Source organism: Halichoeres trimaculatus, unplaced genomic scaffold (genome assembly GCF_033239565.1).
Source record: "Halichoeres trimaculatus isolate MK-OKI-2021-1 unplaced genomic scaffold, fHalTri1.1 fHalTri1_scaffold_9, whole genome shotgun sequence".
Lineage (NCBI taxonomy): Eukaryota > Metazoa > Chordata > Actinopteri > Labriformes > Labridae > Halichoeres > Halichoeres trimaculatus.
This window is the reverse complement of record NW_027437188.1, coordinates 19,134,710-19,377,616: the sequence shown is the minus strand read 5'-3', so window position 1 is coordinate 19,377,616 and position 242,907 is coordinate 19,134,710. Positions and strand designations below refer to the sequence as shown.

General features: G+C 40.0%; 3 protein-coding genes and 38 non-coding genes across 43 annotated transcripts in view; 1 reads left to right on the top strand and 40 right to left on the bottom strand.

The window, feature by feature from the left end:
* The window catches only part of fzd4 (frizzled class receptor 4), a 9,342-nt gene extending 4,210 nt beyond the window's left edge, over nt 1-5,132 (bottom strand). Inside the window, exons 1-3 of the mRNA XM_074680069.1 lie at nt 4,467-5,132; nt 1,417-1,554; nt 811-1,197 (exon numbers count right to left, since the gene is read on the bottom strand). Of these exons, the coding sequence (XP_074536170.1) occupies nt 811-1,197; nt 1,417-1,554; nt 4,467-4,721 (780 nt within the window). The 5' untranslated portion in view covers nt 4,722-5,132. The remainder of the gene's footprint in view (nt 1-810; nt 1,198-1,416; nt 1,555-4,466) is intronic.
* Nucleotides 5,133-75,767: 70,635 nt separating this feature from the next.
* On the bottom strand, nt 75,768-86,409 carry LOC141798295 (uncharacterized). Its single transcript, XM_074680167.1, has 8 exons — nt 86,401-86,409; nt 83,862-83,890; nt 83,110-83,174; nt 80,334-80,633; nt 79,816-80,091; nt 76,586-76,714; nt 76,445-76,481; nt 75,768-76,221 (listed from the first exon to the last, which is right to left on the bottom strand). The coding sequence occupies exons 1-8, from the start codon at nt 86,401-86,403 to the stop codon at nt 76,158-76,160; spliced, it is 903 nt and encodes a 300-aa protein (XP_074536268.1). The 5' UTR covers nt 86,404-86,409; the 3' UTR covers nt 75,768-76,157.
* Nucleotides 86,410-91,152: 4,743 nt separating this feature from the next.
* dync2h1 (dynein cytoplasmic 2 heavy chain 1) lies at nt 91,153-206,558 on the top strand. 3 transcript variants are annotated; one of them, XM_074679184.1, is made up of 97 exons: nt 91,153-91,291; nt 92,022-92,247; nt 92,625-92,798; nt 93,034-93,175; nt 93,469-93,587; nt 93,875-94,019; nt 94,354-94,499; nt 94,675-94,761; nt 95,473-95,607; nt 95,801-95,914; nt 96,004-96,115; nt 96,946-97,070; nt 97,274-97,449; nt 97,697-97,892; nt 97,982-98,077; nt 98,387-98,548; nt 98,668-98,766; nt 98,843-98,982; nt 99,288-99,516; nt 100,096-100,223; nt 100,500-100,615; nt 100,743-100,870; nt 101,053-101,202; nt 101,307-101,512; nt 101,798-101,953; nt 102,046-102,160; nt 102,593-102,763; nt 103,171-103,329; nt 103,978-104,046; nt 104,210-104,364; nt 104,580-104,712; nt 104,807-104,924; nt 105,065-105,177; nt 105,325-105,438; nt 105,670-105,817; nt 107,556-107,761; nt 108,810-108,992; nt 109,203-109,385; nt 109,933-110,156; nt 110,462-110,577; nt 112,846-113,045; nt 113,237-113,368; nt 113,559-113,691; nt 113,869-114,076; nt 114,190-114,319; nt 114,439-114,594; nt 114,973-115,232; nt 116,288-116,534; nt 116,677-116,828; nt 117,024-117,168; nt 118,053-118,155; nt 120,863-121,009; nt 121,980-122,104; nt 122,436-122,684; nt 122,855-122,963; nt 123,767-123,880; nt 124,391-124,533; nt 125,814-125,892; nt 126,324-126,487; nt 126,797-126,934; nt 128,029-128,142; nt 128,282-128,442; nt 129,771-129,894; nt 130,045-130,166; nt 130,319-130,405; nt 131,314-131,440; nt 132,301-132,442; nt 133,165-133,274; nt 133,538-133,558; nt 134,136-134,234; nt 135,214-135,337; nt 136,317-136,480; nt 136,736-136,855; nt 138,176-138,310; nt 138,953-139,096; nt 141,767-141,856; nt 146,377-146,442; nt 146,529-146,579; nt 146,659-146,712; nt 147,444-147,575; nt 148,580-148,652; nt 171,414-171,574; nt 172,471-172,596; nt 177,206-177,316; nt 180,242-180,311; nt 180,842-180,927; nt 183,700-183,775; nt 184,067-184,293; nt 184,786-184,890; nt 189,774-189,890; nt 191,771-191,878; nt 193,284-193,385; nt 199,058-199,147; nt 202,512-202,621; nt 202,700-202,781; nt 203,831-203,947; nt 205,839-206,558. In XM_074679184.1, the coding sequence occupies exons 2-97, from the start codon at nt 92,065-92,067 to the stop codon at nt 205,998-206,000; spliced, it is 12,915 nt and encodes a 4,304-aa protein (XP_074535285.1). In that variant the 5' UTR covers nt 91,153-91,291; nt 92,022-92,064; the 3' UTR covers nt 206,001-206,558. The 3 variants fall into 3 exon arrangements, with proteins under 3 accessions (XP_074535285.1, XP_074535284.1, XP_074535286.1); XM_074679183.1 differs by having other exon boundaries at nt 120,845-121,009; XM_074679185.1 differs by lacking the exon at nt 133,538-133,558 and having other exon boundaries at nt 120,845-121,009.
* On the bottom strand, nt 149,490-149,562 carry trnam-cau (transfer RNA methionine (anticodon CAU)). Its single transcript has one exon. It is a non-coding gene; the product is annotated as a tRNA-Met (tRNA).
* trnam-cau (transfer RNA methionine (anticodon CAU)) lies at nt 149,998-150,070 on the bottom strand. The gene has a single exon. It is a non-coding gene; the product is annotated as a tRNA-Met (tRNA).
* On the bottom strand, nt 150,511-150,583 carry trnam-cau (transfer RNA methionine (anticodon CAU)). The gene has a single exon. It is a non-coding gene; the product is annotated as a tRNA-Met (tRNA).
* trnam-cau (transfer RNA methionine (anticodon CAU)) lies at nt 151,018-151,090 on the bottom strand. The gene has a single exon. It is a non-coding gene; the product is annotated as a tRNA-Met (tRNA).
* trnam-cau (transfer RNA methionine (anticodon CAU)) lies at nt 151,531-151,603 on the bottom strand. Its single transcript has one exon. It is a non-coding gene; the product is annotated as a tRNA-Met (tRNA).
* trnam-cau (transfer RNA methionine (anticodon CAU)) lies at nt 152,037-152,109 on the bottom strand. Its single transcript has one exon. It is a non-coding gene; the product is annotated as a tRNA-Met (tRNA).
* Nucleotides 152,550-152,622, bottom strand: trnam-cau (transfer RNA methionine (anticodon CAU)). The gene has a single exon. It is a non-coding gene; the product is annotated as a tRNA-Met (tRNA).
* trnam-cau (transfer RNA methionine (anticodon CAU)) lies at nt 153,033-153,105 on the bottom strand. The gene has a single exon. It is a non-coding gene; the product is annotated as a tRNA-Met (tRNA).
* Nucleotides 153,539-153,611, bottom strand: trnam-cau (transfer RNA methionine (anticodon CAU)). The gene has a single exon. It is a non-coding gene; the product is annotated as a tRNA-Met (tRNA).
* trnam-cau (transfer RNA methionine (anticodon CAU)) lies at nt 154,052-154,124 on the bottom strand. Its single transcript has one exon. It is a non-coding gene; the product is annotated as a tRNA-Met (tRNA).
* trnam-cau (transfer RNA methionine (anticodon CAU)) lies at nt 154,565-154,637 on the bottom strand. Its single transcript has one exon. It is a non-coding gene; the product is annotated as a tRNA-Met (tRNA).
* Nucleotides 155,072-155,144, bottom strand: trnam-cau (transfer RNA methionine (anticodon CAU)). Its single transcript has one exon. It is a non-coding gene; the product is annotated as a tRNA-Met (tRNA).
* Nucleotides 155,585-155,657, bottom strand: trnam-cau (transfer RNA methionine (anticodon CAU)). The gene has a single exon. It is a non-coding gene; the product is annotated as a tRNA-Met (tRNA).
* On the bottom strand, nt 156,091-156,163 carry trnam-cau (transfer RNA methionine (anticodon CAU)). Its single transcript has one exon. It is a non-coding gene; the product is annotated as a tRNA-Met (tRNA).
* On the bottom strand, nt 156,604-156,676 carry trnam-cau (transfer RNA methionine (anticodon CAU)). Its single transcript has one exon. It is a non-coding gene; the product is annotated as a tRNA-Met (tRNA).
* trnam-cau (transfer RNA methionine (anticodon CAU)) lies at nt 157,111-157,183 on the bottom strand. The gene has a single exon. It is a non-coding gene; the product is annotated as a tRNA-Met (tRNA).
* On the bottom strand, nt 157,594-157,666 carry trnam-cau (transfer RNA methionine (anticodon CAU)). Its single transcript has one exon. It is a non-coding gene; the product is annotated as a tRNA-Met (tRNA).
* Nucleotides 158,100-158,172, bottom strand: trnam-cau (transfer RNA methionine (anticodon CAU)). Its single transcript has one exon. It is a non-coding gene; the product is annotated as a tRNA-Met (tRNA).
* trnam-cau (transfer RNA methionine (anticodon CAU)) lies at nt 158,613-158,685 on the bottom strand. Its single transcript has one exon. It is a non-coding gene; the product is annotated as a tRNA-Met (tRNA).
* On the bottom strand, nt 159,126-159,198 carry trnam-cau (transfer RNA methionine (anticodon CAU)). Its single transcript has one exon. It is a non-coding gene; the product is annotated as a tRNA-Met (tRNA).
* On the bottom strand, nt 160,269-160,341 carry trnam-cau (transfer RNA methionine (anticodon CAU)). The gene has a single exon. It is a non-coding gene; the product is annotated as a tRNA-Met (tRNA).
* Nucleotides 160,775-160,847, bottom strand: trnam-cau (transfer RNA methionine (anticodon CAU)). The gene has a single exon. It is a non-coding gene; the product is annotated as a tRNA-Met (tRNA).
* On the bottom strand, nt 161,288-161,360 carry trnam-cau (transfer RNA methionine (anticodon CAU)). Its single transcript has one exon. It is a non-coding gene; the product is annotated as a tRNA-Met (tRNA).
* trnam-cau (transfer RNA methionine (anticodon CAU)) lies at nt 161,801-161,873 on the bottom strand. Its single transcript has one exon. It is a non-coding gene; the product is annotated as a tRNA-Met (tRNA).
* trnam-cau (transfer RNA methionine (anticodon CAU)) lies at nt 162,314-162,386 on the bottom strand. Its single transcript has one exon. It is a non-coding gene; the product is annotated as a tRNA-Met (tRNA).
* Nucleotides 162,827-162,899, bottom strand: trnam-cau (transfer RNA methionine (anticodon CAU)). The gene has a single exon. It is a non-coding gene; the product is annotated as a tRNA-Met (tRNA).
* On the bottom strand, nt 163,340-163,412 carry trnam-cau (transfer RNA methionine (anticodon CAU)). The gene has a single exon. It is a non-coding gene; the product is annotated as a tRNA-Met (tRNA).
* Nucleotides 163,846-163,918, bottom strand: trnam-cau (transfer RNA methionine (anticodon CAU)). Its single transcript has one exon. It is a non-coding gene; the product is annotated as a tRNA-Met (tRNA).
* trnam-cau (transfer RNA methionine (anticodon CAU)) lies at nt 164,339-164,411 on the bottom strand. Its single transcript has one exon. It is a non-coding gene; the product is annotated as a tRNA-Met (tRNA).
* trnam-cau (transfer RNA methionine (anticodon CAU)) lies at nt 164,846-164,918 on the bottom strand. Its single transcript has one exon. It is a non-coding gene; the product is annotated as a tRNA-Met (tRNA).
* Nucleotides 165,359-165,431, bottom strand: trnam-cau (transfer RNA methionine (anticodon CAU)). Its single transcript has one exon. It is a non-coding gene; the product is annotated as a tRNA-Met (tRNA).
* Nucleotides 165,872-165,944, bottom strand: trnam-cau (transfer RNA methionine (anticodon CAU)). The gene has a single exon. It is a non-coding gene; the product is annotated as a tRNA-Met (tRNA).
* On the bottom strand, nt 166,897-166,969 carry trnam-cau (transfer RNA methionine (anticodon CAU)). Its single transcript has one exon. It is a non-coding gene; the product is annotated as a tRNA-Met (tRNA).
* Nucleotides 167,915-167,987, bottom strand: trnam-cau (transfer RNA methionine (anticodon CAU)). The gene has a single exon. It is a non-coding gene; the product is annotated as a tRNA-Met (tRNA).
* Nucleotides 168,421-168,493, bottom strand: trnam-cau (transfer RNA methionine (anticodon CAU)). The gene has a single exon. It is a non-coding gene; the product is annotated as a tRNA-Met (tRNA).
* Nucleotides 168,914-168,986, bottom strand: trnam-cau (transfer RNA methionine (anticodon CAU)). The gene has a single exon. It is a non-coding gene; the product is annotated as a tRNA-Met (tRNA).
* trnam-cau (transfer RNA methionine (anticodon CAU)) lies at nt 169,421-169,493 on the bottom strand. Its single transcript has one exon. It is a non-coding gene; the product is annotated as a tRNA-Met (tRNA).
* trnam-cau (transfer RNA methionine (anticodon CAU)) lies at nt 169,836-169,908 on the bottom strand. The gene has a single exon. It is a non-coding gene; the product is annotated as a tRNA-Met (tRNA).
* Nucleotides 206,559-242,907: the final 36,349 nt, after the last annotated feature.

Below are 242,907 nucleotides of genomic sequence, written 5' to 3'. Positions count from 1 at the left end.
GGGGAAAAGTAGCAGACAGAATGCAAACATTAAGATGAGATGAAATAAAATAAAATTCTCAAATTTAAGATACTTTCAACAAAGGATTTTGGGAGGCAATATATAATTTTCCAGGCCCAAGCCTGTCTGCTGTCGATGAGGCTGACAAATGCTTATTCAAGGGTCTAGACTTGCTTGAAAACTCACAAAAAACGTGGGAAAAAACGAATAAATCCACTGCTTTGGTGACAACCAAAGCGCCCCCTTGTGACTTAAAACCCAGCCTCTACACCCACTTCTAGCCATGATCCATTTTTTGTATGAAACTATAGCGCCAAGACTGAAAAGTTTCTTAATCGAAACAGAAAGTTAAGAAATCTGAGTGGAACGTTGGATTTTCTGATTTTTTTTTTAGCAATGTGCAACACTCAATAACTATTGTACAATATTAGATTTGGATGAAAACACACTCATAAATTCAATGTCACAGCCTGAATGCATTCATATCATTATTTTCACCTTGAAGTACAGCCCCCCCTAAGGCCAACAACAAGTCATGCATTTTTCTCTGTCATGTATAAGTCCTCCATATTTCAATATTTCCATATGCATTTAAGACAGGCTGCTTTAACCTTCATGATGCATTGTTTCTCAGGCTGTGTCCTGTTGTTAAAGGTGTGTCCCTGGTTAAATGTCAAACTCTGATGTCTTACCATTACACAGGAAATCGTAACTCAAAAAAGTTGAATCTGCTTCCAAACACATGTACATCATCATGGTCCATCTCTTTAAAAATGGGAAAATAAAAACCTGTGACTGCCTCCTACTCACCAGGTAAGCCACACTGTACAGGTTGCAGCACATGGAGAGGAAGATGATTGGCCGCTCTGGGTAAGAGAAGCGCTGTGAATCCAGCAGAAAGGTCAGAACAGTCAGAGTGGTGGAGAAGAAGCACAGCACAGCCCACACTGCCATCCATGCATCTGTGAAGACTTTAGCTCCTCTTCTGTAGAGCCCACTGTCATAGCCACACTGCAGGGTGCAGGTTTCAGTCTGCTTTAACCAGGTGTATTGGTCTGGTGCAGATCCCAAAGCCTGACACTCCTCCTGGTGGGGAGGATAACGGGGAGGCAGGTATGGTGGGTCCTCGTCCCCTGGGCCCTCCATACACATGTGGTTGTGGTCATTTTGAGGAGGGAAGAGGCTGCAGTTGAGAACCTGGAAGGCAGGAATGACGTAGAGATTTTTGTTTATAGATGATTGATTTGATGTGCACAACGTTTTGTGCTCATTTGAATGCATTTTGCTGCTTCTTTTCCCTTGGAAAAGAACATTTTTCTTTGTTTCCCATACTGCTAAATCTTTCTTAATACATGCTGTGTGTTGCAGATTTTTTTTTTAAAACATGCTGTGTGTTACAGTGTTGATGCTACTCACCTCAGGCCAAATAAAACCAAACTCATGAAGCACTGGAAGGCACTTCCTCTTGACAGATAGACACATGCTTCCACATGGACCAATTGGGATGGGAACTTTGTCCGTGCACATCGGTACGTAGACTGAGCACAAGAAGAACTGGGGAAAATTTAAGAAGTAAAATGATTTAAGATGAAAGATTCCTTTCTTTAGACATAATAAAGCCCAAAAGTTAAAAAAATGACAGATTTTTTTTCTTAAACAAGAGCAATGGCACAAAATGACTACAGCAGCAAGTAAATAATGCTGGAGATGACTTCAATGCCTTTTGTACTTTTCAGGAAAAGAAACTAAAGAAAAAAATTTCTGCATGGGGTGATGTAATAAGAAAGAAAAAAGGAGAAGACACTGAAATAAGTTGGAGCGCACACAGTGAGGTGTTGTAAGAGATATCAGATATTGTGTCATTCATCAGTGGATTGCTTTGAGGGCTTTGTTTCAGTTTTGATAGAGCTATCTGTAAAGAAGACTTGAAGTCATGTAAGTACTGGAGAGCTTGTTAAAGCAGTGGAAACCATGCTGTGATACCCTGTGAAATAGTTATTCTAACTTTGCATTACAACAGGATAACAACTGATGGATGCCTACACCATGTAACCCTTCATGTGCATCCTTCATCTAATTGCATGTACCACTCACTATCTCAGTGCTCTTTATAGCTTTTCCTTTCAAAGCATTGCATCACCTACTATTGATGGATCTCTATTTTCACTTCTAATAAAAAGTGTAGTCAAAACATCACAGCCAACAGCAGCCTGATCCAAGGTTACGCATACAGCTCTGCATCTTTAAAAAACAATCTGTGAATTTAACAACATATGAAGCATGTGCCATCTAATGCCCCATAATCCCCACCTGATCCATGGCTCAGTTTTCTCTGTCCCATGGCAAAAGTTTGGAAATAGATATGTTAGTCAGGTTTATAGAAATATAGTGAGCTGTCTGTACTCATATTGAGCTGGCGGTGATGTAAGTGAAGAAGCTCTCAGAGGTTATGAAAGGTTGCAATTTTAAGTGATTTCATGCTTTTAGGGTGAAATCAGTTTAAAGCTGGAGTGTAAAATTGTACCAGGCTCATGATATGAAAATACACAGAAGCAGAGAGTAAATTTCCCTTGCCTCTAGGCACAAGAATGAAACATGCACTCTTAGGGTTTTGACAGATTGTTAGCAAACTTGAAATGACTTCAGATGTCCAAGTCCTCGCTGTTTTTTCTCTTTTTTTTCCCTTCATAACAGGCTGTATTAGACACAAAATATTTTGGGCCTGTGGCCTTGATAATTTTATACGGATAACTCAGCTTGAAAGTCGAAACATGAGTCTGAGAAGGGTGTCAAGGTTGGGAAATAAATACACACAAAAATGTTATACTACTCTTACTACTGTGAGAATTTACAAACAATATGAACATAAGAGCAGTGCATCTGCCCAATAATGCCGGGCTTTTATTTTAGAGCTTTTACTACAAGAGTATAACACAACGTGAGAAAATGCCCAGGGAGGTGCTTTATTGTCTCATGCCAACAGGATACTCATTTGATACAAATTGTGTATGTGATCCCGAAATCACTTGCGCAACTAAATGGAAACTACCTAAAAATCCAACTTGCCACCCTGTTCTCTGATTCATACCTGGGTTGTACAACAACTTTATCTACAAAGAATACATTAAATGGCTGGAGGCCATACAATGTTTCTCACAAGTACTGAAGTAATTATATCCAAATTGAACCATAAGGTGACAGCAAATTTAAATGAAGTTGTTTAAACTGTGTAACACTTGAATGCAGATGCAACAGCACTACTACTGTTTTCACTGTGGGTCAGTAATGTAACAGGTTCTGGGTGTTTTCCCCGACCGTTGGTAACCCGAGTGCCGTCACTTCACTGCTAAAAGCTGCTCCGGTTACCAGTCAGGAAGCCTCCCATTAGAGTAAATGTTAGGGGATATGGTTTCCCTTTCCCCCTTCCTCCCTATTTAGGGTGTGTGTTTGTGTGTGTGAGGGGGAGAGATGGTGTGTCAGCTAATATTACAGGACCATTTTCAGCTGGACAGTTTGGTTCGGTGCAGCAGTTACTGCTTGTCCCATGTGAGGGACAGACAAATTACTAAAAGCGCTGTGTTGATCTGGCATATCAGAGCACTTTTACTTTAGTTCTCAAACACTAAACCACACACAAATTACCCAGACTGGACAAAGAGAACATCTTGTGAAATTCTTGGATTTAATTTTATGTATAACGATGATCAGATTTATGCTCATAAATTCACTAGTGTGGAAAACAAAATGACCTTCCATATTAAGAAGTTACTGGAAGACATAATTCAATAATAATTCAATTTCATTTTCTCACACAGACCTCCAAAGGAAGGCCTATAATCTTTGACCGATCTGTCACTGATTTCTTTCAGTTATCATCTAAAATAAAATTGCACAACCAGTCAAAGAGACCCATCTTTTTTTCCTGCCTTGGTACATGAATCAAACAAGCAGCATTTGTCTTAGGGCACTGAAGGCACCATTGTGAATAAGAGGACAGTACAGTATAAGACTGTGAAAACTCAGCTGTTGCCGTGTGGGTCATGAACTCAGAATGTCAACACACAGAGGAGGCATTTTCAGATAAATTAGCATGACAGTCTGACACAACAGGAAGTAAAGAAGACTGCACTGCACTTATTTTAACTCTCTGGAGGTCAATCTATACCATGCTTCTCATAATCAAGGGCACCAACAGCTCTTACTGTTCAACTATTGCCGGTAGCTCTCTGTCATGTGCTCTGGGACCACACTGTTCCTCTCTTACCCTGCACACACGCACAACCACAACCACACACGCGCACAACCACACATAAATATAGCAGACTATCTAGGTCCATGCCTTTAGAGTGTGGGATCAGTGTTCCTAAATTTATGCATGTTCCAGCCTTTTAATGCCACGATGCCTGATCTATTCTAACATCAGTATGCAGTCAGTAAGTGTGTCACATCACACATCAGTGCATTACCTTGAGTTGACTGGAGCAGCCGTACTGAATGAGTGGCGTGAACGTGGTCAGCTGCAGCTCCGCGTCCGACTGCAGCACGTTGCCGACCAGATTGGGCATCTTGGTGACGTTGTAACCAAGACCCTGGCACATGCTGATGCGGATAGGGTCGCAGGTCATTTCCTCCACCTCGTCACCGAAAGCCCTTACACCGAGGAGGGGAGCTACCAGTCCGGACAGGAGGAGCAAGGCTGCCCCGCACAGCGATGCCATCATCCCGGGAATAACCGCAGCACTGAGCGCGGTTGTTCCTCTGTGAAGTTATAGTAGAGCCCTTGAACACAAAGTTGGGCTTGGTCGCTCTGGAAACCACAGCGCGTGTTGCCAGTGAAGCAGGAGTGGAGCGCGTGCGTTTAAAAACTATAGTATTTGACTCTTAAACAACAAAAAACCTCAAAAAAGCCGCGAGTGTGTGCGTGAATAAGAGCGCGTGGCACAGATAACACCATCCTACGAACGCGTTATATCAAAACACATGGTTAATCCCATAGTCCTCCTTGTGTTGTGTCCCGTTGATAAGTCCGTGTGGCTGGTGTAGTAGCAACAACACTCAGCGGTCTGCTTTTGCGCCTACTGCCTGCCTGCAAGCGTCCAGCTCTAAACTTTATTGTGTCTGTTAGGAGAGACTATTTTGCCCCTTCCAGAGGAGAGCCGACCAATCCACGCGCAAGAGTAGGGTTTCCCTGACCAACCCCTGACCAGGAAGGCGGGATCCAGAAGAAAATAGAGGAGCAAGCTTCACCCCCCACCCCTTCCCCCTCGCCTCCTCTCCTATTCTGTCTCCTCTCCTGCCCCCTTTTTCAATCCCTTCTTCATCCCATTCCCTCTACTCCTACTGCAAAGAAAATCAGCAAGTATTCCCCCACTAATTCTGACACTATCCAGAACCTGTATTTATACTGGCTGATGTGGGTAACATGTGTTTTCATTGGCTGTATTTTTAGAAAATGAGCATCTGAGGAGTGGATTCTTCTAGATTGAGTGTTTTTATTTTATATTTAAAGTCCCTAATGGTCCTTTAGACCCATCTGGAACCTCACCACAGGTCCCACTCTCCTCTACAGGCTCGTCAGCTCTAAGTGCTCATGACATTGTAATTGAAAGTAGGGTCTTAAGTGAGGCTGAAGCATTGGAAATCTGTTTTGCATTGCAATGGATGCACACACTGGACAGGTTTTGTTTGCTTGTGGCACCCAGGGAGAGAACTTCTCTTTAAGGGCATGAAACTAGCAGTGAAGAGTGTTCTTTTGGCTTTTTGTGGTGTTAAAGTGGACCTGTGTGACAAAAAGCCTAGAGTTGCAAAAAGTTGGGCAGGAGCGAGGCTCTACTTGTGTTTTCTTCTGAATGATCTGCACATTTTTAAGGTTGTTTATCAATCTGCCAAGGGGAATTAAACTCAACTTTAGGGCTTGACAGACCCCTGACAGAACCTTGCAACTCTGTACTAAAGCCACTTTTCCCTGTGGCTAAACAATCTGATTTTGGTATACCTCTTTTTACAGTCATTTCCTTTGTTAACCCCAATACTAACTGCACTCTGATAGAGTGTGTGAGATTTGTGGTGTGGTTGTGTTTTATAAACCTAAAAGTAAACATTTAAGTCTTTGAAACTACAGAATTTCATCCAGATTGTTTTGTTTTTGACATCACATAAACAAGCCTGAAACACAGGCACAATGAGGACTTAAAACTGGAACACAAATACTCAACGTTCCATCCAAAACCTTTCTGTTATATTTATCTTAAAGACAAAGCAGAGACATGTGAGGAGCAACTTCATGAGAAATGTATGCAAACAAATCCCCTTAACTAATATGTTTAACACGCTGAAATGTGAGGTCACTCCATCCTAAAAAGTTTCTATGTGGCTGGCATTTAGGGATAACTCAACAGGGTCAATGTTGATAAGAGTCTCAGAAAATCGCAGCAGAAATCTGCTTTCATTGTGCTGCTGGGTTTTGCCTCCTGGATTATAATGTGATGTTTCAGCCAATCCACTGTGACAATTGATTGGCAGCAGCAATGACCTCTCTACCAGGCCAAACCCCTACCCCCATGCACCCCCAACCCCCCTGACACACACACACACACACACACACACACACACACACACACACACACACACACACACACACACACACACACACACCATCCCCCTCAGCTTCTCTGTTGCTAAACCTTGGGTCAAGACCCGAAGTAATTAGCACTGAGCTGAAACAATAGAGTGTGCCCTGGAGCTGATGGCTATCAGGGGTGTGGTGTGTGTGTGTGTGTGTGTGTGTGTGTGTGTGTGTGTGTGTGTGTGTGTGAGTATGCAAAAGGCAAAAGTAAAAGGAGCATGAAATGGAGAAGACCTTAACCCAAACCAAGGCTCAATTTCAAGGAGAATTAGAGACGGAACAAAGGGAAATTGTGGTTCTCCACTGGGATCATCCAGACAGCTCTCCATCATATCAACTAATGTAGCCTAATCAGTTTATCAGTAGACATAGAGGCAAGGAAAGTAGAGAGAGGAGCAGTGAAAGGTAGAGAACTGCAGCAGCACAATCTATGCCTTCTGTTTACTTTGACAGTCGGGTGTGAATAGCAGACAACGTGTTGGAAATAACACTCTAATGACCACAACACTGATTGGATAATGGCCACAGTTACTCTTTAAGCCATAAACCACTGGGTTTATTATCTAGAAGGTTTCCTCTTGAATAAGTCATTTGGCCAAGGAGGGTAAAACACTGAGCTGCAAGTTTTTTTTAATCTATTCATTCAGGCTCATTATGAGTAAAGTTAAATTGCATTCCATATGATTTGCTATGAGCTATAAGAGAAACTGAGTTTTTATATGAATCCACAAAGAGTTTATTTTCTGTTTGTTTCACTCAATGCAATAATGTCTTCTAGAGCAAAATCAGCAATCAGCTCCAAGAGGACACCCTGCTGCCAATTTTCAGGTTAGCGCAGCCACAGCATAATTATTTATGCAGACTATTAAATTGATGGTGACTCTATGGAAAACAGGCTTCAGAGGTGGGCCGTGGACACTGTAAATATCCAATCAAAAAGTATTAAGAACATGATGAGGATAGTGGAAAATTGGAGGGAGAGAAGGTTTAGGAATTCCAGCTGTGCGTGTCCCCGATGGCAACAATTGAACCGACTGGATTCTAAATTTTAACACAAGACATGCAGTGTGACGTCTGTGTAAGAGTTTGTTTAGCCGACCAGCGTAAGGCTGAATTCCACCGCTTTAGGCCAAACTGAAACAGTCAGGGCTTTCTAATTATCTATGCCACACAGTTCCTTCCGATACAATGTTCATGTGATCCTTTGGACATGTTGATGTCAGCAGAAAAGACTCAGTGGTGCAGTTTTCCTTCCCAAATTACCCACCCATGCTAACATTTTGATGGTTTAATGCTTTCGAGGCCGGCCTTTGGAAGGACATGTGCCCCGACTGGCCTAGGATCAAACCCTCCCCACAGTCTTTAGCCTTGCTAATCCTCACTCTGCATCACTGCCACCTTTGTTACTGCCACAATAACAAAACATGCACTCGCTGAATCGAAGGTGCCACATGAGGCAAACTGGCTGGCCAAATACTCAGGGAGCACCACATTTGCAGTTTCAGCCAGTCATGAATTTGAGCACTGGAGGCAAATTGAGAAATATTAAATCCCTGAATAGACTTTGATTATCAAAATAAACTACGTCAACATCAGAGCTTCTTTTCACTCTCCCAGAGCTTCATGGCCAAAGTGTCTGTTCATGTACAGACTTTTTTTTTTCCTTTAGATGAGAGTGTTTATAGTTGCTCTCTTCTAAACGTTCCTTGACCTTGTTTTTAACATTGAGCAGCGCACTTTGCATGTGTAGATGATTTTTGAACAAAAGACCAAACTCAATGAAAGTTTGACTTTGCATGGACAGGATTTTAACTACAGCTAAAAAGAATAACTTAGTGAAATGCCATTATCACAGTCATTCCCTTCTTTCATTGCCCTATATTAAAAAATGATGGCTATTGTTTAAAAAAAAAGTGTTGCTCCTGTTTGAGCTGGTTTGACTAAAGATCAGATTAGGTCTTTGAAATTTAAACCATGTCCGCATATAGCCAGGTATCTGAGAAACAGCGTATTTTTTTATATGTTTAGGCCTGTTATTGACACAAAACCAGAGTTTTACGAAACTCAAAATGATATTTTCTGAAAATTCCGGCAAAAGTGAAGAACTTTGAAAACTCCAGTTTCATAGTTTTGTGCAGACGCTTGGGAAACAGAGATTTTGGTTTTCACAGCCAGAACTGAATGAATGGGGTTCATTCTGATTGTCTGGCACGGGTGTTACGTCTTAAAAGTATGGACGAAAAGTATTTTTCAGGAATGAATGAAGATGGAATTCTTTTTTATGTGACTTACAAAGAAACATTTTATTCCAAACATAAATCATATTTGTTTTTAAGTATGTTTGGTGGTGGGCTCATTGATTACATCTTCATGTCACCTTATCTTTTATGAAACCTTTTTCTATGGTTAGGTGCGCAGCGATGCAGACTAAGACTTTTGGGAACATCACTTTTCTCTATTTTGGTCTTGTGGAGCCTACAATAGAGAGATCTAAGCTGTCAGATGGGCAGCAGTCTCACAGACTCTCTGGCAACGTACCCTGAAGTCCTTAAGTCTATGAGCATGGTTTTTGGTATGGGGCCTGGGTTTACTTAAAAATAACACCTGCTGTCATCTTTTCGTAAAACTATTCAGTCTTATAGTTGGCATCATTGCTGTTAAAGCACTGGGGAGCTGATTTATGATTATTTATAATGAAGTCTTACTTTAGCAGACAGCTGTAATGCTCAGCCATGCTAAAATCAGCTACAGTGATGATAAGGGCAGGGACATCGTTCCCTATAATGATTTAATAGCAGCTGTTGAAGATTAATTGAGATTTTCTGACTGACTTCTATTTTTGGTGGTGCTGTGTCTATTTAATGTCTCACCTTGTTTTCGTTTGACTTTCTTTTAAATGTTATTCCCTTGTTAAATTTTAGTGTTAACAAGAGACTATTTGTAAAGTGACACTATTAAAATGTAGTTAATTCACAGCTTAACAGGATGTGAGGGAGCCATACTTTTCTTTCAAAACATGTTTGGAATACTCAACCCTCTCTCTTCTAAGATGAATGCATAAACATGTTTGTTTGACCACAGCCCTGCAAAAGCCAACTCAGTCTTTCTGTGGGAATGTAACCAGGCTAACCTTTCAGCTTGGCAGACTGAGTGAAAGGCAGCACCCCGAGGACAGAAAGGGAGACACAAGTGTGTAACAGTCACCAGATAGCATCTTATGGCTCCTTGCCCAATCCCTCAGTCCTTGAAGTGTGGTATTAATAGGCCTGCCAACTCCTTGGAATGGTGTGAGTGTGAATAAGTGCAAATGTTCTGCATGCTGGGGATGTGTGTGTCTGAATCTGTGTGTCTTTAAGTCCATCAGTTTGGTATTTTTAAGCTTCTGTGTGCAAAAGGAGAAGCGCAGGGCAGCACCTGTGGGTGATTGAAATATGATAGGTTTTGGTAGGAAAGATTGTGGAAGTCTACAGGTGATCCGTCCCCTCTGGGACCACAGGCTCATATATCCAGGCTCTGGTGTAACACACACACACACACACACACACACACACACACACACACACACACACACACACACACACACACACACACACACACACACACACACACACACACACACACACAGATTGGCACTATCTCTATAGCTGTGTTCCATCCCTTTCTCTTACACCTCCATCACCTATGCCACCTATTGCCGCACTCATCCATCTGCTTCTTCTCTGAGTCCAACTGTAAAGGTTCAGTTTTGGTAGAAGCCACATTTTGGGATATACCTTGTTATTTTTAAAGTTATTAAACCTCATTGCTTCAAAACTCTGGAAACAAATGGTTGATGTCACTAGGGGGCTGTTTACAAGACAACGGTTTTAGAGTGAAACCTAAAGGTTTTAGCCTTGCCTTCACACAGAAATGGCGTTCCAGCTGACCTAAAACGCAAACTTTTTAAACGGCCTCCCGAGTGGGATTTTTCTGAAAAGCTACCGACACTGTTGCTGTGTAAACAGTACACTGCGTTTTCATTGGACACGCTGTCGTCACACTCCGCTTTGCGCGAGCGCATACAACAGGACAACAGTACCGTTGTTACAATCCTCATGAACTACCGTGTTGTGCTTGTGCTGATCAATCTGCTGTATTTGCAGTCTACATACAAAACGTGCATCTGTTGCTCCACTTTTGCACTTAGTATTCCCCAATACACAAGATGATCGGCTCAACTCTACTTCTGTGGAGATCTCCCAAAAGCTGCTCCGGGATAAGACAGTTATAGCACCACCTGCAGGCCTGGCATGCTTTCTAAAACGTTTTCAGTCCCTTAGCGTTTCCGTGTAAATGCAGATTTCTTCCACTGCGTTTTAGCGTTTTCAGATGAAACATTGTTGCGTAAACGGGGCCTAGGACAAGGACAATATGTCCATACATTATATAGTCCATGCTCAGCACAAAGCTCTCCCAACATGGTCACTGTTTGCCACTTTTTTTCTTTTCAATAAAATTCTCTTTAAAATTAGAGTCTGCAGGATTTTCCCAAAAAATAAGATGCCAACTTTTACAGGGCCTCTTCTGGGCCTCTGTGTGTAAGTGCCCGTGTCTGCCTCGGACTCTCTCCTCTGCCTGTGTGTTGAGGTTTTGGTTGTATTGGGACATTTCTGGGTGGATAGTAAGCGTGGTTACATCAGCAAATCATGGCGCCCAGTGTGCAAGTGACTTTGCGTGTTGAGTGGAAGAAGCTATCCTGAGCGGCTACAACAGTGGATGTAGCATGGAGAAAGAAAAGCACAACTGATGTGAAACAAAACATCAAACAGATAAAGCTTTTTCCTAAATGAGGGTGAAGCTTGGCTCAACTTTCACTCGCTTTCGGGAACTGTGAGAGCAACACATGACGAAGAGTGACACGAGTTGGCTTTCTGCTAACCAAGTAAGTGTCAAATACCCGCAATTAGCTTGTGCTAACATGCCAAGTCAGGTGCACAGCTCATGAGTCTATTCCACATGAAACATGATGCTACGGTTGGTTGCTAGGCTAGCAAGTGCGTTCATGTAGCTTTGGTGGAAGGCTGTGGGTGTGCGCTGCTGCTGGCACTGAGCCAAGAAGGAGGAGCCCGGTTTGAATTGTGTTTACAAACAAGTAACAAAAATTCCTGCAGATCCTACCTTTAACACAGGAGTGGATCTGGTGAGAAGGCAATGGGAAAATCAAATGATCAAACTTTAGCCCATCTCACAAATATGTGGCTGAAAATTTCTAGAAGCTGAGGGCAGAATGTGCTAAGGCTGATTTGACTGAATGTCTAAAAGATATTGAGCAGCAGGAAAAGTGGATGCTGATGTGATAAAAAAAATCCACAACTCAAATTTACAACACATCCCAAGTGGTTTTGACAGCAGAAGCAAATTCTCAGATTTTCAGCTTCTTTGAAACGCTGATTTTTAAAAAGCAAAATCACAAAAAGGAGAGTTATGCAACATTCAGAGCCAAAAACTTACTGTTTACACTTTACTCCTCCTAAACTTGTCTAGACATCACCCAGAGAAGCTGCATGAGAGAATGCTTGTCTGATCCAGTGACCATGCATTAAATGGATGAGTTGATGTGTGGACCCTTCAGGACATTAGCAATATAAAGCAATGAAACGGACCTGTTGGTTATTTCCTCAACTTTGCCAGCTCATGTTACTCTGAGGCTTTTTGGTGCATATTAGACAACATACTGAGGTGGTTAAGTTAGGATCTCATGCCTCTTTCTCTTGATGTTGTTGAAAAAGACAAGCAGACTTTCTGTTAATTAGTTTTCTTATGAAGTAACTCAGACAGAGGCCCATTTAGTGAAACAGCTTTATGTCTTGAATGCCATGCTCTTTTTTCCCCAGAAAAATAATCTCTTGAAACCCAGTATCTAACATTCACTAGAAAGTGTCCCATCCATTCATTATGAATTTAAGTGGTGACTTTGCCTCTGTCTGGGCTGTGCAGTGACAGGCAACAGAGTGCTGATAGATGGCTCCTGTCCATGGCTGTAAATCGGACTCTTGTTGGAGAGTTAACCCCTGTAACCCTGCCTGTCTGTAACAGCACACTCCCCTCTCACAGCCCGGGGCAGCTGATGTGCTTTTCCCAGAAATTTGATGAGCAGGTGGTAGCAGTCCAGTTGGGAAGTGAATGAAGGGATGGATTCAATATTGTCCCTATGGCTGTAAATGGCTGCGTGGGTGAGAACTTGGCCCCCTTAAGGAAAACAGAAAAATAAAACTATCTCCCATCCATTGAACATCTGTGGCACCAGCTGAAAGCAGCTTCCTGTGATGATAGAAAAGTCTCAGTTGTATGGTTTGACAAATGAAAAACATGTATGACACATATATCATTGCAGAGGTTAGCGAAGTGGCCTTGGAGGGCTATCTTTTCAGTTATCGGGCAGCTGAATGCAGGTCTTTGTGCTGTGACTGTTCTCTTTTAGTGTCATTAATCAGAATTAATCATCTATCATGGAGAAGCTCAGTAACGAAAACATGTGCAGACATAGGCATGCATTAATTCTCACAGGGTATTCAGAAGATGTTTCCTCCCCGTCCTTATGACCTTAAGAATACACAGCTGTTTCTCCTCTCCTCCAACTAGTGACTGGGACAACTTTTATTAATGTGCTGAAACTAAGTAACCTCACAACACAGACCTCTGTGGGCTCTCACACACTGATTTATCTCCCAGCTTGCTGTGTTTGCGTGCGGAGGGTGTGCATGCATTTTCTTCATCCATTAAAACATTGGGGATTTGTAACTGCTTCATATTAGACTGCAGTGGAGCATCCTGTGTCCCTCAGAAAAATTAATGAAATATATAAATGATTATGTGATGATTAGATGATATTTATAGGCTCTTATGGTTTGCATGTGTAACTGAGCCCGTTTCCACAATTAAGTTAGCCACACCCCCAACATATCCAAGATACTGGACATTTGCATTAAAGCATGGACATCTGACCAGAGATTACTCCTTGACAGGTTCTGGGAAGCCTTCAGTTCGTGCATGTCTCCGTTTGTCCTTGGAACTTAATTTATCCAGTTGGAAGGACCACTGTGACACCACTGGATGAAAATGTACAACATGCTGTCCAGAAAGAAAAGGATTACAGAGCGATCAGGGTTGCAGAAATGTGTGAAAAAAGTACAAATATGCATACAAGTTTCCTGACAATGAGGTGGAAATGTTCTGTCAAACACTGTGTTGAAAAGTTGAGAGGCTGATATCCAACATGCAGCTGTGCAGAAAGAGGGAAAAGTCAAGAATGATTTACTGTGACTGAAGAAGGGAGGAGGTAGAGATATGCAGAGGAAAAAGGAAGCGGCTGCTGCAGATATAAAGTTGGAGAGAGACGGGACCCCACTCTCAGAGATAGAGAAGGTGAAGACAGGATTCTTGAAGCTTTTTATTTGTTGACTGAAAGAGATAAAGTACGTATCCAAAACCAATTGTCATATGTTATCCATAAGTAGGCTACTCTCTGCAGCACACACACCATCACCCGGCCCTCCTTCAGTTTGTTATTCATAGAGTCTGAGCTGCTGGCTTCCTTGGCACCTGTCTCTTCCCCGTCTTGTTGCTCCACTCCCTGAAATAGAACTCGAGTCTCCAGAGGGAGAGTAAACATTGGCCCTGCCGTGGGAATACAAACCAACATGCACCGCACACAAACACAAACACAAGCATATCTTTAAAGCCATATAGCTAAAATTTGTTTATGTCCCCACAAAGGGCAATTCTGTGGCCTACCTGCAGCTAATATTGTCAATAACATAAAAGTTTAAGTTTTACAGTTTTTATTCTGGAATTTTGCACAGATAACCTTCCAAAAAAAGTTCTGAATGTGTGTCTGCTTGAAACCTAAGCAAACAAGTGTGCTCCTGTCCCATGTGATCCTGCAGCAAAGATAATTAGAGAATAAGCACCAAGCTGTTGATCTAGTTTTGCTTCTCAGCCAAGCTTTCCTCCCCAGCAGTTATTTCAAGACATTAAATTTTTGTTAGACTCCTTTTGTGGCCCTTTATGGGAAAATGTAGTTACCTCTAAAAAACAGTCTCATATACTTGCACTGAGGTCCAAGCACACAATGCACCATCAAAAATGTATCTTTTCAGGGCAATAAAGAGGACAAAGCAATCATTGTGCAGACCAAAACAGATGGTTTAGTAAATGTTTGTTTGTGCACTGAGACGCCGTCATAGTTTGCACTCCGCCAGGATGAACCCTAGCCTCTGGATAGAAAAAGGACTCTACAGTCTAAGCTCAGAGAATTATCTGAAATAAATAATCCTTAATTATATTTAGTGTTTCCAAGTGAAAGTTTTGTTCTCTGCAACAAACCCACAAAGCAGGAACTCAAATATGTGCATGTATCTAATTTCTAATCACAGTATCTCATTTAACCTAATTTAGATTTCACTGAATAATCTTATTTTAAAGTGTAATAAGCCAAAAGCAAGGACCAAATTACTTTCAATAAGTAAAATATTTGCCAGTGTTCTTGATTATTTTTTGAGATGTTCCTTGAGTCTAGTTTTACATCCTACTTTTGGAAACTTCCTGAGAAGTTGCAGTTGCAGCAAAGGATTCTGTCATGATTTTACTTTCTTCCAAGGTGCCTGGAGAAACTCATGGCAATCCCATCTCTTAGTCCTTATTTTGGCCTGTTTAACATTAGAAAATAGGATTCTTCCAGGATTTAATGAGGAAAATAAGACTTTAAGAAAGTGCAGTGAGGTAATTTGACTAGAAAACTACAGAAGCACAGTTGCTTAGATGTAAGATTTTGCAAAGTAACGTGAAAGTTAAAGGGGACATATCGTGCTTGTTTCTCCTTTTCACTATGCTAGACTAGGATGCCTGTAAAGCATTTTGCCCTCAGTACAAGTCATTTAGTTCTTTCATTGCCCCACAATAGCGTTCCCAATATCCTAATTTTAGGCCATTCTGAAGATCTCGTTGAAACGCTCCGTTTCGAGAATGACCTCCAGTAACCTCGCAACGTCACAGCCCTTTGTGCTCTGATTGGTCAGTTCTATCAGAGGGGCGGAGGGGGTAGAGCCAGGGGGCGGTTTTTGCAGCATGGCAGTATTTACAAAATATCCACATTGGATGGGGCAGACCGAGCGAGTTTGCTGTTTGCCAAAACTTCACCGTAAGGCATAGATAGCAGTAATAAAATGGTAGAGTGTAGGATACGTCCTTTTGTATTGGACCCCGAGTCAGACCCGGACGGTTCTGCAGCTCAGGAGGAAGAAAATCCACCTGGACACAGATCATCTCAGGACGCTTCAGTGTGGTGAGTCAAACCGGTACTGTAACATGTATAGTTTATACATTTATACTCGGCTCTTGGTGGGTGTTTCCCTCGGTGGCGGTTGTGTGACTAACTGACATCACAGAGGAGGAGCTGCTTTATCAGATTACTCCAATAAAAAGAAAGGATCCTCGTCATGAAGGTCGAAATCTCAAAGCCAAATGCCAATGACCTACTTTCAGACGCATCAAATCTTGTTCTAGGATATCAGAAAAATACAACATCTAATTTTTTGAAAATTCAGGGGGTGTAAGGTCTTGTTTTCAAATTTTTTATATTATATGCAAGTATTAAATCATGGATCAGTATGATATGTCCCCTTTAAACTTTTCATAGTGCAAACTCCCTGGGCCCACATCATACCAGTTATCCTAAATTATTAAAAAAAACGATTTTCAGAGTTTTATTTATTTATTTTCATTTTTTTATTTTTCTAATATCAAATAGAGCACAGACAATAATAGGTTTGTATTCACTTTCATTGCATTGTGCCATATTATTTCATACTAGTCTGTTGAGCCCAGTGCTCCTAAGAACTGGACTGGCAACCTGCATGGTGCACTGAGACTTTATCTCTCTAAGTGAAAGGCAGAGTATATGTGAGTATGTGCTTGTAGTTGGGTGGGAAACATAAAACTACACAACTATTTACTCACTAAGTTAAAAGTGAATTTTAAAGTCAAATAAGTCTCTTCATTAACCTTTACTGTAAAAGTCTAATAAGAACAAATTCATGATGGGAGAGTGTGTTTAAAGTTTTTACTGTTGTCTTAAAACTGTAAAAACAAAATGCACACAAGGAGTGTTAGGAGTGGGTGTTTGCCTTGCATGCATGACAAAAAGCAAACTAAGTGGACACAAATATTAAGATGTTATTTCATAAACACACACACACACACACACACACACACACACACACACACACACACACACACACACACACACACAGTGTTCATTCATCAGTCAGGTTCCTGTTTTCTTGCCGCCCATTCAGAGTCTGGATAAGAATAACTTCCAAACAATGCACATGCATGGACATCTGAAATTTCCCTGAACTTAATGAGACTATTGTAGGTGATTTTTAGAGCAGGTTCAAGCACATGTCACATCTATCAAACACACATATTCCAGTGATGGTTTGTCTTCTGTCTCACTTTGCTTGTTATGCCTTCTTGAGCGTGTAATGCCTGTGTATACAGTACAATCCTATGTGGGTGTTTTAGTTTTGATACCCGATGTGGGTTTATAGTCAAACGTCATCCAGCACATGGCGTGTGTGTGTTTGCGTGACTGTGTGCTGGGAAAATGCTTAACACAAATGGCTTATTCACTTTGCTGCAGCAGTGGGCGCCCGGCGTAGCATTCTCACCATACCAGGTCTGCTCTGCCATACTGTGGTTGGACTTGATGCATATGTGTGTGTGACTGTGTGTGTGTGTCTCTCACCCCCCTCCCTGGCTCATGACTACTTGATTTACCACAGACAGCGGCTCATGGGCATGATCTGTGCACGAAACCCTTCTCTCCCACACAAACACAAATACACACATGCACTGACTGGAAGACAAATGGACCTTGCTGACACACAGACAGAGATGTGGACAAGCTGCTTTTCCGTTTGAATGCTCAGCCAAACCGCAAGCCACAATTACACTTGTCCCTGTCTGTTTGACTGCTGCAGAGATAGAGCATGGTGCATTCACTGAGCTGTGAGCTGGAGGACATTGATGATGTGAGACAGCAGGGGTGTGACACTGCTGGGTTGTATTTACATGCTGTTCTTTAAAACTCAGTGCAAACCTTGCTGCTGGGGAAAAACCATGGTTTATTGTGCTCCCTCAATGTAAATAAATTTAAGTCTTTTAGACATCAAGCTTGCAGTACTTTATAGAGAAAGTGAGGAAATCAGACCTGTTCTATGGCCTTTTCATCCAGTTTCCGCTTTTTTTTTTCACTTAACTGAGCATGACGCAGCCAGGAGTCTCTGTGGAATGTGTTCCAAAGCATTTTTCACAGACATGGTTTATGGTGCTGTTGACTCCCACAAGCACTTCCTGCAACTGATTGCAGACATCTTATCTCTCTTCAGGAACGGCACATAAATGCAAAGGAATTTCTGGATAGAAAGGCAAATTTCAAAAACTTCTTCTCAGAACTCGTATCTGAAGTGGGACATGAGATCAAACTAGAGTGAATAATTTATACTGGAATTATAAGAGAGAACCTGGAAAAAAGATTTACAAGCTCTTCCAATTGTCTTTAACATACTTTCTCCATTTATGGTAGCTGCATCCCTTTTTTCTGTCTCTGGCTGTCCCAAAGGATGATAACCACATAATGATAACTCTTGGAAGCACGTCAATGATGTAAAAGCATCTGCTATAGTCTTCAAATGTTTAGGGCCATGCTCCTGCACAGTTGAAAATAACATTACACAAGCCAATCAGTGTTTAAATTAAAATACATCTTCATTGTACCATATTTAATTGACGTAAACTTAGCAAGAAAAGTTTAAAAAATTGTGTTTGGTTGATTATTTTTGGTTTTGCATTGACAGAAAAGATTTGGCAGATTTTCACGAGCACAACTCACACGCTCAGCAGACACTTTATACAAGTAGATTTTCCTTACAAATGTGGCACCATTTAAAGTGAGCAAACAGGATTTTAAACAGAATACTTTTTTTCCCAAGAAGCATTATGACAAAAAAAAATCAACCCAAAACAAATTGTCTCAATTTTTGTGCTAAGTGTATGTTTTTTTCCCCTGCTTTTAAACTTTTCCTGTTGTAGCTGTTAGCAAATCTACCATGACAAGATAAAGTCAGTTCATGTAATGTTAAAACTGCTTTTATTTTTATTTTTCTCTAATTCATATTTAGATATTTTCAATCGGAATCCTGGGCACTTACACCACTTCGATCACTGTTTGATAGAAGGAATCAACCTGCTAAACAAACAATAAAACAAAACAAAAACCAACACAAACAAACAAACAAGTCAACAACCAAAAACAAAGCAAAAAATAATGAAAAAAAATAAAAGCAAATAAAAAAAGCAAACAAAAGACAAAATAAAAATAAACAAAACAAAAAACAACAAAGAAAGCAATAAAAAATCAAAAGCAAACAAAAAAACAAAACATAAAGACACAAACAAAAAACACAAATACAACAACATCAACAAAAACAACAACAAAAAAGAAAAAAAAGAGAAAAAAATAGGAGAAAGGGGGGAGGAGAAAATAGCTTGCCCATGTTATCTGAGGAGATTTTAGGAGTTTTGTGTGAGTGTAAAAGTTTCACAGGTAATAAATTCAGCAATTAATCTTTTTTCCTCCCTTCCTTTTAAATTTTCTGGATTTTTTCCTCAGGGGTGTACATGACCCTTGACTCTGATGAGGTCACTTTTTTCCCCCCTTTCTGCCAACAAACAACTCAAATTTGTGTTGCTTCACGTCTCTTTTTTTGCTTTCAAAGGAAATCCAAACGTTGTCTGTGCATTTCAGGATATACAGTTGTTATTTTAAAAAGTCTCAGACAGTATGGTCTAAATCTGTAGTGCGTGTGTTTCTGTGTGTGATGCTGTATGAGCAGAAGTCCACAGGGAGTTTGGGCCACAGATGTAAAAGTAATCTGTGTCCTGTTTCTCTCCTCAAAACTTGCCTTTTTCTTTAACTTTCTCTCTTCTGTTTTTTTCTCGACACACCTCTCCTTCCAAGTGTTTTCAGCTTTTCTGTACATTTTCCATTTTTCTCTTTCCATATTTCCACAGCCAACCCCATTAGTTTACCTTTACTCTTATTTTTCCCATTCTCCCTCTTTGTCTTTTTCCTTCATTCTTTCTTTATGTTTTTCAGTCCCTCTTTGGCCCAATATTTTCCTCCACCTCTGTTTTTTCTCTACCTCCTCTGTCTACGTTCTCCAAGGCCTGAGAGTACGTACCTGGCAGAATGTTTTATAGCCCTGTCAGGGGGTTGGGGACGACTAATTTCAACCCATAAAAACAGCTCGGAACAAGAAGAGAGGGGCGGGAGATGGGGACTGGGGGCAATTTTATTGGAATAGTTTGTTTTTTTAAACAGTGAACAGCCATTATTTTTCTCTTTCTCCTTTCTTTCCATCCTGGCAGCTCAGTGGAGCCTTGGCTATACTTGGCTGATCACACACACACACACACACACACACACACACACACACACACACTGAGAAACATTTACACGTGCTTTTGCATTAATACTGTACAAATACTGAGGCGCGTTAATACAAACACAGACTTGGTTATGTATTATTATGTACACACTTGTACACACACATGGTGTTTGAGTGTAGTGGTGGTTGTGGGCTGGTGTGTTTGTATGTTTTACTGAGTACTCCTGCCACCACAGACCGCAGTGCATTTACTGAAGCTGAAGCCGTTTTGTCTGACTGCAATTTGGCAGACGGCCTGTGATTCCCAAGTCAACACAAGAGGTGTATGTGTTTGCTTTTGTGTTCAGTGTGTGTGTGTGTATGTGTGTGTGTGTGTTCCATTAGCGTGGTTCCCATAACATAGCCAGGCCATAGGCTCAGTTTCAAGAGGAAGTCCACACCTTAAGATTGAGCAGGTTTAATGGAACAAAGTATTGTTAATTGTAAGAATGTATCCGATGTGCCACGTCTTGATTTATAAAGTTGTTGGTTTAGCCCTATCAGTCTACAACCTATGAGTTTCCAGTCGAGACTGTGACTTGTTATTAATGCTGTGATAGCATCACAGTCAACTTTTATTCAGTGTTTATGAAAAATAGTCTTCAAATAGCATGTGTTGCAACCTTGGTTTTAAGTGCAAAATTACTAACAAACCTCTGCCAGATGTTATTGGTGCCATTTCCAAGAGGACTGTTGTGCCAGACCTCTAACAATCCAGAGATTAGCTTTCCTGAAACTGAGCTGGAGAATGATGACAAGTGGGAAGTCTCCCAACCATTAGGTAGCATATGTGAAGACTAGCCCCTGCAATGATCAACTAAAGGCAGACAACTTCTCCAAGACACTTACTAAGCTCTGCAAAAACAATTGGACCATCAATACTGAAACCAGTCTATTCTTCAATCAAACTGACATGGCTTTAGGGAGCTTGAGGGCGGCAAGTTTTCCCACATTTAAAAATCCTTCAGCTTTTTAAGTTTAGGTCAGGAATACAAGAGCATAAAAGCACATATAGTACTGAACTGAAAAATGATTTACCGTTAAATTCATTGAGAAAAGAGACTTCTATTTAGTGCAGCTAAATGCTACAGTCCTAATGTTTTGAATACTGACTGAAACAGTTGGTGTTAAAGGAACCACATCACTAACAGTTAATAGACCCATCAACAACCTTTCAAATCACCTTTTTTCACAAAGTTTGGTGCTTGGACCAATTCTGTCTACTTATTATATGCGTCCTTAAGGCAATTGTTAGGACACGTGCCATAAACCTTAAGCAATATGCAGGTGATACTTGATTAAAGCTGTGCATGGGAAGCCTTCATCTTGTTTCCAATCTTTAGATGCTTGCTTTTTTGAGGACTACTGGTTTTCTCTATACATCATTTTAAAAAGCACGTTTTACAACTGCAGTAGTGCTGCACGATTAGGGGAAAAGGTGCGATTTGCGATTAGGTGGACAATATTGCGATTGTGCTTGCGATTTAATAAAAAAAGTTGTGTCATGATGAGTCTACAGACTTGCTTTGTTATCATGGAGAAAAATCTGAATTGCATGTGCTGACTTTGCGATTGCGATAACCTCTTTTGCGATTACGTAATTGCATGTGCTGACATTGCGATTGCGATTGCGATAATCGTGCAGCCCTAAACTGCATTGAATAAAATTTGCCTGGAGACATGTTCTTTGATAATGTGGTGTTGTGTATAATTGTAAGAATACATTTGAATCTTATCTTGAATGGGTTAAGGCAGTTACAGTAGTGCTAAACTACTTCTATAAAAATATTGTAAAGCATTTTACAGCCCTCGTCGTGTGAAGTCTCATTGTGTAAAGATTTACTTTGCGTTCCAGCATGCTAGTCTAATCAGAAATAAAATAATTCCATTTAAACCATTTTATTACTTTCTTGGAGTATTTATTTATTCACCTGAATGCCTGTTTTTAAGAAACGTAGCTCTATTGTACCACCTAGAATTAGTTGATGCCCATAAAACCCCATCATGAAGTGATTAGTGGGAGAACAGGAGAGAGTTTCAGGGCCAGTGGTGTGGTGTTTGTTCTCTTCACATGCCCACTCAGCTGTTAAGCCACCCAGAAGCAGAGGTGCTGTTCTCCATGCAAACTACAGGCATTTATGAGTTTGTGTTTGAGTGGGAAGGGGCCGGTTGAGGATAAATAAATTCTTTGCTTTTTGGCATTTAAACAAACAGATTAACTTTCGTTTGAGGGTATTTCGTTCTTTAATCTTTTTACATACAAACTAACAGCTTAGTAACTTCATGTTTTGTTCTGGTCCATGAGCTTTACTATTTGATTCTGATTTATTTGTGATAATCATTTGTAATGACTGAGGGATCTGTAAGTTCATGCTGATTGTACACAAATTTGAATGCTTATGTGTGTTTTTGCAAGATGTTTAGCGTAATGTTATGTGCTAAAGCTGCCTAACTTTATTTGGAAGTTCAGATCAGAAATAGTAGAGTCCTTTATTGCTGGTTGTGTGATAACTACTCTAAGTATTCCCTGTTTTATTTTTTCTATTGATTTTTTTTAATTATAAAAAATGTCACAGAGTGCTTCCTTTTCAAGCCTCATTCTGAAGCTGTCAACTTTTACACGTTTTAAGATTTTATATTTGGGTACTGTGCAGCTGTTTCGGCTTTTTGCAGCATTTTGTTTTTTTTTTGCATTTGCATTTGCAGTGTGTTGCTGCTGTGTTGTTTGCTTCTGCACTGTATTAAAAATGCATAGTTTCTGCATTTGCATCTTGTTTCTCAGGCTGTTGCAGACTATTCGCCCCCTTTATGTACTTACAGTAATTCTTTGAGATTTGTGTAGAAAAGCTCTATTGTATCCCTTCACAAATAACTTAATAAGTTTGCATGAACTCAACACACAGCACACATTTTCTCTGCTAAGGAACACATGTTTAGCGTGTACCCATGCTTTATGCATCAGAGGATACTTTATGCTACGGTAAAGTTTCAGAAAATGGTGCCATAGGAGTCTGATGTCACACAGTCCCAGACTTACAGGCTCAGACACACACACACAGACACACATGCAAGAAAACACACATTTTGACAGGGCAGTGTTCTATGGTCACCATTTGGCTCAACTTTTTTTCCTTTACATGTGCTTCTTGAATTTGTGTGTATGTGAAGCATTATTACACTTTTTCCACGAGCATGGTTTTGTGTGTGTGTGTGTGTGTGTGTGTGTGTGTGTGTGTGTGTGTGTGTGTGTGTGTGTGTGTGTGTGTGTGTGTGTGTGTGTGTTCCTATGCCTATGAGGTCATTAGGAGCAATTAGCTGTGACCTTGCACAGCTAGTTAGGGGCCTGCTGATGGATTGGAAACATGGAGGCTTACGCACTCCTTCACACGTCTTGAGTTACATCCTTTCCTCTCCACTCGCTTCTTTGTGTGTTTGGGTCTTTGGTGTGTGTGCGTGTGTGTGTGTGTGTGTGTGTGTGTGTGTGTGTGTGTGTGTGTGTGTGTAAGTTTGGGTAACACTGTGTCTAGTTTGTGGGTCTTTGGTGTGCTGTTGGTCTTTGTGTATATGTGGATGTGTGCATGTGTGTATGTGAATGTGTGTGTTTTTTGTGCAGCTGTAAGTGGATTTGATTTCAAAGGTATTTCTTAGGCCCATTTGAATCATTAAGTGTGATTAGGGGAGAGGGCAGGAGGCCTCCTACCTCCTCTTTACCCACAGAGAGAAAATGTACTGTAAGACCAGCTGTGCCAAAAATGGAAACTCTTCTTTCTTTTCTTCTTTTCAGGTATTTTAGACTTTCTTTCATTTCAATCTGCTGACTCAATGTAAAAGACTTTTTCATGTATTTTAAACATACTGTGTATGCATATGAAATTTAACACTGTTTATTTGAAACTTTAATGTTACATACACCTAAAATTATGTGGTAAACACTGTGTCTGAAACACATGGACTTGGATTTTAGCACAGATGACTTTTACTTGGCATTTCAACATTGTGAATTTACTTTCTTAAATCATTCCTTCTTCACAAAATCCTTTTTTTTTTTTTTTTTTAGTAAGAATCGGTTTATCCTTTCCACTGTGTACTTCCATAACAGCTTGGGACACCACAGGGCTCCATTCTAGGTCCCCTGTCTTTCTCCATCTATTTCCTCCTACTAAGTCAGATAACAGCTAATTATTATATCTACCGCTATTACTGCTATGCTGATTTTAACAGTTTACAGTTTACGGTTTCATTTAGCAGACGCTTTTGTCCAAAGCGACGTACAACACAAGCAAGTATTTAGACAGAAGGAAAACCTAGTTAGTGCGACAACAGTGCTGCAAGTTATTCTGCTGCAGGTGCTGCCACTAAGTGCTTTTTTTTTCAACAATTAATTGCTGCAACAGTAAACTTCAAACTTCAACAACATTCAGTAGTAGTGATAAAAAAAATCATAAGAGCTGAGTCTTAGACCTACTTACTCATTCTACCCCTGAGGGCAAAGAGGAGAAGGGTCAGATTGAGTGCACAAGTGTTCCCTTGGCAGATGAGTTTTCAGACATCTCTTAAAAGTAGAAAGAGACTCTGCGGATCGTATAGAGTTAGGTAATTCATTCCATCATTTGGGCACAACTGAGGAGAAGAGTCTGGCTAGTGATTTGGAGCCGCGCTGGGCTGGAAGGAGTGTAGACCTGGATGAGGGACCCCAGGTAGGCAGGAGCCGTTCTTGTCAATGTTTTGTAAGCCAGAAGAAGAGCTTTGAATTTGATTCGAGCTGCTACTGGAAGCCAGTGAAGTGAGATTAATAGCTGGGTGACGTGTGCTGTTATTGGGCTGGTTAAAGACCACATAACTATCTCACATTAGAAACCATCAGGAAAAATATGTCTCCACAGCACCCTGTTTGAGCAACGTGAAATGTTGGACGACTTTTAACTCAGACTGCTCCACACTCACCACTGTTGCAACAAGTTCTCTGGTGTGTCGGTTTGAAGCACATCAAGGTTTGTGACAACACCCTCCTACCTGAACTCTGGCACTGATTGGCTTACCATGAAATTGTACTCTATCTTATGCCAATCATCACCACTTATGTGTTGATGGCTCCTTCCCAGACACATCTGGTGAGATCGACCAAGTGTGCATTTCTTGTGAGCTTTGCTTTTTTTGTGCGTCTATCTGCGAGTTAAATATTATTTCCACATTATTTTCTTACTTACTGACTCTTTTTTATTTGATGACAGAGACAAATGATTTCTGATACACCCTAAACTGATGTAAGAAAGCAGAAATAGCTTTTCCCACTTCTTTGCTGTTCCCTCAAAGGTCTCCTTTTCTCCACCCGTGATGGATGGGAACATTTTTTAACAATAAAGTAGTGATGTTGCATGCATTTCTTGCGCCCTCTGAGTTTTACTGAGTCTCCTCTCTCAGTCTCACCTCAGTGCTCTGCCATAAATCTACAGGCTGGGCAGCAGTCCAGCTGGCTCGGCCTGCTCCTGTAGATGGGATAGGTCATTTGTTTCATAATGACCCTCTGAGATTTTCTTCCCTGTCTCTTTTCATTTTTGTCTCCTTGTCCATCACTCAGGCATGTTTTCCCCTTTGTCTTCACATTCATCTTGTTCATCCTTCAGTGTTACAAACTTCATACACACACATAGATACATAAACACATATAAACACGTGCAATCGACACACCTACACAGAAAACCTCTTCTACCAAGAGGATAAAAACATCACAATGAGAAGAGTGAGAATGACTGCCAGCCCTGCCGCCATCCCACCATCTGCTCTCACAGGGTGTGTGCTTGTATAAAGTTGTGTAGTGTTCATGTAGGTTTCTTGTTCTCACCTTAAGAGCCAAAGGGAGTGTTACAAGGCCCCTTAGACCCAACAGGCCTTTGGCTGCATGCCTCCTTCTCCCCATCTCTCACTGTTCACGCTCATTTATCTACGTCTCTTTAAGTCCCCTGTTTCTGTTTCTGTTTCTGCAGAAGATTCCAAGTTGTTGTATTTCTTGTCTTTGTGTGTGTGTGTTGTTGTTCTTGCTTTTTACTTGCATCTGTGCACTTTCAAAAGATTGAATAGAGAATAAAATGTTCCCTCATGGAGGCCAAGCACTGACACTGTCTTGGCATCCTTCTGTCAGTTACCTCTGTCTTTTCTCTCTGACATGTTGATACATCTTCACACTTGTTAAGTCCTTTGTCTAAATTTTGATCCGCTCTGACAAAAGGGTTGTGTGAAGCTCTTTGTCATTGGTTGTGGTGACAGAGATGTAAAGGGCCTCATTTTCTTTGTATAAGTGGCTGGATAAAAAAGGTAGCCAAGTGATCTGTCTTTATTCCTCCTCTCTACCTTTCTCCACTTGAGCCAAACTAAACCCCTTGTCTTCTGCTGGCTGCCTGCTCTCCTTCCTGTGAGTTGTATTATCGACTGCTGTTTGTTTTAGGTAAAAGTCGCCACTTCTCAGCACTTATCCCCAACCACACACCACAAGTATTAGTTGTTTTAAGATGCTATCTGGGTGCACTTAAGCCTGTTAGTCTCTGCAGGATGTGTGTGCACGTTTTTCTGCTGTGTGACTGTATCTGTGTGTGTGTGTGTGTTTATGTGTCAACAGCCACAGAGTTGTACTCCCAAATTAGTCTGTGGTTTGTCTGAGCTATGGCTACGGAAAACAGCTTTCTTAAGCAGTTGAAAGATGGTGTGGAATGGTGAATAGTGTGTGTGTGTGTGTCCGTGCGCACGTGTGCTTGCACTTTACAGCATTGCTTTCAATGTTAACTTGATCCTAAGCTTGTGTAAAACTGTGAATGCTGTGAAATCATGCAAGCAATGAGGTCATACAGTGCTATGGGCCAAACTCTCCTATCAACTACACACCAACACACACACACAAACATGTACACACTTCTACTCTCTCACCCCCCCCCCTTGCTGTCAGGCCCCTGTGTTTCCCACTGCATAAAGAAGGTATGTCAATAACGAAGGTAAAAAAAAAAGGGTTATGGATGGTTTATGGTAGAGTCTGCAGAGTTTGACTAAAGAATAAAAAATACTGATTTTGACAGAAATATTCCTGTTCAATCATCCCTTCTGGGCCTCCAAACATGTCTGTCAGTGCCCATGTCTGCCTCGAACCCTCTCCTCTGCCTTTTTACTCTACATATGTTGATGTTTTGGTTGTATCTGGACACTTCTTGGAGGAGAGTAAGCATGGTTACATCAGCCAATCACAGTGTGGCCAGTGCTCCAGTGACTTTGCGTGTTGATTAGCGAGTAGAGGAAGCTATCCCGAGTGGCTACAACAGTGGTTGTACCTACAAAACCAACGTGAAACAAAACACCAAATAGATAATACTTTTTACATAACAAGGGTGAAGCTTAACTTGACTTTCACTTACTTTTGGCCACTTGGAGAGCAGCTTGGGACAAAGAGCAAAGAGAGATAAGTTGGCTTTCTACTAACCAGGTACGTGTCAGATACCCGTGATTAGCTTGTGCTAACGCGCCAAGTCAGGTGCACAGCTTTACTGGCAGGACACAAAGTCACACCAGACAAGAGAGCTCTACAGCAGCACTGCCATATGCATGATGTTCAACAGCTAAGGTTGTCAAAACTTTCATATGGGACAAAGATATACGTCTGGATTGCACTGCTGAAAATACTCATTTAACCACACAGTGTTTTTCTGACGTGCAAACATTTGTCAATAGTTGCCATCCTCAGTGTCACAACAAAACCTAAGGCCCTTATCTGATAGTGCATTATGTATCAGCATAAAACGATGAGTTAATCCTCACTAGTCAGAACATTAAGGACTCCAATAGAGACAAGGTTTGCATAGAAGATATGCTGTATGTCAACTGTTGACTAACAACAACACTATAGCTGCTGCTCTGGGCCAATTTTTATTGTTAACTGTAACGTCTTACTTCTCATTGTCTGTCATGGTAAAAAAAAAATTTCCACTGTAAAAATAGTATCCTTAAATAAAACAGTATTATATTTAACCAAATCAGTTTGCAATTTGATTCAAACCAAGACCTTCTGAACGAGGACTGAAGTGGACTTCAGAAAACCAGCGGCCAAACCCAGACTAAGACAGCATCTTGTCATGTCTTTTTGGAAAAATCAAAGTACACTTAAATCAATAGAGCCGCGTTGTTCAAAAAGCAGCTCTTAGTAATCTGTAAATGTGTGTGGCATTCATCAAGACCAGAAAGTGTTTCATCCGTCAACAAGAGCAACTTTGTTTGTTTACTCATAAAGAGAAAAAAAGAGGAGAGGTGGGTGGAAAAAATGAGAGTTTTATTGCATATTACCCAGGCCGAAACAGATTTGTGCTGTTTACGGCCCGTAATGAAGGAGCAGGCTGCTGCTCCTGCTGTGTGTGTGTGTGTGTGTGTGTGTGTGTGTGTGTGTGTGTGTGTGTGTGTGTGTGTGTGTGTGTGTGTGTGTGTGTGTGTATGTGTGTATTTGTGCGCATGGACACAAGCAAAAGACAGGGATTATAGAAAATCAGAAAGAAAATAGAGCTGCGATTACAGTTCTGGATAAAGCATGGACACGGGTTTAAGAACTTTAAGTGCCTGTCTGATTGTGTGTGTGTGTGTGTGTGTGTGTGTGTGTGTGTGTGTGTGTGTGTGTGTGTGTGTGTGTGTGTGTGTGTGTGTGTGTGTGTGTGTGTGTGAAAAAGTGTTTCAGCAGTATCTCATGGCTACATCATCTGGTCTTTATTTGGCTACAAATGTTTGGCTGCTTCTGTAGCTCACTGTCTGGATATTCTGGTGTGAGTGTGTGTCTAAGAAAACTGAGAGAACCTTCAATGAATGGGCAATATTCACCTTTGTGGATTGAAGTGGAGAAACTTCGATCCAGATGAGCCAGATGCAAAAGACGATAGATTTATATGAATCCAGGATGCCTTGAAGCTGTGCAGAAAATGACTACAGAAATTGCAGCTGATATCTACAGTAATTCAGAGAAGTTTGGAAATCCTTCTATTATCTTCTTGACCTTTGGTTCTGGCTTTGCTCTCCATCATTGCTGAAGAGAAATAAATGCTCACTTTACTACTAAATGATATGTGCTCCAGATGGCTCATTCAGTTTTTAGATACATTTCATACAATGAAAAGAGTTAAAAAAAAAAATTTAACCAAAAAAAAAGTTTTTCGATCGTACTAAAAAAGTAAAAGGCCACAGTTTAAAGACATGACTGCAATGTAGTTGCAAAATGGTGTTGTTGAAAACTGCTGTTATAAAAGGGATAATATGCTACAACACCTCAAATACCCAAAGACATGTAGATTTGTCCGTGATTCTGTGAGTAGGAAGATCCCTTGTAAATAAAGGGGTTATTTAGCTTCTTGTTGGCATGAAGAAATTAGTTTAGAAATGGCTTATTGTCATTTTACCTCCACCTATAGGCCCACCTCCACACATCAGCAGACTAAGGACCGGTTCTCAGGCCCTGTAGTAATTTGAGGTCAGAGCTTTGGCCCCTCGTCAATCAGCAGGTCATTAGAACTCTTTAATGACACCCCCACCCGCCTTCATTTTCTCTCCCCCCTCATGCCTGAGTCTCCTCGCTGCATGATATCCTCTGAAACCCACAACCCTTCCTCACACCCTCTTCGAACTCCCAGGTCCCCCGTTTGATTAATCTCTTATTTCATTCTGTCTTTGCTCTCCACATATTTTTACCCACACATTCCCCTTGGCTCTCCTTTCCTCCCTTCTTCTTTTTCTCCTCCCCCTGTTTCCACATCACCTCCAGGGGAAGTAGACTGGCTCAGGGTGGAGGTCTGCGCTGTGTCACATTTCCCGAAGTTGATTTCCTGCACTCCCTCAGATAACAAAAAAAATCCTGGAGTGTATTTTCTTTCTTGAATTGCTTCCAGTTTATCTGTGTTTCTTCCTCCCTTTTGTCCTTTTCTTCCTTCTTTTTACTCATTTTCCCACTCTTATGTCTTTTGCAACCACTCAGTTTTTCCCTTTCCTCCTCTCAACCTCACTCCATCATTTTGCATAAACAACGTGTGATTTGTCAGCAGAATGGATCCATTATGACTGTCCAACCGAGAGATTTTATCATTTGTCAGATGATATCCAAGACAGACTTGTCCCCAAAAAGTCACCACTAACACTCCATTTAGCGCCAATTTAGAGTTTTAACTGACAACAATCAGATTTCGTCCCATCTTAAATTTTCTTGATTTGATTAGATTGGATAAGGGATGATCATAAGCAGTGCTCAATAGTTAACGAATGGTTGTTAAGATGCTCTATTGCACAACAGAAATTAATTGGAAAGGACTGAGAAGAGTTTTTTTTTTTTTTTTCAATCATTTGGTTTCCTGTGTACATTTTTAGGTCAAACTTCAGTGTCAAATAGGTTGGTAGATGGAAACTTTGCAAAACAGCCTTAAAGGTCACAGGCTCTATTACATGAAAAGGATCAACTATGTTTTGGGGGTTAGTCACTAAATAAACACATCAAGATCTATTGTGCGCTGCACGTTCATGTGAGCTGTCTGTATGTTTGTTATTATAATATTTAATACGTCAGCTTAGCAATCTTAAGGGAAATACCATCTTATATAACAGTTTATTTTACATGAGCAGAGTCTTGTTGAGTTGAACTGCAGCTAAATATTTAAAGAAAGTAGATGTTTACCTTAAAAATTTTGTCACTGAAGATTAAAGGAATCAATCATCAATAAATTCTAGTGTCCACAAAACAAGGTTTACAAAGGTTGCTTTAAACTCTTCACATTTTGCATCTTGACTTTTTTTTCGGTCCTGGACTGATGTGTATAAATAGGTTGAATTCTTCTCTGTTGGACATAGCATCAGAGCTCTGCTGATTGAAGAAAGATGACTAAGGAAGCACTGTCAGGGAATCTCACTAAACATATATATAAAAAATATATAATAACAGCAAAGTTTCAATAAATGGGCTCTAAATTAAAAATCTTCTACAGCAAATTAAGTAAAAGGTCAATGTGCATTAAAAAAGCTTAAAAATGTGTTTTACATATCAATTTGCTCAGTGGAACAAACAAACTGCATTGGTGTAGATCAGGGGTGGGCAAATTTTTTGATTCGTGGGCCACAATGGGTTCTAACATTTGACAAAGGGGCTGGACCAAGAGCAGATGGATGGAGTGCTTTGGTAACTATCAGGATATCATTCGTTCATTCCATATCTGTTTAAGAATCCAAAACCGGAAAACGGATAACAACTTGTTATTCAATTTTTCATTTTTAAATCAAAAATCTGAAAACAAGTAACGGTCTGTTTTTCGCTGTTTTGATTTTGTTTTGAAATTAAAATTAGAATATGAGAGAATGGAATTATAATGGGATTTTTAATCCTTGTATGGTTCGTTCTTTCATTATTCTGTTTCAAAACAAAATCTAAAAAATGAAAAAAACAAAAAACTGACTTTTTTTTTTGTTTTTCTGTTTTAAAACCAAAACGGAAAAGCAGAATTACAGAAAAACACGTTTTTTCTGTCCTTGTTTTAAAAATGAAAAAACAAAAAAATAATAAAAGATTGTGTCAAAATTGTTTGTTTGATATTTTGATATTAAATGTGAACTCTCTATATAGAAAACATCAGAATTGCAGGGGAAAAAACAAGGTTTATTCATTTAATTTTTTCAAGTTCGGCGGGCTGGATTAAAACGTTCAACGGGCCGCATGTGGTCCCCGGGCCGTAGCTTGCCCATACCTGGTGAAGACAATGAAATGCTTTGTTGGATTTTTAATGCAGCCTCCTGATTACCATCACTGTCTCCTTAGCAATCATATGGACGTAGTGCAATTAATAAAAACGTAAAAAGGTTAGTGTGAGTGCTGTCCAAACAATGAAAAGGCACTGTTTGCGTTCTTAAAAGGCCCCCTCCCGCCTCCACGGCATGTGGAAGTAATATCAGCCCAAATGTGTTCCTCATTACAGCAGTGGCAGCAGCGTGTATGAACATGGTCAGGATACACAGACAAATTAGCCCATTTCCCCCAGCACGCACGAGCTTACTGAAACGTGCAAACACACACACACACACACACACACACACACACACACACACACACACACACACACACACACACACACACACACACACACACACACACACACACACTTTGGCAAGGCACATTTTAATGAGCACAGGCTACACACACTGCAAAAAAGCTACATAATCACTATTTTTACTGCGTGTTGCTTGGTGTTCTGGGTTTCCTTATAGCAGACAATTTAATAAAGTCAAGCCCCTGTGTGTGTGTTGTGTATTATATAGGTGTTTCTGTATGCCTCTGTGTGTGTGTGTGTGTCTGAATGTATGTGTTTGAGCATCGGGTCATGCAGAGCCAGGCACAGAGGACGTGGTGTAAGAAAGATTAGCAGAATCACACTGCTTCAGCTTTGCTTGTTTCTCCTGCTGGGTGTGTGCGTGAATGTGTGTGTGTGTGTGTGTGTGTGTTTAAACGGAAGGGTTTGGCTTCCGGCGTCCTGATTGGACAAAGTCTTAGGAAAACCCCCCGCTAGCCTCAGTCTCATTCACTGTTGTCACAATTTTCTTTCATAAATCTGCTAATAAACATCACATGGATGTACTTTTGTGGACCGAAAGTACAGAGTGTGAGATTCTGTGTGAAAGAGCATGCACTAAAAGGACGTCAGTGGGAAGATTTATAACTTTCATTACCTGTTTATAAAGGCTGGAATCAGAGTGACACTTGTTAAACAGTGGTGGTATGGTTACATTTTATGAGTTTCACATAAAACGTAGATATTTTGGCAGATTTGTGGGGTTAATCGGGCACATTCCATTTATGTGCTTTCATACTGTTAAACCTGGCACCGGCTCAAACACCCCCCCACACACCAACCCACGCACTCTTGATCCTGTCACGTTCACTGTTGATTCTGGTTCTGACCTTCTCTGTATGAGGAATGTTTGTTTGGACATTTTGTGAGTTATAGTTATGTCTGTATGTGTGCGGGTCTGGCAGGGTCTTTTTGTGAGTATTTGTAAAAAGGATAAGATTTAATGTTGGCCAGAGCTGCTTAAACAGAAAGAGAAAAGGCAAATGTCTGACGAATAACCCCTGTCTTAATTTTTTTTTCATTTCAATTTTTTTCTTTTGAGACCAGAATACTGAAAACAGTGAGTAGCAGCTGGGGTTTATGCTGTCTGAACTACCATGCTGGAGAGCAGGTGAAAAGCAGGTCATCATAACAATGTGGGAGCAGCAATATGGTTTCAATATGAGCAAGGTAGTGCAGGTTCTCAGACATTTATAATTTTGCATTTGCTTCTTTCCAGAGAAAAAACTCCAGAATGGGCAATCATCATATCATGACTTCAACCAGACCTCTACATAAAGTTAGTCTGAAAGATTTTTTTCTAAATTTCAGTGTTTTAATCAAAGGGCTGGATTTGATGCATCCTTAACCTCTACAAGAAAAGTGTTCAGGAAGAAAGTTCCACGAGCAATTTTCATCAACCATAACAGCACTGGAGGCTGGCTCCACTGAAATTAGCTGATGATTCATATTTTTGATTTCTTTTAACTTTTAAAACAGGACAGTGAGTCGAGTGAATAGAATAGGTAACAGGCAACAAGTATGTTAAAGTATGTTAATATCCCCTGAATAAGAGGTGCTTATAGAGTCACTGCTGGTGTTCATTAGCCGTGTTTCCACCAAGCAGTCCGGGTCGATTCAGTACGGTTTGGCACGGTCTGGTACAGTTAAGCCTGATCCTGTTTGCATTTCCACAGCAAACTGTGCCCTCTCGTTGTGGGCGGCGTGTAAGCCGGATGCCGGAAGCCGCAGCTGTTAAACAATCGGGTGACGCCGTATCAGCTTACCCCGCTATTAAATCCAACAAAGAAGAAAAACGCGACAGTAAACAAAGAGCATAGATGGAAGACATGCAGCATTTCGTCCTCTCTGTGATTGGCCTGTAGCTCTTTGATACAAAGTGCAATCAAGCTTTGTTTCAGAGAAGTCTGTGTGCCACCAGGAGAACTGCAGCCGCTGTCGGGGTAAGTGACGATTCTTTTGACCAATCAACGGTCTGCAGTGTGTTGCTCCACCTTTCGAGAGTGGATCGGTTCAGTCTGGCACCCATACGGAAGGGTCCCAAAAAAGTAGGCCGGCTCGTCTCGGTTTTTAGGAATCTGTTGTCTAATTGCTGTAGTCATTAGTGTGCTTATTTGTTATATTTCACAATACACTAAACGCTACCACTGAAGTCCGACATGGTGAGCAGTGACTTCTGCAGATATATTTATGTTGAAATCAGCTCTCCATCTTTACAGAGCTTTGTAGATGAAACTTAAAGGTATAATTTGTAGTTTGATTTAGATCCTCTTATTATACTGGTCAAGACAATCTGTATGTCCCGATGGCAAACAATACATGATGTGTTCTTAAATGAGAGCGAATAATATCCCCTATCTACAGCAGAAGAAACCCCAGGAAAACAGCCAATCACATCGATTAGGACTGAATCTGTTAAATCAATCAAATCCTGTCCTGCCGTTTTGCCCTCCTCCTGCGCGCACTGCCCTGACTCAATGCGTGTGTCTGAGTTTAGCGCTGTACAGGTTCGCACTCAGCAGAAGAATGGTAGAAAAACTACCCATAACCTGATTACTGGTAACCACTCCTCCAGTTAAACAGAGCAAGAAAAGGAAGATGGAGGCTTTCTTTTCTTTTTCTGTTCCCCTTCTTCTGACTCCTGCCCTTCTCGCTCGACCTCGGGCCTGTCCCCTCTGACCCAATGAGGTACTTGGCTCTGGGCTGTAGTCTGGATCAGTCTAATAAACTCTCACCACAGGGGCTCTGACAAGCAAAAAACAAATTGTGATTTGTAGTAAGTCCGAGTGAAAATGTACATGTACTATTTGTATTGTAGCTTTACTCCTGATATTGTGTCACTGGTAAAAGTGGATAATGATTGCATGACAGTTGCAGGTAATAACACAAGTTATGTTTGTTTATTTGTTTTTTAGCTTTACGTGTTAACACTTTGGTGTTTCCTTACCTCTAAATGAGACATGACTTGATGTAGTGCAAAATATAAAATGATGTGCTGAGTCCGTCTTTCAGTCATTCACAATCATAGTCACGAATCAGCGGCGCTCGTGCATGTGAGCGGGGGCGTTGCTTTGGAGGAGCTCCAAGGGGAGGGGGAGGAGGGGCTTGGCGGAGTCCTGACGAGATGCTACATTCAAATTTATGCTAGTTTTTCAGGACTGCCAATCCTGCCTTTAAATGAGGGAAAAGTTGTATCTTTCAACACTACTACTGGTTTCACTACCATCAATGGTTCAAGCAGCCATGTATAGATTGGAAGCTAAGAGAAGTGTACACCAGTTCTGCTGCTGTGGCTGGACTGCAGGACACATTCAGGAGTTAAATATTAATATTAATATTTTTCTTCCAATATTCTTGAAATGCTTGAAAGACAGAATTTTTCATCCAGATGTTTACCAATTTCATGCTAATGACTGATGCAATGATAAATGCATTATCTGAAATGTGGGATTTAGTTCCTTATTTTATGAAAGAAACAAGGAAAGAATTATCAAGAGCAGGTCCAAGTTGTTGAGGACACTCAGCCCTGCTACTTTTCCTTTTTACTACATACTGTAGCTAACCAATAGTTAAGTTTGCACCATCTTAAAAGTAGTACTTCCAATGAAGAACTGACCAACCAAAGTCAAGTGTTCAACACAGCCCCTCTTTGGTCTTCTGAAAACATTTTTCTTGCAAGTCCTAAAACTTCAGATACAGGTCTTTAAAATGTAAAGTCTTGAGTTTTTTCAGTTTTAGGTTCCAAGAGAAATCTACAATTTTCAGTCCTCTGAAAAGACTTTGGTAAAAAACGATATAATCTGCTATTGCACAAGTGCTGGCCCCAGAAACTGTGATATGTTTTGCAGAGACATTTGAGGATTTAGAGGGAAGAAGAATTATAGCAGTTCTCTGAGAATGTCACCGTACCGTAGACAATTCCTCCCCCACACATACACTGAGTTAGGAGAGGGTTAATGTGAGAGCAGGAACTCTGGGGTTCACATTCAGTCTGCCTGGTTTCCTACATTTGATCACATTTAGGAAACAGGCCCAAATCCCCCTCTTCCTTCCTCTGTATCTCACTCTCCTTTTTTTCTACCCCATTTCCTCCCTCATGTCCCTCTGATTTGGCCATCACGTTTCATTTTATTTGTTAGAAAGATGGTTACATTTGGTCTAGTTGGTGACATATGGTTAATGAAGGAACTTGTGCATGTGTTACGATGTCCTGTCATGGAGAGGAGCACACCCTCTCCCCCTAAGATAGTCTGTTGTATTAAAAACAAAGCTGATATGAATGTGATATCTTACCCTACTTCTACACATAACCTTTTTGTGCCTGTATGAAGAGAGGAGGGTGGTGAATGCTTTTCTTTGTGTTTTTATGTGTGTGAACTGAAACCAGAGGCTGATATGTCCTGCCTTATGGTCTGTGTTAAAGAGGACACATAGCATCTTCACAGGAAAAACAAACAGAAGTTAGAGGAGGACAGATATGGTCTAGCTCAATGTTTGTGATAAGGACGATGAAACAAGAGAGGAGTGGTGCCATGAGGTGGTTTTATTGCCGTGTCTGGTTGAGGGAGTTAATGATCAAACACTCACTCACTCTCAGTCTCTGTCTCAATCTAACGAGACAGGGGCACTCAGCCTAGACTAATGCCGCCTTTCTCCTCCCTTTTTTTCCTCTTCCCTTCCTCTTTTTATGAGTCTGTTAGCTGCTTAATTAGTTGCCAAAAAGAACGACAGCTTGAGGGAGAACAAGAAAAACAGAGGGATCACTGTGATCATTAACTGACTGGACCCATTAAACTTATCACAGCTCCACCTTTTCTTTTCCTGTCACATATCCTTTCTTCAACATTTTCTCACATGTTGCTGCTGTGTTTATGGAAAATCCAGGTTACAGTTAAAAACACCAGTTGATTTGTAGCATTCTGGTTTCTGTCAAACGTAATTTGCCATTCACAACTGGCCAGCAAATGGTCAGCAGCTCTTCTATGGCATAATGTTTGATGTCCAACTCCAACTGGCAGAGGTTTATACAATGACATGTGACACTGAGGGCTTTCGTCCGGTCAGCTTTGATTTGCACTGTGTAGTTTCTGTCGGACATGTTTTGTTTACAGTGTTACAGCTGGAAGTAAAGATCTCTTTCATCCAGACTGAAGGCTGTCACAGTGATACTTTCCCTGTTTGAAGACTCTGTCATGCACATGCTGTTTTCTATAAACTGTTTCTGCCCTTGAGTGAGCCATATGGCTTATGCACAAGGTTCTTCTTGTGAAAACCATTGTTTGTCCACCTGAGGATTCAATTTTTGTATTGCTAGCATTTTAAAGGTATTCAATCACTGGCTGTTTATCAGTAACGACAACATGTCTCCTCCCATTGTGACATGTGAAGCCAAAATACTCAATGACTCAATTACAGGAGACAGATGTCACACATTAGGGCCCCTCAGGTTGGTTCAGTGCATAAAAGAACTTTTCTTTTTGTGTTTCTTATGATGCTCCTCCTTTGCTCTGCTAATCAAGCAAAGAATGCTACAGGAGCTCGTATTTCTCAGCAGGCCAGTCACTGCAATGGTAGAACATATGTTTGGAAAAACCATAAAGGGGTTGTAGCGTTAATTTATGTGTTATCTATTATGATGGCATGTATGACCTATGGTTTGTGTCTTTTGTACTTGAAAGTTGGGTTTTAAGAGCTACTAGTGGGAAATTTCAACTGGAAGGTCAGAATTTCCTACTGGGAAGTCAGCGAATCCACACCACCCCTGAGTGTACAATCAAAGATGGCTGCCCCAGGTGTAAACAGTAATATTCCATTTGTTTGTGTTTTCTGACTAGTGTTTGACGCATTAAATCAGCCGTATACATAGCATTGTTTGATATTTATATGTAGAACTATTGCTGTGGTGTTATTTACATTCTTAGTGTGGTATGTGTGAACTACAATGCTGGGCATGCTAACAGTGGCTATTTATGGCTAATAGCCTGGTAGATCGGCACCAGACGTGTTGTTGTATTTTTTACTGGCTTGGCAACTGGAACACTTTTCACTCTGAAATGATGTCATTCCCACTCCTGTCTTCACAGTTTTAATGTAAATGGAACGCACAACTACAGCCAGTCACCAGGGGGCGCTCTAAAAGTTCTGGCTTTACTCGTTGTTGTGCCCATGGTTGAATACAGTCAGTTTATCCAACCATGACCTCTCCATAATCTATTTATAACGCACTATACTGGTAGTAAGGTTAATGGTACCAAGGTAGATGTACATTCTGCAAAGTTCCTGGTTTGTGCTCATCTTCAGATTTATTAAAAAGAGAAAGTAAAATATTTTTCAGGTCCATGTTACACTAAAAGCACAACTGTGGTTTTCCTTTATATCAAAGTTACAGCCAAGCCAGTACTCATTACAATGTGTGATAGCTGATGTTATGTTGCTGCCATATCACAGCAGCAATCTGCAATGAATATTCCTTAAAAATGACCAAATTGAGGTAGAAGCAGCATCCACCAATTGAAAAGAAAAAGCCAACTCCATCTTTCAGTCTATAGTAATTAATTTGTCCTGTATCATTACTGCACAGAACATGGAGTCACTGAGTCATATGACAGCTCAACATGATTATAATTGGGCTAGTTGCTCCACAGGTAGCCCTCTGAGTCGGGCTGATTATGGCTGCATAGTGGGGAGTGTCAGGGTACTTGACTGTATTCTGGCACCAGAGGATGAAATGTGAGCCAGGTTTGAAGGGTTTAGGGATGCTGAAGTATAACAATGTGGATTTAAAATGTTTTCAGGTCAAGGCTTATTGTTTTTGTCTGTGGGTCCCAGGTTGGTATTTCAAGCAGGATTAATGTACAATATTGTGATTCAGTGGCAGCTCTGGCATGTCAGTAGCCCCACATAAGAGTACTAACCACATAAACAATGGTAGACAGTAGTATCCCTCTGTTTTCCCCGCTTACATGCAGGTGATAATGGTGCTATGGGTCGGTTAAAGGTGGGTCAACAATAGTGCTAAGAACAGGATTTACCTAATGATCCCAACAAAGATTTCATCCTGGTTTGTGGGTGACGTTGCAGAACCCAGTCGACAGTTGAGAGGATTGAAGTGATTTAAGAGTATTTTGTCGAAACTACCCTCTCGTAATCCAGTCTTCTCCTTTCACTCTGTCTCCATCCTTCATCCTCCCATCTCTTTCTCCCCCTACTTTTCCGCTCTGTAGGATACCAATTGGCTAGACCACCTGTTGCTGTTGGCGACGGGGCCCTGACAGGAGAATGTGATTGGACGGCAAGGTCGTTAACCCCGACATACAGGAAATGGTGAACCCCGGCAGGAGGGGGTGACGAGGACACACACCGTCGTAATGAACACACACACATACAACCCCCACTGACTCCCACAAATACCCCACAAACCAAAATTATACACACCCCACATGGCACACAGACAAACACACATTTAAATGCACTTTCCACTTATGGCCTCCCTTTCTGGTCCTCTTCCCCTCCTCCTCTGAAGGAACGTTTAGTAAAACAGCGATCAGCTCTATTGAGGACCAGTCTCTTTTCTCCTCCTTTCTTTGTCCACAGCTGATTGGCAATTTGTCTGGGGATGAATTAGTTAGCTGGTTTCACAGGAGAGGCTGAATGGAATAAAGGCCTAAAAGCCAAAAAGAATTAGGGAGCTAGTTAAGAGAGTGGGAGAAGCACAGGGAGAAGTTGGGGGAGTCAGAGAAAAAGAGAGGCACAGTGTGAATGAGGGGTAGAGAAAAGAAAGGGATGAATAAGAGTGCTAATTGAAATAGTGGATATAGCAGTGCAAAGGTTTTGAACATAGACGAAGTGCTTGAGGCAATTAAAAGGGCTTCTCTGAACCAATTGTCTAGATGAGGAGCTTTTGCATACCTCTACTCTAAAGATGTTTTCCGTGGCGCCATGGGCTCACTTTCACTTTGTATGAAAGCAAGTGTTTTCATTTAAAGGCCCAGCGAAAAATAGCTACTGACCTCTTGTATTTTTATCTGACAACTCACATCATTCTGTGTTTGACATGTTACTTAAGCAAGTGTGGAGTACGGGATGATAATTGGGAGAAAATCTTGGTTAGCTTTCGAGTTAAAAATATCTGTTTCACCTTCATGACTTAGGGGCCATTGACACGACAATGGTTCCAGGGTGAAACGCAAAAGTTTTGTTGCGTTTCAGCCTCGTGTTTACACGGAAACAGCGTTTCAGCCGACCTAAAACGCAAACTTTTGAAAATGGCCTCCAGAGTGGGATTTTTCTGAAATGCTGCCGACACCGTTGCCGTGAAAACAGTAAGCCGGCGTTTTCGGTGGAACGATGACGTCACACTCAGCTTCGGCAAACACATGCAGCAGGACAACAGTACCGTTGTTACGATTGTTGCAAACTACCGTGTTGGGCTTGTGCTGCTGAATCTGCTGACTGTCTTTCAACAAAATGTGCATCTTTTGCTCCACTTTTTAACTTAGTATTCCTCAATACACCAGATGACCGGCTCAACTCTCTCGGTGGAGATCTCCCAAAAGCTGCTTCTGGACAAGACAGCTATAGCCCCAACTAGAAGCCTAGCATGCTTACTACAGCGTTCTCAGTCCCTCCGTGTTTCCATCTAAAAGCAGATTTTTTCACTGCGTTTTAGCGTTTTCAGATGAAACATTGTCATGTAAACTGGGCCTTAATTTTAGGTACAAAGGCTTGGTCCCAACAGACAGCCGTTCTCACAATACTTGTGATTCTTGCAGCAAAGTGACATCATGTCAGCTCACAGGGCTAGTTAGCAACCTACTGTTACTGGCCTGCTAGATAGAAAAATAATATTAAGAAAAATAACTAACTTCAGACTGGTTTATACCTCTGCAAAAAAACTCAACTGAAGCATACGCAATAGGTTTACATATGAGATTTAGAATTATACTTTAATTAAATTCCTACATACATGCACGCTTGTTCACACATTCACATGTACACACACACACACACACTCTCACACACACACTCTCACACACACACTCTCACACACACACTCTCACACACACACTCTCACACACACTTCCGCTGGGATGTCCCTGGCTATTCTTTTACTCGGGCATGGTTGACAATATACAACTTCCTTGTGGACAATAGCTCTTCCTGAAAGGCTGCATATGATATCCTCAGTCTCTTTTTTAGACTTGCACACTCTCACACACAGACATCACATGCTTACACACACACACACACACACACACACACACACACACACACACACACACACACACGTTTCCGTTGGGATGAGACCTTTTTCCTTTGTTTTATTGACAAATGACACTAAAATGCCTTCCAAAGACGCAGTTGCTGAATACCTGGACAATACGTCATGGCACACAAACACACTTAGTTGCACGCACAGGCAAGTGCAGGTACAACTCTGCTTTTCAAGCATGCAGTCTTTTTGAGAAGTATTGTTTTGTTTAGAACAACTGGAAGTGCTCTGTGCTGAAAAAAAGGTTTTATTCTTTTGTTTTGGTGTGTTCAGGGGTTTGTCTGCATCGCCAGACGGCAGATATTTTCAGACTGACAGGTATTCTCTTTGACGCTGTCTGAGCTGCAAGTTTGGTCCACCCGAGTGCAAAGTGTTGAAACTCTAAATACATGTTTCCCAATTGTGGAATTTGATATTTTTTCTACATTGCTCTCCGTCTATATGGAAGTTGAAGTAATTGCAGTGGTACATTTTTTAGATGTCTGCCAGTGGACCACCTCATTGGGGCTGTCAGCACGTACAAGACCTGAAAATGTACAGCAAGGAGGGTGAGGAGGGCAAAGGAGAGGGAGCAGAATGAGAGTAAAATTAGATCAGTACAATGTCTCAATGTGAGGAGAAGGGACCAAGGTCAAAAAATATGAGGAGAAATATGGAGAGGTGAGATTGATGGCTGCCAGACAGCAGACGAGGATGGAGAGAAAAAGACAGGCAGTAAAAGAAGATGAAGAAGGAAAAGATGGAGGAAAGAAGAGAGACAAAGAGGCTTGGTAGTTTAATGGAAAAGCGCTGTTGTCATCAAGGCTAAAATCCAAGAACTATCACACACACCCCTCATTGTCTATGGATTAAGCTTTTGCAGGCATGCACACACACCGTCGCACACATGCGCATATAGCCCACACAAGTCTGCATTCATTTCTACGCCCCGAAATTATGTATAACAGCTCAAACAGTCAAGTGTACTCTGTAGCGCACATGGAAAATTTCTCATGGACAAATTATGCTGGTATGTCCCTTTTTTAGCCAACCTCTGCCCTCTCTGCCTCTGAGGCATGTTTCCTAGACGGTTCCCTGGTCAGTTTTGCCCTTAGATTTAAGGAAACGAAAAAGTCAGACCAAGGGTTGTTGCCAGTCCATCAAACAATCTATTTTTACTTTATACAACAAGAGCTATTTCAAAACATCTGGTGCAGCCCTGGATTTTACTCTGTGTGATATTATACAGACATCCAATGCTAATCGAGCAATGAGCTTGCACCTGGCATCAACGGCAGAGAAAACCGTACCTTAAACGGGTAAAAACCTTGAGAAGGAGGAGATTCACTGGTGAGCAGTCTTCTTAAGCTAAAAGTTGAACAGAGACAGGGAGAGTCTTGAAGACAGACAGTGAGAAACAAAGACGACAGATAAAAGCCTGTTGTTGCAAGTCTCTAAGAGGTCTAGGCCAATAGCAGCACAAGTATTTTCAGAGAGAGAAAAGTAGGGAGAGTTTTTGTGTCTCAGACCCAAACAGGTCGATGAGTCTACTGGAGAGAAGAACAGAAGGCTCTGCCTTCTGTAAGACTCAGGTCTATAGTCTGGGAGTGTAGTGCCCTAGGCCCCGTTTACACAACATTGTTTCATCTGAAAATGCTAAAAAGCAGTGAAAAAATCTGCGTTTACGTGGGAACGCTAAGGGACCGAAAACGCTGTTGTAAGCACGCCAGGCTTGTGGTCAGGACTATAACTGTCTTGTCCAGAAGCTGCTTTTTGGAGATCTCCACCGAAGTAGAATTGGGCCAATTATCAGGTGTATCGGGGAATACTAAGTGCAAAAGTGGAGCAACAGATGCTTATTTTGTTGAAAGTCTGTCAGCAGATTGAGCAGCACAAGCACACCACGGTTGTCCGTGACGATCATAACAAGGGTACTGTTGTCCTGTTGTATGAGCTCACATGAAGTGGAGTGTGACAACAGCGTTTCCACTGAAAATGCCAGCTTACTGTTTACACGGCAATGGTGGTGTCGGCAGTGTTTCATAAAAATCCCACCCTGGAGGCTGTTCTCAAAAGTTTGCGTTTTAGGTCGCTGTTTCCGTGTAAAGGCGAGGCTGAAACGCAACAAAACTTTTGCGTTTCACCCTAAAACCGTTGTCGTGTAAACGGCCCCCTAGAGTTTTAAAAGGTGCAGTGACTTCTCCAAAATACAATGGTACCTGACTCTGAACTTTGTAGAAGAGAAAAAGGGTTTTAAACTCTCATGAACCTGATAACGACTTCTTTTGTTTTGATAGCTCTTTCATAGCTGCTCTTAGGACTCCTGGTGCTGCTATCTTGGCTATGGCTTGTAAAGAGTTGTGAATATCATGCATTCTCTGAAATCAACCATTCATGGTCACGACACATTTGAAGCATACCACACTGGACTGAAGTATGTACAGTATACACAGTCAATCAAAGCACACTCAGGCAGACAAATAGTTGGAGTAGAGCAGAGCTTTTTCATGTCACTGCCCTCCCAGTTTTGGCAAGCACACCAAAGCTATTGGTGAGGAGAATGAAAGCTGGCCGCAAATCTGATTCTTTGCTTGTGGGTAGCTCGTTCAAAAGTTTACCTGAGTCAGCATTTCCAATACATTGACTGATGGTCTCAAAACTCTGCTTCAAGAACCAAAGGATAACATGTGCATGCATCACAGTATGTGACTTGACAGAACTTCAATCTCAGCAGGGACTGACTTGGCAACCCTGATGCCTCAAATACACCAGATACGTCTGCAGTCCGTCGCTGCTCTGTTGCATGTTGACTGTGTTTGTCAACTCAAACTGGCTGCTTGTTCCTGCAAGCTGCATGACTGACAGACAGCTAGGGTCACGAGATCGAGAAGTTCCCATGCTTCCCACTCCAGTGATAGATCTCTCTTCATTCATGTTTGGCTGTAAAACCTCAAAGCTTTCAATTCAGGAAATGGCTCCGTCAAGGCAGTCCGTCTAAATACAATCTCATTTTGACACATTTTGATTTATTTTGAATGTCACTATGTATTTTAGGTAGTTTCCAGTCACAACTTCCTGTCCTGCTTGATCTTCCCTACCCTATAGTCATGCATCGCAGCTCTGCATCCGGCAAAAATAGGGTGGCTGCTTATGCCTGTGACATGACAGACCAGCCATGCTGACGGACTGCAACAAAACAGATCCAATGTTAGTTACTAAGCACTGGATCAACTTGAATGGAAACCAATCTGATCCGGTGCCGTAATGAGGGGGGATGGACTGCAGACGCATCTGGAATATTTCAGCCATAACAATGTCCACTGTTGCCCCTAAAAGAATAAAATATTGTCTACCTCTTCTAATGAAGTGATTGTGGATTGCAAAAGTTTAATTTTCGTTGTGGTATGCTTGGAAGAGATCGCTTACCCCAACCCCAGAGCCATGAAGAGTTGAGGAGATATACACTTTATCTATAAAAAATAAATGAAGTTTTTACAGCCATTTCTTGGGATGATGTGAAAAAATATTTCATTCCAACTTTATCAGACATAGTGTAACTCCTCAAGATTTGGTGTCCTGGGGGATGAGGGGGCGTGTGGTGGATTATGTAACTTATCAATGGAGCATAAATATTGAGAGGGGGTGCTGTAAATAGATGAGTTTCTTCACCAATGACTTATCCTTCTCATTGCACCACAAGCAGATTCAGGTGAACCAAGGTTATGAAAAATGTGCAGCTTCCTAATTGTCTCAGTTTTTTTTAACACGCCTTTGTTCTTAGTTTGTCAAGCACTTAATACCAATCACAAGCCCTAACACAAAGTCAGCCCTTAAATTCAGGCAATACGTAAGTTCATGCCATGAAAATTGGGTTAATGTATGTGTGGTAGTGTTCTTGACAATGTGTTGACAAGAAATTGGCCTCACAGCGTCTCAATCCTGAGGGGTGTAATTTAGCAACTCAGGAAAGTAAGGCTAAGTGTTAGAGGACAAAGGCAACGAAAAGGGCAGAAAGCCTGTTCCTGTTGGTATTTTTTCCCTCCTCTTGCCTTGTGTGTTTCTGTGTGTGTCTGTCCACTATGTCTGTGCTCTGTGTAGAGAGCTTTCAGATCAGATAATCTCTTTCACTGGCTCCTCTCCTGTTTCTCACATTATCATCCATTATCCCTCCATCTCTCTTCTCCACCTTTCAGTCCCTTTGTCATTTCTGGCCCACTCCCCCTTTCTGTCTGCCCGTCTGCGTCCCTGTCTTTGAAAAACTCTGAGAATTTTTTGTCCTGCAGTATCTCCCATGTGCACTCTTTCTCTTTCAGTTTTATGTTCACACCTTTTTACTATCTTGCTTTGTTTCCTTCTTGGTCTCACACGCACAAATAAACTTCTTCTGTGTGTCTCTAACTTCTCTGTAGGACACAATGCACAGGAATGGGTGTGTGGAGTGTGGAGGGAGGTAAAGTTGCTTTTCAGAGATGTCAGGGACATCCTGTTACACACAGACACACACAAAGAGGATGTTGGCTGGACAATGGATAGGTCTCTGGAGTGTTAGTGTGGAAAGGGGCCCTTCCATACCTTGCTTTCCAGGCCCTACATAAAATTCCCTGTTCAGTAGCGTAGGCGCTTTCTTTCCAGCCTGCTCTACAGTAAATCTAGTTTTATAGCACATGCAGTATTTTGATAAAATGTACTCTACTTGATAATGAATCAAATGACTGTAGCATGCCTGAAGGACCAACTGACCCCGGTAAAGCCAGTTTGCCCCCACACAGTAATATGCAAGCTTGTGTGTTTGAATACAGGGCAGGTGTACGAGTGTGTGAATGAGTCTTTGTGTGCGCTGCGTGGGGAAGCAAAGCAGAGACAAAGTCAGAAGTGCAACGGTGGGGTGAAGAGTTCAGGAGAAATCAAGAAAAACCAAGAGGGGGTGGGAGCGGAGAGAGGAAAACAATTACAGGGAAGGAGAAGAAACGCTTTTGGATGTTGGAGACTAAGTGATTGTACAATGCACTGTCAAAACACTCTGATTTGGAAAATTCTCTGGCTGGAGTTTTTCAGTCCTTTATTAAATATCTGGATCATCACTGCTTTTGGATCTGCTCCGCTTTGCTGCAGCTGTCATTTTGTTACCTTGTGCAATATTTACAAGAGAGCCAAAAACAAAAAGTTTTATTTTTTCCGTGACTTTTAAATTGAAAGAGATAGTCATATCGCAACCAGAATTGGGATTATGATAGATAAACTGTCTGTTAGACCACCTTCCCCTTCCCTGCATGTCCGATTCCCACACTCTCTTCCCAGTTTCCCCAATTTATTTACTCTCCAATCCTTCCAATGGTATAATGAAAAGCCACAATAAAAATTACGCTCAGGAAGAACCCTGAAGCACTTAAGGCACATGTTTGAATTTGTTAATTTCCAGATGAAAATATTTTCTGCTTTTTTTATTTTGAATCTCATGTGGTGTTAATCAACAACAGAGGTGCCACTGAACCACTGTTTACAGTTTATTTCAGCTGTAAGATTTGTTAAAATTAGTTTGCTATAATGCATAAGCTGCATTAAAATCATTAAAATAAAGATTGAGAATGATCTGTATGTTTAAAGTTGATGATAAGTCATGAATTTTATTTTGGGGTGCAACTGCTTGTGCCCCCGGGCTTTTGTTGGCTCTTGTAACAGGTCTTCACAGGCCCATCAGTGCTCAACCTGAGGAAAAAGGCTGAAGCTGGAGTAATTTTACGGAAACTATAGCCTCTGTACATGTGCACAATATTAAGGCCATGTCGACACGTAGCCGGGTATTTTCAAAAATGAGTATCCCCCCCTTGTTCGTATGAAAAAATACTTTTGTCCACACACAGCGGGTGAATCCGCTGATGAGTGTGGCTCCAAACACGCCAAACCCATAATGGGGAGTGTTTTCCTGACGTAAAACCCATGCCAGCCAATCAGAATGAGCCCCAAAAACATCGTTTTTTGTGATGTACAGGCATAAACGTATAAAAATATATGCGGTTTACCAAATACCAGGCAAAGTGTGGACACGGCCTAAGAGTGAGAAGTGTGAAAAAATAGAGTTTTCAGTCCTAGGAATTACAAAAGTCGAGCATGATTACAGGATTTTTTTTGGTGCACAAATTAAGCTGAGGCAAGAGTTTGTTGGTAACCTCATTTTGCCCTCACATCCTCCACTGTGACTGCTGAAGCGGAGCCTTCTGGTATCTCAAAGAGCACTTTTTGTGAAGCACGCGGAAGCCTTTAGAATGACCAGCTGGCATCTCAGGATATCTGGGTGGGTAGAGAGTGGGAAGAGTCCAGGGAATGAATGAAAGAGCTTCACACACAGGCACACATGTGAAGCCACTGTGATGATGAACACCTCCTTTTAAGGTTTTCCCTTATAAAATCGTACACGTCCACTGTCGTCACAGCACTCTGCTTGCTTTTTAATTTATTACATTATTCACATTTGGGCCTTGTTTTTTTTGCTCAGGCATAAATATAAGAGTTTAAACTTGGGGAAGAGTCACCCATGCATGTAATTACTAAAACACATGATTGTGAGGGCTCTGCTGGCTTTATTTAAAACTTCCAATGTGTGCAGGGGAGCAGTATGGACTTGAATGGAGGCAGAGAGCGAGAGGTGAGGAGAATGCAGAGAAAAGGAAGGGAGGGGCGATGGAGAAAGAGAGAAGGAGCAGTGCCAGGTGCTATTGTCCTGTCTGTCAGTTGCTGGAGGGGAAGAACAAAGAAAACTGGTGGGCTGTGGCGTATCACATGTCTGTCTCTCCCTCTCTCACTGTTATTCACCCACACACTCTTTTGCATTTGTGCCTCCATCTTTGCCATTCTTGATCCTCTTTCCCAATCATACCCCTTTGGTTTACTCCCCTGAAAATACAAACTCCTTTCTTAGAGGCAGGTGGGATTGAAGCAGGTGGCAGCAGGAGTATGGATGAAGGAATAATTTGATTAAAAGATGGAGGAATGGGGGAAAGGAGGAGGAGACCCCCGGACTTCCCCCTCAGGTAGGGAGGTCACTACAAGGCCAGTTTACCCAACACCTGCCCCTTTGGCGCCAGGGAGGGGTTGATGGAGAAGGATTGCGGGGGGAGAGTGACACACCTGTCCCCTGGGGAAGTCGCCATTGGAGGAATGAGGGATGAGCTGGCAAGTGGAGGGAAAAAGTGGGGAGAAACACACTTGGCCCCTGACCTGTTGGAAAGAGGTAAAAAAAAAAAGAGCACTGGTGGAGTTGTGCAGGTGATGCCCTTTGTATTTCTTCCTTTAGACATTCCAGCTCTGCCACCAGATACTTGTCTAATGTTTGGCCACAAAACGGATGATGTGCCATGGGGACGTGTTTATTGTGGTTGTAATTTACTGACCAATCAGTGGGTTCTGCAAGATAGTCACCACCATGCGAAGGCCACCCAGCAACACAACTTGGACAGCCTGAAACATGTTATGTTTTGCCAAAGTTCATTCTCATGGCAACAAAATTGTTATGTGGAGACTGAGACTATTGCTAATTTCCAGGACACAGATATGAAAAATCTGTTTAGTTTTGGCAAGTCCACAGGAGACAGGCCTACGGATAGAATGCATTGAAATGGAAATCCCCATTTTTTGTCCCTACAAATACCAACTCATAAAGGGGTCAGAGGTCTTCTCTTCTCTTCTCTTCTCTTCTCTTCTCTTCTCTTCTCTTCTCTTCTCTTCTCTTCTCTTCTCTTCTCTTCTCTTCTCTTCTCTTCTCTTCTCTTCTCTTCTCTTCTCTTCTCTTCTCTTCCATCTTTGCAAACTCTAGGTCATAGTCTGTAAAAATCTTTGTGGGAGAGTTTTCCCCTGTAAAGTTAAGGGAACATTTGTTGCTTCCAGAAACAGTCCAATAAAAACAGACCTCTGCCACGCTCTGTCATCTCTCACTTTTGCCTTTGCTCCCTTTTCTCCGTCTCTCTTTCTCTTTACCACTCTAGCTTTTTTTTCAGCCTGTCGTCACTTTATGCAAGGCCGATCATCCTGACATGTTTTCTCCAAACATCTATATCCGTTAGTGAACAAAAATGTAAACTCCCTCCAAGTTAATAGAGAAACTCTATCTCAGTTGTGTAGGAAAGAAAATATCTGATGCACTATTACACTTTGTAAAACATTTTATTGTATTTCCCTTTATATGTTTAACCCATTTCCACATGTTTTGGTTATTTGACACTTAAATGTGCACTAACCCTGGAAAATATATCTAAAAGATACCGCTACAAAACACAAAACGTGGCATGTCTATTGTGTGAAGAATGTCAAACATGGCTTACATGTCCTCATTTACACCCAGTGGCTGCAGATACATAAGTAACACACATGTAACATCTCTATAGAAACACACCCTGGTTTAATGTGAGCTGTTTGAGGATTACTACTTCCTTATCTGGTCTTTCTTTAAGGATCAGCCAAGGCCTTTGTCATGATAATCCAGTGATTCCTGGCACTCTATTAGAAGGCCTGGATCAGAGCGTACACATGAGGAAACCCACCTCTGAGTTGATTAGTCGGGCCTTTTGTTCATCTGGCATTACACGTGTTTGATGAGGAAAGCCTCCTGGATTGTTGAGATGCTTTGGTGTTTGTGTGTCCTCTTGTCTGTGATAGAGCCCTCTTGTGGTACATCTGTCTTTGATAGACACTCTTCTCTTTCTCTAACTTCTTCCTTCTTAGAGGTTCTTGGTTCGATTCCCGAGCTGGGCGGGTGTCTTTCTGTGTAGAGTTCTCATGTTCTTCCCGAGCAAGTGTTATGTCTCTCCTGCTTTATCCCACAGTCTAAAGGTACTACAAAGATAATACTCATACAAATTCAAACAAGACAGATGTTATTTTTTGTCACTTTTGAATGGACAGTTTTAGCTCCAAAGTTTGAAAATTAGGTGACTGATCACTTGTTAGACCTTTGCCTATCCACGCAAGACTTAATTCTTCATAGTTGTATACTATATGTTAAATGCGCTGTATAAAATAGTTTATACAACATGAAATGGAAACAATTTAACTAGCTTAAATTTCACAAAAACACAAGATGCTAAGTGAAGACACTAGTTCCAGTTCACCCTCATCCCATTATCTGATGAGTTGGATGAACACCAACATGACCCTTCAAGTCACCCCACTGTCCAAACATGGAGATAGATGATGACAGATGGGCAGCTAGAGCCAGTACATCACCAGGGTTATCAGGTTGACACCACCTCACACAGGTGTTCTGTCAAGTTAGTCCCACAACACCTCCAAGGGGCTTAGCAGTTAGCTCTGACAACAATGAAACCACCTCCCTCCATGCTGGATCATCAAACACACACACCACACACCACACAGAAAGGGGAAAAATATTGGAGGGAGAGTGTGGAGAGATGCTTATGGCTGACGGGGAAGACAGAGCCAGGGCGAGAAGCCCGGTTGGGCTTGAGCCTTTCCCTGCTGGGTCAGGTTTTACGCTGTACTCCCTCATTCTGAAGATATTTACTTATCTGTTTTTTCTCTTTTTGTGTGAGTGTGTGTGTACATGTGGAACTGTATACTGAATTTCACATATTTACAACAAGATCATATACTTATATTTGTTCTATACACAAGCTGAGTTCCTTCAAACCGTTGGTAAACCAGCACAGGAAGCACATTTACACTGCAAACATATGTTTTGGATATGACCATGTTCAGAAACCAGGAAAGTATTGTTATGACATGTTTGAAATAAGTCTCTTTTTCATTTCAATCATCAAAGTGCATACATCTTGAGAGCCCTGAACAAAGGAAATATAATCAGTTTTCCAAACAATAGGACACACACTGGTTACCCTACACTGCATGTAAAAGTATTTGACGGGGGGTTGAATGGCTTTTAGTTGACAGGATGCAGTCTGACTCTAACTTTTGACTTCTGCCAGTGGCCGAATGTGACCTCTTGACCCAATGCTTTGTTTTCTCGTTTCTTCTTCTTCCTCTTTCCTCTTGTTTTGTTAAAGAATGGATAAAGTGAGAGACATTTCCCAGATGGTGTGGAGAGCACATACCATGTGTGTTTTCTGGCAAAATTTTCACTTTTCCTAGTGAGTAGCTGTTGTGACTGCCCAGACTCTGTGCATAAAACACTCCATTTTAGATCCTCTTGTAAATGTTTGCCCTGCGTCTCTGTTCTTTTCCAGTTTTCATGCTGTTATTTAATTTCTGTTGAAATTCTCCGAGGTTTGCATGCTCCAGAGTCAGTGGTGTTTCTGTCAAAGACAATTTATGGTTGCTTGACACAAACGTATGTTCAGATGTCATAAAACATTCACAAGTGTCATCACATGATGGATGACCACCTTATTAATGTACAATGAGTCTTGGAAGTGAGAGCAGTTTTTAGCACATTAAACCTAAACTCAAAGCTGAAGTCCCTGTTACACCTCCACTTGTTTGCCCAGAGTCTCACCTCCTCTCACACGCCTCATTAGCAACGACGAACCTGCCAGTTTGGATGACTGCTGGGATCTTAGTTATAATTTGTGTTGTAAAACCCTCTGACTCCACATTGTCTGCACTCAGCTCATATGGGTTGCTTAAACAGCTTTGTTAGGTGCTTGCATGTGCACACATCTAAGTATGTGCTTATGTGGTAGTGGCATAGTGTTTCATCTGTATTTAGACACCTCAGAGCTGACCTTTGACCTCAGTGATGGATAGCTCTGCCAGCTTTGATTAGCAACACCTTGGTTGTGACCCCTTGAGCTGGAAACTTTTTTCTTTTCTTTCTTTTTTCTACATTTCATTGCTTCTTCTCAAAAGGAGTTGTAGAGTTATTCACAAATTAGTTGAACTTCTCTATTTCTGTCAGTGTTACTGCTGTGGCATCTCTTGACAACATCTGTATTTTTAAATACAAGCAGCAAGACTGAATAAAAAAGTATTAATTTTCTATTTATACCATTACTTTACTTTTAAGTGTATTTTTGACAGTAATGTACAAGACTGTGCCTTATGAGCAAAGGGTCCTGATATAAGAATGAACTCTTTGTTTAGACTCTCTGGCCATGCAGAGAACTGGGATAGTCTTCAATGGCTGATCAAGAACATCATGATTGTTTGTGACTTTGGTCATGTCTGATACCCCTTTTCCACCAAGCTGGTTCCAGGGCTGGTTCAGAGCTGGAGCCAGACTTAGCACCAGTTCTTTGGTTTTCCACAGACTAAGCACCGGTTGCTGGCTCTCAAAATCGGTGCTTGGCAAGCACCAACTCTTTGCTGGGCCAGCAGAAAGAACCACGTTATGTTGGGTGCTACAGACTTACGTTGGGGGCAGGATTATTGACCAACCAAAGCGGAAGAGCGCCATTTTTAGAAAGACAAGTTCGGGGTAAACGAAACAAAAGAATAAGAAGATAAGTTGAGGCTGGCACCCATTTGTGGAAAAGCAAACGGTTCTTAACCGGTTCGCACTTGAACCAACTGCGAACCGGCTCTAGCGCAAGCCCTGGAACCAGCTTGGTGGAAAAGGGGTGAGAGTGGCCTGTAGATGGCATATTGCTAGGCATTACTGGACAAATATTAAGATGAAGATTAGATGCTGCTGTTCATGGATTAGGCCAACTTTCCTGTAGAATAATGTTGAATTACACAGCACTTCATCACAAATGTGTGACTTAAAAAAAAAAAAATATTTCTCCCGAGGTAATGAGCCTTTTGTTGAGAGAAATATCTGATAGATGTTATATGTAAATATATATATATATATATATATATATATATATATATATATATATATATATATATATATATATATATATATATATATATATAAATGTGTGTGTGTGTGTGTGTGTGTGTGTGTGTGTGTGTGTGTGTGTGTGTGTGTGTGTGCAATGTAAGTAATATAGGGATTGCCTGTTTAGGGTATGTTCGTTAGTTTAGCTGTCTTTGTCTTTGGTGCATGTATCCATCAACAAATCTTTTTTTTTTTTTTTTGCATCACAGTGCCCACAACCTCAGATTCAAAGCACATCTCTCCAGCTATTACTTCTACCAAGTCACCAAAGTTGCCCCCGAATCTTCCACTTCCCCAAATCCGAACTGTTTTTACAAAGCAAACAAAAAGAAATGATAGGAAAAGTTTTGTTACATTTGCTGCAGCCGCTTTGGTTAGTTCCTTATCTCTATGGACCTACACCACTGCTGTTAACAAAGACATTGGTAGTCTGGTCCCTTCTTGATTTTGATATGACCGAAGTGTTGAATAAGCTGAACTGTTTTCAACTGATGGTACTGCAAGAAAAAGTGTCCTTGGCGCTGTTTATGGCCCAAGGATCCTGAGCACTGAAAACACTGAACTGCATAGGGGCCAACATGAATAACACTAATGGATGAAAAAGACCCTTTAATCAACTGATCATACTGCTGTCATTGATTATTTTGATAACACAGCAGCTCAAGACAGCAGAGAGACTGGAGATTTAACATGCATGTTTATCTAAGAGGTTTAAAATAAGCCTGCCTGTTTGCAGCAAGATCACATCAAATAATGTCTTTCTCCTTTCGCATAAGAGAGACGACTGCATATACATCCGTGGAACGTCTAAGAATTTACTTCAACAAAAATCAAAACATCAGTCAACAAATTTAGCTGAAATACCTTACAAAGGTTGAAAAGGTCATCCTGAGTTGGTTAAGAAATATGGTGGAAAATATGTTCCTATCTGCAAACGGTGAATATCATGAGGGATCAGCCTGTCCTGATGTGTCTGTTGAGTGTGTTAGATAAGTTTACATGTAGGCTATGTCAGGAATTAGATGTATGAATGTGGGAGTATATGTTCAGATGAAAACCATTAAATTACAGAGGTGAAAAGACTCCCCTGAAGTGAGCTGTGTGTGTGTGTGTGTCTGTGTGTGTGTGTGTGTGTGTGTGTGTGTGTGTGTGTAGGGAGTATTAGTCTTCCAATTATTTTCCTCTGGGAGTGATTAGGCTTCCAGTGAAACTACAGGAATCTAGGGGTCATAGGCTACTCCTTCACACTCCCTCTATCCTGCATACAGAAAGAGGAAACACACACACACACACACACACACACACACACACACACACACACACACACACACACACACACACACACACACACACACACACACACACACACACACACACACACACTTCTGCAAGCATTCCTCTCTACAACTACTCAAGTTTTGCCTCTCAAACTACAAAGTCAAACATTCTCTGGTGCTCTCAAAATCAAAGTAAAACAAAAGCAAAGGGACACGAGTGGCTACGGTCTCCATGGTGACTAATCCTCAGCCCTCACTGTGGTAACACACACAGGGGGTTACACAGGGTGATCAGCACAGGGGTCAGGGGTCAGGTCATCAGGTCCTAGTCCTGTTTGGAGTGAAGCTGTGGGAGAGGATGATTGAAGGGTTGGTGTGGAGGGAGCGAAAGACAAATGAGAGGCGGGCAGTCTTACAATTTAATGCTCCTCACTGTCCCTCCTGCAGAGAGGACAAAATACTTACTCTACACCTACTGGGATAAGATATGGAGAAAAAAGTGAAGGGGGAGAGGGAAAGAGAGACAATGGTGATGAGAAGACCTGAATGGTGAAAGGATTACGGAAGAGGCAGAAAACGAAAAAGCAGAAGAAGAAAAAAACACATGACATGGATCATGGATCAAGACGTTTAAATATACGTCAAACGAAGCGTAATTTTGTCCTTTCTCACTTCTGCTTTTACGCCCAATTTGCTGCCTACTTCTCAACCACTCTTCAAGGTTGATTGAAAGGGTTGTTCTTCCTTATAGAGAGAGAAATACAATGCCTTTGCACTCACAGATCAAGATTTTAGTGGGAAAAACTGAAGCTGATATATTGCAATGCGCTTTTGGGAGATTAAACCAACTTATTGTATGCATTGCTCCTTTAACCCACAGTTCCTACAGAGGACAAAGTGTATCAGTTACACTTTTAATGATGTTAAAGTTAAGAACAAATATAATCAAAATTTATCAAGAAATTTCTGAAAAAAAGAAGTTGTGATCATAGCTGATGCCACTTTTGCACTGGGAATGGCGTTGAATTTGCCTGCTAATGCTAGCACTTAAAAACGTTTTGTTCCATCATCTTAGGGCTATCAAGAGCTATTCAAGGCAAGGACAGTGTAACAACCAATTAGCTTAGCCTCTATGGAGACAAGTTGAAAATAATATGTATGTTCCAGAAATAAAGGTGTAAAATGTTAGATAAAGCATCTTTTAACATAACTCAAACCTGTCAAGTGTATGTTGCTGATGTTTCATCCCACCAGGTGTTGTATTCCTGTCTGCTTCTGCAGACATGACACCATAGTTTCTGAGCCTGTTAGTGCCTGCCTGTGATAAAAAAGATGCCTTGTATCTCAACAGGATCTAAACTGTGTTTGTGCTGCATATTAAGCCTTTCCGTTTCCACTGTAACCCAAAGCCTGAATCTCAAACCCACGTTGTTGTGCCAAATATCTACTATCTTGTGGCAGTTTTTGGATGACTTTTCGCGCTGAAGTCATGATGATGTGATGGTGGAGTGAGAGCATTTAAGAGGAGAAGTGTGAACATGTCCAGTCACACACCAATGGTTTGATTCGAAGACAGAGGGTTATAAAATAACAGCGCGGTTTGTTTAGCACACCAAACAACCGTTGCTAGGATGAACACACAAACGGGCTGTACACACGTGCCACAGACAGAAACATGCAGAGCAGGAAGACAGTTTGGCAGAGGACCCTTTTATTAACAGATCTTCTTCATTCATATGCTTTATGTTTTAGCAGTTTCTTATTTGACCACAGGAACAAGTAACACCTGAAAAGAGTTGGCAGGAACTTTAGAGAGGTGAAAGTGCTGTTGTCTCACAAGGTGCACTGACCTCAAAATTTTAGCTGCTCTCATCGAGACGAGGAAACTATGACACAAAATTTGGGAAATCAGAACGGATTAGAAATTAGACTATTCTAGGTGAAAATCTGAGAAGCTTCAGGGGAAATTTCAGTTCTCTTTCTGTGGTTACAGCTGCTCACTGCTCATAGTTTTTGAATACTGACTAAACTTTCCATTCAGTGAAAAATCAAGCTGGTCAACCACAGGAGTTTCAGGGCCACAATAGTACTGATATCATGACTTTCTTTTTCCTTTGTTGGGGGGTTCCTTTCTTTCTATTTTTCTTTTCTGCCTCATTCATTTTTTGGTCATCTCTTTAGGCTTTGAGTGTCCTTCGAAAAATTATCATTTTGAATATAAAGTGGATCATCATTGAATGTAAGGAGAAAAACTAAGACACTGGTTTGGTGCTCAGTTTTTCTTTTCTTTTTTAAGTTATTATTTTTCTTTTGTATCTCTTGTCAGTATAATTTCTGTGACATTCATTTGTTTTCTAAGGCAGTATCTGTGATTCAGTGAAAATATTTTCTGATAAAATCTTTTTAAAACAGTTAATTTCAATATAATAATGATTCATGCCCGCGGAACACACCCCTCTGCGCAAGGCAGGGTGGCTTCTTCAGATGCAGTTTATCTGAGCCAAAGATTTCTTCCATACAGAAGTTTGAAAACAGACAGACCCACACTGAGTCATCAAAGGAAAGTAGAAGCCTTATCTGGTATCATGAGGATGACTTCTTCTGAGACAGCTGAACATTTCCATCCTGTGATTGGCTAAGACCACAGGTGGCCCTTGCAAACATACAATAGGTGTAACCAGGCTAAGGCCCCGTTTACATGACGTTTTATTTGAAAATGCTGAAATGCAGTGAAAAAAATCTGTGCTTACGCAAGAACAGTTTAAGGGTTAAACATAGAAGTTTTGTTGGGCTTCAGTCTCACGTTTACACGGAAATGGCGTTTCAGCCTACCTTAAATGCAAATTTTTTGAAAACGGCCTCCAGAGTAGGATTTATCTGAAACACTGCCGACACCGTTGCTGTGTAAACAGTAAGCGGGTGTTTTCCGTGGAAATTATGACGTCACATTCCGCTTTCCGCGAGCACATACAACAGGACAACAGTACCGTTGTTAAGATCGTCCCAAACTACCGTGTTGTGCTTGTATTGCTCAATCTGCTGCATCTGGTGGCTGCCTTTCAAGAAAATGTGCATCTGTTGCTCCACTATTGAACTTAGTATTCCCCAATTCACCAGATGATCGGCTCAACTCTACTTAGGAGGGGATCTCCCAAAAGCGGCTTCTGGACAAGACAGTTATGGCACCACCTACAGGCCTGGCATGCTTACTACAGTATTTTTATTTCGTCAGCATTTTCATGTAAACGCAAATTTTTTCACTGCGTATCAGCGTTTTCAGATGAACAAATGGGGCCTAAATATTTTAACCCTCTGGTACAAACTGGTCTATACAGTGGACAGGTATTAAACATCATTTTTTAGTGGAACTGCATATCAGCCTCTAGAGTGCTCTTTGTTGCTCCACTCCTTTGAGCTCAGTTCAGTGGTCAGTCATAACTAATTTTCTCCGACTTCAAGATGACCAACAGACAGCCACACTTGTGGACCCCAGGTGGTATATCCTGTCAATCCTTTCACTCCAAAAGAACCTTGGAGGTAAAAACATATGATGACATACGGTAACATCTTAGTAAAACTATCATTCTATTATATTATTCTACCTCTATTTTTGTTCTCCTTATTTTTGAACATGGGGGTCAAATCGGCTCATCTTCTCTCATTAACATGAAACACAAATTCAAACTTGTTGATATCTGTCAAATATGTGTTCTTGTCTTCTCCTAAGCAGATTTTATTCTATAATCAAATGCAGTCCTCATTAAATACATATATAGGTGTTATATAGGCTTTTTCCTTTTTTTTCTGTGCAGCTACTACCATGCCTGAACAATGTCTTCACATGTCCCTTGCTCACTTGTGTTGGTAAAAAATTGATTTGAAAATGAAAACAGTAGAGAAAAGCTAAATCAGTCAAGTTGGCGATCTATATTTCTATTCATGATCATTGCCATTGATGGATAGTGGACGCACATGAGCATACACAGGAGTGTGACATGCCTTTTTATGTATTTACTGTTATTGACATTTATTAGTGCCCAACCTCTATTCTGATTATACCCATGGTGGTTTAACCAAACAATGATAATGAAAAAAGGAACCATGGTACCACCACTGCTGGTAGACTTGTCATGGAGGTTTGAAAGGTCAGAGGCTTTTATTAGATTATATTCCACTCAAATTCAGGAAAATGTTAGTAATTGCTGACAGCATTGGATATAGACAATATGCTGTAAAAACAGGATTTTGCTTTATGAATAGCTATTCTTAAAGTGCAAAAATATACACACTCACACACAGACACACACACACACACGCAAACACACTTCACCCCCAAGGTCTGAGGGAGATTCTACACCTCCTCTCCTTATTCCATCTCCTTATTTCATCTCTCTCCTTCTCTCCCCCACTGCCTCGTGGCTGTGAGTGGTTGATGTTCGGCCTGTCTTATTAAAAAGAGGGAGAAAGTGGGTGAGTAATGGAATACATGAAAGTTGATACAGCTGTAAGCTAAGGTACTTTATCATGCATCTGTCATCCGGGGTAGGATCTCTGAACAAAAAATATGCAAAACAAATACATTCTGATTTTTATGAAGTAAGACATTTAGATTTTTATAATAATTAACTATTTGTAATGAAACAACATTTCACAGCTTTTCATTCAAACCATTGTCTATTGTGTGTAGCTCTGAAAAAAAGCCATTCTTGGAAATTCCAGGGAATGATTTCATCAAATTGGACATATAGCATTAAACACAAGGTTTAATGTTTTTGGTAAAGCTACTTCTTATTTCCTTGAACTAACTGCCCACAGTCACGGTGAGGCTCATTACAAAAAAACAGTGGTTCTGCCAGGTCAGGAAATGATCCACTATGAGAAACAGTTGGACCAAACTGATCTTAGTGTCTGATGAACAGATTTAAAGGTCCCATATTCTGCTCCTTTTCTGCAGTTTAATATGGACCATTGATGTCTTCATGAAATAGTAGTAACATGTTTTAGTCCAAAAAGTCAATAAATCAAGCACAGCAGCATTGTTTCCAGGCTCTCATAGCCCCTCTGTTCAGAACAGTCTGATTTAGTGGGCGTGACCTTCATATGTAAATGAGCCACCGCTGATGCCACGTCACTGAGAGCGGCGCCATGAGCTCCCAGTGTACAATGTTTAGGAAACAGCGAAGCTCTTTTACTGTAACATTACAGGCTAAAACAACAGGCTAACCGCAGCTAAAGTTAGCATCCTGAAGCTAACATCTTACATCTGCTCCACAGCACACAGCATTTAAAATACTCACATTTCCGGGGTCCGAGGTTTGTTGGCGGATGGTTGGTAATGTGCCTGGATTCAGGACCAGTCTATTCGCTAGCCCTCCGTTGTACTGTCCAAAGTTGGAAGAGCAGTCGGCCATGAAGTGACTAGCACACACATGCACAGTTTTACTGAGTGTAGTTGGCACATTTCCTTGATAAATGAACTATAGCCACTTAGTCTTGCCTTCTTCCCAGATGGGAAGGTTGTGCATGGAACTGTGGCTGTTTACAGCCAAAAACAGCGCAGAGTGGGCGGGGAGGGGGTTTGGGGGTATCTGCTCCAGTGGACCAATCAGGTCAGACTTGCTGCTGATTGGTCAAATAGGGAATCGCTGACGTCGGCAAATCCCCAAAATCCAAACAGCTCATTTTAGGTCAGGATTTTACATTCACAAGCACTACTAAGTACAGGTTTTGTCATTAAATATCACATTTTGTGGGCTGTGAGGAAAGCCAAAGAACCCCAAATTTCACTAAAAGACTTAATAAAGCGATTTTTGCATAATATGGGACCTTTAAGAGTAGTCTCATAACCTACAAACAGTGCTGAGCAAAAGTTATAGAAATGTGAACAGCATTCCAGGTTAGATTTTTTTTTTGTTGACTTGTTATCTTCACTTTAAGTTCCCAGGAGCTACAGTTAAACACTGCTTGACTGTTAACTCTTCTAGTGTTCTATTTAAAGACAAAAAAGGTATTTTTTTACCTTGACATGTTCTGACGTGCAACCTGCCGTCTTCTTCAGAAGCTGTCATCCAGACAGCTGTGTGGTGTCTTTTTTTGTCAGCTGTTTCCGGTAAAAAAAGACACCTTGTGTGGATTGTTCAAAACCATGAGAAATCATTGGTTTGAAAATATTAGATGAAACTAAGTTGGGACATTGGGCTTGAGAACCAGACGGTTCTGGTCAAGCAGGATCTTTTCTGACTCCTGTCTCAGTGATGTTGCTGAATTCCCATATTTCAGCATTAACTTTTATTTGTGCTGTATCATGGTTTAGGAAAGAAATCGGCCCAATTAGTGAAAATATAAAAACTGAATTCTACACTGATGACTGATGGCATGAAATCAGGTTCAAATGAAACAACGATGTGAGTGTCTGACCAACAGGTACTTTTACAGCGCCCAGAGGCATTCCCCAAATATATTAGGATTGTATTATGAATCACACATTGGCTCATAGTCTCTCCAGTTTTTTATTACTGTGCTAAGGGGCAAACTATGTCTTGTGATGAATATGACATCTGGACTCTGACAGAAACTGAATTTCACAAAGACAGACGGAGACTTCAGTGCAGAGCTTCTTGTTTGATTACCCATGAATACAGTGCGCCAAATTCAGACAGATGAAGCCATGTATGGGAAGGAGAAAGTGGGGTGGGGGTGGAGGCCGATGGTAAAGAAAGGTGAGAGGAAAGGAGAGTCATTTGCGGTTCCCATGCTCCAGAGAATGAACTGTTTGTACTCTGATGGTTTAATGTGTGCATGTGTGTGTGTGTGTACGTGTGTGTGTGTCACTGGAGTCCCCCAGAGCGCTGAGACCAAAGGGGTCTCACCATGACACCTATTATCCCCTGGAAACATGACACACCACCAGGGAGAGGGACAGGGAGAGAAAGGAGGGGGAGGGAACCCCGTGTTTCTCTTGTTTCACCCTCTGTTAAAGTGCCAGTCTGCCTGTGTGTCTGCACATGTGATTGTGTAAGCGGTTCTGGATTTAGCAGCATCTGCAGCATGTGTTAATGTGCACACATACGATCTAAAACTGAGGTTGGAGTGCGGTGTGAGTGTATGTCTGTGTGTATGAACTCCCTGTGTGCATATTTCTGTACTGGGAGGTGAAATGTAGCAGATCACTGCATCGTGCCAGGTGTTTGCCTTGGCCACACTTCTGAGGCCCTGACACACATTTTACAGAGTCCACGGGGAAATAGTGTAAGAGTTTGGAGGTTGTGTGTCTTGTGTGAAGAGGGAGAGCAGTTAAAAGGAAGGGAGCAAGTTCTTGGCACTTTTTCCCCTTCTTTTTTATGTGCTTTACTCTCAAATGAGCATCTTAGAGCTATGACTGTGCATGTGCTTTGGCCTTCATTATCACACCAAGCTGTCACTCACAATTTAAGTGAAAGTTTTCCAGGAGATAGTTTGATTCTACTGTTGCACACAAACATATAAAGTAACAACTGGAGATCAAGTAACTGAGCCATCAATCTTTATTTATATAGCATTAATACAAAACAAATGTTGTCTCAACAGACTACAAAAAACTCAGACCTGGACCATACTTTGTAATATTATTGACTAAGATTCAATCCCATTTTCAGTTTTATCTCATCCTAATCCACTGTGAGCTGAGCACTTAGCAGCAATCAGCTTATAAACAAGGGAGACAATGTCACAGAGTCTGGCTTCAACACTGTAAAGTCCACTGTTATTTTTTTTTCTGTTTTTAATAACTTTGTTTTGAAGATGCATGAATTCACACAACCTATATACGGGTAATACCTACTCTTTCTTAAAAAGTTCTTTTTTTTCCAAATATTTACAATCTGCACCCATGTATGGTAGAGTTTCTTGCAACATCTCCTCAGTAACTGTTTCCATTCTGCAGCAAATGACGTTAATATATATTTTTTCTCATAGCAACAAAATATTAGACTCTAACAGTCCAGTAGCTAAAGGTATTTCCAGAAAACATATTTTCTTAAACTTTGAATGATTAGGACCTTTCTTTGACCTGCTTTCATTGGAACTTCTGTCAACTAAAAAAACAGTCCCTTCAAACATTTTCTGACATCGTGCTCCATGAGAGAAAAGAAAGAAAACCTTTGTGTGAGAGTGTGTAACTTGGGTGAACTGACCCCTAAAACACAAGGAGGACCAACCAGGACAGTTTTTTTTTTTTTTTTTTTGCATTTTATCCTTTTTGTAGTGTATTATCTATTGAATTCAAATGCTTAAACTAAATTGAAAAATGGATGCATATATATTCTTCAGAGAGGTAAATCTTGACCCCCAACTTTTACATACCTGTAATTTCTTCTTGTGAATCAGTTAAATACCTACATTCAGATTTGTGAAAACAAAAGGAAGTTGATTTGTTTTGCAAAAAGGTGCTGAGGATGCTGAGAAAGGGCAAGTGTTTCTTTCACAAGATTTTTTGGATGCACATACAGAGTTTAAAAATGGAAAAGGATTGAAAACCCTCAGCTGTACTTGTTTGGGTCGCAAGAGTGTACGGTTGGTATGAGTGAAGGCAGTTCGGAGGGGGTCAACTCCAGACATTTTAAACCCTGGCTCCTTTCTTTCTATAGGCCTTATCAGGTTTCCTAAAGGCTGCCAGCAATGAAGGAATACAGAGCCAAAAAGTCACAGGGGTGCAGACTGGTTTCAGGGTTAAAAGTGAAGGAAGGGGGGAAGTAAAAGAAAAGGAGGTAAGAGAAGAAAAAGAGGGATGGGGGACCCATAAATAGGAAGAGGGAAATGTTAAGACATCATGAAAAAGAGGAGGGAAGAGTTTAAGAGGTGTAGATAAGGAAGAGTTAAGAGAATGATTAGTAAAATGAAAGTAAGAAAAGAGGGAGATAGGAAAAGTCAGGGCCCTTATCTGAAAGTCAAAGGAACCTCTGTTTTTCTGTCTCTTTGTCTCTTTTTCTATCTTTCTCTGGGAGCCGTCAAAATAATGGATTGTCACGCTAAATGGCCGGATACAAGAGGGCAGAGGGGTTGCCTGGCTGAGGGAGCAGGAGGGGAGGGGGTAAATGTAGTAGGCAGGGGGGGAAAGGGGCAGTTTAGATAGACATGGGGGCGGACAGACTGACAAGCAGGGTTTGCCTCCAAGACAATTTATTCCTCATTATTAAGAAGCGCCGCCAAAAACAACGTGAGAGACCCAGTGCGATTCAGATTCTCAGATCAGGTTTTCATCAGCTTTGCTTTCCAGCCTTGTGCTGCTTTTGGTTTTCAGAAATGACTTAAAGAAACCCAGCGGTAACCCACACAAACCTCACAATGACTTTTCAGGGTTTGGGGAGAAAAAAACAGGTCTGTTTTCCCATTGACGGCAGAGTATTTTTGATATTTGACAATGCTTTTTCAGTGGTTTGGCTCAGCTCCCAGGTCATGCTCCATTCTCATTATACCCCAATGTTACGGTTAAAAGAAATGGCATAAATGGAGGTTTTTGCAAAACACCAAGACAACCTTTGGTTTCCATCAAAACTCTAGACAGGTCCTTTGTTCTCATGAATTTAATTTGGCAGCCTACAGTAATATTTTTGAACATATAAAAAACGTGAGCTGGCTGTTGCTGTATTCTGAGCAGATTTTTCCTGGCCCGGCAGTAAGTCAGTCATTTTGTGGATTTATAAAGCTTCTGGGTATGATTTGCTTGGAGTTTAAAATAGTGATAGTCAACACAACACATTTTTGTCCCAGCAATAGAAAAGCTGTGACTATGGTTGTTTTATGCTCATTTTTCATCCCATAAGGTCTGCTCTCACTGGTCAGATTGACTCTACTCTACCAGTTAGTTCCTGTCCTGGCTTTCAGGAAACAACTGTTCACCACACAGACCCCCTCCCCCTTCCCTTCCACAGAGCGAGCATGTGGTTATAAATATGTTTTGAACAGGGAGACACAGACAACATATAACAAACACCGCTGTTTTCATGGATCCTCCTCTGGTAAATTATGCATGTGTTTGTGGATAAAGTTTCGATTTTATTGCAGACACAGTAGCTCTTTTGCCAGGAGCTGTACTGCATGTGGATCACGGTGGGAAAAAAAGAGATGGCTCCCTCTTGTTTGAATCTCCCTCCTCTCCCTTGCAAGTCCTCAAATCAATGCTGCCTTTTGATGTATATTTGATGTATCTCAATATCCAAATGTCAAGACATCTCTATTGTTACGCTGTCTGACAGTGCAGGATCAATAGCTGACAACAAACTGATTGCCCCAAGGAGAGAGAGGTGCTTCGAGTGTGTGTGTTTGTACGGTTGTTTGTGTGTGAGAGAAAGAGTGGTTGTAAAGTACAGTAGAGTAACAAATGAACAAACAAAAAACGTTCCTGTGAAGAAGCCTTTATTATTTGACAGGTTTATTTTTTTAATGAAGCGAGTATTGACCCATCACAGATGTGTGTGAGTAGAGTAGTATATGTTTCTGATCTGCACCTATATACGATCTTTTCTCAGGCTCTGTTATGTAGGACAATGCTCATGGTGATATACAGCACTCTAAGAAACAAAACATCACAGTTCAGCTGACACAGTGGATTCATACTGTTTTTATTTATTCTGACTATTCAAATCTCCATATCAACATGGCAATTCATACTTCATCACAAAGGCAAATCAAGGAACCACCCGATCACACACATCACATCAGATCAAGCACTAGAAAATACAGATGGGCTGATACACTTTTTTTTATTTAGATCCGATCCGATCTATTAAAATTTAATCGTGCCGATACCCGATCCATACTGATACAGCAGGCAACATAGTAAAACATAAAACCAAAAAAAAAAACATTCTCAATTTCAAGCCATTTATTCAATAGCGTTGCAACAACCTGAGTGCAATATGTAGGGATGCACCGATCCAACTTTTCTGGCTCTGATACCAATACTGATGCCTGGGGTTTGGGTATCAGTCCAAAGCCAAAGGGTAAAAGGCAAAAAATGAGTAGATGGAAAACCTGAGGTTAATATTTATTTAAACTATAGAATATTCAAATGTTTAGCACTATTTTGGTAAAAATAATGCTTCAGAATGTACAGAAATTTGATTTAAATGTAAGCTTTAATACCCTTTAGACTGGTAATGCAGCAAAAAAGTGCATCAAAGGTAACATTTTAAATCACGTATCCAAGAGCGCCAGTGAAAAAAAGGCATGGAGCTGTTTGCCTGGATTGGCACTGTGGATTGGCCCCTTTCCCACCGATACCGATCCAGCTTTAAGGGGCACTGATACCCAATACCAGAATCAGTATTGATGCAACCCTACAAGAAAGAAGCTCAAGCACATCTGTATGTTTGCATATGTTGTAAAAAAAAAACCAACTGTTTTGTTTTAAGCTTAGGAATATTGGAAATTGTAAGGGTTTTTGATGCCGTCCACTAGGATGAATAAAAAAAAAAAACAAAAAAAAGGAACTTTGGATTTTATTTTTCCACATCAACTTAAATCAGGTTTTCAAAAATTATCTTGGTTAAAATGATATGACTGAATGCAAATACAACAGTTCACCATAACTCACATTCGCAAACAATTCAAAGCACGTTTCATTACCATCATCATCAGTCACTACTTCACTCCCCTACAGCATTGCCAGTGAGACCATATTTCTGGATTTGAACTCACAAAGTCTTTTCAAGATAAGTTTTGATGACCGTACTGTAATAAATATATATTTGATGGCATGGTTTGACTTTGAATAATGGACACATTTACGTAAAACTAACAAATGTTCATCATTTGTTTCATTTTTAGAGACTAGCAACGACAAATATTTATGCCTATATTTGTTAACATTAGATTTAGTTAAGTAAAATTCCTGAAAATCCCCCCCCCAAAATGGTTATCATGTCATTTGAAAATATTGCATCAGACATTATTGCATGCATGCCTGCAAACCAAAATGTTTGATATTTATACTAAAGAATAACCAGGTAAATGCAGTTAGTATAAATTACCAAAAATTATACCAAAATACCTGGTAATTTCCCTTAATTTTTGTTAATTTCCAATAATTCCACTGGAAAGTTTCTGACTTAAAAAATTCCTCAAATTTAGCAACCCTAAGTAGTAGATATATTAGCATCAGGGTTTAAAACTTGGGTCATTTCTTTTGTTTATGTTTCAGAGTGTTTTAACTGCACAGCCCTGATAGAAAGAAGGTCTGAGTGAAGAATAAAGTGATTAAAGAATAAAGTAATGAAACAATAATGGATGTAGAACAAAACATAAAGTCTTGCATCTAAGAAAAACTTAAGTGCAGTATTAAGCACTTGAAAAAGAGAAGTGTTACGGATCCATGTTCTTGTTGATGTGAAAACCTCCAGACACAATCATTGAACTTGGGAATGCTGAGTTCTGTTTATGGCCAATACAATAATATATAGTGTTCATGTGGGCTGCAGTGCTAGCATCAATCCTGAAGAAAGGCAGAGGTAGAGCAAACTCATTAAGAGCTGGGCTATCTTATTAGGAGACCCCTAGGTCTCTGTTATATTGCCTCTTACTTTTAGAACAACCGTATTTTATATTTACAGCCACAATCCATAAACTGGAACGCCAGCAGGTGTTTGTCTTTACCTCTGTTTCCCAGAAAGCCAAGATGCTACATGAAAGCCAGCAGAAAAATGTTATTTGATCCATCAAATCTAATTTTACTGTTTTCTACAAAAGTTGTGTTGAATATTTATTTTCTGCCTTCGCTTGAGGGAAGGATGAAAGAAACAATAGAAAATTCAGATTCAGACTAGATACAATTTAGATATTCCCTATTCTCTTGTTAAAAAGAAAAAAAATCTCTCTCTAGATCTTCCTCCCCGTCCTCAGGGCTCCCCACTTCCCCTGCTCTGCTTGCACATAACATGCTTTTGATTTACACCCACTCCCTTGTGATTGTGTGTGACTGTGTGAACTCTGCTCAGTGTTCGTTTTTTTTTTTTTTTTTTTTTCCCCTTCTGGCTTTAGAGTGAGCGCCTGCATGTTTGGGTGCATTTGTCTCTGATTGCACATCTTTGTCAGCTGTTTCTGTATTGTGAAACAGGAAGGTGAGTCCGACCACGTCCCATGGTGAAGTCCTTTTAACAGTTTCTATTCTGCTGCCAGAGATTTGTCTCGCTGGAACTGTCTGGAGAACGGCTGGAAGCTGGCCAAGCATGGGTTGCATCCCCCCTGGTGCTCTGTGCTGCTCCGTTCTGATGGAGATTAGATTCTGCAGTACCTTTATGACTGATTGATGGAGCCTGTGGGCCTTTGTACACGTTAGAAATACAGCCAAAGAGTCCCTGTGCAAAGATTCAGACAGAGATCCTTCTTCTTCTCTGGGAATTTATTCAAACAAGCATCTTCTCTCTGTAGCCATTCCAGAGAAAGTGCAAACCGCCAATTAAGTAAAGGTTAGTTCTGACAAACACCATGTTTGGTTAAAAGATCTGCAGAAAAACCAACAGAGGGAGCATCCATCTCATATCAAAGTGTTCTTATCTTGTTTGTGTTGGTAAAGGAGCTCCAAAGAAAGCAGGATAATTATTCACATTGAAAGAAGTTGAAACACAGAGGAGATAACTTTTGAGAAGAAACGTAAGAGGAAGTGCAGGTTTCTTTCGATGCTGGGGCCCTTGGTGGACATAGCAGTACCTCTAGTCTCTTTGCTTATCTTTTTCTGTGCTTTTATTTTTAAGCAGCAAAAAATTCCCTATAGGGGCTTTTTTACAAAACAAAACAAAACAAAACAAAAACATTGTCTGGTGGTGTTCATGGGATAAACACTTAATGTCACATTGATCACACTATTTTTATTATCATTGGTAAGTGTAAGGGTTGTCTTGTGAAACATCCAGTCTTAAGGCATCTAATTTCAAGAAACTACATTTAGAATATTTATTATTACCAGAAAAAAAAGCTGATCACTAAAAAGTAGTTATCAGTGCCTAATCATATTGCTTCTCCATCGTTATTGGGAGCACAAGATCTATCTCAAATAAGAAAGACAAGCTAGCTGTGCTAACCCAACAACAGAGGGAATACCAGAAGGCAGAGTAGCACCATGCTATTCACAGACATGGCTAATGAAGCTAACACCAGACACCAACGCCACAGTGAAAAAATTTCACCTATTGTGAGTAGACAGGATGCAGAAGACTTGCTTCTGCAGAATGTACAAAAAATAAATAAATGAATAAATAAATAAATGAACAGGAATTACTTATTTTCCATCAAAAGCAAACTGAAGACCTAACCTGTATGTCCAGCTTTAATTGAGTTTTATTTTATGTTTTTTTTTTAAATCAATTAATCAATAACTTCCCTGATTAATTATCTAACTAATAGTAAAGTTGATTAATTAATTAACATTTATTATCTAATTAATTAATTATTTTTAAATGTCTAATATTCATCTGCTTTTGAGTCATCTAATTTTTATCTTCTAAAGTAACATATATTTGTATGCCAAGTTTGCTGTTTATTATTATGGTCATAGGGTGAACTTATTATATCTATATATCTATCTATATCTGTTTATCCATATAAATAAATAAATCAATATATATATATATATATATATATATATATATATATATATATATATATATATATATATATATATATATATATATATATATATATTGATTTAACTTTTTTTTAATAATTATTGTATGTGCTATTTTTAAAGGGGCAGTGAGGAGTTTCTTAGTTCTCTTGAAAAACACTCCCTGCTATGCCTAAATGTAAAACACACTTTAAAATGTGAATATCACAGCCCGTATTTAGGTTATTGCTTAATGCTACATCTTAGCTTCCCAATTATGTTGGGTAGGACCAGATTGATTTACAACATGCTGAAGTCACTTTGACAACACCACACCAGCTGACTTAGTTTAGTAGTGAGAAGAGAGATCTGTGTTTGTCTCTGCTGAAATCAAATTCCTTGGATTTATTTGTAGTAAAGGTGGACACAGCACTTTGTGTTACCTGCTGTATAAATAAAGCCTGACACTATCCGCATCCTGAGCTTTGCACCTAGGGCATCCGAGAATCTCAGCTTGGACTCAATTTGATTTTTTGCTTGTACATCTAATAAGGTATGATTGTTGTTTAAGGGCTTAATATGAGCATGAATGTAAACACACCGTCTCCCTAATGCATATGCATACATTTGAATGACTGCATTCACAGAGCTAATGCAAGTTGTGGCAAACAAAGGTACAGATGCTAATGTTTTTATGCAGTCATGCAAACACAGGCCTGTGCACTTCAAACAGTTGTGGATTCCCTGTCAGTTTGCTTGGCTGGCACCCTGCTTCGGTTTCTCCCTCGGACACACACACACACACACACACACACACACACACACACACACACACACACACACACACACACACACACACACACACACACACACACACACACACACACACACACACACACTCTCAAAGAGGGTGAGTTTGTGCCCAACCCGTCCTCTGTGGTCTATTTCTGAGGCGACGAGAAAATGATCAAAGCTATGTGACCAGACTCCTGGAATGACCTTCTAACTGTCTCAGGTGTCTCTTATTACACAAGCTAATACACACATACGCATACTCACACATGTTAACACAACTTTATTTACACAGTGAAGCTCTTACAAATGCTAGCCTGATGCCAAGATCTTGTTTGTGATGAATAATAAAGTGAAAAGACTGTCTACATCGACTGCTTTATTCACATGATACGTTTCTACCCCATTAGGCTCCATGCAGCTCGTCCCTCCTTCAATCCCTCAACACGTCTGGGTGTAGAGATAAATTTAAGCGAAGGTTGCTGTAGGGACCTGCTGGTGTCAAGTATCTGCAGCTTGCACAGTATGTCAGCCATTTTTCTTCACATCCTTTCTCAGTTTCAGTTCCCCAAGTCACTGTCATCAACAGGTCCTCAACCCAAGAGCACACACAGAAACGTACTAACATGCTCCTATGTAGGGAATACCCACCATTGATACCTTTCTTCACTTACAGCGGTTGATATGCAAATCTTTTTTCATTTAGAAAGGTTGCACAGCTGTTTTCAAAAGCCTTAGCCAACGTCAACACACGTCAAAAATTACAAATTAAAAGTATTAACTTTTCACAGCATGCTTCAGAGACGTATTTAACTTTTCAACCTATGACAAATTTATTAGATGACATTTAACACTTAGGTTTTGCAAAATAATAGAATACTTGTTTTTACTCTGCTTCCTCAAAAAGACAAAACACCCCAAATCAATTATCAAAGAGGTATGTCCATTCCTCTATTTACCTCTCTTTAATGTGCCCAGACCCTGTTGCGTGTGTGCGTGAGCCAAAAACCAAACAACTTACTCCAATTTATGGCTTTGCAGTTGTTGGCACTTCAGCAGAAAATGTCACCGTGAACCAAATTAGGTCACAGTGCAGGAATCTTCACAGTAGGGCTGTGAAATGAAAACATCCATCCTTGGCGATCACACAGTGGGAAAGTTCTTCACTGAACAAGACATGCAATGTTGAGGAAAGAACAAACATCTTGCTATAGTGTGATGTCATTTTCAGTCTTTCCCAACACACACACACACACACACACACACACACACACACACACACACACACACACACACACACACACACACACACGCACACACACGCACACGCACACACTTTGATGGGCTTTGATGGCTCTGCAGAAACTTGAGGCTGCCAGCCATCTGTAGCCAACTGGGCATCTTACCCACCAACCCCTCACATGGGCCTCTGCTCTGCTCACCAGCTTCACTCATACAGTCCTCCAGTGGGACAGTCAGCCTCAGGTTGAACACCTGAGTGATCAAAGTGAGTCTTAAACATGCTAGAATTAGGATTACAAGACAGATAAAGATAGTCAATAGACTTTTTACTGCGGAAAAGATTGAAACTTTAAAAGGTTTATGTTGGTCTGTGCAGTGTCTTTCTGACTACCTGCTTTGTCCAGTCTTTTGCAGTACTTTTACTTTTCCCGATGCACTTATTCAAGCCTATTTTGTGCTGGTTTTAAGATTTACCTAGACTTTTATTTTGAAAGAAAACTGGTAAGAAAATTCTCAAGTATCTTCTTCTAACTCTGAGCAAAAGTAACTACTGTGTGTGTGTGTGTGTGTGCGTGCGTGTGTGCGTGTGTGTGTGCGTGTGTGTGTGTGTGTGTGTGTGTGTGTGCCCGCCAATGAAAAGGTCACATCTTAAGCAGTTCTATAAATATTCAGAGGAGATGTGACTCCAGTCAATGGCTGCTCAGGTTTCACTCATATATGTGCACAAACTTACACTCACACACAACTTTAGATATCAGGTCAAAGCATGTATGAAAACACTGCAGCCAAAAACTCGTCCAAGTGTATCATCATGACTTCGAGGTGTTAATAGTTCTCCTGGGCTCCAAGCCAGTAAATATCCCTCTGTTCTAATTTTTTTTTCATGCTCTTTCATGTCTTTGCTGATGGTTTTTGGCTGAATCGATTGAGGACCACACAAAGAAACAGGAAAACTTTCATTAGTTGACCAAAATAAATATTCAAAGTGATGCAGATTCACAGAGCTCATATTTGTTTCCAACACTTTCATGGACTTGCCATTGTAAGTTTTTAATACAGAAAATATCTCTTTGATAGAAAGTACTCAAGTCCTCCTCCTAACTGTCAGTTATATTTCACAAACTGAGCCTTTCTTTATCTCCTTTTTGTCTTCCTTCCAGCATGTCTCTTGCCTATCTCAGGCCTGAAAGTCAAAGGTCAGAAAGCACCGAGGTGATAAATGCTTCCAGGTCAGCTCTCCTGTCTTTGGGGGTCAGAGGGAGGCTTTCTGCAGTGACAGCAACAACATGATCACTCAGCTGAGGCACCAGGACTGAACCTCTTGACCTGTTCTCTCCCTCACTATCTCTGCTCCGTCACACTCATTGTGGTTCATCAAACTAAAACATCCTCAAAAGGTATCTGCTTACACAAAAAGGATACGCACAGCTGAAGTATAAAAGGAGAACCAACAACTGGATCTTGGAAAAAAAGAAAAAAAAGTCGTTAACATTGTCTAATTCTGTTAATCAGAAATGTTCCAAACACTTTGAAATACCAAACATGTGTCTCTTATTTACATTTATGTATAATTTACCTTACAGTGCCTTGTTTCCATTGTGACTCAGAATGCACACAGACACACACACTTAAGTTATCCAGAGACACAGAATTACCTGCTGTTATTTTGAGAACGCTAACAGTCCAACCTCCCTCATGCTGATCAGCTCTCTCGTTCTGCTCTGAATCGATGCCTTGTGCTCCAGCTCCCTGCTCTAAAACTAATCTAGTTGACTTTCATAACTAGTTTAATCTGATTATAAATCCCCCTGGTATGGACGCCGCTCGGAACAGTGTGGCAGAGGTCACACGCTTCTTGCTGGGAAATGCCACAGGACCATGTTCTGGCTGAAAAGGTTCCCCATTCGAAAGAAGATTACACACTCTGCTGCGTCACTGGAAAAACTGAGCAGTCAGTGGGGTTGCCTTAAAATTATGATACCTACTTTTTTTTTGCCTTGAGTCCTACTGCCAAGAACTCAGCGATTCTTAATGCTACTTTGTTACAATACAGTGAAATAAAAGTAAGTGTTCAGTTTCTCAAAAGCTCTGAAATGTTTTTTGTCACTCTCATAGTAAAGGCAGGTTAATTCCCACTAATGCTGGCATCTCACTGTTTAAATGCAAGATACCTCATGATACAGCTAAATACAGTGAACCTTTTCCAAAGAATGCACCTCTGCCAAAATACACCACAATGCTCTTATCTGGACTCAGATTTTTGTTGATCCAGTGGAAAGATTTAGAATTAAGATTTCCTAATAGTGGCTCTATCTCATATTGAAGTCAAGCTTTTTTCAGTCCCTCAAATTGACTAATGTTTATGTTTAAACGAAGTCTGACATGTGGTGTGTTTCTTCCACAGCCACCACAGAGGAAAGTCATCCCTGGTTTGTTTGGGTTAGACAGCAGAGGAATGAGGGAGGGAGGACGGAGAGAGATGGGGAGCAGAGGGAGACGGGGGGATGATGACAGAGGAATTGGAAAGGGGGTGTGAATGAGTCGGACAATGCCTTCTGAATTTTAAAGAGGGGAAAGAGAAAAGGGGAGGGAGAAGAGGGGTAAAGGAAAGTGAAAGAAAAGGAGGGGGAGATGAAAGGGGGTAAAAAGGGGAGAAGGGAAAAAAGTGAAGGGATGGTGGTAGGAACAAGTGGTAGAAGGAGGAAGTTAATCAAATAAAGGAAAGAAAGCAATGAAGACGGAAAAGGAAAAAGATGGGTGGATGGGGAAAGAGGAGGAGGAGATGGCAGAGGAGGTGGAGGAGGAGGGTAGGGACCTCGGGGTTACATTCCTGAAGTGCAACCAGCCTGGTGCTGCTCTGCTGCCCAATGTAAACACAGGGCAGAGAGGTGGACTGACAGCCTGTCACAGGGACTCATGAGACAGAGAGCGCTAGTGAGGAAAAGAAGTGGATGTGTTTTTACAAGGAGTCAATGTGTGAGGGGGAGAAAGAGGATTAGATCAAGAGAGATACGACAAAAATAAAGGGGGTGGACATGAAGTGAGACGGTAACATACGCAGTTTTGTGACTATAAAATTAGCAGCATGACTGATTTCACCCTCCTGTGCCTCTAAAGTCTAAAATCCTTCCTCTTTTCTCTCTCTTATAAAACACAGTTGCACTCATTCTCCACCTGGCTGGTGACCATAAACTGAGGTTAGCCATCACTAACCCACGTAAACTGTTGGATTTGATACTTTGTTATGCTCCTCATGCAGTAATATAATGTTTCCCTGGCAGACAGAAACAATATTGGTTTTACAAACAAAACTCATTCAGCAATGACGTAGTTGAAAGTACTTATCTGATGGTTAATAAGTAATCTAAGGGATAGACATAGACAGAGTCGGACGTCCCTCTGTCTGAAGGTAAGCAGCTAAATTACAAAACAATGAGTTGACACTGATTGACACTCTACATCTTCTGCCACCAGTGTATACATGTGGTGTGAGTGGGTGAATTAGACAAAGTGTAAAACACTTTGAGGTGTCCCAAGATAAAAAAAAAAGCATAATGTGAGTACAGACCATTTTCAACACCACACAAACCAGTCAGACTCACAGCAAGACATTTCCCTATACTCTGTGGTCATAGTACTACATCTAGTGGTGATTCAGTGGTATTGTAACCGAGATAAACATTGGATATTAGTAAAAGGTTTCTATTGTTGATAAATGAGCTCCAGTCAGACTAATGCAGTGATTAAATTAGGATAATTAAATACTTACAGTCACATGACAACAGTAATAATAATAATAATCATCATGAATGAATAAATAAATAAATAAATAAACAAATCTTAAAGAGAAACAGCACGCAGACCCAAAAAAGTAAGAGTAAGCAGTATACCCAATTCTTATTAATTGATCATTTCAATACCAAAGACAAAAAATTAACAGAAATAGAGAAGACATAAAAAAAATTTATTAAAGAAAACTGAGTTTTTAAAACTCTTCTGAACCAAAAACATACATTAATTCAGGCAAAACAGAATGGGTCAGAATGGGACTGCTCAAAGATCCCTTGTCAGTGTCTGGGAGATTTTGCAGCATCTCTAGCTACCAGCCCAGTTTCTAGCATTGGTCCAGCACTTGACCTGGTAACTGTCTAATTCCAGAGCCAGGTCTCTAAAAATTGAGCTAGTGATGTTTAAATTTATGGAAAAAATAAAAATACAATAGAAACAGTGGAAAAGTACTTTGTGCAGTTTGAGTAGATAGAAAAGTGTTAAATAAGATAAATATTTATGGCTGGACAAATTTTTAAGCATGTTTTTTTACACATGAGAACAATAACCTGAGGAAGTATGAACAACAAAATACAGTTTAATAAGACGTTGAGCAGCATTCTTGTAAAGTATACTGGCTTAATTTACATTTTTATACTGATACAATATACTGTACAAGTCAAAATTGAGAGCCTGAATGCATATGAGGAATCAACAGTACCCTATTATGTTAAAAACAAACAAACAAACAAAAAAACATAGCAAAACAAAACAAAAGTAAAATTTAAAAAAACAATACGGGAATTTTAAAGTGCAACAACAATCTATCATATCTAAAAGGCACCATCCAAAATGACACTGAAAATGTAACAGGTTCATAGTCTATTCAAAGAGGTCAGTTTATCGTTGAAATTTGACTTTGACAAGTCTTACCCTGTCTTTATTCACAGCTAGCAAGAACTGCATCTCAAACATAAAAATATCCTTCTTTAGGGAAGTACAGGATTTCCTCTGAAAGAACTAAAACTTCCTCATACATTCACAAATGTCAGGGAACTCCTCTGCATGTGATCCTTGCTGACCAGTCAGTTCCAGTATCAGAGAAGTCACCCACACTTCACGTCATTTACATTACAAGTGACACAGTGCAGTTGTGGAATGTTAGTTAATTCTCTCTTCTTCCCCTGTCCATCTTTCAGGGTGCGTCTTCTCCCCTTGTGAGGGCAGTCTCCTCTTCTACTGTGTGTGAATTTTCAGTCCTGGACAGTCATAAAAAGAGAAGCCAAGGGGAGGAAAGGAGAGTTCAAGTCAGTTGTTGAAAGACTGTAGTTAACAGTTTGAAATAGCCATAAATTTGATTTGCACTGCTTCAGGGAACACTTTATCACATTGAGAGTACTTCATAACAGAGCTGTCTCATCAAATGATTATAAAATCTAAACAATAAGAAATTGTGTCAAACAAATTTCTACTTATACCCACTCTGGCCTCACAGCTTCTGGTGCTTCTACTTCAGCTCCTGGAAACCAAAGGGCACAGCTGTTGTATCCAAAATATCTGTATTTTCATATTTATATGTGAACATGTGTTTAAAGAACAGGGAAATTTTTACCTAAATCTTACCCTCTGAGTTCCTGCATTTCCTCCTTGTTTTCACCAACACAGATACACCAATAACAAAAATGATTATGGACACGACAATGGCTACTATAAAAACAGTAGAGCCAAGGGGGTCAGGAGGCTTGGATGTACCTTGGAGAAAAAAAATTGAACATTATAGACACACACCCCCACACACAGAAATGTGTTAGCTGATCGGTTGGATTAGTCACATTTTTATACATCATAACTTTAGAACACTTATCACTTTTTAAGCCTGATTGCATGGCCTCCCAGATTGTTTTGGTTTTATATGTTGGGCAAAATGCTATCTTCAAACATTTATCTCTGTTTTAAACAAATAAATGATTTTTTATTTTAACTTTACATATTTAATAAACTAGTCTAAAAGCTTTCATTTGGGTTTGATGTCAGAGGTCAACACAGTCTACTGCAGTCATGCAACCACTTCCTGTCATTGTTGCCTCTTTACAAAATAACACCACCACTCTTCCTGAATGACACACTCAATCATGTAGTTAACACACTCAAAGTGACAATGTGCACTGTGCGTCAAATATCACCAGTGTACTGCATTTAAGCAACCACCTATAAGCTAAGCATAGAAGTGTGACCAGTCACATTGACGTTTGCAGGCAACACATCATATCAGCTGACAGGGCACTGTTTTTGAGTGTTGTGACTTTTAAGTGCTTGCTAAAATGGAGATGACTCATTACAGGGCAGTGAAGAGGCATCTTCAGTTAATCAAAAATGTATATAATTACTAACACCTAGTAAAATTTGTCCATCAATAGTAAATAATGTTTAAAAGTAACTACAATAATTTATTTCAATGCATTTTTACAACAGACTGTAAAAATATGGACAGCTTGCTCGTCATGAAGTGATGTTGCCATAAAATCTGCTCCCCCTGGTGAATGGCTGCAGTATAGGTAAAAAAAAATCTGTCTCTCCAGTCATTCCATATGGGCTGTGGTCAAACATTAAAAATTAATTAATTTAATTTGATTAATTTCAATATATTATTTGGCTGTCTTGTATTCAAGTCTGCTTTTTTCCTGAAGAGTTTCATTTTCATTAGTTATAGGAGGTTAAAAACAAGGCTTTATACCACACTCAACGATGATTGACAGCTGCCATTCTTGTGTATTTTTTTCAGGGATAGTAAAATATGTCGGGAGGTAGAGCCAGGAAGAGATCAGACTCTCAAAAGAAAAAAAAAAATTATTACTTTTGTCACCTGGCCCCACTCAGGTTCTCCCAGAATCCCTCACAGTCTTTACTGCGTAGACTCTGGCTGCACAAAACTGCTGCCAATGGCTGCGCCTGTTATAGGGGTATTTTGGCTTTAAAACCGTACAATAGTAAATGGCAGAGCCACGCTGTCCACTCTACAGTCTATGATTTTTACCTTGAAAAAAATATCATGCCTGTGTTCAGAACCTTCAGTAAAACCATGTCACAGGCTGATTGATAGTATGATAAAAACTGTTCAAATTGAGCTAAAGGTCTTACATCTTGAACCCGACCAGAGTCATGTACTATTTTGTAGCTGGCTTTTTGTGTGTAATCCTTGTTTTTATCTTTCTTGTAGATTAATCTTATGTTTCTCTATGTCCTCTGCTATCCTCTGAGTTATTTCTCCATGTCTTGTTCGTTGTCCTTGTGTTTCCACACAAAGTCTTGTGTGTTTCCTGTTCACTTTGCGCCTGCTCCCTGTGTGTGGTTTAGTTTTACCTTCTGCACTTGTGTCTCCTGGTCTTAAACACCCCTCGTGTGTTTCACCAGTGTCTAGTCACACATCTGTATTGACAACCATGTGTCTATACAGTTTCTGTGTTTCTTGAGTTACTGGTCACTTCTTCTTGTGGTTGCTTCTTGGCGTGTACTCTGGTGGTTTCCTCCTGTGTAAGTGTTTTTTGTTTCTGATTTTCTAAGGGTTTTTGATGTGGGATTTTTTAGCTTGCTTTCCTTTGGCTTTTTGATTAATAGATGCTTCTAGTTTTATTTAAAACTGCATCTTAGTCCTCCCTGCTCCTTGTGTTTTTCCTACCGTGAGAGTATTTCATTCACTACATGCTCCCGTTCAAATTTTCCACCTCTTCTTTGCTGTCCTATCTCATACCGTCAAAGGCCAAAAACTAATCTCAATCAATATTGTTTTACCTGGTGGCTTGTATCGAGTCACAATGGGGACAATAATATCGCGCACAAAATAACGTCTCACGAGCGGTGTACCTAATTTCACACGCGCTTTGCTTGCCCGAGGGTTGTTTCTGCGCTCGCGGTGCACGCGGGCTCCCTAAGAGCTGTCAATCAAAGAGCCAAACTGTTACTCCGCGTGAGCAGAGAGCACTCCACAAGCGAGTGGAAGCTGCTTCTCGCACGCGTAGTTTATGCACCGCGAGCACAAAAACAACCCTCGAGCAAGCAAAGCTTCTTCTCCGCGAGCTAGAGCAGAGCCTTTTGAGCTCGCGAGATTTAAAACTACGCACTGTAGTCAAATACCGCGCGTGTAAAATCATGTACACAGCTCGTGAGACATTATTTTGTGCGTGACATTATTGTCCCTATTTTGGCTCCATGGCTTGCTTCTTGGCTAAATAACTGCAAACTAATGCACAAAATTCCAAATAAAAAGCTGCCATTTGAATGTAGCGCCAAAGAACATTTGTAAACTTACAAAAAATGCATATATAAAGATGGTAAACAAACATCATTGATACAATTTTCACTACAAGCTTGCTGCTACTGCCTGAGGTGGCGTTCAAGATTACATGTAAGCTGTAAATGATTTTTTTTACAGATCATTTTCCTTACTTGAACTGGACCCCCTGCTAAAAGCTTTAGATAGCTTCCTTGGGGTCACCCTTTCCACACTTACATTCCTTGAAAAATATGAACTGTACACATGTATATGCATATATGTACAGGTATATCTGTGATATACTTGTATTTGTGATGATGTGTGTGAATAAACTAAGTCCCTGCCCAAACACACATTGCACCTTGTGCTTTGATGATCAATCAGTGACACAGGACAGTAAAGGATGCAGAAGGCTGCAAAAATTCCCTCTGATCTTTCCCTTATAGCTGAAATAAAAGGGTATTCATGCAAAGGGATTTCACACTTTCACACTTCCCAAAACTTTCCCATGAGTTAAAACATAGAACTTATTCAGATTTTGATGTCTAAAATTATAACTGGTCTTAAGGTGTTTGGTACTCACAGATGGGCAACTGTGTTGAGGTGACGCCTCCTATAGTGCAGTTGATGAACTGTTTCTCATCCTTGGTGCAGTTGAACACAGCTGTACTGGAGCTATTGAATGTCAAGGTGACTGGATCGCGCACCTCAGTGCTGTTTAACACTTTCCTACTCCCATTTGGATTCCAGGCGATCTCAGAGGAAGAAGAGGAGGGGTAGCCTCCATGAGAAGAGCACATCACAGTCCAGCTGATTTCATCTTGATGAAGCACCATGAGTTTAGGCTCACTGTAGTCTCCTACAACAGAGATAAAAGAAGGGGGAGGCTTTCAGGGAAAACTTCAGAATGTCATGGTTTCTACAAGTAGCAGTGCTGAATGGGATATAAACAACCCATCCATAATAGAGCAACTGTATTACTAATAGTAAAAACACTACATGCAGAACATACCAAAGACAATTATTTTTACTGTCAAACTAAAGAAAAGCAAATTCCACACTTAAATGCATTTAAAATGTAATTACTATCAATGCTTGTACCTGTGACTTTGAGATGTATGGAAGTCTTATGAGAAATCGGATCGTTGTAGTACTCGATGATACACTGATAGGTCCCTTCATGTGAAACATTCAAACTGTGCATGGTCACGATCATATTTTTCTCATCCATCTGTGTGTTCTGCCACTTTTGGCTTATGTTTCTTGATGCATAGAAGCCATTTACAAAAGAAAGGTCCCTCTGCAAGTACAGCATTTTCAACGATTTGTTTGGCTCCACCGGGCAGCGAAAGATAACGCTTCCTCCAACCTTTCCCTGGAGTTCTTCTTGAGAAGTGCCTTCTGGAAAGATAGGAAAGCAGGTTTCATTAAATGTGAAATGATTGCAGGAAAAAAAATGGTTGGTGCTGTTCAGCTGAGATATTACTTAACACTAAATGACATAGTTTGCCTTCTCTAAGATTTGAGTTGAAAACACCATGAGAAGAATTAAGCTTTCTGTTTGAGTGAGCCCAAAGGTCAGGGTGAAGGTCAACATTATGAAAATCATGACGCAGTAGACTATTTTCAATTCCTCTTTGAATATTTTTTTCTTTCTCTAAAGTGTGTAATACGTGACTAATTCTTTCCTTTTTTTGTTTAGTTATCAAAGGATATGAATTCTGATGCTCCATTGATTATGTTTCTGCTTTTACTTTGATATGTCAGAATATTAAAGTTCTGAAAGAGAGGTTCTATATTGCAGAGCTATTCAATTAAAAATTCGGTCAGGCCAGGTTTTTAGACTAAGGACATGAGCTGGGCCGCACATTTTAGCAGCAAAGTTAAACTGTCGTGGCCCTCTCCTGAGCTATCCAAGTCTGCTCTATTGTGGTACAGCTCCGGTCGTAAGACGCAGTCAAACTCTGAAGTTTAGCCACCCCCTCCTGAGATCCCTTTGGAAAGTTTGTCTGAAACAAGGCATGTTTTTCAGTGTGGTGTCTTAGGACATTTTAGTCTTTCAGCATTGCAATGCACTCATTACAGCGCAAACACACTGGTTTGGTTTTTGGACTTCAGTGGTAAAATAAATACGTACTTTCCAGTCCGCACAGGATTTAACTGATGATTATTTTTCCTGATTTTTTGTTTTAGGGTATAAAGAGACATGATATTTTCACCTGTGTAGAACTGAAAATGTCAAATTTTCAAATGCACCTGCTCAATGACACAATGCATTGTGGGTTAGTTGCTTTGTGAGGATAGGTGTTGGTATCAATATTTTTAAGAATGCTGCAATTTTAGTAAGAACGTGTTAGTGTCACTAAAAGATGCTTTTCTTATCACGCCATAATTCCAATCACTTGGCAGCTGCTTTCAATGGTTGTTTTCGGGCCACTATTTGAAAATTGAATAGCGCTGCTTTATTGTGTGTTTCACCTTAAGTTCCCTTTCTTAGGCAATTTAAAGTTCATGGGTAGACTTAATGGAACCATTGTCTTGTTGTGATTGAGTCCTGAGTGAACCTGCCTCAAATTGCATACTTCAGTTAATACACTTACATGAAGCACACTAATAACAATTTGTACTTATTCATGCAGTGCACAAAATATCACAGGGTAATGTTTCAAATCAAATGCTGCTGGCTCACACTCACTGGAAATGATGATTGCACTTTATATACAATCACAGGTGTTCTGCTCTTCATTAACTGCAACTGTCTTCCATGGTTTTATTCCCACCCCTACTGCAACTTAGCCATAAGGCAACCACTGGGGGTGAAAAGTGTCCAGCATTCCACACTCTTGTTTGACCATTTTGAGTTCACCGGCTGAGAAATCAATGGATTACATTTTCCAGTGTGTGAATGCACCTATGCACTCAAAATAGTCATTTTAAGTACAGAAGTAAACACTTTGAGCCACAGGCCATGCCTAAAGTGTTTAAGACATGTCACCACTGTCTTTCACTATCTGCATGGGTAGTAAAGTAACAGTAACCCAATACAAACGCTCCTCTCCAATAATGCTGAGGATGAGATCTACAGATGGATTCTACTGTGGATTCTGTGTGGTCTAAAGGGGCCATACAGCAAGAAGTGGATTAGCTTAGCTAAGCATAATATTAAAGCTGTGTGTATTTCTGTGTCTTCCCTCTTCTCTGCTTGTTTCCAGGTTAGGTCACCAACTGCACAAGAAGTGTCAAGCCTTAAAACTCACTGCTGCTTTCTGCAGTGGGAAGCACTTGCTTTGGGGACTGCTGCCTCTCCAAAGGTTTTTTTTATGTTAATTTAGTGTTGTGTTCACTATTTAATTCTTTTTCTCAAATTGATGAATCCCTTTTGTAAGTGTTGAAGGTATTTTACCGTGTTTATCATGCGTTTTAGTGGATTGCCCCATGGGGCCACTCTTAGGTGGAACGTAACACAGAAAAACTTGAAAACACAGGACATAGCTAGTCTAGGTTTGGGTTATTACGCTTTGGTAACATGTTTCAAGTATTGACTCCATATTTTTTGGCAAGACATTTCATTTAGCTTGAGAATAACAATGACATTTTACCCAAAATGCTTAACTATTCAACAACATGTAAGTACATTTTAAAAAGTAATCAGGGATGCAGCTTTCTGATATAACTTAGAACCATTTAACCTCTCACAATGAGTGTGGTTATATGGTATATCCAGCAAGTTCTGTTTTTTTTTATTTATCTATTTTTTTTAGCAGCAATCTTTTTTGCTTTGTTTGTGTCCCTATGTGCCTCTTTTAAGATGACCACTAGTTTCTGTTTCAACTGAAACAAAGGAATGTTGATGAAGTGATAGTTCTGATATACTCACCAGTGACATAAACACTCCCTATTTCCAGCGCCAGCAGAAAGAAGAAGAAGAAAAGCAAATATTTTCTAAAAGACAAAAAGAAAAATCACTGAAATTATCACCATGGCAACACTGGAAAAATAAAGCAACACACAATAAAGAAATAACAGACCTGGTGAACAGGTAATACCAAAGAAATTCCCTGGCCCAATTCCCACAGATCCTTGGGGCTTGTGATTCACCTGCACATGTGCTTATAGTGACAGTTTATCATGTCAGAGGGAACTGATCACACTCTGTTTCAAACTGTCATCATTTAAAGCTAAAATGACTTGCATGAAAAGTACATACTGATAATTTTTAGCCATTGCCACTTACACTCTACACCCACACAGTTTAGCTGTTTGACTACTTGTGTCAGTTTCACAGTATTTCCCAACCCCTTCTTTTCAATACTTAGGTTCGTTCTCAGCTTAGTATTTTTAGGTGCTGATCATGTGGCTAACTGACTGACTTACAGTAAAAGTGTTGTTGTACAGACCTGAAATTCTTAAAAGTGATGAAAACAGTATTACTCATCAGGACTGTTACTGACTATTCTATTTAAAGTCTGTGTCTCACCCTGCCCTAAAAAGAAAGTACTTATGAGACCATTGTTGACAATGAGTTCTTTACCCATGACATCATTCATCATCATCATCATCATCATCAAAATACTGACCACTTATCAGAAACCATTATGATGGGGAGAAACAACTGACGGGGTTACTCACAGAAAATCCTCTAAACTCCATCGAGCTGCCTATGAAAAAGAAGGAAGCCATGTCAAATTCATCAATTCATCCCTCAGCACTTTAAAAACAGCATGGGCTTCACCGATGAGGGTATACACAGAATGTAAAAACACAGCTGGTAAATAATACGTAAAGCTGAGAAACATGAGATGAAATGCAAGAAATAATGCAAATGATTATTTTTTTTGTTTGTAAATACCAAAGCAGAGACTAGGGCTCTGGTAGTGGGTAATCCTCTTTATAATGAAGCGCAGCCCAGCAAGGCCTGGAGCTGCTTTTGGATGGCTGCTATAAAAGAGCATTCAGCCACCCACTACTGGTTTGTTAAACTTCAACATGTACAAAACATGCTATCTTATCTATAACATATAGGTGGGTCTTCTTGGGTACCAAGCTAATGGAAAGTCCCAATGAGACATGCCAGTGTCAGCAAATTTCTTGATGTGGCAGGGGGGAGGAAGTTAACCCATAACCTTCGAGATAGTCTGCCCTGTTTTTAAGAAAGTTATGGTTTCCTTTAATTTAATTTCAATTCATAATCAATGATATTACGAGGAATAGTTAAATTTTTCATTTGGTGTCAGGTATTCCACATTTGTGTGTTGAAAAATCAATGAAATGTTTGTATTTGCTACATTTCAAATCTGAGGCATTCTCAAGTGAAAAACAACATATGGTTTGCTTTTAAAGTACAAACACTGTAGTATAAAAACAATAAAGAGGCAGTTTATCTTATGTGGTCACTGAGTTACCGCTCATGTACTGATTTTTGTCATATGGTTTCATATTACAAATGTGCAGTTTTGATAGAGCATTAGTATCTTCAGTTAAATACATTTCTATACTCCAAGAATAAATATAAGCTCTGTTTCAGGTTTCTTCAAAGTCTCAAAAAACAGGAACTTCCAGGGACAACACCATCAAACACATCATACTCAAAAACATGCATCCCTTAAGCAGCAGTTTCAGTGATTAACAGAAACTACATCTGAGGGAATTCCCAAAGGTCATAAATACCAAACGTTGGTGTGCTGAGTTTCAGGAAATCAACATCAGGTGGATCATGACTAGGATAGTGATGTAGACCAGTTAGAAAATCTGTTTGTATGTGTTTGTATGTACATCAAGTATTAATTTGTTAGGTAATATTCAAATTTCTGTAACTTTATTTAAGTAACACCAGCGACTTATTTAGTTATCTAATAGCTTTATGAATTACTGGTCATTTTTGCAAGCCTTGACTGAGTTATTGAGGCAAAAGGCTATGACTTTAACAGATTGAAATTGTTTATAAAGTTAATCCACCTGTATAATGTACACAGGAAATAAAACAACATGCTACAAAACCACAGAAAAAAATGTTTCTTTGATGAATGATTTACATATCAACTGATCTCCTGTATTGAGGTGTCACTGGTGCTCTAACATTAGACACATACTAAGTCTTTTAAAGAGGCTTGTGGCTGAATATCAAGTATTGTTTCATTGTGCGCACAGCACGGGATTTTTTTTACTTCCTGGAAAGTTGTTATGGAGATACAGAGTCTCTGCCTAACAGTGATGTTATGCGGTCAGAATAATGAAAGTTACAACCCTTGGTGTGCACCATGAGACAAAAAGTTATGACAGTAAGTGCGATCATTATTGATATGTTGAAGCTGTAAGACTTTTGTTGTGATTGTAAATCAGGCTCTATTAAAGTAAACGATTAACGCCACTACTAGGCTATTAGTCAAAGCATCAGATGCCTCCACAATGACGTTTAATGTCGGGATTCCCATGTTACCAAACAACACGATGAGACCCAACCATTGCATGTTGTTCCATTTTAGCCGCTTTGAAGATTCATTAGCCTCCTATCTGTCTCAAATGGTAATAAAACTGGAGCTGTATGAGTTCCTACTGTTTTAATGTGTAAGGTGTGTTAACAGATTGTCACACATCGTAATGAGTAAGTAATAAGTAAACAGAAGTGAGACAGAGACAGCTTTAGCTGCTGTTTTGACCACTCCTGCACGTTTGAATGAAAAACCGGGGCTTCTTTCCTATTTCCTAGTTTTGACACTTTGATTCCAAGAATATCTTTAGTTCACAGTATCCTTTGACTAATCCTGTCATGAGTTAAGATTGATCACATGGTTGCATTTGTGATTTCCCCCATATCATCTTTCTCTTTCTTAATACACAGAGTCAATTTGTTTAATCTGGGAGAAGCACGCGTTTGCATTTACTACTGAAACTGTATCAATTAAAACAGCCGTGAGAGGTCTTCTCATAATCACATTGAGTGTACTCTTTGCAAACTCACATATTTCACTTCGCTATAGCGAATACAAAGAAATATCAGAGCAATTAAAGGAAACAACACAGCGTTTACAGGCTGCTGCGCACGAGGCACTTTAACTACAGTGGCATGGGAAATAACAATACCCCAGTCATCAACATTAAATTGTAGAAATGTAGAAACACTTTATGACGGAGAGAGAAAAGAACGAGAACAGTAGGCTAAATCACTTACCATCGTGACCTGCTTCGAGCTGCGTCTGAGAGACTGACAGACTGTCAAGCAGGACTTCCCCTTATTTTAAATCTGGGTGGAGCTTTCACTGTTCTTTTTTTTCAAACCTTTTGTTATTCATTCAGTCAGCAACCTATGAAAACAAAAACTTATAAGGATTGACATTTAAAATAACTTATAACTTCCTGTTGAGCAGCTTGAGGAAGGTTTCCACAGAATAACTCGGGCGTTGACTCGTGTTTGTTAGTGTGTCACCAAGTATTTGTGACTGTGTATTTCAGTTTTGCATAAACTTTGTCAGAATCAGTTAGCGACATATTTCCCTGTTTGCTTACGTTAACACACCCTTGGGCTGAACTTAATGGACGTGATCAAAATCATTTCCCACTCCAGAAAGACAGGGGACTCATGAAATAACACCATGGTCTGTTGCAGTCAGTGTTTACATTGTGCCTCTGATTTTGCAAAAAAATAAAATAAAATAAAATAAAATAAAAGTGTGAGAGAGGAATAAGTCAGTGATCCTACAGCTACTTACGTTTCAAAAAGCAACAAGATAATCAATAATTCCCACTCTGAAAAACTTTCAATTTCAACTTGAAATTGTTTTTTGTAATTATGTTTCTTCGTGAAAGGAGAGTGTGAATGCAGTCAAGAAATGATAAAAGTTGACAGAAATGATGTGAGCAAGTTACCTTATATGCCACAGAAACTAGAAGCAGACAGCAGCAAAAGATCTGAGATCACACTACCTGCAGTTTTGTTTGCATATCACAGCTTTAATTCCTATCCAGATAATTCCCAGTGAAGTGCATGGTTTCAGTTGGGTGCAACAAAATGCACCAAACAAAACCTTTAAATCTTATCAGATTTTAATAAAACAGTTTTATGCATTATCCAAATTTGCCCTGCAAGTTAACAGCCACAGCACTGAAAATGAAAGTGAGTCCCGAGATACATGCTCCAGTAGTTGCTCTATCAAAAACTTAGTGATTTCTAAAATGTATTCAACTACTACTACTACTACTGCTACCTTTTTTTAGCTCTCAAAGTAATTTTATAGTAAAAGTGTCTTTTTTCACCCTAAAAAAAGGAAAGAAAAGACACAGAAAACTGGTATATTTATTCAACCCCTGCCACGATCTTTCATGATTAGCCTGTATTAATTGTTGTTTTTTTCATATTTGGAAGAATGTTTTACACATATCCTGGTAATATCCTGGATATCTTACCCAACTAATGAAATGTAATTCAAATCTGGAAATGATGTTTTTGGATCACAAGTTAAACATGTAATACAACTTTGTGTCAAATAGAATTAAATGACAGAAGTACTTAAAGGTGTAAGGTAACTACTATTAGCTAAGTATCTAAGTGCAGCTAATCAGACTGATTCAAACAAGCAACCACAACACATTGTGTGGCAGAGCACTATTCTTGAGGGTGTGGATTTCCACAGACCACAGAAATGGAAGAACACAGTGACTGCAGGTAGCTAGCTTCAGGTCAGACTACATAGTGATGATGCTTATTTATATTTCCCAGAATGAGGCATTTGAAGAAGGCTCTGACCTTTAAGTCCTGGTTTTGAATACTTTTCTTTGCACTCATTTGTTCCTCAAAAAGACCTTGCTAGGATTTGCTTAACAATGTCAACAGGATCTTAAAAAACTGTTTGAAAATTAAATTATAAGATTTGATCTAGAAATCCACATACATCAAGAAATCAACTGTTGGATAGTCTTATTGTGATTGTCCCTGTGTTGATAACATGAACTAGAAGCATCACTCATGTCAAATTGTTTTCATCCATTCATGTGTAGTGAATATCACTGACTGTCCTTTCATGCTGTGATTCACTTTTTCCTCACATAATCCAACATTCTTGTGATTTTTTTTTACCAAAGCAATGAAAATTCTTCAAAAAAACAAACAAACAAACAAACTAAACTCTGTTTCATTTTTAAGTCCAGTGACCTCATTCATGATGGGGTTGTAAAGGGAAATCCCAAGTGAACCATTTTTCCCTTTTTCACACACACACACACACACACACACACACACACACACACACACACACACACACACACACACACACACACACACACACACACACACACACACACACACACACACACACACACACACACACCTCCTATGATTCAGTCTGTATTACATCTGGCTAGCAGAAAAATGAAAGTTAAGCATCTGAATAATAAACAATGAGCAATCAGAGATTATTCTGGCCAGCTCTGCTATTCCAGGATTTTGAATAGAAAAAAATGGCTTGAGGAGTCTCCAAGGAGTCTCCAAGGAATTTCCATGATTCTTCCTGTGCATCCCTGTTAACTTTTAGGAAAGTACCCAGAGGAACTTCTTCGGCACCTGACCTTGACACACTCTCTTTAAACCTTTTTCAGCCTTAGTGTGCCCAGTACTCTGTGTCCTAATCAGTTGAAGGCAGTTATTACATGCATTCAATAATCCTTGTCAGAATCAGCTCTAACATGATGACTGTCATGTTTTAATCAAATGCTGTTTTAACAGTGATGATACCAACCCTGGAAATGCCATATATTCAAATGTGAGTGCTGACAGCAAAATTTGGCAATCATTTGGTTTTAAAAAGCTATTTGTCTGAGACTGAAAGTAAAGTAAATCTAAATGTACATTTCTGGTAAAGAGGGGAAATGTTTTTTAATAGCTATAAATAAGGCAGCATTAATTTTTTTTACGCCTTGGTAAAAAGTAAGACCACAAAATGGAAATCAACAGCACAACATTTTAAATCACGTGGCACCAAAGAAGACCTTCTGTGCTTCCATCGAAGAAATGCACTGACATCCTTTCACCATGCCTTGCTATTGTAGTGGGCAGGACTTAGGGGGCGTGTGTGGGAGTTAGGGCATCATCTGCATCCTTATAAGAAAATCACTTACCATCATTCTGGAAGATAACACAACTTATGTGCAATCTCCCAGAACCATTATCAACACTTTAAGCTGACTTCCCATCTGAAAGTGCTCCCCTGAACTAAAGAGAGTGTACAATACCTGTTTATTTCAACAGGTTATACTTTTTGTGAGTGCCTAATTTTTAATTTCTTGTTGTGGTCAGGAAAAGCACATGTAATTCTCTAATTCATCTCTTAAAAAAAAAAACTTTTTATAAGACTGGGGTAGATCTTTACATTCTTGTAAATGTGAGAAGGGTTGGTCAAAACACAGTTTGGACTTATAGCCTACAATAGCTAAGGGATGATTTGGGGACTTAACAGGCTGTTTGGAGAAATGTGGAATCTGAGGTATAGTCGTGGGTGTTATTGGTAATCCTGTTGGACATGTTAAGGTTAAGACATCAAAATGAAACTTTTATGTCTGCTAACAGTCAACAGTTGTTGGATACTGTTGGACTTTCGAGTTCCCCTTCTACCTTTGTGAAGTTAGTAATGGAAATGAAACTATAAGAGAGCCCAGAATTGTTTAGGAGCCTTTGAATTAGACTTTTAATTCAAATCCTAATTCATGCTGTGAAAACGTAGGTTCATGGCATTTGCTTTTATAAATCCTCTGAATAGTCATAGTCATCAGTATGTGTTCTAGAAATACCAACAACAAAACAGACATATTATTGTACCAGTAAACTATCAAACCTCATTGTTTGGCCTCAGTATAGGTCCACATATTGCTTGAATTAAAGTCTTGTCTTTAAGAGAGACCTTAACCCAAACTCCAAGATTGTTGTTCAAGTGTTTCTTCATTCCTGTCCAGGTACAAGACGCCAAGCAGAAAGATTTTCAAGCTTATTTTTTATCCCAGTGTCTCAGAAGGTTAACTTGAACATAAAGAAGACAATCACTTCAGCATTGGTCAATTTACTGTTAACCAGTCAGCCATGCACAGATGAGCTTTGAGCACTTACATATGAACCATGTGGAGGTGTCTCCCAAATAATTATTTTACTGTCCCCACACACATATGGAAAAGTTTAATTGGCAGAGAAAAAAGGAGAGAAACAGTTTTAGTTGTGACAGAATGTTCTTAAAAGAATAGAATAGAATAGAATAGAATAGAATAGAATAGAATAGAACTTTATCTATCATTGCAACAAGTGCAATGAAATTGCAAGAGCCCTTCAGTCAGTGCAAAACAGTTAAAAGTGCAAAATAGCTGCCATGTTTAGGTACATTAATGACATGAGGTAATTGTTATGTAATTATATGACGACAAATGAGGTATTGATTTCAGCCTTTGTTTAGGACCCTTACTGCTGTTGGGTAGACACAATAGGTTTGTCCTTGTAGTGATTGACCTGTACCGCCTGCCTGATGGTATATAGATTAAACATGTGGTATCTGGGGGTGAGAGTAAAGTCTAAAGTCTCTATAATGACTTGTGTTGCCAGAATATTATTATTATTATTATTTTTACAGGAATGTCCATTGTTCTATACAAAAGAAAAAAGTAAAAGTAATACAATGAATGTTTGACTTTGTACTGCAGAAAAAAAATGTCAGTTGGATAAGGGCTCAGCCAGAGCAACCTATATTGATGTCTTTTCTTTTTGTGCAATAAATGTTTCCCTAGAAAACATCACTTGAAAATTTTGAAAGAGACAACACACCAGCAGGTTTGCTAATGTTTAGATTTGTGTATAAGATGTGGTCGATTGAAAGGGCAGATAGAGCCAAGCGTTGTAGCTTCTTACGTAAAAAGCGTAACTCGTAAGCGTGACTCTCTATTTCCGCTGTGTCAAAGAGCACGTAGTTGCTATGTGGTAACAACGCAAGCATAATCCAGGAGCGCTGGGACAGAATCGAGCAACAGATGTCCGCTGTTACACTTCACGAATGAAGTTACCGAAATATCCGAACAACATTTGATGGAGACCGGTACGACACCATTGTTTCTGTGAGCTGCATACCATGCTTAGGTCCAGCGAGTTAGCTCCCCTGCTACTTTTTTCCTCTGTTTGTGTTAACGTAAGTTAGCTTGTTAGCCAGTGCTAGTGTTAGCACACTGTGGCAATTTCTTTGCTCCTTTAGTGTGCATTTGCAAAAACTTGCAAGCCTCACTGTGTAAGGATGCGTAAAAAAGAGTGCTTATCAAGGCTAGCGTTTTAAGCTAACGTTGCACTATGCTAAACGTGTTTAATAGCAGAGACAGTGCAGCACCGACTTCTCTAATGCCCCTGCGTTAGCTTGTCACACTCGATAAATACAGCAACTAACAAAACGTTAAAGTAAACCGATCAGATGTAGTTTGATAGACAAGGAGCCAAAATTTGGAGTAATGAAACTGCACGTGGTTCTATTTCTTTCTTAGTTTAGATGACAAAGTTTTTCTACGTAATCACATTTGATTCACTGAAGATCCAGTTAGTCCCTTTGGGTAGACACAGACTGATAACTACACTTACCTGTTTGAAGAATGATTTAAAGCTGCCACAATTTTACAAAACGAGTATGGTTTAAAGAGAAATAATTGCAGAAAATAAGCAACTGTCACAAAATCAACTGCCTTAAATCCACCAAGAGAGGGACTGGAAACTATTACATTAATCATTGGTCGTATCCTTCCCAAAGTACAGTAGATACAAATGTCATTTTGTGTGCTCCACAGCTTTTATCCAGTATAATTATCAGTACAGTTTTAGAGCTGGAAGATGCCTCAAAGTTCAGATGATGCTCGGAAAAAGTTTATCCTCACCACAACTGGGAGCTTCTATGGGACAAAGCCTCCATCATCTCTGGCTGACAGCACAGAGCTCAATAACTTCTTGGACAATGGGAATGAATTTGTCCTATCCATCACCAGACATGGAGACGACCTCTACTTTTCAGATAAGGTAAACCATGTTTGAAAAGATTTTCTTCAGGACTAAATGCTTGTAATTTGATTTTATTATAAATATTTAAAAAAGATTCATTGTGTGGATGGAACAGGCTTTTTAACTAAACAGAACTGTACTCCAGGATTTATGTTACTGCAAGGGTATTACTTGATAACACATGCAAAAAAACCTGGTCACTTATTAAATAACAGCCTGTTACAAAACAGTGTAACACTGTTTTTATTTTCAAGTTAATAGCGTGGAAATATTTATATTAGCATGCAATATAACTTGAAACAGTCTTACATTAACAAGCTGTAACCATCTGACACTGATCTGACAAAGCAACATCTATTTAAATTCTTTTTCAACACTTAATTTTTTTTTGTTAGATTGAAGCTTCAGGGGACAGAGGAGAGAAAGTGTTGGTGTTCTTCAAGGTGCATCCTGCGGTGATCACAGAAGACAACCTTCACCAGAGCCTCCTTGTGTCATCTATGCTGGAGTCCCCCATTAACACCCTCTACCAGGCTGTAAGACAAGTCTTTGCACCTGTGCTGTTAAAGGTGAGCTTCTCCCTGTGTTATGATTAAAGGCATGGATGCCCTTGGATGCAGAAATACATTAGCTTTGTTATGCACATTCACAGTTTGGTGTTGTACTGTATAACCAGAAAATGCTTCTGAAGGGTGCGTTTACTCGATTTTTCATAAATGTTGTGGAATTGAAGTAGCAGCAACTAACAAAACTATTATATGTAACACTTGTTAAAAAACTGTCTCCCTTTTTTTTAATCACAAGGATGAACGCTGGCGTTCAGCATTTGACCCCAAATTAGCAAGACTGCTGGGTGAGCTGGAGCTTGGTCTGGGCTCAGTGGTCCGCCACTGTGGCACACAACGCTCTGCCGAGAAAGATCGCACAGAAGAAGAGGAAGTCCTTGGTATGTATAGATTTCTGCATGCAGAAATACACACAGGGTGGATGGAAGCATGAGTAGTTTTGATGGTTTTTTGAACCAAATTTCAGACAAGATAAGATTATGCATTTATAAAAAGAGATGGCAATTTTCCATAAGTCTACATCATTTTGATGTGGTTCATGAAAGATGAGGTGAAAAAGATTTCTTTCTGGATTACTCTGTAGATGACTGCATTCCAGCTAATTAATGATTGGATTGTGTCTGAAAAAGTTATGGTTTTACTTTGATTTACCTGTGTAATTTTTCTTACACAGGCATTCTGACTCCCAGTGATGAATTCCAGTACTGGACAGAACTCTCTGAGTCTGCTGAGAAGAACAGCATCAGAGAAAGAGCCACACATTTCGCAAAGCATTTCAAACCGATACAGAAGGTATGGGTCTGAACCTCCATGTCAGATACATCACAGCAAACATATAACCTAAGTTTTGTTCAATGTGGTTGCTAATGTTTATTATTAATAATTCTTTTAAATTCCTCCTGTTTAGCTGAATTTCACAGAACATGGGCCAACAGAAAGCCACTGCAGTTTATTTAAACATAAGTTTACAGTATTTCACATGCTGTTCTTTTTTTAACTATAAATTAAGAAGTGTAATTTATGGAATGAATTAAGACCTCACTAAAACATGAATGCTTTACTCATTGTGTTTCTGCCAGGAGTTCAGTGGTCTTGATGGCTTGTCCATGTCTGATGTTGTGGATCTGGTGGAACAGAGCAAAGATTCCCTCGATGATGTTTGGAGACAAACTGACTTTGAGCCATATCCAGAAACACGCATGGTCCGACTCATGGATGTAATTGGTGGGGCTCTTGCACATTTACTTACACCCACTTTGGGAAATGAAACAATGATTTGCTGATGTTGTTTCATGGATGCAGTACGTCAAGATCTCTGTCACAAACAGTGTGTGCTGTTGTGGTTTTTGGTTATATATTTAGAGAACTGAAACCCACTCCTTTTTCTGGCGAACTCCTCAGTCTCCAGGGGTTACAGTCAACAGAGCGTTACATTTTTATATGTCATGTAAACCAAAATAACCTCTATTTGCTCATGCATCACATTGCGTGTGAGAATCATTATGAAGCAGTTTTACTGATTTTTATTGTTTTCTATCTGTATCCTTCCTGGTTCTAGGTGGAGCTCTTGAAAGATATGTGCAGAGAAAGCTGAGCAATTTAAAAATCTTCGAGGAGCCCTTCGTATCAATGAGAGAGAATCTGAAGACAGGTGTTGCCATCTGTGAACAGTGGGTAGTAGCCTGTGAGCATCTGACTGGACAGGTGCGTAAGGCATGAAATTGCTGAACACTATGCTGAAATTGGTTTAGAAAATGAGCAATGACAGTTTCACTCATGAATAGCACATTGCTCAATTCAGCTGGCAAGAATAGACCCAAGAGCCAATGGGAGGTCATCAGTGTGATAGTTGTACACAATCTAATGTTTCCTTTACCAGGTGTGGAAAAGACATGCCCCCCACCCATGGAAAGGAAACAAGCATCACCCACAATCCCTTCAATGCCTTGCAAAAAGGCTAGATGAGGTAAGAAAGCGAGCACTTTCTGTAAAATAGGCAGTCTTTGAATTTGCCTAAACTTTATTTTTAAAACAACCCCAGTCTGGTAACTGTCTGGAACTATGACAGTGCTGGCAGATGAGGTTCATAACCTGAGGTTCATTGGCTAACTTAAAAAAAAGCTTCTTTTTAAAAAGGTTAAGAGTGGAACAGCCCAGAGACGCTGAACATTGACACTAAATGGAGACCTCTTTCCTCTTTTGGTAGCTTGTATCGTTTCCCTTGATGATGAAATGCTTTTTTTTTCTTTTGGGAACCAATATCAAGTTTCCCCTCTGTTAGCATTTTCCGTTTAAGCTTTGCATAGAACTTTATTGGTCAAACACTCTTACGTTGTATTTATTTTTAAACCTAGTTTAAAAAAATGTCTCCATCGAACCATGACAAGGTTTTTCTGTATTCTTACTAGAACAAATTTCAGAATTTATCCTGCAATCAAAAAAGCAAGTATAACGTTTTATATTGATTATTTTAAGCCTTCTATCTAAACACACAGATTTAACATGGGACACATTTTTTTTCTTATTTTAGATTTGTTTTCCAGGTAGAACCTCATTGTCTTTTTTTTCCACGAATGACCAGACCAAGTCAGCAGCAGTACATTCCAGCAAATTTACAGAGATACAGCACAGAATTTTAAACAAAATGTGTGAAAACACTCTGTGTTTATGCCATCAGGTGGTCACTCTGCGCATGGTTCATGAGAAGTTACTGCGGCTGTTACCAGGAGTGAAGCAGCAGGCTCTCACTTCTGACCGAGTGTTTGAACCTTTCTCTGGACTCAACCCTCTGTATTACAATCCCTACACTGAGGTTAGTTATAAGAAATGGTAGGTGTCTGGCTGCCTGATGTAACTACCAGTACAGTACTAGTTCAGCTGAGGGTACTTCTGCTATGGCTCACACTTACCATCATCTCAAGTTCCACCTTCTATACCATCAATTAAAACAGGGATGTGAAATTTTTTCTTGCAATTAGAGCATGACCTTTGTCTGGCTTTTGCAGCCTCTCTGGAGAGCAGCAGTGGCTCAGTTTGAGCGCCTGATGACTCCGTCGGAGCAAGAGGTTGCTGGAAGACTCAAGAGCCACATTGCTGACGTAGGGGATAACCCACAACAGGTAGTGAAACATGTCTTTGGTTTAAGTTGGAAAACATTTTGTATTGTGGGAACTGATGATACATGTCTGTGTTTTTTTTCTTTTACCAGCTGTTGCAGGTGTTTCAAAAGCACAAGGAGTTGATCAGACGTCCCACTATCAGTAAAGAGCTGCAGTCAGAGAGAGAAACCCTGTTGGCCAGATTATTGGACTACAACAAAGGTACACAGTTCTGCCTCAAAGCACTTGCTGTCTGTCTTTTCATTTTTTGAGAGGTGACTCACAAATGTTAGATGAACTCACTTTTGTAGAGTGATGTTAACTCGTGGATCCAATATTTTATCAAAGTTTCTCTGAACGAACACTACTACAGTTTACTGAAAAATCCTCTCCCCATCCCCAACACAGCCTCAGCAGATTGCAGTTTCTGCTCTAAGTGTGGTAGTGGCACTGCTCTAAGTTTCTGCCTGTTGAATGAAGTATTGTCTAGTACTTCAACTTGCCAAATATTGGTGTTCAGTTTAGACTCTTTGTAAAGTGTCTTGCAATGACATTTGTTGTCAACTGGTGCCAAATACATAGATACAAATACATCTGGACCAATGTAAGCTTTGCAGCGAGTGCAACCTTGCTGTCTTTTGGTATGTTTAAAATGTTAAAGAGTGCACAAATAAGGACAAACTTTAAATTAATTCAAATAGAAAACAATAAATCAATTTTATATAAGAAATCATAGTAAAGACAATTTGTCAACATACAGTTTGATTTTGAGTATTGAAAACATAACCATAAGGACTTTGCACCTCTTTCTCAGCCGAAATATCTTCTGTATTCTTTGATACAAGAAAATTAATGAACAACAACACATTTAAGATACCCACTTTCCGTGGCTGTTTCACTTCAAACCAGACCGTTAGCTGTTCTGTTGGTTTGAGTTACTGTACAGTCATTGAAAGGCACAACTTAAGCTGAAGTATGTTCTTTTCTAAAGCACTACACACCCACCCAGTAGATCCTTAACTTGAGCCCTCTTTACTTTTTAATTTTCGAAGGCCTCAAGAATGACTTTGAGGGTCGTTGCTATGGAGGACCTGGAGAAAAATCAGGACCACTTATGGGCAGGAACCTTCCTGAGGTTGTGAATAGAATAGTCTGGGTCCGACAGCTCATACACAAGGTAACTCAATATGTTTCTGTGTGACCGGGTTGCAAACAGCATTTGTTTGTCTTTTGTTGGTTTCAGTGTGTGAGAAGGTAAAGCTTTAGATGATGATCAAGCTTTTGATGATAATATGTTTGGTGTAACAGCTTCACTTTTTACTTATATTACCTAATAACTAATTCATTTTTTATAACCTTGTGTTTTTATCGTTACATTAGGTTGAGGACTCTGTTCGGATAGCTGAGGCTCTGCTTTCAGACCTGTCTGCATTCAAAGGGTTCCTACATTTCTGTGATGACCTGCTGGAAGTTTTAAGGGCATATGAACAAGAACAGTTTGAGGACTGGTCCAGAGAAATACTGTCAGGGTTGGCTGACTCAAAGTCAGGGATCAGGTTGGAAACACTGCTCACTATAACTAGAATTTACAGGACACACCATAAAAGTTCAGAGAGTCACAGACTTTCAACATAATATCCACTACCGCCTTTCCATTTGTGAATGTCTTGTACAGTTTTTTTCTCTTGACTCTACATTTTAATTGTTCTCTTCATACATTGTTTAAAAGCAATTCATTTCAAATGTTTGCAAGTTAGAGTGAATTTTTAATTCTGTATGACTGACAGTCCTCCTCTATTTTAGTCTGCAAGCCAGCGACCGTGTGATGGACCTGGACCATGTGGATGGCAGACTGAAGATTCAGTATTCAGACAGGCTTGTTAGTCTGCTCAGGGAGGTGAGGCAGCTCTCTGCACTGGGCTTTCCCATCCCAGCCAAGATACAACAGGCTGCCAATACTGCAGACAAATTCTACAGACAAGCCACCGTCCTGAAACAGGTGGGAGTTTTTGTTGAATACAAACAGATTTTCTTCTTGTTCATTTATCAGTTCACTTCTGCTACATGATTCCAATTCTTACGCTGCAGGTGGCCCATTTTTACAACACCATTGACCAGCAGATGATTCCCTCTCAAAGACCCATGATGCTGGATCTTGCCCTGGCTTTTGAGAAGGTCATCAAGGTACTCAATTCATCATGGAAAGATTATTTATTCTTTTAATGACTCAAACATTAAAGGAAATGAAAGGTGTAAGGTTATTTATCCTAAAAATTCAATTAGATAAGAACAAAAGGAAATATGGTGACTTCTCATGGCCTTTTTTATGTGCGCATGAATCACTCATAAAATGTTTTTCGGTACTTGTACTTGTGTACTGTTCTTAGAAGTTAAGACTTGTTCGTGTTACACCTGTTTGTGCCTAAAAATTACATGTGGAGTTGATACTCTATGAGTAATCTGAGTGAAAATGTCTGCTTTTCTCTTTTTAAGAGTCCTCGCTCTCAGTCAAAGGAACCAGGTGGTAAACTGCAGATCATTTGGGACAACCCCAAAGAGCTTGAGGCCTACATAAATAAACTGCAGTCTGCTGCTGAAAAACTCTCCACTGAAAATAGGAAGTTGCGCAAGTGGCACACAGACTTCACTGAAAAGGTTATAACCTTAGATATTTCATACTTTTTGACTCATTGCACGTTTGGCTGCAAAAAATGAGTAACCAAACAAGTGCTCTCATGTGTATTTGTTGGCAAACCTCTGGGTACATTTCCCAGGTTGTGACGCTGATGAACACAGACTTATTGAGGCACCAGCAGCGCTGGAAAGATGGCCTTCAGGATCTTCGTACTGGCTTTGCCACCCTGGAAGCTCAGGTATTTGTCAACATCAGGTTTTTTTTTTTCTGTTAGCCCTAATCTTATTTTGAGGCAACTTCTGGTTTGTGTGCAGGGCTTCAGGTCTGATGATATGCAGGCATGGCGTCAGCATTGGAACCATCAGCTATATAAGGCTCTCGAACACCAGTACCAGACAGGGCTGGAAGCTCTGAACAAGAACCTGCCGGAAATACACATAGACCTCACTTTCAAGTCAGTAAATAAAGTCCATTTTTATCTGCTGTCTTTGTATTGGTGCTGTAGACCTATCAAATGGGGTTTTTTTCTCACCCCCTCTTTTATAAACATACACTTACTATTACTTCCTTTATCTTATACCAACAACAGTAACTTCTTCATTTCTTTCTGATTCTCTAATTCGCACTGTGTGCCATCTCATAATTTCTCTCTGTCTATTAATAGTTACGTTTTTTTTACCCCCCGTCCAAAGACAGTATTTGCAACTGCAGACTTAAGAATTCATCTATTTGTCTTTTCATGCCCCTCTGTCTAAACAGGCAGGGTCGTCTGCAGTTTCGTCCCCCATTTGAGGAGGTCCGAGCACGTTATTACAGGGAGATGAAGCGCTTCATCTCAATCCCCAACCAATTCAAAGGGGTCAGTGCCCAGGGAGAGGAGACGATCTTCAATGTCATGATCGATAGAAATGCCTCTGGGTTCCTCACTATTTTCAGCAAGGCTGAGGACCTCTTTAACCGCCTGCAAGCTGTTCAAGACAAGTTCAAGGTGCCTGAGCAACACATGAGTTTGACTTTATAAAGATGACCATGAAATACACTTACATTATGTTAGAAGCCTGATTTTTCTCTCTGTCTTTCTTCAGAGATTTCAGACTTGATATCGAAGTAAAAGTAGTTGTTGGGGAAAAGTGGCTCATTCGTTTTTTTCTGTTTTGAGTAAATGCTTTATATTTTTCGTCACTCATTTTAATTTCCTGCAAACGAACAAGTGTTTTTTTTCACTCATACTTATTGATCTATATTAATTTTAACCTTTACCCTTTTCTTTGAAAGAGTTCAAACAGAGGCTCTTTTCTTTTAATTGTCACAATTTTCCCCTCATACTGTGTGATAAAAGAGTGAATCCACCTTTATCTGTTCCTCTCAACGTGCACTCATGCATATCAAAATGTAGGGGGAAGCCCTCGGCCAGTGCCAGACTTCTCTTTATCTTCTTCACTTCTTCATAGGTTACTCTTCGATAACCTATGACTTCTTCTTTCACCTTTGACTCAGTAACATTTAAAACTGAAAAATGTGTTTCACACATAACCACTGCAACTCTCTGTTTGTGTGTGTGTTGCAGGAGTGGGTGGTCTTGGGCCAGGTGGATTTAGAGGAATTGGTGGAGAAGCATCTGAGCTCTGTGCAAGACTGGGAGAGAAACTTTAAGGCCCTGAAAGCCAAAGGGAAGGAGTCAGAACGTCTACCCAGGTAGATATCACACATTAGCCGAATAAAGCCCAATAAATGCAACAATACAAAACAAACTGCAGAACTGAAATTGATACAATATTTGTATGCAAGTCTTGAGTTGGTGTGGTAATAAACTAGCATCATGATGTTGAGCTATTGTATCTTAATATTTAAAGAAAGAAAAGACTGCTGAACTTAGAGCTCGGTCTCTTATTGTCCTCAGCACAAACTGGAGAATGACCCGTAGTATGATCATGATTTATTTCAGGCACTAACTAACTTTTGCTTTTTCAGTCAGGAGAAGGTGGACTGTATCATTGTCAACTGTGAGCCAGTAAAAGCTGTTATTGATGACCTGATCCAAAGACTCTTTGACTTTCTACTCTTTTCACTCAGGAAGTCCATACAAGGTACAGACAAACAAGTCTGTTGTCTCAATGCTTTCGTTTTTTGTTCTGATTTGTTTGACCTTATTTAATTCCCTTTGCTTTCACTTTCACTTTCCCTTCTCTGTTGCTTTTTTAATGTATTTGTTAGGCCACACACAGGCTATAGACAGTTTTGTTTCAGAGTCAATGGCAACTCTGTCAACTTGTCCAGAGAGCATGGAGGAAATTGGGCAAGCCACTGGCAAATATACTCAGATACAAGCCCGCAAACCAGAAGTAAGATCAACACAATCCTGAACTCTATGCTCTGTAGTGTTTTAAAATAAAGTTTTACACAACATCCCAACTCTTGTAGAATTGGTGTTGCATACGGTTATTTATAACGTGGGTCAAGATGAGTGAAGTGAATGACAGATCATCTTATAACCTAACTAACTTTAAATTATTTACACATTAAGATCCTGCCTGAGTTCCAGTATGCCGAGGAGAAGAACCGTTTGCTGCGGGCAGTGGCTGGTGCTGGCCTTGACTCACTCTCTTCTCTGAGAGCCAAGTGGGACGAACTAGACCTTTATTTAGAGAGCCATCAGCTCATGATCAAAGACCAGGTGACACCTCAGCACCCACAATTTAATCATGGTGTCAAAACTTTCATTATAAATTCCTTTCTCGCAATGTTTTCTTATTCTCTCCCTTTCCCTTTTTCCCCAAGGTGGATGTTATGCGAAGTAATGCCACTGGTCGTATCAATGCCTACAGGACAGATCTAGAGCGCTTTAAGGCTCGATGGGACCAACTAAAGCCTAAGGATGAGATGCTTGAGACCAGTGATCATGCTGCACTTATTGCGTGTCTCCAGACCATCAGGGATAAGCAGCAAGAGTTTCAGGACTTAGAGCTTGTCCGCAGTAAACTGCTGTAAGTCTTTTTAAGTCTAAATTTATAGTTGGATGTGTATCTTTCATCATTTCAGAGGATAAAGCGAGTACATATTATGATGTCAGAAAAAGCTTTCATACACCCTAAACTGAAGTTTACTGAATCTAAGACTAAAACTGTATTGTTTCTACCGCAAAGGTTTCATATGATTTAAACTCCAGCCTGGATTAGTATGATTACCTGAGACACAGATCAGTGCATTTATCTGAAGTCTCAGCGCAGTCTTTGATGGTAACATCGCTTTCTTTTTTTTCTCCCTCTAAGTGAGGACTGCACCTATTTTGACCTGGAGTCTCCAGACTTCTCTCTGGCAGAGGACACAAAAAGGGACATGGATGAGTACAGTCAGATGTGGAGTCTGTATGAGGAGTGGCAGCAAGGTTTCACAGAAAAGGCCCATGAGGACTGGATCACATTTAGGTATGAGTTATATTTGGAATTTAAACCGTTGCTTCACAATTTTTCATAAATCTGTTCTCATTTTTATGCTAATAAGTATATTTTTGTTTCAGGAGCAAGATATATTTGTTCGAGGAGTTTCTGTTCACATGGCATGACAGGCTCAGGAAGCTAGAGCAGCCTACTGCAATGTCTGTGAAATTACAAGGAGAAGTGGACAAATACAAGGTAGAGGAGAAACGTGCTTGATAAAACAACATGTTGACTTTTTTTGGCTCGAGTCAATCATTTGTGGGTTAAGTAAGTTAATCTAAGAGACAGTTGGTGTTTCTTCATTGAATAATTTGACCAAATAAGAATTAGAACCCCAGAAAATGGCATCTCTTGTGCAGTATTCTGTATACTCTGTAAGAAAAACTGTACATAGTGCAAAAGACCAGAATCAGAGGGGACCATAATATGAATAGAAAATGTCATATTTCCATTTACAAGAATTAGAAAAACATAATCAAAAGTGTGGAAAAGGCTGTAGGCGAATTGTTATAGCTAGACTATTACTTCTGAGACAAGTCAAGTCTTTTGGTAAATCTCATTCTACATTCATGAAGTTTCATGAGGTGATTACACTATTCAGTTGTGCTGTTGTCTTTACACCTCCAGAACATGGTCCCAGTGCTGAAGTATGTGCGAGGAGAGCACCTGTCTCAGGACCACTGGTTGGACATGTTTCGTCTGCTTGGTCTTCCGAGAGGAACAACTTTAGAAAAACTCACATTTAGTGACCTCTTAGCTGTGGCAGAAACCATTGTTGAAAAAGCTGTGGAGCTCAAGGTAAACACACTCATATGTATTCTGATGGAGGCATGCAGTTTCACACAGACACAGTAACCTTGATTTTAATATTTTGATCTAGAGTTCAGATCATTGCTGGTGATTTAAAAAGGGGCAAACTGTGGGGTTAAATTTTCACATCGTTACCTGAGATAGTGGAAAATGAACACTAGGGGGCAGCAGCAAGAAAGAAATTGCCTGTATCTCATCCTTACAGTAGGTAAGTAATACTAAAGTGAACATGGCACCCATGTGCTGCAGAGGAACAAAGTGTTTTTTCCCACCACTGAGGAGAAGTTATACTGACATACATAAATTATAAACACTGAATTACAGATCTCATGCAGCAGATATAAACTTATCAGTGGACAAAATATGCCCATCTGTGCACCTCTGCATGTTTATAGGACCTGAACAGCCGTGCTCAGGCAGAGGTGACGATCAGAGAGGCCCTGAGGGAACTGGACTTGTGGGGAGCTGCAGCTACCTTCAACTTCACTGAGTACACAGACAGCAGCAAGCGCAGTCTCACCCTCATTAAAGACTGGAAAGACATCGTCAACCAGGTAGATACTCAAAATAAAATATGGGCCAACCTATTACAACTGTATACATGAATAAAAAACACACATGGTGTCTGATGTCACACTGAGCCATTATTACCTGTGGACAATCACCTGACAGTTATCAGTTGTGTTAATTATTATCTAAGGCTGTATTGAACATTCTTTGATCATAACTGACGTATAGTTAATCATTACAGGAAACTTGTGTATGTGTTTTGTAAATTATTTTTTGTCTGAACTTATTTTTTAAAAATGTCCTGATGTACATTGTTAAAATTTATTGTTGTAATGTTTTCTGCAGAACACTGAATCTGGAATGATAAACAGCGTGATATGCTGTACATGTTCATGGTCTGGACTGCTTATGTCCTTTGTAACTTGTAGCAGTATACTGGTTGTTTTATCCTAGGTTTACTGAAATGAGAATGCAGTTAAATTTATGCAGGCTGAGGAAGAGGAATTTAAAGCTTCACTTTGAGGCACTCTAAACTTTATTAAGTACTTAAATGCAGCCATTAAGATGTAAGAGCTCAATATTTTTATGATTTTAGTGGAAAAACTACCAGTCCCTTCAAAGTGCTCTTTAAATTTGTGTCATCGAATCAAATTTACAGACACTGGTTCTATCACCACTCTGTTCCCATTCAGGTGGGAGATAACCGCTGTCTGCTGCAGTCTCTGAAAGACTCTCCCTACTACCACAGCTTCCAAGACAAGGTCAGATCAAATGCTTTGATCCTTTTAAAGCCACTTCTGTACCTCTCTCAAATATTTATCTAAATTAAACATATTGCTGTCATCTTATATTGGTGCATTTTTTTGTTATTTTTACAAACCTGTTATAAAAAATAATAAAGCAACAATGTTTGTGCATGTGTAGGTCAGTCTGTGGGAGGTCCGTCTGTCAGACTTGGATGAGTACCTGCTGAGTCTTAATGCCATTCAGAGGCGTTGGGTTTATCTGGAGCCGATATTTGGAAGAGGGGCACTGCCCCGGGAGGAGGCCAGATTCAAACGGGTTGATGAAGACTTCAGGTACCTTGAATGTTAAAGTTGGTATTTTCACAGCAGTCATCATAACATCCCATATTCTTTTTTAAACTCAATGCTTTAGTGCCTGTATGCCATACTGATCTAAAACCTTCTTGTTCTGCAAACATCTGTTTGAAGGGATTCTTGCTTTCTAAAACAGAGCTTGTATGTTTGCACATGAAGTCAAAAACACTTTTGTTTCTTTGTTTTTGTAACAGGTCTATAATGTCAGACATTCAGAGAGACAACAGAGTTGTTTCTCTGAGTTCAAGGGCTGGCATCAGGAACTCCCTGGTCACCATACTCGATCAATTACAGCGCTGCCAAAAGTCTCTCAATGAGTTCCTTGAGGTACACATGAAATATTCTGTTTGTTTGCAGAGGTTTTATATTTAAAGCATTGGCTGTAATCATTACAACCTTTTTCGTATGTGGGGCTGTGTAGGAGAAGCGCTCTGCCTTCCCACGTTTCTACTTCATAGGAGATGATGATCTGTTGGAAATTCTTGGTCAGGCCACCAACCCAACTGTCATCCAGTCACATCTGAAGAAACTTTTTGCAGGTCAGACATGTGTCTTTTGTCCTTTTTCTAGTGCACTTGTCTTTTGACTTTCACTCTCCTCCCCTCCCGTTTGACTATTTCTTGTATGATCAAATGTGTTAATCCACAATGTGGCTAAGGAGCGCCTGTTGTTTCTGCAGGTATCCACAGTGTTGTTTTTGATGAGCAGTGCCAGCATATTGTTGCCATGTGCTCTTTGGAGGGGGAAACAGTACAACTCAGAAATGTTATCCGCCTTTCAAGCCTTGTGGAGGTAACAGCTGTTAGGAGTTTTGTCTGGATTATACGGTCTGAATTTGTGATGTGTTTCTTTCAGTAAACTTATGGTAAAATATTTTCTATTTCGGTTTAGTTTTGTATTTATAAATCTCCAAATGGCCCTTGTTTTTCATATTTCTAGGTATGGCTTAGCGAGCTTTCTGTGGAAATGAAGGAGACTCTGAAGCACCTGCTCTGTGAATGTTTGTCAGCAGGGAAGAAAGGGGAGGTTGACCCCTCTCGCTACCCATCACAGGTAAATACAATTTTTTATTTGAAGAAACAAAATGTTTGTTTTTTTTCTCTTGCAAACCACCAGAGGTTTTGAAGTAGTACAACAGTGGTTCAATTTTAGCAACATTTATGTTCAAAGTGCAGTCCAAGACCATTTATGTCAGTAATTTGCTGTCCAGGATATGAAATTGCAGATTTTTCCAGCACTTTCTTGATTACTCTTAAGTGTCCAAACTGTGTTATTTTTTTGTAGATTCTGTGTCTGGCTGAGCAAATCCAGTTCACTGAAGATGTGGAAAGAGCTCTAAAGGAACAAAATTTGCAGCAGCTGGAGATCGAGCTCAATGCCAAACTTGAACACTACACAACAGTGGACACCAGCTCCGATCATGCTAACACAGGTAGCTCATATTCTGTACTAAAATTTGTTGTTAGCTGGTATAATGCTTCTGTTATGGAACTAATGCAAACCTGGGCAAGGAAAACGGCAGCACCTTTCCTTTTCAGATGTTACCTATGTTTTGTTATTTATCCTTTTAATTCCCCTTAAAATTGTATGTTGTTTGGTGAAGACACTCTAAATCATTTTAGACTGATAGATTAGGATCATATCGACGTCTTTTTATAAACAGACAGTTGCTTTCATTCCACTTTTAGACTGCTCCTTGTGTCATTAAGGACTGAGCACTGATCAGGATCTTAGGGTGTTACTTAGAAGTGAGAGATTAAGTGGCAGAGTGGCTGCTTGAGTGTGAATCACCTGACAGCCTTTCAGGTGGAAAGAGGCTGCAGACAGCCACTGTTGCTGAAACCACAGGCAATTTTAATAACTTACTAAAGGGAGTGCATAAGGCATAGGATTTTGTATTATTATTATTATTATTGTTGTTGTTGTTGTTGTTATTATTTCAAAGGTTTCTTGTTAATGGATAATAAATATTTCTGGTGGAGGCAAAATTTGAAAGAACGTGACGACCAAACTCATAGTTTTAACATCTTTGTCAGAAAATATCTATTAATGAGCACATTTTCTTCAACAGCTGACTTATTTATTTACTATTCTACATTTTTGTAACATACAAGATATTTGGGGACAACAATAGAATAAACGCTATTATATTTGTAGGTAACAGAGTTCTTTCTTTAAGCATCTACTTTATAAACTCAGCACCCATTTCCATGGCTCACCTGAATCAACCAGGTGAGATAAAGAGGCTTTGTATTGGCAGTGCTGATTAAAACACTTGAAGGTAATAGCAAAAAGGATAGTCTTATTTCCCAGACCAGATAAATGGACCATAAGCCAGGGGGGAGTGGGAGCTTTTTCTCCTTTGGCATGGAGTCAAGATAGGATGATGAACATTTGGCAAAGTAATTTTCTCACATCCTTGACTTGGCCGACACCACTGATGCATTCCTGCATGCAAGGCATTTAAAACAGGTACCTGGTACTTGATGGTGTCACCCAGCATAACAACAGTATGCAGTCAAATATTTTGATGCCTACAACAATGAATATGATGAATATAAACCTTTGAAAGGCTTTGCAATCAGGTCATTTTTTAGTAAATCTTAAAAAAAGTTGAATGTATTGATCTGCCAAATCTGTATGGCTGTATCTATGTCTTTCCCCTTTAAACTGTTGTTTGGATATTTTCACATGAGGTTTTCGGTTTGTTTTACACAGTGAGTGGCCATATTCATTTCTCTCACCAATCAATACTGTTCTGCTTTCTACTTCCAAATGCTTTTCTAATAACTTTCAAAAGCGGCTGTTTCATGGAAACATAAATGTAATTGCTTTTCTGTCTACTCAGAGTAGGAGTCTACTATCTATCTACAGCTAAGCTATAGTAACAGTAAGAGTAAGAACATCTGATAATGTAACACAATTTGGTACTTACTACAACTATACTGCAAAAATCATCCAAACTCAATGTCATTAGTATATGAAAATATATTTACAATAAAGAAAAAAATGTTTCTATAAAGATAATGACCTCAAAACTGTTTATGACGAAACTGGTTTATTCTTGTTGAATACTGTTTAAAACTGACATAAAACCTGACATGAACATAATTTACTAGCAAGCTTGAACCTACTTGGCTCAATTGATTCATGAGTGTCTTTCTGTACAGAGTCCAGTGTCCTGCAACTGAAGCTTAAGGCTTTGATCCTGGATATTATTCACAACATCAGCGTGGTGAAGCAGCTGAACCAGGCAGGAGTTACCAGCCCTGATGCTTGGGCCTGGAAGAAGCAGCTTCGCTTCTACATGGGGTCAGATAAGCGCTGCCTCATACACATGGTGGACGCCCAGTTCAGATATACATATGAATACCAGGTGAGTTTACTCTCCACATTTCAGCTGGGTACTTTTGTGCTTTGGTAAATCTTTTTCACTGACTTTTCTTCTAATCTTTCAAAGTTCAGGACGCAATTATTATTTAAAAGTGCACAGTCATAACTGAAGATGATTACTAATTATTCGGTCTACCAATTTTATGGGGGAAGGAAACTAATTTGTGTTATTTGTTAACATGGTGAATAACTCTTGTTGTGAGTTAATATCCTGAAATGAGTACTTTTTATTTCTTCAGATCAACTGTCTTAATAATTGATTTGCATTAATGAGTCATTCTTCAAACAAATTGTCAATCTCCCCACATGACCTGGCACCAAACCTCCATCATAGACCTTCCCACTGCAATTCATAAAGCAAAGAAAGAAAATACAATTTAACTTGCTAAACTCTGGTTGCTAAATATAGTGCTTTCCAGCAAGTCTCTTGTAACATACAGGATTAACTAGTATTATGTAATATCCAGATGCTTTTTTTCTGGGTAGAAATCTCTTCTGTCACCACAGTCCCAAAAATCCTGAGATGAACTGGTTACAATGAAGAAATTTGAAGACGTGGGGTGTTAAACAGTGAAAATTGTGTGATATTTAAAAGTGAGAGTCTAGATAAGAGTAACACATAAAAAAACTTATGCTCATGCAATAAATTGGAACTTCTCATGTTTAACCTTTTGGGGGCACTGTTTATGCACTTATAGAGACATAACTTGTATTCTTTTCTCTCTGCAGTTCTTCCAAAAATACAAAACAAAACCAAAAAAACACAAATAAGACTCAGTTTCAGTCATGTTCACTTTCTTTGGCAGGCTTTAATTTGTTCTTCATTCCTTTCTTTTATAATCCATCATCTGTCGGTTTGTTTCTATCTCCTGCTGGCCCCTTCTTCTCTGTCCTTCATTCTCATTTCCCTTCATACCTTCCCCTGCTTCCCACACTGTTACTTCTGCCTGGCCACCTCACCGGGTTGCCTTTTTATTCTTTCTCTCATTATTACTCACTTTCTTCTCCACTCTCCCCTTTCTGTGTCCCAGGGGAATGCGGCTAAGCTGGTGCACACTCCGCTGACTGATAAGTGCTACCTGACTCTGACTCAGGCCATGAAGATGGGGCTCGGGGGTAACCCTTATGGACCTGCTGGAACAGGCAAGACTGAGTCGGTCAAAGCCCTTGGGGGGCTGTTCGGACGTCAAGTGCTCGTGTTCAACTGTGATGAGGTATAATGATGCTCCCAGAGTGTAAAGGTTTCAATTTGTTGTTTTACTTCATTGTATTTGGATGCCAACACACGTCAAATGGAAAAAACTAAGTGTAAATATGACTATTTTCATCATTCTGTGTGTTTTCACACAGACAGCAGCACATTTGAGACTGGTAATTAAAGGCCAGCTGCCAATGAGAGCATCCTTTTTCTGTCTGCTTTTCAGGGTATCGATGTGAAGTCAATGGGACGAATCTTTGTGGGCTTGGTGAAGTGTGGAGCTTGGGGCTGCTTTGATGAGTTCAACCGATTAGAGGAGGCAGTGTTATCTGCGGTTTCCATGCAAATCCAGGCCATTCAAGACTCCCTGAAACACCAAAAAAACATGTGTGAACTACTTGGGAAAGAGGTCAGAAAATAGAAACAAAAACAGGAAAAGTTATTATAGTTGAGGTGGGCAACTTTGACAATAAATCAAGTGTAGGCCAGATTTGGTAAGAATGTTGTCAGTGATATTTCAGAGTGATAATTCTGTTTAATAACAGCTTTACTTCTTAAGAAAAAATAGAGAAGTAAGGCAAAAGTGCTGAACCCATCCCTTATAGTGTCAGGCACTCTACAGTGACAGGTAATGACAGGTAGATAGACAAGGAAGAATGCCACCCAATCATAAATCAAGTTAACAAGTCCATTTTTTCATACTGAACAGTCCCTCTACCCTGATTTTCTCCAGAAAATTTGATTTATGGATTTCTATCTAGCGAAGAGAAACTTGGAAAAAAATAACAATTAGTGCGTCCAATATAAATTGCCCACCTTGAAATATTAATCTGTCAGTAAATAATTATCTATTTCTTTTTATATTTTATGTAATAAATGGCCGGTCATTAATAATCCAGTAACAAATCAAATACCTTTCTGTGTGGAGAACTAATTTGTATTTTTTTGTGCACCAGGTGGAGTTAGACCCGAACTCGGGGGTTTTTATCACACTGAACCCAGCAGGGAAAGGCTATGGAGGCAGACAGAAGCTTCCAGACAACCTTAAGCAGTTGTTCAGACCTGTTGCCATGAGCAGGCCAGACAATGAGCTCATTGCAGAGGTCATTCTCTACTCTGAGGGCTTCAAAAATGGGGAAATATTGGGCAGCAAACTGGTTGCCATATTCAACCTGGCCAGGTGTGTTGAGGTTTGAGGAAGTTGTATTATATGCCATTATATACATATTGTCACTACTCTTTTAATTACACAGTATGTAGCTGTGTAAGTGACCTGTACCACCAGTTTTGTACCCTTGTCTTTGTTTTTTTTAAAGTGCTTTTTAATACTTTTGCTGCTGATGTTCACTACTACCATCCTACTGCCATGCATTGATTTGTGGATGACCTATCCCTACCTACCACCCATTAGCACTACAACCAGTGCTTTAGTCAATTCAGAGTGAGTGGGTATGTGTGAAAATGCTCCTTTATTTGTGTGTCTAGGGAGCTGTTGACCCCCCAGCAGCACTATGACTGGGGTTTGCGTGCACTAAAGACTGTGCTGAAGGCCAGTGGAAGTCTTCTACAGCAGCTGAGGAGGAGTCATGACAAGGACAAGAGTAAGAGCCCCTCCAGCTATTTTTGTATTTTACGGTACAATATTTCTGTGAGGCGTTTTTACTTTTCCAATAGTGGAGCGTGACCAGAAACTTTTGAGAGAATCGGTGGGTTCTTCTTTGGCCATGACCTCTAGTCGTATTTATTGCTACTAAAAGCCCACAGTACTATAACTTTTGTTGGAGAAACAAAATTGCTCAGCAAAAGAAATCTATCATTGGACAAAGTGCTTGAAAAGAGTGAAAAGTGCTCAGCAAGAGGACACTCTGATATGGTGCAATTGCAAACCATTATGGACTGTATAGGAACAGAGGTATATTCTCTTGATGTGTTATGTGACAACTGAGGGAGTTTGAATTGACACGATCTGAAAATTGATCCAGAAAACCAGAAAGCGTTCACAGCACTTCAGTTTTTCCACATCTTATGTTACAGCCTAATTCCGAAATGATTTAGATTCATTTTTTCCCTCTAAATTCTACGAGACAGCCCATAATGACTTAAAAAAGAAAAAAAAAAAAGAGATTTTTGCAGATTTATCAAAAATAAGAAACAAAGACATCACCTGTATATAAGTATTCACAGCCTTTGATACAAGTCTCAAAATTGAGCACAGGCACATCCTGTTTCACCCATTTAGTCCCAGCACACTCCCAAAAAGCTCGCTGGAACTAGAGATAAAAATTGAGTGACGATAACTTTTGAAGTCATTGCTGATTCTCTCCTCATTCTGTTGGTTAAATCTCTGAACTTTCAGCTCAGTGGTTCAGAAAACATTTTTTTTGTCTTGGGTTAGAACGAGCTTTCACTCCTGGTTTTATGGCTGGTGACTCCTTTGATGTGCCATAAAAGCAAAAAACCTAATGCTGTAGATTCAAACAAATAACCTGCTGCAGAGGGCCTAGAGCTCTTTGAAGTTTATAATAATTTAATGTCAAAATAAAAATGGTTTAATTTATATCATATTCACATTTATTTTATTTAACAGTCAGGACACTATATATAAATTTATGTCGTTTATCTGGCTCGTAGCAGTAAGAGCTCATGATTATCCAGCAAGACTGTTAATGCTCCATTCTTTTCTTTGTGTTTTTTAAAACTGTGAAAACTCTTTGGTCAATTTGTCAAAGTGACCCCAGAATGTGTCTCCTGAGAAGTGCTGAAACTATCACATGGATAGTAAGCTTTTGACCTGAGAGATAGAAAGCTGCAGAGTCGATGAAAGGATTAGAGGATAAGGTTTGAGAGAAAATTCGGCAGGTTTGGAGATGCTTATCCTGTACCCAACAGGGTCACACAACAAACTGTTTTGATAATCTGTGTCTCTATGTGTGGTTATCCCTTGAAGGCAGTTTGAGAAACACTATGCATGAGTGCACTCGAACATCAAGATGCTCTATTGACCAGGACTTTCTCTAAGCACCCGCTGTTGTCCTTGCCCTCTAAATCCTCTAATACAGGCATGCCGTCAATTGACATTTAGCCCAAATGCTCCACTTTAAAACTTTTCTTCCCATGGGCTTGTCTGTACTTTTGTCCTTCTCCATTTTCTTGTTCCCAAACAACTTGCCAGAGTTCTGTTGTTTACCTCTTCTGTACCTTCTCCCCACCTCCTCCCCCTTTTTCTGACCTCTTGTTAGCTCCCTCTAATACCTGCCTGTCAATGCTGCTCTCATTCCTCTCATTCTCACTCGTTGCCCTGTCTCACTGCATCCTCCCTTCATGTTGCTGCTTTTCAATACTTTCGCCCCTCATCAGTGTCTTCATTTTCCCCTTTGCCTTTTCTCAAGGCCATCCCTGTCTTTCTTTTCAATCCTTCTGTCCAACAACTTGCTCTTCATTTGTCCGGCACACACAGACACACACATGCACATGCACTCGCTACATGTCTTGGCAATTGAGTCCCCAAGGTTTTCTTGTGTTTGCGTCTGTGTGTTGTCAGGCCAAGTGTTCCTACGTGCTGTGAAAAACGAATGCATTTGTGCCTGCAGGGAAGGTTTGCTTCTTTGGAAAACAGAAAAAAAAATATTGGTCGCTCTGAAATCATGATAGGCTGTAGTAATTAGCACCTTTTTTTACAGAGTAAATGTGCAAACAAAGGCAAAATTTTGTTTTTTCTTCATTAAGGGTACAGTAGTTTTTACTTAACACAAAAAAACATTCAATGAAATGTTTGATATCTTAGATAATGTCCTTATTGAAGTGTTTTATTACCTGTCTGTTCTATGGGAATGAAAATTGAAAAAATTGACCTTTTCATCTCTGAGCAGTTCAGGAGAGTAGCCTGGTGGTGCAGGCTTTGAGACTCAACACGATGTCCAAGCTGACGTTTGCCGACAGTTCCCGGTTTGATGCTCTGGTTAGAGATGTTTTCTCTGGGGTTAATTTCACTGATGTGGAGGACCAGATACTAATGCACGCACTGGAACAAGTCTACAAGGAAGCGCGACTTGAACTTATACCCAGCCAGGTGTGTGTGTGTTTATAAAGCAGTTAAAACTACATATATTATTTCCATGTTACATGAAATGAGCTGATATTTATACACTGTCAAACTTTGCTCGTATTGAAGAAATTCTTTTAGATTAACACAAAGACACCTTTAGGGGGATTTTCTTTGTTCTCCTATTGATTAATTGTTGGTCTCTTATATCTGGATAGCTGAAGAAAGCCCTGGAGTTGAATGAACAGCTGAGACAACGCATGGGAGTGGTTGTAGTAGGCCCAAGTGGAGCAGGGAAGTCCACTCTGTGGAGGATGCTGAGAGCTGCTCTCAACAAGACAGGCAAAGTGGTGAGTGAGAGGCTAACCAATGTCTCTCTGGAGTTGTTACTGAGGAAAAAAAGATAGACAGTACATTCATATGGTGTAAAGCTTTTTTTTCAGTGTTCTTTTCCAAAGAAGTATGAAGGTTATCAGGGTCTGTTCAAAAAACCCTTCTAAAGTTGTCTACTATCTTTGACTGATGCTGTGCTCCTCCTAGGTAAAGCACTACACAATGAATCCTAAGGCCATGCCAAGACAACAGCTGCTGGGACATATAGACATGGACACCAGGGAATGGTCTGATGGTGTCCTCACTCACAGTGCCAGGAATGTGGTTAAGGAACCACAGGGTAAGAGGAAAACAGTTTATAACTAATATATTGCAGCTTGTCTGCCTCAGTCTTTGGAGAACAGGGATTTAACTTCTGTGACCAGGAGGAGTAAACTGAATTGATTGCACCCTGCATGAACTCAGACAACATTCCTGTATATATCCTCATGTATGCTTGATTTTGCATGTTTTCTAGAGGTGAGCTCCTGGATTGTGTGTGATGGTGACATTGACCCAGAGTGGATTGAGAGTCTGAACTCTGTGCTGGATGATAATCGGCTGTTAACAATGCCGAGTGGAGAACGCATCCAGTTTGGACCAAATGTGAACTTCCTGTTTGAGACTCATGATCTTAGCTGTGCCTCACCAGCCACAATATCCCGGATGGGCATGATTTTCCTCAGGTCTGTCAGCCTACAAGTGAAACATACATGAAATGACAAGTGTTTAAGGGTTACGAACAGCTTTCTTTCTCGCCTGACTCAGTTATTTTTCTATTCAATGCTCTACTCTTTAGCGATGAGGACATTGATGTTGATGCTTTGGTGAAGTCGTGGTTAAGTGGCCAGCCAGAGGAATGTCGCAGTAACTTAGAAAACTGGCTAGGAGACTACTTTCGGAGAGCCCTTGACTGGGTCCTCCAACAGGTAATCTCTAATGGATTCATCCTACAATCAAATTTTATTTGAAGTGTCACTTTCTCCTGTTTTATGCAGTTTTTTTACAAAATATGTAGATTTTTCAAGTGCATCCCTCTTCTCCTCAGAAAAACTTTGTGGTGGAGACCAGTCTGGTGGGTACAGTGTTCAATGGCCTTTCACATCTTAACGCTGTGACAGAGAGGGGACAATTTGTTGTTGGTCTTCTGAGAGGTTTGGGAGGAAACCTCAACCTCGTAAAACGTCAGGAGTTTGCAAGAGAGGTAAGAACCTCTGTTTATTTTGTGTATGAAGCAGGGATGGGTACCTTTTTGGGCTGGGTATTGCTAAGAACCTTATGATTCGATTTGATTAGATTCAATCTTGATTTTATGCGAATTGGTACTCGGTACTACAGAAGGAATTCGGTCGGTACCTATAAAAGTACCTACTTCAGTACCCATCCCTAGTATGAAGAGAAAGACTGAATGGGAGTTTGTTTTTCCCATATCTTTAAGATGTAAGTATAAAAATAAGAATGAGCTTGAGCTATCTTTTAGATATTAGTGGAGGTAAAACAATGGTTAGGTTACAAAATGCCACCAATTTGAGAGATAACACTCTTGCTTGTAATGGGTGCTTTGGTTTCTCTCTGTCTATAGTTGCTGAGCTGGGCCAGAGAAAGCCCCCCAGACCCCAAAAAACCTCTCGATACCTACTATGACCCTGACAGCGGACAACTAGCAGCTTACACATTCCTGCGTCCTGAAGGTCTCACACTGGAACAGCTTTCTCATACGCAAACCCTTCCAGTTATTGAGACTCCAGACATGCAGAGAGGTCTGCACTGCTTCTCCCCGTGGCTCACCGCTCAACACAGGCAGCCCTTCATGGTGGTTGGCCCAGAGGGATGTGGAAAGGGGTAAACTACACACATACTGATGTGCAAACATAAGACAAACTATAAAAGAAGAGGTATCTGCGAACACACCTGACAATTTATTTACAGTCCATTCATGGTGACACAGTGGCTTTCTATAAATGTGTGCACAGCACTCAATGCAAACCCTAAATATTGACTCAAAACATTTTTAAACTTATTGAACTAATGTCAATGTTAAAAGAAAAAACACCAATTAGTAGTGTATCTTGAAAAGCAATTCTCCCATTGGTATATATCTTGTTATAGCAGTGCTACATAAAGCAGGCACTCTAAAGAAAAACCTTGGATGAGTCTTCGTCTAGAAGACAAAAGGGATAAGGGTCATTTTTGAAGAGTGCACTGGTTTGTGAGACAGGAGCACTCAAATGTGGACACTCAAAATGACACAAGAACACAATCCACACTGATTTCAGGGCTTCTTTTATTCAAGCTCAACCTCTCTTGTAAAAGCCCTAAAACACCAGACTAGTACAATATCTGTGTGTATTGAATGTGTACCCAAGCTTGTGTACGGCGTCTCAGAGAAGCCTCAAAAGTAATTACTCCCCCCTCAGAGGTTTGAAGTACAAGGGTCACTCAGTTTGTCTTTTACGCTCCAGTTGAGTCTCACTCAGTGTCTCCTTTTCTCTTCCTCTTGTCTTGGCACACTCTGCCTGAAAGGTCACTGTGCCAATGAGACATTGGGTTTGTCAGCTTACCCTTCTGATGAAAGACCATCTCATTTATTTGCACACACTCAGAGGGGTGTAGATATAAATACATGAGCAACATTTACTTTTTATTCTTCTCTCTGTTTGCACCCTCCCAAAATGTCCTCTTTGCCCTTGGTTTTGTACTGACTATGATAGTTTTCTAGAACCCAACTGGCCTCTTGTTAAATACATTTCTGACATACATTTCTTCCTCTGATCCTCATCTGAAATTCTGACACATCCATAACACAAATTAGTCATATATAACTAGGTACCTGACTCAAGTTCTTGTGAGACCTCAACTAAAAATGAACCCTCTCTTGATTTCTGTTTTCCACTTAGCATGCTCCTGCGCTTTGCCTTCTCTCAGCTGCGCTCCACCCAAGTCGCAGTTGTTCATTGCAGTGCCCAGACCTCATCTCGTCACGTCTTACAGAAGCTCACTCAGACCTGCCTGCTGCTCAGCTCTAACACAGGCCGAACCTTTAGACCCAAAGACTGTGAGAACCTGGTGCTCTATTTAAAAGACATCAACCTACCTAAACCTGACAAATGGGGCACAAGCAATCTCACGTCCTTCCTGCAACAGGTAATGATGAATCATTTCCTTAGACGACATAAAAGGATGTGAAGAAATTAGTGATGGATGAGAACAGAAAATGAAAGTATTTTTACGTTTCAACTTCCTTCGTGTGCCTCTTTTTCTTTTATTCCCCTTTTGTTCCCTCCAGATTTTGACCTATAAAGGCTTCTATGATGAAAATCTTGAGTGGGTGAGTCTTGAAAACATCCAGGTGGTGGCCTCCATGTCCACAGGGAGCGCTGTCGGGAGCCATTCACTCACAGCCCGCTTTTCCTCTATAGTTCGCATATGCACCATTGAGTAAGTATGGGTTATTTTTTTTCTCCATGTTAAGATTCTCATATCACCAGTTGTAAACTTACAAACCTTCTTTATTCTATATCTCTCCCCCCTCCCTGGTTTCTGTTTTGGTCTGCCTCCAACCCTGACCCCCATTCTCCCTGTTTTGTTTCCCAACATCCATCTGTTCCTCTGCTTCTCTGCCTCTTCCTCCAGCTATCCAGACAGGGAGCAGCTGCAGACTATCTATGCAGCATACCTGCAGCCAGTTCTCCAGCATAGCCTGGGCAGTCAGGCATCCTGGGCCAGCACGGGGAAAACACACCAGCTGGCTGGGTCTCTTGTGCAGCTCTATGAACAGGTATTGACTTGGACGGGATGTTCATTCATTATCCTATTAAGGTTCATAGCAACATGGCATTGCCGGAGATACTAGAAGAATAAAAAAGTCATTGCAGACTGTAATTGGGATTTGAGTCATTCCAAAATGAATTCACAGTTGTACTTAAGCAGAGGAAAAGCATGTGCGCAGGATGAGCAAGGACCTGATAATGTGAACAGGAAAACATCTCAGCACCAATTTGCAACACAGTAATGTTGCCTCTGTAGGCCTGGTGCGTCTTTGAATGCTGATGGTTTGACCAGATACTTTAATAAATATTGCAATTGTGAATTGAACCAAAAGGACACAAGTATTGTTGTGGTTGTTGTTTCACAGAGTAAAGCAGAGTTAAACTTGAGGAAATCTCTCCACTGGTTTGTCTTCATAAATTAGAATTTTCTGCATATTTGGGCTTGATTTTGGCTTTTGGAGGTCATAGATTTATAATTGTAACAAAAGCAAATGAGTAGTATTTGAAGAAACATTAAACTGGCATGTTGACGGATGTTGCCAACAATACCACAATACACAAGTGAATTTCCTGCGCTCTTAACAAAACTTAAATCCAGGAGCAGTGTTTTCATAAGCTATTATGTAATTTTGCTCCAGTTTTATAATTCTGTCTTCAGCTTGGCTTAGTTACCGCCACTAACTGAAACCAGATATGGCAAATTCTTAATTGGCATGGAAATGTGTTTCTGAGGATAAGTATCTAGGTCATGTTTGATACCTAATTTACTTTTAAAGCAATACAGTAGGCAAGTACTTAGATAACTGTAAATTCACATTGTGAGTTCATATAAAATGCATGTTGTCAATCGCTGATTGAATTTGTTCTTCATTTATGTATCTATGTCTCTCAGGTTAAAGCCAAGTTTACTGTGGATGACCACAGTCACTACCTGTTTACCCCCTGTGTCCTCACAGAATGGGTCCTCAGCCTGCTGCGATATGACCTCACAGCAGGTAACCAGACACACAAAATTCAAACGTATTCATGTTTTTGAGCATGCTTAAACTTCCTTTCAGATGCAATGTGGAAGAAGCAGACAACAGGACAATTACAAACTGTTTTTTGACCCAATTCATCAGAGGCACTGCTGTATGCAAACAAAACACAGAGATATTGGACAACCCCCTGTTTTGCTTTTTAATTCCAACAGTTGTCACATAAAGAAGTCTTATTGCCACTCTCCATGTAAATCATTCATAGCTTTTAGTCAGTCAGTTTTGGTGCTAAAAGTCAAGATGACAGCCATATGGCTGATTATCTTATCAGTATTTTTATCTCAGCCCTTCTGTCTCCAGTCCTCACCTTTTTTTTAAATATAATTTTTCTCCTCTTTCCTCCCTTTTCCCCCTTTTTTCTTTACTTTCTGTCGGTTTTCCCCTCTTTTATCATCCTCTCATTTTGCTGTCCCCCCATATCTTGCTCCCTCTCACTACTACCCTGTGAAAATGTGTTCCCTGCTGTGATAGTGACTGAACATTTATTCTAATTAGAAACGTCAGCAGACAAACTCTACTTTTTCCAATGCTCAGCATTTTTCAATTCACTCTTCTTGTTTTATCTCTTTTCCCTCTTGCTGATCACGTTCTGTATGGTATGTAAAAAACTCTTTATCTTAAATCTGTGACTGTTCTGATATCCCTATTCCCTTTGGGCATGCCTGTGGTCACTGTGAATATGTCAAGTTTTAACATAAATGTTTATTGAAAGAGGCCAAAATCGAGAAACTAGAAAGGCTATGTATTAAGTGACATTGAAGCATTTCAATAATGTGATGGGGATTCTTAAGGTCATAGACATGAAAAGGAAGAATCAGCCATATTTGAAGCTCTTTTTAACTATATGTGTGATCATTTAACTGTCTGATACATAAACTCAATGTTTTGGATTTTCCACACTATTCACACAAGCATTGTTTTTGGCAAAGTAGGTTACTTCTATTGTAAAAAAAAAAAATCCAGTTCAGTCTGTGTATCTGTATTCAGTTTTCACCGGCACCAAAAACGGACAGGCTATTTTAGAGTATGAAAATCATTTACACCTGGACTATGAGTTAAAGTTTAAGACAACGTATCTGAAAAATGATAAGATGTAAAGAAGTTTTATTTTAAATTGTGATTAACCAGATAATTTCCTTAACTTACCTGGTAAATCACATTTTCATTTGCATGTGTACATTTCCTTTTTTTGTATTTCTAAAAAGTTTTAGATGTCAGATGACTTCGAAATATGACACAGCGTCAAAATGCTTATTGTAGGAAATGTGTTGTGCATTTAAGTTTTTTCTAAGGATTTGACATTTATTGAACATACAGTTGGTAGTACATTATATATACTATATGAATATAGAAAATGTGCAAGTGTGTGCCCAAAATGTCCAGTAAATGGCAATATGGTGTGCAATTACCTAAAGATCATTTTGATTACAATCTGAAGTCTACGTGTGAACTTCACAGCTGTTCCAGTTTGGTTGCTTCCTCTTTCTCATACAGACCCAGTGGCCTTGTGCAAAAATATTGTTCTGTGCAGAAGTAAGACATGACTGGTCTCAAGGGCTGATAGCCATGTATTTTTATTTACAAGTATGTGGGGATTATCACGCTCAAAAATAGTACCCCACTGAAAGGAAAATAAAAATGGCTTTGAAGTAAAAAAGAAAAAAAATATATTTTAGAGCTTAATCACATTGTGCTACAATGCTGGTCGCTCTAATTATTGTTGAGAGATAAAATGTAACAGCTTTAATCACCTGTCAGTTTAAAATTATTACTGATTTTTATTATTTCAATAAAAAAATAAATGAAGTGCCAAAACACAGATATATTTAGAATTATGCTGACAGTGTGCAGCATAACAAAGTCTGCAAAATTTTTGACTTTTTGAAGAAATTGATCAAATGGGTGACAAAACATTGTTGATACAATTTTCTATCTTGCAAAAACAAGCATCCATTGGGGTCTTAGATAACCACAGATATTGTTTTGCTGCTGTTAGAACTACCACTGTAGTGGGCTCTCAGAAAGGTACACATTTGCAAGCCACTGGCATCGAAATGTTTAGCATGACAACTTGGCACTTCAAGTGTTTTCTTTTCCTTTTTGTTTTTAAAATTTAATTTACCAGGAAGACCCTGGAGATACCGCTGTGTCTCTTCCTCAGCTCTTTGAATATAATGTGACAGATACTGTTGAAGCCTGTGGCCTTGGAGACTCTGATTCCAGCTTGGCCCTGTGGCTCTCTTGTTTTAGCTAGCAGCACATTGCTGGTTCTTGGGGGAATTTTGTAAATTTAGACTCATCCTTGGAGGTGCTGTTGTCACATCTTAGGCTACCTTAAAAAAAGCTCTGTGGCTTATGTTCAGGCCTAAGTAACAGGGTACCTACTGTGCTTGTGTGACAGTTTGGGAAAGGCAGATCCACATATCTATTTATGTATCTATGTAGGTGACAATCAGAACAAAGAAGTTTTTCACTTTTACATTTTGTATGTGGCCTCTTCAGTTTTTAGCCGAGTGTTCTTTTAGGGCTCATAAAAGAGAAAAGTCTTATTGAAAATCAATAGCCATAATATTGTGAACAAATCATGCACATGTTTTTAAATATCCTGCAAGGTAATGAATATGGGCATCTGCATTTCTTCTTTTAGCTCAATCTAATGTGACAGACAGCGTGTTGGAGGTGGTGGCATACGAGGCCAGAAGGCTGTTCAGGGACCGGCTGGTTTCCTCCAAAGACCTTCACACCTTTGATAACATCCTGTCCTCCATTGTCCGGGGAGACTGGGGCTCTGATGCTCTTGACAACATGACTGGTATGAAAAACCCTTTTCTCTTTCTTAAACCAAACCCAGTTTGATAATTACTTATATATGTAAAACAACTGTGTCCTGTCCCAGATAAACATAATAGCCTAATATAAGGACAAAGCTGGAAAAAAGTCACATTACTTCAAGCTATTCATTCTCAAGACAAAACGAAAAAAAATTCTTTACATCCAATTAAAAATGAAAACATCAATGCTACTCTTTTCTGCCAGCTTCTGTGGCAGATTTAAATAGGGACACAGAAATCATGTGTGCACTTCTTTAGATCTGCTTCACAACACTACAAACAATTTCAAATGCTGGCAAAAGCAAGTCGTAGCCAAGTTTCTCTATGCAAGCATACAAAGAATGGCGTCTCAACTCAGGGGGTGTAACAGCGAGAGACAGAGGCCTGAAGGATGAATTCTCTTTCTCACACCATCACATACAAAGTGTGCTCCCAGCCACATTGTTGTACCAGGAAACAACTTCCCAAGTTTTGAAACCACACAGAATTGGAGGAGAGTATTTGTATCAGACAATTTTTGCCTCCCTTTGACTGAAAGACATGTAAATGTGATACCCCAGAGTGTGACACCTGGAAATCATTGCATAGACAGAGCAGTAGCTTGCAACAGACGCAGCCCCTTTATTCAAAAATATTTTTTATCAAATCCTCTCAACCAGCCTATTGCCACTACCTAGACATTTGAGTACAAACATAAGAAATCTGCCTGTACATCTGAGCTATGAGGAAACATAAGCTTAAGGCTGTTACTTGGTTGCCCTTGTGCACAGTATTGCTCTGTTTGCAGATGCTTGCAAAATAAACACCTGCCTTTTTCTCTGCAACACCTGATTTACCAGCTAATGGCCTCATAACAGATCACAGTGTAACTTTCTAACATGCAGTATGTCGTGCAATTTGTGGACATACAATTGTGTTTCTAACATTCTTAAATACTTCTATTGTGCGCAGATGGTTTCTATGTGACATGGGGGGCCTCTGAAGGGGCTTTGATGGCTCCAGGCCAGTCTCTGCCTCCTCATGGGAAACAACTGGGATGCTTGGATTCTGCTGACCTTAAACAAGTCATTCAGAAGGTACACACGGACGAACTGATAGGAGCCGCTGTTGGATGTGTTTTGGTTTATTGTATTCAGTATGAACACTTATGGAAGTATCTTAATATGTTGCAGTAAAGTAGCCTAATGTGTCTTAGTTCTTGTAATAATCCTCACATATAGACTTAAATGAGTGATGGGAAATGTTGCAAAAGTACTCTCTCTGGAAAACTTTTCCCCCAAAAAATCCCTTTTTATCTGCTGCTACATTTGGTTGTGCCATTCTGTTCCCTGTTTACATTTCATTTGTATTTGTTACAGGGTCTATTGTGGGTCCTCACCTGTGTGTTCCTCCCTCTTCTTCCTCTAGGGAGTAGTGCTGTACAGTCGCGATAACAAGGAGCTGGATCTTCTCCTGTTCTGGGAAGTCTGTGACTTTGTGTCCAGGGTGGATCGGGTGTTAAGCCGACCCGGTGGCTCTCTGCTCCTGGCAGGCCGGAGCGGCGTGGGTCGGCACACAGCCACATGCCTGGTGTCACACATGCACGGATACACACTGTTCACACCTAAAATCTCCCGTGGTTATTCCCTGAAGCACTTCAGCAATGATCTCAAGACTGTAAGCATGACTGTCATTTTTGTGTATTCACATTATCCCTCCCCTGAGATTTAAATAGCCTTGTTGCCAGGAATTCTGGTTTACCAGGGATATATTCTGCTTACATGTGTAGCAGACCTTTATGCGCACTTTTGAATTATGTTAATCAAACATATACATTGTGTGTTTAGGTGATGCAGCTGGCAGGCCTAGACGGCCAACAGGTGGTTCTGCTGTTAGAGGACTATCAGTTTGTACACTCCGCTTTCTTGGAAATGGTCAATAGTCTGCTGTCATCAGGTGTGTATTTTGAATGTGTGTTGTTTGTCATGATGTCATTGCTTGGGTTTGCTTATTCCTTTCTTTCAAACAGAGAAGACAGAGAACTAAAAAAAAAAGGTCTGCAAAGTAAAAATTTTGCAAGTGCTATGAGATAGTTTGGTTGGCTCAACACAACATGTTAGATTTCAGTAGAATAAACTATTTGTCCATGGTGTGCCTCAGTTTTTCAAAAATGATCAAGGCCACAGTCAGTTAACACACTTATTTGATAAACTGTTGGAAAACAACTGGAAAGTGACAAATTTTAGATTAAACCGTCTGAACCAACAGAAAAGTTATTTTTCACGTCCTGAATGTTTACAAACTGAGGTTTACATCTCTCCTCTACACGCATTCATACTTGGTGAGGACAGGATAGCTTTCAGAAGCTTATTTCCCAAAGTGCCTAACTTTCTATGAGATGTATCATATTAGACCTGTAAATTTATGCAGAACATACAGGAAAAAATATGATATCAACAGAGGGTCTCCTAAACACAATACTTTTATATTTTGTGGTGCATCAAAACATGTTGGTATGTATCATATATCTATTGCAGCCAAGTTTTGTCATGGACTGCTCATGAATTTGATATGAGTACTGCATATGACCAGCAACCTTTAACAAACGAAACATTTTTGGCAAGATTGCTGCTGGAAACCAACCAGGGGTTGCAAATTGAATGTCTCAAGACCTTAATATCTTTAATTCAGCTCCTTCTCAGAGATGCTGGTCTCAGAGGAAACCCTTAAGGATTTTTTGCTTTTGCGTCACAATTTAGGTGAAGTACCAGGTCTGTACACTCCAGAAGAGCTGGAGCCTCTTCTCTCTCCCTTAAAAGATGCTGCCTCTCAAGATGGATTCACTGGACCACTCTACAACTACTTTTCCTACAGTAAGTAATACTGGAAGGGCAAATCACCTCTGTCTGCGTGTGATACATTCTTTTTCCTGATACATCTTTCTCTTCACCCCTGTAAGTCACAATAGTCCAAAAACGTTTGTTGGATCTGACAATGTAAATTACACTTAATAAGTTCTGACATGTTTCAACCACAAACTTCCTGCAGTTTTCCTCAGAAGAGTCTTGCTACATTGCTCTTGTGAAGAAGATTGCAGGAAGTTTGTGGTTGAAACATATCAAGGTAAAAATGCGCAGGCCTAGTCACAAGAATTGTCTCACTATAATTCACACTGTTGCTACCTTGCTGTGTGGTGATGTACTGAAAAAAATGAAAAAGTGCCTTTTACCAAGGACATAAAACTGTCTACGTATCACTCCTTACTCTTTTTGTCTCCTTTCAACCTGATATGTCTCAACCAGCAGTTTGTAATAAAGACCTTCACTGTTTTTGTTCTCACTGTGTGTGTGTGTGTGTGTGTGTGTGTGTGTGTGTGTGTGTAGGAATCCGGCAAAACCTGCACATGGTTTTGATCATGGACTGCTCAAGCTCCAACTTCACCATCAATTGTGAGAGTAACCCAGCTTTCTATCGCAAATGTTCTGTGCAGTGGATGGAAGGATGGTCTGAAAGTAGCATGAAGAAGGTAAGTGCAGCACCAGTAAAGTGTACAAAGAAGAAAATGATAAAACTCAACTTTTCTTTTCTTTTTCTAATGTTTGGTACTGCTCAGGTATGTTAGATATACACTGCTTGGCCAAAAAAAGTAACTAAGCAAATAGGTACGAGCGTCCTATTGGATACTTATTGCATGGGCGATTATCTCTCAGCTGGCAAAAAGTTATTTAACCCCAACTGCTAAGGAGATTGCAGAAACTTCTAAAATTGGTTTAAGAGATGTCCAACGCATTATTAAAAACTGGAAGGATAGTGGGGTACATCGTCCTCGAGGAAAAACTGTGGCTGGAAAAAAAGTCCTGAATGATCGTGATTGGTGATCTCTTAAACGTTTGGTGAAATCAAAGCGGAGAAAAACAACAGTAGAACTCAGGGCTATGCTTAATAGTGAAAATCAGAGCATTTCCACACACAAACAATGTGAAGGGAACTTGAAGGATTGGGACTGAACAGCTGTGTAGCCTTAAGAGAACAACCAATCAGCAAGGCTAACTGGAAAAAAAGGATTCAATTTGCTAGAGAGCATAAAGATTGGACTCTGGAGCTATAGAAGAAGGTCATGTGGTCTGGTGAGTCCAGATTTACCCTGTTCCAGAGTGATGGGTGCATTAGGGTAAGAAGAGAGGCAGATGAAGTGATCATCCATAATGCCTGGTGCCTACTGTCCAAGCCTGTGGGGGCAGTGCTATGATCTGAGGTTGCTGCAGTTGGTCAGGTCTAGGTTCAGCAACAGTCTGTGCTCAAAGAATGAGGTCAGCTGACTACTTCAATATACTGAATGACCAGGTTATTCCATCAATGGATGTTTTCTTCTCTGATGGCACAGTCATATTCCAAGATGGCAATGCCAAGATTCATCAGGCTCAAGTGAGCCTAAGACATCATTTTCACACATGGATTGGCCACCACAGAGTCCAAACCTTAACCCCATTGAGAATCTTTGGGATGTGCTAGAGAAGGCTTTGCACAGCAGTCAGACTCTACCATCGTCAATGCAAGATCTTGTTGAAAAATTAACGCAACACTGGTTGGAAATAAATCTTGTGACATTGCAGAAGCTTATCAGAACAATGCCACAGCGAATGCGTGCCGTAATCAAAGCTAAAGGCGGTCCAACGAAATATTAGAGTGTGTGACCATTTTTTTGGCCAGCAAGTGTATTTGACATTTTTAGTCACTTGAAAAGCAAGTCAAATGGGCTTTCTAATGTAATTTAACATGAGAAATGTTCAAACCCATATTTGTCAGATCCCTGAGCTGCTGCTTGAAAAAAGAGAAGAAGGAGTGGAGAGTGAAAAAGACAAGGCCACAAAGGGGAAAAGCTCAGGTATGTCACCTATACTAGACATCTGTAGTCATTTAGAAAACACTCTAAATAAGATGGAACACACGTTTAACTGGACAACTGGGTTATTTGATCAAAGTAGAAGTTACGTTTTTTTCTGTAATGGCCTCGTGCAGATTTACACTGTTTCCTTTTATCACAATCTGTTATTCCACAAAGGTGAAAGCTGATTTTATGAGAAAGAGAATGGAAATTAGTGAAACTTGTACCATGTGTATTTTATGTTAACATGTCGTTCAATGATAAAAGTGGCAGTAACATGGATATTCCCCCTAAAATAAATCTTGTTTGTGTGTCACTTTATTGGGGGGTGAATAATTCAACATCATTCAATTACCTGTTCTTATGTATTGAATCTAACTTCCTTTATTCAAACTTCCTATTGCTTGGATCTCTTCATCCTTTTCTTTCAGTTGGTTCTGCACAGGGAGAGCTGTGCCGCCTGTTCCTGATGGTCCATGAGTCATGTAGAGAGCGTGGTGCAACACCCAGCCAGTACATGTCCTTTCTGCATGTTTACACTGCATTATATAACAGGAAGCTGAGCCAGCTGACTACCAGACAGAAGCATCTGCAGGTACAACAACAGCTAGAAAGAAGGATTCACATCTACAGTAAAGTCAGGGAAAAGTGTTTCAAATTAAAAGTGTGTTTATCACAAATCTGGTGAAGATTAACTTTTGATGTGAAGCTAACATACAGTTTGTATTGGTGAGGTTTGTTGAAAAAAAAATAACAGGCACACGTACTCAGTAGAATGTGTCCACACCCTAAATACTTTCCTAAGAGCTGGGCTAAAGGATTTGGAACACATTTTACCAAAACAATGAGATTAGATTAGAATTATTTTCTGTTTCTCTCTCTTCATTGTTTGACTTTTCCGCAGGCCGGTGTGTCCAAGCTGAACGAAGCTAAAGCTTTAGTGGATGAGCTGAAGAGGAGGGCTGCTGAGCAGAGTGCACTTCTAAAGACTAAACAACAGGAGGCAGATTCTGCCCTGCAGGAAATCACAACCTCCATGCAGGTGTGTGTGTGTGTGTCTTGTATGCATGTGTGTAAATGTGTGTAAGTTAGTGTGTGTAACTTTGACTCTCAGTGGCAGGCCAGACAAAGGTCCTGTGGGTTTTTATGTCTCCTCCAAGTTGTGGCTGTCCTCCCCTCAACTCTTGCTGCACTCCTTGTCCCTGCTAGACTGCTATTCTATTCTATTCTATTCTATTCTATTCTATTCTATTCTATTCTATTCTATTCTATTCTATTCTCCTGTCCTATCCTCTCCTTTTCCTTTCTAAGTATGAAATCTTGTGTCTGTCTTTTCCAGCTTGCCTATCTCGTCTCATATTTTTTACAAGCAACTGTTTTTTTCTCATGGCTGTGGCTCCCCTGCTGTGAGGACACTTTTTTTACTCAGTGTTTGAAGGAATGCACATTTGTTTGTTTAGTGAATTCCCCTTCAGTATTTTTTTCTACTTATACCCACGTTTACAGTTCCCATTGCTGACTGTCTTGAGGATGGATGGGTAGATGCAAGCAGAGGAATGAAAGCTGAACCCTGTTCATTAGTCAGGATATCCTCCTGTCTGTCTCTCTGTGGGGGATCTGTTTTTTGAGAGAGATGGAGGGAGAGAGAAGAGACAAAGGACAGGAGAAAGAAAAACTGTCAGAGGAGTCGCTTTGCGGAGTGATAATTAATGACTGGACTCATTGCTCAGGGCCATAGTGGTTGGTTCTCCTGTTGAGATGGAGTCAGCAGGGAGGGAAAAAAGGAGGAAGACTAGGACAAAGAGATTCCACAATGAAACAAAGTGTGTGTAGGAATGGTAAAGACTTTGTTAGGATGGAAAATCAAAGTAGGAGGCAGTTGAAGAGAAGGAAAAATAGAGTGAAAGAGGAAATAAGAAATATGTGGTATGTTGAAATGAGCAGCTTAAGATGGGAGAACCAAGGGTATTTTCATCTTGAAAAGTTGTTCAGGTTGTTGTAACTCAACATCAGATGTTGGTCATTTCAAATGTGTAAACAGTATGTGTATTTTTAATGTTTCAGAATCTGAAACACTCTAGGGGATGTACTTTCAAAGTGTCATTATAAATATCACACTGTCTTTTTTTTATCCAGAATACCAGTGATCAGAAGACAGAAATGGAAAAGATAAAAGGAAAGATGGCTCATGAGGTCTCCAAGATTGAAGAACGAAAAGCTAAAATAGATGATGAGCTGAAGGAAGTACAGGCAAGTTATCTGTTTTCTTTTGCTAGAAAAACAAATTCACACAGTGGCCTCAGTCTTTTTCCAGACTTGGCACCCCATCTGTGTTTGTCCATTCTTTATCTCTGTATCCCTTACCCCTCTGAACATCTCTGCCCTCCAGCCTTTGGTAGATGAAGCAAAGCGTGCGGTTGGAAACATCAGGCCTGAAGCTCTGTCTGAGATTCGCTCGCTCCGCGTGCCTCCTGAGGTCATCAGGGATATTCTGGAGGGGGTACTGAGACTGATGGGTATCTTTGACACTTCCTGGGTCAGCATGAAGAGGTGAGACCAGATGAGATGAAAGAAATGTAAATAAACAGAGAACTGTCATAAAGAGAGATGACTAAAAAGAACGTGAGAAAGTTAAGTTTTGGCGCGCATTCCCCTGACCATCTTCCATGTCACAACCACTTGTTCTTCCACTATTTCAGGCGGGTTATGCCAAAGGGAAAACTGCATTGTTTTGATATTTTTCTTCTGATTGAATACTTAATGCGTGTTCATGTATGTGCAAAATGGATAATTAAGCATCCATGTAAACTGTGAGTTAGAAATATTTAATAATGGATTTTTACTGGGTGGATGGAATCCCGTACACTCACTGCTTCTTTTCTTCGTCTAACTACTCACATGATAGTAACATAGGAGAAAAAAGTTAACTTTGATATTTGATATCTCCACCTTTTGCATATAATACAGCAGCACACATCTCTGGAATAGTGTTAATGTATTTCCTGAGAACTAATGTTATCCCATGCCTTCTGCAGCTCAAGCAAAAGGCTTTGCTTGGGACAAAATATCTGCCCAGTTTATTTTACAAACCAGGGGTTGAGGTCTGGGCTTGAGAAGGCCAATCAATCATTTTCGATTTTCGTTTTTTTAAGGAAAAAGACCTATCCTTATAATGGTAAAATTCTATGGCACTGTTTCACACATTGTGGTAATTGGACTACTAGGGACCCAACAGCACCCCCTAGTGGTATGTAACAACAGCGAGTAATTTTTTTTTTTTTGTGGAACATTAAAAAAAAGGAGAAACATTGGCTTAATAATATCTCAACTATCTAACTAATATCTGTTGGTCTGAGGCTTTTTAGCTTATTGGTCTGTGAGGATTTTTTGGGGGAGATGAGTGATCCTTGGTTTAAAATAGTAAGAGAAACACTGATATAGATCATTGAGACATAATGATGACCTTGTAGATATTTTATTTGCTTTTGGGGTATGTTAATGACCAAATTAATAAAAACAACTGAAACCTCTCAAATATGCCAACTGTTTGGATATTTTTGGCCACCGCTGTAAATAGATCTTCTAAATAAGTATTTATGTGTAATATAATGATGCAGCATGGCTCTTAGCATTGCTGCCTTTAGAAGATTGGACTTTTGTGAAAGTTAGTGTTAGAAAGCATAGGTGACAACAAATAATTGAAGTTCCCTTTTTAGGCTTGAGTTAACATGAAGTTCCTCTTTCTGAGTGGAAAGTCCCTTTTTCTTTTCTATGATCTCACAAGCATGATGTCAGGGAGAAAATAGCTACATTTCTGTAAAGTTTAAGGTCAGACAATTCCACACTACTGCATTTCTGTAATCTCTTTTTTTCTATAGCTTTTTGGCTAATCGTGGTGTGAGGGAGGACATAGCTACCTTTGAGGCCAGAAATATCACCCCTGACATACGCCAGAGCGTGGAAGAGCTGCTAAACAGGAACAAGGCCTCATTCGATCCCAAGGTTAGCTGCACACACCGGCAGAATAAAAATGAGACCTATGTGAATGTTTTTACCTTGCCCTTTTTGCTTTCCGTGTGAGCTGAAGATGGTTGTGTCAGCTGTTTTTTTCTTGATGTTTCTTACTTGCTGTACTGCTGTTGTTGTGGGCAGAATGCAAAGCGTGCAAGTGCAGCAGCTGCTCCTCTGGCTGCCTGGGTCAAAGCCAACGTCCAGTACTCCCACGTTCTGGAGAAGATCGAGCCACTGGAGAGGGAGCAGGCTGGACTACAGGAGTAGGATAACACAAGCATGCACACATACGCTCATGCTACCAGAAACATATAAACCAGACAATATCTAAGTGCAGACTGATCACTTGATTTATATTTCCTCTTTTGTGATTTGTGCTTCTTTGTTTGTTCATGTGTGTTTGTCATGTTTGCAGAAACCTGAGGAAAACAGAGAGTAGGAAGAATAAACTGGAGGACCAATTGAACTCTGTTGGAGCCAGGGTCAATGAGTTGAAAGAGAAGTATGATCTGTTCTAACTTTCTAACTTTATGCACTTCCAGCTTTGACTGATCCACTCTGTCTGTGCTTCACATGCGCAGAAAGCCAAATTCCCTTTTAAGTAAAGCTGAAAACATACATCACTAAAAATGATGTTTCCGACATTAATCTCCTGGCAGGCTAACACAAAAACACAGATAACGACCTCTTTTGCAGATGCTCTTTTACACTCTTTTAACCACACTAGAAGACTTTCTCGCTGTAACTTTTATTTCTCAACCATTTCATACCTTAAACAAAGTAGCAAACAATTTGTGATGCCTGAAGGACAGATATTTCTTACCCTTAAATTTGCTGGAAACTGGCCATCCCTTATTTATTGGTCATAGTTCAGCAAATATGAACTTGGCACAGCCAGTTTGACTCTGCCTGTTAGCTCTCTGCGGTGCCTTTCCCTATAACACTGCCAACCTTTGGTCTCTCTGACTATTTGTCCTCTCATTTATCTTTTTCATCTATTCCTGTTTTTAGTTTTTTTTTCTTAACTCTGATATGAACTGACAGACCTCTTCCCTTTTAATGCCCATTTGCGCTTCTCTTCTCTTCTCTTCTCTTCTCTTCTCTTCTCTTCTCTTCTCTTCTCTTCTCTTCTCTTCTCTTCTCTTCTCTTCTCTTCTCTTCTCTTCTCTTCTCTTCTCTTCTCTTCTCTTCTCTTCTCTTCTCTTCTCTTCTCTTCTCTTCTCTTCTCTTCTCTTCTCTTCTCTCAGAATAGCTAGAGATTGCATTCTAAATTTCATAGCATTTAGGCAGCTAAAACAGTTTAATAATTGGTTCTGAGAATGTGACTTGGAAATTTGAAGTCATCTGACATTTAACCCTTTTATCAACCTATCATTTGACATCTTCTCTTCTTCTTCATCCCTTCCTCAGGTTTCAGTGTCACACAACAGAAGCAGCTAAGTTAGAGGCTGAGGTGACAAAAGCTCAGGACACAATCACTGCTGCCCAGCAGCTCATATCTCAACTGGATGGAGAGCACACAAGGTGGAACGCACAGGTACTTTGAAAAATGAGCGTTATGATCTGTGTGTTTTCGTGGGAGGTTACACATTTACTAAAAAAGGGGCTCATTTACAATGTTAGAGCAACAGGAGGTGTGTGTGTGTGTGTGTACAGATGATTGTGAGTGAGTGTGTGTGACAGGGGGATGTATCCCGCTGTCTTGAGTCCCTTCTGGCTGTTTTTACTCCTCTCTACAGCATCTGTCTGCACCTTAATTAAAACACTCAATCTCTTACTGACACACACACACACCCACCCGCGCACACTCTGCCTCCGACACTACTGCCTCCCTGAAGGCCCTCACCAAAGAGCTGGTTTACTCTCCGCTCACGTTTTTTCACTCATATACACATGAGCAGATTCATGTCTCATCACCAATTCTTCTGTACACTCTGCTCTCGCTGTGGTTTGCTTTACGTTAATGAATCGAGTATGTTTTAGTGTTTGACAGGAATGGAAAACCATACAGAGAGAGGAAAGTAAACAGCTACTGAGTAATTGTAAAAATCGATTCTTTTTTGTTAGGCAAAGCAAAGTACAGAACGTGAAAGCATAGTTGACAGATGTAGTACAGTGAACCACATGTTCCTGAAATTGTGAATCATTTATTCAGTAAAGCTTTGTATTTAAAGTTATGGTTATTTGCCAAAAATGTTCATGGGAATTTGTGATTCCTGACAAACTGCTTAAAAAGCTGACCAACAGAGAAAGATGTAACATTTCCCAGGCTATTTAAATTATTATTTGATACCATTCCCTCTTTTCCCTTCCTTTCCTAATCACCCACCTGCCTGTCTTCCCCTCTCGCTCCTCTGTCTTGTCTGTTCCTCTTCACTCCTTGTCTTGCCCTTTCAGATGTCTGAGATAAAGAATGAATTGGACACGCTCCCTCTGAGGGCCATGCTTGCTGCAGCCTTCATCACGTATCTATCTGCAGCTTCTGAAGACCGTAGAAGAGACTGTCTGGAGACTTGGATGGCTCAATCTGGACTACAGAGTAAATATGCCACTGCTAATTCTTCAAGGAAACACAGTGGCAGAAGCATATGCCAAGTCCTGTACTAGGCAGTATATACACAAATACACCACTAGCCACAATGGTATCAGGTACTGCATGCATATAAGATAAATATGGTAGATATTCAATATTCACAATCTTCACTGTCCACAATTTACTCAACTGACGAAAATTCAAAGAGGTCATGTGTGTTTTGTTTTTTCATTCGGACTGAAAGACACCCAAATGTTTGATCTTGTTTTTGAGTGACAACATTTCGACATATTGAACTTTCTAAACCTATTTTTCTGCATTTTTTTGGATATTACTTTTATGGATAATTATTTAATTATTTAGCGGTCTGCTTATGACTTCACAGCTGACATACAAAATGTTATTACTGTGTTACTATTGTGTTATTATTCCTCCAGCCAAATAATTATTTTAGGTCAACTCTTTCATGGAGAGCCTAAGATGTGTGAGAAATGCCCAAACAGCTGAGTCTTTCATAACCAATTACTGTTTTTGAACTGTACGTACATCCATTGACACCCCTGGGAATTAGTTGTCAAAATTAGTTAGTAACTGAAGTGTTGTGTAACAAATCAACTGGAGCTTACTGGTCATTGCCTGCAAGAATCAGTGGAATACCTAAAATTAGATCAAAAAAGAACAAGTACAAGTGTTATGCATGTTAATCAGTGTTGTTTTTTGTTTTGCAGAGTTTGACTTGCGGTCATTCCTGTGCTCGGAGAGTGAGCAGTTGATCTGGAAGAGTCAGGGGCTGCCGTCAGATGATCTCTCCATGGAAAATGCTCTTGTGATACTTCAGGTGAAATATCAACTATTTTTTGGAAATGTAGAGAATTTGTCTTCTTTTATTTCCATTCAAGCTCTGTTGAAAACAAAGCATCAAATCATTCAATCAGTTTAATCATCAATCATCGTTCTCTATCTCTGACCCTTCTTTGCTGGTGTTTCTTTTTGTCTCGATAACAAAAGCTGTATGTAAACTTTTGTCCATGATTACCATAATCTATCTTCCATTTGTCTGTGTTGTGTTTACTGTGTTGTTTTTATCATTGCTGCCTACAGATCAATGCTCTCAAGCTGCGGGTAAGAAGTTGTTCTGCAATTATCCCTAGAGTTCACATTTGGTTCAGTGTGACCTATCTGTTTCTTTCACTGTTGGTGTTTTTGTCTGTATTGTGTGTACATGCTCATGTGTTTCTGTGTTCATAGAAAATACTAGTTAATTAGAAAATTGAATGTTCACATTACAATTGAAAAGACTTATAGGAGAAACTCTATGTGCAATTGACCATAACACACAAACTGAAAAACAGGGTCCAGGGTCACTTCTATCTGTGGGCTGAGTGTGAAAAGGCTAGAGGAATAAAGCCGATAAATAAACAGGTTTGAAATAGTTTGAGAAAGAATTCTTAAGCAAGAGACCATGAAATAGAAAGGCACAGGATGAAAGGAGGTTGGTTGACTTCAGTCCTTTGGCTTGTACAAGAGTGACATGTGGTCGATAAGCACGGCAGCAGAGAGACAGGACTGAAGTACAAACACACACACACACACACACACTCACACACATTCCCGCTACCTCAGTAACTGGTCCTTCTAAGTGAAACTATCCCATCACAACAACCTGAAACAAAGTTCTTTATCATTGTTCTGCACTCAGAGTGTTGCCTGCCCGTTCCTGATTGACCCATCATCCCGAGCTACAGAGTGGCTACGAACACATCTGAAACAAAACAGACTGGAGGTTATCAACCAACAGGTATACACACACACACACATACACTATCACTCACACATCTTGAAGAGGACACATCAAGAGGATATTCAGTGTTTTGTTTCATTTTCAAACAGTCTTTACTGCACATCCTCAAAGGCTATGTGTTTTCTTCAGATAAATCAATAGATCGATGAGCTTTTAATTTACAAGAGTCATGCAATTCCAACCTTACATGTTTTGAAGTGCCTCATTGGGTTTTCATCGTTAACCCTTTTCATGTGTAGCCAAGTCATGTAAGTCCATTGGCGTACGTCTTAGTCATCTTCTTTGCTTGACAGAGCGTAAAATTGAGACGCCTTCCGTCTCTGCTCATGAGTCACTGGAAGATGTTGGAGTGGAGGTTTGGCATTGATTCAAAGTCATTAAAATTTGTTGATTAAAGGTCAAGGTAAAGTTTATGCATCATCTTTACGCACCTCTTCAGGATTTAACGTGTCCCTTTTTCTTTTTCCATTCTCAGTCTTGTAAGTAGAACGTTGGCGGTCTTACTCTTTCATTCTGCTTTTATTGGGATATTGTGCTTCTATTTTATTTCTTGACACAATATGTTCCTTGTTCAGTTCAGTAAATGTAAGTATTGCTTGTGATAATTTTCAGCGTCTGCTTATTCTGTAACTGAACGAAGCAGGGGCTCTCCAGAGCAAGATGCACACATGGTACACTGAGCTGGTTGACCTTTAGTGTATTCCCAAGATCCATCAGCTACAAAGATAAAAAAATAACCTTGGTAAATGGAAACATCTGTCTGTAGAGCAACCTTGGAATAAAAAATCAACAACAACAAAGAAAAAAAATCATTTATCATTATACATGTGTTTTGAAATTAATCAGTAAAAATATATTACAGTTGTTAGTTAAGCAGTTATTATCTAAGATATGTTTCTATGTACTTTGACTTCACTCAATTCCTGAATTTTAGTCGTTTCCTAAAGTAGTGTGTTTGTGTTTCTGCTCTCTTCAGGACGGTAATTTTATGACATCTCTGGAGCTGGCAGTCAGGTTTGGAAAAACACTTATCATCCAAGAGATGGATGGAGTTGAACCTGTGCTCTACCCACTGCTGAGGAGGGACCTCATAGCACAAGGTCTGCACACTTGACATGCAACTTTTTTTACAGTGTGTTTGGAAAAAATAATTCGATAGGCATTTTAACTAGCCTGAGAGCGATTCAGAGGGTTCACCAACCACTAAAAAAATAAAATAACTAAAATTGACCCTTAACTCATAGGCTACTACTTCTTTTTTTGGAAATTTGGTAAAATCCATGATGTTTTACATAACTTTTAGTTATTAATACAAGCAGAGAAGGACCTTTTAGAGGTTGTCTAGCCACATACTTACAAAAAGAACCAACATCGGAAAAAATTCTGTTAAACTTCTTCCTTTTCAGACTTGGATCTTACAAATGTGTGTCTTTATAGTGTGAAGGTTAAATAATATTGGGCTTGAGGAAAGATGAAGCATTCTCTTAAGGATAATTTATAGAAATGATTTTAATTCAGCTGGGATATAAAAAAGTGGCTTTGAGCCCATGAAGAATCCACATAGCTGAATTACTCTGCATTTATAGAAAATTGATATTTTCCATCTAAATCAGCGAGCAGGTGAGCTCTGTATTTATGTATTCCTGTCTTCGAATCAGTCCTTTTGATGTCAGATACAATTTCTCACTTTTTTGACTTAAGTAATTGAAAACTATTCTGAGGTCTTTTGATTTAAATATGCAGACACTTAAAACATAGGCTTGCAACCTTCCTGTAAATAGGGATGATTCAGAAGTGGTTGAATCATCCAGGGAGAGGTGATTGTCTATTTGTAGCAGAAGTGAAAAGACTGGGGGCAGACAAAGTGTGAGTAAGGGCAAGTTATCCACTTAGAAGTGGTGTCAGACGAGAGGAAAAAGAGGCAAAACACAGAAATGCCAGTGCTGCAATGCAGACAACTAGAAGACAGAATGGAGAAGTGGATACAAGAATAGATATAGTGGCCATGGAATGCAATATAAATTGATAACAGAAGCTTCTTTTTTCTTTCATACTTCATCACATACGTACACTTAAAAGGTCCCAGATATGTGGTTCAGATAGGAGACAAGGTCATTGACTACAATGAAGACTTCCGCCTCTTCATGGCAACGAGGAATCCAACCCCCTTTATTCCACCTGATGCTGTTTCAGTCGTCACAGAGGTCAACTTCACTACCACCAGAGCAGGCTTACGAGGACAGGTAATGTACTAACCCACACTTTTCCTGTTTTTCTGCTGTCAGTTTTACTACAATCAGGGTTCAGTTAGAATATCCATATGGAACAAGTGCTACAAATCTAGCTTATCCTGTTGTGGCTGTTTGCCATAGGAACCTGCTCACCAAACTACATCCCTTACCTCTACTATTCATTTGAGGAGTATGTGCTGGCAGTGTTGTCTATTACTATACTGTTATGTCTGCTTCACAACTGGTTTGTGTGTCTCTGTGCATTAGCTGCTAGCATTGACCATTCAACAGGAGAAACCAGAACTGGAGACTGAGAAAACAAGGCTGCTACAGCAAGAGGAAGACAAGAAGATCCAGCTGGCTCAGTTAGAGGAATCACTGTTAGAGGTAAGCACATAAATCATTCATTATGTAAAGGTGTGTAAAGTAGAATTTTACACTTATATTATTATTATTATTATTATTATTATTATTATTATTATTATTGTTGTTGTTGTTGTTGTGTTTATTTTTTTATTTAGATTTTACTTGAAAAGAAATTCCTCATTCAGTGGTAGATTATGTTTAATCTCAAAAGAAGTGTCTAATTGAACATGAAGTTTGTTATTTTTTGTAGACTTTGTTGTTACTTACTCAGCTGTATTTTTCACTGAGAACAGAATGAGAGTTAGACAACATACACATGTACCAGTAGATCAGGCAGGAGCAGTTGGTAGTTGTGGGAAGAGAATGTGATCTGTCACTACTTTCCCTCCTTTGATCACCACCAGGTTTGTTTGATGGAGTACCTTGGCAGCATTACTGTTGTGTATTGAACACCTGTCATTGTGATCATGGTGAAGGGTGGTTGTGCTAACTGTAAGCCATGAGTGATGAACGATGGCATTGTCACTCAGGCTCCCTCCTGTTGCTCAACATGGTCAAAATAGTCTTTGAACTGGCCAATGCTGTCCAAGTAAAAACTGCCTGCACAATTCTTGTCAAACCTTCAGAAAAATGTAGATTTAAAAAGTTAGTGGTGTTGTATTGATTTTTCCATAAATGAATTCACTTCCAAACTTCTGGTTAAAAAGGTGAGTGATAAATTGAGAAGAACCAAAGCATCTAATTGTTACTGTCTGCATAAAGAATCCCCTGTACTTCCAGGAAACACATCCATTGCTTCTTGTAGATATACTTTAACAATCAAACCCAAACACATTTTCTGGATTTAACCTAATGATTGTTTCATTGTGTACTCTAAGGCTACAGGAATTCTTGAGCCTGCACACACATATACACATACACACACACACTCACAGAAAATGCCAAGAGCAGGATGTCAGTGCTTGAATGGTACTAGACATGTCATTATTCTCGCATTGTAGGAGCATATTCGTCTTGACATTTCCATGCTCCAGTGCTTTTTCATCTATTTTATGTGAATTTATTTGAATAAATTTTATCAGTTCTTTTCAGAGAATAGATTCTGCAGAGTGAAGTGGGAAAAACCAACACACTCCATCAAAGGTTTAAAGAGGGCCAGGCTTACACAGAATAAAACTTTTGCTCTTACACATTATGATGGCACAGATTTAAGCCACCCAAATACAGGACGGCTTGATCTCACTCTCTGTCTGGCAAGGGGAGGAGAGAGGCTATCCTTCCATTTTCTTTGACAGTTAGTTCCTTGTCTAAACCTCTGTTTACCTCCTCTTTTTGTGTCAGACTCTGGCAACAGCCCAGGGTAATATTCTGGAAAACAGGGAGCTGATAGACAGTCTGAACCAAACCAAGGCAAGCAGCGCTCTGATCCAGGAGTCACTTCTGGAATCACACAGGCTGCAGGCATCCCTCGACCAGGTACTTGACTTCTGGCACACAAAGCATTGTTCTGTTATTTCTGATAATTTCCTCTGCATGATTAAAAATAGTCATATTCAAACAAGGTCTACATCCTATCCTGTAAATTTATCATCACTTTTAGTATTCAATTTGAATTTAAAATAGATATACAATATCTAATACAGTTTCAGTTTAGACTATCATACCACTCATAACACAAACTGGTATACACTTGAAAATTCCCTGATGCACATGCAGGTACTTCTTGTACGTGCATGACATATTCTTCCTCTAGGGTGCAGTGTTACACCGGAACCAACTTTCAGTTTTTCTCCCTTTTGTTTTTATTTATTCATGCATCTACTACTCCTGTCTGTCTTACTACTCCTGCCTACTCTACACTTTTCTCTTTTCTTGACATTTTCTGTTTTATCACACCTCACGCTGTCCATTCTTATTTCCCCTTCTGTACTTTACAGCTTGATAGAAATAAACATTTACTGTTTCGCTTTTTTTCTTCATGTAAACCCCGCTCCCCAGCCATTTTTTTTCACCTTTTGTATTCACTCCACTAACCCCAAAAATGTTTTTGTTTTTTCTGATTGTGTCTTTTCTTCCCCTTTGTCCTTTCTTTTTCACCTTCTCCTTGTCTAATTTTAGGAGCGGGATGCCTATCTGCCTCTTGCGGAGAGTGCCAGCAAGATATATTTTGTCATCACAGATCTGTCAAGGATCAACAACATGTACCGCTTCAGTCTTGCATCTTTCCTGCGCCTCTTTCAAAGAGCTCTTCAGGCCAAGAAGGTGACTTTCTTCCAGTACTTTTATCACTTCCATCTTCTCCCTGCTTCCTGCCTTGGCTTCAAAACTTTTTGTTCATACGTTTATAAGCATAGCCATAACACCAGGTTTGAAAGGACAGGTACATAGAACGTATTATCCTGGTTTTTTTCTGTTTGTAACATTTACACTGCGACTAGTGTGTTGTAGGCTTTAGCCTCTGTATACTGGGTGACCTGCTTTACCTACTGAGCTAAATCTGCTCTCCTGAACACACTAGTTTTTGCTTTTATCGGTCACTTTAGTTTTTCAAGGTTTTGAAAGGTGATTTTATGAAGCAGTGACACTCTGGTGATCATGATAACTTGTACTGTGCAAAAGCAAAAAATTCAGTCATCACCTGATTTCAGTTACAACAAAAAGACCCCCCAACTCTTTTGCTTCTACCTTTGTGTTGTTAGTTGTAAAGATCTTTCAAATGAAATGTAAACAAATAAACAAAGACAGCATCAAACACATCATTTATTATGAGCCACAGAAATATTTTAATTTTTTCGCACCTGAAAATCACTCAACTCACCAAGTCCGTTTTCCCCTGAAATATTGTTTATTAAGACCCAGTACTCTTCCTCTGGCCATTTAGGTGGTGTAAATGTTACACAAAACATTTTGTCAGGCCCAGCATAAAGCACATCACAATTTGACCTCAGAGACCCTTTTCACCCTCAGTGATGTCAAAGGTTGCCAGTTTTGAAAGTAGAGGGAAATATTGTTATCACTATTATTATTATAGTTTAACTGTGATAGTTTTTCCTCTAAAACTGTCTTCTTGTGATATTTGTTCATGGTGTTTTGTTATAAATCTAAGAGTGAGTTTGCACAGTGTTTATAAGTCAGGTAGCTGCACAGAAAAAGACTGTATTAAAAGAGAAAAGTAATCACCAGAGCGCTTTAATGGTCTCAGTTATGCAGCCTGTGAGTCATTTTACCCAAAATATGATTCCATAGAGCCTTCGGTTGCAAAGCCTGTTGGGTTTGTCTGACATCCTTGATTGTGTCGTCACTTTCTAGCCCAACTTAAAGCAAAGTCTCAAATTTAATGTTTCCTGTTGTAGCATCAGACATAATTTGAAGATGCACCAGCATGTCACATTGACTTTGCGTTGCCTTGGCTGTTAGCGTTTCTTTTTTCTTTTTTGTGCATTTAGAAAAAAATGTCAAATTGTAGTGATTCATCGAGACAGTCCTCTGGGTATAGACAAACTCATGTAGTAATGGAGGATTACACTAACAGTTTCATACACTGGTACATTATGATCTGAACACTTACGTCAGTTGCTGATTTATGAAACTTATTTTTTTGCAGTTGACTTAATTTTATCTTGTTTGTTTTGATTATTGTATATTTATTATCTCAGTTGAGGTCATGATGTTTTGTTTCAGTTCATTTTTATGTACTTCCCTGAATATTATTCAGTCTGACCTGTGCAGCTGTGTGTCCTACTGCTGTTCTCCATCTGAGCCCAAAACGCTGTCTGATTACCAGAATACATACCCAGACACAGACACGCACACAGAAACGCGCACAGACACGCACACAGAAATGCACACAAAAACGCACACAGAAACACACACATTGGGTTGGAAGATTTGCACTAATTCCCCAAATCCTGTGTGGGTTGTTAGAGCCAGTGCTGTCATCCAAGAATGTCACCAGGCAGCAGCTGGTCACCACTGTTACATGCTTGCGTGTGTGTGTGTGTGTGTGTGTGTGTGTGTGTGTGTGTGTGTGTGTGTGTGTGTGTGTGTGTGTGTGTGTGTGTGTGTGTGTGTGTGTGTGTGTGTGTGTGTGTGTGTGTGTGTGTTGGGTTGTAGGTAGGTTTGTAGACATATTCAGAAAATGTGGTCACATTCATGCATGAATTCCTTCCCTTCTCTCTCTCTGCTGCTTTGTGCTTTTTGTGTCAAACACACAAGTTGAATTTGCCATTTGGTTACAGATGTTTCCAGAGATCTGGAAGAGAATTCAAACCTCCCATCTCTGACAAAACACAACAAATGCTTCTCCATTTTTTTCTCAAGCAGATTCACATAATCAGTCAAGACAAAACATTTGCACAAAGAATGTATACACACCACAGAGTTGCTTACATTCACTGGACATAGGTTACATACAGACTTTGAGTTAATCCTCAGCAGAGATCTGAGACGGAAAAGACATCCATGCTGAATACAAGACAATAAGAATCGGCCCAGAATTTCTCACTATTTTTTCCAGTTCTCTTGTGTTTTCTAAATGTGTCTGATTCTCATGCTCTAATTCCTCTGTTGCTAGTTAATATTCTTCCCCTCCATTTCACAAGTTGTTTTAATGTAGTTCTAGCAGCATCCATTCCTCCGACAAACTCAGATGTGTTCTACCTCAAACCACTCAAACCAAAAGAAACTGAAACTGAAAAATAATTTTTACCTCTTCTGGTGAAATGTATGAAAAAGAAAGAAAAAGAAAAAGCCCAGTGTTCTAGATCATATTTACTAGGGTTAAGAAAAAACACCCAAATCCCTTGGTTGGACCATTTCTCTTGTATTTAATTTAATAGTTTTTCTATTCTTGTAGTCTTATTTTTTCCTTTGTTTCTTATTTTCTTTTCCTTGTTTTCAAATGTGTTGTTATGCATCCATGTCTGTTTTTAGGAAGTAGAGAACACTGAAGCCAGGATTGCTGCTTTGGAATCCAGCCTGAAGAATATGGTGTACGAGTATGTCTGCCGCTCACTTTTCAAGGTAACACACAAACACAAACAGAGAGCAAATGTGCCCGTGAACATCCCTTAAAACACCTGTCACCACACTGGTGGTTAGTAAAGGTGATTTGTGAAGAATGACAGCAAGTCATAGGTTTTGTATTGTAATGCAGGAATTGCTTGTCCTGAAATACAACAAATATACCCTCTATATACACATCAGACACATCACTTATCATGAGCTAGAGAAATATTTCACATTTTCCATTTCACTCTTTAAGAGACTTTCTAAATTAAACTTCTATACTTGACAAATAAGAGATGATTTCTTTATTTTCAAGCTTTTTGCGTAGCCTCAGTTGAAATTGAACCTGAATAAGTAGAATACAAATTCCTAATTCAACAATTACCTAAAACTTTTCGACAATAAATACACCTATTACTATGTTCTTTTTGTTTCTTCACACATGCCACTGCTTCTCTCCCCCGGGCCTTGTCACCAGATACTATGCCTTTCACTGCAGTACATCTTACCTTGTAGCAAATCACAATTTATAAGTTTGAGTAGCTAGGGTGCTATCAGGCTGGAACATTGCAGAGGTAAAACACTGTTTTGTTTTTTTCTATTGCATAGAACCATGGTTTTATTCTTATTGATCGTTTAAGCCAACTGCACAATCAGATATACACATACATTTACACACTTATACAATCAAACCTCCGCTACTAACACAGTAATGAAGTGTCAAATATTGACCTACAGGGCAATCATTGCATCAACCAGGCAGTAAATGGTAGATGTAATTTCTTTGTTGTGTGTGTGTGTGTGTGTGTGTGTGTGTGTGTGTGTGTGTGTGTGTGTGTGTGTGTGTGTGTGTGTGTGTGTGTGTGTGTGTGTGTGTGTGTGTGTGTGTGTGCGTGCGCGCGCGCGCGTGCGTGCGTGTGTGTGTCTTGGATGTTGCAGGTAGTTTTAGTAAGAGTCAGAGTGGTGTAAGATGCATGCACTCACACCCACACACACACACACACACACATATATATATATATATATATATATATATATATATATATATATATATATAGCTGCAGCCAAAATGTTTAAAGAAAGGAAGCATAAGACTAGACTATACGGTCAGTGCTCCTGTCAGCACCCATATCTATTCAACAAAGGAGATAACTTCAGGAGGGTGGAAGAGGTGGGATGTTTCAACTGAACAGATAGATTGAAAATAAGCAAGAAGGGGCAAACATGTGGAAAGTTTAACTGCTGAAGAGGAGAAGCTGTTACTCCATGAAGAAAAAGAGAATCAGTATCCGAAAACCTTTAGAAATACCCATCTTTGGTAAAAGAACCAAGAATGCACGCCCAATATTTTTTATGTAACTGTATTTTTGTCAAAATGGCAGTCACTTAAAGTTCTGTGTATTTCTGTTAAGTTCCAGCATAAACACGACTGATTCGACTTAATAAGGTATTGATCAGCCATAGCTAGACAAATCAGAGCCGTGAAAAATAATCTCTACCACATATTGATTGTTGAACCTCTAATGAGCAAAGAATATTTATGTAATTATTTTATTTTACTCAGTCCATGCTTTTTAGCTTACATCAGTTGACAGTGACTGTTCTTCAGAAACACAGTGTGGTCAAACTTAGCCCTGTATTGGGCTGAAGTTGTGACTTCATGGCAAACAAATACTTTGCAAAAACAGTGGCATGTATTTTTGTCACTTATCTGATCCTTGAATGGCACAATAGCAAATCATCCTGTATATTTTGAAATATCTGTCAAAATCCATTGAGAGCATGGAGCTGTGAAAACATAAAGTTTTCTTTTTGAACCACTGGTACACACTGGAGGCTTGTTCACTGAGGAGGTCATATTTTTGAAGCACGAAAGTGGGGAGACATTTAAGATGGAAATCAAAAGGATTGTGTGTCTGGGTGTCCTCCTTGTCTTTGCATCAGTGTCTATGTGCAAACACCTTTCATAAAATGTTTTTTGTTGTGTAAGCTTTTGTGTGGGGTAGGAGCTATGATCTCCCCAGAGACTTGGTGTCATTGTAAGAGTTGTTTAGTTTGAGTTTCAGTGCTGAGTTGTGACACATTCAGTTTGCACTGTCTGCTTTGGTTTCCATCTTGTCTTAGAGTCATACTCAAAGCAGTTTACAAAACATTCACCGAGATCAATTTTCACTACTCTTAAAAAACTACTGTTGTCTACCAGTTTCCATTTGTTTATTTTGTGTGCTTAATTTCATTTTACCTTTTCAGGTGAATGTGGGAGAGATTTTTTGTCTTTTATTTTAATGCATAAATAAATAATCATTTGTTAGGCACACTGAACAACTCCAGAAATAAATACGTATCATGTTCTAAACCACTACTCATTTTGTTAGTTACAAACAGAACCTGGAAAAACAGTGAGTTTCTGTTGTTCCGTGAAATCCTTGTTACTCTCTGCCTTTCCCATGTTGATGCTGCAATTTTTGCTTACAGCTTGACACAAAGGTATTGTGGGTATATAGTTGCACGGGGGTACTACATGGCTAGCTCTGTGCTGCGTTCCATTTGTACTCTGAAGTAGGAATTTCTAAATTTCCGACTGGGAATGCCCAGCTGGAATGCCCCCAAAGTCGGAATTTCCAACTTGTAAGTCGGAGCACCCACACCTGCCCCCGAGTTCCCAGTAGGAAATTACAAGTTCGGGGGGTAAACAGTAATTAAACTCCTGTTATATTCCTTTTATTTTAGAATTTCTGACTAGTGTTTGTCGCAATAAATCAGCTTTATTATTTATTATTCAGAAACAGTGCCGTTGGGGTAAGTTTTTCCAACTTGGCAACTGGAACGCTGAACTCGGAGTTGACTCCAACTCCCAACTTCCTTGTTCCAAGCCCAAATGGAACGCAGTATTATACCTGGAAAAGCAATGGTGGCATAACTCCCAATGCATTAATATATTGCAGCTTTATTCACTACAGCTGAGACTGCTAAGACATGGTGGTGTCCTCTTTGTGCTGTCTGGCTAACAAGGTTCAATTTCCTCCAATAATGACTTACCTCTGTCAGCACACCTGAATGAACAAAGCTCCAGTTGCTGCAGGAAAGTTTGTTTGGGATAGACTGCACTCTCCCTCATGTACCTGCTTTTACTGCAACAAAGCTGACGTGTGGCAGCAGCGATAACTCTGAGTAGTCAAACTTATTAGACTGACACAATCATTTGACTTAGGCCACTTAACAAAACACTACATTTAGAAGTATTGCTGAATTGATTCGTCCTTGCTATTCAGTTGACAGTGCATGAATATAAATGTGCATAAATATGCATACCCATCACAGACGCAAGCTGAATGTATTGTAATGTAAATGCTGTTAGGCTCAAATTTTCTTGTTAAAATGTTCAATAAACATACCAGTATTGTTATATAGAGGAAAACTTTAGAAAATTAAACATAATAAGTCTTTTTGGGGCATTTACACCAGTTAAAAGTTCATTTTAGGAGAATGTATGTATACAAAAAATGCTTCTCTTTTTGGTTCAGTTTTGCAGACAAGCAAACAGCCTTGATTGACTGTGCTGCAGTTTCTTGGTCTCACTTTATATTTGACTGAATGTTCATGTCAGAGTTTTGTTTGTACATTTGTTCATTTGAACATCTGAATCTATTGCTTATGCATGGTATATCTCTCTGCCTTCTACTCTATCTGTCTTAATTTAAATTGAAATTTTATTGTTTTTCATTTAGAACAGAGAAATACAAAAAGGAGTATGCAAATCTATCTCTCTAGCTTATTTAAAAGTGGAAAAAGTTCAGAATTTTTTTAAATCTTGGTGTCGTTTTTTTACATCACAAAACCCTTGAATTTCAACAGGGATATGTGGACTTTTTCTATCCACTGTAGGTGATATCAGTGGGATTCATAGCCTTCCCTTCATTTTAAGTAGCTTGGAACGACACTCTAAGCAGAGAATACCAGTGCTGTTTGGATGGGGGAAACATGTATTCCATTTGTCTATTTTCAGGTTTCTTTTTGTTTCACAAGTGGGTAAATGCAGGAGCAAGTATATAAACATTTGTCTATTTACTTTCCACAGTCTTTTTAATTTGTTAATCTGTTTCTCTGACTGGCATATTTACTATATATACCAGGGTCATTGTCCTTCTGATTCTCTCTGTGGGTGGGAGCAGGGATAAGCATCTTAACAATGGATTTCTGTTATCTCTCGCAATCTCTACCAACAGATGAGAAACGGGGAGAGAAAGGCAATAAACAGAGATAGTGTGTAGGGCTCATTAGATAGTCAGTGTAGTTCTTAAGGTCTTTGGAGACTTTTGTCAGCAGCCCTTTACAAGCACTTTAGTTAGACACGCCAAACTACATATTAGGCAGTGGGAATATGAATATGTCTGCCGTATATCTGCGAGAGAGAGGCTAACATTTTGTGCCCCTCTATGGCTTGGTTTGTTTCTGGTTTTTGAGCAGGGCAATTTGGCATTAGAGATATTCTGTAAATGTGTTAAATTCTCTCTCCCTCATTAACTCTGTTCCAGGCTGACCAGTTGATGTTTGCTATGCACTTTGTGAAAGGCATGTACCCTGAACTCCTCCATGATAATGTGAGCATTTTTTTGTAGATTAAAAATATTTCATTCTGTGATATAGCTTCAGAGATGACAAATAATGATGCTACCCTTTTCTCTAGGAATGGGATGTCTTCACTGGATCCGTGGTGGGGGAGCTTTTTAAGAAAGAAGTAAGAGCAGAATTTGTCTGAAATTAGGACAGGGCTAGTCCATTGTTGTCTGCGATTCACTTTTCTTCTTTCTCTGCAGGAGTTACCTTCTTGGACTGACCCAGAGAGACAAGCAGCTTTGGCTTCTCTTAAAGTAAAAACACCGATATGCATTCCAATGACACATTTATGCATACTTAGCACAAAATTAATACCCACTACCCTGTCTTCTGCATATGTAATGTAAAAGAGAAGTACTGTAAGGACACATTAGGGGACTGTATGTATACATATGTGTATTTGAGGCAAGACCACATCAATTGTAGAGTACTTGTCAGCATCACTTGTTGTAGCTGGTTTGCAAAAGTTTTGCTTGTGACATGTGCACCTACTTAACCATTAAGAAACTCACCTATTTAAGCTTGCATACTCCCTCTGATAATCTACAATGTCTTTGTTTTGTATGTCTCTTTTTAAACTTGCTTTTTACTCTTCTTTAAATGCACTTTTACTGATACCCTATGTAAGGTGACCTTGAGTGCTATGAAAGGCGCCCTGAAATAAAATGTATTATTATTATTATTATTATTAAGACTGTCAAATTTCCCTATATACTTAATTTTTGTTTCATTTTGAAGAAATTTTAATGAACCATTAAAGAAGTAAATAGAAAAACAATGTGGAAGAGTTGTGTCCTGGTTGCAGCTTACACCAGGGAATTGAAAATACATGTCTGACTGTTGTTTAAACAACTTAAAACTGACCTGGTCAAGCTGACAGTAACCTTGCCCATAACCACAACCTTATACATAGTCTAAAATGAAATAAATAAATAAACATTGCCTGTATTCAACCCCTTTACCTTTTGTCATCCCTCTTTTACAGTCCACATTCCCAGCCCTCTACCAGTCCCTGTGCTTGAGTGACTCAGACCTTTGGCTGTCATTCTCACAGAGCTCTCAATGTGAGCAAGAAATCCCATCATCTGTTGCCAAGAAGATTACTCCCTTCCAGCAGGTCAGCTTTCACTCAGAACTACTAATTTCAGAAGGCAAATGGAACAGCTTATCATTATTTGCACAGTTCATTGATATCTAACATTTGAGGTATGTACCTTTGTCAGGGAAAAAGTGTGTTTCCAGATCAAAATGAATTAATTCATAGTTTGGAGATTTAGGTAAAGTGTGTGGTAGAAGAAGCCCATTGGTGAGGGAGAAGGTTTTGGCTTATGGTCACAGTTGCATAGTTTCATCTTTGCGAAGTCTCTTTAACATATATAAGCAATCATCTAACTTAAAGATATTTTGCCAAGTGATGGCGCAGCAATATAATCCTCACAGGAACATCCACAGTTTCCATTATGGTGACACATTTAGGATTTGCTGTTTTATTGCCTTGCAAAAAAAAAAGACTATATTAGCATAAAGGACTTTTCTAAATGTTTTTTGAGCTCATGTTTATGTCACTAGATATATAGCTTGATGACTTAACTGTTTCCTTAAATAATTATAACTGTAAAACTGAACACATTAAAGAAGAATGAAGGTTTCAAGGAAGGAAATCAGTTTGGTATGTTAAAGCTGTTCAGTATAGAATGAACGTCCAATCAATGATTAACTCAAAGCATCAGAGTAAAAACAATTCAAATCTGAATCCGGTTGTCTTTTTTGAAGCCCCTGAGAAGAGTTTTTGGTTGGTTAAGAAACAGACTCAAACTGGTACTGTGAGTCACACAGGATTTGAGCTTCAAGGCAAAGCTAATCACCTCTCGGGATGGGTACCTTTCATACTTGAAGAGATATGGTACCAATGCCCGGCACCTGGCAATTGGTACTTAGCAGTACCAGATTTTGGTACTTTTGTGTGTTTATGTGTTAATGAATATTAATTTGTGTGATGATAATTTGTCAAAGTTTTTTACATTTTGTTTTAAATGGATTGAAAGTCTGTTTCTTAAGTTTCGGTGGATACCTGTTTTTTCTCCTCCCTTAGTTTATCGTCTTCTCTTTGCTCTCTGACAGCTGTTATTGGTGCAGGCAGTCAGACCAGACCGACTACAGAGTGCCATGGCAGCATTTGCTACACATGCTCTTGGTGAGTCTTTTAACTAATGGTTAGTTAACTATCTATTTACCATATATAGATGATAGTTCTTATAAAGTGTTGCCAAATTGTCCTTTCTATCTTTTCCGCTATCATCCGTTTATCACTGTGAGAATGCCACTATCGTGAGTCAGTGACACACACATAAACACACAACCACACACACAAACACTAACACAAACACTAACCCCATTTCCTCTATACCACACAGATGATGCTGTAAGAAAATGGTAAGTGAGTAATGGGCTTAATGATTTACTTCAGATAATCATAATAGTGCGTTGGCTTCTTACTGCAGAATCTGGATCCTTATAAATTGGTGTCGGGTAAAACTGATATGCAAATGTAAATGGTTGTGTCTAAAACTTAAAATCAGTTGTGTGTGTTGTTTTGACATAAAAGAGGAGTCACAATGAATCAAACAGGTATTGAGGACAACTTATGTTTTACTAAAGCCTCAACTCTCTTGAAGTTGAAATGATTGAATGGCATTCACAAGGGTGAACAATGGGGCGGAATGCTCAAAAACTTGTTCTCTTATAACCTCTTAATAACTATGTGATGTATGTGACTATGTATTGTGATTGTCTCATTGTGTTTGGTGGTTTGTTAATTTGTTAATTTGCTAATTTTTCTGACTCCTTGACATGTTACTCTTTGACCATCTTTAAGGTGAAGGTTGCAGGTATACTTCCTTGTCCTCAATGTCTTGCATTTAGTTGTTGATAACTTTGCAAGTGACCCTGGGTTTTCTTTTGATTGATCAGGCACAGCAATAGTCCCCAGTGGTCCTCATTGTGTTTGGTTGTCTGTTGTTTATAAAACACCTGCCCCGTGTGAGGGTTGAACTCACGACCTTCAGATTATGAGACTGACGCGCTGCCTACTGCGCCAACGAGGCTTGCATGTGTGCTAGAATATGACCCATTTGCCAGTCTTGCACCTGTGCTGTGTTGCCACTTTTGATGTGAATCTCTCATTTCTGCTGTACTCTCTAAAACTTTCATGATTGTTCAAAGAGCATTCACAAGGGTGAACAATGGGGCGGAATGCTCAAAAACTTGATTCCATTTGTCCTTCCAATCCTTTTGTATTGTCCAAACAAGGCCAATGTAGCTTGCAACCATGAGGAGGCAATTTTTCTGACTCCTTGACATGATACTCTTTGACCATCTTTAAGGTGAAGGTTGCAGGATCACTTCCTTGTCCTCAATGTCTTGCATTTAGTTGTTGATAACTTTGCAAGTGACCCTGGGTTTTCTTTTGATTGATCAGGCACAGCAATAGTCCCTGGTGGTCCTCATTGTGTTTGGTTGTCTGTTGTTTTTAAAACACCTGCCCCGTGTGAGGGTTGAACTCACGACCTTCAGATTATGAGACTGACGCGCTGCCTACTGCGCCAACAAGGCTTGCATGTGTGTTGGTGCAAGAATATGACCCATTTCCCAGTCATGCAACTGCGCTGTGTTGCCATTTTTGATGTGAAACTTTAATTCCTGCTGTACTCTCTAAAACTTTCATGATTGTTCAAAGAGCATTCACAAGTTTTAACAATAGGCAGAATGCTCAAAAACTTGATTCCATTTGTCCTTCCAATCCTTTTGTATTGTCCAAACAAGGCAAATGTAGCTTGCAACCGTGAGGAGGCAATTTTTCTGACTCCTTAACATGATACTCTTTGACTATCTTCAAGGGTAAGGGGAAAGGTACACTTCCTTGTCCTCAATGTCTTGCATTTAGTTGTTGATAACTTTGCAAGTGACCCTGGGTTTTCTTTTGATTGATCAGGCACAGCAATAGTCCCCAGTGGTCCTCATTGTGTTTGGTTGTCTGTTGTTTATAAAACACCTGCCCCGTGTGAGGGTTGAACTCACGACCTTCAGATTATGAGACTGACGCGCTGCCTACTGCGCCAACGAGGCTTGCATGTGTGCTAGAATATGACCCATTTGCCAGTCTTGCACCTGTGCTGTGTTGCCACTTTTGATGTGAATCTCTCATTTCTGCTGTACTCTCTAAAACTTTCATGATTGTTCAAAGAGCATTCACAAGTGTCAACAACAGGCAGAATGCTCAAAAACTTGATTCCATTTGTCCTTCCAATCCTTTTGTATTGTCCAAACAAGGCAAATGTAGCTTGCAACCATGAGGAGGCAATTTTTCTGACTCCTTGACATGATACTCTTTGACTGTCTTTAAGGTGAAGATTGCAGGTACACTTCCTTGTCCTCAATGTCTTGCATTTAGTTGTTGATAACTTTGCAAGTGACCCTGGGTTTTCTTTTGATTGATCAGGCACAGCAATAGTCCCTGGTGGTCCTCATTGTGTTTGGTTGTCTGTTGTTTTTAAAACACCTGCCCCGTGTGAGGGTTGAACTCACGACCTTCAGATTATGAGACTGACGCGCTGCCTACTGCGCCAACGAGGCTTGCATGTATGCTGGTGCTAGTATATGACCCATTTCCCAGTCTTGCACCTGTGCTGTGTTGCCACTTTTGATGTGAATCTCTAATTTCTGCTGTACTCTCTTAAACTTTCATGATTGTTCAAAGAGCATTCACAAGTGCTAACAAAAGGCAGAATGCTCAAAAACTTGATTCCATTTGTCCTTCCAATCCTTTTGTATTGTCCAAACAAGGCAAATGTAGCTTGCAACCATGAGGAGGCAATTTTTCTGACTCCTTGACATGATACTCTTTGACTATCTTCAAGGGTAAGGGGAAAGGTACACTTCCTTGTCCTCAATGTCTTGCATTTAGTTGTTGATAACTTTGCAAGTGACCCTGGGTTTTCTTTTGATTGATCAGGCACAGCAATAGTCCCTGGTGGTCCTCATTGTGTTTGGTTGTCTGTTGTTTTTAAAACACCTGCCCCGTGTGAGGGTTGAACTCACGACCTTCAGATTATGAGACTGACGCGCTGCCTACTGCGCCAACGAGGCTTGCATGTGTGCTAGAATATTTCCTGTTTGCCAGTCTTGCACCTGTGCTGTGTTGCCATTTTTGATGTGAATCTCTCATTTCTGCTGTACTCTCTTAAACTTTCATGATTGTTCGAAGAGCATTCACAAGTGTGAACAATAGGCAGAATGCTCAAAAACTTGATTCCATTTGTCCTTTTAAACCCATGTACTGTCCAAACAGGGCCAATGTAGCTTGCAACCATGAAGAGGCAATTTTTCTGACTCCTTGACATGATACTCTTTGACTGTCTTTAAGGTGAAGATTGCAGGTACACTTCCTTGTCCTCAATGTCTTGCATTTAGTTGTTGATAACTTTGCAAGTGACCCTGGGTTTTCTTTTGATTGATCAGGCACAGCAATAGTCCCTGGTGGTCCTCATTGTGTTTGGTTGTCTGTTGTTTTTAAAACACCTGCCCCGTGTGAGGGTTAAACTCACGACCTTCAGATTATGAGACTGACGCGCTGCCTACTGCGCCAACGAGGCTTGCATGTGTGTTGGTGCTAGAATATGACCCATTTGCCAGTCTTGCACCTGTGCTGTGTTGCCACTTTTGATGTGAATCTCTAATTTCTGCTGTACTCTCTAAAACTTTCATGATTGTTCAAATAGCATTCACAAGTGCGAACAAAAGGCAGAATGCTCAAAAACTTGATTCCATTTGTCCTTCCAATCCTTTTGTATTGTCCAAACAAGGCAAATGTATCTTGCGACCATGAGGAGGCAATTTTTCTGACTCCTTGACATGATACTCTTTGACTGTCTTTAAGGTGAAAATTGCAGGTAAACTTCCTTGTCCTCAATGTCTTGCATTTAGTTGTTGATAACTTTGCGAGTGACCCTGGGTTTTCTTTTGATTGATCAGGCACAGCAATAGTCCCTGGTGGTCCTCATTGTGTTTGGTTGTCTGTTGTTTTTAAAACACCTGCCCCGTGTGAGGGTTGAACTCACGACCCTCAGATTATGAGGCTGACGCGCTGCCTACTGCGCCAACGAGGCTTGCATGTGTGCTAGAATATTTCCTGTTTGCCAGTCTTGCACCTGTGCTGTGTTGCCACTTTTGATGTGAATCTCTCATTTCTGCTGTACTCTCTTAAACTTTCATGATTGTTCAAAGAGCATTCACAAGTGTGAACAATAGGCAGAATGCTCAAAAACTTGATTCCATTTGTCCTTTTAAACCCATGTACTTGCAACCATGAGGAGGCAATTTTTCTGACTCCTTGACATGTTCCTCTCCGACTGTCTTTAAGGGTAAGGGGAGAGGTAAACTTCTTTGTCCTCAATGTCTTGCATTAAGTTGTTGATAACTTTGCAAGTGACCCTGGGTTCTCTTTTGATTGATCAGGCACAGCAATAGTCCCTGGTGGTCCTCATTGTGTTTGGTTGTCTGTTGTTTTTAAAACACCTGCCCCGTGTGAGGGTTGAACTCACGACCCTCAGATTATGAGGCTGACGCGCTGCCTACTGCGCCAACGAGGCTTGCATGTGTGCTAGAATATTTCCTGTTTGCCAGTCTTGCACCTGTGCTGTGTTGCCATTTTTGATGTGAATCTCTCATTTCTGCTGTACTCTCTTAAACTTTCATGATTGTTCGAAGAGCATTCACAAGTGTGAACAATAGGCAGAATGCTCAAAAACTTGATTCCATTTGTCCTTTTAAACCCATGTACTGTCCAAACAGGGCCAATGTAGCTTGCAACCATGAGGAGGCAATTTTTCTGACTCCTTGACATGATACTCTTTGACTGTCTTTAAGGTGAAGATTGCAGGTACACTTCCTTGTCCTCAATGTCTTGCATTTAGTTGTTGATAACTTTGCAAGTGACCCTGGGTTTTCTTTTGATTGATCAGGCACAGCAATAGTCCCTGGTGGTCCTCATTGTGTTTGGTTGTCTGTTGTTTTTAAAACACTTGCCCCGTGTGAGGGTTGAACTCACGACCTTCAGATTATGAGACTGACGCGCTGCCTACTGCGCCAACGAGGCTTGCATGTGTGTTAGTGCTAGAATATGACCCATTTCCCAGTCTTGCACCTGTGCTGTGTTGCCACTTTCGATGTGAATCTCTAATTTCTGCTGTACTCTCTAAAACTTTCATGATTGTTCAAAGAGCATTCACAAGTGCGAACAAAAGGCAGAATGCTCAAAAACTTGATTCCATTTGTCCTTCCAATCCTTTTGTATTGTCCAAACAAGGCAAATGTAGCTTGCAACCATGAGGAGGCAATTTTTCTGACTCCTTGACATGATACTCTTTGACTATCTTCAAGGGTAAGGGGAAAGGTACACTTCCTTGTCCTCAATGTCTTGCATTTAGTTGTTGATAACTTTGCAAGTGACCCTGGGTTTTCTTTTGATTGATCAGGCACAGCAATAGTCCCTGGTGGTCCTCATTGTGTTTGGTTGTCTGTTGTTTTTAAAACACCTGCCCCGTGTGAGGGTTGAACTCACGACCTTCAGATTATGAGACTGACGCGCTGCCTACTGCGCCAACAAGGCTTGCATGTGTGTTGGTGCAAGAATATGACCCATTTCCCAGTCATGCAACTGCGCTGTGTTGCCATTTTTGATGTGAAACTTTAATTCCTGCTGTACTCTCTAAAACTTTCATGATTGTTCAAAGAGCATTCACAAGTTTTAACAATAGGCAGAATGCTCAAAAACTTGATTCCATTTGTCCTTCCAATCCTTTTGTATTGTCCAAACAAGGCAAATGTAGCTTGCAACCGTGAGGAGGCAATTTTTCTGACTCCTTAACATGATACTCTTTGACTATCTTCAAGGGTAAGGGGAAAGGTACACTTCCTTGTCCTCAATGTCTTGCATTTAGTTGTTGATAACTTTGCAAGTGACCCTGGGTTTTCTTTTGATTGATCAGGCACAGCAATAGTCCCCAGTGGTCCTCATTGTGTTTGGTTGTCTGTTGTTTATAAAACACCTGCCCCGTGTGAGGGTTGAACTCACGACCTTCAGATTATGAGACTGACGCGCTGCCTACTGCGCCAACGAGGCTTGCATGTGTGCTAGAATATGACCCATTTGCCAGTCTTGCACCTGTGCTGTGTTGCCACTTTTGATGTGAATCTCTCATTTCTGCTGTACTCTCTAAAACTTTCATGATTGTTCAAAGAGCATTCACAAGTGTCAACAACAGGCAGAATGCTCAAAAACTTGATTCCATTTGTCCTTCCAATCCTTTTGTATTGTCCAAACAAGGCAAATGTAGCTTGCAACCATGAGGAGGCAATTTTTCTGACTCCTTGACATGATACTCTTTGACTGTCTTTAAGGTGAAGATTGCAGGTACACTTCCTTGTCCTCAATGTCTTGCATTTAGTTGTTGATAACTTTGCAAGTGACCCTGGGTTTTCTTTTGATTGATCAGGCACAGCAATAGTCCCTGGTGGTCCTCATTGTGTTTGGTTGTCTGTTGTTTTTAAAACACCTGCCCTGTGTGAGGGTTGAACTCACGACCTTCAGATTATGAGACTGACGCGCTGCCTACTGCGCCAACGAGGCTTGCATGTATGCTGGTGCTAGTATATGACCCATTTCCCAGTCTTGCACCTGTGCTGTGTTGCCACTTTTGATGTGAATCTCTAATTTCTGCTGTACTCTCTTAAACTTTCATGATTGTTCAAAGAGCATTCACAAGTGCTAACAAAAGGCAGAATGCTCAAAAACTTGATTCCATTTGTCCTTCCAATCCTTTTGTATTGTCCAAACAAGGCAAATGTAGCTTGCAACCATGAGGAGGCAATTTTTCTGACTCCTTGACATGATACTCTTTGACTATCTTCAAGGGTAAGGGGAAAGGTACACTTCCTTGTCCTCAATGTCTTGCATTTAGTTGTTGATAACTTTGCAAGTGACCCTGGGTTTTCTTTTGATTGATCAGGCACAGCAATAGTCCCTGGTGGTCCTCATTGTGTTTGGTTGTCTGTTGTTTTTAAAACACCTGCCCCGTGTGAGGGTTGAACTCACGACCTTCAGATTATGAGACTGACGCGCTGCCTACTGCGCCAACGAGGCTTGCATGTGTGCTAGAATATTTCCTGTTTGCCAGTCTTGCACCTGTGCTGTGTTGCCATTTTTGATGTGAATCTCTCATTTCTGCTGTACTCTCTTAAACTTTCGTGATTGTTCGAAGAGCATTCACAAGTGTGAACAATAGGCAGAATGCTCAAAAACTTGATTCCATTTGTCCTTTTAAACCCATGTACTGTCCAAACAGGGCCAATGTAGCTTGCAACCATGAAGAGGCAATTTTTCTGACTCCTTGACATGATACTCTTTGACTGTCTTTAAGGTGAAGATTGCAGGTACACTTCCTTGTCCTCAATGTCTTGCATTTAGTTGTTGATAACTTTGCAAGTGACCCTGGGTTTTCTTTTGATTGATCAGGCACAGCAATAGTCCCTGGTGGTCCTCATTGTGTTTGGTTGTCTGTTGTTTTTAAAACACCTGCCCCGTGTGAGGGTTAAACTCACGACCTTCAGATTATGAGACTGACGCGCTGCCTACTGCGCCAACGAGGCTTGCATGTGTGTTGGTGCTAGAATATGACCCATTTGCCAGTCTTGCACCTGTGCTGTGTTGCCACTTTTGATGTGAATCTCTAATTTCTGCTGTACTCTCTAAAACTTTCATGATTGTTCAAATAGCATTCAGAAGTGCGAACAAAAGGCAGAATGCTCAAAAACTTGATTCCATTTGTCCTTCCAATCCTTTTGTATTGTCCAAACAAGGCAAATGTATCTTGCAACCATGAGGAGGCAATTTTTCTGACTCCTTGACATGTTCCTCTCCGACTGTCTTTAAGGGTAAGGGGAAAGGTAAACTTCTTTGTCCTCAATGTCTTGCATTAAGTTGTTGATAACTTTGCAAGTGACCCTGGGTTCTCTTTTGATTGATCAGGCACAGCAATAGTCCCTGGTGGTCCTCATTGTGTTTGGTTGTCTGTTTTTTTTAAAACACCTGCCCCGTGTGAGGGTTGAACTCACGACCTTCAGATTATGAGACTGACGCGCTGCCTACTGCGCCAACGAGGCTTGCATGTGTGCTAGAATATTTCCGGGTGGCCAGTCTTGCACCTGTGCTGTGTTGCCTTTTTTGATGTGAATCTCTAATTTCTGCTGTACTCTCTAAAACTTTCATGATTGTTCAAAGAGCATTCACAAGTGTGAACAATAGGCAGAATGCTCAAAAACTTGATTCCATTTGTCCTTCCAATCCTTTTGTAATTTCCAAACAAGGCAAATGTAGCTTGCGACCATGAGGAGGCAATTTTTCTGACTCCTTGACATGATACTCTTTGACTGTCTTTAAGGTGAAAATTGCAGGTAAACTTCCTTGTCCTCAATGTCTTGCATTTAGTTGTTGATAACTTTGCGAGTGACCCTGGGTTTTCTTTTGATTGATCAGGCACAGCAATAGTCCCTGGTGGTCCTCATTGTGTTTGGTTGTCTGTTGTTTTTAAAACACCTGCCCCGTGTGAGGGTTGAACTCACGACCCTCAGATTATGAGGCTGACGCGCTGCCTACTGCGCCAACGAGGCTTGCATGTGTGCTAGAATATTTCCTGTTTGCCAGTCTTGCACCTGTGCTGTGTTGCCACTTTTGATGTGAATCTCTCATTTCTGCTGTACTCTCTTAAACTTTCATGATTGTTCAAAGAGCATTCACAAGTGTGAACAATAGGCAGAATGCTCAAAAACTTGATTCCATTTGTCCTTTTAAACCCATGTACTTGCAACCATGAGGAGGCAATTTTTCTGACTCCTTGACATGTTCCTCTCCGACTGTCTTTAAGGGTAAGGGGAGAGGTAAACTTCTTTGTCCTCAATGTCTTGCATTAAGTTGTTGATAACTTTGCAAGTGACCCTGGGTTCTCTTTTGATTGATCAGGCACAGCAATAGTCCCTGGTGGTCCTCATTGTGTTTGGTTGTCTGTTGTTTTTAAAACACCTGCCCCGTGTGAGGGTTGAACTCACGACCCTCAGATTATGAGGCTGACGCGCTGCCTACTGCGCCAACGAGGCTTGCATGTGTGCTAGAATATTTCCTGTTTGCCAGTCTTGCACCTGTGCTGTGTTGCCATTTTTGATGTGAATCTCTCATTTCTGCTGTACTCTCTTAAACTTTCATGATTGTTCGAAGAGCATTCACAAGTGTGAACAATAGGCAGAATGCTCAAAAACTTGATTCCATTTGTCCTTTTAAACCCATGTACTGTCCAAACAGGGCCAATGTAGCTTGCAACCATGAGGAGGCAATTTTTCTGACTCCTTGACATGATACTCTTTGACTGTCTTTAAGGTGAAGATTGCAGGTACACTTCCTTGTCCTCAATGTCTTGCATTTAGTTGTTGATAACTTTGCAAGTGACCCTGGGTTTTCTTTTGATTGATCAGGCACAGCAATAGTCCCTGGTGGTCCTCATTGTGTTTGGTTGTCTGTTGTTTTTAAAACACTTGCCCCGTGTGAGGGTTGAACTCACGACCTTCAGATTATGAGACTGACGCGCTGCCTACTGCGCCAACGAGGCTTGCATGTGTGTTAGTGCTAGAATATGACCCATTTCCCAGTCTTGCACCTGTGCTGTGTTGCCACTTTCGATGTGAATCTCTAATTTCTGCTGTACTCTCTAAAACTTTCATGATTGTTCAAAGAGCATTCACAAGTGCGAACAAAAGGCAGAATGATCAAAAACTTGATTCCATTTGTCCTTCCAATCCTTTTGTATTGTCCAAACAAGGCAAATGTATCTTGCAACCATGAGGAGGCAATTTTTCTGACTCCTTGACATGTTCCTCTCCGACTGTCTTTAAGGGTAAGGGGAAAGGTAAACTTCTTTGTCCTCAATGTCTTGCATTAAGTTGTTGATAACTTTGCAAGTGACCCTGGGTTCTCTTTTGATTGATCAGGCACAGCAATAGTCCCTGGTGGTCCTCATTGTGTTTGGTTGTCTGTTGTTTTTAAAACACCTGCCCCGTGTGAGGGTTGAACTCACGACCTTCAGATTATGAGACTGACGCGCTGCCTACTGCGCCAACAAGGCTTGCATGTGTGTTGGTGCTAGTATATGACCCATTTCCCAGTCTTGCACCTGTGCTGTGTTGCCACTTTTGATGTGAATCTCTAATTTCTGCTGTACTCTCTAAAACTTTCATGATTGTTCAAAGAGCATTCACAAGTGCTAACAAAAGGCAGAATGCTCAAAAACTTGATTCCATTTGTCCTTCCAATCCTTTTGTATTGTCCAAACAAGGCAAATGTAGCTTGCAACCATGAGGAGGCAATTTTTCTGACTCCTTGACATGATACTCTTTGACTATCTTCAAGGGTAAGGGGAAAGGTACACTTCCTTGTCCTCAATGTCTTGCATTTAGTTGTTGATAACTTTGCAAGTGACCCTGGGTTTTCTTTTGATTGATCAGGCACAGCAATAGTCCCTGGTGGTCCTTATTGTGTTTGGTTGTCTGTTGTTTTTAAAACACTTGCCCCGTGTGAGGGTTGAACTCACGACCTTCAGATTATGAGACTGACGCGCTGCCTACTGCGCCAACGAGGCTTGCATGTGTGTTGGTGCTAGTATATGACCCATTTCCCAGTCTTGCACCTGTGCTGTGTTGCCACTTTTGATGTGAATCTCTAATTTCTGCTGTACTCTCTAAAACTTTCATGATTGTTCAAAGAGCATTCACAAGTGCGAACAAAAGGCAGAATGCTCAAAAACTTGATTCCATTTGTCCTTCCAATCCTTTTGTATTGTCCAAACAAGGCAAATGTAGCTTGCAACCATGAGGAGGCAATTTTTCTGACTCCTTGACATGATACTCTTTGGCTGTTTCCCAAAGCCAAGGTACCTTGCCTTGCCTTGCCTTTGAAGGCAGTGCCTCCGAAGCCACTTCCTTCCAATCCAAGGCAAGTGTCCTGCCTCTGCTCAAAAGGAGATGCTAATGGAACAGCCTACAAAGGCACATTTTGGGAGGAGCTCAGACGGCTACAAAGTTTGTCATGGCTTGCCACTTTTCTATACTTTTTGCTTTTTTATTGTCACATCATTGACACTCTGCAGGTGCAGCTTCTCAGTAATTATAGTTACGTGAGTGACACACAAAAGAGTTAAGTGGTGGACATGGTATAAGTTGTTATTTTCAGAGGTGTATTTTGTTACTTACATTTAAATTGGAATTTACCACGTGCCTCTGCTGGTGCGTCTTTTCCTTCCATTTTTTTCCTTTTTTGTAGATTCACGCATTGCATGTTGGGTATTTATAGCCATGGCAAGGCAGCGAAGGATACACCTGTGTATCCTTGGTCAATTAGCCACATGCTAACCGAACGGAGGACATGAACATTGGAACAGCACTTGGGCAGCGACTGATGATGTGGATGCCTGCCCACGCCCACCCCACGCCCACATCAGACCAAGGCAAGGCAAGGTACCTTGGCTTTGGGAAACAGCCTTTGACTATCTTCAAGGGTAAGGGGAAAGGTACACTTCTTTGTCCTCAATGTCTTGCATTTAGTTGTTGATAACTTTGCAAGTGACCCTGGGTTTTCTTTTGATTGATCAGGCACAGCAATAGTCCCTGGTGGTCCTCATTGTGTTTGGTTGTCTGTTGTTTTTAAAACACCTGCCCCGTGTGAGGGTTGAACTCACAACCCTCAGATTATGAGGCTGACGCGCTGCCTACTGCGCCAACGAGGCTTGCATGTGTGCTAGAATATTTCCTGTTTGCCAGTCTTGCACCTGTGCTGTGTTGCCATTTTTGATGTGAATCTCTCATTTCTGCTGTACTCTCTTAAACTTTCATGATTGTTCGAAGAGCATTCACAAGTGTGAACAATAGGCAGAATGCTCAAAAACTTGATTCCATTTGTCCTTTTAAACCCATGTACTGTCCAAACAGGGCCAATGTAGCTTGCAACCATGAGGAGGCAATTTTTCTGACTCCTTGACATGATACTCTTTGACTGTCTTTAAGGTGAAGATTGCAGGTACACTTCCTTGTCCTCAATGTCTTGCATTTAGTTGTTGATAACTTTGCAAGTGACCCTGGGTTTTCTTTTGATTGATCAGGCACAGCAATAGTCCCTGGTGGTCCTCATTGTGTTTGGTTGTCTGTTGTTTTTAAAACACTTGCCCCGTGTGAGGGTTGAACTCACGACCTTCAGATTATGAGACTGACGCGCTGCCTACTGCGCCAACGAGGCTTGCATGTGTGTTAGTGCTAGAATATGACCCATTTGCCAGTCTTGCACCTGTGCTGTGTTGCCACTTTCGATGTGAATCTCTAATTTCTGCTGTACTCTCTAAAACTTTCATGATTGTTCAAAGAGCATTCACAAGTGCGAACAAAAGGCAGAATGCTCAAAAACTTGATTCCATTTGTCCTTCCAATCCTTTTGTATTGTCCAAACAAGGCAAATGTAGCTTGCAACCATGAGGAGGCAATTTTTCTGACTCCTTGACATGATACTCTTTGACTATCTTCAAGGGTAAGGGGAAAGGTACACTTCCTTGTCCTCAATGTCTTGCATTTAGTTGTTGATAACTTTGCAAGTGACCCTGGGTTTTCTTTTGATTGATCAGGCACAGCAATAGTCCCTGGTGGTCCTCATTGTGTTTGGTTGTCTGTTGTTTTTAAAACACTTGCCCCGTGTGAGGGTTGAACTCACGACCTTCAGATTATGAGACTGACGCGCTGCCTACTGCGCCAACGAGGCTTGCATGTGTGTTGGTGCTAGTATATGACCCATTTCCCAGTCTTGCACCTGTGCTGTGTTGCCACTTTTGATGTGAATCTCTAATTTCTGCTGTACTCTCTAAAACTTTCATGATTGTTCAAGGAGCATTCACAAGTGCTAACAAAAGGCAGAATGCTCAAAAACTTGATTCCATTTGTCCTTCCAATCCTTTTGTATTGTCCAAACAAGGCAAATGTAGCTTGCAACCATGAGGAGGCAATTTTTCTGACTCCTTGACATGATACTCTTTGACTATCTTCAAGGGTAAGGGGAAAGGTACACTTCCTTGTCCTCAATGTCTTGCATTTAGTTGTTGATAACTTTGCAAGTGACCCTGGGTTTTCTTTTGATTGATCAGGCACAGCAATAGTCCCTAGTGGTCCTTATTGTGTTTGGTTGTCTGTTGTTTTTAAAACACCTGCCCCGTGTGAGGGTTGAACTCACGACCTTCAGATTATGAGACTGACGCGCTGCCTACTGCGCCAACGAGGCTTGCATGTATGCAGGTGCTAGTATATGACCTATTTCCCAGTCTTGCACCTGTGCTGTGTTGCCACTTTCGATGTGAATCTCTAATTTCTGCTGTACTCTCTAAAACTTTCATGATTGTTTAAAGAGCATTCACAAGTGCGAACAAAAGGCAGAATGCTCAAAAACTTGATTCCATTTGTCCTTCCAATCCTTTTGTTTTGTCCAAACAAGGCAAATGTAGCTTGCAACCATGAGGAGGCAATTTTTCTGACTCCTTGACATGATACTCTTTGACTATCTTCAAGGGTAAGGGGAAAGGTACACTTCCTTGTCCTCAATGTCTTGCATTTAGTTGTTGATAACTTTGCAAGTGACCCTGGGTTTTCTTTTGATTGATCAGGCACAGCAATAGTCCCTGGTGGTCCTCATTGTGTTTGGTTGTCTGTTGTTTTTAAAACACTTGCCCCGTGTGAGGGTTGAACTCACGACCTTCAGATTATGAGACTGACGCGCTGCCTACTGCGCCAACGAGGCTTGCATGTGTGTTGGTGCTAGTATATGACCCATTTCCCAGTCTTGCACCTGTGCTGTGTTGCCACTTTTGATGTGAATCTCTAATTTCTGCTGTACTCTCTAAAACTTTCATGATTGTTCAAAGAGCATTCACAAGTGCTAACAAAAGGCAGAATGCTCAAAAACTTGATTCCATTTGTCCTTCCAATCCTTTTGTATTGTCCAAACAAGGCAAATGTAGCTTGCAACCATGAGGAGGCAATTTTTCTGACTCCTTGACATGATACTCTTTGACTATCTTCAAGGGTAAGGGGAAAGGTACACTTCCTTGTCCTCAATGTCTTGCATTTAGTTGTTGATAACTTTGCAAGTGACCCTGGGTTTTCTTTTGATTGATCAGGCACAGCAATAGTCCCTAGTGGTCCTTATTGTGTTTGGTTGTCTGTTGTTTTTAAAACACCTGCCCCGTGTGAGGGTTGAACTCACGACCTTCAGATTATGAGACTGACGCGCTGCCTACTGCGCCAACGAGGCTTGCATGTATGCAGGTGCTAGTATATGACCTATTTCCCAGTCTTGCACCTGTGCTGTGTTGCCACTTTCGATGTGAATCTCTAATTTCTGCTGTACTCTCTAAAACTTTCATGATTGTTCAAAGAGCATTCACAAGTGCGAACAAAAGGCAGAATGCTCAAAAACTTGATTCCATTTGTCCTTCCAATCCTTTTGTTTTGTCCAAACAAGGCAAATGTATCTTGCAACCATGAGGAGGCAATTTTTCTGACTCCTTGACATGATACTCTTTGATTATCTTCAAGGGTAAGGGGAAAGGTACACTTCTTTGTCCTCAATGTCTTGCATTTAGTTGTTGATAACTTTGCAAGTGACCCTGGGTTTTCTTTTGATTGATCAGGCACAGCAATAGTCCCTGGTGGTCCTCATTGTGTTTGGTTGTCTGTTGTTTTTAAAACACCTGCCCCGTGTGAGGGTTGAACTCACGACCCTCAGATTATGAGGCTGACGCGCTGCCTACTGCGCCAACAAGGCTTGCATGTGTGCTAGAATATTTCGGGGTGGCCAGTCTTGCACCTGTGCTGTGTTGCCATTTTTGATGTGAATCTCTCATTTCTGCTGTACTCTCTTAAACTTTCATGATTGTTCGAAGAGCATTCACAAGTGTGAACAATAGGCAGAATGCTCAAAAACTTGATTCCATTTGTCCTTTTAAACCCATGTACTGTCCAAACAGGGCCAATGTAGCTTGCAACCATGAGGAGGCAATTTTTCTGACTCCTTGACATGATACTCTTTGACTGTCTTTAAGGTGAAGATTGCAGGTACACTTCCTTGTCCTCAATGTCTTGCATTTAGTTGTTGATAACTTTGCAAGTGACCCTGGGTTTTCTTTTGATTGATCAGGCACAGCAATAGTCCCTGGTGGTCCTCATTGTGTTTGGTTGTCTGTTGTTTTTAAAACACCTGCCCCGTGTGAGGGTTGAACTCACGACCTTCAGATTATGAGACTGACGCGCTGCCTACTGCGCCAACGAGGCTTGCATGTGTGCTAGAATATTTCCTGTTTGCCAGTCTTGCACCTGTGCTGTGTTGCCTTTTTTGATGTGAATCTCTCATTTCTGCTGTACTCTCTTAAACTTTCGTGATTGTTCAAAGAGCATTCACAAGTGTGAACAACAGGCAGAATGCTCAAAAACTTGATTCCATTTGTCCTTCCAATCCTTTTGTATTGTCCAAACAAGGCAAATGTAGCTTGCGACCATGAGGAGGCAATTTTTCTGACTCCTTGACTATCTTTAAGGGTAAGGGGAAAGGTACACTTCCTGGTCCTCAATGTCTTGCATTTAGTTGTTGATAACTTTGCAAGTGACCCTGGGTTTTTCTTTTGATTGATCAGGCACAGCAATAGTCCCTGGTGGTCCTCATTGTGTTTGGTTGTCTGTTGTTTTTAAAACACCTGCCCCGTGTGAGGGTTGAACTCACGACCTTCAGATTATGAGACTGACGCGCTGCCTACTGCGCCAACGAGGCTTGCATGTGTGCTAGAATATTTCCTGTTTGCCAGTCTTGCACCTGTGCTGTGTTGCCATTTTTGATGTGAATCTCTCATTTCTGCTGTACTCTCTTAAACTTTAATGATTGTTCGAAGAGCATTCACAAGTGTGAACAATAGGCAGAATGCTCAAAAACTTGATTCCATTTGTCCTTTTAATCCCTTTGTACTGTCAAAACAGGGCCAATGTAGCTTGCAACCATGAGGAGGCAATTTTTCTGACTCCTTGACATGATACTCTTTGACTGTCTTTAAGGTGAAGATTGCAGGTACACTTCCTTGTCCTCAATGTCTTGCATTTAGTTGTTGATAACTTTGCAAGTGACCCCGGGTTTTCTTTTGATTGATCAGGCACAGCAATAGTCCCTGGTGGTCCTCATTGTGTTTGGTTGTCTGTTGTTTTTAAAACACTTGCCCCGTGTGAGGGTTGAACTCACGACCTTCAGATTATGAGACTGACGCGCTGCCTACTGCGCCAACGAGGCTTGCATGTGTGTTGGTGCTAGTATATGACCCATTTCCCAGTCTTGCACCTGTGCTGTGTTGCCACTTTTGATGTGAATCTCTAATTTCTGCTGTACTCTCTAAAACTTTCATGATTGTTCAAGGAGCATTCACAAGTGCGAACAAAAGGCAGAATGCTCAAAAACTTGATTCCATTTGTCCTTCCAATCCTTTTGTATTGTCCAAACAAGGCAAATGTAGCTTGCAACCATGAGGAGGCAATTTTTCTGACTCCTTGACATGATACTCTTTGACTATCTTCAAGGGTAAGGGGAAAGGCACACTTCCTTGTCCTCAATGTCTTGCATTTAGTTGTTGATAACTTTGCAAGTGACCCTGGGTTTTCTTTTGATTGATCAGGCACAGCAATAGTCCCTAGTGGTCCTTATTGTGTTTGGTTGTCTGTTGTTTTTAAAACACCTGCCCCGTGTGAGGGTTGAACTCACGACCTTCAGATTATGAGACTGACGCGCTGCCTACTGCGCCAACGAGGCTTGCATGTATGCAGGTGCTAGTATATGACCTATTTCCCAGTCTTGCACCTGTGCTGTGTTGCCACTTTCGATGTGAATCTCTAATTTCTGCTGTACTCTCTAAAACTTTCATGATTGTTTAAAGAGCATTCACAAGTGCGAACAAAAGGCAGAATGCTCAAAAACTTGATTCCATTTGTCCTTCCAATCCTTTTGTTTTGTCCAAACAAGGCAAATGTAGCTTGCAACCATGAGGAGGCAATTTTTCTGACTCCTTGACATGATACTCTTTGACTATCTTCAAGGGTAAGGGGAAAGGTACACTTCCTTGTCCTCAATGTCTTGCATTTAGTTGTTGATAACTTTGCAAGTGACCCTGGGTTTTCTTTTGATTGATCAGGCACAGCAATAGTCCCTGGTGGTCCTCATTGTGTTTGGTTGTCTGTTGTTTTTAAAACACTTGCCCCGTGTGAGGGTTGAACTCACGACCTTCAGATTATGAGACTGACGCGCTGCCTACTGCGCCAACGAGGCTTGCATGTGTGTTGGTGCTAGTATATGACCCATTTCCCAGTCTTGCACCTGTGCTGTGTTGCCACTTTTGATGTGAATCTCTAATTTCTGCTGTACTCTCTAAAACTTTCATGATTGTTCAAAGAGCATTCACAAGTGCTAACAAAAGGCAGAATGCTCAAAAACTTGATTCCATTTGTCCTTCCAATCCTTTTGTATTGTCCAAACAAGGCAAATGTAGCTTGCAACCATGAGGAGGCAATTTTTCTGACTCCTTGACATGATACTCTTTGACTATCTTCAAGGGTAAGGGGAAAGGTACACTTCCTTGTCCTCAATGTCTTGCATTTAGTTGTTGATAACTTTGCAAGTGACCCTGGGTTTTCTTTTGATTGATCAGGCACAGCAATAGTCCCTAGTGGTCCTTATTGTGTTTGGTTGTCTGTTGTTTTTAAAACACCTGCCCCGTGTGAGGGTTGAACTCCAGCCTTCAGATTATGAGACTGACGCGCTGCCTACTGCGCCAACAAGGCTTGCATGTATGCAGGTGCTAGTATATGACCTATTTCCCAGTCTTGCACCTGTGCTGTGTTGCCACTTTCGATGTGAATCTCTAATTTCTGCTGTACTCTCTAAAACTTTCATGATTGTTTAAAGAGCATTCACAAGTGCGAACAAAAGGCAGAATGCTCAAAAACTTGATTCCATTTGTCCTTCCAATCCTTTTGTTTTGTCCAAACAAGGCAAATGTAGCTTGCAACCATGAGGAGGCAATTTTTCTGACTCCTTGACATGATACTCTTTGACTATCTTCAAGGGTAAGGGGAAAGGTACACTTCTTTGTCCTCAATGTCTTGCATTTAGTTGTTGATAACTTTGCAAGTGACCCTGGGTTTTCTTTTGATTGATCAGGCACAGCAATAGTCCCTGGTGGTCCTCATTGTGTTTGGTTGTCTGTTGTTTTTAAAACACCTGCCCCGTGTGAGGGTTGAACTCACGACCCTCAGATTATGAGGCTGACGCGCTGCCTACTGCGCCAACAAGGCTTGCATGTGTGCTAGAATATTTCGGGGTGGCCAGTCTTGCACCTGTGCTGTGTTGCCATTTTTGATGTGAATCTCTCATTTCTGCTGTACTCTCTTAAACTTTCATGATTGTTCGAAGAGCATTCACAAGTGTGAACAATAGGCAGAATGCTCAAAAACTTGATTCCATTTGTCCTTTTAAACCCATGTACTGTCCAAACAGGGCCAATGTAGCTTGCAACCATGAGGAGGCAATTTTTCTGACTCCTTGACATGATACTCTTTGACTGTCTTTAAGGTGAAGATTGCAGGTACACTTCCTTGTCCTCAATGTCTTGCATTTAGTTGTTGATAACTTTGCAAGTGACCCTGGGTTTTCTTTTGATTGATCAGGCACAGCAATAGTCCCTAGTGGTCCTTATTGTGTTTGGTTGTCTGTTGTTTTTAAAACACCTGCCCCGTGTGAGGGTTGAACTCCAGCCTTCAGATTATGAGACTGACGCGCTGCCTACTGCGCCAACAAGGCTTGCATGTATGCAGGTGCTAGTATATGACCTATTTCCCAGTCTTGCACCTGTGCTGTGTTGCCACTTTCGATGTGAATCTCTAATTTCTGCTGTACTCTCTAAAACTTTCATGATTGTTTAAAGAGCATTCACAAGTGCGAACAAAAGGCAGAATGCTCAAAAACTTGATTCCATTTGTCCTTCCAATCCTTTTGTTTTGTCCAAACAAGGCAAATGTAGCTTGCAACCATGAGGAGGCAATTTTTCTGACTCCTTGACATGATACTCTTTGACTATCTTCAAGGGTAAGGGGAAAGGTACACTTCTTTGTCCTCAATGTCTTGCATTTAGTTGTTGATAACTTTGCAAGTGACCCTGGGTTTTCTTTTGATTGATCAGGCACAGCAATAGTCCCTGGTGGTCCTCATTGTGTTTGGTTGTCTGTTGTTTTTAAAACACCTGCCCCGTGTGAGGGTTGAACTCACGACCCTCAGATTATGAGGCTGACGCGCTGCCTACTGCGCCAACAAGGCTTGCATGTGTGCTAGAATATTTCGGGGTGGCCAGTCTTGCACCTGTGCTGTGTTGCCATTTTTGATGTGAATCTCTCATTTCTGCTGTACTCTCTTAAACTTTCATGATTGTTCGAAGAGCATTCACAAGTGTGAACAATAGGCAGAATGCTCAAAAACTTGATTCCATTTGTCCTTTTAAACCCATGTACTGTCCAAACAGGGCCAATGTAGCTTGCAACCATGAGGAGGCAATTTTTCTGACTCCTTGACATGATACTCTTTGACTGTCTTTAAGGTGAAGATTGCAGGTACACTTCCTTGTCCTCAATGTCTTGCATTTAGTTGTTGATAACTTTGCAAGTGACCCTGGGTTTTCTTTTGATTGATCAGGCACAGCAATAGTCCCTGGTGGTCCTCATTGTGTTTGGTTGTCTGTTGTTTTTAAAACACCTGCCCCGTGTGAGGGTTGAACTCACGACCTTCAGATTATGAGGCTGACGCGCTGCCTACTGCGCCAACGAGGCTTGCATGTGTGCTAGAATATTTCCTGTTTGCCAGTCTTGCACCTGTGCTGTGTTGCCTTTTTTGATGTGAATCTCTCATTTCTGCTGTACTCTCTTAAACTTTCGTGATTGTTCAAAGAGCATTCACAAGTGTGAACAACAGGCAGAATGCTCAAAAACTTGATTCCATTTGTCCTTCCAATCCTTTTGTTTTGTCCAAACAAGGCAAATGTAGCTTGCAACCATGAGGAGGCAATTTTTCTGACTCCTTGACTATCTTTAAGGGTAAGGGGAAAGGTACACTTCCTGGTCCTCAATGTCTTGCATTTAGTTGTTGATAACTTTGCAAGTGACCCTGGGTTTTTCTTTTGATTGATCAGGCACAGCAATAGTCCCTGGTGGTCCTCATTGTGTTTGGTTGTCTGTTGTTTTTAAAACACCTGCCCCGTGTTAGGGTTGAACTCACGACCTTCAGATTATGAGACTGACGCGCTGCCTACTGCGCCAACGAGGCTTGCATGTGTGCTAGAATATTTCCTGTTTGCCAGTCTTGCACCTGTGCTGTGTTGCCATTTTTGATGTGAATCTCTCATTTCTGCTGTACTCTCTTAAACTTTAATGATTGTTCGAAGAGCATTCACAAGTGTTAACAATAGGCAGAATGCTCAAAAACTTGATTCCATTTGTCCTTTTAATCCCTTTGTACTGTCAAAACAGGGCCAATGTAGCTTGCAACCATGAGGAGGCAATTTTTCTGACTCCTTGACATGAAACTCTTTGACTGTCTTTAAGGTGAAGATTGCAGGTACACTTCCTTGTCCTCAATGTCTTGCATTTAGTTGTTGATAACTTTGCAAGTGACCCCGGGTTTTCTTTTGATTGATCAGGCACAGCAATAGTCCCCAGTGGTCCTCATTGTGTTTGGTTGTCTGTTGTTTTTAAAACACCTGCCCCATGTGAGGGTTGAACTCACGACCTTCAGATTATGAGACTGACGCGCTGCCTACTGCGCCAACGAGGCTTGCATGTGTGTTGGTGCTAGAATATGACCCATTGGCCAGTCTTGCACCCTTTGCTGTGAGGCCATTTTTGATGTGAATCTCTCATTTCTGTTGTAGTCTCTAAAACTTTCATGATTGTTCAAAGAGCATTCACAAGTGTAAACATTAGGCAGAATGCTCAAAAACTTGTTTCCTTTTGTCCTTTAATCCCTTGTTCATTCCAAACAAGGCCAATGTAGCTTGCAACCATGAGGGGGCAATTTTTCTGACTTCTTGACATGTTCATCTTTTACTGTCTTTTAGGTGAAGGGTATGATGAAAGGTCCTCATTGTGTTTGGTTGTCTGTTGTTTTTAAAACACCTGCCCCGTGTGAGGGTTGAACTCACGACCTTCAGATTATGAGACTGACACGCTGCCTACTGCGCCAACGAGGCCTGAACATGGTTCTTTGCCCAGATCTGATCTATTTGGCAGTGTTTTAACTGTGCTGTGTTGCCATTTTTGATGTTTTGTCCCTAAATCAGTTTGACTTCTTTCTCCTGAAATCTGCCTTCACCTCTCTGTTATTGTCAAGTCGACTAAAAACTTTTTTTTTTTTTTTTTTTTTTTTTTTTTGTACTTCTGGACTTAAGTAAAACTACTGGTGGAGTTTTTATCTGCGTACAAGTCTATGATTTTGGTAAGAGTTTGTTTCCCAATGAGTGTTCAAAATATTGACAGATAAAAACAGAACAGGAGTGAAGAAGAGATTGTGTCTATGTAATTTTGGCTGTAAATCTGTATGCTAATGAGGCATGGTCTGTAATCCTCTTAAAACTAATCTCACTCAATCCTCCCAGTCCAGGCCTGGGCACTGCTCATGCACATAGCCATGCTGGGGTGAAAACAACCACACATGCACTTTCACTTCTCCAAAACACACTTTTTTCACATGATCAATTTCTCCACTACTGTTAAACTTTTCATCAATCAACTAAGAAAACATCTTATGTATTTGCAGAATCAGTTCTTAAATCTAAGAATTTCTTGAAAATGAATGCTGTTTTAATGAACAAAAAGAAAAAATAATTTCTTTCCAAATTTTATCCCCATGCGAATTATTTGTGTGACAAAGTGCCTGCTCACTTATTTAAGCCCCTCTCTGTTTTCTACACTGAGCAGTGTTTGAACCATAGAGAGACCATGGCAATGTTTTGTTAGTTGCCTTTTTGCCCTGATATAGTGTCATGAAAATGAAGGTGAACTTTGCTTTTCCCGGACAGTTACTGTTGGTGTGCAGTGTGAATACTGATAACCTGCCCATGTTTAAAGCAGTTGAGTCTTTATGAGTGCATGTGGCTGTTCTGTTGATGCTTTGTTTTTTGTTGTCGAGGATAAAAGGGATAGTCAGATGACTGTTTTTCTTGGTGTTTTCATTGTGATAAAGCGAAAGGTGACCCTAAGATGTTCTCTTCCATAACCTTGTGCGCATGCATGTATACACACTCAGGAACAAATACAAATAGTCTGGCTTCTCAATACCAGGGGGATGTCACTATAGTCTTCTGTTATGTGTGGTTAATAGTGCTGCATACCTAGCACTCAGTATGCACAGCACATCACCTCTCTAATCTCTCACACTGTCTCAGTGTCTTCCTCTTATGCGCTCTCTCCCCTTTTCCACCATTGCCTCCTGTCTGCTCTGTCTTTTTCTCCTTTCTCCTTTTTTGCCTCTCCATCAACCTCCCAATGGAATGCAACTTACTAGAATTTCCAGCCACTTCTCTCCCTTTTATTTTGACTTTCTCTGTCTACCGCAGGTGCACCCTTTCTGTGTGGTGCATGCAAGTCATTGAGTGCAAAACAAGCACATTGTCATTATGTTAAATGTTGCATACAATGTACAGATCCCTTTTATCACCTATATTCTTTTCATGTTCCTTTTCTATCTTCTTTGCAGGTATGAAAGAGCTTTCCCCTCCTCCTCTAAATCTGCGGCGTCTCTACGCTGAGACACTGGAATGGGAGCCCGTGTTGATGATCATCTCACCAGGGGCAGACCCCTCCCAAGAGCTTGCAGAATTGGCAACTGAAACTGTGGGCAGAGAAAACTATCATGAGGTAGAGAATGACAGCAATAAATGGCTAAAGAGATATAACACAAGTTGGTGCAAGGGAATATTTTCAACAGATCAGATGCAATGCAAGTTGAGCTCACTAATGTTTGGGAGATTCAGGAAAGCAACCCTTTTGAATTTAGTCAAATTAAGCCGCAGGCTGAGGCTCCACTCCTGGTGTTGCCCTTCTGTCAATTTCTTTAAGTTTCAGCTTTTTAACCATATTGCCCCTGGAGCCCAAAGACTTTGGTTTCATGTTTAGAATATTTCTTCCCAATAAGTTTTTTTTTTCTTGTTGTTAATTCAAGGCCTTATCCATAATCTGTGGCATTTTCTAAAGAACTAAAGGACTCAGATCTCAAAAAACAAAACAACAAAAATGTGTATAAGGGATAAGTCATTTCTTAGGTGCATATGTATATTCTTTTAGTTTTTCTTAGATTTCAAAATTTTAAGCTTATGTTTTAATTTTAATCAACAAACAAAGCAAACACACAGACCACATTTTTGTACTATTTTTCCTATAGTATCATCATTTCATCTTAAGGGTGTAATCCTATGAGTAATCAGCTCACAGATTTAAGGGTTCTATGATCTCTTTGTTACCAAGGAGAAAACTATTCCATAACAACTACCATCTGTTATAAAAAAGTGAACCTGTAAAAGGGAAATAAAGGATGAACAAAGTGTGTATGAGTCACACTATTGTTATACACTATTGTTAAATTACTTTTTCATTTACATTTAGAGTCTCATGCAGTAAGTACTTCAGTCTCTGTGATTGAGTAGAAAGGTGAATACAGAAAATGAATTCCCCAACTAGAAGATTACAATAAAGAATCAAATTTTCTATCTCACTGCTCCTAATTTTAATCCCTTCCTTCCCTTTCTCTCTGTTAGATCTCCATGGGTCAGGGACAGGCAGATGTGGCCTTAGCTACACTCAGAGAATGTTCCAGAAACGGAGACTGGCTTTGCCTGAAAAACCTCCACCTTGTCACTACATGGCTGCCCCTGCTGGAAAAGGTAAGAACTTTGTGGGATTAAGAGTCTTTGTAAGACTTTTTAGATGATTATTCTCTTGTTGGATAATAAAAATGGATGTTATTGATAAACTCAGGTACAGATGCATTAATTTGCTGTTTTTGGATTTGGTTGTGTGACTGTCTACAACAGTGTAGCATCAGCATTTTCTACTAGAGTTATTAAAACTACAGCCAAACTGAGTTCCACTAGGTGTTAATTGGGAGCTTTGTGCCTACAACATCTTGCGAGGGTCCAGGTGCAAGGTCAAAAATCAGTCCCCATTGGGAAAATCCAGTGGAATGAGTCCTGTGTGGGAAAAACATAAACATAACATTTCTTTAAGCCTTAAGTCTTTATGTCACATTGTCACAACCTCACTGTTGCATTCTGGTAGATTTTGGGGAAAGAAAAAGAAAGAAAGGGGCGAAACTTGAAGGAGTCAGGCCAAAAAATCTTTGAATTGGAAATATGTTAAGTTTTGCATATCATCACTGGGTGTATGAAATTCTTCCTGTGCTCTTAAAATTCCTGTTCTCAAAAATGGCACAATGATAGCTAAACAATAAAGCTTATAGAAATGTATAGCAGCATAGCTAATTTGATTTTGAGAGATATACTGCCAGGTAGTGCAATCTGTGTATTAGAAGGTGTTTTTCTTTCATTTGTAACAGGATCTTGGTTTATAGAAAAGAAAAGAAAAAAGACCCACTCCTGTTTTTGTAAAACAGTTGATTTTCCTGAGTGGATGGGGTTGAACCATTGTATTGGATGTCTGACAGCCACCCACTAAAAGTTGTGAACAACTCAAAGTGGGTTGATATGTGTCAACTACTTTTCGTGTGTCCATGTGCTTGCCCTGGAGCTCTGTTAAGTGTTACTGCAGTAGGCCATATTTTCTGGAAAGACACAGCTGTTTTCAGTGATCGGCCTTTCTGTTTTTGTCTCTGTATGTGTCCTTCTTTTCAATTTAGACAGAGACTAATTCTGTTCAGAGTAGTATGTGCTCTTACTTTGTCTAAAAACACAACTCATTACTCTGTACTTGTGCACAGGTCTTCTGGCCTTTCTCTGTACTTAGTATTTCATGATTTTGTTCTTTTTGTCTATATTTTGGATTGACTTCTACTTCCTTACCTGCCTCAACCTGCCTCTACCTTCATTCACCATACTGCATATCTCAACCTCTCTGTCTGTTCATCTGTCTGTCTTTCACTCGGTGTTTCTTTGTCTTGCTCTTTGCCCAGCAACCGATGAGGTTGAGCTCTCTGCAGTGGAGCCTGAAATGAAAAGCTGACGCAACAAGGGGAGCAAGGGAGGCAGGGAGCATAGGAAAAAAAAAGAATGAAGACACAGTAGATGTGAAAGGAGCAAAGCATAGGGGAAGATGAACCCTTCCACAACAAGCAGGTGGAAATTCTACCAAGATAGGGTTTTGTTTTAGTTTCTGTCTTTGAATGTGTGACCATCTGTTCTGTCTTACTGTATCTCTCGATGTAGTTTTTAAAAATCTCTGACTTCTTTTGGCCATCTGTCTCACTGGTCCTTCTTTCCTTCACTTAGCCAGTTGGTCAGATAGGGAGAGGAAAAAGGAGGGAATGGAGGCAGAGAAGCTGAGCGGTCAGTGTTCATAATTGAAGTTGGCACTGCAGATGTCCTCTCATCCCTGTCTGCTTATATTCTTCCACTTGCACTGTTTTCTATCCCTCATTTTTTACATCACCCACCCCATCCATCAACTTATGCATACATAGTCTAATCAAACCATCTTCTTTTAGCAACAATCCAGAAATTATCTTCATCGGCAAAAAAGATAAAGACAAAATAGTGACATGCATTTACATCAAACTATATCTTTTAGAATCACATTAGTAACAACAAAGTAAATAATTGTTGGGACCAAGTTGTAATAAGGAGTTTTTGTAAGTTAGGAATCTTAAAAACTGTATAAAGGCACAAATATAAATAATCAAAACTTTCTGTTGAAGTGAAAAAGACCTGTTGAGTGTCACTATCTTTATTTTTGAGGCAATTCCCCTATTTTTATCTTTCCATTTTTCATTTTTTGTGCTTCTATCTCTTTGCTTCTTGGAATGTTATAATCAGTTCAGACACACACACACACACACACACACACACACACACACACACACACACACACACACACACACACACACACACACACACACACACACACACAGAAAGCAGCGTTTTCTTCGAGGGATGTCAGTTCCAGTGTATTTTAATCTTCAATAAACATGTGCTGCCATGTGAAAGACTACGGTTCCAAATGATGCAGAAACACATTGATTACAATTCAATATATGTGTGTATGTGTAGTTTTGTACTTGTGTGTACTGGTGTGTGAGTACCCAATCAGATGACACAAGACCCCGAGGTGCAAGCATGCTATTTTTAACCTTAAGTGTTCGAGGAAAATAGAAGGAGAGGGGGAAGGAATGTCAGAGGAGAGGAGGGAAAAAGAAAGCCTTAAATTGAAATGAAGGGACAGGGACAGGTGCAGTGACAAGAACAGATGTAGAAAGAGAGGAGCAGATGAAAAAAATAAGTTGAATGGTCTGTCATTTTAGACAGTTTGTAAACCATGTAATAGTTCTGTAATAGGAATATTTTGGAGCTCCATTTTAGACAGCACAAAGTTTGAATAAATGAATCAATTAAGGATATCAGTGACAATATAATAAAGGCCATCATACTACCTGTGGAAAAGTTGATTTTTATTTATTTTCATGGAATGCTACGTGCCCCTTTTTTAAAAACGGCCACCTCAAAGTGGTACATCTTGCTTTGTGGTGCTACAAAGATGGAGATTTTACTGCTGTGCTTTTGGATAGCAATTGAGGAGTCAAAACTTGTAAGCACTTAGTATCAAATCTACAAATCAACAGTAGCCTTCTTGAATCGCTGACCATTAATGAGCTGCACATACAGGTGCAGCTTATGCAGCTATGTCACAGGGCACCTGTAAAACAAAAGCAAGCAGAGCATTATTCTAAAGTGTGAAAATCCCTAAATAGCTGTGGATGACACTGAATCAAAGAAGTTATCTGTAGTGCTGTAGCCAAATGGGTGACAACTTTTGGCAGACCAGACAGGATTTTGTAATATCTAGGTCTTGGACCAAGGTACTGTTGTGAATTGGAATATAAAATGGTACCTAAAAGATAGGGTCATAAATATGATAAATATTAATTTCTGAAGTTAAGTGAGTTCAGTTAATTTAAAAAATAATAATTTGACAGCTGTAGTAAAGAGACAGTATATAAAGTAAAGGAAAAATCTTGTCGAAGGGATTTAGAAGTTGTTGAACATTTGCAATGTGCCTTTGTGGTCCTTCAAAACATACTTCAGAAATTGAAACTTGTCTTGTAAATGCAGATAAGACCAAGCCAATGCTTCTAACTAGATCTAAGACCAGGCCACAAAATGTTTGTGTGCTGTGTACTGTTGATGAAAAGGAGACTGAGGTTGTACCCTGTTACAAATACCTTGGTATATTGATTGATGACCTTTTGCATTTTAAATCACATTTACTGTGTCTTGTGAAAAAGCTGAGGCTGAAACTGGGTTTTTATTTCAAAAATAAGTTGTGTTTTTCTTTTTAAGGAAAAAAACAGCTTATTGCAGCAGCCTTTTTACCTGTTTTAGATTATGAAGATCTTTGGTACATGCATGCTCCTGCATGGTGTCTCCATACGATCGATACTGCCTATCACGCCTCCTTGAGCTAACGTAACAAACTGTAAACCTCTGACTCATCATTGTGAGTTGTACTCTCGGGTTAGGTGGCCTACTTTGGTGACATGGAGGCTCACACATTGGTACACTTTCATCTATAAGGCAGTTCTTGGTCTGCTTTCCCACTATTTATGTGTCTCTATCATGCAGAAAAGTACCAGACATAACTCTCTGAGTTCTCAGGACCTCATCATGCCCCCTGCCCCAAAAGCTCAGACAGAAATTGGGAAAAGAGCCTTTAGGTACTCTGCACCCACAGCTTGGAACCAGTTGCAGAATGACTTAAAGCTAAAGGAGCTGGTGTCCTTCAATGTTTTTAAATCTAAAATGAAAGGCACGGGGGCAGGTTTGAAAATATTTCAGTATTTTGCTGAAAAAGAGGTTTTTAATCTATAATGGGACCAACCTGGTTAAATAAAGGATAAATAGATAAAAATGAAACAGTCCGATTTATTTCATGTTTAAGAAGGGATTTTTTTTTTAATTCACAAAGTCTCTGTCTTTTTATTGCGATATATGTAGTTTTTATGTGCAATTAGATTGAACAAGATAAGTCATTTCTCTTTTTAGAATTCTACTGAGATAGACATGGTACAATACACACCTGAGAATATGAAACGTCCAACATATTCCAGCTGCTGGATAATGCTTGAAATAAATAGCCCTAATTCTTCTCTAATTGTCCAAACTAAATAGTAAGTTTCCAGTATTTTAAAGAACTGTCTGTATGCTAGTTTTGTGTGAAGCTAACCATTATATTTACTGTCTGGTGCCTTTGTACCTTGTGTGATATAAATTCCACACAATCTGTGTGGAATGCATGTTTGACATGTGTCCTGTTTGTCTTCTGTAGGAGCTGAACGTGTTACAACCAAAAGCAGGCTTCCGTCTCTGGCTGACAGCAGAAGTTCACCCCAAATTTCCTCCAATACTGCTGCAGTCCAGCCTCAAGATCACTTATGAGGTACTTACACACACACACACACACACACACACACACACACACACACACACACACACACACACACACACACACACACACACACACACACACACACTAACCATAACCACCACACATTTTGGTAGAGAGTTAGCATTGAGCAGTATAGACCCGATGCAGTGTAACACATATTTTCAAACAATAACCAAACCTTGTGATTTCTGTCAGCACACAGGGTCATGTGGCTTTATTTTTCTTTCATTTATATTCAGGGTGAAAGCTTTTTCATTCATAGAAGGCATCTCTGAATCTCTATGTTTGAATATCACATGACTTAAAAAACATCACAACGTTACATACACAAAACAGATATACCAAAGATACAGAAGCCTGCAGCGTGTGCTTTAGTGAAGCATGGTTTAGTGCTCAGTGTGTTTCTGTTGGGAGTCCAGCTCAAGGGGTTAGTTGCTTCAGCAGCCAAGCATGCAGCATAAACAGCCCTTTCCTTTACTTTCTGTTCGTTCGTTTTCACTCTTAGACACAGTCGCATCCCATCATGTCCAAAGTTAATGAAAAACATTGGATGTATGCCCTTGCATCCTGAGTGTATCCCGAGTGGTACCATTGTAAGTATGCTGTAATTTTTTGGGGAGTACTGGACAAGCAAGTTTTCAAGCAAGTACCAGAGCTATTTTGTCATTCTACAGCCAAACAAATACACACAGACTTATTAATATTAACTGCCCCCCAGACTGGAGCTAGGATTCATCCATAAATTATTCAGTTAATCTCTGTCAGATTTACAGTATAAGCTCTGCCAATAATCAAATAAAGTGATACATACATGTGAAATTATGTGTCTTTGCCTACCACTGCCACCACAGGAACTGTAAAGGTCATCCACCATGTACAGCTTTTGTGTAACCCAGTTACATCTGGCTTTTAGTCTAGTTTGAAGTAACAGTGACGGCAATGTTTTGTTGGCGCTGTTCCATTGCATTCGACTGAAAGTGTAAAAACAGAACCTAAGACTTTTGTAAGAAAATGCTGTATTTACTCAATATTTGCTTTGTGTGTGAACAGAAAACTGAATGAAGTTCAATTCATGCTGACGTGGAAAAAAAAATGTACAAGCTGGGCATCTTACTGGGTAGCATATGAGGCGATTTTGTCAATATTGGCAAAGTTAGTACATAGAATTTACAGGCAGTGTGAATTGTCAAAGCTCCCAGATGGTGGTACCAAATGTTGCAAAGCTGATAGTGTGTAAGATGATGTCAATGTATGTTCATTGTTTCCATAATATCAAGCATCTGCAGAGCATATTGTCAGTAAATTTTGCTGCACAAAGAACTGACACAGACTAAAAATTCTCCAGGAAAGTAGAGTGGACTACAGGATTGTTGCATTTATCTGAATATTACAGCCTGGTATTTGTATTAAAGCCCCAACAGCCTTTTCCTCATGGGCTGAGGCCGTGATCCTCTCAATGTGGAAAAAGTGTGCTCAGCTTTAACCTGTTTTTACTGTATTCTAAGAACCATGAAATCTTTCAAATGTACAGCTGATGGTCCTGCAAATGGTATATTTGACCCTGTGAGGACTTTCTTACTGATCTCATAATAGCCTCACTTATCTATCTATCTATCTATCTATCTATCTATCTATCTATCTATCTATCTATCTATCTATCTATCTATCTATCTATCTATCTATCTATCTATCTATCTATCTATCTATCTATCTATCTATCTATCTATCTATCTATCTATCTATCTATCTATCTATCTTAAAAAGGAAGAAAAAACAGAAAAGGGGTCAAGAGGAGAAGAAAGCCAAACAGGAGAGTGATAGAGCAAGACTAAAAGAGTCAAGGCTAAAACATATATTATGGATTACGCCGGTTCACAAACACTATATGCTAAGGACACAACTTAAAGCGCCAGGCTTTGAGTATTTCAGTAGTGCTATAATTATCCTGGTTGTGAAGTAGGCACAAATCAAGTTTACAAAGTTAGCTTATTGTCATGTTTTAAACATTAGTTCAATGTAACCATTAATAAATATAATGTCTCTTTGCATCCACTAAGAAGTTGTCTTGAACAAAGAAAAGTAGAGTTAATTAGAATAAGATCCTCTCTTCATTTATTTGCCTCAAAGCAAACAAGCCTTGTCAACAGTCACGCCCTTGTGATATGAGGGGCGATGGAGCTCATTGGAAAAGGAGTCTATATCCTAGAAAATTCACTAGCTTTTCTGGATAGTCCTGCCAGCCCTTTTAAGCAAAATCACCTAACAGATTTTGAAAGGGGGCAACATGATATGTAACACAGATAGCCTTTTTTTTTTTTTTTTTTTAACTTTTTTAAATTGCTTACTGTACATATTTCAGATATTGGATTTATGAAGTGTACTCCAAGAAATGTAGGGATAATATACCCATTTCTCAAGTTCTGTGTTCAATCTTAAAGTCCCATGACGCTATATGCTCACAAATTATCACAAAAAAACACATTTCTTGTTTTTATTTCCCAATTTGAATTCTTTCAACAGATGAAAAAAGTAATAGCTTCCTTGTCCTGGGATTACACCATACCTGTTCTCTATGAATATAATGTATTTTTCCTCAAAATTGCACAGTGAAAAGAAATCATGAACTTGGCTGATTCTGTTTTAGTTTAGTACCATGAGCTGTGACTTAGCTGGTTGCATTGTCTCTTTAGGAATGAGCCAATCCTGAGTTCCAGTATCAGCAGTCTCTTTTTTTCTAATCTAGTTTTGAACTTTTGAAGTTTAGTGTATGCTTTTGTCTTGCCAAATTTCTGTGCTATTATGACAGTACTGTTTGGACCTTGTCATTTGTAAATTATTAAACATTTTAAATGATTTAATCACTGATTATAAAAGTCTGGATCCCCCACTTTGTTTTTGTGCTTTCCCCACATGCAGGCTCCTCCTGGGTTGAAGAAGAACCTGCTGAGAACTTATGAGTCATGGACTCCCGAGCAGATCAGTAAAGGTTTGCTCCTTTCTTTTTGTTCTAAAATACACTTAAAAGTCAGTTTGCTCTTTTGCTCATACCAGCCACTGTAAAACCCTTTGAATTAGTCTTCTATATGAAATTACACTTAGCTCTGCTTTACTTTATAAAGAGAGATTTACTGTTCCTAGAAGATAAAAGCTTGCATTACATCTAGGTGCTCCATTAGTCCTTAACATCAAGACATCATCCATACATCATTGTCTTCAAAAACAGTTAAAGGTATAGTTTTCGCTGCTCTATGATAAGTACTGTAATAATAATAATGGTGATAATGGTGGATAATAAGCCAAGACTTCACCTGTAAACAAAGAAATATGAGAATGCTTTCAAGAACTGAGAAAGACAACAACCAGCAGAAGACACAGACAAAGCTTTGGAGTTCAAAAGAGTCCAAAACACGATACAGCATGCTCTACTCTCCACAGTCTTCACTGTTATGAATGGTATGAATCTTTGATACCTTCTAATACGTGTGTGTGTGTGTGTGTGTGTGTGTGTGTGTGCAGGAGGTATCCTGGCAAGGGCCCAGTCTTTGTTCTGTCTGGCCTGGTTCCATGCAGTCTGCCAAGAAAGGCGCAACTACATACCACAGGTAAAACACTCAGACACCCAAATATGGGTCCAAGTCGTAATGGTTCTGCAAAGTCATAACAGAACATAACCTCATGTTTGTGGAGCTCTTAAATGTAGCTTCCAAGACTGTCTCTTCCACAAAGTTGTTATTGCCATGTTCTCAGAACCAAGACACAGAAAGACAATCCCCTTTCCTTAACTAAAACGCCAAGCCAAAGAAATATTTGCATGTGAGTAATGTAACATTTTAGTAAAAATACATTACAGATTTTTTTTCATAAAAGGAAGACAAGCAAGTAAATAAAAGAAAGAAACACAAATTGATACCTAAAGGGAGGAAGATAAAATGACACCCACAGACAAGATGGAATAAAAGACTGATGAAAAACTGCAAAGCACTCTATTTCTTCGTTTATACTGACCAGCACAGCATCTGCTCTCTGGATCTCTGGAAAACTCTTTTTGTGTCTCTTTGTTTGTTTTGTATATATGTGCACAACAATGACAATAAGCTTTTGCTCTAAACTCGCTTGCTTGTCAACACACAACAGTATGCACACACACAAACACACATACTCAAGCTACATCTTATACTTTTCAGTGACACAGCTTATAGAGCAGCGGGTTTACTGTGTCACGCAAGGACAAGGAAAATGTGGGAAATATAACCCTCTGATGTCCCATATATTCAAAGGATTTTTAAAAAGAAGATGTATTATGAGTGTCAACTCATAATGGATTTCGTTGACTCCCTGACTGTGTTCAAGTAATGACTGTTTACTGAATAAAAAAGAAGGTTAGGACACTCACAGCAGCTAAATGGTGGAATCAACACAAAATATATAAACACCGAACTTTTTTCTCAAGTGAAATACAAGATGGCTTATAAGTCATTGCCTAAGAAACTGCATGAATACATTTGCATAACTTGCATATCTTCAAGAAAATTCAGATTATTTATTTTTTTATGTTCACACCGTTGAGAAGATACAAGTGGTGTTTTCAGTTTCTTCTATAATGGAGCTTTTAGTTTTGTACAGTTGACTAGATTTCACCCCGGTTCTCTACTTACTTACCTCCAACCCTAGATACCATTCTCCTGTCTCTCCTGCTTTTTTTTACAACTTCAACTTTATTATAGTCCCATGGGTAAATTGTTTTTTAGCAGCAGGCATCAGTTCACAGTACATGATAACACATAAATCATACGGGTATTACAAAATCAGGAAAAATCCTGAACTCAAATGAAAAAGGACGGCACTTAAACCACAAAATGCCAAAGACTAAGAATCAGGCAAAACCAATAAAGTGTATTCAGTCATCAAAGTGCTGTGCAGTAGATAAATAAACAGTAATGAAGAACATACAAGATAAAGCAGATAAAAGATATTCAATAAAAGTCAACAATTAATCCTATCTACAAGAAGCATAAAACACAAAAAGGAGAACTGGTTAGGGCACTGAATGAAGGTTTTCCTCACTCTCTCACCAAATCTCTTGTGAGTGTTTTCGTTGGATATGCTAATGTTGTTTCTCATCCAAGCACATGATTACTTAATGATTCTAACAGTTTCTGCTCTTGTTCATCCACTCCAGGATCACTTGTTCCCTTCCACTGTCCTCTGTCCTTCTGTCATCTATTTGCTCTCTAATTTTAAGTTATTATTTTTACATTTCTGTGCCAACACTGATTCAATCTTAGGGACAGATGAATTGACACTGATGGAGAACATAAAAGGAAGAGTAATGGAATGAAATAGAAAAGTGAAAAGATACAACAAAAAAGATGTTTGTGTGATAAACAGCAGCAAAGTGGAGGATATGGTTGATTAATGGCCAGTCTTTAATCTCACACATACTCATGTAAGCACATATACCAGGGGCTCCAGGATCAGGCCCCGGCACAGTCTGTGAATACACTCTTAAGCACAAATTTACTCACCAAACAAAATACATCTAATCATTGAAAGATTTTCTTAACTGGCCTACACAGTTTTCCTTCACCCTTCACCTCATCCACCTACAGCATTATTGAGTAGACTGCAAAAACTGATTTATTAGTAGTAGAGTGCAACAAATACACTGAGGTAAACTAAGACTGCCTTCAACTTTAACACCTTCGTATTTTTCCAAACCAAGATGTTTTTTTCTGCTGTGGGTGGCTAAACTGGGGGTGGTTTTTTAAACATGTTTTTTTCCTCCGTTTGAAAAAAAAAAGATCATAATTTTCTCTCTGCAGCCTCATTGCTAATGTCTTTGCTCTTGAATAGAGTCAGCCTCCATTTCACTGTAACTATATAGTAAGTTATTTAGGGAATTAATGTTTGGTCTTAGAAAATCTTGGTAACCCTAGGTGTCTAAAGAGTATTACTGTATAACCATACAAATTTTAAATAATTCAGACTAGAAAATCTTTGTTAGTTAATTACATAAAAGTTTATATTATCCCTCAGTCAGTTGAAGGAGAAACTGTCGTAGATGAAAAATATGTGCACTCTTAACCTACTGGCAATCAACTGTATTTCCTTCTTAAAGTCCTGCAATTTGCATCAGTAGGGCATCAGGTGTGATAAATACCTGCACTTGCATATATTTGTAAGAATACTCATAGAAAAAGATGAAATATGTGTTGGAGATGATGCTCTAGTCCAAATGTGTCATTCAGAATGGCATTTGTCAATGTTTGGCTGACAAATTCTCAAACAAACATTACTGCTTGATGTTTTGTGTCTGACACGTAGTGAAATGCATTCACTGTAAGGCTGCCCCCTCCCCTCTATGTTTTATTCAGGGTTGGACAAAGTTCTATGAGTTTTCTTTGTCGGACCTCCGTGCTGGCTTTGAAATCATCGACAGGCTTTTTGAAGGTAGGGCTGCTGGTGGCAAACATTACAATGCAGTAGGGAGCCCTGCAACACATATGGTAATGACAACAGGAGTCTGTTTGTTCTTTGATCAATTACCTCTTTCATTTTCACTTCCCCTGATAGAGCATGACACAGACAACTCAGCATTTGCATTTCAATACAGTGTAGCGAATAATTCTGGTCAGTTGTTGTGTCTCTGCCTCCCCTTTTATTCATGTGTTTATAGAGTTTTCATCTGTCCTATTTGTGCTGATAATACAACTTAAGCATTACTGTGTCTTTTATCACCAGGAAGCAAACCTTTCCAGTGGGAGTTTGTCCATGGCCTGTTGGAGAGTGCAATTTATGGTGGACGCATCGACAACCCATCTGACCTCCGCATCTTACGCTCTTACCTGGAGCAGTTCTTCTCCACACATCACTTCTCATCCTCCCTCTCAGCAAGTCAGAGAAAGAGCAAAGGAGGAGCACGCTTTATCTCTCCTCCAATCAGCCTCCCTAACTCTTGCTCCATATTGGTAGGTTGTCTTGATAAGAAAGTGAAATAACAAATGCGGTCGGCAAGCATTAACATAAACATTTAATAGTGCAATTGAAGTGGAAAATGCATGTGGGATTTTAAACAAGTAGAAGCGCTTAATGGCTGTTATAGGAATTGAAAGGACACTTGTATATCTCTGTGCTTACAGGCTTTGCTCTGAAGTGAGGCAGTGAAGTGTAATCACACTTGTATGGTTTAAGGTGTGCTCAGAAAAAAGCCACAAAGTATACTGCAGGGTTTTTAAAACACTATTTGGTTGACTATTAATTCCACAAGTATTATTTTATACAACTCTTTAAAAGTGGTTTTACTTTTCAGTTTGGGAGCACTAGTGGTTCGAAACATCTTAGGCTCTCAGTGTCTAGTTCCTCTGAGACATTTCAAAAAAGGTGCTGATATTCTTTCCCACTCAATATGTCATGTAGGTAAATTTCTGTGTGTGACCTGTTTGTGACCGTGTGTCTCCCAGGACTACCGCAGCGTTATAGAGAATCTCCCGGAGGACGACAGACCGGCATTCTTTGGTCTTCCTGCCAACATCGAAAGATCCTCTCAGAGAATTATCAGCTCCCAGGTGCACCAACGCACTCACACTCATACACACACTGCCACCTGCTTACTCCCACAAGCACACAGCACCATCAACAGCCCTCATCTCTACCTCACACATGCAGAAATACAAACACAGAACTACACACATTTACTGTACTCTCATTCCAGCACAAAATTTGCAAATACTCACTTTCTTTAACTTATAGTAATAGTAGTTCAGCCATATATACTGAGTCAGAAAAATTTCCTGTTCATGCAGCTGAAAGCACACAATTTCACAGATGTGCGAGAGCACAGAGGGAAAACTTGATGCTCACAAAAGATTTGAACTTGTGCGAAAGGAGACATAACTCTCACTGCCACTCCAGCAGCTTGATTCACTCAAATATTTAGCTTTTTCTTTGCCTTGGTCAAATGTAAATGCTATGTTCATTCAGTGAGTGGTCTGTTTATTTGTCATGGTTAGACACTCCTCCTGGAGTGTATGTTCTTGCTGAAAAACATGCATCAGCCCTGTGTTTAAATTTTCTGTTTTTTTTTTACAAGATTGAATTTCAGAATATCTCGAGCACTTACCGTTAACCATTCGACTCAGTTGGTTTCCTTTTCCTTCCCTTAGATTCTCCTTGTTCCTTTTTTCTGTTCATTCATTCATTTATTCAGTAAATATCAGCTTCTGCAGCAGTACAAGTTTTTCACTTTAGAGAGAGTTCTTTTTAAACTTTTTTCCATTTGTTTTTCCTCCTTTATGTGTCTGCACAAAAAGACCCTTCTGACCACCAGAATTCAGAGTCAGTTATTTTATTTTAGCTGGGTTAAATTGAGATTAATAAAGTGAAACAATCTTAGTGCAAGTATTTGTTTTCTTCTTGCGTATCACTGGAGGGTAACAATGTATGCTGCTGCAGCTGAACAAACTAAACTCCCCACCGATTTCAAGTGTTGATATTCAAATGTGTCTGTCAGGACTTGGGTTATGTTGCTCTGGTCTTGATACTCGTTATTTCCAGTTTTCAAGGCTCCACTTAGTGAGAACAGAGTCAACAAGTAGTTAAGTTGTCCCTGCCAATATCAACTCACTCCTTTTTTTGTTTTTCATTTTTTAGGCATCATTAATTTTACCTCACCACTGATCTCTGTAGAGCCAGGCAGTTCAACCCTTGATTTATGTTGAAATTACAGAGCTGACTGCTCCTCCAGATTGTTTGTGCTGTACGACATTGTGCTTATTATTCTCATTTTGTGTCTCTCTTCTAGACCTTATGTTTGTGTGACTGAGAGTTTGAGCTAATGTATATTTTGTGTGTGGTTACTCCTTCAACAAACTCAGTTTCAGTCATGTTTCATGGACTCACTTTCACTCAGGAGACATAAAAGTGGATTATTTTGGGGTCATGACTTCAATATAGGTGAAAGTAGTTTACCAGACAGCCATCCTTTTTCATTACTTTCACTTTGAAACAAAATTCACCTTGCAGAGACATGAGACTTGGTTTTGATGGGTAATCCATCACTGTGGATATCATGTCTGTTCATAATGTTGTCAAGGTTATGTTGTCATTGTGGAGAAGATGTGTTTGTGAGTGTAATCTGGGTTTAAAGAGTCTTCACCTGAGCAGTAATGAAATTTGAACAAACACTTCAACCGGAGATGATTTATTTAGACTGTATTACTAGCCACGAGGTGAGGATTGGACTAAAAAGTTTCAAGGCAAGGGCAATTTCTCAACCTCAAGGCAACTGGAATGTGTGACCTTTGAGTGGAAGAAAGAAATGTAACTCTTATATATTTAATTTTTCGGCTCCAGCTAAACTTAGAAATAAAAAAAGCATCCCTTCTTGAGGCTGGCTCCAAAAAGCCCAGGAAACCATTGACATAAACATTACAATACTTGTCTTTACAGATAGTTGATAGTGTCTTAACTGTTATAAACAGGCAAACAATCATTGGGCTTTGAAACACTTTTCAGAAACCAACAGGTGATGTGAAATAGACAATTTTAAAAGTTTTGTCCTTTTTTAAAACTCCAACATAAGCTGTATGTTCTACGAGTAACTTCCATATGCAAAAGGAAGTTGAAAGAGGACAAGAGATAGAGCTGTGCTACACAGAATCAACACAGAAATATTGAGATATGTCAAAGTTTGTGTGGGGTTGGTGGCCTATCTGCACTGTATGTGCTAATTACAATTCTTAAAGCAACAAGTTGTGTTGCACATGGCTCACAGTTATCTGTGTTTGTGCTGAAATAGATAATTGTCATTGGTGGATGTCTGTTCATATGAATGAGGTTGTTTGTGTGTCCCCGTGAGAAGTTATTGATGGTCACTGCAGATGCTGATGTAACCTCACGAAACAGTGTCACAAGAACTAGACACCAAACGTGTTTCATGTTTGTGTATTAGTGTATCATTTATTGAGAGAGAAAGAGAAAGAAAAAGATTGCACAAAAGAGAGAAGCTGGACAGTACAAAGAGAGGGATGAATGTGGGACATGTATCAGTGGCTGTTAGCATCGAGGCTCAGAGCCCACCTCTACTCTGCCTCTTTACCACATACTAGATCAACCCAAGTCAGCATTTCCCATGGGGGACACACAACGAAGGGCTCAAAAAGTCCACTCTGGAAACAGCTTGGTGAAGACACAGAGACTATGTCCATGTATTATAATGTCCATGGTCTTATTGATGCATTAGAAATTAAACCACTGCTCATCTTGTAAAGAAAACAAACAAAACAGAATTCTATAAAGGTTAAAAGGGTATTATAAACAGTTTTGATGTTCTTATCCACAGCAAACCCACTTAAACCATGCAGCACCATTATAGCCTGTGTGCACAGTCCCATGAGGTAGTTAATGCATTTAAGTCCATTCATCCTGTCGGTGAGGTCTGCTGATCTCAAGAACCACCAACCTAGTTTAATTCACACCATCCCTCAAGGCCTTTTTCGTGTGTGTGTGTGTGTGTGTGTGTGTGTGTGTGTGTGTGTGTGTGTGTGTGTGTGTGTGTGTGTGTGTGTGTGTGTGTGTGTGTGTGTGTGTGTGTCTTCACCTATTTCCCCTCGTTGTGATTGTGTCCCCCTCTGCTGTCATTCGTCACTGTCATGATCATTTCTCTCTCCCTGTCTCTCCCTCTCCCCGTCTCCTTCTCTTGCTCTCGTTCTTTTTCTTTTCCGTAATTAATTCCTTCACCTATCTCCAGAGATTCTTGGCACTTTCTGTGGGTCAGGTTTTTAACCACACTCACATTCTCAGGGGGCAGTGAGGGGTTTTGGTGGGTCCCATTTTAAATTCATATAAAAGCATAGTTGGATAACCAGCCATGGGTCTTATTAGCTCAAAATATTGACTGTGTCCTACCTCCAGCTTCAGACAGATAGATTTATCATATGTAGTTTTTATGTATAGTGCAAAACAATTTGGAACATAAGTAGAGTCTATCACGAGGGCATTAATTGAAGTGAGTTAATAGCTAAGCTAAATTCAAATTTGTTAAGGGTGTGCAAGTGGTGTTTCAGGTAGGCATGTGCTTGAATTTTTCAATAGGATGAGGGGCACAGAGACAGCATCATTTCTATCCATTTTCCTTACATTATGATACTATTCTTGGTTTTGGGCTAAAATCCAAAAGACAAGGACATCCTCCCTGCTATATCATCATACGCCTACTTTACCTTGGCATTGTACAGACCATGATCTGCAGTCCAAGACTGTCACCAAGCTCTTCATAATGCACTCACTTTTCCAAAACATGCAGAAATAAACAGGCACTCAACTAACTAAACTGACTTAACATAACTAAGCTATCACAAATAAAGGGTAGTCTTTTTTTTAGAACTATGACTTAACAGTCAAATATAATTGTTCACAAATTCATTTTGCACAGCATAAAAAATCCAATTCAAAAGCAAAAGGATTAAATCAAGCTTCCCTTTCATTATTGTTAAGTACACAGGATGACACGTCTTTTAATGTGGGAAGTCCCTAATGTGAAACTGTGCACTGCTATTCCGGCACAATGTTGTATGCATCCTCACGTGCTTCTGTGGGTGCATTTGTGAATGTCCAAATGGAGCCCTGAGTTATAATGTTAGATGTCGCTGCTACTTGAGAGTCACTGGTTGTGACATAAATCTAGATGTATTTGAACCCAATGCATTTTAAATCTACATCCTCAGTTGTCACATTTTATTGCTATCAGGTTGAAGCAATAGATTAGTTATCTGTTTTTTTTTTCAATCCCTCCACTTTTTCATCTCTACCTCTTCCTCTTCTTCCCACTCTCTCCCTCTCTCTTCTGTATAAACACACAGAGATGCACACTCACAGACACACACACGTATATAAGCATCCCTCCTGAGCTGAGAAGATAAAGCAGGTGTTGGTAAAGAGTCCTCCTGGCCCAAATGAAAGCCATTTATCAGACACTTTGCCTTCCTCACAACACGCACATACATAGAAATTACACAACCCCAGAAACACACGCCCTGAGTCAAGATAAAAGCCCTATCCAGGGTTCTGGGCCTAAAGCTGAGCATGCTTGATTAGGTGTGTAAGCAGCTGTAAGGAGATGTGTTGGGGGTTTGGCCTTTTTTCACTTCCAGTGATATCCCAGGACTTGAAACAGTGTAGCCAGCAGAGCTACACCAAATTAAAGTATTTGTTGTAAAGTTAATACTACACTCTTTTTTCTCTCACATAGAGAGGTCTCTTTTATCATTGAAACTTCATGGTGTAATAAGATAATTATAATTCTAAGCACAATGCAAACTTTATCTCATGATGACACAAAAAAGAGAGCATAAAGCCAGTTCAACTGTTTAAATAGATACACCCGTGCTACTTCTTGAGCATATTTGCTCAATTGATCATTTGTTTGTGTTTCATATCAAATCTCTCACAGGTGATTTCCCAGCTGCGTGTTCTGAGCCGCTCAGTAGCAACAGGTTCAAAGTTTGACAGAGAGCTTTGGTCAAATGGACTGTCACCTGTGCTCAACTTGTGGAAGAAACTCAACACGGTCAGTTCTTTTTTTTGTCTTTCTTTCTTTAAGTTACACCTCTTTTTACCCTGAAATAAAAACTGTCTCTGTGCAGGCATCCCTTTAAAAGATGGAATTTGATTACAATGTATCTGAAAACCAAACTTCAAAGATGAAGCCACATGTTTCATATTCTTAATTAATCTGGATCAGTTGTATGTAAAAGTGTAATGGAGAACAGCAGGGTTACAGTCTCGTAGAGATAAAGCTGTTCTTTCAACAACTAATTCCCTTTTGCTGGACTCGTGCTATTATTTTGTCAAACATATATATATTGTTAATATTATTACGTTTTTTGTTTGTTTGTTTTTTATCGAGCTCATTGTCTTAAGGGAAGTGTTGAATCATAAATGCATTAGCAGGTTTTGTTTTTAATTTTACTCTGACATTTCCACACTGAGGAAAATCATGGTATTTTTTATTGCTCATACAGCAACAGCTAACTATATTAAAAGCTGTGGAAGCTAATCAGAAATTAGTAGAGTCTAATTCAACTCTGTGTGTGATAGCAAATAGCCTAGAGAAGCATCTCTGATGTGTGTGGTTGCTTGGAGACTGACACCTTTACAAATCAAAGGGAAATCTATCTCCACGTTAAATAATTTAGCCGCACAATTCTCTTCTCTCACTCTTCCTCTCATTTACTCCCTCTCATGCTGTTAGTGACGTAAGCTCTCCCTTTCCCTTTCTTCTTTTGGACCTCTTTCTCTCCCATCACTGCTCTCTCCTTCAGCCTCTTGCAGGGAGAGATGTTTTGTACTTACTGAGAGGAAAATGACTGACTGTTAATTTCTGTCATTGTATCACAGCAGGCTTCCCACAGATGTCAATCCACCTCTGACTGTTTTCAATTAACAGCCCTTAGTCACTGCTTACCATCAGAGTTTGACCATCAGGGGGATGTGTGCTCCTCACATGCTTGTCCTTGCATTCACATGTTTGTGCAAAAACAGGGGTCATCTTGACTTTGTATCTCCCTAAAAATATAAATGTGTGTTTTTTGTGTGTCCATACGGTCATGTAAATCTCAGTGTGGATACTAAACCATCCATGGACATTAAGTATGAAATAAACTTTGTGTATTCTTTACTAAAAGAAGAAGCATGGGGCAGCAGGGACTGTGAAAATCAAGTCAGTTTAATTTTTCCTCTCATAGCCCAAATTCACAGTTTGCCTCATGGGTTTTCTCAATCTGTACAGCATAGACACCCTCAATCCCCAAACCCCGTTTATCTGGCTGCTCGGTTACAGTTTGAATAGAGACAATAGCATAGCTGTAGTCAAGCTGAATCCCATCCTACCAGCCTTTTTTTCTCTTTGTCTCATTTATCTCTAGCTCACTATTGTTTCAAATTCTCCATCCTAAAATTCTACTATCCCTCTCTCCCACTCTCCTTCTCTTTCCTCCTCTTCCTCTACAGGAAAACAAAATGGGGTGCACACACAAAATATAATATCTAGAACATAACGCTACAATATGTTAGTGGTTTAATTTTGTACATGAGCACTTGCAATACTACCAAAGATCACATCGCCCTCTGGAACGCAGGGAGAACAGTTGTCTTTAAGGCAGAATCTTGTTCATTTGAAATGAAATAGAGGGAAGTAAAGCAGAACTAGGACAAATGTTCAGTATTAAACAGCAAGTGTTGAGGCACAATAGCCCAGGGTAAAAAAAGAAATCCATAGTTTTGAGGTAATTGAAATGAGGATGATCTAACCCTTTTCCTCACTTTTATTGCCTTTTTTATGACTCTGTCTTATTAAAAATGGTGGGGTTATTTTTTAGCAGCTTCTACCGATCAATCTGAGTCAAAATGCCAACATTTCTGCCTTTCTGTCTGTCTAAAATCTTTCAGGGTTCTTCTCTGCTCAACCAGAAGGTGGCTCCACCTACAGAAAGCCATGGGTCACCAGTCCTGTCGTTTATCAATTTGGAGCAGTTCAATGCCATCCGCTTGGTCCAGGTGTGTCAGAAAACCATTTCATCCACTAACCACAGCATAGGTTGATTCCATCCATCACATCCTTTTAATATAAAGGGAAGATGTTTTAAAGAGAATGTTCACTGAACATTAAGAATGTGTGTACACAGCCTCGATCAAATTATCAATTAATCAATCAACTTTTATATTTAAGAGATCGAGTATACAGCTGGAAATTGAGGGAGAACCTTCATTGACAATGATATCATGTCAACCATCGGTGCTGTCAAAAGACAGATGGTAAGGGCATTATACACAGGGTGTCCACAGTGTCCTAAAAAGTATTTAAAGTCGATAAATCAATTGTGGTAAAATTAAGGCCCTTAAAAAGTATTAATTGTGGTTTTATGAGGTATTAAATTTTATTGGTAATCAAGCTTTGACTCCCCCCAAAAATTGAATATCTATTTTCCCCCTCACTTCTGTCCCCTGATTGGGCTGTGAAATATTTGGCGGGTGAAGTTGTCAGCTAATGGAGATCTAGATCGCCTTGGGGGCCGCCCACTTTCATGGCACCATTGACGATGGTGATGATGGACACAGAGAAGCTGATGGAAAGCAATTCACACAATCTCCGGCACATGTCCTAAATTTTGATAATAATGAAATAAGTTCTTGTTTTTTTCAGCAAGTTGGCTTTGAATAACAGCTGTTACTTGCTGTGGGAGCGTCAATAAACCTCCCTTTAGCTTCATTTTTATTCTTTCAAGCCCTATTCTTTCTCAGCCTATGTAATTTCTGTAAAAATGCAAACTACCACTGTTAAAGATGGGTTGCTAACAACAACTTAAAGTTGAGATGAGGTCTTAAAAGTTTTTGAAAGGGTTTTTAAAAGGTATTGAAATCAACCTCAGGATTTCAGCATATACCCTGATACAGAAAAGAAGACTGGAATAAAACTAAAATAAAATAAAATGACTAAATGGGATACATACTTACATGAAAGTAAAAAAGAAGATGCATGTGGTTATAGTCAAGTGCGGCCTTTATGTGAACTTTTTTTTTTTTTATTCAAAATTTAGTTGGTGGGGCTTATATTCAGGCTCGTCTAATAGTCCAGAAATTATGATAACTGTCAACCTATCTGACTGGTATTTATTGTACCAAGACTCAACATTACTTTGTGTTGGATTCTTCCATGTCAACCTTACTGGTATATTAGTACCAATAATAACTGCAGCGCAAGAAAATGTATTATGACGGTATTGTGGTCACTCAGAGGAAGCAAAATCATTAAGCACAGAACCATAGAGATGTCAGTCATAGGGCCTATCATTGTGAGCCAGTTCACAGCAGCAGAATAGCTAGATGCCAAATGACACGTGAGGCCAGTAGTCCTCTGAAATGTTTTCTCAGTATGTGTACTAAACTACTCCTGTTCTCACAGAGTATCCACCAGTCCTTGGCTGCACTGAGCAAGGTCATTAGAGGGACACAGTTGCTTACACCTGATGTTCAAAAACTGGCCACTGCTTTGCTCAATCAAGAGGTAAGAAGGAAGAAACAGAAGGGGAAGGGGGGGACCTGTAAATTGCTTTGATCTTTGATGTTCCAAATGTATTGTAAGATTTGTTTGATGTGAAATCCACTACAGTACCTCCTAACTTTACTACAGTGTACTGTCTTAGAATTAAAGTTCAAATTCTCCCACACTGCGACAGAGTTGTAGCCACAGGGGCAGGCACACATACAGTATACAGACATCCAGTAAACACAGCATGTATTCCCGTGTGTGTCCCTGGGCTGAGTTGGGGACAAAGGGGATATGATGAGGTACTGTAGAGGAGGAGAGATACACAATCAACCTTTTACTCCTTCTATGTTTGTAATCTCCTGAGAGCAGCCCTCGGCATAATTCTTTCCTCACTGCTCTCCTCCTCTCTTGTTTTACATTTATCAGCAGCTTCTCTGCCTCATCTCTCTCTCCCAATCAACTTTATGAGATTTTAGTTTCTATTTTGTTTTCTTTTTAAATGAGAGCTAATACATTTATATCTATAGAAAGGTTAAGAAATGTTAGCTTCCTAGGTAGAGCTTTGTGGTCTTATACAATAATAATGTGAATTATTTTACCCTAACCTTTCACAGCATGACTAAGTAGACATTTGTAACTCCAGTAGAATATAGGTTGTGCTCATTGTATTGACAGCGTCCCAGTATTATAAAATGCCAGAGATAAAATTCTTTCTATTTATAAAACACAAATGCTCTGTCAGGTCTTGATGCAGCCAAAATGACCTTTGTATCTTATTATTACCTATTGATTTATATTCTACACAAACCAAAGATGGTATCAGATCCACAATGTCAATATTTATTGATCAGTGGGTGAACTTCTCTTGTCTATATATAATTTAGTTATAACTGTAATGTTTACTATACTCAAATTAACAACCTCCACTTAATTCAACATCTGTAAGAATGCAAAAACACATGAAACAATCTATGTTTATAATTGTTAATTAATTCAGGCAGTAAGGGGTTAAATATCTGCTTAACCAGCTAAAAGATTGCTCATATTCACACTAAACCAACTAAACTCATGTTGGCTGAAAATAATTAACAGTAGTTAATTTGTGTCGTTAACATGCCATCTGCTGTGAGTTTTCACAAATTAAGAGTCCTCCTGGAACATAAATGGTGTCCTCATATGAGCAGTAACTAGGCAGTATATAAAACTGATGAGCTCTCATTCCTGTTTCCACTCACTTTAATTGACCTGTAAAATGAAACTGTAAAAACACTTCCCAAGCTTCAAGCTCAGAGCACACACTTTTCCTTTGATGATCATTTCTAGGACACATTTTTTTGATGTTATCTCTGTACTCCATCAAAATGCAGCATTTCAATGAGTGATAGACAATTAAAATGGACCACTGTGCTGGTTTTGTGGGACAGTGCTTGTGGAGAGTTTTACTGTGGCTTTTGTTTTGAAAAAGAATGAGTAATCATTATCCGTATTATCGAAACTATTTCCAAATCCTCTTCTTCCTTTTTTGTGCAAGGCTAAAATTCAACAGCAGTTGTCATCTTGATTTATGCTATGGTATGTTTTTTTGGCAACCCACAAATCCTTTACGGTTACTAAATTTACTGTTACCAGAATTCTGTCTCCAGTTCTACCAAACCCTGTTAAGTGTAGGCGATCCAGTTTGGTTGTGTTTTACATCATCATCAACATGACCATAGGCATGCATTTGTAGTAAAACTGTCCCCCTCTCTAACCAAAAGAAACTCAATATAAAAATAAATAAATGAAACAAGAAAAATTCTCAAATATCAGCAGAAACAGAGTGACGCGTACTCACTGCTGAGAGCTGGCGGTTATTGTCTGGTAGTATTTAAATTTTAAAAGGATCACTTCCATGTGATGGGCCAAAAGTTATAGCTCTGTGGTGCTCACGGGCGCACTTTTCAACACAAGTAGGGATGTTCAAAAGGCATGGAGCATTTTTTACTTGAACAAGCTTTGTGAAAGAATGTAAATTTGTATCTGTCGTAAAAAAAAAAAAAAAAAGAAGCAATATCCTCTTACCATCCGTCTCATTCTCTCTGTGGGCAAATTTTTAGTCTGTGGGTATGAGCAGCAGAGAATCAAGGTGCTTACAGCTTATCTCCACAACCACATGTGAAACAAGAGCAAACAGCTGCAAAATCTAATGGCAGTTTTTGCTCTCAAAAATCATATAAGTGCAGCATGATTTGTGAACACTTTTTCAAATTGTTAGAGGCTCACAACCTGTTCTTCGAGCAGTGCCTTGATAGCAAAAGGCTCATGTTATGTACTGGTGCTGAGTGAATGACTATTGTTTACAAATTCCCCGTGGGTAACTGCTATTGACATTTTAGTGGAGCATACTAAAACGTAAAACAAGCCTCATACAAAATTTGATAATATGCTCAAAGAAGTGGAACCAGCCATATAAATGATAACGGTGGAAAAAAAATTGATACAGCGATATATTGTAATACTTTGACCTACGATACTATATAGACATTTCAACTCTTGATATTATTTTTTTGGTAAAAATAAAAAGTCACTATGCTGTAGACATCAGTGTTTTCCTTTTCCCCTTGAATTTTGGTTAATATTGTAAAATTAACATAAACATTATCTCTATTTTTTTCTTAGTTAATTGTAGAGTATTACAGTATCTCACAATATCAAGATATTGTGAAACATCATGACCTAAGTATCATGATGCGGATCCTATTGTAAGGTTCTTGCCAATACTCACCCCTAATCAGTGAACAATTAGCTGCTTTAATATCTTCATACTAGCACCTACGCTACATTGTTTTAGTATTTCAGCTGTTGTTGTGTTGACCTGACAACATGAGTTATCATCTGCTTCAACTATAGGATTACTCACACACTCACAAACACATAAATGGCTATATTCAGGTCTCATCTCATATCTATTGGAGCAAAAATGATTGTTCGAGACAGCAAACACCGTTAAAAGAGTAAAATGTGTGAGAATCAAGTATTAAACACAAGGTGAGACAGATTTTATCTCACAGATCGTGTAACTGAAACAGATGACAGTGTATGCCATTAGGTAAACACAACTGCTGATATACCACCAGAGTTAGCATTTTTCTCCAGCTACATCTCGTTTTGTGAGCACCATCTAGGCGACTCACCTCTTAAAAATAATCATTAACGTGTGCAAAGTAGGCTCACTCCTTTACACTACTTTCTGCTACTCTTGTGAACCCCAAGTACACCTTCAACTAAATAATCAGCCAAAATACACTGCAGTCAAATTCCAACACCTGTACTTTTTCTATAGTGAGTGATGTCACTGTAGACACATGTCTGCAGTATAATTTCACACTTGCTTGTTTCAATTGCTTAAAAGACATTACAACACACAATGTAAATGAGATTATTAGTCCCTGCTAACTAACCATTACTGAAAGGTACAAACCTAACCACAGGAGAAGAACACAAAGAGCTGGTGGTATGATTTATACGACTGGAAAATGGACCATTTGGGGTTGTAATATTGTAAAAGTATGGCATGCAAAGCTCTAGAGGAATCAGCTTCATTGCTCCTCTCCTCTGCTGTGCAGTAAAAAATAATTAGATACTTGGAAACCACCCAAGCATTAGAGGAGAGTGGTGAGAAGCACTGCAAAACTGAAATAAATGTCACCACTGCCTTTAGTGAGGGGAAAGATCATTAATATCATGAAGACTGATGCAAAGATGGCTTTTGATTAAAGGTTAATACATCTCCAGCATCAGTGGACTTTTTCAGCTGTAGTAATTAGCATGCAAGTGTTACTTTTTATTTTATTTTGTCATCATGGTTTCTTTGAAGCAAACTGGGATCCTAAGCATTAAGTGATCAAAGCAACTTTCTTATTCAGAGACTTTTCCTGCCAGCAAGTTCCCACTGGCTACTTGTAAGATTTAGCTCAGGCAACAAGTGAAATGCAAATTGCTGGTGTTGTTGTTACACAGAATGTTTAACTTTAATCACTGGAGTATTCACCAAACAGCACAGGCTATTTTAGAAAGAGTAATTTGTTTTTTATTACAACAGATTAAAGAGAGCTCACTTCTGCTCAGTCCATTTATTTGCTTTTATGGCACCTAATGTTATTCTTAAATTTACAGGGCCTTTAGATTTAGGATGGAAATGTGAATCCATTTATATTTTTACTGTTTGCTTTTTGTGGGTGCCAATCACGAATCAACTGTTATTTTCTGTCATTCTTAATCAGGTAATAACAACACACTGCGATCATGCGGGAATGATAACTAATTCATGGAAATGAAGCTTGCCTGTTTATCGTCTTACTCATCCTTTACTCACACTCACACTCAGCAGGGAGTGACTGAACAGTTGACTTGCAGGAGGGAGAAATTCAGGTCCTTTTTTTTTCTATTATGAATTCCAAGCTTGAATAACTTCAAGTTCTTGCTCCTCAGTCTCCCACTGTGTAGATTCATGCTTGTGCATGTGTGTGTGTGTGTGTGAGAAGAGAGGCTGCTCTTTGAGCTCTGTGTAATACTTAAGCAAACGTGAGTGACCTAACACATTATGGAGTTAACAGATTTCTCCAGAGGGGATCTGTCCTTTGCCACCTACTTACAGATATTATTATGTCAGTTCCAAGTAGAAAGAACCAAAATCTAATCTGACTTTGTGCATTCTTCACAAATACCAAGTGAGAAAGTGTATTTTTGCTGCATCATAACAATACTTCCACACAAGGCAAAACTTTCTAAAAAATTAAAAATGCCATCCAAAGAAAAAATGAAAGTGTGTTGTTTTTCTGTGGATTATTTTGTTTTCCTACCCACCACTGAGGCAGTGCAGCCTGGAAGAATGCTTTTTTGTCAAAGTTTGATTTTGAAACATTGAGAAGAGGCAGATGAAAAAACAGACAAGAGTTGGTGTGCTGAACTTTAACAGGTGCATCTATTTGTTTTTGTCATTATGAAGTTTTGTTTTGTATTTCAGTGAAGTATAAAAAGCCAGATACTCTACATATTTTAACAGTGTATAATCTACATCGACACAAACTTAACTGATTCATCTGGTAACATTTGGCACCTGCTTACTCTAACCATTTGACACTTAAACTCCTTGACTCCTCTAACTTTACTGAAAACATAGTAATTTAACACTTTGAAGGTGGTCAAACAGGGCTCAGTGCTATCAGAGCTTTCGGTCTATGTTTGTCTAATTTAGTGATTGTGTGAGCCATCATTAATAGAACCAGAAACAAGGGGATAAATAGGATGACGTTCAACAAAGCTTTGGGGACTTTGTGTTCAATAGTGACAAACAGTTTCGTGACTTAAAGACTTCTTCAGCAACTTAACTTCAGAAGTGATTTGAAGGACAAATCTTGCAATTCCTTGCAATTCCTCCATTAGCAGCTTTATAGAATATCTACACACCTGCGAGTGGATCAGGAGTCCTTCTGCATGCTGTGGCTGTGTGTGTGTGTGTGTTGACAGCTGGGTTGAATGAGAAAGAGAGATGTTGGATTGACCAAACAGAATTCCCACAGTGAAAATAACACAGTGTACCTTTCCTCCATGCTGACGCTGGTTTTCTTTTTTGTTTTGTGTTTATTTTTTCATTATGGCTCTGAATAACTCCTCTCCCACTCTATGCTTACTCCCCTCTGTCACAGTGTCCTTTAACCTGGCAGAACAAATGGGAGGGACCTGAAGAGCCGATGCAGTACCTCAGAGCTGTGGTAACACGTGCTCTGGCTATACAGGTAAGACATTTTTTTTTGTTAAAATCTTTTTTATTGAGGTACAAACAGAGTTTACAAAAAGTGCAGTGCTGATTGGTCACTGAAATTATACAATTTTATGAATGAACACAAAGTGCAGTTAGCGGTTACATCAACATAGAGAAAGGTGAGAAATGTGTATATTTTTTTGTTTTGCTTTTTAAGTAAATGAAGACACACAAGGTTAACAAAACTAACAAAAAAAGAAAAAAGAAAAACAAACAACAACGTATAACAAATGTCCATCATAAAGCAATCCCTACCCTGTCACTAGTAATGATATGTAATAAATTCCCCAGTCCTATTGGAGATCTAGTTATGTATCTGGGAAAAAAAAGAGAGAGATATTCAAGCTGCATCTGGATCATAGTTTTAGGTGTACAGAGTTCAGAAAGGCTCCCCAAATGTCAGTAAACTGTGAACCTGAATGTTGAGGGGAGAATCTTATTTTCTGTATCTTCGAGCAAGTCATAACTTCTGCCAACTACTGTGCATGTGTAGGAGGGGTAGCATCTCTCCATCTAAGCAGCACTACACGCCTGGCTAGAAGGGAAGCAAAGGCTAGGGTCCGTTGTTTTTGCGCCAACCTCTGTACCACTCCTCCGGTGACCCAAAATATTGCAATGAGAGGGTTCGGATTCAATTTAACGTTGATAATCTTGGACAATGTGTGAAATACCTCTTTCCAAAATTTACAGAGACTAGGGCATTGCCAGTACATATGAACAAGTGATGCTTCAGCACTCATACATTTATCACAGTGCGGGTCAATGTCGGGGTAGAAGTGAGACAGTTTAGCTTTAGAAATGTGAGCTCCCAGGTAAGACATTTAGTACATAATTATACATGGAGACATTTTTTTGTATTTCTCTGTATGTGATGTAACTCTTTAATCCTTTCCAAAAGAAGTCAACAAAAGAGCACAAGCAATGATAAATATTAGATCAGATTTTTTGCTAAAGCTTTCAAGCAAATAATTTATCAGACCTAACAGTGTTTAGAGAACTTTTAATCTTGTCAGTGATGATCTCCTTGGCTGAGTTTTACTTTCACTGACAGAAATACACTTAGGTCTGATCCTGCCAATGAACTTTTTCCCTTAAAAGCTGAAAAAAAAACAAGTTTCATTTCTGTGGGATATCTGGTAGCAATGGCATCTGAGGACGACCTCACGGGTTATTAAAAACTCAGACACCCCTGGGATTTCTCTGTGGTACCACTCTCACAGGAATGAGATTTAAGAGGCCTAAGAGTTTTCTAATCAGCATTAGCATATTGATTGGGGGATCCATTTAAATCCATGGTGCATTTATACCCTTCAGGAGCTTTGTCCCTCAGCTGAAATGAATATTACAGGAGGACAATTTTGGATTTCTGTAATTTAAAATGATTTTTAAAAAAGAAGTGTCACCTCACCTTTCCCACACAGGCCTCATCAATAAAGAAAGTCTATCAGCTAAACACACCAAATAGTTTTTAGGTTACAGCTGTGACTGCAATAATTTATGACTGATCTAGGCAATGTGATGACTAAAAACCATGCCAGAGAAATTCTAATGTTGTTTTCAAAAGCACTTCATAAATAAAAGCGGATTATAATATAAAAGCATGCAGTTCTGGGAAGTGTTTGCCCTCAGTTGGTGCCAGGAAATGAAGGTTCTGGCTGAAACTCCTCTCTGTCTCCTATCCACTGTGTCTGACTGCACGCCTACCTCAATATGCTCAGGCAGACGAGAGAAAAAACACACATCCGCTCAGAAATAATTTACTTCTATGTGAATTTGGTGCATTTCATTTCTTGTGTGGGTGAGCCTCACTGCCTGTGTTTGTCCGTCTGTCTGTATACCCATCTGTTTGTGTGTGTCTCCCTGTCTGCCTGCTTCTTTCAGCACTCCATCTGTCTATCTGGAGGCTGCACTGTCCTTAACTGTCTATTTCTGCCCATCAGTGCTGAGTGATATCTCTGTTAGCTGTGTGTCTGTGCTCCCCAATCAGTCTAATAAAGGCGGAGACGGTCAGAACTGCTGCTGTTGTGTGGAACAGATGAAGACTAAAGAGCTAACAGCCCAGCAGTGCACCCAAGACTCAAGAGGATGACCTTGAAAGCACCCAATAGCTCACACAAAAATATGCACACGAATACCAGCACACTTTGCTTTCTGTGTTATTAATACCCCAAATTCTGGGTGCAGATGTCAGCCTCTGTTTGTGTGTATGCACAGGCGTGTGCCTGCAACTATGCGAATGTGGAGATGGGCTTGCATTTGTGCATATTTTTTCTCAGCATAATGCTCATTCCAATTTATCTCTTAAGCCAGTGCAGACTGATGCTGTGCAGGAAAAGGAATCCATTTATAATAATACAAACTGGATCAGATGTTCATTCTGCCATTTCTGTCTCAGTTTGTCAGCGTTATCTTCAGCTGACCTCCAAATCCACTATTTTTTTATAGCTATTAAGAAAAAGCTACCTTACCTTCAGAAATAAACAAAAAAGAAAAACAAAAAGAGTCCAGAATAGATCATGACTTCAACCGTAGGTCAACCCTCAAGGCTGAATACAGCCACTGCAGAAATATAGGGAAAAATCTGTAGTGTGCAACATTTCCTGGATTTTTACTGAATACATGCTTTTGTGTGTGTGTATGTGTGAGTGTGTGTGTGTGTGTGTGTGTGTGTGTGTGTGTGTGTGTGTGTGTGTGTGTGTGTGTGTGTGTGTGTGTGTGTGTGTGTGTGTGTGTGTGTGTGTGTGTGTGTGTGAGTGTGTGTGTACTGTATTCTCATTAGGCGATAATTGGGGTTCCAGTGTTATCAGCTTGTGGATGTGGTGATAAAAGGACAAGGGGACATATACTCTATTGGCCTCACATTGCTATTGACTTTTCGTTGCCCGCACCCTATCTAACCCTTTTTAATCTCCCATTAACAGATACACACTGACTAGCAGAAAATATCATCACTCCACAAACCCATAAACACTCTCTGGGAAAAGTTAAAGAGCCAATCACAGAACAAACAGTCATTCTTTATTCTTCCTTTTCCTTGAAAACAAACTACTTAGAGTGAAATGTGTGAATATTTAAAGGAGATGTTGAAAGTATTCTGAGCCAACTGTGCATCTTTTCACCACTTGGGCTGAAGATTATTGTGTTTATTCTCATTATTTTTCATTGACCCACTAAATGTTTGCCTGACTCCTGTGTGACATTGATTTTATGCCTGAAATGTGTGTTACCTTGAAGTTTTATTTGTTATTTTCCAGCCGCTTGGTTCATTAATCCGTGCATGTGTATCAATCTCTGTGTGTGTGCGTGTGCATGTGTGTGTTTTGTGTTTGTCTTTCCAGAGCTGGGTGGATCGTGCAGGCAGACAAGCTCTTCTATCAGACACCCTGGATCTATCTGAGCTGCTCCACCCTGACACCTTCCTCAACGCTTTAAGACAGGAAACCGCACGGTAACAATGCTTTGTGCATAACATTAAACAAAAAGTATTCATGTAAAGATTCTTTAATTTTTTTATTTTTTTTTATAGGTCTATGGGTTGCTCTATGGACAGTTTGGTGTTTGTCTCATCTTGGAGGAGTCCCATTGAAAAGGCGAAGCTCCAAGTTAAGGTAGAATTACAGCAAGCACACATTGACTCGCAGTTAATGCATGCAGCAAGCAGAGACAAACTTCTCCCATATCACTGCAGAATACTGGCGCCATAAATGAGGCAGACTCTGGCTCAGTGATAATTGGAAAATAATGAAGTGAAAGACTAGCACAGAACAGCATACAGATGCAGATAGGAGGGCAAGCATCGAAAACAAGAGATGATAAAAAAAAGGAGAAAGAAAGCCAAGAGTTTGTTTCAACTCAGAGGCAAATTCAGGCTTCCTCTTGTGCCTTTTAATTAATTTAAAAAACCGAGAGGACTCAAAGTGCACAATATCACTGTAAATCATCTTGCTTTTTTCATTTATGCACTGATTTAAGGATGATATTGCTGTACTGTGCACAATTAGTAGACTTTGACGCATGTGTTTCTTTTTTCAAGAAAATGTGCACAGCTTGACTTACACTAAGTTCAAATGATCCAAATAGAGAGGAAAAGGGTGTGGATGCTTAGAAAGAAGCTGCAGCTGCAGGGAGGGAAGGGAAATACTCCGACATCTGACAGAGAAAGAGAAAGGGGATGATTGAGCACCAATGATCTCTCTTACGCAAACACACACAGACACGCACAAATATATAGTGATGCTTTCTCTGGATTGTCTCTTGCTTCTCCTCACTCATTTAATGGTGATTTAGTAGTTTTTTATGTATGTCTGACTTGTCGCCAGAGTTCCCTTCATTGTCTGGCCTACTGTGGAAAATCCCTGAGTCACTGGATTGATTTCACTCATGTAAACTCTCAGTCACATACAATGCCTTTTACATGCTGATTCAATCTGACGACAGCAGGTTTTCTATATTTTCATGTTCACAATGCAGCTCTACAGTTTATAGCTTTGGTTTCACATGTTTGTCTTGTTTTTTTTGGTGAACTTTTTTGTTTAATTTACAGTAAAAAAAAGTTCATCTTTTCTTTTATGATTCATGCATTTTAATTCTGCTTTTATCCATTCTTCCCTCATCTACCTTTGCATCTCTTGCCTTTCCCCCTCCCACTCTTCTCCAGGTTGGAGGTCTTCAGTTGGAAGGCTGTAGTTTTGATGGTGTTCATCTGTGTGAGAATCAGCACGACTCCCCCAGTGTGTCAGCCGTTCCAACTTGTTACATGGCCTGGGTGTCACAGGTGTGTGCCTCAACTAAAACTCTCTAGAAATTTATCTTTTCATTTGCAATCACAGAACCTCAAAAGTTCATTCCACAAACCACATTATGGATCACATGACTTTATTTTATTTTTCAAATATTGCCATTGTGGTCTGAAACCATGTTTTAAGGTGCTGTACAACCAGAACTTCAAGGCCTGACACCATAGATCAAAAAAGACAGGCCAGCAGCACTGCAGTTAGCCCGTTAGCCTGAATGAAATTTAGCTTGTGCCATCTTTTGAGGGTGAGCTCTTGGACTGCAAATAGATTTGTCAAATCAACACAAATCAAAGCCTGTTTCAAAAGGTCAAAACAGGCTCTTTAAAACAGATCCAACCAGAGAGAAACTGGTTGATCTCTGCTGTCTTAAGAAGACGGGCAGAGATCAACCAGTGCTCTAGTTTAAAGAGCAACACTGATGATTGATAGCTTTCAGTGGATGTGGATATTTTAACATAGTTATTTCAAAACTTAACTTTGTCCATGATTCAAATGCAGTGGTAAACTATCACAGTCATCTGAAAGTCCCCAGTCTACAGGGTCATTCTTTAATAGCAGGGAAACGTTCCTTGTCAGCCACAGAGAGGATGGTTCTTGTTAAACCCAAGTGGATTATAAGTGTGTGTCATTTTTTGGGGTGAAATATACTGTGGGTGCTATAGTCATCAAAAAAAAGTTAAGGCCCTGCCCCCATAGTTCTGTAGACCCCTGGACAGTACTACCTCAAGGGCAGGGCCCTTTAATGGGGTAGATCAATTAACCGAGAACTAAATTTAGACCAGAGTTCTGGCAGTCAAAAAGCACATAGATCCTCGAAAAGCATCTTTAGAGGTAGGAGATAATTTTGAAGTTTTTATTCTGTCAAGTACAGTGTTTTTGTTTGGAAATGTGCACACTTTAAAGAAATACACACTACACTCATGTGTGGCACATCGGACAGGGCTTTGATATTTATTTATTTTATTTTATTTTTTTTGTGGGGTTTTATGTCATTCTTGTCAACAGTAAGTATAGTGCCTTTCCTCTGGGAATCCCAGCTGACCCTTTGATACGAGAGTAGCCAGAGATTTAGAACAGAAGCTATGCAATCAGTCTCTGCGGCCAGGGTCAATAATTTATCTGCTGTTATTTAGCTAGTTTAAAAAAACTACACCATCTATTTGGAAATTTTCAGCTGTATTCTCGTACATTGTTGTTTCTCTGCCTGCAGGAACATGTTGTGTAAATTATATGGTCGGGCTGACCTCGGCTTTTGTTCTGTTTCTCTGGCCGCTCTCTCAACACAGGGGCCAAGCTGACTGGCATCCCCTGTGCATAATACAATTAACATTGACAAGTACCTCATGCAGCCTCACTTCAAAGAAAAAAAATATCCCTTTAACCTTGTTTGGGTTTTGTTTGTTTGTTTTATAAATTGAGGAATGTGAGGTTGATAAAATCCAAAACAGATGAGGGAAAATAAAAATAAACCACCAAACCAGAGAAGGAATTTGTCATCTGCAATCATAAACACAAAATGGGATTCAAAACTTGCACAACAAATTTAACAACATTAATTATGGATCTTCATCACATCGTGATCTCTGACAGGCCAAGTTTGGACGGAGCAAGACGTGAATACCATGACTGAGCAAATTCAATCCAAAATCGAGATTCCTGTAGATTTTTGAATTTCATTATAGAACTTGAAGACATTTACACTTTATTTTGAAAATCCTAAAATAACTTTTATCAGCTGATCTGGAGACTTTTATCTTTGAATTAGCTGAGAAGTATGCATCAGCTGTTTTATTATTATGATACATGTTCAATAAATACAAATATAGAGCGATTGACATATGTGAATTCTTTTTTCTGTTTCGTTTTCAGAAGTCTTCAATGGACTCCACAACATCAGAGGAAAACATCTGGCTGCCGCTGTATACGAGCTCAGAGAGAGTGAAGGTGGTGACACACGTCAGTCTGCCCTGTGGAAGGAATTCAAACCAGTGGATACAGACCGGCGCTGCTCTCTTCCTCAAACAGCAGTGAAAAGATATCATGCTAAGAAAGGCAAGCACATTAAGACAGCAACCGCTGAAGGCTTTTGTTGAGCAGTGTTCGCCTGAGGGGAAGATAATATCGCTATAAAAGGAGGATTTAACTCGGGCAGCAAATAACAGAACAAATTACTCCAGAATGTCAGACTCTGATACTGACACTATCGTTTTCTAATTAAGCACCTGAGCTCACGGACCAAAAACTTCCACATGCAGCCACTTCATGTCATAATAATTTGCATAATATGTTACAAGAGGAAGCACTGGAGAAGGAGAAAATGGAGAATAATTGACTTTGTAGTTCTCTGCTTTTTGGCCTAATGACAGCACTAATACTGTCTTTCTTCTGAAGGAGCTGACAGCAAAAAAGAGCAGCTAAAAATGTTTAATGAGATGAAAACATGATACTGTGGTTATATTAGTAGCTGTGAGCTTTCATACCTTGATGCTGGTCTTACAATTCACTCCTCACTGAGCCTGTGAAGTGTTCAGCTTTATCTTACATTTGCTAATTTGTTTTTTTGTGGTGAAAATTTGTTTCATACTTATTGAGCTGCATCTTTTGGATTGTATTTGTCATAATAATGAAAAAAAAATACATTTTGTTTCTATCACCTTTTGTAGCACCAGTCTCGGACATGTTCCATCACCTGAACGGTTAGAAACAAACACTCTGTTCTTTCGAAATCAGCTTTGGTTATTAGCACACAAATGGAGAATAATATCACCAAAACACAAACACAGAGGTGTGGGGTTTTTCTGTGTGAGAGGGGGTGTACTGAGTGAGTGTGTGCCTCCAGAGCGCATTATCAGCAGTCACAACTGTTCAACAGTAAACAATACAGATCACAGTTCACTCTGCTCGCTCTGCCACTCACTCAAATCCGCTGAGCCGAGCTTTACAGGCATGAAATGCCTCGGTGTCTGTTCCCAAAGCAAATGGTGGTTTTTGTCTCTCACACACAAATGCACACACAGACACACACAAACTGTAGACACATTCACGAGCACTCAGTCCCTAACCCCTGCGTGATTGGTTGTGAGTTGAGGTTGAGCGGAGTCAGTGCAGCTGTGATGGATGGCCACAGCACTACAAGGGAGTGTGTGAGGTTTACGAGGTGTGTATGTGTGTATTTGTGTTTGTGTATAAATGCAACCGAGAGCATCAAATTTGATTGATGGCTTAATTAAGTCTTTTCCCCTTTGTAGCCTCCTGTTTTTTGGTTGTGCACATGCAGTTGTGCAAATGTGTTGGATGTGGCTCAGTATGAACTCAGCATGTGTTTGTGTGCTTGTGTGTGTGTTTGTAGAGGCAGAGAAAAGGACTGGAATGAGGGAGGAGCAGATATTGTGTGTGCACTGCAGTGTGACAAAATGGGAGTGAAATGGAACAGCAGGTTTAAAAAAGAGAGAGGATTGGGTTTGGCGAAACATGGCCTTCTGGGTTAGGGAGTGAAGAGAGAGAGGGAGATGATGCAGCGAGCGAGGGGAGTGAGGAAAGACTATAAAATCTGAGAGAGAAAATATAGAAATGAGAAAATGAGGAGGGCGAAGCTGACAGAGAACGATGGGTGGAGAGTCAAGACGTGCAGTGATGGAGTTATGGAAAAATAAGCAGAAGTGCAGTGTAAAAGTTCTCCCTGTGGGGGCTGGTACATTAAATATTTGTTTTTGTACCATGCACACTCTGCAAATTGGTAATTTCTCTGAGATATGGTTGCATATTCATGGACCAAAACCCCTTGACAACGTTTTAAAAAGCTTTACATTATATGTAATTATATATGATCTTGAAAAAGTCTCCCTTCCAGATATATGCCTGATTGTAATCAACACTTTAAAAATAGATTATCAGAGCCAGTATAGAGGGATTATCAGTCTATGTCATCATAAAGATGCGCACACATCTCGACCGCAGAAGCAGCATTTAGCTCCATTCACTGAGACGAGTTAACGTTTCTTAAACACTAAATTTAACCTGTTAGAAGCATCATAATGTACCTTTTTTCTGTGGACAGCTGTCAAAAACAATACTACACAATAGAGGCAACTTCTGTCAAGTTTCGACCGTTACAGCGCAATCGGTGTTTCGGCGTAGTGACCATGCTAACTGGTGACTTTCAGTCCACGGTAGCCATGATTAACAGCCTAGTCACCAGTTAACAGGGTCGCACCTTACACTGATACACCAGCGACGTCTGCGTGTGTGTAATTAAATGTGTATTCTTTACACTGTTTACCTCAGTTAACCAGGTTTGACTGCAAACATGCAATAATAACTGCTGATACTCAAAATACAGATTTGACTTTGCTTATTTAATGAAGAAGTTGGTTTGGGGCTGAGGTTCTGACCAAACATGGTCTCAATCTGGACAGTACATAATGAGCGAACCTACAAATTATGAATAACAGGAACAGATTTTATGACCAAAGTAAAATCAGGGAATAGTATTAAACAATGTTTGCATCCTGGTCTGTCACAGTCTGATAAGTGTCCAAGGATAAAGCAGTCATGAGCATCGAGTGACAGTTGTGTTTCCTTTCTGAGTACACGTTGGTTTCTCTGCTAAAAACCGTCTGTCCACCTGATATCTGTCCACTTGCTGATCTCTTCTGTCCACTCACTGCTATTTCACAAACCTGGGAGCATTTTGCCGTCCGTCAAAGTGATGACATTAAGTTAAAAATGTGTTTTGGTGGTTAACTCCTCCACATCGGTTGACAAACCATTATACTCCAGTGCTTCTGCACCCAAGTTGCACGCACAGCCGCCATTGTTGATAAACAAATAACCCCTCTATAGGTTATTTCTAAATGCTACTTTTTAGCTTCCCCGTCAGTCAGGCAGGACTGGATTGGTTTACAGCACTTCTGAGTCTCAATGACAAGACCACGCAGGCTGATGAAGTTAAGAAGACAGAAGAGAGATCTGTGTTTTTCTCTGCTGAAAATGATTTCTGTGATTCATTTTGTTGTGATAGTAGACACTGGAGCCTAACTGTCAGACAAAAAAATGACAGAAGAGCAGAAAAAAGCTAAATGGGATATTAAAATAGCCTGAGCTAAAGGCTAACACAGGTGCTAAACTGTTTGTAATAATGTCCATTCCAACCCATATGCAGCAGTTATTCTGCAGTGGTCTGTTCAAACTTGAGAGTCCGTCCGTAAAATGAAGAGTGAGGTTATGTTAGCTCTGCTTGGTAGATGACTGGCAGTACATAGCTAACCAGGATTTACTAACCTTACAAATTACAGACATGTCTCAGAGCACTGCGCTGTCAGTAGCTCTGAATATAGCTGGTTAATAAACTACATACAGACAGCACAAACTGTCTTAAACAAATAATTTCTTTTGATCTGATCTCCATTAATTTCCAAAACAAACACATATGTTGTTAAAAGTCACAGATTCACAACAGTGTGTGTGAGACTCCAGGCCAGAAGGTGGCGAGGCTGTCCGATTAAAATAGATCCTCCTCACAGCATCTTTAAAAAACAGGAATAAGTAAATGTACCAGTGTTCTTGCAAAACTCTTTGGTAAGTTTTCAAAACAACTAAAGGCAGAGGTGTAAATCAACATCAGCACTAAGCGAACAGATAAAGCTTCACAGAGGGCCCATTTCCAAGGTAAAGTGTGTAAAGAGTTTCTGTTTATCACAAACAGGCTTGCCAGCTTGTTTTGAGGAACTATTGTGATAAAGTTTTTTTCTCTAAGAGCTTTTGGTATTTGCTCTGGGATGTTTATTTTGACTTTTGATCACAAACCCACGCAGGATGAGTCATTGCAAGAACAGTGATTTAAATGGAGCATACATGCACATGTAACATTTGTACAACTGGAAAACATCTCTCTGGGAAGAGTGTTTAACTTAGACTGCACATTCAACCTAAGCAGAGTCAAGGCAATACTTGGTGGAGGGATGTTATCTAAGGTTTGGTTTTATTCTGCTTCGACGACACCTCAGAAAATCTTTTCTGTCCTGTGTGTTAAAGCTGCAGGGAGGAACTTTGGTCTTCTTTCTCATTTCTAGTGCCCAGTAAAGACAGAGATGTAAATCTTGAAGCTTTACAAAATTTAAAATATACTTAGAAACACAGCAATGTAAACAAAAAAGAACAAACTCTAAGTATTATTTTTTTATCCTGTACCTGTAGATATGTGATCATTTATTTTAGAATGGAGTCAGAATTGCTTATTTCTTCTTACTCTGTTAGTCTATTTTATCAGAGTCTGGTGTTTTATCTTTTAGCACTCAGCATGTGAACGAACTAGGCCAAACATCTGGTGAGTCCTCGTAAAGCAGGAGTGGTAAAATGCTTCAGGTTCCTGTGTGAGGCTGGATTTCTCATTTGGGTTTCTGGATTTAAAATGTTAATCACTGCTGCATCACACTACCACCATGGTTTTACACTAAAACCACAGAAAGATTCAGCTGAGCCTCAGCCAACTGTAAAATCCTCACATCACATAAACAGACTTTAAAGGGCATGTAAGTTAGATATAAGCAAAAAACTCCCAACACAATTTGAACCTTCTCAACTTTTTTTCGCCCTAATAAACCCACAAAGAGAATTTAGCGATAAATAGGCACTTTAACCTGGTCTGTTTCGACCACACCTCTGTTCTCACCCTCCTCACTCAGCTTCCACTCAGTCACTGTGTAATTCCCTGCTCTGTTTTTCCAAAACCACCCTTGATGACAAAAGTTGTGACAGTATCTTAGGGTTTTCAGGAGTTGGAAGTGAGAGGAAGAGCTCACACCATTCAGAGGGTGCTCAGGAGGAGGATGAAAGAGAGCTGAAATTACTCTGCAGGGGAGCAGAGTGAAGGAGGTGAAAAGAGACACTGAGAACATCACTGACAGGAGGAGGAAACATGAAAGAGAATGAATAGGATCAATTCAGTTTCTTTCAAGTATTACTAACCTTCATTTGCTTGGTGTAAAATGCTTTGATTGATGTTTTATATAACAGTATTAGCACAATATTTGTCCAACTGCATGCTACAGAAAAAAATATAGGGGTTGGTGAGGTCCTAGCTAAAGATCCAGACTGTTTGGAGATGGTTTTTATTTCTTTGTAAATGATTTATGTGCACAGCTAAACAAAATACTCCCTCCAGTTAGACAGTTTCTTAGGCCTCTATGGCAAAATTGTTGTTATTAGCCAACTTGCTAAAGCCAGCAACACATAAGAACAGGCTCATGGACTGACTGGTAATACTGTGTATCAGTGTCAGTGACTGACAGGTGCAGTCAGGGTACTGCCAGTTCAAAATGTCTCAGGGATGAGAATGGCCAGTGTGATCGCAACCGTGCCATGCTTGAGCACAATTCACTCCTCTGCTTTGGCACGCTTCAGAGAGGTGGGCTTCAGCACGGTTTACTTCATGCACGAGCACACGCACGCGGACAGCGCGTGTGATCCTTGACGTATGATGGTCGCGAGCGCTTCTCTCGGCAATCATTTTAAATGAAGCAGGGGGCGAAATCGCCTTACCGTAAGTCCAAAAGTCTCTCAAGTTGAAGCAGTGCTCTCTGTGTCTCACTGTGCTGGCTCTGATGAGATTGCGCTTCATGTAAACGGATGCTTCACGATGACGTAGGCAGGCCGTGCGCGTGTGTGATACAGTGATAATGTCTGGTTCATACAGGGGTAGTGTGACCACTGGCCGTACTCTCCAGCTGGGGAACAGGGCAATCATGCTTTAAGCTCGGCACGGTTTGGATGGCCAGTGTGGCCGCGCCCTCAAATGACATGAAACAGGGTTTTTTTTAAATTGTCCAGTATTTTCAAAGTTATTAACCCTTGATTGAAACCTTGATGCCTGTTGTTGAGAATTCTTGTCATACCTCGCCAGGTCTTGATGCAGCTGAGATGACCTTTGTCTGCCACTATTGATTCATATTTCACACATACCAATAATCACACCAGATGTATTATGTCACAATACATTTGTCCGAGGGTTAATTTATTACATCTATTTATATAATATAACTTAGTTATAACTATCGTGACTATCAGATTTACAATTACAATTGTTTCCACTTAATTTTGCATCTGTCAGAATGCAAAAAGACACACTTTTTTATATACATAATTGATATTGGTAAATATACTACATAAAAGCAAGGGCTGATTTGACTGGCAGGCAGGCACACAGTAACAGTCTCTAAAGAGGCCAAAAAGCCACTTTTCCTCATCCAAACTTAAACCAGGTTAGGTTGAGTTTAGCATTATCAAGATAGCTGCTACTGACAATGGTTGAAACTATGAAGAGAAGCAGGTACATTTTTTGTGATTTCTGCTCAGAAGATATTGTTCTGCTGTGGTTGAGGCTGTTATGTCATTTATGTAGCTTTCTGGTGTGGCCACACCAAACACAAATTTGCGGCGTGATAACATACAAAGTCAATGCAAAGACGCGTTCACGCGAACACGTGTACGCCCCTCAGCTTGTCAACATAGTCCAGCGTCGAGACTCGGGCGTTCACGCAGCGTGTGACAGGCGATTTGCAGGAATAAATTCGCAAGTTTGCGTTTGGTGTGGCTGCACCATAAGAATATTTGTTGCCACCATCCTAATTTAGACTTATGGTCATGTGTTTTGCTGGTAAGTAATGATGGGGAATGGGATTTTGATTAAAGTACAGCATGGAAACAGAAACATCCTGTAGATCCAGAAAGTAACAGTTCGCTGAAACATTTTTATTCTTCAATCTCATTACTTACTGTCTATAGCCTTGTGAAGCTTGTTTCTCTGTCCCACAGAGCTATTATTGAACAGAAAAATCTAAAATGCATCATTAAGTTCTGTATTGCTCTTAGTTTTGTGTTTCCTTTGAGTGAACCACATGAACTGATCTACATCAGCCTCCTTTACTACCCTCACACTCAAGAGAGGGGCAAACACAAAAACACTACTCCTCCTGTTTGACTTGCATGTTCTCAGTATAAAAAAGAGAGTAGTGTACATCTGTTGGAGGAAATGTTTTTTTATTTATAGATATTTGACCCGGTTTTTAAAGATTTACATATTCAGAAGGATCAAAGGGGCTTTTTGAGGATGAATGCGGATGTACAAACACACTCGGCCCTTTGGTGGGATTTGTTGACATTAAAGAAACTATAGAACACTGGCAGCCTGATCCTTGAAAAACTGCCGATAGGGAGGAAAGCTTTCACACCACAAAGACACATAGACACTTTTTAAACACAATGCATATTTGCACTGCCTGCATGTTTTCTGTAATATGCTGTGACATCTCTTTTTGTGTCATACTTTGCATACTGTTTACTGACTTTCAAGGTTTTTTTTCCCCTTTCTTGTCAGGGTGTTTGTATTTTTTTTTCATGCCTCTTCATCTAAAATACCCACAATTATTTTTACTCCTCTCTTAACTGATTCTGTCAACCTGTGCATTTATTTAAAATCACTGTAGTGATTGAACAGTTGTGTCTGATAGGTGCTAACACCTCTGAGAAACATGGTAAACCCTCGAAAATTCTCACATGATATCTGTAACAGATATCTTGGCAGGTCTCTCACCTAGAATGAATATCTAAGTTAGCCACAGAGCAAGTGGTGAGCTGGAGACAAGTTTCAGAGACGTGTTAGATACTATTAAGATTCTCACAGGAGTGAATGAGCCTCTAGATGACTCAAACACACAAACACTGGTGGAAACAACAGGCAGAAGGCTACAGCTGTATCTATATGTGTATCAGTGGAAATTCAACGTGTATCCATCCTTTTTATGATGCAAAAACAACAACCACTGTTTAGGTAAGCTGAGGGTTACTGATTGCCTTTGTTTTGGTCATAATTGTGAGTGGAAATGTGGCAGCACACAGTATTATCCTCAGAAAACTTGGAGTGTGTTTAAGTGTGTGTGAGTCAGCGTATTCTCTCCCTGGAGAGATATCCTGCCTCCAGCAGAGTCGGAGGGGCTGACAGATGACCACAAGGTCACTTGTCTCTCTGATCTGTGATCCTCTCAGGAGACACAAACACTTCAGGGGGAATTTCCTGCTCTTTTTCTGCCTCTGCCTCATCATCTGTCCTCTCCATCTTGACTCTCCTCTGCTGCTTTCAGATTTCTCTTAAACTCTTTTGTTTGTCTCAGTGCTTCTCTTTGTTCTTTCATCTCTGTCTAAGCTGTTTTTTCCCTTCACATCCTTAGTTTACCCCTTTTTCCTCTCCTCCTCCCCTCCCATTTTTGAAATGTCTCACTTCCCTTTGTCTCGTCTGTGCTTTTGCTCCTCTAACAATCTTCCTGCGTCAGTCTTCTCCCTCTTTCTCCTTGCTACTGTAATCCATGATCTCCCTGCAGACTAAGGGGATTATTGTATTATTGCTAGATGTTAGACAGGATTCCTTCAGGACTTTTTGTTGCATCAAATTCTGTTTTCATTTTTTTAAATGTACTACTGAATGGTTAAAAAGGACAAACATTTTTTGAAACATAGAAATATCAAATACAGAATTATAATTAATGTTATTATTATTAATATTAGAATAGAATAGAATAGAATAGAAAATGCTTTATTTACCCCTGAGGGGAAATTCAGGAGTCACAGCAGCATTTAAGAAAACAAAAGTAAGAAAGTGCATTGAAAGTGCAAAAAGGTCCATAAGAAAATAGATGACGACATCCCGTCCACCACTCTCCAGCCCAGCCAGTCTCCACCTCCACAGGGTCCAGGACTGAGCCTCCCCAGCAGTCTGTTCAGTCTCTGTCTCCTGGATCCTGTCTGCTCACAGCAGGCGAAGCTCCTCCAATGTGGCGCTGGCGTCCGATGTCTGCTCCGCCAGCCACGTCCGTGAACAGCATGATGCCGCTGGGTTAGCACGGCTAGCTCGTCCATCCCACCAGAGATAGATCCCAAGTTCCCAACAACAATGGATGGACGGACAGGTCCACGTCGTCACCTCCCAGCTCACACCCGAGAACCAGCATGTCGTCCTCACCTCCTCCTCCTCACCTCGAGGGAAATCATCAAGCCTTACATTAGTTAGCATTGACATGCTACAGGCTGCTAACAGCTAATTTCACATGTAAACAATGCAGCTATGGTTCCATGTAGGATCTCCAGACAAACACAGGAGAAAAAGTAGTAAAAATATCACTGAAGCCACAAAAAGTTTGGTGTCTATGACCAACAATGAACCATACAAAGTGATGATCCACTCCAAATACAAAGGTGACGAAAAAGAGACAAAAAAATTATAAGAAACGGACAAAGACGAGAGAGCTACTGCAACAGGCAGCTACTTGGGCAGCGCCTAGCAACGGAAAAAAGTATTATAAATATCATTATATTATATAGTATAAAAAATATTATTATTATTGTTATATGTTTTAATTTATTTTCTTTTGCCGTGAAAACTGTTCGGCACTAGAATTAAACCATTTTAGAGACATATGTGTATATGTGATGTAACATTGGAATAGATGTGGGGCTATTGGTGTTTATTTTGGCTGCTATCTTAGATTTAGTCTTAGCCCATTGATAATAAAATTACATAGTCTTAGTCATATTTTATTGTTTTTTGTCCTAAATGGTTTGTCTTATTTATTTATTTATTTATTTATTTATTTATTTATTTATTTATTTATTTATTTATCTATTATTTTTATAAAAACTTAAAACTTTGCAACAGTCCTTCAGTGTCAGTCACAGGTTGGACAGAAAGTCTTACAGAGTGTGAATAAAAGATCGCCAAACTGGGATATACGGAACAGAGAGCAAGGAGCCATGAAAACACTAACCAGATTAGGACAGTAAAGGGGACAAGGGGGCCCTAATGCTGCCATAGACTATCAACAACAGGGGGCACAGTCCTCCTGCTAGTTTTAGGCATGGAACAACCGAACCTCTTTGCATCAGCTGACATAAAATGTCACATCATATGACTCAACTGTGGAAGACTACAGGAATTTTGCTCTCGAAACTTGTCAAGGTAAAAGAGTAAACACTCTGGTCTAGTCATAACAAATGTTTAACTTCAACATACAGTGAGATCAAATGAACTTTTTGGATGGCAAAGGCTGTTTAAACATATACGGGGGAAGCCTACAACTTGAAAAGGTTGCCACTGATGAGTATTAAAAAACTATTCTGTGCGTGCTTGCTCATACACTAATGGTCAAATTACTGGGAAAGTACAGTCTGACCCTCTGAGAATGACACTGCAATGATGACTTGGTCAAAGAGCTCAAATATTCTACCACTTTGTTTTCTTTACAAACAATAACACAGCTTGTGATGACTCATTTTGGCTGCAGTCACCAACTTTTTATTGAATTATGAGAGAATAGCGTCCATCAAGGTGAAGAGGTGCCCCCAGTAAAAAAATATAAAATCAGAGAGGGCAGAAATGGATTTTGTACTCCATCAATACACTGAGACCTTTCTTTGGCAGGGCAAGATGACAACCTGTACTTTCTCAAAGTGTTTTAGAGGCCAGGGTTTGGCACAAGAGTATCACTGAGTGATCCCTGTTCAAAAATCTTGAAATTATCTGCTCTGATTCCCCCTCATCTTTGAGATTTGTAAAGCACATTTAGTGGCATCAAAAGGAAAGAAACTCAAGTGAGTTTCTCAAACAGCACAAGAGTTCAACATCTCCAACGACAGAGAATAAAACCTCTGCTCCACTGGTGCCTTGTGCAGCAGCTTGAAAATATTTAGTGTGAGGTTTTTGCACTTTGCCTCGCATCCTTTTAAAGTCAGCTTCAGCAGTTATTGGTGTTGTCAGTATAGGCAGAATTGCTGTCTTTGCAAAACCATTTTCACTCAGTACAGATGCTCAACAGATGGCCCTGGCTGTTGTAAAGATCACTTAGCACCAGGGTACCATTTAGAAAACACTCATTTCAATAGAACAAATGCAGATGGAAGCAGGGATAACATCTTGCTTTGAATTCAGTTTTACTTTTAACTACAGAATAATAAAGATTACCCATCATTACACTGAACTGTACTTATATGTCTCTGATAATGTGTTTGCTAAGAAACAAACATTAAGTTCTTGTTTGTCTTTAAAAGCTGCAAACACCATTGAGCACATTACATTCATTCCTAATTATCTCATAAGAGAAGCATGCTTTAAAAGCAACTGACACGATTGGTTTTCTTTGCTTTTTTGTTCCTTCAATCATTTTCTGCTGGTGATTTATTTATACACCCTGAGCGACCAGGAGCTTGGGCCACAGAGGGCCTTAAAAAGCCCTCTGTGGCTATGGTGTCAGCACCTTCCAACTGGGGACTTCCTAATAAAGGAGCCCAGCTGGAAAGAGGTTCAGAAGGTTGTGATAAGAGTCAGCCACCCTATACAAGCACTGCCTGCAACTCCTTCGACATGTCTGGAAGACCTTGAGGGTGATTTGGTGCAGGGGAAAAGGTGTACAGAGAGTGTGTGGATCCCCAAGGAAGAGGACTTCAGGAACATCAGTCAGTTTAGAACCATGATGCTGCTGAGAAGTGAAGGCAAGGAGTGCTCGGCTGTTTGGAGCACACGGCGAAACACCACTAAGGCTTCAGCATGCTCTGGCTGAACCTCACCAATGTGTACAGTTCCATACCTCACAAGTATGTCAAGCTCACCCACATGTCCCCAGCAAAGTCACAGACCAGCTTTTTGGATTACTATAATAGTTTGAGGCTTAGAGTCACTGTTGGGTCAGGTACATAATACATAAGGATAAGCTTTAAAACCAGTAGATTTAAGGTCTGTAGTGCTCCAGAGGAGAAATGTAGTGGACAAGGTCCACTTCTTGTCTAGAGTTGCCATCGCATTCATCATGGAGCAGCCAGTTAAGAGCCTTGGGGAGTACTTTTACTGCAGCCTCAAAAGTTCTACCTCCATCCAGAAAAACCAGCACAGAGCTTGAGGCAGGTCAACAAATCAGGTTTGCCAGTGAGGTTCAAGGACTGGATTTACCAGCATTCTATCTTGGCACGGATCCTGTGGTCTCTACTGGTGTACTTAGTACCCATAACAACAGTCGAGGCCATGGAGCAAGGGCGTATACCAGGGATTTCCCTGGTGAGCTGATGGGCCCTAGGGCCGGTGGGCCACGGCTGCAACATGAGAGAGAGGGGTGGGGTGGATCAGGCTGTGGCAGAGTCACCTGTCAATCACGCTGCTTGAACGAGGGACAATGCCAGACAGCGTTGTTGGAGGATCTGAAGATTGTGTAATCTGCAGGGACGGGCTGGCCATCGGGAAATTCGGGACTTTTCCCGAACGGCCAGTCTTTTCCGGACCCTAACCAGCGGGTGGTTGGAGCGTTTTTTTTTTTTTTTAAATTAATGATGTCAGGGGCGGACTGGTCATCTTGATGTTGTGGAGCATACCAGAATGTGCTGCCAGTCGGCCCACGGCCGGTACTGCCCGGGCGGTGTGCTTCCAGTCCACCGATGTGTTCCATTGTTGTGGGCCGCGCATTAAAGTCCCAGGCTGTTTTTCTGTCTTAGTCCGCCACTTCCATGGAGAGAAACATCAGTAGCAACCTGTGTAGATGGCTTGGTCCACTATGCAGTCTGAGCAGCTCCACCCTGTATGGCACAACACCCTGCAGCTCCAGTTCAACATCCTTGCCAAAGAGTACATGGTGTCCAGGACACAGGAAGTCTTGCAGTGCAGGGAATCCAGAGAGCTAAATGTGGCACTGGCTGGCACCCAAGAATGAGGCAGGAAATGGAGGGCAGACATAGTTCTGGAGGTGGCTGAGTTACAGCTGAGGCAGACGGCACTGGTGCAGTCTATAGCTGAAGGGCATGCAGGATTTGGTTACTTCCCAGCGAACACGATGGACAGGGCTAAGGGCAAAGAATGACCTTCAGGAGGAAGTGCGGGCAGGGTGTGGAGGAAGAATGAGCCTACAGGATGGTGGATATGGGGCGACAAAGAGCTTGGACTGAGTGGGAGAATGTTCTGCAATAATAAATCATCTGGTCCAGCTGGAAAGCAGACTTTCATGGCATCAGTTTTTAGCCCAGGTGGTCCTACCAAGTCCAGCCAACCTCCACATCTGGGGCAAACAGATTCCAGGATGTCCTTTCCTGTCCCCAGAGTCCAGGATGGAGGTCCCTGGAACACCTCCTCAGCAGCTGCCCTAGAAGAGAGGTGCCATCATGTGGCATCATGACCAGGTGCTTAGGGCATTGGCTGACACCATAGCCACAGCCATCAACACAGAGAAGTTCCACGACATTGGATTCTACAGAACCAGAGAGAAGCCTAACTCTTAGCCAGGGGCAAAGTCTTGCCCTCTCGTCTCTGCCACTGACTGGCAACTGAAAATGGATTTTGGCAAAGTTCCCCACCAGGATAACACCTACATGACTCCGCCCAGACAGGATCATTGTGTCAGATTCTACCAAGCAGTTGGTTGAATGAGAGCAAGGGGCAAGGCTGAAAAATTAGCTGTGAACCTCTGGAGGTGGGCTGCTGAGGGTTTGCACGGCGATCCTAGTGGTCAAATACTGCTGTGACACAGGCTGGGTGTCTGATATTGAAAGATCTGAAACACCACAGGTTACATCTCTGATGATGTGTTCCAGCACATCAACATGATGTATCTTTCACCTGAAAGCAGAGTAAATGAGACCTTTATGCCAGGTATTTAACTGTTGGTGCACCGTAGTGTTTTTCCTGTGCTGAATCAATGATCCCATCATTGGCCGCACACACAGTCCAGAAGCTGTTGGACTGATTTTGCATAAAGCTTCCAGTCCGAATCAATCAGATGCCAACCTCTCGCTGAGAATGGTGTCCATCTTTTGCCACTGTGTGTTCTCTCCTCTCCCATATGCATTCTTGTCACAAGGCCCTGAATTATCTGCAACTCAGTGTGTCCAGCAAATGTTGGCTGTTATACAAGTTGAGTTATATTCTTTCATTTCCACAAGCCTGCAATGGCTGTAAACGGAAACCCTATAGCTGCAGTGAGATCCTACTGTAACAGAAAACAATCTTGCAGGAGATTGGACTGTTCATCCTTCCTCCATAAAAGACAAGGGTGTTGGGGAGGAAGAGGGGATGGGGAGGAGGGGTGAAAATAAAAATGATCAAGAGGAGGAGATGAAAAGTGAGAAAAGATGATAAAAATATAATTAAAGTGGATAAAATACTAAACCTTAAAAACAGTGCTGAGCTTAATGTTTGCACCTTTTGACCTCTCCTGTCAACACGCCCACATAAAGTGTATTTACCACAGACATGTGCAAGATTGCAATTGTCAAGTTGTGACCAGAACCAGTTTTACCAAACTAACTTTATTTTGCTATTTCCTTTCTGCTGTTGTTTTTTAAATTCATTTTTATTTATTTGTCCTAAATACACCTTTTTAATTTCACCTTATAAGAGTTTATTCTATTTACTGAAAGCTTTAGTGTGCGTTATAGATTAGAAATGAAAAAAAAAAAAAAACAAGTCAGATATAAATTACCCCACATACAAGTCACAGAGCATTTATACTGTAACGCTTCATCCGCTTCCACTTCAAATACATGTAAGCTGTCACTAAAAACACAGCTAACCAATAATTCAAACCAGTTTTTTGCTGGGCTGGGAAGGTATCTGACCCATTCTAAGTGAAACAGAGCCTGTGGGACTTTTTCTTCTGAAATAATTGCCCCTAAACCCCCATCAATACAGAAATAATCAGGAACCTGTGCCGTCTAATAAAAAACAGTGAGAAACTGAAGGGGACGAGACAGAGAAATCTAGTGTTTTAGTGAATCCAGTTTGGCCCCAGTGATACTCTGCACACTCCATCTAATATTGAAGAATGTTCCAGATTAGAAGGCTGACAGCAGCTAACTGACCAGCTGCAGTAACCCCTCCCCTCTGCCGTCACAGCCAATGGAGCAGCATAGATTAATGACCTCTCAGCCACTCGGCCAATCACCAAATTCGGCTATCATCTTCAGCAAGGGATGCCCTTGAGCAAACTCATACACACATTTAACCTAGAACACACACACACACACACACACACACACACACACACACACACACACACACACACACACACACACACACACACACACACACACACACATACTTTGCTCTTACAAACGCGCATAGCCACACACTCTCCACTTAATTCAGCCTCCTCTGAGGGCAGCAGGCCGCTCAGTGCTGATGTTTATGGTTTCTCTGAACCTGCAAATCACTGTGGTTACGGCTGGGTGGATTTATGACCACGGCCCTGTCTACCAGCCCTTAGACAAACCATGGATCACCCAGGCCGAAACTAACACACACACACACACACACACACACACACAAACACACTACTAAAGATTTTACACACAAGCTAGAGCAGCATAAAGGTTCTTTGTTGTGTTATCTCTCTCATCACAAAGTGACCCAAACGGTGAGCGTGTAACAGAGCACATGTGTCATGTTCACTTTGCTATAGCAATTTAGCATCCTATCTAAACTCTGCATTGCAAAGGCTGTGTAGGAAAACATAAATCATGTACACTGTCAGATTTAAAGCTGATAGATATGCAGTATTTTTCACGCAAATTAATCTCCAACATCGCTTTTTTACAAGGCAGAGGACAATTGGCGTCCTGCATAAGCCTCCGTCATAACTCTCCTTAGAAGCACCACAGGCTTCAAGGATGAAACACACTGGTGAAGGTGAAGATCCCACAAGAATGTTGCAGGTCATTTTCTCATTTGTATCACAAAAAAGAGGTCAATTTTCACAGAGCAGTGAGAAAAAAAAGAGGACTGAGTGACTTTTTGAAAATTATGGTTGGGTTCAAAGCGTACTAAGAAATAACATCACTTTGATGATATATTTTGAATAATATTTTTCAAGGTGATTATTTTAGGTATTTGAAAAGAACAGTTGTGCTGAAATCATGACTGAAAGCAGCAGATAGCAGTCAACACAGTCCTTAATGAAAAATATTCTTACGAGGAAACTCACCTATGCAGACAGCGGGGCCAGGTGAAACACAAACTGTAGCCACAAACAAAAAGCCTTGCATACCAAACATCATGGTCATTTTATTTGTGACTGTGTAATCCAGTTCACAAAAATGATTTGTGCAGATGTGTTGTCTGAGTTTAGTGTAGATTTTAACATTGATGCATGTGTGGTGACCAAGAAATTGTTTGTGAGCGCTGGACAAATATAAGAACCAACTGTGATATCTTGAGAAAAGTGAGGTTTGATTTAAGTTGTTGGCAGCTACATCACTCTCAAACATACACTTTCATGAAAAGGATGTAGTACAATGCTTAACATGCAACAGTAGTTCATCAATATGCCATAGAAACATTGTGCTATTTCTGTAAAATACAGCATGCAGTAAACTAAATTGTTGTTTATGTATAAGATTTTTTGTGTTTAAAATATGGGTTTCACATGACTTTGTCTGCATCAGTAAATAGATTAAGATAGTGGCACACTAGCAATTTTGAGACAGATTTAAGGCTTCCTTTATTGAGCAAGAGGGGCTTGACCTGAATCAGGCTCATCTGAACCACTTTTTTTTTTTTTTAACAAATGATCCACAAGAGTATAGTGACATGATGTTTATTTATCTGCTCCTGACTGTCAGATCCACCCTAATCAGTATTCTTCAACATCCTGGTCTGACTGTTTTAGAGTAAATACCCGTGAAAACGAAGGAGAGAAACAGACATGGTTAGTTTCAATGTTTGCTCATAATTGTTCTTCTGAGTGTTGTCTATCACTAGTGCGTGCCTCACCTTAGCTTTTATGTAAGAACTCCAACTCCGACATCTCCAAACAGTTCCACGCTGGCACTTATCAGTTGTGTACAAATAACTGATGATTACCGCTAAAACTAAAACCCCTGTTCAGAATTATCAAGCACTGCTTTAAAGAGATCTGGGTTTGTGACATGACATGCCCCATGGTGGGGGCAAGCACCATAAAAGAGTATCTTTTTTATCAGTTTCTTTTATCTTTACATGCATCCATTCTGGTTTTCAATGACTCATCATGACCTTGGCTGCACTTCTGTGGGAGGAGAGGCACAGCTGTGAAAGTGTCAGTAACAATCAAGCAGTGAACGTCTGCTGGTTCAGGGCATGTGTGGGCTAAAACCGGCTTTTTAGACTTGAATAAATTAATAAAAAAGAGATACAAGGAAGTCTACTTATAGTCTCTGTACTGTAATACTGTACATTGTATGACGTCAGCTGGCTGCTATAGACTCAGAGGCTATTAGCTGTAGTAAAGCGTTGTTATATATTTGTACAACAATCCATTTGACTTTAAACAAGTGAAATGATCTCTCAACATAGCCAACGCACAGAAGCACATTCCTTGTGTCTGGCATTTATTGAAGTATGAAATTATGGTGTGTTGCCTTTTGGAGCTTTCTAATGTGTGCCTTTCTCTTTGTTTTCTCCAATATGTTTGTGTTAGTGACTGCTATAACTTTGACTTACCTGTTTATCATCAGCATTGCATCAGCAGAGTAGTGCAGTGTTACTGAGACCTTTCTCAAGGTATACTCCTCTTATTTGTCTGTTTCAAAGAAGTCCCCTGGATGCCTCGATAATCTTTTTTTCTAAATACTTTTCAAATGTGTCATAAAGATTGACAGCCTTAGTGTGACTTTATTTGACCTCAAATGTGAACAAAAAGCTGATATGCTAGCATAAAAGTTCTGATTTTGATGCAGTTACTAAAGATTCAGACCAGCTTTCTGACAACTCCTGCTGTCCGGGTAATAGAGTACATCTCCAGTACTGGCCTGCGCAGCAGTCTGTTCATTTCTGTGTAATTTTCAAAACACTTTTGTGCAGGAAGAGTTAGTGTTTCGGTTGCTAACATGCTTCATTAGTAAAGATAAACTAAGCCAAGCCGGCAGACGGATGGAGTCTGACAAAGCAGATGAAAAATGTCTGTGTCAAGAGATTGAGTGGAGACAGGTGGTGAATTTAGGTCCAGATGAGGTGATGGCATCTTCAGCTGATATGGTCCATTTCATTCATTTGGCCAAATGCTAACCTCATTTAAGCTTTTTTGGCTGCCTTTAAAAACAAAAAAAATACTAGTTCTATTCAGGCTTGCTGGGGATGCCCTTGAGCAGGTTTGATCCTTACTGTTCACAGCATGAAAAACACAAACCATTATAGATGCAGGGGGAAAAAAATGCAGAATGTAACATTTCAAGATGAAATGGAAAATAATGAAAGAGTTAAAGACGAGACACACAAGAAATAGAAAAGAATAAGTGGGAAGGTAAAGTGTTTAAAGAAGGACAAAGAAAAGGGAGAGCTTGATGGAATTTAGGCTCAGAAAGATTGCCGAAAAAGAGACGATAAGAAAGAAATCTGAGAGAGTTCTCCTCTAATGGACGGAAAATGGGGGGCATGTTCATGACGGCTTCAGAGATGAAGAGGAGGAGGTGGAATAGCAGAGACAGAGGCGTAGACTGAGGAAATGACGATGACATCAAGGGAAGAGTGTAAGGTTGACTCATCTTCAACCAACATGATTTTGATCTTTCTATTGAGACAGAGACACAGTCACAGCACACAGCACGGCAACAGACACAAGTGTTAGACTGCACAGCTTTTAGATGGCTCTAAAGGGAAGGAAAATTGTGTTAATGGCTCCAAAACGCTTTTAACACACTCCTACTCACACAAGTTAGACTCCTGACTTCTTCATCTTAAATGTACGGCTTTGTTAACACTGTGAGGCCTCTGTTTGGGATGTAGGATGGGTAGAAATGGTGACTGAAAAGTGGAGTTATATCATGAAATGGGAAAACAAATTGGTGTGACAGATGTTAATGAAATCTGAAACAGAAATAAGGTTGACCATAATGTGTTAAACTTTAGCAGAAGACAATGACACTTTGCTATCAATACATCATAATTGTTGACTACTTTCTGAAGTTTACCGTTTTTACCGGGTACACAGTGTCCCCTAACTTTATAGTTTGGGGCACAAGCAGCTAAATCTATTTAAATCAACATGGAGAGTAAAAAGTCTCATTTCCTGTCTTCAAAAAGCAGCCAAGAGTGGAAATGCACTTTCATCACACAGGTCACAGCACATTTTATGTTTCAGACTTGCACTGTGTTTGCTCAAAGTGTTGTGTTTTAATTGTGTGGTGCCAATGTTATCTGCAAGTTTTGTGTTCCCTGCATGTTATGGGTATCAACAGCAGAATTTGTCGTTCACTGAGTTTTTCTCCCTGAAAAACCTCAGCCAGGTGAACTTGCGCAGCCACTCACCTCAAAAATAATTTCCTTCTTTTTTTTCCCACCATGACTGTTTCTTTACAAAACAAGTTGAAACCATTATCAGGATTTGTCTCCTCTGGCACACTAAGGTTTATTGAGGAGTAAGTAAGCACTAATAGTCCTCTTCACCTTTGTTCATTGTTTACAAAAGTTATGAGAAAGCTGGAGATAACCCCAAGACCTGCCTCCTTTCACAGATTAGCCAATCACAGTGGTCATTTGCACCCCAGCTCTCACAAACATTGGCTCGCCTTTTTCTCCTTTTTTCTTTTTTTGGAGTCAATGTGGGTAGGAAAACCAGCTCACTTGTGCATTTTTGCCAACAATTGGGCTGAATTGTCCAAAACAAACAATGTCTAACAATATTAACAAAAATAGAATAAATGTAGGCAAATTTACAGGTTGCACATGTGTGAGTAGATGGTAATTAAATTGACCCTTGAATATTCTAATCTGTTCTGATTTGTAGTCAAAGTCATTGAAACCATCCACATATCCTCTGGACACTGTATTCACAAAGACATATCCTGGCCACAGATAATGCTACATCAAATTTATAACATATTCCATTGACGTATTTGCCATTTAGGTTTATAATGACAGATGTTGTATTATTTTTTAAAGGGACAATCCAAGAAACTCAATAATTGAACAGCATCTTACTTATAGCAGTCAGCACAAGCTAAAACTACAAAATGTCTTGTAGTTTATACTTAGCTGCCAGTTGTCCCTCCTGCCCCCTCAGCTTTGGGGTAGGAGTAAGCAGAATCGTAAATAACGGAATGACAGGTGACAGACATTGCTTTCAATGTCTTCAAGAGTACAGGAGATAAAGCTGGACACTGCCCAATGGATGAGTTTCCTGAATGTTATCATGTTGCTGTTTAGATCAACAAGACCTCAAAGGATATCTGGAGTCTGAGTAACATCTTCACAATTAAAAATTTCCTCTTTCTGACGAAAGAAAACGTGATCACGTCCCGCCAGTCTCCCTCCTGAAGTGTCGGCTGACATGCAGGTCCAAGGCCAGCCATGACCGAAATAACATGGACATATCTGAGGACACTGAACCTGAGCCTGCTCCAATTCAGGATGCAACAGGAGTTTCTATCATGAACTTCAAACTGACAACCGATGCACATCTCCCAAATGTGGACCCAAGAAGGACAGCTTCTGCTACTCAGAAAAGAACAGCCAATCAACACGTTGTACTGAGGAAAGGAATTTCTTGTAGATCGTCTGGAACGCCCAACACCAGTATGTAAAGGAAGCTACTTAGTACTTGAGGGACAGGTCTTTTGGGGGGGGGGGGGTCCTTGAGATCCTTAGGGGGGGTTTCTTAGGGGTCCGGGTATTTTGAAGGTTTTTTTAGGGTTTGTAGAGGTTTTTTGAGGACCAAGGGACCTCACTTTGTTCAAGATGGCTTGGCTAATTGAACTCCTTGGCTGATTGGACTCCACGTCTTCTTCCTCAATAGTCTAATATCAAGGTATCAGAAAATCCAGTGATGAAGTATTTAGGCAGAGGAATAAGGGGCCCATTCCCACGAGGCCAGCAGGAGGCCTGAAGCACCAGAAAAAGTTACTACACACTTTTACATTCTCGTGTGTCTGACACTACACTTACTTGATTTTAATGTAAGGTAGTGATTGATGAATAATTGAAATCAAACAGTTTATTTTTATGCCCTTGTGATAACACTTTAAATCGAGAATGCCATTTACATGTCTTAACTACTATTAAAGAATAATTCTCTTTATTTTTGTGAAATAAATCACTCCAAGTACAGGACCTCTGATATCATCCAGCTCCTCGTTTCTGTACAGATATCTCACGTGTTTTACATGCATGTGACAGTTATAATCCTAGAAAACATGATTTTGAAAAACAGGCAACATAAACCATGAGAGGATATATCTCCCTTCCAGTAAACTCCAAATTATATAAACAAAATCCCTGGGTCGGGTTTTTGCTGAGTTATGAAAACTGGTGTGGAAGTTTCCACCATCATCAAAAACAGGTCAGACACTCAAAGTAAATTATGCAGCTGAGGGGCATCCAGGGCAGCCAGTCTGGACTGAGTTTTGTGACACTGTGAGTCCAAGTGTGTCTATCTGCTTGGCATAAAGTGCTTACGCTGGTGTGTCCATCACAGACTGCACACACTTTGCAGTATGAAGTGTGTGTGGGTATGTATCTGTACATTTTGCAGTTGTCTCAAGTCATGAGTTATGACAGTCAGAGCAAAGTGTCAGAGAACAGACTTCCTGTCATAATCTGACCATTTGGTACCTGCTGTATGACTCTCTCTCACACACAGTGAAGCAGAGACTGGTAAACAGCCTCTTTCAGCCACTGTGAGATGAAAAAATATCACATAGATCAATGATATTAAAATGTTCAAACGCACAAGGTCAAAGTCATGTTAAAAAGTAACAATTCAGACATGATTACAGATGTGTTTTGCAGCCTCATCCAAGAAACTGTCCTCAGGTGATGATGACTGAATGTAAGGTAATCAGACTGTATTGTAGATGTTAAATACATCTTCTGTTGAGCATGTCCTTCCAGCAGCACAATTCAGAGCAAATTAATATCTTCATTTTTCTCTCTGTCACTCCATGTCTGTCCTTGTCTTACAGCCACACTTTCTTAAGTCTGGCAGTCTTTCAATATGACTTTGTTCCAGTAAAAACAACAGCTAATGGCCTGTTTTCCAGACTAGTGCCGGCAACTTCTCCGTCATGATGATGGAATAGAGCACTAATTCTCAAAGAGCATGAGCAGATTTCTTTGTCCTCTACCGTCTCTTGCTTTCTGTATGGATTTGGCCCATACCTCAGTGAAAGCCTCGTCAAATAAATGATGCAGATGGTGAAGGGCAGATTGTTTTGCAGAGGGTGGTGTTGCTTGAAAGTTAGCAGTTCATGCTGGTTGTTTACGCAGAAGGTGAAGTTATGTCAGATTTGTTTGGCCTTGAAGATGCCTCTGATTTTCTGGAGCTGGCTTATTTGAGCAGGTTGTTCTGCAGTGTTTACTTCAAACTATTTATCTAGAGAGGAATGGTTATGAGTTTTAAATTGCCTAAGAGGTATTAAATGAGGGTTGTAATTCCTGCCTACACTCAATGAATAAAAAGCAATCTATTAATGTTTAACTTCACATATTAATATAAAAAGAGTTGGCTAATTTGTGGGCTCATGCCAGTGCTGTGTGTGAGAAGCCAACCTTTATTCCTTGGCAGTACTTATATAAATATATTTTTTGCAATAACCTTTTTCCTTTGCATTGAAACTTCATATTATCATCATGTTTAGACTTTCATAAGAAAGAAGGCTTTGGTTCACTTTTCTTACTAAAAAGCTGTTGAAATGCCGGGGGAAGGGGGAATTTACAGTTAAACAGGGTGTTTATTGAGGTTCACATTCTCGTAACACAAGTGGCTGTGTGTTTATCAAGCAATTCAAGGAAACAAGCATGGAGTGCTTAGGTATTAAAAAGTACCTGTGGATAAAGCCTGTGAGTGTGCAAGCTTGTGCAAATACCACAAACATCCCAGCTGTGGTTTATGAAGAGTAAATATTTCTTGCTTATTTAGATGTTTAGAGGTTTTTAAAAAAGAAGTTTCACACTTCCACTGGACAACCAGGTATTTCTCGACGGAGGCTGATTCAGTGGAACAAGTGACACATTTGCTCATTTGTTACCACAAACTCTGCTTACATAACACAGATGCATGGCGCTGAATCACCAACTAAAACATCTGGACAAGACATCAATGGAAAACCAAGTCGAGGTCAAGTTGTTTACACATCCAGTGAGAGATCTCAAAATATGCTGGCTGGTGTTTCAAATACATGAATAAAAAAAACCCCTCCTCAATATGTCACTATGAGCCTGACAGATGTTAAAGGTGCATAAATAACTATATATTTCATTACTTTATTTTTTATTTAGTTTGCTAACTGTTAGATATTATCATGCTGACACACTTATTGACACACCTCTAAGCCTTAGAAATCTGAAGGATGATATAAACAAAGGGTTGTGCAATTTAGATCCCCAACTTGTGCTACGTTGGGTTTGTCTCACCAGAAGGGTTACTACTTGGCATAACCACCCATTCACTATGTATCATTTTGCTTATGACAACAACATACATAAGAGGTTGTTACAAGATATTGATTCAAAGAAGATTTTATTCATTTGAATAACTAACTTAACAGATAAATAGATAAATAAATACATAATTAAATCTTAATAAAATATTCTTACAAGCCTTCTTACAAATAATTTACCATTAAACTTAACATCGGCTATTGGTAATAACTTTAGCCTGCTTGTTTGTTATAGTTTACATTACTCTGAGCACCGAAGGTTATGTCAGAGTATATAAAAAATTTAACAGAAATACTAAAGTGGACATTTCCCTCCTTATTTAGTTTGCAGGTCTTTGTTGGCACTCATTGAAACATAGCTGATGCAAACATCACAACTGTTTAGTTTAGCCTGTAGCAAGCAGAAACTTTGAAAAGCACTCACCAGCTTCGCTTCTGTTGCTTGGATTGTGTAACAGGAAGGTATCCCATTCTTCCCAATCACAGAGTATTTCATAGCAGAATTTTTTGTGGTGCTCTCACATCTGTGCACAGTAACTGTTGTTATTACACTGCAAAAAACTGAAATCTTATCAAGTGTTTTTGCCTTTTTTAAAGTAAAAATTGTCTTATTATACTCGATATGAGCCACTTTCAATTTATCAATCCAGAAAAATGTCTTGTTTCAAGTTATCAGAGTACAAAAATGAGGTTTGGATCGCTTGTAACCAGTAAAAAAATCTGCCAATGGAACAAGAAAAAATTGCTTGAAAATTTCCTTGAGACTAGAATAATGTCTTAATACAAGTAACTTTTCTCTTGTTCCATTGGCCGATTTTTCTACTGGTTACGAGCAATTTAGACCTCACTTTTGTCCTTAAATAACTTTAAACAAGACATTTTTCTGGATTGGTCATGTGAATTTGTCTCATATTGAGTCTAAAAAGGAATTTTCTACTGAAAATAAGACAAAAACACTTGATAAGATTTCAGTTTTTGCAGTGTATACCAGCCTGAGATGGAAGTTAAGATTCTTGCCACTTTGTTCACCAAGTGTGAGAGCTTACGAAATGTAGCAGCCCTGTCACAGTGTCAACAGGCAGAGTGGAGCTGTTGTTTGATATAACATACTTAGGTTGTACCTGATGTAGCTTTAGCTTTTTGGAACAAATAGCTATTGCTATGGGGTTTTGACCAATCAAAAAACAAGTTCTTGACAGTACCTGATAATGAGGTGCATTACAGATATTGAAAATCAACATGCTTGCAAATGCATGCAAAAATTGATATTTAGGTTGCTGAATGAAAAAATCTCTGTCCTGTTTTAATTCAAAGTGTTGTCAGGCATTGACATAATGGCAATTGGAATTTATTGTAACTAAACATCTGACTCTTTCAGTATCAGTAGGGTGGCTTCCTGTGGTTGTCTTATCTTTAATAAATTCCTTTTCTCTGACCTGATGAAACTACAGCAAACTTATCTCCACAGAATAACTATGATCTCTCCCAGTGAAACATTTCACATCTTCTGTGTTCCAATAATGTGATAAGGAACAGTGTGTGTGTGTGTGTGCTTGTGTGTGTGTGTGTGTGGGTGTGCTTGTGTGCGTGTGTTGTCAGATGTTCTTTGTACCCTTCACCACCATATGTTTCCTGTTTTTGCACCATGTTACATCTAACTAACCCCACATCTCCCAGAAAGCTTGCTCTTACACTCACACACACACACACACACACACACACACACACACACACACACACACACACACTCACACACACACACACACACACACACACACACACACACACACACACACACACACACACACACACACACACACACACACACACACACACACACACAGAGGACACAAAATAATTTATGATTCACAGACTAACCACAGTCTACACACCTTCCTGCTTGGAGCAGTCGTTGGGTTAAATTTGTCTCTCTCTGTGTAATGCTGTTTTCCAGGAGCTGTTATTTTGTCTTTTCATGTTTGTTTTTTTTTCAATATCAACTGTGTTACCTCAAATCTATTTAAAAAGATGGCTCAGTGTGTGTGTGTGTCATTGATGTGGCCGATGAGAGGGCTCAGGTGTTTCATAGTCATCTGGGGGGTTGTGAGCTGTTGGAGGGACAGTGCTGGCTAACCAAAGAAAGAGGGTGATCAGGGTTACCTTGGGTTCTTGTCTCAGGGTTAGATGGAAATAGTTTGTTTTGAATGAGTGACATTTAATAAAGTGGCAAGTGTAGACCTGTGCACAGCCTGCACGGGCTTACGAGGCACCATTAGCTTTTGCCGTCTAGAATATCTTGTTTTAAGATATTAAAACACAAAAATTACGCCTGAACTGGTTGAAAGGAGTAAAATAATAATAATAAAAGAATGGGGTAAGAAAAAAAATCTTTGTCAACATCCATGAAATAAGAATAATGTCTCAATACAAGTATTTAAAAAAAGTAATTCTCATACCATTTGCATATTTTTCTTTTTACACTCTTTATAAGCAATTTCAGGCATCACTTTTGTAATTTGATTGATTAAAACAAAATACTTTATTGAAAGATAGGTTCTATATACCAGGGATGAATCCAGACAGGTGGCCAGGGATGGTAAATCCCCTCTCTTGTTATCTGATTGGTCCCCTTGGTGCCACCATGGACTGTATAATAAATGGACGTAGTCTCCCCGAATATCCTTTTAACTGTTGAGTTAGAAAAAGAGTGTGCTGATTGTGAAATTACTGATCCAGACAGGAGATGTTTTTTGAACCAGGCTGTAAAAAGGTGTATTTCTGCTGTGAAAATGTCTTCCTTTATTTGCTTGTTGTGTCTGTGACTTCCGGTACTTCCTGGGCCCTGTTCTACGAAGCAGGATTACTGCCTAGCGAGGTAGCTTTGAGGATAGGTTCCGGATTCCCTGTTCTACGACACGGGATCACTCCTCAGCGAGGCGAGTCTCCATGGCAACATACGCTGAACGGCTAACCTGCCCCGGGGCAGGTTAGGTTCCAGATTGAACTCGCAGACTATAAAAACCCCGCCCACTGACCAATGAGCCCTCACGAAAAAATGGGTCGTCCATTCTTAGAGGATCCCGTGGACATCAGAGCCCGACCCACTCACTTTTTCAGATGACCACCTTTATGAAAGTTACCGGTTTTCCAGGTAGGGGTTGGTACTACATGACACTTTCTACAAGTAGTTAAAGGGAATGAAGAACTCTCATTGCCGTAATAAGATCTTCAATGCCAACACTTCTGTTCCATGACAATATTTTATTGCCCGTATTAAAATTGTGACAGGAATTCATGTAGGGCTCATGTGGGCTACAAATCACACAAAAAATGTAAACACGATAGGAATGAAAAAATGAATAAATTAATCTAAGAAATAAATTAGGTATGTTGCATGTTACAATAAAAGTGCATGGTGAACAGTGCTATTTCAGGATGATAAAGGCACAAGAGATTTTTTTGTACTACACTTACGCATTTAGACTGTCAGCAATTTTCTGCCAGCACTCCTTCCGTGCTTTAGCAGCGGCGACGGTGTTGCTTTTAACGTTAATTACATGTTTCTCCTTGTCATACTTCCTCATGATCACCTCCTGCTCCTCCTGTGTGAAGTATGCGGTCCTTTTCTCTCCGGCCTGCTCTGACGCTCCAGACTGCTCCATGTTCGTGATTGGTCAGATGCAGCGGGCTCCGCCTTATATGGGTGCACGCACTCATTGCCTGGCTGGATCCACTTATGAGGTTGATAACCAGCGTCGTAAAACCGCGTAGCGAGACCGCCAGCTACCGTGCTCAGTTCAGCGAGGTAGCTCCAACGCTATCTCGCTAGACTGAACTTGCTTCGTAGAACAGGGCCCAGAGCCAGCCTCAAAAGGACACAGAAACAGCAGATTAGCTCTTCAGCAGTGTCTCATGTTTTTAGACCGGAGGTTGCCACTCGGGTGCTACTCAAAGATCCTGAACTTCGTCTGGTTATTTCTTCATTGTGGGACTTGAAGTAATACATAGTAATGTACTGAATATAAGTAATGTAAGCAGATTTGTCTTGGAATAAATAATGAATGAGTGCTTCATTACTTTCTAGTTGGGATGCCTGTGTCCATAGGTTTGGACACGCCCCTGCTTCAATGAAAGTGGAATCAATCAATTAATAAGTCTTTATTTGTAAAGTGCCAAATCATAACAAACGTTATCGCAAGACACTTTACAAAAACATTCACAGGTCTAGACCCGTTAATGTTAATAAAATTTTATTAGCAGAAACCCAACATCAAGACAAGATGAGAAGTCTTATCTTATGTTAATCCACCATGAGTACAGGACTTTGCAGCATTTAGCAAATTACAATGGCAAGAAAAAACTTCCCTTTAATTGGCAGAAACCTCAGACAGATCCAGACTCATGTTAGACAGACATCTCCCTTAACTATGTTGGGGAGAGACAGATAGAGAATCAAATGACATGGAATAAACAGGAATCATGCTTGCCTCCTCACTCATAGCTGTGACTCAGTGTCTACTAACGCTCCACTGTGTGTGTGTGTGTGTGTGTGTGTGTGAGACACCATGCGAGATCCAGTAGTTCCACAAAGCAAACCCGACTCGAATATGTCACTTGGGAGGTAAAGCCCTTAATCTCATTTAAATGCGGCTCAAATCTGTGTTTTTCTGTCTTCTTCTTTGCACTTTTCAGGGCTTTAGTGTGCAATCACTTTGTGTGTCTGTTTAGCCTGTGAAGAGTTTCATGTGTTTATTTGAGTATACTCTGTTTGCTACAAGAGAGAAAAAGAGTGTGTGTGTGTGTGTGTGTGTGTGTGTGTGTGTGTGTGTGTGTGTGTGTGTGTGTGTGTGTGTGTGTGTGTGTGTGTGTGTGTGTGTGTGTGTGTGTGTGTGTGTGTGTGGGTAAGCTCTTTAAGCTTGTGCACCAGGTAATTCAGGTAATTGAATAGTCTGTAAGAATAAAGTGCGCCATGAGGTTCCCGTGCTGCCAGAACAAACTCTTTTACAGCTAATACCTTCCTACACACACACACACACACACATGCGCGCAGACACAGCAGTGAATCAGCTCCATCAAATTAAAGTGACTCCAGTGCCTCAGGGCTTGTGTTATTTGTTTCTTCCTGCACCCGTCCCCTCCCCATTCCTCTGCTCTGTTCTTCCTCTCAATACGATGCTTCAATTTCACAAACCCGAGTTTTCCAGGAACAGAGATTTGAAGTTATAAGTAAAATTTTAGGAATCTTCAACAGTGTTCCATGAGTTCAAGGATAATTTAATATAGGCATAAAGCACAAATGCTGATCCATTCTGTCAGTTGTAGGTAAAGGCAGCCATTCTCTGCAGTATTTCTCAAAGAGTTGGAGTCACTCCTTGGATTGTAACATGGAAAACCTCACTCCAAGACACACGCACATCAGTGCTCAACTTGCACTTAAAGTTAATCATTTATTTAATAGAACAGTTTGGATCTGAGAATGTCATTTTTATTGGACTGTTTTAGATGTGTGAGCAAAGACTCACAAGTGAGACTGTCCTTTTTCTCCTTATGTCTGCAGATCCCACACATACAGTCTTTTTCCATAATTCAAAAGAAATATCTAATATTCATACCTAAATGAAAACTGTTCTATAATGTAGTGTGAAAGAGGGGGAAGATGGGAGCAAGGGACAAGAGACAGGAGGGGCCTGAAGGTCAGGAAGAGCTGGTAAGTGGTGGGGCATGTGGACATGTTTGAGCTAGTTTGGAAAATAAATGGGCAAAAAAAATTGGAAAAGATTCAGTCAGAGGGAAGAAGACAGATTAGAGGGTGGTGTCAAATCTTCACCCACACATTTCTAAACAAACGTCAAACAGCTCTTATTCTTGGAGCCAAGGTGTTTTAGCTGTGTTTTTTTCTAATTCTTGTTAAAATTATGATGTGACTGGTGAAATTTGGATGCATAAAAAAATCTGTCTTTGCATGTGTAACGCAGGCCAGCTCTGTCTCCCTGCATCGTGTCTCAGTCATGGGTCATATTCTCACCATTCTTTCCTACACGCCTCAGTGACTTCATCTGCTCTCCTCCACCTCCTCATCATCTGTCTGTGTGTCGATTTTTCTACGTCTGTCTGTGTCTCTACACCTCTTATTCTGTCTCCAGGCTTTCTCCTCTGCTGCTACGTGTTTGCTTCTATCTATAAATTCCCTTCATTTGTCTCCCTTAACTCTTCCTGGCCAGCAACATCCTTCTCTGCCAAGTTTAACATCCTTCTTCATGTCTCCATGTCTTTTTGGTCAGTTCATCAGCCCTGTCCATTCTAACACTGTCCATCCTGATTAACTTTGCTGGGCCTCCACCCTCTCTGACATCATGCTTCAAGTTTTTCCTATTGCCCAATTTTTACCACACAGAAAAGTCTTGCTTCATTTTTGATAGATAATGTGTTAGAAGTGGGAGAATTCAGTCAGAGCCTAACTAGGCATGCATTTCTGCAACATATTTCAACAGCTGGAGACACGACAGATGACCAATAGGACAAGAGAAACCTTTTTAATTTCATGGCCCACTTTTGAATAGTTTATCCTGTTTGATCATAATCTATAAGTGAGCTAAGCTGTTGTGAAGGTTAGTTAACTATAACCTCTCTAAAGTAGAGCTACTGTGTCTTTCTGAGGATTTATGCTGACCCTCTTGTACCCACGTAGTTGCTTTATACGATTTGCAGCTCACTAAACCCCATGTTTCTTACTCTGGTGTTTTAGAAGACTGTTGCTGTAAAAACTCCTGTCTCTTTTAGGTTCAACAAACCCCCTTCCCTCTGACTGGCCAGCCCTCTGTGAACTTTTGGGTGCAGAGATAGAATAGAATAGAATAGAATAGAATAGAATAGAATAGAATAGAATAGAATAGAATAGAACTTTATTGTCATTGTAACAAGTACAACGAAACTGAAGTCACAGCAGCAATCAAAAAAAACAAAAGTAAAAAAAAGTGTATAGAAAGTGCAAAAAGGTTCAAAAGAAAATAGATGATGACAGCTTGTCCATCATTCTCCAGTTCAGTCAGCCTCCACCTCCACACGGTCCAGAACTGAGCTTCTTCAGTCATGCTCCATCCTGTCTGCTCACAGCAGGTGAAGCTCTTCCAATGTGGTGTTTGTGTCTGATGTTAGCTCTGCTAGCCATGTCTGTGAATAGCATGATGCTACTCTCTCCTCTGGTATTCCCTCTGTTGCTGGGTTAGCACAGCTAGCTCGTCCATCTTGTTGAAGATAGATCTTATGTTCCCAATAACAATGGATGGAAGGACAGGTCCATGTCGTCACTTCTTGGCTCACACCTGAGAACCAGCACGTCGTCCTCGCCTCCTCCTCCTCACCTTGTGGGAAGACAACTGGCCTTACACCAGTTAGCATTGACATGCTACATGCTGCTAACAGTTGAGTTCACATGTAAACAACACAGCCATGGTTACATGTAGGATCTCCAGATAAACACAGGAGAAAAAGTAATAAAAATATAACTGAAGCCACAAAAAGTTTGGTGTCCATGACCAACAATAGGCCCTACAAAGTAATGATCCACTCCAAATACAAACATAACGAAAAAGAGATGAAAAAATTTACAAGAAACGGACAAAGAAGAAAGAGCTGCTGCAAAAGGCAGCCATAGCCAACAGGGCAGCACTTAACAACAATATGCAATAAGCAAAGATATGGGCTGACCTTGGTGTTTGAGGCCTGCCACTCTGAGGTGTCATGAACCAGTTTAAAGATCCTCATGAGACAATCTCATAGTGAAAATCATAAAGTTGTTTTAGAACAAACCTTTTTTGTTTAACAACAGATCCAAGAGATTTCTACAGCAATGTTGCAGTTTGAAAATCTGCAGTGTGGACATCTAGTGTTGTATTTATATTTAAACATGGGAAGGCATCAAAACATTTTTTAACTACCTTTGGAGTTGTAACAAAAATGGTCAAGAAAAAATGTTCTTCTCTGCCATCCTCCTTAAATAGATGTTGAATATTTTGAATGGTGTAAAACCCTGTTCTGGCTTTTGCTTATAGAATCCTGTCCTCATGCTCCTATAGCTACTTTCACATTTCAAGCATGCAATTGTGCCATGAAGCAGCTCAGCCCTCACCTCTGCATTGTACTTTTATATTAATCTCGCTACAGCACAATAATGGACTCCTTAAATGCACTGCAGGAAGGTACACACAATGGGAGCTACACACACACACACACACACACACACACACACACACACACACACACACACACACACACACACACACACACACACACACACACACACTTAGACATGCAAACCAGGTGTTCCACCTTGCCTGCTCTGGCAGCTCACAGTGATCCAATCTTGCCTCTGTAATACCTCCTTTTATTTTTGTACCTCCAGTGCTTCTGGTACAGTGATGGAATCACGTGTTCTCACCATCAGGTCACTGAGACTTTTAATTCTGGAGGTGAGACACTTTAAGCACATAGTTATCGCGCCTTCACCCAGCAATTTGTGAAGGGCTGATGTCTCGAGTTCAGTCATCCAACCTGAAGTTTTCATTTTCAGTATCAGATCTCCATCTCTTTATCAACCAATATGTGATATTTTAGGAAAACTTTGAAAATTACACAATGCTATCCATTAAAGAAAGGGCGGGGCAAGAAAAAAACGGCTTATTGCTTGGTCAACTGTAGCGGTTGTGGCTCAGTGGTTGAGTCAGTCATGGCTTGCTGAGCCAAATGATCTGGATTTTTGAAGTTGTAGTAAGTTTGGAATTCAAGAAGTTTGTGGAACTTTTTGGATTTCATCTTTTACTGGTCTTGGATCATAGAGTCACTTTCCTTTCAGAGTAGGATGAGAGCTGATTGTCAGACTTTGTACAGGATGAAAAATTAAATTAATGCTCTGTAAATTTTGAACACAATTAACAGATAATGTATCCATTATCAAGAAATAATGGATAATAGAGTTATTTTTTTTGTTAACCATGCTTCTGGTCATCCTTTTTTATTGATGTTCAATCTTTATTTTATCTTCATCACTTGTGCCATGACAAAAGTTCCACTTTAACGGAACACAGTTTCTTCTGTGTGTGAATCTGTTTTTTAGTGTCCATCAAAACCCTTTCTTTTTAATCAAATCCCCGAATCTTCAAATCTGGCTGGAAAAGTTTTTTCTGGCTGTGGGTCAAGTATCACATTTTTGAATATCATCCACTCCAACACAATTTCCACTGTAGTAGTAGCCACACACTATGATAAAGGCTTCTTCTTCTTCTTCTTTGTCTACACTCTGCATGGTTGCAAGTAGCAACTAGTGTGATGAACTGCTTCTGCTCCCTACTAGGAACCAATGACTTAAATGGCATGGCAGGCTGCAAACTTCACAAACCAATATTTCAACAGGAAACGCCAGGTATATTTCACCAAATATAAATACCCAATAAAAATATATATAAAAATATAGATTAAAATATAACAATACATGGCAAAATTATGTTCTCTTTTTTTACTTTATAAAATGTCCCACAAAACAAAACAAAATGGAAATGTGAGTCTTGACCAATGTCGGGTGAAAATCAACTGTTCAAAAAAACCCTCAGCGACAAAAGCAGAGAAACACGCCAACTTTCGATGTCATCAACGAGCAACCTGCAGCTACCCAAGGACCCACGCAACTCAGACTGTGACAACATAATGTAAATCAAATGAGCACAATCTCGTGAAAATCACCCAAAGTTATTTTTAGGCAATACAAGATAAAAAGAAATACTTTTGATTTCACCCAGTTCGTTTTGAATGTTAGGTAAGATTTTTTCTAACTTTGTTTAAATATATTCTGCACCTGGGGTTAACTCTGTGAGTTGTTAATACAAGATTGTCTGGTTATCAATAGAACTGAAACAATGACACTTATCAAAACGGCCTTTTGTCACCTTTGGCAGACATGGAACACCATAAGCACAGGTATTTTTCCTCTTCTTGCATCTCTTTTCACTCATTGAAACAGCTGCTCTTTGTCTTTGGTTCACCTGGTAGTTATTTGAACATGAGTGGTTTGATATTTGGTGAGCAGTCTGTAATAGATTTTCTGAATTATTTTGAAGTGATTCAAGAAGGAAAATGAGTGGAAGGTTTTATTAATGTTAGGAGCCAAACTAGTCCCTTCCACACGCCTGTAAAATAGAAAATTGACACTCTTCAACACTGTTTTTAGATAGCCACCATCAAAGAAAATGAAATGGGGAAAAAACATGACAAATGTGATATAAAATATATAGGAAGATAAAGGAAGACAAGCGAGAGATATAGACAGAGGTTTGAATAAAGCTCCTCAGATATTTCCCTCCATCTTTTATGGTTTCATTTCCTGCTTTCCTGGGTAACAGCAGGGTGGTGATTTGTCCTGATAAGAAAGACAATGGGCACAACATGGGACGGAGGGGATAAGGGGAAGGAGAAAAAGTCAATAAGAAGAAAATCAGGGGAACCAGACATTCATACAGTGGGAGGGTGTGAGACCGGCGTAAAAAAAGCACAGCCAAGACGGAAAGACGGATTAAACTACGGCTGGAGGAACAGAATCAGGTACAAAAAGGCCGTGCTGATTGTACTGATATATACTGTGTGTGGGTGTATTTTAATTTATGCATGATGTAGAGAAATGGAGCAAAAGAGAGAACGGTCCAATCTGTTGAACAAAGCAATTCTGTGTGTGTGTGTGTGTGTGTGTGTGTGTGTGTGTGTGTGTGTGTGTGTGTGTGTGTGTGTGTGCGTGAGAGAGAGAGAGAGAGAGAGAGAGAGGGGGAAAGATATGGAAAAGATAAGAAGCTACTGATAGACACACAAAATCAACGTTATACAAATGATGGCTGATCGTTCTTTCCGTATAGTTCTATATTTGGTCTAAATCTATTTACATCACATAGTCTTAACCCGCTGTGTCTCTGTGTCTCTATGTGGACCAGAAGAAAGGTCCTCTGAATTGTTCAGTCTTTTCATCTGCTCAGTGATGGACTGATCACTGGGACTCAGCAGTGCACTGCATGTGAGCGTATGTCTGATTGGCAGCTTGTTTGAGACAGACTGTTGTATATCGACTGTGGTACAGGAAGAGTTGCTACAGCAACCACTGAGACGGGAAACAGTCCTCAGATGTGTAGAAAAGATCAGAGTGAAAGGATATTTTAAAAATAAATGTTAGTTCAAAATGATGAAAACTGAAGTTATAATTACTTATAACTTCCCTTTACATAGTTCATGCTGTTCATTTCATGTTGGGGTTACAGTATTTTTCTTTAGGGTCATCATGTGTGTTGTGATGATTTGAAGACTTAAACTTTGATCTGAATATCTTGATAAAGTCCACTTTCTGTCTGACTAATTTTAAAGTGACAGCAACCCCAAGACCTTAACACTTATGTTCTATTTTTTTTTAACAAGTAGCCATGCTAATGGTAGCATTTTGTAAAAGCTCAGTTACTTACCAGGCTGCTGGAGTGAGTATACAATATTTCTCTTTTCTGTTGCTTTCACACACCAAACATAAATAAAATCCTTCGAAGACACAAAGACATTGAGCAAATGCTTTGGTGGATTACATGCTCAACACTCTTCTTGCTTCTTTAGTTTATTCATATGAGCAAAATTATATGAAGTTTATCAAAACATTCACACCACAAGAGCCAATCAGCATGTAGGTCCTCTGATGATTGAGTGTACAAACTGGCAGAAGTTCATTCATCTGTAAAATATGGGACAAATTGTTTGTTTTGTTCCTCAATTTCTGTGACACTACCTATTTTTACAGAAACTGGAATCAAAAAGGAGCTCTCTTTAAGAAAGTGAGGAGGTTGGACCATTTTCCAGCCAGATTCCAGCTGGCAAATAAGCACCGCCCCAAACAGCACAACTGTCTTCACCATATGATGTAGTGAGGCTTTGCTGTATGTAAGCAGATTAGGGTGATCAATTAAAAGACAGTGAAAATAAAGCAAGCTTAAAACATGAATTAATAGTCACTATAAAGAGTAGCTGTAGCATTTGCTGAGGCTGTATCAATAAAATAAAAGAGTGCTTGATTGAAATTGCAATCATGAATCCATTACAGATGTGAAAATTTAAAAATCTGTTGAAATCAATGTTTTTCCAGTCTTTGTCAACTTTTATATGAAAGTTTATAAACAACTAAACCACTGCCCACTTTTTCAACTTTTCAGCAATTTATTTTGTGATATTTTCTCACTGATGGCATTCCTCCAGTTTGGAACACATCAACCAGGCCAGATACTTGTAACTGTATCATTTTCCTGTGCCAAAAGCAGAAAATTGGGCACAAAACTGGCAGCTAGCATGGATTAAACTGTCAGAAAAAATCTAAACCAGCATTTTTAATAAGTTGATGCACACAAGTGTTCCCACCAACTCCGGGCAAAGCACTGTAATAAAAACTGAATGTGTAACTACACTGCTTTGGCTGAAATATTTACCACAGACTTACTGATGCAGATGATTCCTCTGTTGTTGTTCTGTTGTTGCCCACTGGATCACAGCAGTGTACAAGTGCTGCAGTTACTACAGATAGAAACAGTGAAATGAGGCTACAATTTGCTGACATCTGAATGTTTCAACATGTGCCCTGTCCTGAAATTATCAGTGAAACGTTTTAAAAGCACATTTTTGGTTCTTAAACGAATCAAAAACACTTTGGGCTTTAATGCGACACAAAGCAAAGCAGTATCATTTACATTTTCTGTTTTTACCCACATTCCCAATGTGACATATTCCCTGAGGCACAACACTTTTTACACTGTACAGGGCAGTGGCAATTGCTCTGAGACTGCAAGGGAAGCTCAGCTTCCCCTAAAATGTCCCCAAAAAAGTGATATGTTTATGCATTTCACTGACAAAATATGCGCTAGAATTCCTTCATCTTTTGTTCAGAATCAGCTACCTAACACAGGTAACTGGCTCGACCTCCTTCTCATTCATCCCTGCAGCGTCTCAGCGCTTTAACACAGTCGAACGCTGAGCGTCTTCTGACGTCAGTGGGGAAGCGTAGAGTGGGTTGTTCCACTGTGGAAACTAGACTGTCATTGGATAAACGCTGGGCTTTGTCCCGCCCATTGGACACTCAGCGTCTCTGGGGGTCAATGAGGCAGTGGGCTGGTCTGGATGCTCGGCTTCTTCATGATGATTGGATGATCTGTCTGAGGCCAAATCCTTTTTTGATTGACAGTGAAATGAGCCAATCAGCGATCTTGAAGGGATCGTCTGACTTTTATATTGAGTTGTTCTGGACTGATCCGGAGGCTTTCCCGATCCCCAGCGAGTTTACCTTTCCTAAAAATGACAAGTGCTGTGTTAATACCAATAAGCAGCTACAGCTACAGCTGCGGAGCTTCTCCCCCTGTCACTCACACTTACAGCCTGTCGTAGTCTTGCGTAGCAGCTCCAGCAGCTAGCAAGCTGGCACAGAGGGTAGAATTTACGTTTAAACAAATAAATAAAT

What these genes read in the sequence shown, in the direction of transcription:
- dync2h1 (XM_074679183.1), top strand. Translation starts at nt 92,065, where the DNA reads ATGCCTCAAAGTTCAGATGATGCTCGGAAAAAGTTTATCCTCACCACA. An exon ending in GTGAACTACTTGGGAAAGAG is followed by an intron (nt 109,386 to 109,932) that starts GTCAGAAAATAG and finishes TTTGTGCACCAG; the next exon opens with GTGGAGTTAGACCCGAACTC. An exon ending in CTGAAAGTAGCATGAAGAAG is followed by an intron (nt 124,534 to 125,813) that starts GTAAGTGCAGCA and finishes CATATTTGTCAG; the next exon opens with ATCCCTGAGCTGCTGCTTGA.
- LOC141798295 (XM_074680167.1), bottom strand. An exon ending in AGGGAGTGTTTATGTCACTG is followed by an intron (nt 80,634 to 83,109) that starts GTGAGTATATCA and finishes CTATCTTTCCAG; the next exon opens with AAGGCACTTCTCAAGAAGAA. An exon ending in CTCAACACAGTTGCCCATCT is followed by an intron (nt 76,715 to 79,815) that starts GTGAGTACCAAA and finishes TTTTTCTCCAAG; the next exon opens with GTACATCCAAGCCTCCTGAC.